Raw genomic sequence first — 283,550 nt, 5'->3', positions numbered from 1 at the left:
TTTAACTGTAGATTTGTGTCTCTGAAAGACTGTGACGGCGATATGTTTGTCATGATCGATGAAAACAGAAGATAACACACACGGTTGGAAGCTGAAGATTATCCTGCTTTATAAAACTCTGTATTAACAACGGTCTGGCCTCACTAACTCAAATCCTTTTGTATTCTTCCAAACAGGCGTTAAACCTTGACTGGAAGTACAAACAGTTTGTTATTGTTACTGTGAGCAGAATTTTCAGGTATCTGCACCTTATTTAATCAACTGGGTCCTTGTATTTTTGACATTTGTTTCATTTATCTGCTACATTTTAACACAAATATCTCCACTTTTGACTCTGCACATTTTCAAATAGACTTATTCATTTTGTTTTCATGAACTTGATGGGAATTATTGATTCAGGTTTTTTTTGTTTTCACCAATATCTAAATCGATTTACGTCTCAGTGGATGGGACAGTCACATTTAGTAACGGGTAATTTTGTGAATCAATCAGCTTACAACAGAAATAACAATATTATAAATAAGACAAAGGTTCTCTAATTTAATCCTGCATTCAGTAACAACTGTCATGTTTGGTATCATGTTTTTGTCTAGTCTTTAATTTTGCCATTTCCCCACTTTTGCCTCAGTCTTTCCTCTGCCCAGCCATCAGCTTCACTCCCTTCACCTGTGTTCATTATTATCAGCTGCACTCACTCATCAATCACCCTCCACAGTATGTAGTCTCCCGGTTTGTTCATGCCATTTGTCAGATCCTCACCGTCACCTTACTCTCACCATCACTGTTCATGTCAGGTTTGTCATCGTTCAAGTCAAGTTATTTTTCATTGTCAGGTTTTTGTCTGTTTTTTTTTTTAGGATTTTGTTTTGTCAGTTTATGTTTTTGGAATCTTTTGTTTAAATTATTGAAATAAATCAAGTTTTTACTTTAATATCTGCATTCCTGTTCCTGTATCTCGTCTCTCTCAGTATTTACACACCAGCCTGCCTGTCCTTAGTTGGGTTGAAAGAGTCAGAGACTTGAATGAAAGTGAACCAGATGGTCTGCAGATCCAGAAAAAAGTTATTCCTCAAACATGGTTTTATTTAAGGAAACTGAAAACTATTCTTGGTGAATGAAGTTAGAAAGGTGTTCATGAAACTCTGTTATGATGTGGGGTTCACTCATCTGCTTCAAAGCATGACTTTTACACTTATAGTGCATTTCAGGGGGCACTTTTCCCCCCAATGTGAGAGACTTGTGGTCAAGGATGAAGAAGATCACAGGCTTTAGGGTGAAAGAGGATCAGGCTGATGGAAGCCTGGACAGAGCCAATGGTTCAGCTCAACACTCAGCGGACTCATGCAGACACTCTGCCTCCATGTTGTGTATCACAGCTTTGGCCAGAGGAGGGACTCATAGGCCACATTTTATTGAGACTAGCGATGCTGGAGGAAGGTAAAACTACAACCACCATTGCTTCCAAATGTTACCTTAAAGGAAATAATATATATAGAAATAGTACAACCTGTTTTCATAAGAATTGGGTTGCTCTTAAAATTCAAGCAAAAAAAACTAAAAGTGGTGATTTCCGGATTAGTTAAACCTCAAATTTAACTGACAATAGGCCGAGACCAGTGTCATGAACTGGAAATGTGATGTAATACTAAAACACACACATACACCTTTGAGCAGGTGCTCCATGTACAGACACTTTGTTGTGGCAAGTCTACCCAGGTTTCTTGTCTTTGCCAGTGAAGACAGAAAAAAAAAAAAGAACACACTTCTGGTGGAGCTAATGAGGTTAATTATCAGCAGGTTTGAAAAGGAGTATCAGACAGTTTAAGTGTGTCAGAAGTAAAGATGAAGAGGGGTTTCCCACTGAGAGAGACAATGCTTCATAGTACTGTTCAAAAGTCTCAAGCTGCACATTATTTGTTTCCGTAAACAGTTGCAGTAAATTAATGAAACATGGTTCAACATTGATATAAATACAGAAAATAAGATTAAAATCTGAGATTGTACAATTCTAAGGAGCTTTAAAGTGAATATTTGCTCTGAGCTCCTTTACTCTCCAATTCAGCCTGAACCCTCTTAGACAAGCTTTCTGTCATTTCTTTAAAGAGGAACTCCTGTATTTTTGTATCCTGTATTTTTAAACCTAGACTTTATTTCTGGCATGAAATACGTTTATCTACTCACCGAGAACAGTTTGGTGAAAGTCGGTGTCTTTCGGAAGCTATTAAGATAACTTGCGATCCACATAACTGACAAAGTGGCAGCTATAAGCAAACAGTTTACCGAACCTGGTACCACAAAATCTGCATGCAGAAGTCCTACTGCATCATTTTCCTCATTCACCCCTCTCGCTCAGAGCAGTGTGTCTAAACTTCTCACATCTAGCCATCCTACTACATGCCCGCTGGACCACCTAATCTTCTCCAATCCATTGCTCCTACTGTAACTGCAGCAGTCACACATATGATTAATGCTTCACTGACATCGGGCACATTTCCTACCACATTCAAGCAAGCTCAGGTTACACCGCTGCTCAAGAAACCTTCCCTCCCTCCGACTCAAGTGGAAAACTATCGGCCGGTCTCTCTCCTCCCGTTTCTGTCTAAAACCATTGAAAGGGCGGTCTTTAAGCAGGTCAACGATTACCTCTCACATAACAACCTCCTTGACCCAAACCAATCTGGGTTTAAAAGTGGACACTCCACCGAGACGGCTCTGTTGGCTGTGACAGAAGCCTTAAAAGAAGCCAGAGCGACAGCTAAGTCCTCTGTACTTATTCTGCTCGACTTATCAGCTGCATTTGACACTGTCAACCACAGTATCCTTTTGTCCATACTCTCTATGGGCATCACAGGGAGAGCACACCCCTGGTTTGAGTCGTACCTCACTGGTCGGTCCTTCAAAGTATCCTGGCTTGGTCACACTTCTGCAGCGCACCACCTCGCCACAGGGGTCCCCCAAGGTTCAGTACTGGGACCTCTTCTCTTTGCCATATACACCAACTCATTAGGACAGATCATCCGATCACATGGCTTCTCATACCAATGTTACGCTGATGATACCCAGCTCTATCTGTCATTCCCACCTGACGACCACACGGTCTCAGCACGAATCTGAGACTGTCTCTCTGACATATCAACATGGATGAAAGCCCATCACCTCCAACTTAATCTCCCAAAAACTGAACTGCTGGTCTTCCCAGCCAAATCAACCATACAACACAGCATCTGCATCCAAACCGAATCCCTATCTCTTGCTCCGTCAAAGGTTGCTAGAAACTTGGGTGTCATGATTGATGACCAACTAACCTTCAAAGAACACGTTACCTCGGTTGCTCGTTCGTGCCGCTTTGCATTGCTAAACATAAGAAAGATCAGACCATACCTGACCCAACATGCCACCCAACTCCTGGTGCAGGCCATGGTCATCTCCCGCCTTGACTACTGCAATGCTCTCCTAACTGGTCTCCCAGCCTGTGCTGTGAAACCTCTGCAGATGGTCCAGAACACGGCGGCACGTCTGGTCTTAGGTCAGCCTAAAAGAACACACGTCACCCCTCTGTTCATTGAACTCCACTGGCTGCCCTTACCCGCCTGCATCAAATTCAAGTCACTGATGTTAGCCTACAAAGTGCTTAATGGAACGGCTCCCATCTATTTGAATGCTCTTGCAAAGGCTTATGTCACAACTCGGTCCCTCCGTTGGTCCCAGGATTGTCGTCTAGCAGCTCCTACACCACGCCTAAGACAATCCAAACTCTTTTCATGTGTCGTCCCACGATGGTGGAATGACCTACCGAGCGCTACCAGAACAGGGGCGTCCCTGTCTATCTGTAGACGGGGACGCCCCTGCTGTAGCTCAGGAGGAAGAGCAGTCGCCCACCAATCGGAAGGTCGGTGGTTCAACTCTGGCTTCCCCAGGATACATGTCGAAGCGTCCTTGGGCAAGACACTGAACCCCACGTTGCTCCCCCAGTGTATCATTGGGGGTATGAATGTGTGTGAATGCTTAGAAAGCACGTAGTTATATCTTAAGACGTGCTGTATGAATGTGTGTGAGTGGGGTGAATGCGGCATGTAGTGAAGCGCTTTGAGTGATCAGCTAGACTAGAAAAGCGCTATACAAGTACAAGTCCATTTACCATCTTCAAGAAGCTCAAGAATGAACTGTGCTGCAGCCATGTGTGTCGATAAAGTGGTCCCAGTAGAGGTGTGTGTAGAATTCCCTCCGTTAACTCTCCTATAGCTGCAAATAGCCACATAACAGTAGCTATGTGCTAACAGAGCAATAGTACGCGTTCGTTCATTCATTCATTCGTCTTAAAGTATTGGTGAAATAAAGACAGATAATGCCTTATTTAGAGGCTGCAGCGTCTAAGCCCCGTTCACTCCGTTATATGGATCATGAGGTCCGTCTTAACTGAAGGTCCAGATGCATCTCTCAGGTCCTGTCAGGTCTTTGCTGGATTTTTTCCTCTTTCTTAAGGACATCACTTTCAGATCCTGTTCATTTGCTGTAGATAGTTTCTTTTAGGCCTGACACTTCTTCTTTTGTCCTCCACTTGTCCAGTTTCCTCAAATGTTTTAAGGACACACTGCACACCATGCTGAGATATGCCAAGTTTTCAGCTAATAGCTCTTTGGGAATCACCTTGTTGCTGCAGAAATCCTATTTTCTGTCTGTCAAACTGTGTTATCTTTGCTGTTTTTCATAGATGCAACTAAAGAAATGGGAACAAATGATGTGTCTTTGTGACAGGCTGCTGGTAACAAAGTGCCTAAAGATCCAGTTTAAAATGGCTTCTTTGCTAAGTTGTCTGTTATGTGTCGACAGGGTACACAGGTCAGCTACATTTAACTAAGACTGACAACTCTGTACTGTGTAGAAAATGATGGATGGAAGGCCTGCTTATCTTTCAATGCTGTAGTTTATTATCTGAATAGGAACACAATAACTGACCTGCTACAGGTTCTGCACTCAGTCAAGGTTAAAAACAGGCAGCAGCATGTGTCTACTATTACTTAAAGTGATCCAACAAATCTCCACAGGAATATCAGTTATAACAAAGAGACCAAGCAGAACTAAATACTAAATAAACTCTTATACTGAATCATATGCACAGGATTTGTAGCAACATATGCTGCCATCCAGATTATGTCTTTTTCAGTAAATATCTAATTTAATTAGGATAATGTTAAATTATCCTAATTATGATAACATCATAATTAGGATAATTTGAAATACAAAATGTGACTACAGACTATTGAGCATTTCACTTTCAGATCTACAGTAGTTGCTGCCCCCAGCTCTCAGACACTATATGTCATGTTAGGTCATTGTATTTATAGAGCACATTAAAAGGGAACACAAGCCTCATACAGCTGATTATATGTTGAGTGATTCTCACATACTTTTATAACTCAGAAGCCTTGGCTGCTATCTAATCTGAATATGTTCTTCTCAAAATAGACAATCACAGTTCATGTATTTCCTCTTTTTCTCTCACTCGTAGAAACATTTCTGCCACACCTCATCCTGTGTGCTGTTGCTTGTCGCACAATATCTCTACCACAAGGTCACAAACTCAATATCTGACTCTTGGCACCAAATAGTGCACTCAATTTACCTGCAGTGTCTCTAAAAACTTGTCATATATTACGAGCACACAGTCATAAATCAGAGACACCATGTTTATTACTGTTTTCTTCAGTATTGAGTAAGTGTAGATGATAAAAACTGAGATAACACTTCAAACTCCTCTGAGGGCCTCAGCTGAAGCAACAAAAAGACGTGTTTTTCTCTTTGCCCCCAGTCCCATGAAGACCCAAACTAACAGTGTGAGAGCCTCTCTCTCATGATCTGACAGCACTGACTTGTAAAAAGGCTCAGTAATATCCTAAAGCAACTGCAAGAGGGACTATTTTCAGCTGCGGAGTATCCCACATTTGGTGCGATAGTGAAAAAATACGGGGCAACCTGATACTACATTTGGGATTAAGTGAAAATAAACCACTGAGTGTGTGTTCTTAAACATGAAAGAAAGTGTCACTCAGCCTGTATCTCTCTATATGCAGATTTTTGTGTTGACGGGTTCATTTCTGGCTCCTTATTAATTAATTTTGTGAGTCGCCATCAAGTGCAACATTGTGCAGCAGAGAAACACAGGACCCAATTCACACCTAGGATTTTTGTGGATAACTGGACAATTGAAGATTTGAACATGCATGTTGGATCAGACAGCTCACATTTGGATATTTTGGCCAGGTTTAAGTGCAGTCAGTACAGCATGACCAGGTGGAAGGTCACCTGACACCTCCACTTCCTCTAAACTGATTCGAATGGGATCTTCTCAAACAAGCGTGTTCTTTGTGGACATCTTTTTTGCAGCCTTTAAATGTGTGTGATCACCAAACTGTTTATAATTGATGGACAGAGACGCTGTGACGTCACCCACTGGTTTGGGAACTGCTGTTTGCATGTCACTTATTTGGTCTTCCTGCAGCCAGAAAAGCTATACTTACCGTAAATTCTGGACTATAGAGCGCACCTGAATAGAAGCCGCACCCTTTATTTTTAAGAAGAAAATCTATTTTGTACTTGTACGGGCTGCAGCGGCGGGTGTTGATGGCGTCATCCCAGTAGACAAGTGTGTAGAAAGCCGATAGCCGCCAATAACAACAACACAGCAGCTATGAACTGACAGTGCAATAGTACACGTTCATTCATTCATTCTTCTTAAAGTATTGGTGAAATAAAGACAGATAATGCCTTATTTAGAGGCTGCATCCTCTAAGCCCCGTTCACTCCGTTATATGGATCTCCAGTTATCTAAATATCTTCAGAAGGACGCCGACTTTCACCAAACTGTTCTCTGTGAGTAGATGAACGTATTTCATGCCAGAAATAAGGTCCAGGTTTAAAAATACCAGAGTTCCCCTTTAACTTAAACACCTATCGGTAACGCACAAATACGGCGTAAATGCTTTTTTCAAACAGTGCCTGTAACACGACTGGTAAAAAAAAAAGACAGCAGCCTACCAGGTAAAGTCGCCTTCTTCATCTTCCTCCTGTGCACTAAAATCATCAGTCATCTTCTTCAGTTCAATTGAACAGCCTCAGAACTTCGTCACTCACTTCAGTCTCTTCGTTGTCGTTCTCACAATCTCATCTCAGCTTGATCGCCTTTAATTTAAAAGCTGCATCATTTGCATTTATTTGTTTGTTTGTTGTACTCACCAAATGACCGATTTACAATAATTTAGTAGTGTAAGTGAGTTTGATTTATCGTACTTTTCTCTCTCTGTGTTCTCTGGTGTGAAGGAGAGGAATCAAGATGAAAAAAATAATTTTTTTGAGAAATATTTGATGTAAACTAGTTTGGTGGTAGGAACACAGTATTAAATTACCTGCAACTTGCATTTAAGCCACTAGATGTCACTGTCCTGTATGTTAGACCTTTAAAGGATAAATTAGTTGAAATAAGTAAAGCACCACTGGATTTCTGTCGGCTCTTTCAATGATTTTAGCAGTGCTGAGGTGTTTTTATATTAAATGTTGTTTGACTTCCACACTGATTGAGTCTCCTATGTAGCTCTTGGGTGACTTGATCATATTGCTATTCTGATGTAAATAATTATGCTACCAGAAGAGATGTTGTCTTAGTGCTCAATCAGCAGGTGTTTGTTGAGTTTTAACTAAGTGACTTGAACTTTTAGGCTCTTCTTGTAAATCAGGTTTGTCATCACGTGAAGAATTTAGCAAATGTTAAAAGAGAAAAATGATTGTTGTTTGATGTCTAGTAATTATCAACCTTGGATTAAAATGACTTTGATTATGAATTAAATGAAGTGGACTGTATCTTTAAAGTGTTTTCAGATTACTTTTTTGTGTGAATTGGCGCTATATGAATAAAATTGATCTGATCTATGTTGAACTCAGAGGATGCAAAGGTTCAGATAACAGCGCTCACACTTGTTCTTATGAACAGCACTAACAGAATAAATGGAGTCTATTTTAATCTAACTTTTGTGAACACACAAACCCATCTCACAGCAAAATGTGAGACATGATTTTCCTTCTTTTCTCTTGGTAAGGGTCATGAAAATAACTGGGAACACAATGTTGCCACGACATTTCTTGAAAACTCACAAAGGATTGTTGCATTACAATAAAATTGCGGTGAAGCTACACACAACAGTCAAGCAGAACTTGATTTATCTCCTAATTTCTGGTTTTAAAAAGTAACTTTAAAAATCTCATTATTTGCATTAAAACAGATGTTGTCATAATGTACAGTATGAACATGACCTTGTCATGGATCATTAACTAATAAGTGATATGTACCAGACGCAAACACCATTTCTCACTGAAATAAATCCCTTTGACAATTTTTCTCATCTTGTGATTATTTTGATATTCCCCTAAATGGCCTCAGTGTTGCATTTCCAGCTCATTCTGTTATCCGGGCAAGATGATAGAGTGTTGATATAGAGTCTGTTTTTGTAAAGTGCTATTTGGCACCAAGAAGCTGAACTATCAATGTAATTTCATGTTACGGTGTACAAATAAAACGCTAAGTTCTCTCTCTTGTCATTGCACGCCATTTACTGTGTCAGGACTTCATGCCCTGTGCTTTTACCCTTACTCTGACAACCTGGCATGAAATGACATGTGATTTGCCTAAAATTAGTAGAAATGGCAAGTAAAATCATGCAGTACAGGGAAGCCCCACAAAAGATTAATGTAGTTCAGTTTTCTAAACCAACAAGTGTTTCAACTCAGTATGACTCAAGCCTTTCTAAAACCTGAGTGTTCTCTGGAAAATTTAAAGCTGTCCATCAAAATCTTTTAAGGATCTTACTAAACTTAAAACATGAAATGAAAACCATTAGAAAGGTTAAACCTTATTCTTTAATTGTAAGTGACTGACTTCACTCTCATGTTTATCAGTTGTTTGTGTGTCTGGAAAACGTTAAAACACACGTCACATCAGGTCAGAATGGGTTAAACTTCTTTGTATAAAGAAAGCTTAAACTGACAACTTACTTTACAAAAGATAATATGTAAACCAAATGAATAAATCAAAACAATTGGAAAAATCCTAAGAAAAAGTGTTGCTAAGTTTCTGTTTGACTTCTTTGATGTTGTGTGTTTGCTCTCAGCTCACAAGCAAGAATTTGTTTTTTGTAGTTTGAAACTCTTTATTTCCTTAAGTTAGGCCACAGTGAATCCTCCACAGGCAGATATAATCTCAGTTTATCTGTGATAGTGTCTGTGTGAGAGCTGAAGACGGCCCATTCTTTTGCACATTAACCCCAAAAAGGTAGATCACTTTGCTGTGGTGAACATGTCCTGACAGTGGTCAGCATGAAAGAAACAGGAATTAATAAAGAATATGAAATCCTTCCTTTCCTTCTGCTGACTGAAAATTATTGAACTAATTGAACCGCTATGCAAGCATAAATGGAGCTGAACTTCCAGCAATCTCTTAAAAAACGTGGTAAAACTTCGGATTTAAAGACATATAGTTTGCAGCTTCTCAACACTGACTGTTAACTGTTTATTTCTTTTTCATTTAACCTGCGAATACTAAACTTGTTACTTTTCTCTTTCATATGATGTGTTTCAAAGTTACAAATTGTCCACGGTCCAACATCCAAGATATTCAGCTAAGCCAGTTCTTATATTGAATGAGCTTGAATTATTATCAAAAGAAGAGCTGTTACATTTTCTATTATTTGACTTATTTCCTTTACTGATCAGATGGACCAAGGAGCAAAATGATGAAACGTAAATAATAAAACTGGTATCAATCGTCACACCCGACTACTGATTTGTTTAAAGAGCCCATATTGTGCCTTAGTTTTATTTTGGAGTTTAAAATCTTTTATATATGCAAAAAAATATATTTCATTCACACAATGGTGGAGCCCCTTTTGTCATTTTCTGTCTGAAATGTTTTAACTCCTGCATTGTATATACAGTATATATATATATATATATATATATATAAATATATACTGTATATTTACCATACTGCAAAGAAGTTACACTGTGATGTAATCAGGTTCAGGAAACCTGGACTACAAACGAGGTGTTTCCGACAAATCAGCAGTACTGTATCTGTTTGGCGTGCACTTCGTAACAAGCAAACTTTTCACAACCACAAGAAATGATAAAACATATTAAAGGAAAGTAAGTTGAGTGAAATACTGTTTGTCAAGATTTATAGTCTGAAATTCTTGGAAATTTTCAGCAGTTGGAGTTTTTGTAAATTATCAGTTTGTCTAGGGTGAAAATATTTGACTGAATATCTTCAATGTTATCTTTATAGAGGTAAGAATTTAGGCTTAAAAAAAACGCTGCAAACCAGAGCATTTATAGCCTGGATTCATTTACTGTCCCATCCCCAGATCAGTAACATAAAACTCAGCATAAAATACATAAACATTCATATGGAATAAGTAACACAAACGGCATAAATAGAAGAAAACATAACTCACCAATTAAGCCAGTTAATACAGAACACAATAAACAAACTATATTACAGAAGTTTTACAGTGTCTTCAGCAGGTGTTTATCTTTGCCAGAGGTTTTCAAAGTGGGATGTGGACCTCCCCAAAGGGACCCCAAACAATATCTGCTAAGGCTCAGTGAATAGAAGTGATGAAATATTATATTAGCTATTGAACTGCTACATAAAAGTAGACAACACAGAGCAAGGAAAGTGTGAGAGATCTGGTTGAGGACACAGCTTATGGATTAATTAGTTTTAAAGGAATTTATTTGATTTTAGACACAAAACAACCACAAACACAGTCCAAACAACCAGAGTCCAGACAAACCCGAGACAACCACATAGACAACAACTATCAATTAAAATAATATTTAGGAATTGACATAAATTAGGGGGGGGTATTTTATTCTTATCTTCTTCTGAGGGGGGCTTACTGTCCCTAACTTTAAAAACTTCTGGTTGATGCTCTGTGAAATAGAAAAACCTTCAGGACGAGGACACAAACAAGATCAGTGGTTGAGAGAAATGTGGGAATGTTGTGGTTGTTCTCTAATGCTAGTTGATGTATTTTCATCAGGTTTCTAAGGAAGTTTCTATTTGAAATGGATTGATGGAAATGGGAATGAATAAAAAAAAAAACTTTTTTCCAACCTGATTTCTTGGCAGATTGTGTAGTAAATTGGTCCAAAGTGAAAAACGCAACAACTTTTCAACGAAACCAGTAAAACTGTACAAATACCTGGAGTAAGATCTCAAATCTAGGTGAGTTGCAAACGTCTTGTATAGGATGCAGAGCAGGACTAAAACAGTTTTAAAAAAGGAAGTTTAAAGCATTTCTTCCTTTGATCATCAGGGGAAATGTGAAATCACTGGCAGATAAAATGGACGAGCTTGGAGCCCTGATGAGGACACAGCAGGAATATCAGGCAGAGACCTGGCTGCAGGAACAACTCTAACAGCTCTCTGCTCAGCTTTAAGACTATCCGGGCAGACAGAGACTGCAGACAGAGCGCTAACAGTAAAGGAGGAGGATCACAGAGCTGGTTAACAACAGATGGTGGAATCCTGGACCTGGCTGCAGGAACAATTCTAACAGCTCTCTGCTCAGCTTTAAGACTATCCGGGCAGACAGAGACTGCAGACAGAGCGCTAACAGTAAAGGAGGAGGATCACAGAGCTGGTTAACAACAGATGGTGGAATCCTGGACCTGGCTGCAGGAACAACTCTAACAGCTCTCTGCTCAGCTTTAAGACTATCCGGGCAGACAGAGACTGCAGACAGAGCGCTAACAGTAAAGGAGGAGGATCACAGAGCTGGTTAACAACAGATGGTGGAATCCTGGACCTGGCTGCAGGAACAACTCTAACAGCTCTCTGCTCAGCTTTAAGACTATCCGGGCAGACAGAGACTGCAGACAGAGCGCTAACAGTAAAGGAGGAGGATCACAGAGCTGGTTAACAACAGATGGTGGAATCCTGGACCTGGCTGCAGGAACAACTCTAACAGCTCTCTGCTCAGCTTTAAGACTATCCGGGCAGACAGAGACTGCAGACAGAGCGCTAACAGTAAAGGAGGAGGATCACAGAGCTGGTTAACAACAGATGGTGGAATCCTGGACGTGTCACTGAGAAGGAGCGTCTCTGCAGCCCAGATGTTGAACTGCTGGCTGTGAGTTTCTGTCCATGTTGTCTGCTGAGAGTTCACCTGAGTTACCTGCTGTGTGTGACATCATCAGCTGAGTTGTTGCTAAGCTACAGAAACAACACCCCAACCACCTGATGGAGACCTCTGAAGATTTCTACCACACCTTCCTCTCTGCTACACTTCAACTTTCTACATGTTTGTCAGCTGATTTATATTCAGTTTTGTTCTCAATCAGTAACAACAGCTGATCTTTAATAATGATTAATACTGCAGTGATATAGTTTACCTTCAGGGATTATTATAAAATAGAAAATTAAACGTTTTTCTGTCAAAGCACAATTGGATTGAAACACAGCTACAGAAAACCTTTATTGTTGGCATCTTTTCCTCTAAAGGGTCCAGTTATGTTATTTTGTTTTGAAAAATTAAAAGAATGAAAAAGAAAGAGTCATTGAAGAGTACTTGAAATGTCCTTGACAAGCACATGAAAACACACCCAGTGAGTGTTGGCCAAGTTTATTTTCTAGAAGTATAACAATAAAAACCATCTTAAGTGAGCATAAACATTTTTGCCAAACTGGGAAAGTTAAGCCGTTTCCATCCATTAATTATAATGCACAACTTAATTAAAATGCAGTATACAAAAGTAAACTTAACATAAACGCCTTTTTTTATTTATTTATTTTTTTTACAGGCGGTCACATAAAGGAAAGTCATTTGAACACGTTCACCTGAGTTCAGGTGACAACTATGAGCATTTTCATACCTAAGTGTCAAAGGAAATAAATGTCAGAGGTATAACAACGAAAAATATTGTTGGTTTTACTGTAATTAAATTATCCAAAACGTTTGATACTTTCTGCTTAATAAGCTTTTGAAATATTAAATAAAGATCATAAATATGAGTTAGATTTACATGTTGTTTGTCTAAACAAGTATTCAACCCGGGTTTTTTCTTTCAGATTTTCTTTCCTTTCATAAGAGGCTGTGGGGACAAGTGGAGACATATTCTGTGTGTGTTTGTGTTATAGGCTGAGCCTGAGCTGAGGCCGGCCGGGCTCTGCGCACATGCTCAGTGGGGTTATTTATGCGCACGGAAGCTTTAAGAGCGCCGCGGCTGCAGGCAGAAGGCAGCAGAGAAGGCGAAGAGAAGCAGAGAAACAAGCACAGCCGGAGGAGGAGAGCGCAGAGCGCAGAGCGGACCATCAGCCGCCAGATGAGCCATCACTGACAGCCGCAGACCCGGCTCTATGCTGGGCACCCGGAGCTAGGCGCATTCATTTGTGCCACACGGCTCTACTCACAACTGCTCCTCCACTGACTCTTATTTGGTTCTTTGTTACATTTTTGTAAAAACTTTGAATTAATTCCCATCATGATACTGGGCAAAGTGAGGGCCCTGTCGGTCTACTTTGACAGCCTGAATGAGAACAACCTGCCGGTGTTCTCCGGGGGAGACCTGGTGTCGGGGAGGGTGGTTGTGGAGGTAACCGGGGATGTGAGGGTGAAGAGCCTGGACATAACCGCGCGGGGAGTCGCCAAGGTCCGGTGGACGGAGTCGAGGAACGCCGGAGCGAACACGGCTTACACCCAGAACTACACGGAGGAGGTGGAATACCTGCACCATTATGACACCTTGATAGGAGAGGAGAGAGGTAAGGAGAGGATGCGTGTTTCTGCTGTGTGTGTGAAGTGATGCGGGTCAGCTGATCGCTGCAAACTTTTGACAGCGAGTCGATCTGTTAGAAAACTTTATCAATACAGAGGGCGCAGTCCCTCAGTGACAGTGGTACTGATGCAACAGCTGATGCCATTCACCCCGAGAGACCATATGAAAACCCGAATCTTTCATAAGCGCACGGGTCCTTGTGAGCCGCGGGGATAAAGGCTTTTCTGCTGATTTGTGCGCAGTCTGCATCTTCTCATCGCGGGTTGCTTCGGGGGGAAAAGTTGCAAACACTACGATTAAAAAAAGAAATCGATCTAAAACCTAAATCAGTCGATGGCGCTTCGTTTTTTATCGCAACATTCGCGTCAAACTGATGCGCACAATGCGTTTTCACTGCTGACATCCACGGGAAGGCCAGCTTAGGCAACTCCCTTTGTTAGAAGCGGTTCAAACCTGTTCAGAAACTGCCGGAGAGGGGCGGGGGAGGGAGGGGGGGGGGTGACTTTGTGTGTGTGCGCGCGTATGCGTTTGGAATAATGCCTCAGCTGCCGCTTAAGCCTCACATTACTTCACATAGCCTACCTGTTTGTTAAACAGGATACAAATGAGTATAGAGACAGTTGGATGGCAGCTTTATGGAAATGAGAGAGGATGTGTGGCAGCAGCCTCCTGGCATCCTGCAGAGTCAGACTAATACCTGCAGCCTCCGGGACTCAAACATGAAGTGCCCAAATAATCTGAGGCTGGAGTTTTTACATCAAACCTGTCTGTGAAGATCCTTCACCTGGCCTCCAAGGAGGTTTCTTATCTCTGGTCTGTTTATTCAAGGGTAGACAGGGAGGACAGCACCAGGGTCACAGGTCAAACAGAACAGACTTGATGAGGGAGGGCTTCACTGTTAAACTTAATCAAATGATGTACATCTGGAGAGTTTTTAACTCAAATGAGTAAATAGTTCAAAGAAAAGAAATGTAAGAACTTAGGGAGGCAGACATGTCGGTTTGGTATGAGTCTTAAAACAAGTCCACACGTTTTATTTAACCAACATTATGTCCAGAACTCCATCTTGTTACATTTAGAATCATTAAAGATTGAACAAAGCACCAACTTTCACATTTCAGAGCCTTAAAAGTGACATTATTTTATCATAAAATTCATCAGTTTATCAATAAATGAGAGCAGCTCCAGCTTTAAATCAATCAGCTTAATTTCTTTTGTGATCATTGAATCTTTTCACTTGTTTTCTTCGTCAGAAAATTGAAAATCTTCAGGTTTTAGATTCATTAGACTGGTTTGGTGAACTTTAAATGACTTGAGTTTTATCTGGATAATAATTCAATCTTTAGTTAGTGCGGAACAAAAAAGGCAACCTGGTTTAAGATGGTTGTCTGTACGCAGTGTTTACGCCTGGATTCTTCTGATATTTTAAACGGGATTCTAACACTTATGAAATGACTTGTTTTGTGCCAGCAGCCAAAAAACGCACAAATGTTCAAACGTTTTGTGTGGAGCTAAAACCCCTTTAAGATGGATCCATACTTTAAATGTGGTGAATCATTATGACTTCATTAGTTTCTCTGATTCTGTACAAAGAGAATGAAAGCTGGAAATGTGATGCTGAGTTTTCCTGCCTGGATTTTCTCATTTTGAGAATAAAACTCCATCAGTGTGACACGAGACATTTTTCGGTCCTTATTTCTGTTATTGAAGTGTTCGCGTGAGAACAGCAGGTCCACCTGAAAGTTCATCTCCAGAGTACAACACCCTTCCTCTCCTCCTCTCAGGCCACACACACTACATGGCTGTAGTCATGTGGGCGGGACATAGTCGGAGCAGAGCCAATCAGCGCGCGGCCTGCGCCTCATGTCACGGCCTCCTCCAATCGGAGGCCAACTTGTGATGAGTGCGTTGGAGTTTCCAGCTGGAGGAAGCTGCTCAGTCTGGTTCATACCGGTCTACTCCTGCTTGTGCTGCGCTGCCGGTGACTAGACTCTGGGCGCACGCTCATACGCGCACGAGCACACACACACGCACACGTGCGCTGACAGCTCTCACGCCACACACGTACAGACGCACTCACTCATACAGAGAGATGCAGGATGAGGTGGCAGGAAGCTGCAGTTCAGCAGGGTCGCTGGAGACAAACTGTGAAATACAAACAATAACAGATGAAAAGAGGAAGTGAATGCAGGTCATGTTCTTTCTCCCACTGAGTATTTCTTCATCTGCTTCTCACTTAATTAAACTGCGTGTTCATGTGAAATTAGACGAGAAACAGTGAATGTTTTTAGAAAATAAATAGATTTTTAATCTCTAAGAAAACCTGCTTCATTGCAAAATACTGAAGCAGATTAAGAAGTTTTAATATGTTAATTACAGTTTTAAATTGGACAAACAACTAAACTTAAGAAAAAGTGACAACAAATGAGATTTTCTTGACACTTAAAAGCAGAAAAATTAAAGGAAGCAAAGAAAAAGTTTCACATTTCTTCATTAAGGAGAACACACAAGACAGAAACATTGATTAACGAGTAGGGTTAGGGTTAGTTAACCCTAACTTTAGAAAACACGATAAAGACACAAGAAAACCAAAATATTTCAGAGAGCAAAATCACAACATCTGAAAAATGATAAAGAAATGCAGCAGCGTCCGACCTTTATCAACAAAAACATCCATGTTTCCAGATTCTGGTAATTTCCTGGTAAACTGAATATTACACTTCTTATCAGTTGCTAAAACATCCATCCATCCATCTTCTACACCCACTTAATCCATTGGTCAGGTTGCAGGGGGCTGGAGCCTATCCCAGCGGTCATTGGGTGAGATGCAGGGTTCACCCTGGACAGGTCCATCACAGGCCACACAGAGACAAACAACCACACACTCACTCCTAAGGACAATTCTAGAGACACCAGTTAACCTAACATGCATGTTTTTGGACGGTGGGAGGAAGCCGGAGAACCCGGAGAGAACCCACATTACATGGGGAGAACATGCAGACTCCACACAGAAAGAACCAGCCGGGAGTTGAACCTGGAACCCTCTTGCTGTGAGGCAACGGTGATGACCACCAATCCACCTCTCATTATCACACAGGCTGGTTAAAAAACCATGAACACAATAAAACAACAGATGTTTACAGTTATTTAACCCCTTAATGCACATTATCATCATACAGTAATACTTCAGATCAGTGTGCTGTCATGTAAAGATGACATAAAATGAAAAATCTCTGTCCTTTTCTTCCTCATCCTCCTCTTCCAACACAAACTGACCCAAAGCCTTTTTATTGATCTTTTAAAGGTTCTAATCAGTATGTGAACTGATTCTTTGTGAGTTAATCATGTTCAAGCTTTGCTGGCTTGTGTGAACAAACCTGAACAATCTGTCAAAACAGAGGAAAAGTGTTTATAGATTCAGGAAAAACTGGAATAAATCTCAGATCAAAGAAAAGGGTTATTTTCTCCATTAACCATTTGATTCAAGAAGCTGAGTTTCCATTTCTTCTCATCTACAGACATCCAGCTCAGAGAAGAAAATTATTTCTGCTCTGACCCGTCTGTGGTGCAGATGGGTCATTCCTGTCATTCCTGTACAAACTGCAGGAATGACACCCAAAGGTTGTGTCTGTGACAGTTTGTGTTTCACTGCAGACCTCAGGTGGATTTAAACACGTGTTCTCTGTCTTTCAGATGAAGACAGTCCAGAGGAGGCTCTGACTGTTCTGCACGCCGGCCTGCACGAGTTCGCCTTCAGCTTCAACCTCCCACAGATGTGAGTACAAACTCAGGCTATCACCTGTTGCTTCTACTCTGCCACATTTCACCTCACCTTTTAAAAAAGATTCAATTAATTCGATTTTCTCCTGTCAACAACAAAACAGTGTTTAGTTGTGTTTTTGTCTCACTATAAACCCTTTAAACGTCTCACAAGGAATCATTTAGCACCTTAAAGGAAACTATGCGTGGAAATACAGGAAATAAAAAAGAAAAAACAATACGATATTTGATTTAAATGACCTCCAAATGAAGAAATGATTAAAAATAACTTTTTCAATGCTTCACCCAGAGCTCTCTGAAGGATCATTTTGCCTCCTTTCTGTGGTGGAAACATTAACTTGTGATTTAAAAAGAAATCACAAGATATGATTTCTGTAACTGTTTGATTAACAAGAATCAAATCTTCTTTTTTTTTGTTTTATTTGCAAAAATTTGAATGAATTAAAATTAATTGACAAAAATCAGATGGAAACTCTCCATGTTTCACAGCTTTAATTTATTGATCCCTTTTATTGAGTTTGCAGCAGACATCAGACTCATTGAGTACATTTACGGGAAGATTGAGGATAAAGTGATTGAATAAAGAAGAAAAGCTGTCTGATGGGTCAAATCGTTGGAGGGTAACCCCGAGTCAATGATGAAATGAGGAAATGACTCCTGATTCAGATTTAACATGAAGAGATATTAAACATACACGAGAAGCGACTCAGAAGCAGTTAAAACGAGCTTACAGCAGGTCGACTGTTACTCGAAATTCCTCTGCTAATGCTTGACTTTGTTGTTCACTGGTGCTTAAACTGGAACAAAAGCATCTGAGGGCTCGAAGTCGGACCTGACCTCAGACCACCCAAGCTCACTAATCTGCCTCTTTCTTTCAGGGCTCTGGCCACTTCCTTTGAAGGGAAGCACGGCAGTGTGAGGTACTGGGTGAAAGCCGAGCTGCACCGTCCCTGGCTGCTGCCCGTTAAAGTCAAGAAGGAGTTCATCGTGTTTGAGCACATCGACATCAACACGCCGCTGCTGCTGGTAGGAACAGTTACTACAGGCTGGAAACCAGAGTTTAAACTAAAATATATATATAGAAAATAAATGTATCTATATATATATATATTCTTTTTTAAAAAAAAATAATATATATGTATAAAATCTGTTGAGCGAAGCAGCATTTTTTCAGTTCTTTCATTTTTAATTCATTCATTTTAATAAAACTGTTTTGAGTTTGCTGCTGAATAAAAACAGTACTCAGTGAGTCAGTACTGTAACTTTAACTAGTCTCGTACAAACATACAAATATGTATCACAGATACATTTAGGTAAAAAGAAAGTTAACGTGACAGAGAAGAAATAACGATGGATACATTATAAATGAGATAATTAGTTGATTAGAACTCATAACCGACACCGTCAGAGCATTTTCAGAAACATGATGCTGAGGACATGAGATGTTTCTAACTCCTGATCATGTCTGTACTTGTTATTCATGTGACATTCTTGATGTTTTGAAGTTGAATCAGATGATGTGTGTGAACAGGCTCCTCAGGCTGGAACAAAGGAGAAAACCCTGTGCTGCTGGTTCTGTGCTTCGGGTCCAATCTCCCTCAGTGCCAAAATAGAGCGAAAGGGTTACACACCTGGTGAGCCTCACCTCTTCCCTTTATTCCTCCTGCTCTTCTTCTCCATCTTTACCTTCATGGTCTCACTTATGTCGCTTCTCTCTCAGTCTGACAGACTGATCTCTTCTCCCTTCTCTCCAAGGCGAGTCCATCCAAATCTTTGCTGAGGTGGAAAACTGTTCGTCTCGTGTGGTGGTGCCCAAGGCCGCGCTGTACCAGACCCAGACCTTCTTTGCCAAAGGCAAAGGCAAGCAGATCCAGCAGCTGGTGTCCAACCTGCGAGGAGAGCCTCTGCAGCAGGGAAAGAGTCAGAGCTGGGAGGGCAAGCTGCTCAAGATCCCCCCGGTGTCCCCCTCCATCTTGGACTGCCCCATCATCAGAGTGGAGTACGCCCTCGTGGTGAGTCACTGCAAACCGTTGTTAGTTACCTGAAATGTTGCCTCAGTCTGATGGAATTTAACAAAATGTACAAATTTCAGTAAGAATGAAGGAGGTTCATTAGATTTTTCTGGCCAACTGATACTTTGTCAACAGCTAATAACTAAAAACTGTACAAATATATGTTGGTCATGCTTGGAAAAAAATCATTTTTATTTTCTGGTTAAACAAAAATACAAATAGCCTGAGAATGACACATTATCTGGCTAAAACTCAGATTTTTTGCGTTCAGTTTCTGACTGAACAACCAATGATCCTGTAGTAACCGTGAACCTGATGAACCCCTCCTCATATCTGCTCCCAGCCTGACAGCAACACGCTGAACCTTTAGATAACCCGCTGTTAACGACCTGCTAATGATCTGCTCATTATGGACGACTCCTCTTCCATCTTTTATTTTATTTTTTTCTTCTTCTTGAACTTCAGCTCAGATGAAAATATTTGGAGAAAAGTGATATGAGGGTGTTGTTCAGAGCTCCACTGTGTGAACAAAAGGTGGAAACAAAGTTAAGATGTTTGAGGCAGCAGGGAGTTGGAAGCTCAGCGTGTTTATATTTCTCACATATACTCGTGGTAGCTTGTGTAACACGCCTCGGGTCATGTGTTTGAAAACTAAAACACGTCTCTCTTCTTCCTTTCCAAACCTGCAGGTTTACGTGGACGTTCCCGGAGGGTTGAATCTGTCACTGTCGCTGCCGCTGGTGATCGGAACCATCCCTCTTCACGCGTGCGCCAGCCGCACCTCCAGCATCAGCAGCAACTGCAGCTCCGTGAGCTGGCTGGGCCTGCCAGAGAGACCTGAGGGTATGAACTGGAAATGCCTGCAGGCATGTTTTATCTCCTCAGCGCTTGTGGAACAAAATGATCTCTTACTCTGGTTTGTTTATTGCAGCACCACCGAGCTACAGCGATCTGGCGATATCAGAGGCACACAGACGGGACTGTCTGCAGGGCTGTGATAGGTCTGACGGGGAGGGAGAGGACCAAGGATCTCTGCTGACATACATCACAGAGTTCAAATATCTACCCCCACCACTCTACTCTGAGGTACACTCCTCACACTCACACACACACACACACACACACAGTGCAAATGTGTCCAGATAGGTGGAAGAAAACGATGCAACAGATGAAATTATTATTTAAGTACAAGTATACTAAAATACTAATAAAATGCAATAAAAACATGGTAAAGAACTAAAAATAAATCAATAAAAATAATCCCACTAAAAAGCAACTAAAATATCTACGAAGATTCAACAGAAATAAACAGAAAACATTTTAACATAAAAAAGATATATAAAATGTTCCTTTTAGAGCAGGTCCATAAAAATGTTCCCCCTGGATGCAGTAAACATCATCTTTTTAAGCTAAAATAAAAGCATGTGATAATTAGTTTTAAAAGTATACAAGGTATACAGTGACGGTCCAGCAAAAATATACAAAATGTGGCCACAATATTTGGATGAAATAAAATTATACAGAGAATACCTCACAAAATGTCAGGTAAGATGTGATTAAAAGATACAACAGACTCATAGTTCAGATCATTCAGACTAACTCACCAACAGAAATCTGCTCAGTGTCTACTCCTGTTTCAGACTAAAAAACGAGAAATGATCCAAATTAGAAAGGATTGAATGTGTGGATTAATTACTGTCCCCGCCCCTGCTCAGGTGGACCCTTACCCCGACACCGTGGAGGCCGGAGATGTCCAGAGGCCTGACATGTGTCCGTCCCGCTGAGAGAAGCCCAGAGACTTCTTCACAAGCAAGACAGCAGACTGTATGTCACCATGAAAACAGCTGAACCCTCGCTGACCCAGGAACAGCTGGCTGGGATGCCGCGATGGATCAGAGCCATGCTGGATCCAACTTATATCCTGTGCTCAAGATGAGGCGTTAAAGAGCGTCCTCTGATAGAAAATTGAGAACTGGTCAGAGGACGCCTCCTCAGGCCTCAGGGAATTTTGCACATGCCGTAATTACTGTTTCCTCTCAGACCGCCACAGGCCTATACGTTACAGTAGATTCTGTCCACAGGTGTTAACTTTATTCTACTTTTAATGGCACATCATGACAGGTCGAAAGCTATCTTCAGTTAAATGATAGTTTGTGACTGACCCTAACCCCTGAAGGTGGCGCTATCACCGACCAGACTTCAGGTGGAAATCGACTCTTTGTGAACAAAGCTGAAATTCACTGAGAGAGTTTTGATAAGAAACAGAAATGGATGATGATTTGGCAGAAATGCGTCACATCAACAACCACCTCGAGCACTTCAAGCTCAAATGTGTGAATGTGTGAGTGTGTGTGTGTGTGTGTGTGTGTGTGTGAGTTAAACGACCAGGTGTAAACCCCAGATGGGTATAGAGACAAAGCACAACTCGGACCACCTGGGCGCACCACCTGCTGGTTTCTGCCCTGAACAGCTCCAGCTTCTGGAGCTGCAGATTCTTCCACAGTACGGATGTCACAATGCTTTGTGCTTGCAAAAACAATAGCAAAGAGTAAAAGATTAATGTTTACAGATAAATATATCAAATTGAGAATGTTTAAACATGACTTCTTCCACCTAATATTTCAAATTACCAAGTGCAATATATTTTTGTATTTGATTTTTTTTAGCTAATTTTTTTTCATATACTCTGTTGATGTTTATTCCATTTCTGTGCATTATATACTATCATCATGATCTTGTTGCTGTCATGATCAACTTTTGATAAAATAAAAGGTTTATTTTATAAGATAAAACAACACCTGCGTTTTTATATCTGTTGCGATGGTAATTGGGCCCCTGCCTTCACCTACCTCCCAGTTCAGAGAGGTGAGCCCACAAGAAGATGGTGTCCTGTTGCTTCTTCAGGTTGAGCCCAACTTGGCCATGTCTGTGAGCTCCTCCCCCAGGTCTGGGTCCAAGGAGATGCCCCGGTTTCCCTTTTCAAGGGAGGTGACTTGTTTAAACTCAATCGAGGTCTTTGAATCACACACGGTCTGACCCTTAACCTGAGACCAATTTGCCCGAGAAGACCCTACCAGGGGCAAAGGCCCCCGACAGCACAGCCCTTAGGATGATGGGGATACCCTAACCCATCCAGTGTTCAGGTGGTGATTCTCAGGAGGGGTCTTTTGGAATGTGAATTGTGATCCAATGAATGAGGTTGTGGATCCAAGCGGCTGAAATGAGTTTCCTTAAGAGGGGGGCTGGGCTCAGCTTTAGAGATGGGGGGAGGAGCTCCACCATCTGGAGGGAGCTCGGAGTAGAACCGCTGCTCTTTCACATAGTAAGGAGTCAGCTGAGGTGATTCATCTGGTTGGGATGCCACCTGGTCGCTTCCCTTTGGAAGTTTTTCAGGGACATCCAACTGGGAGCAGACCCAGAACTCACTAGAGGGCTTGTATATCCCATCTGGCCTGGGAACACCTCAGGATCCCCCAGGAGGAGCTGTAGAGTGTTGCTAGGCAGAGGGATGTCTGGGTTTCCCTCCTGAGCCTGCTGCCTCCATGACCTGACTTCGGATAAGAGGAAGATGATGGATGGATGCTATGTTAACCAATATTTGATCAACAGTGTTGATATAACTGATCTTTATTCACCCAATCCCAAAGTTACAACTTAGACAATGACTTATCTTTAAATGTGATTTACACTCTCTAAAGGTATCACTTTGATATCACTCTCTAAATCATGTCCATAAATCTGCTTAGAAATCATTGGCGGGGAGGATGTATTTTTATAATCTCTTCATCCAATGTCCGCACATCATTTGGGTTTTAGACTGTGCAGCTGAATTAAGTGTATTTTACGAATGTCACTGAGCATAACCACAGGAGAGAGCAGGACAAGATTAAAATAGAATAATATTCCATCTAATGTATCCAAGCTACCAGCCCTGTTGTACAGAGCATGCTCAGTTCAGTGAAGACATAAGATTCCGTATCTTGCAGGCATTGCAGTCATATATATATATATATACATCAAACTGTACAGCAGCCATGTGTAGACTGCAAACCAATGCTGCTGAGATTTATATGGTGTATTTGTTTTTTATCAAACCTGTGTGTCAAAGTGTAAACTACTGAAATGACACAGCTCAGAAGTTTTTATTTTATTTTCTGTCAATTTTTCTGCAGTTTTTTGCATAATCATCAGTCTGGTTTGACAGTTCCTGGGTCCAAACCAGAGGATGACCAGTCGGGTGGTAGACACAAAAGCATTTTATTCAAATACACCAAGACATTTAAATACTTTGGGTTAAAAATCCGACTTAGATAACCAACTTATTGACTCCATAATACATTTACTTATTTTTCTATTCTTCATGGCGTTAAAAGAATCTGACCCCAAATGAAAGAAAAAGCAAAGGAATAGGACCCCATGTGTCGGTCTCATTTCCACCTGAAGTGTGACTCGCTACAGTGGCTTCTTCTTCTTCCACATCAACTTGTGGTCACTGATCTCTGCTATTAAAGCAGATGTAGGACAGAGTTGCTGACCTAATTCTCTCTGACAGCACAGAGGGAAAACACAGATGAGCTCTTTGAGGAACACCATCTTCACTCAGGCTGTTTCATAACTTTGAGTTTCTGTTGGAGGAAACTTTCTAAACTATGACTTTCACTCAGAGAACACAGGTCACCTGCGACATGCACGAGTGGATGAAAATCGCTGACACAGACCCTCACATGTGTGTTTGAGAATGTTTGTAGGTTAAACAGTGAGCTGTTATTTGTGGGATGGGTCAAGGATTCCTCAGGGAACACCTCATCATCGCTTTGTAATCACTCAGACCAGATATGAGCTTTATCTTGCCTTTTTCTGGTGAGGATGTTCAGTTAAAATCCTTGACATTTATAGATGCTCTGACTTTGGAGCCCGATGAACTAAATATCTGTCAGCAGTTGGAAACTTTGCAGAAAGTATCTAAAAATGACAGAAGTAAGGACAGGATTCATGATCCTGACTGCAGACACAACATTTGCCACAGTCACTCATTAATTCCCTTTCCTTTGGTTTTATTAGTTTTACAGCTTGAGTGCTGCTTTACCTGTCTGATTTAAAACACAGGTGATGTTTAAATACAGACGAATCTGGCTACTGATCATGCAGTACCCATTTCAGGTTTTGGTGTTTCTCATTCTCACAGATATGAGGAGCGAAAGTAAGAGATAATAACATAAAAGTGGTGGTGGTAAAAATTCATCTGGGTTAAAAGAAGCATTGAAAATGGATTGAAAAGTAGGGGGATAAATTATCAACTAATTTTGTTCTGGATGTCAAGAAATTGTATTTAATCACAATTTATCACAAATGTATTTCATCTAGTAATATGTTGAAATTATATTACTAGAAGAGTAACTGGGTGTTTACGAGTAATCTAATTACATGCGTTGGAAGCCATTTATTAGCTGCAGCCAGCTTCTGCTCTGCTGCATCCCTAAATGTCACAGTTGAGTTACCCTGAAAAGCCCCCAGAGCCCCCCCTTTTGGCTCAAAAAACTACATCAAGCTCAAGTAAAACTGGTTCAGAACAAGGACTTTCTAGTTTTTTGTTCAGAATGGATTTATTTTAAATCAGACTAATTCTGCAAAATCATGCAGTGACCAAAATTAGGCTTCTTTGTTAGTTTTGTGTATCAGTGTGAGGAAGGTCACAGTCTTCATCACTCACCATCATTGGGTACGTTGTTCCTTCCTCAGACAATTCAATTCAGTTTTATTTATATAGCGCCAAATTACAACAATTGTCATCTCAAGGCACCTAAATAATATAGTCCAATTCAAGCCAATTGGAATTCAATTCATTGTAATCATAATCCAATGAAATCTAATTAATTAATTTCAAAATAATCCAATTCATTCATAAAGAGCCAATTCAAAAACAATATCCTATCTAAGGAAACCAACAGATTGCACTGAAACTTGTCTTCAGTCCAATCTCCCGTCCTGAGCCTGAGGGACTGTGGAAAGGAACGACTCCCTTTTAACAGGAAGTAACCTCTGGCAGAACCAGAACCAGGAAGAAACCTCTGGCAGAACCAGAACCAGGAAGAAACCTCTGGCAGAACCAGACTCAGGAAGGGTGGCCATCCGCCTCGACCAGCTGGGGTTTGAGAAGACAGAAAAGAGGGAAAAGAGGGGGGAAAAACACCATAACGCCATTCAAAGGATACCTGTTGGAACAGGGAAACATACGTTAATAACCACAATAATGTCACATGGACATAAAATCATTTGAGAAATTAAACAGGGGGAAAAAGTGAGGAAAGGTGTGACAGATGAGGTCCCCCAGCAGTCTAAGCCTATAGCAGCTTAACTATGGGATGTTTCAGGATTACCTGAGCCATCCCTAACTAAAAGCTTTATCAAAAAGTAAAGTTTTAAGCCTAATCTTAAAAGTGGAAAGGGTGTCTGCTTCCCGGACATTTACTGGCAGCTTATTCCACAAGAGAGGGGCCTGATAACTGAAGGCTCTGCCTCCCATTCTACTTTTAAAAACTCTGGGAACCACAAGTAAACCTGCAGTTTGGGAGCGAAGTGCTCTGTTAGGAAAATATCTAACAGGGAGATCTTTAAGATATGATGGAGCTCGGTCATTAAGAGCTTTATATGTGAGGAGAAGAATCTTAAATTCTATTCTGAATTTAACAGGGAGCCAAAGAAGAGAAAGCGCTTCACTACATGCCGCATTCACCCCACTCACACACACTCATACAGCACGTCTTAACTACGTGCTTTTTTTTTCTAATCATTCATACACAATCATACACTGGGGGGGCAGCGTGGGGTTCAGTGTCTTGCCCAAGGACACTTCGACATGTATCCTAGGGAAGCCAGAGTCGAACCACCGACCTTCCGATTGGTGGGCGACTGCTCTTCCTCCTGAGCTACAGCCGCCCCAAGTTCTCATCAGAACTCTGCCTGCAGCATTTTGGATCAGCTGGAGGCTTTTCAGAGAATATGTGGGACAGCCCAATAATAAAGAATTACAGTAGTATAATCTTGAAGTTACAAATGCATGAACTAGTTTCTCTGCATCACCCTGAGACAGGATGTTCCTGATTTTAGCAATATTACGAAGGTGAAAGAAGGCAGTCCTAGAAACCGTTTTATATGTGCGTCAAATGATAAATTCTGGTCAAAAATAACTCCAAGGTTCCTCACTGTAGAACTAGAAGCCAAGGAAATACCATCTAGAGTAACTATATAACTAGACAATTTGTCCCTGAAGCGCTCAGGTCCAAAGAGAATAACTTCAGTTTTGTCTGAATTTAGAAGCAAACAGTTCTGAGTCATCCAGGTCTTTATGTCTTTAAGACAGGCTTGTAGTCTGACCAACCTGTTGGTTTCATCTGGTTTCATAGATAAGTACAGCTGAGTATCATCAGCATAGCAATGGTCATTTATGCCATGCTGTCTGATAATGTTACCTAATGGAAGCATGTATAAAGTAAAAAGAATCTGTCCAAGCACAGAACCCTGAGGAACTCCATGACTTACTCCAACGTGTGAGGAAGATTCTTCATTTACAAGAACAAATTGGAATCTATCAGATAAATATGACTTAAACCAGCCTAATCCAGTTCCTTTAATCCCAATAACATGTTCAAGTCTCTGTAACAGAATGCTGTGATCGATCGTATCAAATGCAGCACTGAGATCCAACAGGACAAGCACAGAAACAAGTCCGCTATCAGAGGCTAACAGGAGATCATTGGTAACTTTCACCAGTGCTGTTTCTGTGCTATGATGCACTCTGAATCCTGACTGAAACTCTTCAAACAGATTATTTCTATGTAAATGATCACAAAGTTTAACTGCAACTATTTTTTCAAGAACTTTAGACAAAAAAGGTAGATTGGATATAGGTCGATAATTAGACAACACTTCTGAATCAAGAGTAGGTTTTTTAAGTAAAGGTTTAATTACAGCAACCTTAAAATTCTGAGGTACATATCCTGTCAAGAAAGACCGACTGATCAAATCCAATATGGAAGTGTCAATTAAGGGGAAAACCTCCTTGAACAGTCTGGTTGGGATTGGGTCTAACATACAAGTTGATGGTTTAGAAGAGACTATTGCTGTTGTTAGCTCAGAAAGATCAACTGGGCAGAAGCTGTCTAAATACAATTCAGGTTCGAAAGATACTTCTAAAGCTGCTCTACTTGATGATACATCAGTGATAATAATGGGAAGGATTCCATTAATCTCCTCTCTGATAGAAACAATTTTATTGATGAAGAATCTCATGAAATCATCACTGCTGAGAGTTAAAGGAATACATGGCTCAACAGAGCTCGGACTCTTTGTCAGCCTGGCAACAGTGCTGAAAAGAAACCTGGGATTATTCTTATTCTCTTCTATCAATAATGAATAATAAGCAGTTCTAGCTTTACGAAGTGCTTTCTTATACGTTATTAAACTATCTTTCCAGACTAATTGAGACTCTTCTAAATTAGAGGAATGCCACTGTCTCTCCAGCTTTCCTGCAGTCTGCTTTAACGCACGCAGCTGTGGATTATACCAAGGAGCCAAACTCTTCTGACTAATTACCTTCCTTTTCAGAGGGGCAACATTGTCCAGTGTTGTAGCATTGAAGTGCTGTCAACAAGAGAGTCAAGTTCTACTGGAGTAAAATTTAGGTAGCCGTCCTCTGTCATATCAGCACATGGCAGTGAAGAAAAGGATGATGAAATTAACTCTTTAAATCTGGTTACAGCATTCTCTGACAGACACCTTCTATATGTAGAATTCTTCTCAGAAACCGTGTAGTCAAGTAATGTGAATTCAAAAGTTATTAAAAAATGGTCAGACAAGACAGGGTTATGAGGGAACACTGTTAACTGTTCACTCTCAATGCCATAAGTCAGCACAAGGTCAAGGGTATGATTAAGGCAGTGAGTAGGTCTGTGAACACTTTGAGAAAATCCAATAGAGTCTAATATAGAATTAAAGTTAATATTTAGGCTGTCATTTTCAACATCTACATGAATATTAAAGTCACCCACTACAATGACTTTATCTGTACTCAGCACTAACTGGGATAAAAACTCTGAGAATTCAGACAGAAACTCAGAATAAGGACCAGGTGGACGATACACAACAACAAACACAAGAGGTTTTTGTGATTTCCACTTTGGGTGGGAAAAACTGAGAATCAGAGATTCAAAAGAGCTAAAACTAATCTTGGGTCCAGGACTGATTAGTAACCCTGATCTGAAGATAGCTGCCACTCCTCCTCCTCTGCCTGTGGTTGGAGGAACGTGAACATTTAAATAGTCAGAGGGAGTTGATTCATTAATGCTAACATGATCCTCCTGCTGCAGCCAGGTTTCTGTAAGACAAAATATATCAATATGATGATCACAGATCAAATCATTCACTAACAGAGACTTCCAAAGGAGAGATCTAATATTCAGCAAAACACATTTAATAGTTTGATGTTTTTGTTCAGTTAAAGTTTTTGTTTTAAATTTTTTTTACACAAGAGGATTTGCTCCTTTTGTGTTTTTTGATTGAGGGGGGGGGCAGCATCAGGTGGGAAGCCGCAGAGAAGTGTGTAAGACTACAACTCTGCATCCTGGTCTCAACCCTGGGATGTCATGTTTTTGGATGACTAATAAATTCGTCCATATTTCTAGAAATGAGAGCCGCTCCTTCCAAAGTGGGATGGATGCCGTCTCTCCTCATCAGACCAGGTTTTCTCCAGAAAGATTGCCAATTATCTATGTAGCCCACGTTGTTTGCTGGACACCATCTAGACAACCAGCGATTGAATGAGGACATGCGGCTAAACATGTCATCACTGGTCAGATTTGGCAGGGGTCCAGAGAAAACTACGGAGTCCGACATTGTTTTGGCAAAATTACACACCGATGCAACATTAATTTTAGTGACCTCCGATTGGCGTAACCGGGTGTCATTACCGCCGACGTGAATAACTATTTTACCGTATTTACGCTTATCCTTAGCCAGCAGTTTTAAATAGGATTCTATGTCGCCCGCTCTGGCCCCTGGAATACATTTGACTGTGGTCGCTGGTGTCGCTAATGCCACGTTTCTGACTATAGAGCTGCCAATTACCAGGGTTTTGTCCTCAGCGGGTGTGTCGCTGAGTGGAGAAAATCTATTTGAAACGTGGACAGGTTGATGGTGAACCACGGGCTTGACTTTAGGACTATGACTCCTCTTCCTGACGGTCACCCAGCCACTTTTAAGTCCCGGCTGCTCGGGATCTGCTCGGGGATGACTAACAGAGCTAACTAGGCTAGTTGGCTCCACACTGGCTAAAGGGGCCTGGCTTGCTATTGGGTGGTTTTCAACAGTGCAGAGCCGAGCTTCCAATTCAGATAACCTCGCCTCCAAAACTACAAAAACACTACATTTGTTACATGTACCATTACCACTAAAGGAGGCAGAGGAGTAACTAAACATCTGACACACGGAGCAGGTGAAAGCAGGAGATGGAGGAAGAGAACTGGTAGCCATGCTAAGCTAAAGAACCAGACACACCGCTAAAAAGTGAAAAATAAGGACTAAAGATCTGTAAGAGTGAGCGTTAGAATATAACAAGTATGCGATAGAGTTAACTATGCAAGATGTGTAAATTATAGGGAGAAATAAGGTGATTAGTAGTAGTTCAAGAGGAGCAACACATGTCACAGTGCACACACAAGGCAACAGGAAGTGATGCAATATGTCTTACCGCAAAGCAAAGGCTCCTCCATTTCACTCTTGGAGGAATACAATGGAGCAGAATCCTATGGCTTGGTAACTATGGCAAGGCCAGAGTGAACGTACGAACACGAGGGCAGAAACGAACACACTGGCCTCACCCCCCCAAGACAAGAGTTTTCCTCTTAGTCTCTGGTGTTAACACACTAATATCCTTCAGCTTAGTTATCAGTTTCACTATAGAAATGTACTAATCGTCACAATTTCACTTCAGTGTTTGTTTCAACCTCAGACAGGAAAACTTATCAAACATTTCACTGGTGACAGATAAATCAGAACCCTAATAACAGATTTTCTGTGTCAAAAGTCTTCTCTTTTTCAATTTTACTTAGATGAACCACTTCTTCAGGTTTTATGTTGGGAACCACAGCACTACTGTGTAAGAACCAGTATGAACTGGTTCCATTATTACCATCCAAACATCAAGGATGGGGCATTTGTTGCAGATGGAGTTCATTCTGATACTTGAGTTATACTTTGAATGCACAACTTTTATGCACAATAGTTTTATTTTAAGAAATATACTGAGAACTACTTTAACTGATACACAGTACGGGGACATGACCATCCAGACGTCACCGTGCACATTATTGAGGCGATCAGTCTGGAGCGAACGCACGTTCAGGACAGACTGTTCTTGTTGATGAATCAAAGTCAAGCTGCGTTTCATCTACAGTGAAAATACATCGTGGTGATATGGGCTTTCTGAAATGTTCACTCGGTTTTACCTTAACTCATAACAATGCCACACTCACATTCTGAGACACACATACACACACACACACACGCACCCGCACACACACACACATTCACAGAATGATGAGAGGTCACATGAATAATGTTTTGGCTCTGTTATACAGGCTGTTTCTATCCGGCTGATAAACAGAAACTGGTTTGAACTGGATGAGGAAACAGGCAGAGACAGCAGAGGGAATGTGCCAACAGACACACTCACTGATAGGCATCACAGTTTTAAAAAGGACCTGTTCATTTAGTGTTTTTTATCATTTAACCTCTGATGAGGACAGGTGTTTTATCTTGGATCAGTAAATTCTGAAAGACCAGTGATCGTCTGGAAGGAATCTGAACAAAAAGACGCCAAAACATTTGCTCAGATCATGTTTTCTGCAGTCATTCAATAGTCTGGAAACACTTAGAGGTTAAGTTCTCACACGTGAACCCTGAAAGACTTTGTTTTTTCGTGGTGTAATAATTTTTTCATACACACTTGCCTCGTGCAGATGCCTTTCTTTGCATGCACAGTGTACAAGATGAGGACAAATGCACAGCAATAAGACACAGAGAACAAAGACAAGCAAATAGCCTGCTCGCTTCAATGATGGGTCCAAAACTTCTGAAGGAAAAAGGGAGCAACAGACAACAAAAACATGCAAAAAAGAAAGAAAATAAACTGCAACATGAAACTGTCAAAACAAAAATGCAGTTAAACACTGTAACACACTGCAAATATGAAAAATGATAGAGATTCAGAGAATCCTACTCTGTGATGGTCCAGTGACTTTGACTGCTGGGACAGGATTCGGCCCCTAGCAACCCTCAACAGGAAAAATGGGCATAGATAATAGATGGGTATTGAAACAGCCTGAAAATGGAATCAAATATTGCAAAATCCACACCAGTACCCACAAACAGAGCACTGCCACAAATACTGTAAACATGAACATTTTTTGTGTAATATAAACAAATCTGGAGCTAAAACATTACTTCATCTATCTGAGATGAAAATATTTTTAGCACAAATATGCTTTCTGTTCGTTGCAGCTCAACAGGAAGCTGGTCAGAGAAACACAGAGAAGCAAAAACACTGTGATGTTCCAAAAAATGTGAAGCTAACGCATAAATGTTGTTTCCAGACTTGAGATTTATGAAGTTCTCCTGTTTGCATGTTTGATCAACTTGCATTTGCATCAGACAAACAGATTAATCCAAGCACTCATGCACACACAACACGCACGTTCATGCAAGGTGCCTACCAGGAATGTGGGCAGGAATCCAACTTACTGGCTGTCCTTGATTGTGTCTAAACACAGCTCAAGTTTGTGGTGAGTGGCTCACTGTGTGTGGATCTGTCGCTGTATTTCAGCCCAGTTTAAGCCACGAATGCATAACATGTAGACACAGGCACACACATGATGTAGTGTTTTAGGTAGTGTGCATTGTGTCTTAAATTTAGACTGATTACATCCTGCCTCAAGTGTAAAAAGTGCTGAAACCACTCTGTATTTTGGCATCCTGTTTGGCTGCAGATGGACAGCAAACACTGAACATTAGACACACTGACAAAAATACACACAAGCAGTGTGAGTGCACATCAAGGCTGTGAAGCTGAGTTTTATTAGAGCTCCATGAGGATTTAAAGCTGATGTGACAGTGTGTTGGTGTATGTCCTGAGGACAAATGGCTCGACTGTACGTGCTTTCAAACAGTGACACACAGTTAAGGCCAGATTCTCAACCAAAGTGTCCAACACCAGCCCACTTCTTCTTGATGTGTAGGAAACTGGATAAATTAAACAACAAATAAGTTCTTACTATCCTATGACGCATGGTGCGTTCAAGTACAGCCTGTAAAATGGACTTATACATAAAAAACTGTGAAATGTCTTTAATCACTCATTGTAGTTGTTAAAATAAATACATCTGTCATTTTTTGTTCAGCAGCTACTCACTCACAAAAAAGTGGATTTATGTGAGTTCGAACCAGAGTCAAGGAGTTCCCGAAGAGATTCAACATGCAAGGCTTCAACTGGATGTTGGTGAAGGGTTAGATTCTGTATGTTTGTATGTTGGCTGAGGACACGCTGTCATGCTGCTGTGGAGAGTTACGGAGTGTTTACGTACGTTACCTGTCATCAACACCTACACATCTGCTGTGTAATTTAATGCAGTAACACAGACATGATGAAGCTATGAAGGCCCACTTTCTTTCCAGCGTTGCTTCAGCTCATTGAGGTTTGCAGCATTGGTTTCTGCACAGCTCTCTTAAGGTCCCACCACAGCATTTCAGTCAGGCTGAGGTCTGGACTCTGACTGGACCATTGCAACACCTTGATTCTTTTCTTTTTCACACATTCTGCTGTAGATCTGCTGCTGTGTTTGGGATCTTTGTCCTGTTGATGAGCCAGTTTCAGCCCAGCTTTAGCTGTCGGACAGATGGCCTCACATTTGACTCTAGAATACTTTGATATCCAGAGGAGTTCATGGTGGACTCAATGACTGCAAGGTGCCCAGGTCCTGTGGCTGCAGAACCAGCCCAGATCATCAGCCCTCCACCACCGTGCTTGACAGCTGGTATGAGGTGTTTGTGCTGATATGCTGTGTTTGGTTTCCTCCAAACGTGCTGCTGTGCATTAGGACCAAACATCTCCACTTTGCTCTGGTCTGTCCAAAGGACATTGTTCCAGAAGTCTTGAGCTTTGTTCAGATGCAGTTTTGCAAACCTAAGCTGTGCTGCCATGTTCTTTTTAGAGAGAAGAGGCTTTCTCCTGCAGCCCTTCCAAACAAGCCATCCTTGTTCAGTCTTTTTCTAACTGTGCTGTCATGACCTTTAACCTTTAGCATGCTAACTGAGGCCTGTAGAGTCTGAGATGTAGCTCTGGGCTTCTTCACCTTGGGGTGACCTTTAACCTTTAACATGCTAACTGAGGCCTGTAGAGTCTGAGATGTAGCTCTGGGCTTCTTCACCTTGGGGTGAACTTGCTGGGACGTCCACTCCTGGGAAGATTGACGGCTGTCCTGAATGTTTTCCACTTGTGAATAATCTTTCTCTCTGTAGAATGATGGACTCCAGATAGTCTGGAAATGACCTTATAACCCTTCCCAGACTGATGGGCAGCAGCAGCTGCTTCTCTGAGATCATTGCTGATGTCTTTCCTCCTTGGCATCGTGTTAACACACACCTGAATGCTGCAGAGCAGCAAACTGACAAAACTTTTATAGAGGTGCTCACACTTACTGATGAATAATTAATCACACACATGCTTCTGCAGTTTGTCTCAGTTTTCATTCCATTAATTCTGACACATGTCATATGTTGATGTTCGTCTGAGGTTGTTTTTACCTCAATTTACACCACGTTAAGGAGCAGAACTGTTTTTTATATCTTTATTATATTCTAAAGAATTGTATTTTTATGACCCAAGAATGAACTTTTTCTATATTTTTTAGCAACAGATCTTTCTACATCGGTGAAAGTCCATTTTACCACCATAAAAGGTTAATAGAAGAAGAGTACTGCTTGGAGGGCGTCAAAGAAGACGAAAGTGGAGGAATCAGTGATTGTTGATGCTGTTTTGTGAAAGGTGGGAAGGAATGTACTTGAGAAATGTAAGATCATTCTTACTATGTAATGCAAAAATAGACGATAGACTTCAGGATAGATCAAGGTAGAAAACCAGAATAAACATTGGTGTGCCTTTTCAGAATCAGGTTACCTTATTTGTACACATAGGTAGATTTGTTTTGCTATCAGAGAGGTAATGACATCCACACACAACATGTAATGAAGATAAAACACAAAACAGCCAATCCACTAAAATATGTTAAAATTCCCCAAATTATTACAACAAAGTGATTAAAATGCTCTGGATCCACAAATCAGGATATACAAGAAAGGAAAAGATCAGAAAATAACATTGCTAAATAACTATCATCTTGACTTAAACCAGAAAAAGACCAAATTCTATACATAAATAGACTGAATGTAAAATACATCTTTAACCTGTTCAGTTCAGTGATAGCAGCAGGTGCTTTGTTGTAAACCTCAGGACTAAAAACCTCCGTTCAGAGGGAAGAAGCTCAGGTCCATTTTCCAAACTGAATGAGCAAAAGTCTCACTGCAGGTTATGGAGAAATGACACCAGGCTTGAGAAAGGAAGAATCCATAGCAGAAGACTGATTTGAGATTATTTTCAACACATAGAAGGTGAAATTTCTTAAGTTGTTAGCTCCTTTGAATTGATTGGTTTCATTCCTTTGTCGTTATCAGTTGGCAGAAATCCTATTTCTCACGAACAACCCATCCTGCACACTTTGAAATGTTGGCCGTGGCCCTGGACCAAAACATGTAGACACACAGGTGGTAACACTCCTATAACCCACAGACGGATCGTTCTGTGGGTCAGAGACATGTGGCCTTAACAGTGTGGTTTGTGTATTGTAACATTTTCACTTTGCACAAGTCTGTGGCCTGAAATTCTGTATTAATTTCTGTAAATCATGAAAAAAAAACACCAGACACAGCAGACAAACTTGAATGCTGACTTCAGTTATCAGGCCCCTCTCTGTGGAACCAGCTGCCAGATTGGGTTCAGGAAGAAGACATCTTCTCTACCTCAGGAATGGCTCAGGTGACCTTGAAACATCCCATAGTTAAGGCCCAGACTGCTGGGGGACCTCCCATGATGCACCCCTCCTCCCTCTGCTCTATTTACTTTCTATGTACCTTATAATAAGGACAAAAATAAGGACAACATTATTGTTGTCCTTATTTTTGTCCTCCTTCTCAGCAGGTATCCCTAACCAGGTGTTATGGTGCTTGTTGCTCCCTCTTTCCTGTCCTCTAAACCCCCATCTGGTCGAGGCACATGGCCACCCTTCCTGGATCTGGTTCTGACGGAGGTTTCTTCCTGTTAAAAGGAAGTTTTTTCTCTCCACAGTCACCTCGTGCACGCTCGTGCAATCTGTTTTCCTTAGCTGGGCTACTTGTTTTTAACTGGCTCTGTATAAATTGGACCATTGAATAATGATTGTATTTTAATTGGCTTGAACTGGACTGAAGTGGCCTGAGATGATATTTGCTGTGATTTGGTGCTTTATAAATAAAACAGTTTTGAAGGGAGACTTTGCAGGAGTTGCTCATACCTCAACTATGTTCTGTAAACAGATCATGTTCTCATGCATGGGGAGTTTTGACGCTGTTGACCCAAAATGTAGCACAAACAGAACCGTGTGGATGTCGGCAGAGTAAAGACAAGAAGTTCAGCTCGCTTCTATTTAAACTCTTTCAATGACCATGACCTCGATGACTGAGAATCTGCAGATGTAGTTCATGTTTCTGCTCTGGATCTGGTGTCTTTTTAGAAAATACTGTATGTCTGGGGAGCTGAGAAGGACACATGACAAAATCAATCTATCAATCTATTTGGGCAATGAATTAAACAAGATTTTTGCAGCTCTTGAAGGCTGTTACCTGCTAATGAAAAGCTGCAGCCCTTAATGTGTTGCACATCCGTGTTGAAGTTCAGCAGGAAGTTTGAGGGGTGTCATCATACAGTTAATAGTCATTCATCGCCACCTGCTGGTCAACCTGATCAGTCGGTGTGTTTGTATGTATGTATATATACAGCGTGAGGCTCCTTAAATGCAGTGTTCGTCCTTTGGTTCTCTATGGGAATGTAGAACTTTCCAGCAGAAGAAACAATTGCTTTATATATGTATATATATTGTTATAAGTGATAAGTGTTATGACTATGTTCTTGAGTACTTGAGGCAATAAGTGTGCACATTTACTGTACCACTTTATCCCAAATGAATTTTATGTTTATATTTCATACATTATAATCAAACCAGGTTACTGCAGCGATGATGACTGTATTATCTTTCATGTTACTTTAAGGTTTGTTTTGTTATCATTCCTGGTCTCCAGTCTGTGTGTGTATGCACTCACTCGCCTTGTTGGTGAGTGAGTTAAGCATTGCTAGTATGTTACATCAAGAATTAACGTCACAGTGAATGAGTGTATAATTTCATTAGTTAGTAGTTTTGGAGTTTTGAGTTTGCATTTCAGGTTTACTAACTAACTAACTAGTGTAGCTGTAGCAGTCATGCCGTGAATGTTTATTGTGTGTGTGCACGCAATAAAACTTAACTTATAAAGTGGCTCGAGTTGTATCCGCCATACTTGCCCTGATAACCCTTCCAAAGGGGAGTTTATTAAGCTATAGTAAGTAGTTTAATAAAAGTCTGGACAGAGAACCTTAAATAATTCTAAATACAGCAAGAAATTGAAGTAACAAAGACAACACAGACACATTTCTTACAGAGCCCGTATATATTTATTTTTCCTGCAAAATACAAATATTACCACATTTCTGAGTGAGGGATTTCTGTACATGATCTGTAACAGAGGTGCACTTAATTTATTCAGCTTTGTCTCCTGGTGGCGACAAAAGGCCAGCTCATGCCGCTAACAATCTTAGAACATCTATGTGGTCGTTATTGGAAGCAGTAGTGCATATAAAGTGGGGGATGTACAGCCCAAAGTGTACATTTCTACGACATTCACTGATGTCACCTGGTGAAAATAAAATTAATATGATTTTATTGGCGCTTTTGAGGTACAGATCTGGCAAGGTTTCATAAGTAACCAATTAAAGAATCAAACCAAAAACATGTGCACACTTGGGAATTCACACTGTGGTTAGTTCACGCTCCACCTTCCTTTTTAACATAAGCTTCCACCTCCACCCAAACTCAGTTGACGAGGACAAGCTCCTGGCTTTCGTGTCCTTTGTCTGAGCTGGGTGTGATGCAGAAAGACCAGCTCTGTAAAAGGGGAGAGTGTAGAGGCTCTGCCCTGTGCCGTCTGTCACTAAACAGCCGTGTGTGTCCAGAACAGCGGCAGAGATTTTAACGAGTCAATTCAGCTGCTGGATTTACAGTTGAGACAGAGGCGGCTGAGGGTTTGAGCTCCAAATATACAGTTTTAAACCAAAATATTCAAATGTGAACAACCCTCAGCCCCTTCTACCTCTGCAACAATTACAAAAAAATAAAAGTGGATGTTAGTCTGCAGCCCTGCAGGTCGTCTGTTCAGCTTCTGTGTGGCTGGTGTCGGACCGGCTCAGATACAGCACAAACCCACAACTACAGAAAGAAGTGGCTGTTACAGTCCACAGCAGGGTGTTAAACGCTGAGTCAGATCTAAAAGCAAAGACACATTTTCCCTTGAAGCTCTTCTCGTGGTTGTATTTAACAAACTGTTTTGAGGCCTAAAACCCCCAAACTGAACAGATTCATGTGTCAGAACTTTGTTTTTCTTGTTAATCATCTTGTGAGCTTGTAGAAATCTGAAGTGTAAGTTTGACCAATCAGTAATCAGAATCAGAATCAGAATCAGTCTGCTAAAAGGGGCCATTTTGCTAGAAAATTTCTGTTTAATTTTACTGCACTAGAGGTTTTAGAATGCTCCAATCCTCGAATAAACTACCCAAGTGCTAACACTAACAAATTTATATTTAATAAATAGTGAAGACAGACAGCAGCCATGTTTGCGCTCCGTTTGTTGCTGTGAGCTCTTGTTGGGTCCAACACCAGCTGAACACTTCAGTTTAACTTCAAGCTGATGTAAAATCCCTGAAATGTAAGAGAACTTTGTGCTTCCAGCTGCTGTTTTTACAAACAATCTGTCATTAAACAGAACAGCAGACATCCCAAAAAGAAAAATCGGAAACTTTCATTGTTACAAAACACAACACTATTATTCCTGTGCAGTAAAGCATCTCCATCCTCTCAGTTATGGCTTTTAGGTTCCTCACTCTGACCACTAAATCTTCAAAGCTATCAGCACATGCTAACTGTGTGTGTGCATCATGAGGACTCGAGAGTACGATATGAAAACGGCACACGCTGTTTGTTTATCATAGAAACAAGGCCAAAAAACACCATTTTTTTAGTATACTGGAAAGAAAACGGAGAAATAGAACCACTACAAAACCCTTTATGTTGAAATATGTAAAAGGAACGATCCATTTATGTAGTCTGATTTCGCCCACACATCAATTTCCAACTTAATTTACTTAAAATTGACTACATTTAGTAAATCAAAGACCTAACGTTTTATGGAATGCACCTTTCGTTATGAGACTATTTTAAGCTTCAAAAGTGACTCATTTAAACAACTTCAAAGACTGTTAACTTGTGGGCCCTGAAAATCTAAATATTAAAAAGTTAAAAAAGGCTTTTTTCCCCTAATTTGCAGAACTTACATGTCTTATATGAAGACGTCTCCTGGATGAGAGCTCTTAAAAAACCCAGCAGGTGTTTTGTGGTGGTTCATTTTCACGTTTCTTGGGAGAATCAGTCGTCACTGCTTCTCTTTGCCTCCACAGTTTGGTGCATTTGGATAGTTTTTTCTCACATTTCCCACTTTTTTCTCACTGATAAACGTGACATTCTCTGAAGCTTCTCTCCTGTGCAACCTGTTGCATATCCTTTCACTCCCACGAAAACCTCCTGTTTCTCCATCTCTTCCACTGCAATCGAACCAGCAGCAGCAGCAGTTCCACGCTGCTGTCAGGCAGCTTGTTTGTTTCTATCATTTTAAAACACGTCCATTTGTGCCTGTTCTTATTTCGAACAAAGACTTTAGTTCCTTAGTTAATGCGGCTTTGGTTTAAATGAACGAGAGCCGGACCAGTTCTGCTGGTTGAAAGCCCCTTTCCTGCACTTACTCCTCCACTCTTTTCCTACCTGTTTAATTTGCCACTCTTCACCCTCCATACATTCGCATTTAACCGTGCGATACTTTAATATGTGTGCATATAAACTGTTGAACCTGCAACACAGCTTGTGTAACTGTGGACCGAGCACGCCTGCAGGAATCCACGTCACCAGTAGCTTCACTGTTCAGAGTACCAGACTTCTTCACTTTCACCTTTTAGTTAGTTTGCATACATAAGCGTACATGTGCATTTTCCATGTTATTAACTTACAACCCCCCCCCAACCCGAACACGCACACATAAAACAAGCCGTAAATGTACACTGATGAACCCTCCAGCTGCGTCAGCACATGATATTCAAAGACTCTAAAGTTTAACTTATGTGTCCAAAAAACTTCAGAGAAACTGGGAGCTTTGAACAAAGATTTACATTTATCTAAAAGCTTTACTTTCATACAAATTCAGATTAGAAGAACTTCAATGTGTTGTAAAAGATGGAAATTGAAAATCAATTTGTTTCACCAGATTTTTTCCATCTTTGGTTTAAGTAGATTTAATAATTCCCAGGTTTGAGATGTGGCTCAGATATTTAAACGCATCATACTGACGTTTTAGTGATACTCTATTACAATAGTTTTCATGTTTTTCAGGGAAATTTAAGTTTCCCATTAAATCAAATCTGAGGTTTAAATGACATCACCTGGCCTGTTGTATTTAAGGTTTAATCGTTTTCTGACTCATTTGGCGCCGTTATTTTGCATCGATTCAAAAGCTTTTTTAGATTTCAACAGAGTTGGGGCCGAATCGGGACCAAAATACTTGTACATACCTATACACTCCTTAGATTTTGCGTTTAAAGAAAACACTTAAAGTTAAGGGTGTTCCTTAAAAGGATCAAATATAATACGATCAGTTGATCAAATCAATCATTATTGAATGCTTATTCATTTTTGTAGTTTTTAAAGTTCTTCATATCCTATTTTGAAATTTGGGAACTGAAACATTCTTTCAAAATTGTGATAAAATCAGATGTTACAACAACCTTGAAGAAGCTGTGGAAAGCAAGCAGCATTTAATGGACACCGTTCACACTGCCGATGAGAACCAGATGTTTTGGGTGTTTTGCCCAACGGACAGAAATGGGAGGGAGGTGGATCTTTTTCCCTCTGTCTTAACCTAAGGCAGCTCCCTTCAGATTCTGACTGTTTGTAACATTTAAATTTGAGGTTTTGGATGTAATCTGATCGATTGTACTGGTTTTATTTGAATTCTTGTCACTTTTTTGTAGACACAAAGCTCTGAGATTCTACTTCTTACTGAAAATATTTTGACACAAGTCGAACTTCCCAGTTTTGTGTACTGATCCTGATCTGTAATAAGTCTTCACTCTGCTTCAGGCCTTCTTACAGCACATGTTGTTAAAAGCAGCAGAATATCACTATAACCGTACAAAAAAGCCTCCCTCGTGTACATGTTACCGTTACACATTAAGCACACGCACTCAGTACAAGAAGAATATGATGATAATAATAATAATAACACTGTAAGGTAACTTTACTACCACCCCCCTCCCCTGAGGCCGCAGGGTGGCTCCCATCATGTTGCCCAACCTTCTGATAGCCTCATCCGTTTGACTGACGGGCTGTGGCGCTCATCCTGACTCGTCAGAGGTCGGAGCAGGAAGCCGTCGTTGCCGTGGTGATCCTCGCGCTCCTCGCTGCCTTCGTACGAGCTCCCGCAGCTGGATGCGCTGTCGCCGGGGGAATGGCCAGACTCGTGAGGCCCCCGACCGGCGATGGAGTAGCCAGCTGTGGTCACGCATCCTCCGAGTCCGGCGCCGACCATCCCGATGCTCCGGTCTCTTGGAGGAGAGGCCGGCTCACACTTGATGTGGAGGTTCTGATGAGTGGATGGGAGGTTCATGTTTGAGTTCTGGCACAAGTTCCTGTGAGGAAGAGGAGGGGAGGCGTTTCAGACCTGAGGCTGACATGTGTCCTGGGTGAGCTGATCAGGTGCAAACGTACCCAGGACATGTTTATCAAATTTCATTAAGCAGAAACCAGAAAACCCTCCACATCAAACACACCCTAAACAAGTCAACTGAATCCCACGAGGATGACAGTGCAGACCGATGAGCATGACTCTTGGTTTCAGGAACAAATGATGACCCAAACTCCCAGGATGTAACTTTTACACAAACCCTCCTGCTCGTCTGTTATGTAAAAAAGGTCTACAGAGGCTGTAACCAGAGCAGATGTGAGTGCAGCTTCAAGGCACCTGTCGGTCCTGGGAGTTGCCTTTTAACGCTCCTCCCCCTGAATGAGCTTGCTGACCTCACAGCACAAAAGGGTAACTAACTTTCTTACAACACAGACTGGTCGGTTCCTGTTGAAACAACACGAAGCTCCTGCAGCCTGTGAGGTGTCAATCAAAAGCTCAGAAGGTGGACTGTATTTTCTATGTTTCCATGCAAACTGGACTTATGAGGGAGAATTAATGAAAGATGAGGCACTGCTGGCTGAGCAGGCGTCCCATGTACAGAAGCTGTGGTTCTGCTACAGTCAGCCCGGGTTCAAGTCCTTTTTCTGCATGTCTCTCTTCCCCGTTTCCTGTCAAATAAAGGACACTTCGGCCCAAAAAAGCTTTAAAAAATCTGTGGGAGATGGTGAAAAAGCTATTTTTGGAGGGTCTAAATTTTCATTTTGAGACTTGTCAATGAAAAAAAATTTTTTTATCAGGAAAATATCGATCAGTTGATAACTGGGATGCTTTATAGGAGAGTTTACTCAACAGATTCCCTTTTGTACCCGTTGTGCATCAATCAGATCAGAGGAGTCGTGGTTGGTGGTCTGATGGTGAGCCAGTAAAGTCTAAGTAGATTATCTAATTCTTGGAAATAATTTGCAGTAAATGTAAAACATCAGTGGACCTACCGATGTTCTGTTCGATGCTCAGCTGACTTAGTGACACAGCACACGTGTTTATCTACAAACTGAGATCTGATCACTTTTAACGTTTGGTGTGAACACGCTCGTACACGCTGCTTTTGGGCTCACCCCATGTGTCCGAGCGCTGAGTGCTGGAGATTCTGTATCTGCTGTTGCTGCCAGCTCGTCACTGATCCCAGACCAGAGCCTCCAAACCCAGACAGAGCGGACAGGTCGCTGCCGAGGGAGAACTCTGAGGAGAAAACACACAAAGACGGTCCTCTTAAAGACGCCCTACACGAGGCAGCCTCCAGCTGAGCAGATCAGCTGCACTCACCTGTGCCGTACGAGGAGGAGAGCGCAGACGGGTAGCCGCCCATCCCCTGACCGGGCAGAGCCGGAGCGACAATGGACACCGCTGGGGTGGACAGAGTCTGAGCGGTCTGGGAGTGATTTATTCTCTGGTTCTGCAAAGAAAAGGAACAACACTCAGAAACACAAAGACCAAATCAACTCAGGTGAAACGATTATCTGCAGATTCCCAAATAAAACAGTGTTGTATCACAGTGCATTATTCCTGACAAAATGTGCATTATTCCTGACAAACTGTGCATTATTCCTGACAAAATGTGCATTATTCCTGACAAAATGTGCATTATTCCTGACAAAATGTGCATTATTCCTGACAAAATGTGCATTATTCCTGACAAAATGTGCATTATTCCTGACAAAATGTGCATTATTCCTGACAAAATGTGCATTATTCCTGACAAAATGTGCATTATTCCTGACAAAGGGCTGCAGTTTTTTAGGATTTCCCTACTTATTTAGTATTTTCAATGTTATTCCCATGAAAGATCTGTAGAATTTGGTACCAAAAACACAAGGAAAATGGAAAATGTGTGGGCTTCAACGTGGAGACTGAATATTAACAACTATTTCAGGAATAGTAGTTCACAGTTCTGTTTTTACTGAACATTTTCCATCTCAATTTATGGAATAAAATCCTTTTTTTTAACATCTGCAGCAGAGCTGTTGTATGTATGGAATGCAATCTGAATATAAAATTATTTTGGACAGAAATTAAATACAAACCCCATTTCCAGAACAGTTGGGTCTTTTTTGTATTAATAAATATATCATTTTAACTAATCAATGACTCTCATAGTGAGCCATGACCCGTCCACCAAGTGAGGGCTTCACATTGAAAAACCTCCACACTCACAAGCTTCAAGTTGTTTTCTGATGATTAAACTTTCTCCGACTCACAAAGGGAGAATGCAGGTTTCTTCCTGTTAAAAAGAAGTTTTTCCTCTCCACAGTCGCCTCGTGCACGCCCAGGATTGGATTCAGTGCAATCTGCTGGTTTCCTTAGCTAGGAAACTTTATCTAATTGGCTGTGTATGAATTGGACTGATTTGGAATGAACTGAATTTGATTTGAATGGATTCTAATTGGACTGTATTTTTGATGTGCCTTGATAACTTTATAAATAAAACTGAATTGAAATGATCAGAGTTGGAAAATAAAAGCATCAGAATACAAGTTTTATTTAACTAAATTGACTATTTTTCTTTGATATTGTCCAGAATGACATTCCATAAAAGATGTCTCTTTGGAGGGAAACCAAAAGTTATTCACTAAAACTTTTATTCAATAAAAGATTTGTTCAGCTTGGTAGAAAAATGCAGAATTTAACATTTATTTATTGTGAATTATTGGCTCCTGAATTAAATAAATCAAACTGAGGAAAAACAAGTTAATTATCTAAATTTAGGACATGGATTTTGATTTAACAAAACTTTTACTGGCACTCATGGCAGAAGCTCATTTATGGAGTTTTATCTGAACTTCTGAAGACCACTTAGTGCACTCATTTGCAAGGAAAGTGTCAGGCAGCAGCAGAATTTACAACTGAAGTCAGAGAGCTTCGTGTGTTTGATGGAGATATTTTGTTGGTTAATGAGCAGCTGGTCTGTCAGAACATCCCTCCCTGCTGAAAACTACTGAAATCTGATCGCTACTTACCAACATAAGGTCAAAGTCCTCACACTGGGGCAGCATTAGAGCACAAACTAAAATTAGTCTCTGCATAAAAACTGACTCATGAAATCAAAAGTGTAACAGAGAAGGAGTCACTCACAATAGTCGGCATGTTGGTGCACTTGTTAGAGGGGGGCATCAGCGTTCTGAGGTCGGGTTTACAGCTCATGCTCATCTGAGGAGGACTCTTGTCCTGCATATTTTTGGAGACGCCGCCCGGTGACATGAGCCCGGGGGAGGTGCAGAAGGTGCCGTTTCCTGTAAGAGACGATGCAGCTTTAACTTTAACTTGAGCATCACCTGGTGATAACAGAGAAGTAATGATGTTTTTCACAAGGTCAAGACAAAGAAATGAGGAAAATGTTCAACAAATATTCTACAAAAAGTATTTTAGATCCAATGTAGTCTTATCACACAGTTACCCAAAAATCAAGCGTTGCTATGAAAGTTGCAGTCACAAGGATCTAATTTCTCTCATAAAGGATGCTCCTTTCCTTAGTGTTTAGAGAATTTAAACAGCTCTTATCATGGCTGCTGCTCAGATACTTCTGGGTCATTTCACTCAGATAAAAACAGGACAGAACTGAAGAAAAGGAGAAGGCAACAAAGCTTGGAAACCACAAACATTTCATTCTGATCTTCGTCTCAGACAGTGATCTGTTTTGTGATTCCATGGTTGCCTACAGACTTTAATCTAATAATTAAGCTCAGTTAGAACATTTTAGTGTCCCTTTTTAAGTTCTGTCTCTCTGTGTAATGTCAAGACGGTGAAAAATAAAGACCTGAACTGAGGCCTGAGTGGTTGATTGAAGGAAATAAGACGACAGACTTACCCACAGTGCTGTTCAGTTCTGAACCCATCAGTCCTTCAGACAGAAACACACATCAAAGCAACTCTTACTTTTACAGATTTTTACATTTCCAGTGATATAACATTCATTAGCTACATATTTTAATGGAATTTTTGTGAGTATTACAGCTGAAAAAGAAACGTTGAGTTTCTGAGAACACAACCCACATCGGATCAAACACGACTCCGATCTGAGCTTTTCTTCTTTTCTCATCTACAATAATCTGTAAAACTGAACCATCACACCTCACATGATAAGAGGAAACCTGAAATAACATGATGATGAGGATGATAAACACACCTGCATTTCCTGTGCTGGAGGGTCGCTGGGGCGACATGCTGTTTCTCTGCAGGGAGGAGTGTGACATGGGCAGCAGGTTGTGGTTACCCAGAGCGCCCCCTATACCCTGGTGGGAGTACAGCAGTCCGCTGTGATTGCTGCCCGGGATGGTCACCCCCATGTCGTAGTTGGAGGCAGGAAGACCCTGCTGGGAGAGCAGTAGGACTCTGTCATATAACGGCCGACTCAAACACAGCATGCTGAGCGGCAGATGTGAACTTACACAGATTCTCTGTCTGTTGATCATCAGGTCGATGTCTTCGTTGATTTTGCGGTACTTGTCGTCCGACTCTGGGCTCTGGCCTGCAGAGTCATCAGCCTCGATGTCGGGGCTGTCGCAGCCATTTAAACCCTTCTTACGCAGCGTCTGGTTAGAAAGAGCAGACAAGACACACAAACTTTACTTCTTCTACATTTCTGTCATTTTCTGTCAATTTTTTAAATCCTATCATCATCCTCTCATGTCCAGCCTGCTGTATCAGTCTTCACTTAGTCCAAAAACTGTCCAAATGTTGGTGCTCCAGCATCATTCCAATTTTCATCTCCCTTCACCGGCTTCCAACTAAATTCAAAATTGAATTTAAAATCTTAGAACTTGTACACAAAGCCACACCTGGTCTGGAACAGACTCTTTAGAAGACTTCTTTATCCTCTGATCAAGGTCTCTTAACTGTTCCTTGTTTAGGTTTTGTAACAGCCTTTTTTTTAGTGAATTACAAAAGCTTGTGTCTGAAAGATTTGTCAGATCAAAAATGAAGGGAAGCAGACAGCAGTGTTGACCACCAGAGGGCGCAATCTGATCTGCTTTCCCACCAGTGAGTCTTGCAGTCAGACTGCAGAGAGCACCGGGCCCAATCACACCTGACACAGCAGCTCCAACACGACAAACACACACATGCCACCCTTTATCTCTGACACATGAAAAGCAAACATGTTGCATTGAGGATGCTTCTGAAATGTTGCATGTGTGTCATGTCAGTGTTGTGAAATCTCTCACACAAGTATCAGGTGGTGTGTGTGTGTGTGTGTGTGTGTGTGTGTGTGTGTGTGTGTGTGTGTGTGTTGTACAGTATGTGGTTTGGCTCTCGGTGGCCTGCTTCAGCACTTCACAGCCCATTAGTTCAGTCTGTCACTGGATGGCTGCTGCAGTATCAAACACACAGTGGCTGGACCAGCTATCCCACTCATCCCAGTCATGTCCACCTGTTTTGCTTTAGTGGCAGGGAGGGGGAGTGTGGTGAGAGGAGGAGGAGGAGGCAGTAACCACCAATATAAGCATGGCTCCTGGAGGGATGGCCGTAGAAGGCTATTTTTTGCTGCCAAGCTCCTCTGAGCTTCTCGTCACTCCCGTCCCTCCCTTGCACTCTGGCCGCTCTGTTGAAACATAAATCCGACTCCAGCAGCCTACTTCCACCAGTTAGAGCAGTGCATTCATCTTCCTTTTTCAATGTAACACAGGGAAGTATTTACAAGTATGACTTCAGTTACAGGAAAAGACGAAATGTGCAGCAACATGTCCCCTGAGACTGATTTCTGATGAGTCGTGAGATGATTATTCAAAGAATTAACATTCTCTGATTAGAACTGAGGGATAAAACAATCCTTCAAAATCCCTTAATGACAGCAACAAAATAAATAAGTATCTGCTCTATTTGTGTCAGCCTGCATCTGTCTGATCAGCCAATCAAGCTGCAGCTGCAGGGTGATGTCACCCACACATAGCAGCGGTATCCCGCTGACGGTTAGCATCACAGGGTCATTTTAAGGTGCAGTGCCACAAAGAAAAGGCCCAGAGAAAAAGTGCCTGGCATGTTTACAGAGCTGCCATCATCACAAAAAAGAAAAAAAGCTCAATAAATACATTTGTGTTCCACTAAATGAATAAAACTAAGAATAATTCACGTATGAAATGTAAAACAGATCATATTTTTGCTTAAATTTGAAACTTTGCTAGTCCCTCATTTATTTACTAAATAAATAAAAACTTCTTTATTTAATCATTTATTCTTGATCAAATTCTACATTTTTTTCTTTCTCTTTTGTACTTGTGTGTTCTGCTTTCATTTTAAAATGTATTTTTTTACATCTAATCATTTTATTATCAGATGTTTCTTTGTTATTTCTAGTTTATTTTCGTCAGCTTATTTTCTGTTGTGTTTCTGCTAAATTATGCAAATTAGGTACACTGTAGAAAAAAAATAACTGAAATGACAGCAAATAAAGACGTTTTAACACAATGTTAAAATAATGCATTTTATCAGAATAAAACATTTAGTGTATTAACTATTGTATAAATTGTTTCATTGTTCTTTTTAATGTTGGTATTTTAATATAATAAGAGCCATCTACATATATTCTGTTTGTTTTTGGCAGTTTCCGTCCTCTGATCACATGCACGTAAACGTGAGATGTTCACGTGGCCACAGATCTGCAAACAATTCCTCTTCTAAGAGAAAAGAACAGCATGTCGGTGTGCTGCAGACACTTAGAATTAATTATTTAAATGGTTTTAAAGTCAAATTCAAAATCAAACGGCAACAAGAACATCAAATCTACAGCTACATGTCATTTTAAACATCAAATCTACAGCTACATGTCATTTTAAACATCAAATCTACAGCTACATGTCATTTTAAACATCAAATCTACAGCTACGTGTCATTTTAAACATCAAATCTACAGCTACATGTCATTTTAAACATCAAATCTACCACTAGTGTGGACACAGAAAATAGAAGATGGATGGATGGAGGGTGAGGTTATAATATAACATCCCATCCAACTCTTTTGCTTTTCCATCGATTTTGCTCACGTCCATCACTCTCTTTCACGTGGGTGGTCTCTTCCTCTTCCACAACTTCCACTTCAGATGGTGCTTCGAGCACATGTGTGCACCAACGTGTGTGTGCTTCGATACCAAGTGTGTGCCAAAAAGCATGACATGCAGCTTTTACAACATCCCACAGTAACTGCTCTAGCAGCAGATGGAAATTTGGTCCAAAATTAGAGGGAAGCATTTACCAGCCCTGCTTTATGTAAAGAGACACAAGAAACAGCTGCTTGAAATGTTCTACAAGTTTCCAGAAAACCCTCCTCATGATTTCCTAAAACAAACTGCTACCTGGCTGAAAAGTCGCACATATTTCAAAGAAAGCCCCGACTCAGTCTGGCTCTCGTTATACTAATTAAAATGATCTTTATCAGCACGATTTGTTTCTGTTTCAGCTGATATTTTGGTATCCTGCCTCTGACTTAATGACAGCTGGGATCCTGAGATGGAGTAAAAGGGGTGTAGAAAATGGATGGATGGATATCTTAAGTTAAATTAAACTTCCTCACAAATGGATTAAAATAGTAACACTGGGTGCACGTTCTGCTGATGATCACATCTCAAGCATGGCCAGTTTTCAAGATAAATGAGCAATTTACTCTATTCAAGTTGGAGCACTTGTACAAAGAAAGTTTGAACATTTTCTGATGGAAGTGCAGCTTTGAGTTTTCAGAGGAAACTCTTCAGCCTAAACTGAAAACATTACATTGTTATTGAGTCAATTGGCTTTTTACACCAGGCAACATGTCCCTGTTATTGTGAGAAAGTGTTACTGCTCATTATCAACTATTAAAACATGACGTTGTTTCAATTGCATTACAACTATGCAGTATTCCTTCAAATACTGGAGAATAAAGGGGAAAAAGCCTCCAGTAGGGCATTGGTACCACAGCTTTTAACCAAAGTGATTCCAATTAGAACAAAAAAATGATGGGTTCTTGTTGCTTCAACTCTCCAAGAACTTTAATGAAATTAAGCTTTGGTCAAACCCCAAAGGTCACATATTGTACCTTAATTTATTCCTGTAGAAGAGAAAAAGGAACATTGATTTGTATCTAACTGCTCAGTCATTCATCCACTTTGTTCACGCTTAACGTTCCCCAGAACGAAACAAACCAACACACAGACCATAATACATCCATCTTTCGGTTCTAATACATACGTAATAATACATAATAATCTGGTATTCACCTGGTCTTAAAATCAGGTAAATACAACACAACTTATCACATTTTTAATTATCATCAGAGGACTTCAGTTACATGAGATAACTGACCTTCCTGCTGGATGAGTTTCTGCTGTCACTAACAGATAATCCAGAGGTGCATCACACTTGTTATATCCAACAAGCTGCATTACACCAACCCTCTGCTGACATTAACCCCTTAACGTTTTTATGTCCCGACGGCAGTACGTTGCATACTTCAGGGCAAATCTGGAGTTTTCCTTAGCTCCCCTATATGCACCTAAATATGTTGTATACCATTGAAAAGCTAAGGGTCTTGCGATTCCAATGATGTATAGTAATCCAGGATACAATCAGAAGTGTGGACACACTAAAAGTCCCCTATAAAGCCTGACAGTTCTAAGAAAAGATAAAACTCCAACAAAACATTATTTATGTATATAAACTAATTGCATTTTGACCATACTATCTGTTTTGACTTTTTTTGTATGCACAAAGCTCTGGTTATAGACAAAATGTATTTGTGCTTCTGTTACTCTTTGTCAGTAATACTGACAGAGGATCTGGATGTGGGATACGGCAGTCCCAAGTGTAACCTTACATTGGAGCCAAAGATCATGATTTTATGTTGAAGCGTTCAGGAATAGCAGCCTTCTTTCCCAAGGCTCTTCAAATGGCACAGTTTTGGCACTGCTTTGGCACACCTGGTCCTATCCTTAGAAAAACCAGTACAAAATACAAATCTTTTGTTGTATTACAGTCAAATTTGAAGTGGGACTAGGTAAGACTTCAGGCTGTAGTCCCATTGAGTTTTTCAGTCCGCAGCCCTATGCTAAAGTCACTTTTAAGACACATATTTGGGAAGAAAAATGATGCAGACATAAAATTCTCTCACTGTATTCAAGCTCATATTACTCTGTTACAGCAGCACTTAGCGAGATTCTGACTGTTGTCCGGGAAAATTCAGAGTGTTCTCTTTCAAAAGAGACCTCAACCAGCCGTCTAGTCCAAGGGGTTCAAGATCAGCTTTCGATTTATTTTGGGTATGCTTTTTTTTTTAGGAGTTGCAGGCAAAAATTGGTTGGTAGATTCAGCTCTAAAACCAAACGCCTGACAGCTGGAGCTCCAACCTGGCAACTGACTGCTGCAAAATCTTTTGAAGGGTTTAAATCATTTGTGAAGCTTTCAGGTAATGCTTCGATGGCCTAATTTGTTTTATAGCCAGCTGTACACCTTGTTGTAAGACTATATACATATAAGTCTTTATTTTTGTCGAGTCTTTTGAATCTTTTGCTTCCAAAGCCTAAAAGGCAAAGAAAAATACAGTTTTTATTGATTTATTAATTAGCTATTGTCACTTTTATATATCAATAAAAAGCTGCAATTCCCTATTAGGATCATTAGGCTTATACCTTCAAAGTGACATTAGATTCTGGGGAGAAAGACAATAAGAAGGTAGTTATTTTCATGATTAAACATCAATTACAGTTTACTTTTGTTACAGATACGGAAAGGGGAAAAAACATTATATGAAACATAAAAGCTACATTTTTGCATCAACAAGCAGTAATCTGTGGTGTTAGGAACTAATCATAACAAGATTAATATTAATGATGGTGATAAACCCATACTGAATCTAACTGTGCTGCCATTCAACATGTGATGTGACCTTCTGTCACCAGCAGGGGGCGCTAAAGTACCACTGCAGCTCCGTTCTCACTGTGGGTGTATGAACAATTTTAGTTTGGTTCTGTTTGGAGACTCAAGTGTTTCCACTTGAAATGACTGAAGTCTCTGAGCAGCTGCTGAGCCAATCAGGGAGAAGCCTCGGCTCGGCTGCCCGTAATGTACGCTCACATGTAGCATGGGAGAAACATGGAAATAAACGCTGGCACGACCACCAGGAGCACAGTGCGAATTCATCATCTTTATCATGTAATGATCTAAAATAAGCCTAAAATACCCGACTACTGCAGATTGTTAGACTGCAGACGAACTCCATCATCCTACATTAACCAGACACAATGTACGTAAATGTCACCCAAATATGAGCGGGACAAACCTTTGACAACGTTCTGTTGCTACTTTTACATCAGTAAAAGCTTTTAAAGCATCTTCTACTGCTGAAACAAGAAATGTTGATTGTGTACAGGGCTGTGAAAGTCCCTCTTATATATTTAAGGATAAATATAGCTATACATAAAATAGATGTAGAAAATAAATGAAACATGTTCAAACATTAGGCAGAACCAGAGTTTTTTCTCAGTTCTCAGCAGCTTTAAAGTGAATATCTGCTCTGAGCTCCTTTATTCTCCAACACAGCCTGAACCCTCTGAGACCAGCTTTCTGTCATTTCTTTAAGGAGTCTTCAGGAATAGTTCTCCAGGCTTCTTGAAGGACATCCCAAAGCTCTTCTTTGGATGTGGGCTGCCTTTTGTTCCGTTCTCTGTCAGATGATCCCACACTGCTTCAATAATGTTGAGGTCCGGGCTCTGGGGAGGATTCATCCCTCCATAAGACCTGTTGCCACTGATTTTCAGTCCACTTCTTGTGTCATTTGGCACAGCTCAGCCTTTTCTCCCTGTTTCCCTTCCTTAAGAACGGCTTCTTGACAGCCACCCTTCCATGGAGACCATTTCTGATGAGGCTTGGGCCAACAGTAGATGGATCAGCTGAAGGTCCAGATGCATCTCTCAGGTCCTGTCAGGTCACAGCTGGATTTTTTCCTCTTTCTTAAGGACATCACTTTCAGATCCTGTTCATCTGCTGGAGATAGTTTTTTAGGCCTGACACTTCTTCTTTTGTCCTCCACTTGTCCAGTTTCCTCAAATGTTTTAAGGACACACTGCACACCATGCTGAGATATGCCAAGTTTTCAGCTAATAGCTCTTTGGGAATCACCTTGTTGCTGCAGAAATCCTATTTTCTGTCTGTCAAACTGTGTTTTCTTTGCTGTTTTTCATAGATGCAGCTAAAGAAATGGGAACAAATGATGTGTCTTTGTGACAGGCTGCTGGTAACAAAGTGCCTAAAGATCCAGTTTAAAATGGCTTCTTTGCTAAGTTGTCTGTTCTGTGTCGACACAACACTGGTTCATCCCTTGAGTTAAGTGGCTTCACAAAGAAAAAACACATTTCTCTGAAAATGCTCAAGTACAAGGGCTGAAAATTAGTGAAAAAGCAGAAATGTCCAAAGAAAAACTCTGAAAGACCTTCAGAAAGTACTTATCAGGACCACTTTAAAGATTACAAGAAAGTCAGAAAGAAATGAGGCTGATCAGGACTACATGGAACTGTATATGAACCGTTTTTAGGTCTTTACATTTCAGTCTACATCCATTCCTCCTCCTCCTGATCTGCTGCTATAAACTGTAGTGGTCAGAAAAGGAAAAAGGAAGGAGGGAAGAGGGGGAGGTTTTGGGCCTAAAGTTGATTCTCTTCCTTTTCTTTTTTTTCCTCCCGTGGCTCACACAGTAACACGCACACACTCAGTCATTCACAGCAAACCACAGTCACACACTCGCAGCCCGTCATGGCTATTCTTAGCTGTGTTCTGGGCTATTTTTAGACCACTACCGGTTTCCAGCCATTTAGCAGGGAGGGATCTCAGCCAACACAAAGGAACTGGACTGACTCTGAGCATGTGTGAGCGTCAGCTTCATCTGTTTCTAATCTGAAAACAGCGAGGAGTCTGACACAAACACACGCACACACACACACACACACACACACACAGACGCTGTCGAGCAGGCTGAAGCAAAAGAAGGTTAACAGAGTAACTGCAAGGAATGCAAAACTCCTCCAATTCAAAAATAGCAGCAAGGTTCCCAGGCTATACGGACACCAAACAATAAGCTGATAGTTATCTGGCCTGCAGCCTGTTTGCACACACAAACAGGCACATGCCAAGCTGCCACATGAGAACAGAAAAAGATGACCCAAAACAAAGGAGCCTCTCTTCTCCTGAATTCCTGTCTGGCAGATATTTCATTGGTGTGCAGCCTTCTCACAGCTATGTGGGCGTATATCATCCAGCACCAACATTTCAACCCCCATCGAAAACTGTTTTTTCCCTGTTGCACTCCTCCATAAGTTAATAAAAACCAGTTTCAATCTTTTTGTCTTCAACAGTGTCACACCAGTCCCAAAACATATTGTTTTGATTCATGCTCTTGTGCGTGTTTCCAGTTTCTGGGAGTTAATGTGTTCACAGTGAGCATAAACTGTGTGAAAAATCAACAAAGCGACGTGCCTCAAACCTAATTCTTGAAAGCCTTTAATCTACAGTCTCTCTAATAGCCAGTAGAAATCTAATTGGATAGCCTCAATCTCCATTAAAAAACCTTAATAGTGACCTCGGTTAACAGTTTTAATTGGTTTATCATATTAACTGTTAGTTTTTGCCCATTGGCAATGATAGGAGGACCGCTGCTGCCTAGTTCGCTTTAATTTAGGTCACATTTGTTCAAAAAGGTCAGATTTGGGAGAGAATGGAAGTGATAGAGATGGGAAAGTAAGAAAGTTGTTTTTCTTTACTTGCAGTGGACACACATAAAAACTTCATCCTTGAGTTTAGTTCACAAGTTTAGTTCAGACAGTGTTGGTGCCAGCAGGATCAATATGGTGCATAAATAAACCCAATTATCCAAAATAAAACCTTCTCTACAGACAATAATGCAGAAAATGCATTAATGTGACTGAAGCTGCTACTCAAAGGAAGCACATAGTTTCTGTAGCTCACCGTTTGTTAACAGCTTCCTTTTTCCAAAAATCAAGACGGGCCTGAAAATAGATTCTTTAAAGATATAAAGCCCACTTTTTTCCATTACCAGGATGATAAACAAAAACATAAAACATAAGGAATGCACGAAAGAAACCTTAAACTAAAGATCTGGGTGTAAAAAAAGGGTCCAGTTTGCCAATTTGGGTACATCTGACAAAACTGAATTAATTCCGCTTCTGATCTTCATCAGACGGAAAACTGCACCAACCACAATTGTCAAAAAAGACCACCACTGTCTTGCTTTAACTGACTATGCCAGTACAAAGACTTTAACTTTACTGTAAAGCATGAAATCTTCAGAGTGGAAGCAGTAGCTTCAGGTAGTGTTCAGCAGGGCTGTCTGTAGAGATCTGTGGCAGCAGCTGGAACATACATGTCCCATATCTGATGAAGATCTCTGGAAAACATTTCAGTGTGTGTGTTCTGGAAACCAGAAACCCTGAAGAGTGCATGCATATGCTTTCTGTGTGATTCCTGCCTTCGCTGATAGCATGTGATACTTGGCCAGCTCACTCTGCTTAAACTTGCTGCGTTCTGATTGGATGATGGAAGGGATAGTGGCCTTTGGGAGGCATGTGTAACCTCGCTGGGTAAGGCAACAATACATGGTGCTGAGACGAGCTGCTCCTGAAGCGTTCGATCAGAGCTCTGATTAGCTGGAGGGACTTTAAAAGAATAGTTTTGGGAGATAGAGATTACCAATCTGATAATACTTAATAAGAAGTAGCTGCTTTTAAATTAGGTGCATGTGCAATAATAAGGAGGTTATAAATTGGTTATTATCACTAAACATGCACAAGGACTGCATGTGCATTTGCTCCAGCTTAACTATCCAGTGACCTTATAAGAAGTCTGCAAGATCAGAGTGTTTTCCCATGGGTGAGTTCAGCGGATAATCCTCCAGATCAGTTACAGTGTGAGCACATTTTGACCTGAATGTTGCCATCCACATGCTCGATGCTAATGACCATACATTCACATACATCTGATGTTGATATCAACACAAAAAACATTATGCCATTATGCCTTTAAGAAGTGTTTCAGCCTTAACAATCAAATTAATTAAAAAACAACATAAACTGACCTAAATACCACTAGAATAAATAAAAACAATAAATATAGGACTTTAATATCGTAAAACATATCAAATTATATTGAAACCCCATGGATTGAGACATTCTCAACACAAATGGAAGTCTGAAGAGAAGAAATGGGTCTCTAAAAGTGATTTAAAGTGTTGGAGGTTGGGAGCAGCTCCAGGGTGGGGTGATAAGTTCTAGTTTAGAGCCTAGTTTCAGATACATGCAGGAGCAACTGGCTGGATGATCTCAGCTGTTCTGGGTGGAATGTAGAAATCAAGCCGCTTGGAAAGATTAGAGTTCAGAGAGTAGAGATCAGAGATAAAATGTAAGAATCAGTCCAGAAGTGAACAGGAAGCCAGTGGAAGGAGGACAATACTGAAGTGATGTGGTCCCTCTTTTACTTCCCTATCAGGACACTTTTGCACCCACATGTTGTCATGAATCACCTTCTCTAAATCTTTGCAGGCAAGATGGGTCTTTAGTTTGGGTATGAGTCTCAGGTGAAAGAAGCCAGACTTAACAACTGAGAAATCCTTTAGTTGAATTTAAAATCACTGTCAAAATAAACCCTAAAACCTTTCACAGAGTGGTGAATATAAGAGGCTAGAGGGCCCAGAGGTTCCATGTCCATAAATTTAGGACCCATCTCAGAGGACTACTCGCCCATAAAGAAACTCCTGCCTGCCTGAAACCAGCAGAGTGCATATCTTGATTACCTGCACAGGTTTCCAGGCCTGATAAGAGGATTGCATGACTGAGTAGGTAGCCGTTAAGTCTTAGAGCACCAGGATGGCAGAGCCTCCTGAATCCACAAATCAAATGAAATCACCAGAAACACAACTAGGTTTGATCTTTTCATATACAATGTACTTTTGTAATCCTCATCTTTGCATTTTTAACATGTAACCCTAATCAAGTACCTCTAGGTCCAAACCCTAAACATTCACTGGAGGGAGTGAAGTAGAAAATTAAATGTCACCCACCAACCATGCATCCCCATCATCAGTATCTGCTGTCGACTTCCATAAGTCAATGTCATCACGTAGTGGTATGAAAGTGGCATCACAGAAGGGGGAAGAAAATGCAGTAATTGAAAATCTTTAAGTTGTGGACCAGATCTGGTTGAAAATGCTGTCGTCCCATTGAATGACCACAGACTGCTTCCATTTCTGAAAGCTAAATTGTTTGTTAAGGAGAAAACAATCAGTTTCAATTTGGGAAAAGTCCCCCTGGTGTTTGTTCTATCCCAAACTATCTTCTCTTCTACTTGTTTTCTGTTCTTTGATGAGGCTGATTTACGCACTGCTGTCTGCTCTTGCATCAAATACAATGTATGATCCTCCATTTCTCAAATATCTGCCCTCAAACTTCTCATAAAACTGCATCAACACCCACTGATCCCGTCTTCTTCTTCATGTCTCTTAAGGCGGTAACTGCGAGACGGCGGCACAAATGCGGACGTTCTACTTCATAAAATGATCTGCTCCACAAACAGACATAAATGGTTCATTCTGTGGGAATAAAAACGGCATCATTCATTTTGAAAAGGGATTAAGTTCCATTAGAAACAGAAATTATGATAATATGAAACTTTTTAAATTTTCGTTAATGTACGTTCATTTTGTCCATTTCCGTTTTATAACTCTCCCCTCGGGATGTCACGATTACAGATTTTCTTGGTACGATTATTGTCAGACAAATAATCACGATATTTTTGCATTAATTAATTTCACACTACCATGAATAAGTAAAATCACATGAACACTTAGGTCTTATTTTAATTTATTTCCCTCTTTGGATGCTCTCATAACAAAATAATATAGCAACAATGTAAAGTTCTTCTTCAGGCCATTGCACAGTGACACTGAAACTGTTTGACGACTTACTATGAGACATGTTGGGCTTTACGTAACGTTACGTGAATGTGGCTTAACTTGTCCCGTTGCACTGTATGCCGAATCGGTGTTGCACACCATTAATGGCAAATGACACGTTATTTTCTACCAATTCATTGTTATGTTAGGTAAACACTGACATGACGTAACCCAGTTACCTTTTATCTTTACTTTAGTGTACAATGCCGGGTGGTTATCCCGCAGGTGGTCAAACATATTTGACGTATTGCCTGATTTCACGGCAACTTTTTTGCAGCAGGTCTTACACTTAGGCAGGGCGTCTTCCACAATTACAACCGATTCATTTTTTTGGTAGCCAAAGAAATCCCACACGACTGACTTTAAGCGTTTTTCCGGAGGGAATAGCTCTTCCTCTTCCACGCTTTACCTCCTGTGGGACTGGGACGCCTCCATCTGCAACTGCACGGCAACAAAGCAACACAATCGGTGACACGCCGTTGTTGTGTAATGCAATGTAATTGTTTTTGTTCTGGGCGAGTTACGCTGATGTACCAATATGGTTCCAGCCAAATCTTTTCTGGAAATTGGCGGTAATTAGGAAACGTTACGATTAACTAATCGTAAAGTTTAATATCGCAATTAATCGTGAAAACGGGTAATCGTGACGTCCATACTCTCGCCATAATTTTTTAATTTTGACACTCCATTTTCTTCTGTAGCCACTTCTGAAATGTAAAAATTATGTTCATTGTCTAAATTAGTGAATTGGTGAATTGGTGAATTGTTCAGCTCTACTCAAATTAAACATGGAACCTTTCCTCCTCATTTTGGACAAAGGTGATAGAAAAGAAATATCGTGAATGGACATGTGGGAAAAACATTGTGCAGAGGTTAGAGCTGATGCAGGAACAGCGACAGCAGTGAGCAGCTGTAAATAAGCTGAACTGTGTGGATACATAGCAGGGACCAAGAGGCTGCCTGGACAGATTACAGTAACAAGCTAACAGGATTGCATTAAGATTAGCAAGGATTACGGCGCAGGTAAGCCTGCTTTGGACCGGGTCGGCGGGGAGGCCATGTGGTGGGCCGCGTGCTCAAGTATGCAAACACACAGGATGAACTGAACATGTGCAGACATGGGTTCAAGATGGCACGGACACCTTTTTAACAGGATGTTTATGTATTCAGCTGTAAATTACAGGCAGATTTCCAAGAGAGGCCAAAAACTGAGCCAATTTGTTTTACCGCTCAAATGATCAGTTTTGTTAGCTTAGCTTAAATGAAGACTTCCCACCAATCCAGCAGGAATACAGCAGCTCAAAGAAGGAAGCTCTGTTAGTCTTTCAGTGGATATCAGTTTGTCAGTTTATGCACTTTTTTAAAGCTTAAATAACAACATTTAATATTGTTAACATATCCTCAAACTTTGAAACTGAAAGCTAACATGTAGGAAGCATTGCGTTATCATGGGAAAGCCTTTATGATGGACAACATGACGTCTGACTGCTTTCTGATGGACTCCAGGAGGAGATGCAGCAGGGATAAAAGCTCCTGCGTTCCTTCCCGCCGCCCCAGAATCCTGCTTGGACTTAAATGTGACCTCAGTGTCACAAAGTGATTAGCAAATGTCCTCAGGGTGTGAGTGTGTGTTCGCATGTGTCTGCTGAGGCGTACGCTTGGCATTGTGCTCTCCTAACACCGTTACATAAGTCACGACAGAACAGACTTTAGAACATACTGTATTACTGTGTGCAAAGCTGTCACAAACATTCACACACACCCACCAAACTAAGACGTTTGCTGTCAAACGTTTAGCTGCAGCAGACTCAGACTCAGGATTGTTTTGGGGTGAATGGAAAAGACAAAAAGTTCTCAAGAGTTCTGGGTCCGTCAGGTTCTGAAACTTCTCATTATTTGCTCCACAACATTATGAGCCACATGTATCTTTTTTCTGCCATTTTAAGCTGCTGGTTACACAAATACTAAGAATTCATGTTTTAAAAAATGGTTGATAACACATACTCTTCTTCAACATTGCATTCCCTAGACTGATTGGTAGAGCTGGTTGTGGCAGGTTTACTTACCAGCAGAGCCAGACATTAAAGGGTGAAACAGTTCAGTTAAATGTGGGTGTGGTTTGTAGGAATCATGGCTGGTTTGAGATGTGGAATCCTGATTCAGAACTGTTCATACAAAGTTCAAATACATAAGTTCACACAAAATGTTCAATAAAGCATTCAGAACTATGTTTTTACTGGTGTAGAATGAATGAGAAACTCGAAAATGTATAATTGAATTTATATTCAAGTTCTCTGATGGTTGCTCATGCCCTTGATCATGTGAAGTGAACTTTTCTACTTTGTCATTTAGTTCATGTGCCATTTGTGTCATTACATCCTTCATACAGGACCTTTAACATGGCTAAACTGGTTAGTGAAGTCATTTTTACATAAGCACAAGAGACACAAACATTTCCAGAAGTGTTCTGGGTGGAATGCAAATAATTCTGCAGAATTCATTTTGTTAGGTTTGGTAGAGGTTTTCCTGTTGGCCCCAAAACACCTCTGGAACACTGCCCAGTGAGGCAGTGTTTGAATGTAAGAGTTAATCCTTGGGAACATTTGCTGCTAAATACTCTTTCCTGCTGGCTTTTATGATGCCTTCCATTCACTCACTGATGTTGTGGATACATTCAAACACATGCGGTATCGATATAAACACAAAAACATGAGGAAGTCTCATCCGCCATTCTCAAAGTGCTTAAAACAAAACAGCAATGTGCACTTTTTGCATCATGTCGTGCATCCGCTGTAGGACTACACCATCATTATCCAGAACTCATGAGCTCATGTGTTGAAAGACTTAAACATCTATATCAGTGTAGAAAAGAGGCCCTATTCGATGATCCTTCTGTGGCCACAGGTCAACATCTGTGCAAACACAAACAACAACCCAAACACACGTGCTCTTCAGTTCATGAGAGCAAAAGGTCATCAGAGGGTGTATGTGAAGCTCCACAGAAGAACACACAAGGATGTTAAAACTGAGTGGATCCGATGCACACGAACCGATAGCTCTCTGTAACTGTAGATCTACACCACGGTTAAGCAGCATAAGAAATACATCTGCATGTCCATGGTGAAAGCAGTTGCCTGGCTGTAAAGTTGACCATCATCAAATACTAAATGAACCCAATATAAAATGGAAAAATGAGGAGCTGATCCAGACGATTAACACGGTAAGACCTCAGCCGCTCTTTTAAAAAGCAGCCCTGCGAGAATGTAAACAGTGATGTCACCTGTTAATCCCACGTAGCAGCTCCTCCGCATGAGACATATTAGACATAAGGTGTAATAACCTGCTTTAATCCAATGGTCATGCCACGTATATATGAACTATGAACAACTTTTTAGAATGGAGGAACTCCAACTTTCATTAGTCCAAGACACAAATTAAAATATTTCTGTGGTTATACACAATTTATATATTTCGACTATGTTGGTAATAAAAGCTTAAAAGAACATAATAAATTACCGATTAAAACTTTTATTGCAATTTCGTAAACTTTTCAAGAAATGGAGTTTGTATGAGGTAGTTGTAATAGATGTAGAGGTGCTTCACTGACGAGTGAATTTCCTCAACCCTTCACTCATTCAGCCTATGAAATGTTTTCTTTGACCAACCATCTGAAATTCTTACAAAGAACAGCAAATGTTTAAATCTAAGAAGCTTGAGCTCAACAGTTATTGCCGTTTAGTGTCTTCCTGTCCATGTGGTGAGCACATGTGTATGTGTTGGGCTTTACTCACGTCCACGATGTCCGAGTTGGTCCTGCTCTCGTGTGGCTCGTTGTATTCGGTGTATTTAAGCAGAACTTTGTCCATGTCGGTGCTGGCGTACTGAAACAGCTTGTTGGTGCTGTTGAAGATGATGAGGGCGATCTCACAGTCGCACAACACGCTCAGCTCGTACGCTTTCTTCATCAGACCAAACTTACGCTTGGTGAACGTCACCTACAGAAAAGAGGAAGATGAAGAATTAACTCTGGATCAACTTCTGTCCAGAAATACCTTTTTCTTCTCTTTTCAAGCAGTTGTTATGATCTCCGTCTTTAAACTCCATCTAAGAGGTGTTCTGGCGGCCAATTCATTGCTTATTCAATAACACCTTAAGGCTTTTAGAAAGTTTGGAAGTATGTTATGTGGTTGCACAAGATTCCAAATCACAAGCAAATCTAGCAAGCTTCCATGCTGTCCATTTGGGCCAAAAACAGGTTTAGACTAACCAGCTACCTATACCAGCAGCCAAATGTAGGTTTAAGTCTTGACAACAGAAGGCCCAGGGGCTCCTGTTCACTGACTGGCTCTGATCGTCACATTTCGGTTGAAGTTTGCTTGGACAGGTGTTTTTTTTTTTTTTAAAGTTCTCGTCTTTTTCTAAACAGCTTCTACAGAGAACTTCTCAGATGATTCTACGTCACAAACTAACTAGCAGAATTTCATAAAAAAGTATGAAAGGCAACACCTTGCATTTCTTATATGGAAGGTTGAAACTAAGCTGCAACTCTGGGTTTTAATGCTTTGCTTATAATTGCTGTTCTCACCAAAAATTAACACCACCGCTCTGTGCACTTTGGTGCATGTTGTGCACCTTTTGATCTTTGTAACTTGCTGTTTGCTGTGCAAAGGGTGCATCACTGAAAAACAGGAAGAGCTGCAGGGAAGAGGTCTGTCTGTACAAGCGTCTGTAGGACCCATCAAAACCCAAGAAGGTAGAGCTATTGTAAATTCTACAAAAACGGCTTACAAGCAAATGTTAGCATACTAAAACACGAACACGGTGCACAGCTTATATGCAATCCATTGCCTTCCATCAGTGGTCAGTCCAATGGTATCAGTCTACATTACCACAAAATTAAGAATGGATATTTTTCTCTAAAATCTCTGGCTTGTGCCAGAACTGATGCTCCTTTGCTGTGCATCGTGTCATGAGATACACCTCTCAGCCGAGAAGGGAGGTTATACTCCCTGGTTATACTCATCAAGCCAGCATCATGGAGCTCTCCACTTTCATCAACTGTGTTGTTGACACTCCGAAGCTGGACTGATCCCCCTGTGATTGGCATGCATGCATTATAAGGAGGTATGGTGGCAGGTTAACAAAGTTGTCTATTTGAGCCAAAAAGGAGCAACCCATGCGTGAAAGAGGCTTGAGTCTCTTGATTGAGGTTTAACTTGTGTGGAAATAAATGGAAACTAGGGGCTGTCTGAAACCACAGCAACAAAAGATCAAATATATCTAAAATGTTTAAAGCCTTACAGCTGGAAATAATCAACTGCACTATTAGTCCTGATCACTTTGAATTAATTTGACAGATACTGAGGATCGGCAGCTTTTCAACAGTTTTTCAGGGTGATCTTAACCACTTTTTTATGAACTAGTAACCTCTGTACATGAAAAGAACCAAATTAGTTTAGGGAGAATCTGCTGTTGGGCCATTTTTGCCTACATCATGATCTCACAAGGCAAGAAGACTGTGAGCAACTCTAACTTTATAAAAACACTGGTGGCGTTTGTTCTTTTTAAGATAAATCCTCACAGCAGCCTCCACTGCTCCTCCCGGAGCACCATCGCACAGACTAGGGAAGAAGTGTGAGGTCAGTCCCGCCTGTTACGGGTCAGGAAGCACATGTGCCCGCACTTCCTGTCAAAACAGGAAGAGAGGAACCGCTCCCCCAGACAGGACTTGTGTATGCATGTGCGTCCTTGTGTGTGACAATGCACCCATGCAAAAGTTCCATTGACAATCAACCCTCATTACTCGTCATGTTGCAATGAGCTCGCTGGTGTTTTAAGAATGTGAGCATCACATGATGTGAAATCACCAGCTGGAAGAACTGAAGTGAGTCTGAATGTAGCCGGTGTTGCTCTTTATCTCCAACCACAACTTTACATTATGCTACATTCCCTGAGCTTAAGAAGTCAGCGTTCTTTTGCATTTAGCTTTGCTAGTAATAACAAATTCTCATCAGCAGTTATCAAGTAAATTAGGTAATTTATCGCTCTTTGGCTCCTTCTACAGTTTTGGGAAGTAACACCATCATTAAAACAAATCTCCCTCTGAGCCCTGCACATGTACAGCCATACACGTGAATTTGTTGTGATGTTGAAGAGGCCACAAAGACACCATCAAAAGCCCATAAAAATGTCAAGCAACTGTAAAGCAAAACACTGTAGTGCAGGGCTGGAAACCAAATTCGTGAATATAAGTCGTGCAGTATCTCAGCCCCCAAGTGATCTAGAGCAGTTTCAGACCCAACAAAAGTCAATGTGGTTCAAAACAAGTCGTTTTAAGGTCCACAAACGTCTTCAGTGGATAGCTGTTCAATTAAAACTGTATCTAATGTTTACATATTTTGTTTATTAGATAAACATTTACAAATAAAAGATTTTATGTTTACTTTGTAAGCTGACTTTATCGGGAAAATGCAGAACTTGGGATTGATAAACCGTAGCAGAGTTCAACACATGACATTGAGCCTAAAAGAGGGATCATTACCAGCAACCCACGGTGCAACTGAAGATGACTGAAAGGTAGGTAAGTATTTAATAAAACAGCCAGTCAGGTATTTTTCTATCAGTTTGGTGTGTGGTAATCTGAGCTTGGTTTGCTGTGTGTGCTGGTGTGAGCTTTCGGGTTAGATACCGTGCACTACCACTGTCATAGATTTTAACATGATTCGATGACTATTTGTGTCCAAATTTAAGAGGAGAGAGTAGTGGAGTTGAGCAGAAAGCGACACTGTCTAAAACTATCTGCTACAAACAGAGCTGTAACGACATGGTTCAAACGGCTGCTGTCACAGACATTTCATTAACATCTCAGGAAATTTAACAGACTGAGAAAAAAGGCAAAATATGTCACCTTTCACAGTTCTTAAAATGAATAAGTGTGTCAAAACCTGAACATTACATTTATTTAGCACACTTCTACACTTAGACACTTAGCAACTTCTAAGTCATGAACACATGGGGTCATTTTGGGGTTCAGTATCTTGCCCAACATACTTGAACATGTAGACTGGGAAAGTTAGGAATCAAACCAGTAATCTTCTAACCAAAAGCTGTCCCCAGTTTAAACCAAAGGCTGTGCTGTGGCTTCACTACCAGTTATGCATGTGTTTAGAGAGCTGTGCATTGGTTACTTTTGTTAATTCTACATCTGGGTGACTGAATTCAGATTGACATGTTGTCTGAACCACTTCTAATCTTCTGTTTGCTTACATGTCTGTTCCGTTCATCCATAATCCGCGCTATCTGAATCTTTTTTCTGCCCATCTCTGCTATTTTTCCTTTCAGCTTTTCCTCTTTTTCACAAGTGTTGGCTCTTCTGGCTCCTTCGATTTACTTCTGGGTCCTCAAAGGTTTTCACTTCTCAAATCCACTCTGCTGTCTGGCACCTGCAGGGAAACAGCAACAAAGCTTCTTTAGTCTCAAAATGAAAGGAGTTCAACAAACATTCACAAACATTTGAAAGAAATCAACAGTCTCTGTTACAAAACACCTTCTGGTTTGAATCTGTGGATGGGACAAAACAACGAGAAAAGACATCACTTCCAGCCACGCTCCCATTGCCATGGAAATGAAATGAAAAGATTGCAAAACAAAACCAGAGACATGTATGGCCGTGACATCTAATTACAAAAAGTGGACTGCAGTGTCATGCTTTGGTGCAGAGTTTAACTGCCATGCACGCACAGACAGGCAGCATGCTGTCTGTTTGCATGTCACTGCGGCTGTATCCCCCTGACACACCCATAAACCAGCTTCCTCGGGGGTTAACTGTGCCCTCAGGAGGAAGTGAAACAAGCAGGCATGCCAGAATGCAAAATAACACAGACTGAGGAGTCTACCTTTGTTGTACGCTGAGTAAAAAACATCTGCAGCTTTTCAAAAACCACACTTGAGGACAGGAATTTCTTCTTAACCGCTGGCAAGAAGACTTCCTCCCTGGGTGGAGCTGACTTGGGACCGGCGAATGGGAAACACCTCGGCTGAGCTAAAAATACTTGTCACTGATGTTTGTCGATTATTGCTCACAATCATCCCCGAGCAGGTTGATTTACAGCTCACAAACACTCACCTCATTGCCTACAAACACAACTGTTTCCAGTAACCCTACAGCACTGTTTCACATCAATACATCATTAACTTGCTGAATAACCTGCCTTCATCAGGGTCATGTCCCAACAGCTTGGATGTTCCTCATAGAAAGTTAAACTCAAAATTACTGACACCAGCTTTGAAATACAGAGAACTTTTATTGATCAACCGGTTTCAAAGTGAAAGGACAAAACTAAAAGAATATAAATGAAAAACATTTTGCTTTCTGAAATATTTTAACACAAAAGACTAATCTGATTCCATCAATAACTTTCATTTTTACCTTTGTGTGAGGGACTGAAGCATTTATTGGAAAAAAATGCAGAAGACTTTGAGGTAAACCTCGAGTTGTATTCAGGTTCAAATTAGCTGCTTCAAGTATCTATTCAAGACAACCCTTGATTATCTCAATAAAAAAACATTCAAACATATGAGAAGTCATCTGAAAAAAGATAGAACACACCCTCTATTTATCCATCCTCTAACAATGAGGTAAAAACACCTTAAAAAATACATGTTCATTATTTATTGAACAAAAATTAAGACAAAACACAGAAGCAGTGTGTGAAAAACTAAGTGAACCCTTACTGCTTCCACAGGAATTAAGAAGGTAAGTAGCAGCCAGGAGCTGCTGATCAATGCCCTGATTAACTGATCCTCAGTCAGTGTGAGCAGCTCTATAAAAGCAGGAGTTCTGTCAGTTTAACACGATGCCAAGGAGGAAAGACATCAGCAATGATCTCAGAGAAGCAGCTGTTGCTGCCCATCAGTCTGGGAAGGGTTATAAGGCCATTTCCAAACTATCTGGAGTCCATCATTCTACAGAGAGAAAGATTATTCACAAGTGGAAAACATTCAGGGCAGCTGTCAATCTTCCCAGGAGTGGACGTCCCAGCAAGTTCACCCCAAGGTGAAGAAGCCCAGAGCTACATCTCAGACTCTACAGGCCTCAGTTAGCATGTTAAAGGTTAAAGGTCACCCCAAGGTGAAAAAGCCCAGAGCTACATCTCAGACTCTACAGGCCTCAGTCAGCATGTTAAAGGTTAAAGGTCATGACAGCACAGTTAGAAAAAGACTGAACAAGGATGGCTTGTTTGGAAGGGCTGCAGGAGAAAGCCTCTTCTCTCTAAAAAGAACATGGCAGCACAGCTTAGGTTTGCAAAGCTGCATCTGAACAAAGCTCAAGACTTCTGGAACAATGTCCTTTGGACAGACCAGAGCAAAGTGGAGATGTTTGGTCCTAATGCACAGCAGCACGTTTGGAGGAAACCAAACACAGCATATCAGCACAAACACCTCATACCAGCTGTCAAGCACGGTGGTGGAGGGCTGATGATCTGGGCTGGTTCTGCAGCCACAGGACCTGGGCACCTTGCAGTCATTGAGTCCACCATGAACTCCTCTGGATACCAAAGTATTCTAGAGTCAGATGTGAGGCCATCTGTCCCACAGCTAAAGCTGGGCTGAAACTGGCTCATCAACAGGACAAAGATCCCAAACACAGCAGCAAATCTACAGCAGAATGTGTGAAAAAGAAAAGAATCAAGGTGTTGCAATGGTCCAGTCAGAGTCCAGACCTCAGCCTGACTGAAATGCTGTGGTGGGACCTTAAGAGAGCTGTACAGAAACCAATGCTGCAAACCTCAATGAGCTGAAGCACCGCTGGAGAGAAGAGTGGGTTAGGGTTAAAAAGTAAAACAAAGTCAGACACAATTAGTCTCCTTTAGAGTCATTAACTCCATGTTTACAGTCATGAAGGAACACATGACTAAAGGCTCAGGGAAGAATGTGTGATCCAGTGTCAACAAAATGACCAGAACATGAGGCGTGTGTGTGCGCCATGTGACCTGTGTCGAGCTTAAGAGCTTGGGTCGACGAGTTAAATGGATATTCACACACGCAGAGACAGACATGCACAAACACAAAACACACGCGCGGTGGCTTTCTTGGCAGCGTTTCACCGCGTCGTCACAGCGGCGCTGAAGACACAGGAGGTGTGACGGGTTTCAGGAGCAGGCAGGATGAAATGGAGAATGAGACGAGGATTGGTGAGGACCTAGGTTGATGATGAAGCTGTGAGCTCTGGACTGTGGCCACTTTTCATTCAGCACGTTCATTTCTGCTTTATTTTTCAGTTGGTCAAAATAAAGAGAATCAATTAATTCAAGCAAATTGAAGCTAACAAAGTGAAAATTAAATGCTTTTCTAGATCCTAAATTATAATAAATCCAAGTATGAACCATTTTTGTTCTCTAAAAGCAGAAATAGCTGACATGTTCACAAAAGCAGCTTCCTTACAGCCTCAAAGGTGTCAACTCCTTAAAAAAAAGAGACAAACTTCAAAGTGTGGATTAAGAGGTTAGATGGAAATAACTTGTGGTGCAGATTTAAACTTAATTTTCAGAGAAACCTTTGGTTTAATAAAGACTAACCTCTTCATTGTTCTAAATTTCAAACTTTCAACTGTCATTGCAAATGTATTTTAACACAGGGCCAATATATTTAGGTATATTACAGTTTACATAAAGAGAATTAGCATGTATTACTAAACCTGTCCTTTGAAGTTTTGAGCTCAGTTTTGTCTTCTGTAAGCTCACTTTTAAAAGCTAAACATACACCCTCACAATCCTCTGACTGGTTTAAAGTGTGCTTTGCAAACAGGCTGGTTTACACATTCAGTTCTAGTTTTCCAAAGTTAAAAGTCATCCAAGCAGCAGAAAAATCTAAAATATTCAATCAAATAAAAACCCACAACTTCTCACATGAGTAAATTATCTGTAACAATCAGCTTCACACCACCTCTCTGTTGTTGTCTGCCTCTTGTTTTCAGCATTAACTGACAGCTTCTGACAGGATGAATGTGTTTTTGCAACAGCAAAACAAAAAAAGCATTAAGTGATGGGATCAGAATCCTCCGCAGCAAGCAGCGACACGAGTGTTACATGAATGTTTGGTGTGTGAGTCACTCCGCCATGAGTCCTCCTCTACAACACGGTTTAAATTTAGAGCGCTCGCAGACGCGCACACTCAGCACGCTGGAGGAAAAAAAAAGGATCTTTAAGCCGAGTGGAGACAGGAAGATTGCCTAAAACAAATGATTGTGGAGGTTTGATCTTTTCCAGGATGACGGCAGATCTCCACCCAGCCCACACACACAAACCTCTCTGCTATTTATAGACTGTTCGAACAGCAGGATTCCAAAAATAAATGAGTGAACTTTTTACCCCAAACAGCAATACCACCGGTTTCTGGTTGGCAGACAAAAGAGTTTGCGCTGAACAGGGGAAGAGATGGAAATCAGCTGTCGCACACTCCTCAGCTGCTCCCTCGACAATTATTTTCCAATACGCCGAGCCTGCTGTACACAGCAGGGAGCAGCAGCTACAGGGGACATGTGGCCCTGCCCTTGTACTCCCCAGCAGAACGCTGCGGCTGTGTGAGAGTGGGGATGGGTGGAGGGCTGCAGGGGTGAGAGGTGAGGGTTGGGGGGAGTCAGAATCTCCATCTTGGGGCTGACAGGAGGTGGATGGACAGCTGTGAATGCTCCCTGATGCTGAGTGGTTTTCAGGCCTCCCTGGAACCGATTTGGAAATGATAGACGATGTCTGTTAAAGGCAGCGGGCCAATAAGAGTCCTGTGATCAATATATCCATATCAACAACTGATCAGATGAGACTTTTTAATGTTCAGACAGGATTTATGTTATTGCCTACCATGAGATTTTAACACAGAAACTTATACGAGTCATTTGTACAGAAGAAAGGACCTCCTATGATTTAAATAAAGACATCCCTGAATTCAGTGAATCCCCGATTTTCTTCCCCAAATTTCCACTCATCTAATCAGAAAGAATATCAATCAAGAGCTACACCCTGTAAGCTCCTTGCTGTTCAGTTCAAGTTTTCCATTCCACAACATAAAGTCATCTTCAGGCAGTTTAACAGAGACAAACCCAAAGAAATTCCCTTTGAACAGTATTTGGTTTCGGACAGTTGGGTAGGGATTGGGGTATGTGATGCTGGTGGGAGCTAAATGTGGCCACAACAGCTGCAGATGTCTGTCAGCTCATGTCTTCTTCACACCAACAGACTTTTGTATGTTCAATCCCGTAGTCTGAACTAGCAGATTCAGCTCAAAACATTTTCCAGTTGTACATTAACTTCGACTTTTGTCTGTTTGCAGACACTATGAACCCAAACTATTTCATGTTTGCTCATCCAACCCCATACCATCACAGAGCCTGGCTGCAGGGACTGGTTGCTGACAGCAGGCTGGATGCTGCTTTTGCTCTTTGCTCCATTTCTTCCAACAAAGATGTGGAATACTGATGGGTCTGACCACAGCACACGTTTCCACCGTGTGACGGTCCATCCCAGACGCCTCCGAGCCCAGAGAAGTGGACGAGGTTAACATCAGGCTTCTTTCCTGCACAGTAAAGCTTGGGAATGGAACTCTGTATTGTGGTGCTTGACAAAGGTTTCCACAGTAATCCCTTGTCCGTGTGCTTCTATCAGCTGCTGATGAATGACGGTTCTTGATGCAGCGTCTGAGGGGTCAGAGGTCACGGGGTCCAGCTTAGGTTTGCTCCCTCGTCCTTTACACTGAAACTCCTCCAGATTCCTTGAATGCTTTAATGATATTCTGCACTGTAGAGGCAGAAATATGCAGATCCCTTCCAGTCTTTCTCTGAGGAACATTACTTACAATGTTTCTGACTTTTTTGGAATGATTTGCAGGTCTAAAATATAAACAATTATGTACATAACGAATAAAAAAAATCTGAAAAGACTAAACTTGAAATATATTGGGTTGATATTGTCTGCATTTATATAAAAATCTACATTAATCTAATACGTTTTTCCTCCATTATTCCTGCATTTTTCATAATGTCCCAACTTTTTGACAGATCAACCTACAAACTGATATGGTTCTCCGAGAAAGATCTGTATGGAGTTGAATAGACATTTAGCTACAGTTAGGTAATTAAAAACAGTCAATTAAAGGCTTTTCCAAATACTGTGACATCAATGAACTCTGAAAGACTTACAACAACAGTTAAACTAATTCCTTACAAATTAGTGACACAGATAATCCTAATGATAAAACAGGTGCAAAGCTCCACAACTCTGACTGATATCCACGTGATAATCACTTCAGGGACACAAACCCTCTTCTGTCTGCACCCCCCTGATAGCAGCCTGCAGCTCTTTCCTGTATGTTGTGAACTGACTTTATCACTGTGGAGAGAAGCATGAGGTACATTACAATGAGAAAAGCGGCACTGGCTTTGAGGCATACAAGTTTCTGTTTATTTGCAACAAACTCTCTATTCAGAACTTCTTAACTGCAGTTAAAATCATAGCTACCAAACATGTCAGCATAAAATAGTGCGCTGAATAAAAGAAAACTACCATCACATGTAATAAACAGCTAATTAAACACTGTATCAACTCATTAAATCTGATGGATGACGCCCCCACCACAAATAACTCCATTTAATCTTAAGGCCTTCATCAGCCCATGTCAACACTGTACAACTGCATCCTAACATATCAACTCTGATTTATGTGCATCTTAGACAAATTAAAAGAACCTTCCCGGTCCACCATCGGTTAGGTTTTGATGGAAACGTGGAACCGAAGGTTCAGGAAGTTGGAGAACCGAAAGTGGCTGATTTGTGAAGTAGACCTGCATTATAAAACATCTTTCAACTCAAAACACTCTACATTGATTGTGTCTGATAATCCAACCTCGTGGGTTTCCAAATGAGGACAAAGGCCCAATCCTAATCCTCCCCTTTGCCCTGGCACTTAGCCATACCCCTCTGTAAAGGAGTATCTTTTAGAGATAAAGATAGAGTAGTGGTCATATAACTGTCCAAATGGCCTTCAAAGACCCATCTGAGGGGCTCATTGATCCCTAAAAGAAAAATGGCATCTTATCTCTGAAAATAGTTGGTGTAGGGCCAAGAAGAGGAACTGGTATAAATCTTATAGCTTAAAATTCTGATTTTCGTGTCAGTTCTTTGCAGAGGACTATATTAAGAGAGAATTTCAAACTATCCTGCTGTGGGAATGCAAATTACAGCATGATGGTGGACTTTTTTCCACTGGGAAAGTTTACTGACAATATTCAAAGTTCCTGGAACTTTTGGTGGAAAAGCAACTCAAGAGTTTGAATAAAGGCCAACAGTTGATTTCCAAGCACGTGTGTGCTGTCGCAGAGCAGTGCAATGCTTTTAAAAGTCCATAAAGCACATCAAACGTGTTTGGCTGCATGAAATGAGGCCGAGCAACATATCAACAAAATGCCTCATCAATTTCTACAAACAAGTGGACTAAATTACAGATTAAAACCCCTTTTAAGGTTTTAGACGTAGAGCTCAGACGTAACCTGATCTCATAGATGTAGTTTGCTTAGGGACGCTTCTCTATAAGCAGCGAGTGATTCACTTTGTGTCACAGACACTGAGCCACATGCCCAGCATAAGTGAAAAATCCCATGGACATTTACAGGATCTTTACAAGGATTCTTTGTCTTTTTGTAAAGGTTTGAACAACTGTAAAACAAGTCAGGATCGTTACTCTGTTGGTTCTTCTACCATTTAAACACACACACAAAAAGCAGTCATCCTGTCCGTGGATGAAAACGTAACCAACCTGCACTGAGACTATGTCGATGGTGAGTTGGAGACATTTGTGAACACACTAAAAAAGCCTTCATAGTGTAGAAATCTGCTTAGCATTGTTAAACTGAGCTCACTTCAGAAAGAAAGAACACAGCTCACATCTCACTACAAATATCATCTCAAGGCGCTTCAAAGATACAGTCCAATTCAAGCCAATTACAATCCAAATCATTGTAATCCAATCAAATTCAGTAACCCTTTGGAATCCTCAGGAATATTAGACCTGATACTCCAGAACAATCTCAGATATCAGTAAGACGAAGAATTATTTGTACTGGACATTGTGACAAACACCTTTACTACGTGTGAATTAAAACGATGAGATTACAGACTGGAATATAAAATTTGCTTTGTTCCCATGGGCATCATACATGAAACATAACCAAGTAAATACATAATTAATGTCTAACATGTTTGTTTGACTAAGCTGTAATGACTCTTAATACTGGCTATATTCCACGTCACAGTACGTCTGCATACTGAGCGATGGAATCAACAAACAACAAATCTCCTCTTCATCTTTATAAGTAAAAGCCAGCTGTGGAGTCGCTTCTTCTTCTTTTATGGTTTAGCAGCCCCCGTGCACGTGAACCAGGTTTGTCCATCTTCACAGAGAGTGGTCAATACTCTGGACACTCATTGGTTTAGAGATTGATAGATAGTTGAATCAAACGATGGGTGAATTCACACTGAAAGCTCTGACTGATTATCTGTCCCAGAAGGCATTGTGTGCTGCCTTTGTGGTCCAATAAGAAGCTTGGTAAATCTCCAAACCCACCGCATTCACAACAGACGACAAAAAGACAATTTATGTGAAAATTATTTCTGTGCATAATTCCTAAGATTTCCTAAGGGTTCAATTCCAAATGAGTCCAATTCATATGAAGTCAATTCTTTAAAAAGTTGCCTGGTTAAGGAAACCAAGAGACTGCATTGAAACTTCTCGATTCAGTCGCCCGTCTTGAGTGTGCATGAGGCGACGGTAGAAATATCCCAGATATCCCAGAGATTAAACTAATTCTTGAAGAGTTCTTTCCGTTATCCTCTTGTTTGGTTCTTGTTAGGACAACTCCTTCTTCTACTTAATTGCAACGACTAGCTGTAGCCTGTACCCCCCCCCCTCTGGCGACACTACAGAGACAACGTTTAGTCGCTTCAAGCCATCAAACATCTTCCATTCACTGAACCTCCTGAATAGTGCGATGATTGACTCGGTTCCTTCAATTCAATTCAATTCAGTTCAATTCAATTCACTTCAGTTTTATTTATAAAGCGCCAAATTTCAACACAGATACAGCTCAATTAAAGCCAATAACAATCCAATTAATTGTAATACAATCATAATCCAATCAAATCAAATTAATTAAATTCCAAATGATTCCAATTCATACAGAGCCAATTGAAAAAAAATCATGGATAAGGAAACCAACAGATTGCGCTGAAACTTAGCGCATCACTTTGCAAAAAAGTCCTCCAGTACCAATGGCACATGTGATCACATGACCAATCAGCTGTTTCAGCTTCTGGAGAATAAACATGGAAATACTCTGTAACATAACTAAAATATAATCACAACAAATAGAAGCGACTTTTTGTTTGGTTTAGTTCTTCTTCCAACTTTTGTTTCCGATTAGCAACGACTGCTGTACGAAAACGATGTGCCACGTAGTGGTTAGCGCCACCTGCTGACCAAACTGAACAAACTGGCTTATTCACTCCAAACCAGCTGATGGAAACAAGCCTGAAGTGATTGGAACGTGTTATTTTTCATGCAAAACTGCTTCCATTTTCTTTAATATCGACTCTTCAGTTTTTATATCCTGAGATCAAATCTAAAATACTTAACTTTTAGTCTGTAACTAAGAACTGTTTTCAGATTAAAACTGTATTTTGTTAACATTAAAACCTGAGCAATAGCTAAAAATGTGTTGCAAAGCTAAGTTGTCACATTAGTTTTTCTAATTTCACCAACATTCAGAAAAAGAAACTTTAGAATTACAAGTTGATTTAAAGAGTGCAACTAAATCATTTCAAAAAGATGTCATGAAAGAGTCAAATTTACAGCTGAGGATTCCCGCCTCGACTCCAAAACATACAAACATGCTGCAACACAAAAGAAACGCTTAGTTTGGAGGGAACAGTTGCAGAAATTGTGAGAGTTTAACTCAGAGAGGGTTGTTTTATACTACTTACAGCCTCCAACCTTTCCTCAAGAAAAATCCATTTAAAGTCAAAACTCTCTGGAAGCGGCTTTTTAAACTTGAATAATTTTCTGTTTCTACAATAAAGCCTATTTATGGATGAAATACGTGTTTCAGTAGAGCTTAAATAGCAAAACATTAAAAAAGAAGTCTAAATTAATCAGCTAGATTAGCCAAAAAGTCCAAATTTGAAGATCAAACCTTTGATAAAAAGTAAAAGCAGCTTGTTGCTGTTGCTTAAAAGCTATTATTCAATTATCCAAATTGTTTCCACATCAGCTCTGACTGCTTGGTTTCTGGGAGACATAATGAGGGGTCAGTTACAAGCTGCTGCCCCGGGACACCTCAGGGCTCGCTCCGGTAATGCGGATTAGCTACTGGGGATGAATCCTGGTCTGCATTTTGGTTTCCATCGGTTTCTAGTTTTCTTACCCTGAGCTGCTGCAGAGAAGTGAAACGTTTTTCATTCCAGTGAGCTGAATCCGTGACGGGAAAATGCCCGGGTATTTCCACCAGTCTCAGCCGGGAAACTCGACCTGTCCGCGGCTAAAGCCCGACCTGCAGCTCGGCTCTGATCTACAAGCCGCCGGAGAAGTGTGGCAGTAAAAGTTGTCCAGAAAGTGAGCAGCTTCTTGTGACTGAGAGAGGAAAAGCCCCGCGGACAGAGAAGAGGATGACCCGGCTCCTGTTTCCTTCCTGTTGTTTATCTGTCAACCGTCACGCTCACGCACGCACGCCCGCACGCACACACCCACTCTGTTCCCACACAGGCTCACAAACAGCCGAAGGTGAGGCCGCTTACCTCCAGCTCAGTCCCGCATGTCTTATCACGTCCCGCTGCCTCGTGTCTCCGTCCAGCGGTTCAGCTCTGTCCATCTGCGACTCTCCTCCTCCTCCTCCTTCTTCTGAGAGCACGCGCTTCTCAGGCTGTCAGCGAGCACCTGGATGGACGTCGGGAGGCGCACACGCACACACAAACACGCACGCGCAGAACACAGAAAATGGGGGAAAAAGACATCAGAAAAGAAAAGTGCATTTTTTTAAATGTAAAAGTTAAACCAGAACAAATTTTGTGATGTTTTTTTGCTTTAGTTGATTTAAATGAATATTTTCAACAGGTTTTCAGACTCAGCTCAGGTTCACCACTGCCTCTCAGTGGAAACAGCCCAAAGTACAACTTTAATGTGTTCCAGGGACTAGAAATTTGTTAAAACCAGTGTGTAAAAAAGCAATAATTCATCTAAAATACTCAAGCAATCATTTTTAGCAATTATTAGATCTGTAAATTCATTAGAAATGTGACAAAATCAGCTGGTTACAATTGGATTGTTGTCTTTAACCAACTTGACTTTTGGACTGTTTGTTAAAGTGCACTGTTATTTTTTTTATTATCATCTTAGTTGCACAAAATAACGTGCAATTACATTTGATAAATTTAACACGATTCAGTGTCAATTTGAACTATTCATCGATTTTTTGGAAATCCTTTTTTTTGAAGATAAGATTCATTTAAGTTTCTCTTCAGATTCCTCAGTGTTTTAACGTTAATAGCTCTATCAAATAATGGAAATATGATAAGCATATATATATACATATATATAATAAACAGATTAATACTTTAGTTCAGAGGTTTTAGTAACAAAATTTATATGAATATATAATAATCAGAATCTATTGTTCAAACCTTTGACCTGATTCAGATCAAAGTGTTCTTTCTTTTTGTCAAACTTTTTCAGAAGAAACAAGTTACAGTCAAAATATGATCAACTTTTTGACCTTGCTGGCAAACTGTTGTTGTTCTTTTAGAACTTTTTAACCCCTCAGGTTTTTTTTCTGAATGCCTCTTAGACTAACTAGAGAATTCCACTCCTATAGGATGTAACACCGCTGTCATGATAACAAATCTCCCTCTGAGCCCTGCACACATACAGCCATACACGTCCCGGGACAGATTCAGGCTCGGGAACAAAAGACGAGTCAGAAGCACTTAGTTTAAACGTTCTCAAACTTCTCTAGTGTTGCTTTAACAATCATAAAATTGATGTATTTTGAATTCTCCACAGGTGTTTGAACCCCATTTAAACCTCAGGCCGTTTGGTCTCCACCAGCCCCTGAAAGAAAAGAGCAGCAGCTGGTCTCTAAACGCTCTTAGAACCAATAGCTCAGCAGATACAGCCTGACAACTGTTGCTTCTGCACTGTCGTCTTTTACAGACACCTTCCAGCCATGAAATTAGAGCCACTGGCAGGTAAACACTGATTATCTCATTACGGTGATAACTGACAGTGGGTTTGAGATATTAGGCAGAAAATTAGCGTTGGAAGCAGAAAAATAAGAAAACATAAAGACTTGACAATTGTGACCTGGACAACTGTGATGGACAGATGGTCTGATTTCAAGTATTTTTAATTCAATTGAGAATGTATTTTCATTTTGTAACTGTGCTACAAATGACTACGTTAAGCTTCATTAAATTACACACAAAAGCAGACAAATTCCATTTCATGTTGTGAAAATAAGTTGTTGAAGATTACAATAAAAAAAGTGTCTGAACCATCAGTTTGTGCTGCAACAAACTCACAATCATCAGAATGAATACAAACACATCTGCTGTAACCAATAACTTCCCAGCTATACCAGATTAACAGCATGTCAGCTGTGGGAGGATCTCACATCTGTGGGTCCTTTTAGCCTGTTTTAGCTCTATGTTTTGCTTTAGTGTTTCAGTGCTGCAGAGATGATACAGTCAGAGTGTTTTCTGTCTGTGGACGAGCGTCAGAACAAACATGAGAAACACATGTTTGAGGTCACTTAGAAACGTCTTTGGTTACAAAGTTTGACCATCATTGATCATTCAAAACTTTAATCTTTCAACTCATTGGTGGTTTGGGTTTAAATCTGCAGCTCTCCAGACAATCTTCCTGATGAGGCGATCATAAAAAATATATCATATATATGTATATATATAATATATATTTCTGTGTTACACGTTTCTTTTTTTTTTTTTAGAAAAGAGCAATTTCATCATATAGCATCCAAAGCAAACTTATTTAACATTAAAGAATGGTTGGAGCACATTTGGAATATTTTGGGTTGGACTAAAGCTGACTGTAAACTTAAATGAAGTTAAATATCATGGACTGAAAGCTGAAATACTAAAAGTTATGTAAAATCTTAAATATTTACTTTTTATTTTCTTGATTGATTGAGGCCAATGGGAACATAATTTCATGCCTGTATGAAAGAACAACTTCAGGTTGAATAATTACATCATCATTCTTTGATATATCATCCCCATCTCTTCTCTCTGTTGCAGTTTGTTTGAGCTTTTTATAATGCTTTACTCTTTAATTTGTCAATGATATATTACATATATTTTTATCCAAAAGTCCTTATGAGCCCTCATTTCTTTATATATTTCTATAAAATAGGAAATAGGTGCAGTGATTTACTGAGACATGAAAATAAATACAGTACATAAGGCAGAAAGTGAGCTCTAAAGTGAATATTTGGTCTGAGCACCTTTATTCTCCAACACAGCCTGAATCTGTTATAGCTTCTGCTGCCACCAAGTGTTTAAAAAAAAACAATAGTCCTGCATAAATCTTAAATGTTCATCTCTAAGTTTAGCAATAAAATCGAATTCCTTTTTTACTTGATGCCTGACAGAACTGATACCGTCACATTGATCCTGTTTCAGCCAACTCACCTGTGCTTTCTGTTCAGTCTTCACCTGGAAGGATCCCCAGCAGCTCCAGCTGTGGGCATGCACACTCAGTCCCTTGTATCAAACAAGAACAGACTTTATAAGAACCAAAAAAGAATGAATAAAAGATGCGACGTTAAGCCAGACCAGCTGGCTTACAAGAGAGGGGCACCCAGTGCTGGGCAGCGTTTGGATCTGAGCTGTCTGCAGACTGAGCAGCTGAGGTAGTCTGACACGCAAACGCCGCCCCCTCTGTCCCACTAGCGCACACACATTCACACACCCTGTGACCTCCTGAGTGCATGTCTGTGGAGGAGCATGCTCACCTGTCGCTGTCACTCGCTGTATATTTAGCTATGAGGTGACACCGATGCTGCCTGTGTGTGTGTGCAGGGAAGAAGAATGTGTTGCTGACACTCAGGGGCCTCTGTGGGCCTTGGTGTGAGAGCCTAGGATTACTGACCCAAAGGCCGTCGGCTCGACACATTACACACACAAACACACACACACTCGCACACAGATGAAACCTGCCGGCGCGTCCCAGATATCAGTGCTCAGAGCATCTGCTTGGCAGAGGATTACGCTCAGCTGTCCCCTCCTGTCAGGTCAGAGCAGGCGGAGGAAAAGGCGACATTATGAATCCATCACGGATGAGACTATCGAATCAGAACACAGAACTTATATCTTTATATGTCCCACATGATCTCCAGCTGTTGGTCAGACAGGGGTGTACTTATGTTTTTAAAACTAAATCTTTAAAACATAATGCATGAATTATGGCATCAGTTCTTTATAAATGTTAAAAAAACAAACAGGTTTGGCTCAAATTCTAAATGAGCCACAAACAGACATAATTAAGGATCCAGCCTGTGTTTTTACAGCTTGTTTGACTCAGACAGAAGTGCAAACAATCACTGCCACCTTGTTTTATTTCCTCCACCTTTCCCATCAGTCAGAGAGGTGTAGACAGGAGCCCTAACAGCTCGTTGGAGGGGGAGAGATGGGATTACATGCATAGTATGTTTCTGTTGGGGAGAAGAAGGTAAAGGATGTATGCAAACCAACGGTGGGGAAATTAAAACACATCAATTTCACCCACCGGGAACATTTGGCACATTCCTTTGAGCCCAACTGTGTGTTGGAAGAAGGAAATCATGCAAAAAGTTTATCTTTAGGTGGAATAATCCTTTACACCATAGCTGTTTCCTCTCCATCAGACTGAAGCTCACTGAGCTACAGAGGAGGATGGAGGACCCTACTGAGCGTCTTTTAGTGGCATCATGACACATTTTTAACAAACACAAAATGAGTTTAGAAAATAGGAAAGTACAGAAATGAAAAATCTGCACACACTTTCAGAAAAGTATATTCAAATTAAAATTGGGGGTATTGGTACCATGGAGATGATGGGAAATCTTTTTTAAGAGTCTAATCATTTTTCTGCAAAAGATTGCTGATTTGAGATTTGTGCACAATGTTATTTCTCAACTGCACTCTCATCAATGAATCGTTCTAATGAATCTACATGTTGTAAAAATAAATGGTTAAACAACAATCTGGGTTACAGCTTTCACATTGTGATTCCCATCATGCTGCATTAAAGTTATAGGACAGGAATCAACAGCCTCAGGATACGCACCACCTCACAATCCGTGACCTCAACAGTCACGGATTGTGGACAAATGTACAGATGGTTACCGTCGAAAAGTCCAGATCCAGCCCTAATTTCTTTTTATATTTTAGGAAAAACAAGACATATGCAAAAATAGATATGACTACCTCAGCCTTTTCTCCCTGTTTCCCTTCCTTAAGAATGGCTTCTTGACAGCCACCCTTCCATGGAGACCATTTCTGATGAGGCTTGGGCCAACAGTAGATGGATCAGCTGAAGGTCCAGATGCATCTCTCAGGTCCTGTCAGGTCACAGCTGGATTTTTTCCTTTCTTAAGGACATCACTTTCAGATCCTGTTCATCTGCTGTAGATAGTTTTTTAGGCCTGACACTTCTTCTTTTGTCCTCCACTTGTCCAGTTTCCTCAAATGTTTTAAGGACACACTGCACACCATGCTGAGATATGCCAAATTTTCAGCTAATAGCTCTTTGGGAATCACCTTGTTGCTGCAGAAATCCTATTTTCTGTCTGACAAACTGTGTTATCTTTGCTGTTTTTCATAGATGCAACTAAAGAAATGGGAACAAATGATGTGTCTTTGTGACAGGCTGCTGGTAACAAAGTGCCTAAAGATCCAGTTTAAAATGGCTTCTTTGCTAAGTTGTCTGTTCTGTGTCGACACAACACTGGTTCATCCCTTGAGTTAGGAGCCTTTTTTCTGTTTGAATGATTCATAGGTCAGAGTTAAGTGGCTGAACAAAGAAAAAACACATTCCTCTGAAAATGGTCAGGTACAAGGACTGGACTGAAAATGAGTGACAAAGCAGAAAATGTCTAAAGAAAAACTCTTAAAGACCTTAGGAATGCCTGGAGAACTATTGATCAAGACCACTTGAAATAAATGAGGATCGGATCAGGAGTTTTTAACAGTCTTTTACATGATCCCTCCTCATAGTTTGCCACCAATTTGTTCACTTTTGTCTGTCCTGTAACTGGTTAACTGGTAAAAGCCTAACATCCTGAATGGGGATGTATGGATATCTATTGTACCTGTTTCTGACACATTTAATGCAGTAAATCAGTCCATAGTAGTTCAATTAAATGGCCTCATGGAGCTATAACTGTAGCTCAACTGAACTCTGCATGGAAACAAAGTGACCGCCTCATGTTGGTGTAACTGCCATTGAACCTGGTCTACGGGTTGGTGTCCTGGGCTTTCTTTTCTTAGCATGCTCATTTTCTGATGTTAATGAGATCACTCATTAGAATTAATAACATATTTCACTAATTATTTGTAGCTTATATTGTTCTAATAATGACCATAAATTCAAAGTAGTTTTTGATCAGTTTTGGTGCCTATGAACTTTTCTTTGGGCTCCGTATGAGCTTTGGTCAGCATTAGTCCTTTAACGTCACACAGTCAAAAAGTCCAATTAAGAGACTTCAGAGGTTTGGAGGTGGAGTTACAAACTGCCAACCAGGAGTTTCTGCTCTTCTGCACATATACAGAAATATATTTTTAACTTCATGTTATGATTTCCTTCTGCAGGGCTCAATGTAATCTTCTCCCAAACTGAAGGTGTTTTAAGTGGGTTATGTAGAAATGGAAAAAAATAAAGAAAACATTTGTCTGTATCACAGGTATGGCTGCTGAATTACTGTATAGTTTCCAATAAAAACACATGTGACATAAAGACAAGTCTTCCATGCTGTCAGTGTGTGTAGGCGAGTGGACGAGGAGCTGCAGAAACAATAAGCTCTCTTTAAAGACAACCAGATGTGTGCAGAGAAAGATCCTGACAACGTTATTACTTTTCAACCCTCTCTAAGTGATATAAACCCCTATTGATGCCCACAGTGAGGCGTCTTTCATTGTATTCAATCAGAACAAGGCAGGAGGAGGACAATGTGTTTAGGAGGGTTTGTCTTTTCTGAGACGGTCTGCCACACTGTGGCGTGGGCTGGGTGAAGCTGGGATGTCTGGAAGATAAAGTTACCATGAAAGCCATGAGCATGTGTAAACTAATACATCCTCACCCAGCTGCCGGGCATAGTCCACCATCCACCGCATGTCTCGAGGCATTCCCTCTCCATGTCTGTCTGTTGCCCTCGCAGACCGTCAAGTTTACTACGTCTGTTATCACACAAAACACTGCTCAAAAATCACCTAATCATGGAGAAAATATGAAAAACAGAATTACTCAGTGATTTCTGCTCATATATAATACAAGTACTATGTCAGTAGACATAATTTTGGGGTAAATATAGCAGCACATGTATGAGCTGGAGCTCTTAGGAGGATGATAAAATAAAGAAATTAGTCCGTTAAAGCTTACAAACATGTCCACTGAAAGTTCTGTCACACAAATGTACATTCAGTGCATTCCAGGAAGGTGGAGCACTTATACCTGGATGTACAGGTAAGGGAGGAGAAGCTCAGATCCTCTGATATGTGCAGCAGGATGGTGGAGATGTTCTATCAGTCTGCTGTGGCGGTTCTTCTGTGTTTCACTGCAGTCTGCTGGGGGTGGGGGGGGGGAGCAGAATCAGATGCAAAAGACTGAGCCAACGCTTTGTCACCTCTTTCCACTTTATGCATGCTTCCATTAGCTAACATTATTAGACAGCATGGCATACATTTCCATTGATATGCTGATGATACTCAGCTGTACTTATGTATGATATTAAAATTTGATTAATTGTGCAGCCCTAATTAGAAGAAGAATTAATACCAGCTGACACAAAGTTTTGCTGCTGACTCTTTGTCTCTACTCACTACATTGTTGGTAGTGAAACTATTAGTAATCAAAATAACTGCATATTAATTTCTGTCATCAGTTGACTGCTCTTCAGTTTTCTAGAAGTTACATTCAAACAGTTGATTTTTGGGTTTATATTGGGTTTATACTCTAACAATTAAATTAAATTCTTATTGGTCTTATTGAGATGTTTGAGACAGGATTTGTTCAAAGTATCTGCAGGTTTAAGCACAGTGGTTCTTATCTCAGCCCTGTTTTGACACCTCTTTGCTAACAGTCTGTTTTCAGGGTGGAGACTAAGCAGGTGCTCAACCCCATCCTTTTTGGTGAGGTCAGCAGCTACTGGAGACCTACATCTTTATCAGAAACATGCCAATAATGTAATGTTAACACACTGAGAGCGGTACACGGCGTTCAATGTAGCAACGAGAGTGAGGAGAGGAAACACACCTTATCCACACAGCTGCAGGTTCTCTGTGTTACAGAACGGAACCGTTCAACTAGAAAGCTTCAGTTAACAAAGTAATGTGGCAACAATAATGTTCATCTTTCAGAAAGGAACAGCAATAACTCCTTAGAAGTTGGTGTGCGCCATCTTCATTAGCTAAGCTGTTAGCGTTAGCTGCTGCTAAAGGACAAAAAAATTTATAAATAAACCACAAGGAATTATTTCTCAGATACTTCCATTTCCCTGCTCTGAGAGTTTCTTCAGTCCAGCGTTGAACTGGACCAAGTTGTTAAAACAGTGGGATGAAAAGTGTTTGCTGCACATTCACAGTCTTTAGCTAACTCTGCTGGAACATTAGCCTCAGATATAGTTTATCCACTGGGCTCTTATATCCTCTGAGGCTGCTGCTGGATGGAAGATGCATGCTCCTCAGTACAGCTGACAGCAGAACATTTCCACCAGAAGCTGGCTTCATCCATCCAGCAGGGTGGATGTGAGTGGGCGGGGCTTAGCAATGAAATGAAATGAAAAATGAAAATAAGAACAACTTGTTAAATGACGAACTTTCAAACAAAGGGTAACAAAAAAAATACCATGGTTGTGTTTATGGGGAATTTTACACTTGCTGGTGACTTCAAACACGCTAATATATGCTCACAGGAACAGGGAGGTGTGATTACACAATATGTCACCTTTAAACTCATTTGAAAAGCTAATGTTCACATTGTTGGTGTGAACATTAGCTGGTGGAGTGTTCCACATGTTCACAGAAACAGCAATGAGTGAAACTTTATGAAGTTTTGATCGTAGATGCCCAAAGTTACAAACCAAATATTATAAATGAAGCCTTAACTTCACAATGACAATAGATTTACACAAATGAATTAATTTATCAGTGTGTAACGTGAATAAGAAAGAACGGTTTAAAAGGTTCATTGATAATAATAATAATAGAAAACGGTGATGAGCTGTTTGAGATGCCAATCATTTTACAGTGTAGTTTAACTGATTGATTTAGGTTGAGGTCATTCTTAAGGGCGAGGTCAAAGGTCACAGCATCCGCCTCTACACGGGTGTCTCATGACCAGCTGACGCCCGTTAAAATTGCTCATTACTACAGGAGATATTTCTTAATAACAGCATAATATAACTGTATCAATTTGATATTTTCTCACATCATTAAAACTGAGTCAGTTTTCACTAAATGAATAAATCAAATTTAAAAGACATCAATTTGACTTTTATCTTATTATGTCATACTTGTGGATTTTATCAAAAACTTAATGAGCAAAATGTTTAAATTGTGAGACAATTTGATTTAAAAGTGAAATTCTTGGTCTGATAATCTTTATTCAGAAAATATGAAATTCAATAATCTTGTGACTTTTATGTTTTATGTCAAAATAAATTGAAATCTTAGTTTGTTACAGTTTAGCCTTCATTAGTCAGAATATGTATTTTATTTTGCAGAATTTTTAAATTTTTTATTTCAGAAAAACATATTTTTATCTCTGTCAGAACTGGAATTTATATTTGATTTGACTCAAACAACTAACTTCTTCTATCATATTAGAATTTAGAGTTTCTATTAGAAACTCTTTCACTTAGTTTTTACATAAAATATTGACTTTTAAATAAAAATAAAAGTCATGTTCTCATTTTCTCTCAGAATTCACACTTCAATTATTGATCATATTTCACATGAGTCAGAATTCGACTATTTAATCTCAGAATTTTAACTTATCAAACATTTTTCTAAAAATCACAGTGAATAATTATTTCAGAAAAAGGAGATTTTAGGTCAGAATTATTAGATAATGGATGAAAAGTCCAAATAGTTATCTTATTATTTGATTTTAAATCTCATACTTCTTCCTCTGTGAACCCAAATTTTCACTTTGTCTCATAACTTTTTTTTATCATATCTCTGAATTTAAGTTAAATTTTTTGTTTTTACTGATAAAAGATGGAAACTTTTGACTTGGTAAAACTCCATAACAACATTTTCTTCCTCTTTTATGGATATATTTTCCTCTCTGGTGGACAGATCAAACCAAAGCTGGCAGGAAACAGCCCTGCGGTCTTTGCCCCATCATGTCTCAGCTGAGGTCAGAGGTCAAGAGTTGTCACATGACAGGTGGAAACACAATCTGAACTCTGACACCAGTTATCAATCTGACCATTTAAAGGTGCCCTCTCCACAAACATACAGATACAAAAAACAAAATTTAGTTTGCTTTTACTCGAGTAAACCAGCAATGTAAAATTTGTGTACTCAAATGTTTAAGTGCAAATGTTTTATGGTGCTCTCTGAAAACTGGACTGAAGTTATTGGACTGCCAGGTAGGCCTATGGCATCTCACTGTGATTTACCCTTGTTGAGAGCGTAGCTGATTTTTGTTAAAGAGATGTCTGTGTGAAGTTAAATGAGTATTAAAGGTATACAGGCGGAGCTGGACAGCTCAGCCCTGTTTGTCCTGCTATGATTATCTACAAGCTTAAAATTAAGCTCCTAGTACATAAGATTCAATTATAAGGATCCGAGCAGTGAACTGCAAAGGCCCTATTGTTCCTGAAGGCGTTATTATTATTGTTTACAAAACCTCCTCCAAACCACGCCAATTTTGGCAGGGACGCCAGTCGTGGGGGTAAACGGCGCAATTTGGCGTTCGCGAAATGGCTCTGTAGTGCCACCTACAACATTGCAATAACGCCAAACGAATGGGGTCATTTTTCATGCCCAGATGCAGAAAAAAGCCTATGGACACCATGGTGCCAGGTCCACAGGAAGTCGGCCATTTTGAGTGGAACATGCGTTTTGGCGCCATTTTTGCCCATTTCCACACCTCGCATATGATCAAACTACTCCTACACATTTCATGTAACAGGCTTCAAACTTGGCCAGGTTACTCTTAAGCCATGGGGGATGAAAAATCTTGAAAGGCTTTCTCAAACCTTAAAGGGTGTGACTGTGGCGAAACCTCAAAGTTCGATGACTGGCCATTGCTCGCCATGAAAAACAAAGAAGCTTATAACTCCAACATACATTATCCAATGTACCCCAAACTTCAAAGGTTGCACTTGGGCTCCACCCAGAAGGTACACATATAACAAAAATGTACACATGCTTATAGCGCCACCTACTGGTGGCCAAATAAGTCACTTATAACTTCTCCATACATTGTCTGATCTTCACCAAACTTCATAGGCAGCACTTGGGCTCCACCCAGAATGCATACATATGACTAAACTTACACATGCTTATAGCGCCACCTACTGGTGGTTGGAAACGTCACTCTGTTTCCACACCTCACATATGATCGAACTCCTCCTACAGATTTCATGTTGCAGGCTTCAAACTTGGCCATGTTACTCTTCAGTCATGGGAGACTAAAAGTTATGCAAATCTTTCTCAAACCTTAAAGGTGTGGCTGTGACAACGTGTCAAAGTTTGACAACTGCTCCCTTGACTGATCGTCACGAAATGTCATAGGGTGAACACTGAACATGTCCTGAATGCATAGATATGGCTTTACTGCCATCTGTCACAGCGCCACCTGCTGGTAGTTGCAAATGTCACTACAACTTATGCATACATTGTCCAATGCTGACTAAACATCATAGGGTGAACGCTGGACATGGCCTGAATGCATAGATATGGCTGTACTGGCATCTGTCATAGCGCCACGTGCTGGTAGGCAAACATCACTCAAAACTCATCAAACTCACCAGGGACGACAAGCCTGGACATGTAAGCGTATTTCCGGAGTTTCCAATGCTTACCTCGACATGTTCAGGGGTGCGAGGGCCCGGTCAGTGCAGCTTGCAGCCCTAGTTATTATTGTTTACGAAACCTCCTCCAAACCACACCAATTTTGGCAGGGTGTTCAGTCGTGGGGGGAAACGGCGCAATTTGGCGTCTCAAAATGGCGGCTAGAAATGGCTCTGTAGAGCCACCTACAACAGTGCAATAACGCCAAATGAATGGGGTCATTTTGCCGTACCCTGACGAAACTCGGTACAAGCCTTCGTCATGCCCAGACAACACTTTTCAACCAATCCCATTCTCCAGATGGGAGAATTAAATTACAGACTGAATTTGACCTTATTTCCACAAACAAAGCGGAATTTCTTTCAAGGCGTACAAAGGGCACTTATTATGAATATGAAAACAAGGGAAGCCAGTTACTAGCAAGACAACTATAACATCAATCCAATTCATCACACAAATTCATAAGAACCCCTAACTCTAGTTACAGACCCAACAGAGATTAATATTTTTATATTGATATATTTTTGCTTTATATTATTCTGATTTATATCAATCAGAAACCTCATCAGACACTACCCCAATGAACAAATTCTTAGATAACTTAGTCTTCCCTGCAGTTGATAATTCCAAAAATACTCTAGATGCTCCTCTCCGCTTGGAAGAGGTGAAAGCCAGCCTTAAATGAATGCAAAACGGCAATGCACCAGGCTCAGATGACTTCCCATCCAAATTTTATCAGAAATTTTCTGATCAACTCGTTTCCCTTTGATTGGATATGTTTAATAACTCCTTTGAACTCTGCACCCTTCCTCTGCCTTTAACTCAAGCGTCAATATCACTCATCCCAAAGAAAAATAATGATCTTGAAGATTGCAGCAGCTGGCGACCTGTCAGCTTGCTCAAAAGTGACATCAAGCTGTTGGCTAAAACCCCCGCCAGCCACCTCGACCCCTGCCTACTAAACATCATCTCAAAAGACCAGACTTGTTTTATAAGGGGCAGACAGCTATCCTCAAATATGTGCTGTCTGCTCAACATAATGTTGTCCAAGACCCTGAAATGGTCATTTCTATGGATGCAGAAAAGGCTTTTGATAGAGTGGAGAGGAATTATTTATTTTCAGTTCTAAATAGGTTCGGTTTTGGTCCAACTTTTATTTTGTGGATTAAAGCTGTAGTGCGTAACCTCTGTAACCCCATTGAGGATTTCTGCGTTACACCTTGTAAACTTACTGCTCGTTAGGCTAACATTACACAATGTGGCGAACCCCAGGCTGCTAACAATACATTACATTCTTAGCACCATTTACAAGAAAACAGTAAAGTACTCGGTCCAGTACATGCAACAGCAACACATACTGCTCGTAATGAACAGGGTCACTTACTTAACCAGCAGTATCAGGGCAAAATCAGTGTCGGACCTCAGTCCAATCTCCTCCTTCAGGGCTCTCCATTGAGGACAAGCGATGTCTTCTTCTTTTGCCACTCTCTCTCTTTGACAACAGACCCATCTGCCGAACGGGAAGGCCTTTTCTTTGCGATCCACTTCTGAACCTCTTGGTTGCTTCTTCAGGTTCTCCGCCATGTTGCTTCTAGTAGTGCTCCTCTCCCCTCCCCTCTCAATGTCATTTCCTGTGCGTCAGTGCGGTAATGTCGCCGATCGAAACCAAATACAAAAAGAACAAATACTAAAAAATATAGCGAGGTGTTAGAGGAGCCGGACGACTTAATCAGCGTTGTATCATCTCCTCTTGTAGTGGCTTGAGTGAAACTGATATTCATAGAAACATAAAAGTTACACACTGCAGCTTTAAATTGCTAGTGTAAGAACTAACTCAACAAAGTCCAATTTTTTTCCTTTAACACGCGGCTGCCACCAAGGATGTGCACTATCACCATTGTGATATAACCACTTTCCATTGGCCTTTGGAGTTCACCGCTTTTTATCGGTGTCTATAGGAATGGGATTGAGCACAGAGTATCACTTTATGCCCATGACCTTTAACTCTCTGTCTCAAACCCCACTGACTGCACCGACAAGATTCTGGACATCTTGCACACATTTGGTTCCTTTTCTGGTTATAAATTGAACATTAATAAAAGTGAATGCTTCCTGGTTAATAAAGCAGCAAAACAGATCCCGGCTCAAACACTACCGTTCTGCTTAGCCTCTTCTAGTTTTCAATATTTAGGCATTAATAACTTGAATAGTCTCCCCTTACTGTATGAACATAACATTGAGGAACTGGTTAGAAAGATTAAATCATATCTGCTAAGATGGAATGCCCTCCCATTGTCGCTTCTGGGTAGAATCAATTCTATCAAAATGAATGTCCAACCAAAATTTTTTATTTATTTTTCAGTGTCTACCTATATACTTGCCCAAAGCATTTTTTCAAAGATTTGGATAAGATTATTTCACATTTAATTTGGGCGGGAAAATCTCCAAAGGCAGCGTACTCAATTTTGCAAAGAACCAAGGATCAGAGTGGCCTTGCTCTGCCGCAGTGGGGAACCTTCAGACCTTAAAAAATCGGCCTTAAAATGTTTTTAAATTTCTATTTCATTTATATCTATTTAATAGATAGTGTGAGGGACAAATGGAAAGGGAGATTGACGGCGGATCGGTGCAGCGTCTGCAGTGTTGCGGGTTCTATACCGACCCGTCATTGTGAAGAAGGAGCTGAGCCAGAAGGCGAAGCTCTCGATTTACTGGTCAGTCTACGTTCCCATCCTCTCCTATGGTCACCAGTTGTGGGTAGAGACCGAAAGAACGAGATCGCGAATACAAGCAGCCGAAATGGGTTTCCTCCGCAGGGTGTCTGGGCCTCCCTTAGAGATAGGGTGAGAAGCTCAGTCATCCGGGAGGGGCTCGGAGTAGAACCGCTGCTCCTCCGCATTGAGAGGAGTCAGATGAGGTGGCATCTGGTTAGGATGCCCCCTGGACGCCTCCCTGGGGAGGTGTTCCGGGCCCGTCCCACTGGGAGGAGACCCCGGGGAAGACCCAGGACACGTTGGAGGCTGGCCTGGGAACGCCTCGGGGTCCCCCCGGAATAGCTGGAGGAAGTGGCCGGGGACAGGGGCGTCTGGGCTTCTCTGCTCAAGCTGCTGCAACCACGACCCGACCCCCGGAGAAGCGGCAGATGATGGATGGATGGATCTATTTAATACAATATATTTAATAAATTTTCTCTCATCTATGTTCTAAGTTTAAGTTTACTGTCAAGTTCACATCAGCAGTGAAAGGGTTACTGTCCTGAAAACATGTTATCCAATCAGAATCGTCCATCTCTATCAAGGCCCAGTTAGCTGGCTCATTAATTGGTTAAGACTTCACGAATCCTAGGAAAGGCCAAGCTATGTTTTTTGATTTGGAGAATAGGGGCAAATTGACCAATCACTGTTTGATTTCAAGTGGGCAGGAAAAAAAAACAAAAGATGTAGGCCTTCGTGAAGTCCGAACATCAGGAATCACGGCAGAGTGGTGAGAGCGGTTGGGAGACAGAGTTAAATGGCGGAAGGCAAGAGTGATGTTGTGGCTAGCTTGATAGCATCGCCTTTTTCAAGGCGACCTTTCACAGAAAAACTTTAAATAATAAAAAACGGAAGACCAACTCCAGAAGTGGAATTAAAAGAAAAGGTTAAGAAAGTGGAAAGGCATTTTAAGACCGAAAATTATCAGCGATATCCATGGATGACTGGCTGTAAGAAAACAAACAGGCTGTAGGCTACTGCTGGAGTTTAATCTTTACAACTGACAAGTCATCCACCTGGGTCAGCCTTACAAATCTGACAAAGTCAGCCCACCGACATCAAGATTCCGCAGCACACCTGTAAGCGACAGTCAGTTTGAATTAATTAGGTGTAGTAGAACCTATAAATGAAAATTGTGGCTTATTTGACATTCATTGGTATTCATTGCACCATGTGTAATTATGCTTGGAGAGGCAGTTGCACTTCATTGCAACTTTAAAAAATAGCCTTTGTATTACCAGCTTTGTGTAACGTTTGGCGTATTGTGCACTGGAAATTGTATTGTAGTTTGATGATGCTCATGAACTTATTGTCAATGTGTGAATGATTTGTACTGCGTCATGATTTCATAGCGCTGTCCGTGGTGATGAAATGAGCCTCTGTATCAGCAGGGTCACGGGGTGACATTCTGGGTGACATTTTCTATTTCCAGATTTTGGCGTTAGAATATGTTTATTTAATTTCAACTATGTAGCCTAAGTGGTCTCCAGTTTTCTGAAGTTAATGTTGAGAATGTTTCTTGTTGCAGAGAATGTTATTGAATTATGGTCTATTTGTTTACATCCTTGTCATACTTAATTAAAGGATTGCAGTTGTTAAACCCTTTCAATTCATCGTACTGGTGCTTTTTTCTGTGATGATTTCTTTTCTCGGCGGTGACGGCTGAGGTGAAGGCCCAGCCGTAGTGCTCACGGTTTGCCACTGCTCTGCTGGATTTTAGGGCATACTATTGGGCAGTCAATATTCAAAAGGTCTATACCTTGTACAACTCCCCCTTTACAGTCTGGTATCAGATGGAAGCGTACTCATACAACTCCATCTCTTTATCAGCTTTAATATGTGGGATCTGTTGGAGTTCTAAAAGCAGGGTAAATGGGTGAAATATATCCTAACAGATTGAACATGTATTGTGTCTTGATAGCCCAATAAAGGAAAAAAATTCTGAATATAACATAAAAAACTACAGAAAAGCATAAAAGTTTCTTTTTACACTTAATATGGAGGAACTTTAAATATTTAAACAACAAGAATTCTAAATAGTTTTATATATTTTGGATAAAACAGATTCATCTGCATGGTCATTAAAAACTCAATGTCAATCCCACTGATAAATAAACTGCGCTGAAATTCAGTATTTGTGTGCATGTGTTGGGTCTAATTTCCAAAGCTAAAGGGACAATTTTCAGTTCATGTAAGACGTATTTTGTTATCTTTTTACTGCCTTTTTAAATAAAAAAAGCTTCTAAAAGTCAAGTATGAATTGTCTGAAAAATGGTTGAAAAGCTGATGCAGATGTCTGTCAAACTGTGTTTTCTTTGCTGTTTTTCATAGATGCAGCTAAAGAAATGGGAACAAATGATGTGTCTTTGTGACAAAGTGCCTAAAGATCCAGTTTAAAATGACTTCTTTGCTAAGTTGTCTGTTCTGTGTCGACACAACACTGGTTCATCCCTTGAGTTAGGAGCCTTTTTTCTGCCTGAACGCTTCATAGGTCAGAGTTAAGTGGCTGAACAAAGAAAAAACACATTCCTCCGAAAATGCTCAGGTACAAGGACTGAAGATGAGGGAAAAAGCAGAAAATGTCAGAAGAAAAACTCTGAAAGACCTTAAGAAAGCCTGGAGAACTACTGATAAGGACACTTTAAAAGATTACAGGAAAGTCAGAAAGAAATGAGGGCTGATCAAGACTCTGGATCAGGCAGCTCTGAAATAGTTCGAGTCTTTAGTATTACATCATATTAATTATTTACAGTCCTATTTGTAACTTTCCTATCTGCTGGATACTAATCAACCAAATAGTTTAGCAACAGTACACAAAGTCAGAATTCCTCCAGTAAACGCGCCCTCATCCCGTCAGCTCGTCTAAAACTGGAGAAGCGGCCGTTACCTATAAACCAAAGAGCAGTGAGAGCCTGGCAAGGTCCGCTGGTCTCAGGTATTTTTAGAAAATTCATCAACACAGATTACTACTAGCAACACAAAGGAGTGCGTGTGTGTGTGTGTGTGTGTGTGTGTGTGCGTGCGTGCGTGTGGTCATACAGTGGAAACCACAGGGGGGCGACTTTGAGGTTGTAACTGGGGAGGAGCTGGGCTGGGTTATTTCTGGAGCATGTGTTGGTCCAGGGACCAACAGCTGAGCATGTGCCAGAGCAAGGGCAAGTCTCAAACCCACGGTAACGACCAGATGCGGGTTGTGATAACCCACACTGGTGCTGACCTTCAGCAGACACACACAGCCTTTTATCACCGCTTCACTTTCATTCGTCTCCCTCTGAAACTTAAACTTTGTTTCACTGCAGAAAAACCACAGTCCTCCACTCTGTCATTGTGTGATTGGCTCCAGTTATTACCAAAGCAAACTGGGTTAGCAAACCACAGCAGACGGATGAAAAGCTGAGCAGATGGTCAACTCCCCACCACAGGCCCTGATCTGAAGCCGTATGCAAGGCCTGCGGGGAGACTAATGACAGGGAACCGCCTAAACTGGGTTTGTGGTGCGTTTTTTTGCATCTGCGTTGTGAGTAAAGTGTGCGACAGGAGCCCTCACTAACTGCCCTCGTCATGTCAGCGCATACGTCAGCACCGGCATGTGAAATTTGTCATATGAGGATGTTTACTCAGAACAGCAGGAGCCCTTTGTTTCAAACCAGAGAAGCCAACATGAAAACATTCCTAGTCTATTTCTTTAAAGTTTTTTATTTTAATTATGACAAAACAAAAAGAAAACACTGTAATTCTTAAATATTCGACATTATTGCATCATTTGTTGAACTGTTGATGCTTCATTTACTTTTTCAAAAAGCTAAACAACATTAAACTGTAAATATATCAAATAAAGAAAATCACTTTTGTGCCATTTATTTTGCTTTAAGTTCAAAATAAAAGAATCCATAAAGTGCCCACTTATCCAGAAGAATGAAGTAAATCTTATAAACTAAACGTTCAGGTTCTATTTTCAATCTTTTGTCGTTTTCCAGTTTTTATCTCAAATCTGAAATAAAAGGAAACAACTAAATTAAAATATTTCCAGATGAAGACATAAAAAAAAATACATAAACTGATTTAAGTTCAACTGACTTTAATTAAAGTAATTGGAAGATATTATTTGTTCCCTTTACAGTGTCGACATCTTCATAATAATTTTTTTACAGGTTTCCTGCATATTTTCTATCTTGATCAATAGTTCTCCAGCTTTCCGAAGGTCTTTCAGAGTTTTTCTTTGGATTTTTTCTGCTTTTTCACTCATGTTCAGTCCAATCCTTCCCGACATATGAATCATTCAATCAGAAAAAAGGCTCCTAACTCAAGGGATGAACCAGTGTTGTGTCGACACAGAACAGACAACATAGCAAAGAAGCCATTTTAAACTGGATCTTTAGGCACTTTGTTACCAGCAGCCTGTCACAAAGACACATCATTTGTTCCCATTTCTTTAGTTGCATCTATGAAAAACAGCAAAGAAAACACAGTTTGACAGACAGAAAATAGGATTTCTGCAGCAACAAGGTGATTCCCAAAGAGCTATTAGCTGAAAACTTGGCATATCTCAGCATGGTGTGCAGTGTGTCCTTAAAACATTTGAGGAAACTGGACAAGTGGAGGACAAAAGAAGAAGTGTCAGGCCTAAAAAACTATCTCCAGCAGATGAACAGGATCTGAAAGTGATGTCCTTAAGAAAGAGGAAAAAATCCAGCAAAGACCTGACACAGGACCTCAGAGATCAGAACTGGATCAAGACTTTTGCACAGTACTATAATATAGTTAAAAAGTGGAGCTTTGAGGTGGCAGGAAGCTCATCTGTTACACGGACACCTCGTGTATTAAGGCTGAAAGTTGCAGGGAGAACAGATTTTAGTCCTGGCCCGTGGCTTTTTGCTGTATGCTTTTCTCTGCCTACGTTCCTGTCCTCTGAGGCAAATAAAGGTCAGTGGAGCCCACAAAATCCCAGAGAGAAGAAAAAACTGGAGTTTTTATGTACATTTTTTTTTCTTTTTAGCTTGATCTACTTGAATCTTTGTCCTCACATCAGAATGTAGCTTTGATCAGCTCCTCACTTTTTAGGTATTGTCATGAGGGAATGACTCCATCTTGTGGACAATTAGATACCAGGAGACAGGCCAGTACACCAGGAGACGTGGAGGGGGCTGTAGGAGGGCAACAGTCCAGCAGCAGCTGCCTCGTCCTTTGTGCAAGGAGGTACAGGAGGAGCACTGCCAGAGCCCTGCAAAATTACCTCCAGCAGGCCACTGATATCAAATCAAATTGTATTTATATGGCATCTTTCATGCTTTAAAAGCAACACAAAGTGTCTCACAGAGGTTAAAAACAACAATGATAGAATATACCAACCCACCCACCCCCATAAATACCCAGAGAGACACGGAGACAAACAGACACGCACACACACACAAGAACAGCACCCACTGCACCTATTAGACTGAGACATGGCCAGGCACCCAGACCTAAGGCAAAGAAAAAGCCACCTTGGGGGGCCGACCACACTGAGAGGGCTCCTGGCCCACGATCACAGGGAGCACCGCCACAGAGACGGTCCCGACCCGGGCAAACAAGAGGCCCCACACCAAGGTGCAGAGTCCTCCAGCCACCCGGGCCAGAGCAGTCCACAGAACAGAACCCCGTCAGTGGGCCTAAAGCAGCTCCCAGTGTGGTAGCCCCCCATGAGGAAACACTGGAGCTAAAAACTGAAAGACTAAAACAGAAAAATAAGATAAAAAGGTGTAAAATGGACAAAATAGCTCATATAGTTAAAATGTCTAACTAACACATGGAGTTAAAACATGAAGTTAAAATGTCTAACTAACACATGGAGTTAAAACATGAAGTTAAAATGTCTAACTAACACATGAAGTTAAAACATGAAGTCAAAATGTCTAACTAAAACATGGAGTTAAAACATGAAGTTAAAATGTCTAACTAACACATGGAGTTAAAACATGAAGTTAAAATGTCTAACTAAAACATGGAGTTAAAACATGAAGTTAAAATGTCTAACTAACACATGGAGTTAAAACATGAAGTTAAAATGTCTAACTAACACATGGAGTTAAAACATGAATTCAAAATGTCTAACTAAAACATGGAGTTAAAACATGAAGTTAAAATGTCTAACTAACACATGGAGTTAAAACATGAAGTTAAAATGTCTAACTAACACATGGAGTTAAAACATGAAGTCAAAATGTCTAACTAAAACATGGAGTTAAAACATGAAGTTAAAATGTCTAACTAACACATGGAGTTAAAACATGAAGTTAAAATGTCTAACTAAAACATGGAGTTAAAACATGAAGTTAAAATGTCTAACTAACACATGGAGTTAAAACATGAAGTTAAAATGTCTAACTAACACATGAAGTTAAAATGTCTAACTAACACATGGAGTTAAAACATGAAGTTAAAATGTCTAACTAACACATGGAGTTAAAACACGAAGTTAAAATGTCTAACTAAAACATTGAGTTAAAACATGAAGTTAAAATGTCTAACTAACACATGGAGTTAAAACATGAAGTTAAAATGTCTAACTAACACGTGGAGTTAAAACATGAAGTTAAAATGTCTAACTAACACATTGAGTTAAAACATGAAGTTAAAATGTCTAACTAAAACATGGAGTTAAAACATGAAGTTAAAATGTCTAACTAACACATGGAGTTAAAACATGAAGTTAAAATGTCTAACTAACACATGAAGTTAAAACATGAAGTTAAAATGTCTAACTAACACATGGAGTTAAAACATGAAGTTAAAATGTCTAACTAACACATGGAGTTAAAACATGAAGTTAAAATGTCTAACTAAACCATGGAGTTAAAACATGAAGTTAAAATGTCTAACTAACACATGGAGTTAAAACATGAAGTTAAAATGTCTAACTAGTTAAAACATGAAGTTAAAATGTCTAACTAACACATGGAGTTAAAACATGAAGTTAAAATGTCTAACTAACACATGGAGTTAAAACATGAAGTTAAAATGTCTAACTAAAACATGGAGTTAAAACATGAAGTTAAAATGTCTAACTAAAACATGGAGTTAAAACATGAAGTTAAAATGTCTAACTAACACATGGAGTTAAAACATGAAGTTAAAATGTCTAACTAAAACATGGAGTTAAAACATTAAGTTAAAATGTCTAACTAACACATGGAGTTAAAACATGAAGTTAAAATGTCTAACTAGTTAAAACATGAAGTTAAAATGTCTAACTAACACATGGAGTTAAAACATGAAGTTAAAATGTCTAACTAACACATGGAGTTAAAACATGAAGTTAAAATGTCTAACTAACACGTGGAGTTAAAACATGAAGTTAAAATGTCTAACTAACACATGGAGTTAAAACATGAAGTTAAAATGTCTAACTAACACATGGAGTTAAAACATGAAGTTAAAATGTCTAACTAACATATGGAGTTAAAACATTAAGTTAAAATGTCTAACTAACACATGGAGTTAAAACATGAAGTTAAAATGTCTAACTAACACACGGAGTTAAAACATGAAGTTAAAATGTCTAACTAAAACATGGAGTTAAAACATGAAGTTAAAATGTCTAACTAACACATGAAGTTAAAATGTCTAACTAAAACATGGAGTTAAAACATGAAGTTAAAATGTCTAACTAACACACGGAGTTAAAACATGAAGTTAAAATGTCTAACTAAAACATGGAGTTAAAACATGAAGTTAAAATGTCTAACTAACACATGAAGTTAAAATGTCTAACTAAAACATGGAGTTAAAACATGAAGTTAAAATGTCTAACTAACACATGGAGTTAAAACATGAAGTTAAAATGTCTAACTAACACATGGAGTTAAAACATGAAGTTAAAATGTCTAACTAACACATGGAGTTAAAACATGAAGTTAAAATGTCTAACTAACACATGGAGTTAAAACATGAAGTTAAAATGTCTAACTAACACATGGAGTTAAAACATGAAGTTAAAATGTCTAACTAGTTAAAACATGAAGTTAAAATGTCTAACTAACACATGGAGTTAAAACATGAAGTTAAAATGTCTAACTAACACATGGAGTTAAAACATGAAGTTAAAATGTCTAACTAAAACATGGAGTTAAAACATGAAGTTAAAATGTCTAACTAAAACATGGAGTTAAAACATGAAGTTAAAATGTCTAACTAACACATGGAGTTAAAACATGAAGTTAAAATGTCTAACTAACACATGGAGTTAAAACATGAAGTTAAAATGTCTAACTAACACATGGAGTTAAAACATGAAGTTAAAATGTCTAACTAGTTAAAACATGAAGTTAAAATGTCTAACTAACACATGGAGTTAAAACATGAAGTTAAAATGTCTAACTCACACATGGAGTTAAAACATGAAGTTAAAATGTCTAACTAACACATGGAGTTAAAACATGAAGTTAAAATGTCTAACTAACACATGGAGTGAAAACATGAAGTTAAAATGTCTAACTAACACATGGAGTTAAAACATTAAGTTAAAATGTCTAACTAACACATGGAGTTAAAACATGAAGTTAAAATGTCTAACTAGTTAAAACATGAAGTTAAAATGTTAACTAACACATGGAGTTAAAACATAATTAAAATAATCTAGAACAAAAATTAAATACGATAAAAAGTTTGATGAAAGGGAATAAAGAAAATCAATAAAATCAAATAAAAGCCTGATTAAAAAGCTGAGTCTTGAGCCTCTTTTTAAAAACATCAACAGTCTCTGCGGCCCTGAGGTTCTCCAGCAGGCTGTTCCACAATCGGGGGCCATGATAACTAAAATCCGCCTCCCCGTGTGTTTTAGATCGAACACGTGGTGTGGTTAAAAGGCCAGTGCCGGAAGACCTCAGGGTCCATGAGGGTTGATATGGTAAAAGTAAGTCCAATAAATAAGAAGGCCCAAGACTGTTAAGACATCTAAAAACAAGTAAAAGAACCTTGAAATTGATCCTGAAGTGTACGGGGAGCCAATGGAGCGATTTTAAAACTGGTGTAATGTGCTCCTCTGGTCCTTGTCAGCAATCTAAACGACAAGAGATAAAAGCATGCATCAGCATCTCCGTGGTGGCCTGAGAGAAAATATGCATTATATGCATGTTTCTGGTCAAACTGTCAGAAACGGACTCCATGAGGGGGGTATGAGGGCCTGACGTCCACAAGTGGGGCTTGTGCTTACAGCCCAACACCAGAGAACACCAAGATTGGCAGATTCACCACTTCACAGATGAGAGCAGGTTCACACTGAGCACATGGGACAGAGACGCTGTGGAGAACGTTCTGCTGCCTGCAGCATCCTCCAGCACGACCAGTTTGGCGGTGGGTCAGTAATGGCGTGAGGAGGCATTTCTTTGGAGGGCCACACAGCCCTCCATGTGCTAGCTGGAGGTAATATGACTGCCATTAGGGACTGAATGAGATCCTCAGAGCCATTGTGAGATCATATGCTGGTGCAGTGGGCCCTGGGTTCCTTCTGATGCATGACAATGCAAGGCCTCATGTGGCTGAATGTGTCAGCAGTTCCTACATGATGAAGGCATTGCTGCTATGGACTGGCCTGTCCAGTCCCCAGACCTGAATCCAATGGAGCACATCTCAGACATCATGCTGCACCACAGACAGGAGTTGACTGACGCTTTAATCCAGGTCTGAGAGGAGATCCCTCAGGAGAACATCCACCGCCTCTTCAGGAGCATGTCCAGGCGTTGTAGGGAGGTCAAACAGGGACGTGGAGGCCACACACACACACACTACATGAGTTGGATCAGCCTGTAATGTGATTTTCACTTTTATTTTGAGTAGGATTCCAAATCCAGACCTCCATGGGATAATAATTTTGATTCACATTTATTATTTTTATGTTATTTTGTTCTCAACACATTCCACTATGCAATGAATAACGATTTTTAACTGGAATATTCCAGATTAAGATTTAGGAAGTGTTATTTTAGTATTCCCTTTATTTTTTTTAGCAATGTATCTCTGAGGCTAATGTTCCAGCAGAGTTAGCTAAAGACTGAATGTGCAGCAGCCACTTTTCATCCCACTGTTTTAACAACTTGGTCCAGTTCAACGCTGGACTGAAGGAACTGAGCCACAAAGAGGATCAGTTCCAACTCTCAGAGCCTGAAGTTCAGAGCAGGGAAATGGAAGCATCTGAGAAATAACTCTTGAGATTTACTTGGAAAAACAATTTATTGTGTAAAAAAAAAAATGGCACATTCAAACACTCACATGGAAACTACAAATACTAACAGTCAAAATGACCTATTAAATGTCTGTGTTCAGGAATGAATAGTAACATTTTCCATGTATTTGTCCCCACAACAGTTGTTTCTAACAGTTTAATCACCTAAACAAGCGTGAGTGTGAATCTGTCTCTTACACTTCATGAGGACAAAGAACCGTCAACAACACTTACAGACCAGCAGGACACAGCTGAGGACGATACTGGACCTCTCAAACATGCCAGTGCTCTTATGTAATGAATCAAGATAAAAAAAACTCCTGGGTTAATGAGACAGTCCAGTCCACTTCAGCCTCTCGATGGGAGACTGTGCGTCACTCAGCTTCAAAGTGAACGAAGAATCCAACCCAAAGGCCCAAAACACTGCTCAGGAGTCTCCAGTCATGATGGTGAGGAACTCCTCCTGGTTTACTGAGAAGGAAGAGAAACCAGTCCAGTCAGATGGTCGACGACTAACAACCAAGACAACTAAATTATCTATCTGATGAGGGGAACAGTTAGAAGACTCTTCACCATGACTGATGTCATACTGGTTTGCAGAGGCAGATAATAACATTTAATTTGAGTTCTGAGTGACAATAAGACAGACCAGACCAAAGTGGACATGTCTGTTTTTATTCAATAAATAAAGACAGTATTGATGTTTATCGGAGGTTGGATTTAAAGAGTGTGTACAGAATGAGCCTGTTACTAACATGCTGATCCAATCACACTGGAGGTGTAACTGCTCTCAGTCTGATCAGATACTACACAGTAACAGCAGACTTACTTTCTCCGTCCCCGTCAGTGTCAAACTCATCGATCATGCTGCGAAGCTCCTCGTCACTGATGTTCTCGCTTAGTTCCCGGGCGACTCGTCTCAGGTTCCTGAGACTGATCTTTCCGGACTCGTCATCGTCAAACAGCTTGAAAGCTTTCATGATCTCTTCTTTCGGGTCTCGCTCCAGGATGCGATCCGTCACTGTGGACAGACATGAAACACATTCACGAGTTTAGATCTCACTGAGGATGAGGAGTCATCTCTTCTGAAACTTACCCATTTCACTGAAATCCTCAAATGTAATTTTGCCGTTTCCCTCTCTGTCGTAATCCTTCAGAATCTTCAGAACGTCCACTTTCTTCACTTCGAACCCGAGAGCGCGCATCGCCACCTGGTGAGCATTTAAATTGTAATGTTGGTATTGATTAGAGTGATAAGTATTTATAGACATTTACACAGATTATACATGTTGGGATGTCACTAACAATCAATGTTTCAGCAACAAAATTAAGCCCACCTTAACTTTTTTTCCTTTTTAAATGAACCGGCTCCTCTCGATTTCTCACCTTCAGCTCGTGGTAGTCGATCTCTTTATCTTTGTCTGTGTCAAATAAATCAAAAGCTTCTTTGATTTCATGTTTCTGGTCCTCAGTGAGCTCCCTTCTCTTCTTGCGCTTGGTTTTGTCAGCAGAGAGCTCAGTTCTACGAAGACACACAAAACACAAGATGGACAACACAAACACAAATGTGTGAGTGTGGATGTAGGCTTTGAATCATTCAGGTCCTGGTAATCCTACAGCTTGATGTAGACTTCTTTTCACCTCAGTGAAGTTGTCCTTATTCAAGCTCTTTGGGTCACGGACACTTTTGTTCACCTGCTTCACATCTTCATCAGCTGTTACCAAAAAAAAAAAAAACCTCTAAAGAGGGTTTGGGTAAGAACTGGGAAAGCAGAGAGACTGTCCTACAGACACTCCAGAGCAATAAACACAAGTTACATCCTTGACAAGACAATTAGCCGCACAATAAAATGCACAGTGCCAGTCTGTATGATCTGCAAACTGAGGAAATAAATAAAATGACAGGGAATTTAGCTACTTTACGTCGAGGTAAAAAATTAACATGCCTTTTTGAGAAGATGCTGGATAAAACAATACATCAGTAATAGTCTAAACTATGCACTTCATTGGGTTCATCTTTAATGGCATATACACTGCCTGGCCAAAATAAAAGTCGCCACCTGGATTTAACTAAGCATGTAGGTAAGAGCCTTATATTGTACAATTACTGCATGGGCGATCATCTTTCAGCTGGCAACAAGTTATTTAACCCCAACTGATGCAATGAGTCGCTTCTCATTTCTTAAACAACCGAAAGACACATCGTGTGGTCATGGAAAAGATGTCAGTTGAGAAGGTGAAATCATTAGCACGCACCAAGCAGAGAAAACATCTAAAGAGGTTGCAGAAACCACTAAAACTGGGTAAAGAACTGTCCAACGCATTATTGAAAACTGGAAGGATAGTGGTGATAATCATCACCTTCGAGAGGGAAAAGTGGTCAGAAAAAAATCCTGACTGATCGTGATGGGCGATCGCTTAAAGTTTTGGTGAAAAGGATTCAGTTTGCTCGGGAGCATAAAGATTGGACTCTGGAGCAATGGAAGAAGGTCATGTGCTCTGATGAGTCCAGATTGACTCTGTTCCAGAGTGATGGGAGCATCAGGGTAAGAAGAGAGGCAGATGAAGTGATGCCCCCATCATGCTTGGTGCCTACCGTACCAGCCTGTGGGGGCGGTGCTATGATCTGGGGTTGCTGCAGATCAGGTTCAGCAACGTTATGAGCCCAAAGAATGAGGTCAGCTGACTACCTGAATATACTGAATGACCAGGTTATTCCATCGATGGATTTTTTCTTCCCTGATGGCACCGGCACATTCCTAGATAATAATGTCAGGATTCATCGGGCTCAAATTGTGAACGAGTGGTTCAGGGAGCATAAGACATCATTTTCACACATGGATTGGCCCCCACAGAGTCCAGACCTTAACCCCATTGAGAATCTTTGGGTGTGCTGGAGAAGGCTTTGCGCAGTGGTCCGACTCTTCCATTATCAATACCAGATCTTGGTAAAAAATTAATGCAACACTGGACGGAAATAAATCTTGTTACATTGCAGAAGCTTATCGAAACAATGCCACACCGAATGAGTGCCGCAATCAAAGCTAAAGGCGGTCCAACAATGTAGGTGGCGACTTTTTTTCTGGCCAGGCAGTGTATGTCAACAAGCCATGAATCTTAACGCCAGTGAAACAGACTCATGAAGAGGAGTTATCCTCATACTGACTCAACCTACGTAAGAAAAAACTGGATATAATTAATGATATCATTATTAAACGGAGCAGTGTAGTCGGAGATGTTACAGTATGTTACCCCGCAACATTGCATTTTCGCGTCCGCAAACTGGGACCTTTCATCTTCAGAAACATCTTCAGTCAGGGTTGAAACACCAAGAAAGCAGCCAAAGAAGCTAACAGCTGCTAGGCTAACAGCGGTTTAACAGCGCCGGACTGAACTTTACCGGGTAAATTCCGGGAGTAACAGTGGCAGAGCGCTTACCTTAGAGACACACTCATTCCGGGTGGATGTTGAGCTCTTAAAATGAAATTACAGTCTGTCGTTTGTACACACAATTATCTCCCCTCCAGTCAACTCGACGACAATTCCGTTTATCCGCTATTTTCATTGGTCAGTGGTCGCTAGGCAACAGCAAAGTGCTCACCGATTGGTAAAAATTATCCCACAAGTTTCTAAAGGCCCACTACCGCCACCTACTGGGCTGGAGTGTAAATGAGAGGCTTGATAGACCTAAAAGCTTGACTTTCAGTATATGAGGCCATATGGTGTTGAAGGCACTAGAGAAACATGATTCTCACATATGAACCAGGCACATCCAGATAAGCATATGCCCCATACAGCATGTACAGAATCCACTTCTATGTGTTTCTGGTAGGAAAACTGCAGGGGTCAAGATCCTCAGCAACCTGCAATCTCATGCGAAGGACAAGGAGTCTCTCCAAGGTCTTCATGATATGAGATGTCAAAGCCACCGGTCTGTAGTCATTCAGCTCTACTGGTTGCCCTAATTTGGGCACCGGTATGAGACAAGAAGTTTTCCACAGCACCGGGACCTTTTCCATCTGAAGGCTCATGTTGAAGAGCCTCTGAAGAGGGACTGCTAGTTGACCAGCACAGTCCCTCAGAAGCCTTGGACAGACTCCATCTGGGCCTGCAGCCTCCCTGACTGAAGTCTCCTGAGCTTAGCTCCAACCTCCTCTATAGTTAAAGACAAAGGGAGCCACCCAGGTTGTAGCGGAGCGATGGCAACAGGAGTGATGTTGCTATCAATCATAGAGATATGGGTGGGGGTGCAGCTGGACAGAGGAGGCCTGGTGGTAGTAGCTGCCACAGATGTGGAGGTGCAGCTCGACTGAGGAGGCCAGGTGGTGGAAGCAGCCACAGATTTGAAGCTGCAACTGGGCTCAAGAGGCCTGGAGGTGGTAGCTGCCGCAGATGTGGAGGTGCAGCTATGCTCAGGATATAGAGGAAGCAGCTGTGGGGGTGGAGGGAGCAGCAGCAGAGGTGGAAAAAGCCACACTATCAAACCTGTTGAAATATTGGTTAAAAGTATTGGCTCTGTCCACATCACCTTCCACAGACTGAGAGTTTTCAGTCTGTATCCAGTGATGGTCCTCATGCCCCTCCACACCCCCTCGGGGTTATTGTTCTCCAGCTGTCTCTCTACCTTTTTCTTGTACTCCACCTTAGGTTGACGTAGTGTATTTTTAAGCTCCTGTTGTACATTCCTCCACCTTTCTCCATCCCCATTCTGGAACGCCATCTTTTTCTGGTTCAGGAGGTCTTTGATGTCACTGGTGATCCATGGTTAATTATTTGGATAGCACCTTACAGTCCTCATTGGAATCACAGTGTCCCTACAGAAGTTAATGTAGTCAGTGATGGTGCTGACCCTCCTGTCCATGTCAATGTCCATTTCTTCTTCCTCCAGCAGAACAGCCCAGTCTGCGACATCAAAGCAGTCTCTCAATGCATCACTCGCTTCTGGTGACCACTACCTGAAAGATCTGGTAGTAACAGGAAGTCTTTGTACATAAGGTCTGTATGTGGATTGTAGATAGACCATGCTGTGATCAGATCTACCCAGTGGTGGAAGAGACGCTGCCCTGTAAGCCTCCTTCACGTTAGCATAGAACAGATCTAATGTCCTTTCTCCACGTGTTGGACAGTCCAAATACTGTACAAAGCCAGTCAGGCAGGAAGATAAAGAAACATGGTTGAGATCCCCTGTGATTGCAATGAATGCCTCAGGATGCTGGGTCTGTATCCGAGCAACGGCAACGTGGATGACGTCACGTCATTGTAGTTTGCCGCCCTCGGTGGAATGTAAACATCGATGAATGTGTATCGGAACTCTCTGGGCGCATAGAATGCGCGGAAACAAACAGACAGCAGTCTGGACAGCAAACCCTCTTCTTAATGGTCACATTGCAGGGGTTAACCCATCTCTGATTAAAAAACAGGATAATACCCCCGCCTTTCCGCTCGTACTCAAGTCATGATCCCCTTGTACGGTTGTGAAGCCGGGTGAACACGAGTCTGGTGTGTTGTCGTTCAGCCAGGACTCAGACAGACAGATCAAACTGCTCTCCGTATACAGCTGTTGGTTCCGCACAAATGCCTCTGACACATAACGTTTGAAACAGTTATTATTAGTCATCAAACCAGCTTTCTGCCTCTCCAAACAGAACATATCTGACCTGCTTTATCGTGTTTTCTTCGTTTCATTTTCTTAGCCAACTGTAAACAGTTTAGAATCCAAACTGGATTATTACTGACATCTGCTGGCTAAAGGTGCTTATTGCAGGTATGATGAACACACCTCCCGAGACTGCTCAATTTATCTCAACCATTTACTGATACTTTTTATACTGAAATCTCATTTTGTTTGGCTCCACTGGAATGTCTAGAAGCTGTAGTTGCAAATAAAGTTTTAACACTTAAAATTAGAACTGATACTAAGAACAAAGTAATGCAAAGTCCAAATCAAACAAGTTTAAGACTCAAGTTGGGTTATTTGCCATCAGTCAAATCTACAGGAGAACAACAATACACAGCAGACCAGAAAACAATTTGTGTTCAGAGGTCATTAGGTTCAGTTCTTCAATAGACTCAAACACACGGAAACATCCCTTCCAGAAGCTCTCCAGTTCTTCAGGCTTCTTGAAGGACACCCCAAAGCTCTCCTTTGGATGTTGGCTGCCTTTTGTTCCGTTTGGGTGGAAAAGCTTCATAGTTAGCTGTAGACACACCATAACTACTTGGTTAGCTTAAGGCAGCAAATTTATTTAGTTAAGTTTGGGAGAAAAATAGTCAGTTTGATTTAGGCACCAAAACTAGACGATTAGGGCAGGATAAACATAAAGGTTTGGATTAAAACACAGGACCTCACAAAGTTAACTTTAAAATTAAATTTATGCTAAATGTTGCCCTCAGTGTTAATTCGTCTCACCAAGCTAGCCTGATATAGCAGCAGTACTTGACACACGGAGAATCTGATCAGGCATGTTGTGGTTGGGAGTTGAAGTGGATTGGACTTGTTCCACCAGCTCCTGTACACTTAAGGGCCAATTCATAGTTTGTCCCTCCTCTTGCCACAATTGCTAAAAACTCAACACAGATCAGAAGCACCATACAAACCCTGCTTTTTCCAGTTGTCTGAATGTAACATTTGTAGTTGTTGTCAAAGTCTCTTGACTATTTCACCTCCCCATCCATCCTGCATTCAACACATGAACTACAAGACCCAAATCATCACTTAATGTTGACAAGCACCCTTGTTACAAGATAATCAACATTATTCACATCGTATGTTAATGGTCTGAATGTCCTGTACATGTACATATCAACCAGTTCTTTTACTTAGGATCCTCTGTGTTAGATGTGTTAGAGTCCCAGATGTTTGGAAGTAACAAACTCCTGATTAACATTTTTCCAGGGCTGTTGGCTAATCCACCCTGTCCACATCACCTCAATCTTTTCAAAGACATGCTGTCCGTTGCTGACTCACAACATCCTTTTCAGCACTATCATGTATTTCCCACAGAGAGTTCTCACCAGTTGTGACAGTTCTGTGTGATATAGGTGCCGTTGAGTCTCTGCTTATCTCAGAGTGTGTCTGCTGTTTCTCATGTGTATACTGAGATAGCAGCTGGGAGACTAGCTACCTCATCACAGGAAAGACGTAAAGATGGTTGATATGCTCTCCTCAAAGTCTTTGCATTGTGTCGTCTTGAGTGAAAACACAAAGGGTTTAAACACTTGCTCTTCAGGACTGACCTGATTCTTTAGACCACATCTGTTGATGTCGCTGAACCACCCCCTTCTACAAAAGATCATTCCCCTCGTGCATATAAGAACATCTTATTCAAAAAGGGTTAAATATGTAGCATGCAGCTTTGAAATAAACGCCATTCAGATCAAGAAAAAGTGTCAACATTTTTGTGAAAAATCCACAGATCTCACTGTCAAACATTTTCAAACTTTCCAACTGTCTGCGCAACCTTACCACTGATTGTTGGATGGCTCTTACAGTAGGTAGGGTAGAGTGTACAAAGATATGCTGTGGTTACAACTGTAAGTGACAATTTGGTCAAAAACAACTTAACAAGTTCCATTTTCTGGATTTATCTGATGATTTCAGCATCTGCACTTAAAGCCAGAAGTTCATAAATGAGGTTGTCTCTTCAGTTAAAGACTGATGGGATCTTAAAGCTAAATTTGAGTTCAAGTTTTTATGCCGGCTGTATAACAGAAATGTCCCCAGCACTAATGCTTGTTGCGTATTTTCAGACAAACAACTTGCCCTACTCACATGTAAATTCATTTGGACCTCGACTTTGAAAAAAGGAGTTAATGGATTTAAGATTTTGAAAATGACAATCAGACTGATCTTGAAATGTAATGTGGAGTGATCATGAGCCTGTGCTGAAATTATATTCTTAATTCTAAGAACTTGTAAAAACAAGAATAAAAGGTGAACAAAGAAATCTAAAGATATATAAAAATGAAGGTACATCACAATTTTGGGGCACATCAGCTCCGTTTTCCACACACTCAAAGGCTCCCAAAAGGGTGGATGTACAGAGGTTAGATTTACCACTGAAACATTTCACACAAAAAGAAACTCATCTTCAGGGCGACACTAGAAGAAAAGCAAAGTGAAAACAAATCATCAGATGCAGAGCACAGATATTTGAAATAATGGTCATTAAGATGCTTAAAGGAGAGAACGGCCTGCTCCGACAGGTGTTTTATCTGAACTGCAGTAGTCCTGATCCAGTCCTCATTTCTTTATGACTTTCCTGTAATCTTTAAAGTGGTCCTGATCAATAGTTCTCCAGGCTTTCTGAAGGTCTCATTTTCAGTCCAGTCCTTGTACCTGAGCATTTTCAGGGGAATGTGTTTTTTATTTGTTCAGCCACTTAACTCTGACCTATGAAGCATTCAGGCAGAAAAAAGGCTCCTAACTCAAGGGATGAACCAGTGTTGTGTCGACACAGAACAGACAACTTAGCAAAGAAGCCATTTTAAACTGGATCTTTAGGCACTTTGTTACCAGCAGCCTGTCACAAAGACACATCATTTGTTCCCATTTCTTTAGTTGCATCTATGAAAAACAGCAAAGAAAACACAGTTTGACAGACAGAAAATAGGATTTCTGCAGCAACAAGGTGATTCCCAAAGAGCTATTAGCTGAAATCTTGGCATATCTCAGCATGGTGTGCAGTGTGTCCTTAAAACATTTGAGGAAACTGGACAAGTGGAGGACAAAAGAAGAAGTGTCAGGCCTAAAAAACTATCTACAGCAGATGAACAGGATCTGAAAGTGATGTCCTTAAGAAAGAGGAAAAAATCCAGCTGTGACCTGACAGGAGCTGAGAGATGCATCTGGACCTTCAGCTGATCCATCTACTGTTGGCCCAAGCCTCATCAGAAATGGTCTCCATGGAAGGGTGGCTGTCAAGAAGCCGTTCTTAAGGAAGGGAAACAGGGAGAAAAGGCTGAGCTGTGCCAAATGACACAAGAAGTGGACTGAAAATCAGTGGCAACAGGTCTTATTGCATTATTTAAAGTATTCATATTAATGTTTCATCATGTTTCAATAAATCACTGCAGCTATTTCATGTTTTCCTGATAAAATATCAGGAAATCTGGGGTGGGTAAAAACAGATTTTTTTTTTTTACAGTTTTGTGTATTTCATAACAAACAAAGACACTAAATAAATTCTGATAATGAATGTTTCTCATCAGTGGAACATGAATGTAAGCACAACACTTCTACATCATATTGTTCAACCAAAGAAACACAAGCTGATGCCTCTCTTAAAACTGAAATAACCTGTGATTGAACTCCAGTCAGCGCTCCTGTCTGTCAGACTTCCACCTCTCAGACAGAGGTGGTGTTTCATGCCTCCTGTCTCTGCTGAGGTGAACTCCAGGTGGGGGGTTGTAATGGGGGAGCATAATGACCAGACTACGTATTTACCTTATCCCCGACATGCACAGAGGCAGCTTTCTGAGGAAGCCACATGAGAGCCTACCACAGAGGACATGTGGTGTAAACAGATCGGCTTGTGTTCGTATCTGAATGTGGGCTGATGGAGGTGAGGGGGCAGGGTGGAGGAAGGTGAAGACTTGGCCTCAGAAAGCAGCATCTGTTTCTGCTCTGACAGAGTTTGATTCAGGCTATTCAGAAGCTGCCGTATCTGGTCTGGTATGTAAAGAACTGAACTGATTGAAGATTTGACACAAGTCTGCAGATTATTTAATAACCTAAAACAGTTAAATCTCGCGCACCAGCTCAGGCTCCTTCCACAACAGAGAGGTGACATTCCACGTCCCAAGAGCCAGCTTCAGTAGCCGAGGATCAGACCGCCAAGGTCTCCGCCTTCGGCTGCTACCCAGCTCACACAGCACTTGACCCCCTTGGCCCTTCCCACCGGTGGTGAACCCGTCGAAAGGGCAACCCACGTGATCTTTTTGGGCTGTGCCCGACCGAGCCCCATGGGCACAGGCCCGGCCACCAGGTGCTCGCTGCTGGGCCCCACCCCTGGAGCCAGGACCCGGTGACCCGCGTCCGGGCAAAGGATAAGGTCATCCAATCATCTTTTTCGTCATGAGGGTCTTATGACCTGTTCTTTGTCTGGTCCCTCATCTTGAATCTGTTTGCCTTGGGTGACCCTACCAGGGGCTTAAAGCCCTGGGCAACATTGCTCCCAGACTCATTGGGGCACATAACCCCCCGCCATGGTAAGGTAACATGCGGGGGATAATACAGAATGTGAATACATAATGTCAAAGAACAAAGCCAATTGTAACAATGGCAGCAGGAGTAATGTATAAAATGTCAATAAAACCTTATAAATTCTGCAAGTGAAAAAGACAAAAGCATCAATTAATAGATAAATCATACATCATGAAAAAAGGTATTAGGTATTACACCGGAGTAAACAGAGACTATAGATGAGGAGCTAAATGAAATTAAATGGATGGAGACAGAGGCTGAAACAAGATGTAAATAATGAAAAATACTAAAACACTTCACGTGAACCTAGTTCTTTCACGTCATGAATTGTGAATGGACATTAAGAGTAGTTAAGAGTTGCTGGGGTGGGGCTAAGGCATGTGAAAGTGTAACTGTTTGGGTTCATTCATGTCTTTAAACCAAATTCCCCCGAGCTCCACCCTGAACCAGCACAAAGACCCCCTGTCCACGTCCTCCTCTTAAAGCTGCGGCGGTGAGAGGCAGGTATGAAAAGGAGCAAAAAATAAATCTACAGCTGAAAATATAGACTTCTTACTGCCTTTTTATTTAATTTAATGGATTTTTTTAAGGTGAAAACATTCCATGTCTCGTTTTGTGGATTTTGAACTTTGGAGCGAGTGATGATTGGTCCAAATCCTGTTCTGTACAACCTTTTCCACAGTTCTTCCTCACTTAGCTGGTCACACACTACATGATTTTTCAAGCGATTTCAAACTTGTAGGCAGTTTTCAGACTCCCATGACCTCGGCCACCACGTTTGGTGGTCATTAAACTTAATTCAGACTGTTTTAAGGTGGTATTTCTCCCATCTTGTGGTTACAAACAAAATCAAACATATTCAATATCATCGGAAGTCTTTAGTCTTTTTTTCCATAAATTGTGATGTGTTGTCACCTCCAGACAGGAAGCAGGGGAAGCTGTAGGTGAGGGTAACCATGGCGATGAGACAAAGAAATGTTCAGTTCAGTTGGACCGAACAAAAGGAGGAGCAACTAACTGCATTATGGCAACAGCACTCCGATATCATCTGCACTTAAAAATGCAGCTGTGGCTAAAAGCTGCTTATCGGTCAACTTCATTTTTGTTAAGGATTTCCACCAGGTGCATGATGGGAAATAATCTCAGGGAAATAGTAACCCTGCAAGATTTGGAGTTTTTGCAAAATCTTTAATCAGAGATTTAAATAAGTTTAAAAATGTATATGTTTGGGGTTAGAAAACTATACTTTTTCATCCCACAGTTTTTAAGCCTGGACTGTGAAATACCTACATACTGGATGTGTGGAGAAACCATTTTTGTTGAACCTGGGCTGGGCTGTTAGAGATGATCAGCAGATGGAAGAACAAGATGACAATCTTGTGGGTCAAATGTTTGGGTGACCATATTTGTGTTTAGTATTCGCCCACATACTTTTACCATAGAATTACTTGAGCCATCTGATCTGTTTTTATCATTTCTACTGAAGCCTGAACGTTCGCAGCACTAAAATCATAAACAAACATTACAAATGTTTTCCCGACAAAACTCTCCCAAGAGCCATAATTTATGTAGCTTGATGCTGAAACTAAACGACCCCCAATATACTACGGCCTGGCTCTTGCAGCATCACAAATATATCTGAAAACATATAGGAATTATAATAACAATCTTTATTTAACAAAACTGGCAAAAACACATCCTGCCACATCTATTTAAACAGAACCAAAATAAAAAGACAAGAAAAACTTGGATAAAAGGCACAAAAGTGCCAAAGAATAATTCAAGTTCAATCTATGCAGTTCTGCCACTGTCACATGACAAATGTCAAACAAAAGTCATTACGTTCACAGTACGATTTAGTGTCTTCATTTGCTGCAGCTCACAGTCTGATTACTGACCTTTTGAACTTTTTATTACTTTAACCTTCAGCTGGAAAAGCTCACTGACCGCAACAATGGTGCAGCTTTAGCAGAGGGAGCTGAAGTAATGCGTACGGCTCATGATGTGCACATATGTGACGTGTAAGTCCAGAGCTGATGCCAGTTCTGTGTATGTCATCTATTAATATGCCAAAACAGAATGTTTTTAATAGAAGAATATTTCTGGATCATGCTCTGCAAAGTATATCGGTTCATGACTCTGATTCACTGAAGCTCTTATTATTCTGTTCGATAATCCGGTAACACTTGCTAAGATCTGGTTTTTGAGTGCTTAATTGGCATTCGACTTTCCATCAAATAACTCAAATAGCTGCTTCCACATGCAAATCATTTTCCTAATGACATGATTATGCATCATAACAAAATTATCTCAGAAAAAAAGCTTGTTATAACATTTTAAAAAATTATAAAGAAAGTCACAAAATGAACGATGCCAGCAGTTTGGCACCATTCTGCTAAGAGAATGTTGGGACTTTTCACACTTTGTAATGTTTCCATTCCTTCTCCCAACACTTCAAAGAAGTTCTGACCTTGACGATATCAAGTGATGAAGAGTTTCAGGTGTTATTTTGTCCCATTCTTCCTGCAAACACGTCTTAAGGTGTGCAACAGTACGGGGGGGTGGTTGTTTCAAAATTCTCCAACAAAGATGTGGAATACTGATGGGTCTGACCACAGCACACGTTTCCACCGTGTGACGGTCCATCCCAGACGCCTCCGAGCCCAGAGAAGTGGACGAGGTTAACATCAGGCTTCTTTCCTGCACAGTAAAGCTTGTGAATGGAACTCTGTATTGTGGTGCTTGACAAAGGTTTCCACAGTAATCCCTTGTCCATGTGCTTCTATCAGCTGCTGATGAATGACGGTTCTTGATGCAGCGTCTGAGGGGTCAGAGGTCACGTGTCCAGCTTAGGCTTGCTCCCTCGTCCTTTACACTGAAACTCCTCCAGAATCCCTGAATGCTTTAATGATATTCTGCACTGTAGAGGCAGAAATATGCAGATCCCTTCCAATCTTTCTTTGAGGAACATTACTTTTAAACACATTTGTGGACAAACGGGAGATTCTCTGAACTCCTCAGAGACTCGGAGCTTTTGGACCAAATTATGATTAAAACCACCTTTTTAAAATAAAATAGCTATTTTCTGCTTTTTGCCTCATTACTAGCCTTACATGTTCCCTCATCCAGCTGTTTGTGGAATATGTTGCAGCCTGAACTGTAGAAATGGATGTATATCAACTGATTAAATGAAGCTGACGAGGAAAAACGTGAAATGTCTTCAAATAAATGTAAATTTAAGAATCTGTTTTAGGTAAACAATGAACAAGCATTCTCGTTTTAAAAGCTGCTATCTTGACTTTTGAATGATCTTTTTTCTTTTCAAATCCAGTTTTAACTCATGTTTGAAGAAATCTGAATGTGTCTTTGTTTCATGTTTCTTGTCCATGAGGTTGTTAGCTTTAGTTTTGCAACAGTGATGACTTAAGCAGAATAAAACCATCCACATGTGACAAGTTTAATCAGATCAGACTCAGATCTGAGTAAAATAATTCACTAAACTTAACAGTTGACTCCACTCCTGACTCAACAACAAATACATCCTCCATTTCCTCCACCAAAGGATGGCCACGGTGTCTTCTTTAGTTTCTCACGTGAGTCTCTTTGCTCATGTTTCACTCCTCTGAATGTGGTCTTGTGAAACGTCAATATTGTGTGTATTTAAGATAATTAAAGCTGGCTACTCTGACAACTTCATTACACAATCTTGACAAAGTCTCTGGAGGAAAACTTAACAAACTACATTTATCACAAATGACAGCTGACGTTCATTTAAGACTGAACAGTTTGACATTTGGCTTTCTACCCTTTTAGTTTTTAATGGTCTGTTATTCTAATGAGGCTTTGTATCCTAAAGCAACAGATGTGTTGGCTTAAGACACAGTAAAACAAAAAGGATGCAATAATAGTGGAAATGCATGCTGTAAATCAGAGGATGGTGTAGCATTGACATAAACATAAGCTGAGATAGATGGAGAAAAATGGAGGGATGGTTGGATCTATGGAAGGAGGAATGAGATAATGAGAGTTTGATTCTGTTGAGTGTGTTGTGAAATATTTGCCACAGTGTGGTTCATCTGAAAGGAGACACCCAGGGCCTGTTCCTCATTAGCTTAAAGGCAGGCCTCACAGATATAAACAGATGTTTGTACACGTTATCTAAAGAGAAACACGAAGGGCTGAAGTCAATTTAAAAGTTATTTTATTGATTAATTTATCCCAATAACTGGAAGAGAAAATGAACAGACATCACAGATCCAACATCCAACATCCAGCTGTGCCCTCCATGAAGCCCTCCATGCCATGGACTCTTTCTGCAGCCCCACACCATCACAGACGCTGGCTTTAAACCGTTCTCTGAGAACAGCCTGGATGCTCTTTCTCATCTTTGGAGAAGCAGACATTTTATTTTATTTTTTTTTTTACCAAAAGCAGCTGAAACATGGACTCATCTAAGCACAGAAATGGTAAATAGTAAATGGATCTGCACTTGTATTGTGCTTTTCTGGTCTAACTACACGCCACATTCACCCATTCACTCACACTCATACAGCACGTCTTCGTGTAGAACTGCTGCTTTCTACTTTCTACTCTTCTTTCTGCTTTCTACTCGTTCACACACACAGGATATTTAATTGAGCAGAGAGATCGAGAAAACTGGGGGGAAGAACTCTAAATCCATTTAATCACCGCTCATTGAGTAACATCAGGGTTCCTCCCTTGTTCGAGTCTTTCCCTGAAAAAAGTGAAGATCCGTCACCAAACAGCGGCCCAGAGAATGCAGATGCAGGTCACGCGGCGTGGATTTCCACTACTAAAGTGATAAAACTGACTCGCGCTGCTTTCACAGTTTGGTCTCCTCTTGCCAGCCCGGGAACCTCCCTCTTTTTTTCACCTGCGCGCGCCTCGGCGGTGTCTCATCCCTGCGTGTCACAGCAGTCACACACGCGCTGTGGAGTCTCTATTGGACCCACCAGACGACCGAGGAAACATCCGCACTGCCTGTTTCTGCTACCCTGACGTGCGCCGCCGTTTTGCGCCCCAGTTGTCGACACTGCCGGAGGAGAGCCGTTTACTTTCAGCCGCAACACAGCGAGGTAAAGTGCGTTTATTTCTTCATTAATCTGATTTAATAAAGCTCAAGATGCTTTATTAAAAAGAAAGATAAATACATTTGAACTGTATAACCAATAAGTTAAAAAGGCTTTTCAACCATTCAGATGAGAGTGACTTTCTTCTATTAGCTCAAATAAAATTAAAAACTGACTATTTTTTCTTGAATATAAAAAGAGTAACAACAACCTGCTCTAACAAGGTTTCGTTGTGATGATTTACATTAAAAACCACAAAGTTTAAACCAGTTAAAGGTTAATAACGATTTGATTAAGATGTAACCAAACATTTACTGATCATATTGGAACTTTTTATCTTTAGTAGCACGCTCTTGTTCAGACCAGGATGTTTGCAGCACAGGGTTTTGGATCAGGCGACATTAAATCAATGTGGAACATCTTCTGTGGAATCGGTTTGTTTCTTTCCTCAAAACGAGCCACCTTGTTCGCATCAGCTGCTTATTTGAACTGAGTCTGATTCACAAGGAGCCTGTCATGCGGATGTTTCAACCACTTTGTTACTCTCCTTGCACGCATAGGCGGACTCACGCGAGCACTGTGGGCCCCCTTTGTGTTACTTTTTCCTTCTTGGAGAATGTTACCGAATCAATGCTTTAGTAGAAGAGCACTTTATACCTCTACTCTACTATTTATGTCAGCTACTTTGCAGATTGATATTTTGCATTTCTGTCCCGTATATGGACCAAACATATGTGCAAATTTTCCCTTGAGAACAGGAACTTCTAGAGGAAGTAGCAAAGAATCATAGATAGTTTTACTGCACAGAGTTCTTGTGTGGAGGTGCTTCAGGAAGTTTCAGGATGGGTCTAGCTTTTTCTTTTGTTTGTGACTGATGATACTCAGGAAGGAGACGCTCAAGAGCTCCGACATCAGACTGACCAACAACTAAGTCTATGCTGTGGATTGTTGAGGCTTTTATTACTAGAGAAATTAAAGTTCAGGTGTTGTTAATGGACATATCTGGAGTATTTTTAAGCTTTTGAAATTTGTACACGTCTCAAGCCGAGTGTGATTGAAATGATAAGCTAATGTTGAGTTACAGGAAACAGCATGCTTCATTATCATTCCAAATATCAATATGTCATGTTCATGTATTTTAAGTTATGATGACCTAATTGCTGATATATGTGCATTATTTCAACCCAGTCCCAGCAAAATTCCCAAAACTGTCAGGAAACATAAGAAACTATATTTTGCCTCCAAGCAACCAGACTTACCTGTAATCTTTAAAGTGGTCCTGATCAATAGTTATCCAGGCTTTCTGAAGGTCTTTCAGTTTAACTTTAGACATTTTCTGCTTTTTCACTGATTTCAGTCCAGTCCTTGTACCTGAGCATTTTCAGAGGAATGTGTTTTTTCTTTGTTCAGCCACTTAACTCTGACCTATGAAGCATTCAGGCAGAAAAAAGGCTCCTAACTCAAGGGATGAACCAGTGCTGTGTCGACACAGAACAGACAACTTAGCAAAGAAGCCATTTTAAACTGGATCTTTAGGCACTTTGTTACCAGCAGCCTGTCACAAAGACACATCATTTGTTCCCATTTCTTTAGCTGCATCTATGAAAAACAGCAAAGAAAACACAGTTTGACAGACAGAAAATAGGATTTCTGCAGCAACAAGGTGATTCCCAAAGAGCTATTAGCTGAAAACTTGGCATATCTCAGCATGGTGTGCAGTGTGTCCTTAAAACATTTGAGGAAACTGGACGAGTGGAGGACAAAAGAAGAAGTGTCAGGCCTAAAAAACTATCTCCAGCAGATGAACAGGATCTGAAAGTGATGTCCTTAAGAAAGAGGAAAAAATCCAGCAAAGACCTGACAGGACCTGAAACCTGAGAGATGCAGGTCACTTATAAGTTGTTTCACACTCCACTTGGTTCATAATCTGCTGTGTTGTGTGTAAAATATCCTCAGTTGTTCAGCTGAATAATCCTGTCTCCAAATTGAGGGTCTGGACACAGATCAGGTGCAAAAATGTATGCTGTAATTGTGCAAACCGCACAGCTCTTCCAGCAGCTTTGCAACAAAGGGAAGTTTCAGGATTGTTTCATCGACATATTCAGATTAGATTGATTAACCAACAGGTTTGTTTTGAGAGGAATCCCCTGTCAGAGCTGGAGTGTGAAGCTGAAGCACTGCTCTGTAAACTGGGAGTTATGTCCGACGCTGCAGACGATCATATTTGTGAGACTTGTCATAGTTGTGGTCGACCATGTTGTGCAGAAAGATTTAGAGCTGATTTAGAGCTGAAAGCATCATGGCTGTGAGCGACTGTCAGCCCAACAACCCCTCTCTGTGTGCTGGCTTAGACTTGGCGGCTCCACCCTGACCCCCACCCATTACCCCTGCACCCACCCGCCCATCACACACACACATTCACACAGTCTGAGGCCTCCAGTGTCAACCCCCCGAAATGAAAAGGGGGTGTTATTCTCTGCACACTCACACTCTCGCACACACATGCACGGTCAGCCCCAGTTAGCGTGAATTAGTGGTGATCAGGAAACAACAGGTTAACTGAGTTTGGGTGTGTGTGTGTGCATGTTTTTTTTGTTGTGTGCAGGAATATGTGGCCCCCTCTTTGCCTCATGAATAGCAGTTTCTGTTGTGTTGATTGATGTGTTTGAAACCTTCTCCCTAAATAGTCCATGTGTGATTGTTTGTCTGCAGGCATTATTTGTGTTCATAAGGCTTTTTTCTATTTAGCGCCATGATAAATAAATTTAAAACTTTTACTGAAAGTTAAGGTTGTTTTTAGACTGTGCTAACGCCTATTCAGAGGAACCACAAGCAAATCCACTGTGGACTTTACTGAACATAAAGATACACAGCTTAAATCAACTGTTCCGACCGTCTGTAATGTTGTCTGAGTTGGTGGTGGTATTGGATTGGATTGCAACTGTTGTGCTGAGGTACATCTGGGCTCAAATCATTTGATAACATTTTGAAATGGAGTTAGTAAAGGTAAATCAAGCTTTGTCACCCAGTGAAATAAATCTTCTTGAGAAACTCAAGTTTGTGCATGTGCCAAAAATAATCTGTGCATGTATAGAAAGATTTGTATCTGTAGAAATGTTAAAGACACCTAGGAACTAGAGGTGCATTTATGAGACTCTGCACTGTTTGTCTCTGAAGTTCTGATTTTGAAGTTAGAATTTTATTTTTTATACCCCAAACTGATTGAAAGATGATGAATCAATTACAAATCAAACCAACCTATAGGAGCGCAATTTACATTGTTGTTTTCATGTGTGCTGAGCACTCTGGGACTCAAGTTATATTTCATGGTGTTGTAGAAATAAAAGGTAACGAGTATTAATAAAAAGTTCAGTTACTTTTCCTCTTACAAAATTGTCCAAGTGTATCTTTTGATGTTCTGACCTAAAGCAAAGTTTAAGGCAATGAAACCACCTGCCCTTTGACTGGATGGATTTATTAATAACAGAGTTGTTCCCGTCAGTTAGACGTTATGCCTCCTATACACTCAACAACTTTGAAAATACTTGAAAAAGAAGTTTAGAAGATTAACTCCTGACGCCCTCTTACATCTGAAGACAATATCTCCGAGTTTAAGGAGATATTGAGAGATATCAATGTCAGACTGAAGATAATTTTCATAAACATCTACACCAAGTACACAACAAGTATTTAAACACATTTTGAATTAATTCTACCCTTGTTTTAACTGTTTAAAAACAAAGGAGATGAACCGACATGTAACCCTTAAGTAATAACCTGCTTGTAACCCTTGACCGTGACCAGCACTGCACTTTGACCTTTGCCTGTAACTGTTGACTTCTTGATATTTCTTACAAAGAGGAGATGTAACCTGACATACCCAGCGCTGTCATCTGAAACACAGCGGCATGTTGGGAGGACGAAGTAGATTAAATGTATGGCTCTGCTCTGGCAGGGAGCTAACAGAGATGGGGGAGCTGTAAATTACTATCTGTGTTCTGTCGGGGGTGAGGAGAGAGGAGAGAGGTATGAGGAGGGTTAAGGGTTGAGACTGTCAGCAAAACAAGGGCAATTATTTTAAAGTCCTCACAGAGGTGAAGAAAAGCAATGAAGGGCTTTGTTGCTGTCTTTCAGATTGGGAAGGAACTAAAGTAAACGCAGTTTGACCGTAAGTGGGGAAAAGTCACTTTAACTTTTCCATTTCTCCAAAAAAAAGTTGTTATGGATAAACAGACATGTTCATAAGGTTATTGAAAAAAGGTAGAAGAGCTGAAACAATAAGGAAAAACAGATTAATAAGAAAATACTAGTTTTAAGCTGAGAAGTTTGTAAAAGTGCTTTTTAAGAAAGAGTTTAAAAGCAGACACAATTTTAGCTGATTCGAATAACTGGAAGCTGAAGGACCCCTCAACCTTAACTGAACCACTGTGGAAAGGTTAAGACACCTTTCTCTGTGATACTGAATTAAACTTTCACAAATGTAAAATAGTGAAGGAAGTGTCAGATGAGGCAGGAAAGTCCAGTCAGTGGATTTGGATTAGAAGAAGCAATAGTAGCTGGGGGCCCAGCAGGTGGAGCACTGAGGGTAAACAGACTCTTGGAAGAAATCCAGGATATATTTAAGTGGAGGGTGTGGCCCATGTGAGCCTTTTGAAACCAGGTGGCCATTTTAGGTGAATTGGCCTTGTTTTTGCTGGCATTCTTAGTGATTGTAGGACTGTTTAGGTGAGTTTGTCTGCTGAATCTGCTAGTGTAACTTGTCCTGCCTCCACCTCTGGCACCCTCTTTACTTTCATTATTCCCTACCTGAATCAGGGTTTGAATCTCAACCCCGCTATGACTGGTGTGCACTTGGTGAGAGGCTGGGGTAGCTTGTGGTTGTGAGAAAAAAAAGGTGGTTGTTGTGCTGTGAGGAGCAGGAGGAGGGGAGTGACTCTGGGATGCCAGGGATCTCTGTTTAGCCTCCTGGAGGTGTTGTGGACCAAACTAGACAAACACTGATGAAAGGAGGTTCCCACCATGTTGGTCAGCACTGCTCACTGGTCTATATAAGGATTATAGGGAATTATTCACTGAGTCTGGTCCATTGTTTTCTTTAGCACAAGTTTCTTGTGTTTACCTTGAATATACTTTGGTTTGGTTGTCATGAGTTAGATTTTAAACAGGAATCTGAAAGAAACTGGTAACCAATGCGAGGAGATTAACCAGTTTTTGAAATCATGGGATGCAAACAAGGTGAAGTTCCACATGAAGTTCCATGTAATATTTCATATGAAACTTTATGACCGTAAATTAAACCATTTTCAACCAAAGGACAGTGTTCAAATCCAGGTTGATGTTCAACCAACGTCAGTTGTGGATCTGACACATTTATTGTTGATTGAGAATTAAACTACTTGGGTTCAAAGTGGTCAAACTTTAGACAGAGATATTCAAGACCAAATAAGACTACATGAAACACTGAAATCCCTGCTGGTGCACATTGGGTTTAACATCATATTAAGCATTTGGTGTTGTGTGAACTTTTTAAGGTTTTATATTTATTTATCTTCTGTTTTTGCATGTTCCATTGGTTAGGGACCCCTACCTCGGAATGCCAAACAAAGCTCCCTGAATGGACGTTTCAGCCCTCATGCCTATTTTCCACATACTCCAGTGTTCGTATCCGAGTTGGGTGGGGGTGGGGGGGTTATTTCTTGGGGATTATTTGTGACCTCTATATGTGGAACAAAAGTCTCTTCTAGAATTTTTCTTGAGTACAAATTAAATTTTTGATTTAAAGAGACTGCACTGTAAGGCAGGGAACTAGAGAAATTAATTAGCTAACAAACTAATTTTGTCCTCTTGTATTTTTGATGACAGTGATGCTCTAAATGTTTTCTCCATAAAAATTTCATCATCCGTCCGAAAAGAATTCATCACCCACTTTCATTTAAAAAGAAATGTATTTCTTTATGTTGGACACAAGGGGGTGTTGTCCGTCTATTGTACGGAATTAAGACAAATCTGTGTAGAAGTGAGTTATTAAACAAAACTGGCTGTCCTGCACCTTCTGAGGTCAGTAAACCTGGCATGACAGTCTCAACGTACGGCACACTGAGGACTCTTTGTAGCTACCACAGTGGCGTGATGGTGACGTCTAATAAAAACTCCCGTGGACTGGTTTGAACCCACCCACCTCAACCACTGAGGAAAATATACTTGCTGTGCAATGAGGAAATGAAGGAAAGGATTTATAAATACCCCAGGATGTGTTTACAGTAAATACCCCACCTATTTCTTCTAACCCCACCCACATTCAAAAACATACAAGCTCTTAAAAACTGCTGTTGGCAGGGTTGACTTTTCCAGAGCAGGTTGTGTCACAGCTGCTGAAACTTGTTCCAACTCCTTTTACAAAGATGCTGAATAGAGCATCTTTACTGCATCATTTCCAATCAAACTGAGAGCAGCCAGCTGTGGAAAAGCCCTGTTAGCCTTGAACACACTCTACACCTCAAGCTGCTATCTATTTGAAGAATGAGACCTAATTTTGTTTCTTTATTTGCCGACATACACTATTCACTCACCCATCCAAATAATTCAATTTAGCTGTTTTCCAATCACTTCCATGGCCACAGATGTATAAATTCAAGCACCTAGGCATGCAGACAGCTTCTACAAACATTTGAAAGAATGGGTCGTTCTCAGGAGCTCAGTGAGTTCCAGCGTGGTACTAATAGGATGCTACCTGTGCAACAAGTCCAGTCGTAAAATTTCCTCACTCCTAAATATTCCACAGTCAGCTGTCTGTGGTATTACAACAAAGTGGAAACGATTGGGAACGACAGCAACTCAGCCACAAAGTGAAAGGCCATGTAAAATGACAGAGAGGGGTCAGCAGATGCTGAGGTGCAGAGTGTGCAGAGGTCGCCAACTTTCTGCAGAGTCATTTGCTACAGACCTCCAAACTTCATGTGGCCTTGAGATTAGCTCAAGAACCGTGCATAGAGAGCTTCATGGAATGGGTTTCCATGGCCGAGCAGCTGCATCCAAGCCATACATCACCAAGTGCAATGCAAAGCGTTGGATGCAGTGGTGTAAAGCTCGCTGCCACTGGACTCTAGAGCAGTGGATCTTTGGGATGAATTAGAGCAGAGACTGTGAGCCAGGCCTTCTGCCCAACATCAGTGTCTGACCTCACAAATGCTCTTCTGGAAGAATGGTCAAAACTTCCCATAAACACACTCCTAAACCTTGTGGAGAGCTTTCCCAGAAGAGTTGAAGCTGTTATAGCTGCAACAGGTAGGTCGACGTCATATTAAACCCTATGAATTAAGAATGGGATTTCACTTGAGTTCATATGCGTGTAAAGGTAGATGAGCAAAAACTTTTTGCAATATAGTGTACTTATATTTACCTGCACTTTAATAAGAAAGGTGATGATTATTTGACACTCTGCAGTAGCTGGGGGTGAACTTTTATCTATTTAACAGGAGAACCGGCGTCAGCTGGGTGACCTGAAATGTTGTCCAGAGCTCCGACCAACAGTAGGATTGCAGCTAAGATAGCAGCACATTAAAAGAGTCAGCCACTATCTACACAACCTGTCTACCTGATTTCGCCTGTTGTTTTATCACATCTTTGTGTTATATATAAAGCTGTTTAGTTTGATGTTAAATGCTACTTTTTGTCTAAATGTATGCAAAACCAGGTTGCCTTGATGTTGGTAAGTGACTTATGAGTAATAAACTACTTTTGAGACATCCAGTTGCACTGCTTATGAATATATACTTAGAAACCTACAAAGTGGTGCTTTATTACCTGTTTTTTTATTTATCTTAACAAAAATCTCTGAACAGCAACATAACAGGGCTCAGTATCATGTTGTTTCTGCCTTTGTCAATATGAATAAACTTTAAAATATGATCGTAATGGAAGCCGCATTTTAATCTCATCAGCTGTGCGGTCTTAAGAGCTCCTTAGGTTACACTTTCACAGGAGACCAACAGTCCAGTTAAATTCAACATCTGAACAGAGCTGTGTAATGATTTTCAACTGCTGTCTGTTTAATGGTTCTGTTTTCTTTATGACTCAACACTACAGGACTATACATTACAGCACGTTGGTTTTGTTGTAAGGGATTGTTTGCTCTTCTAAGTAGGATAGGACTCGAGTTTTGGTTTGAAGAGTGAAACGGCACACAGTTCTACACAACATTGTTTTGAGCAAAGAGAAATGGACATTTGTGGAGTGAGATGGGACAGAACTTTCATTTTTGAGAGTTGAGATTTTGTTCAAGGTTCAGTTTAAAATCAGATATATAATTAATTTTTTCTTCTTTATTGAATGTTTTATAGATGCAATTTCAATCAATAATTGAACAATAATTACCATCATCACATGTGTATGTAATACACCAGATACTGTAGTTGTTTACAGACTAATTTAAACAGTGTGTTATATAGATGATATACTTAATGTGTCTAAGTATAAGCAAGACTTCAAGAAATGTTTGATGATGACTGCAGTGGGTCCTGTGGGCTTCAAGCAGAAGTATAAATGGTTATAGTGTGCACTGACATTATCAAAGCTTGGAGAATAAGCTGTAGAGGTAGCTGTTCAGTTGTGATAGTTACGGTTAAGCTAAAGGAACAGGGACTTTAAGTGTCCTACTGAAAACCAACAGCAACCATTCAGCATTTCTATCTCCCGAGAAATAGAAGCACAGATGCAGCTTTAACATCTCTTTTTTGTAACAACAGTAAACGTCTTCGTCACTTTAATGTTGTAAGTCCCTGATGCTGTTTTACCCAGTTAAAGGAATCCTTTCCAAATGTATCAAGTTAATTTTGCTCGATACAAACAGGACTGTAAAATAAACTTTAATACAAGTTTTATGAGGACAGACGGGCATGAACTGCTCTGTTTGTTGTCTTAGCTCTTAAGGTTTAACTCAGACATACATGTGAGTGTTGCACTGATCCTTAGACTTTTCATGTACCATAATTCCTCTGAGACTGATTATTGTAATAGTAAAAACTCAGATTTTCCATCTAGTGCTACCAGGTCAGCATTTTTATCTGTCCAATATTTTGCTTTATTATCTTGTAAGACATCATGTTGACTCTGTATTTAATGCAAATTAGCAACATTTGCATGATAAGGAGTCAAACATTATGTTGTGTTTAAAAATATCATAATTTGAGCAGTCTCACAGAACAATAAATTCAGTTATCTGAGTGGAATCTTCATGTATTTAAATTTTTGTCAAAGCTTTAAGAATCATTATTGTAATTATTAATTCTTTTCTGTTAATTCTGTTTTGTTTTAGTTTTTTTGGGAGGGGTGTCAAGTCTTGGTAGTTTTCCGATGGGACTTTTTAACCCAATGCCAAAGCATCCTGTTTGTCTGTCCGGCTCTTTTGTGGTCTTAAAGGAGTGCAACTCCAAATGTTTAAGAGTTTTGCACACAAAGGTCTAAATGCTTGATATATATTTAAAGATCTAGATAAACCCACCATCATTAGTCTTCACAAAGATAAGACTAAATAAAATCAGGACACCATTGTATTTTAACAAGGATTTCAAGATTTGGTTGCTTTTAACAAGAATTTTATTTTTATCTATTATATTTAGAAGTCTTTAAATATATGGTATAATATCTTATTATTAGGTTTTGGAGTATCAAGAATAATCGTTTAAACAGGTGAAAGCTAACGGTGACTAACAGTGATAGCTGGAACATATTCAATGTGATTTGAGTTTTACCTTACTTTCCTGCTTTTTATCCATTTGTGGTGTAATAATAAACCGAGTCTTTCATATAGTTATTTAGCCGAAGTAAATGTTCTCTTAAATGTTTGAACTAAAAGTTTTTATCATTAGTGAGGAGATTAAAGGTCACTTTCCTGGTGGGCTGCTTTACTGTTGAGGTCTAGTTTTCTGCTGTTAAGAGAGACTGAAGAGACTAAATAAAAGAGAAGGTCCAAAAAAGGAATGGAAACTTTCCGTGTGGTGCCAGAAGCACTTCATACCATTAACTTGACAGGTTTATTCATTTGTAATTCAAAATCCTGGATCCTCAGGTGCCTCCCTTTAAACCATTTAGACCCAAACTCATGCATCGACTATAGGACTTAATCTCATTGTTAAAGTAAAAGCAGATCCAAAACAATGATTTATTGAGCAAATGCAAGCCATGTTGAAACTGTTGGGAGGAACCCCATGAAGGCAACAGCTTGTTGTCGTTTTTTTCTGTCTCAGAGTGGCTATAAAAAAAACCATTCACTGATTTATTATTTTCATTTTCTTTCCAGAGATGACATAATATCTTCTGGACATTTTGTCCTTACTGTAGTTATAGTTAAACACTGTTCTGTGAAGCTTTGTGGTTCTTATGGTCATCTGTGTGGCTGTAGTCTTCAAAGAATGCATATTCAGTTGGGTATATGGAGGCTCAAAGTTAAAAAGAAGTCAACAAGCTCAGCAAATTTAACTCCGACACTGATTGTTTAGTCACAAAGTTAAATCGTGAATGTTTGTACTTGGAATATAAATTGAAAATAAAATTTGAAATAGAAATTGCAGTAAATTATGACAAATTCATCAGTCAGGATGAGTAGATGTTTGAATATTGAAATAATTGTTGTTTTTTGTACTTGACATTGTAATGTTTACAATGAGTAACTGGGACCAACAGAAAGGCAGAAAAACAATGCTGACAAAATGTCACCGAAGTTTAATGTTTCTTTCGTAAACCCACTGGTGTGGTTGGCAATAAAATATGATTCTTCTTTGGCTAATTAGTAGAAACTGGCCTCGCGTAAAACACCCGACGTTGGTATAAAGACCCAACGAGTCGTCGCAGTGTAATTTTTTTGACTGATGACCAGAGAATTCCTCAAATATTTTCACTGAATACACTAGTTGTAATGCTTGCCCTGTAATTATTACAATAAAGCTGCATTTTTTCTTTGTTTAAAGTCAGAAACAACATCCACACACAAAAATGCCACACATGAATGCATGTGTACACACACATCCTGCTAATCTTTCGCTGCACAGTATTGCTTTGTTTGTGTTGGCCCATCCACAGACCCAGTCACTTATTTGGCATTCTTTAGGGTGTCCTGACAATCAGAAATTGGGAGGGTCCCTGCTTCTTTCTCTGGGATAATAGATTACTTCAGCTCTAACCCAAAAAAAATAAATAAATAAAAGAAATCACGATCTAAACCAGTTACTGGGTCTGATCTCATCCTGTGAATGAAAACTTTTCTGGCTCTTTTAGTCCTTTTTAACTTCTTAAAGCCTGTAAAGTTGAATAGACACAGTGTTCACCATATAAAAGATTTTTTTAATACCACATGTATGAAATGTACAATTGAAAATAAACAAGTTTAAACTCCATCTTCTCCTCAAAGTGCCTCATGTTACCCAATCTGTAGACACAAAACATTAGTCACATACAGCATCTGACATGTCATCAAACCTGACCCATGATTACATGATTTGAGGACAGATAGGGGACGAACCCGCAAACACACCTGGACTTATTTACCGTCCACACAGATGAAAGCTGAGGAATGCTGCTATCCTTACAATCTGTGTGCTCTTTCCAGAAGATCGCACACATGAAGCACTCATAAAGGCACAGTGGATTGCAAAAACATTCACACCCAGTGCTTTTTTCTATTTTTTAAAAACCTGTAATGTAAATGGACCTTTTGAGGGATTTATATAAAGAAATCTACAAAAATTGGTTTGAAAGTGCTGTTAGAAAATTTGGAAATTGTTCTACTCTTTGGCTCCCCCTACAGTTGTGGAATGGAACACAACTGTCATTAAAACAAATCGCCCTCTGAGCCCTGCACAAGCACAATGATGTACATGAATTTGTTGTCATGCTGAAGAGGCTACAAAGACGCCATCAAAAGCCCACAAAATGATCAAGTAAAGCAAAACGGTTTGTTGCAGGGCTGAAAACCAAAGTCGTGAACTGCGGTCTCAGCCCCAGACTCGGTAATGTGCTTAAAAACAAGTCAGAAGAACATAATTTTAAGATTCACAGTGTGAGGTTGAAAGAAAATAACCCACATACAGCTGAGAAAGTGGAGACAGGTGGGCACATATTTCAACTAAACAAAAGGTGCTGCCAAGTCAGAATAAGCCAAGAAAAGACAAAAGAACTAGAGGACAAACTGACTATGAGTAAATAACAGGAGAAACTACAAGGAAAATACTACCCTGGAATAACAATAGCAATGAGCTGGCTGTCTGAGGTTACCGGGGAGCTATAAATACTGAAAGAGTCAATGAGTTGAGTGAAAACAGGTGAGTGATTACCAGGAGACAGGTGTGAATGGAACCAGGGGAAAAGACCATGACAACTGAGGACATCTAGGGGCAATGACAAGAAACAAGAATACAACAATATCTAACACTTTGGACTGAAAACTAAAAGAGAATACAAGGAATAAAGCTCAAACAAAATACCAACACAGAACAGAAACTAAACCAAGGACTAAGAAATCAAAAGACAGAAAACCAATACATACTGACAGCTGGTTCCACAAGAGAGGAGTCTGAAAACTGAAAGCTCTGCTATTTGAACACTTCAAAATAATCACACACTGTCAGCCTGTTAATGCCCCAGTAAAAAGGGATTGAAAATAAGTTCAAATAGTAAGCTAATATTCTGGCTTCAAACACTTGTAAAGTGACTACAAACAGGCCTAAAAACTAAATGTTTAATTTGAAAAGAAAATATTGATTAAGATCAGATTTATTTGCCATGCATACATGCATACACACGAAATTTGTCCTCCTCTATGGCATAGAGACAGATGCCATATACTGGAGCGGTGGGCAGCCATTCACAGCGCCCGGGGGTATGGTGCCCTGCTCAAGGGCACCTCAGCCGTGAACTGCCACCCCTGCAGCTGTCCAGCTGTCAGTTCACCAATCTTTTTTGTGCAGTGAGAGTGGGGATCGAAGCGCCATTGGATGACCCACTCTCACTACTGAGCCACGGCCGCCTGGGGGGTGCACCGTTCCTGGAGATACTGCAATACCAGGTCGATGCATGGAGTGGATGGAGTAAGCCCCTATTCCATCTCCCTGTTCCAAAAATCCATTTAATATATGGTCCCCGGGTGGGGGACCTGAACAACACCGTTTGCTTTGTGATCGCTTGACATTTTTGTGAGCTTTTGATTGTGTCTTTATGGCCTCTTCTACGCGAGAACAAATTCATGTAAATCGCTGTGCATGTGCAGGGCTCAGTGGGCTGACAAATGCTTTTATGACAGTAGTGTTACATCCCACAACTGTGAGACTTTAATATTTAGTAAATTATTAAATTGAAAACCATAGCTGGAACTTACTTGAGGCTCTGGAGCTCATGGTAATGGTAAATGGACTCGTACTTGTACAGCGCTTTTCTAGTCTAACTGACCACTCAAAGCGCTTCACTACATGCTGCATTCACCCCACTCATACACGTCTTAAGATGCACTTAAGATGCTTTTTTCTAATCATTCATACACATTCATACCCCCAATGATACACTGGGGGGGCAATGTGGGGTTCAGTGTCTTGCCCATCCTGGGGAAGCCAGAGTCGAACCACCGACCTTCCGATTGGTGGGTGACTGCTCTTCCTCCTGAGCTATAGCTCATCTCGCAGCATCATCATTTAGGATAAATACGATAATCACTGCAGTTCAGATCGGTTAACATCTACTAATGTCACCAATGAAGCTTGAAACTTCATTCCTCTGCATCATTTTCGTTGCTGCAGAGTCCACTCGGCCTCCTCCACCTCCCTCCCTGCTTTAACTATTTTCTTGCTGTATTCCACCATCTTCATCTCCACCCTCCTCTGTTTTTATTTCACACACCACCTGCTCTCCTTGGGTCCTGCAGAGAACAGTGTGACTCAAAGTTTTTACCCTTATCAGAAGGACAAATCACATCTTTCCCCAAATGTAATGGTCATGTCCCGGTAATGACTGTTTTTAGGCAGGGAGGGGGCAATAAGGGATTTGTGTGTGTGCTGCAGTTATTCTGCTGACTGCAGGACCTCCACCTGGCAAAGGGGGTGAGTGCATCAGCAGTTTGGGATGGAGTGAATGAAGATAAGAAGGATGGGGGCTGGTGGAGGAGGGGCTCAATCTGAATAACTACCCCTCCACACATACAGCAACACTTCAACACAAGTTGTAAAAGTCAAACAGATTATGGAAATCAGAGGCTGCCAGGATTAAAATTAAATGAACTTGTGAAAATAATTTATCAAAGTTTCTGGTACTTTGGTGATGTCTCAGATGTGCAGTATAATTAAATAACAGACTAAATTAAGTCAAATAAATACGTGTTAGATATTATCATATTATTGTGACTCATCTATAATAACACACAATGACAAAATTTGAAAAAAGCCTTTATATAGGATGAATCTATTTATTTATTTATTCTTTTTTATGTCTGTCATATGGTAAGCAAAGCAAGTTTATTTGAATGGCACATTTCATACACAAAGGGAACCCAAAGAACTATGCCAAAGACATTAATTTGCCTAAAAAAAATTACATTAGCAAAAAGATACAGATGTGTTTAGTTAAAGTAAATAGATAAAATGTAAACTTTGGCACAGGAAAACCGCAGAATTTTAAGCATAACTTTAAAAGTGGCTGCAGTTGAGGCACACATAATGACAGTTTATTCCACCTGTATGCAGGATTGTAGCTAAACACATTTTCACCCTGTTTGGATCAAGGTTCTCCCAACCAACTGCCCCCTAAAGATCTCAGTGTTGGTTTATACTCTACATAGAGATCAGAAATGTATTGTGGCCTCATATTAGGAGGCTTATAGGCCAGGAAAATACTTTATTTAATTGCGAAGAAGTCATTTTTGAAGACAAGCTCATAAAGAAAGTCCATAATTACCCATATATTTATGATATGTCTTTGCGACTGCACAGTGACAAATATGCTTGTGAAAGCTCGGTACTATTCGGGTGAATTTATTATGGTATACAGAGAAAAATGTTGGAGAAATGAAGTGGTGATGGCAAGTATGAACAATTACGCCCAGGACAGAGTAAGTTCCCAAAGTTGAACAAGCAAATATATTTGTGTTGTTAGGTTTAAATTGAAATAATGATGAATACAGTAATTACTTTATCAAACTAATTTGTACATAAGTAAATATGAAAATTTAGGACAAACTACTACATAATGACTAAGTAATAACAAATGATTCAATATCAACCAAACTGTCAATGTAACCACTTGATAAAACTAGATAAAAAAAAACTAAGAAGTTGAGTTAAAATATAATAGATAACCTTAAACTTAACTAATCAATAAAAACATTAAATTGTATAACATGCAGTACCTAACTAATGATTAAAAATAATACCAAATTTAATTAAAAACCACTTAGTAAGCAATAACTTAGAATTAATTGTGTGGCATTGATTTTGCCACTTTGATGATGTCTCAAATTCAATATCATCTAATAAAAATTCCAAAACAAGTAAAATCAATTAGTTTTAGAAGTCATAATCATTTATGTGGTCATACTATTGTTATGAATCAAATTTAGTATCACACAATAATTTGGATTTCTAAAAAAGTTTACCTGAAATTCAGATACACCCATTTGATGAAAGGTCAGTTATAGTTAAGCAGTATCACTGAAAACTAAAAGGATATTTAATATTTAAAGGATCTCACATAAAACTTCACTCTGGGTTTTTGTTGGTATTTATTTTGGAAGTAAATGTGTTTTCTCCTAAATTTGAACCTCTTCCCTCACACTTTCTGACATGATCAAGGTGCTTCACATGATAGAACTAGACATACGTTCATATATACATACACATAAGAATGACATACTTCACACCTAAATCAAATGTAAATGGTTATAAGTAAGACTATAAACAATTCAAATTACCCCAATTCACAGACTTATGAACCCATTTAGAATAAATTAGATAATGAATCGGGGTATTTATGAGGGGTGGAGGAAGAAACATTTGATTATTAGAATGGAGGACATGAAAAGATATGTGTGAGGTATAAAGATGTATGTAAATCTTTAAAAAGTGATAAATCAGTAATGTAAAGGATGAGATATGGTTCTGTATTCATGATATCATCACACTGAACCAGATCACCTTTAAATAAATTGAATGAATTGATCATTTTATCATTTCTTTTTCAGTTAATATCCATTTTAACTGTAACATTTTTTTAAACCGCAGGCTTTTTCATCATTTTATATTTCTATTTTTGTCACTTTCTGTCCTCCCAGGTTAGAGTAGAATTACGTGTTGTTTAAAAAAAAAATAGATGTCAACAATCGGAAAAAAATGCTGGCAGCCCTGAACCTCCATACCGATCTGAAAAGTGGAAGTAAAATAGTGGCTGCAGTGTGTGTTTGTTACCTCATTGGGATCTTTTCCAGAATAAACCAAGCTTTTTAGGACCAGTAGTTGTTATGGAAGTATAACTGTACAAACATGTGTGTGTGTGTGTTTAACTATCTTTGAGAGGACCGGTCTTGAAAGGGAAGATTTTGACGACCAAAGGGCCACTGAAGCATTCTGAGCTGGTTTTAGGTTCAGATGAAGGTGAGTATATGGGGTGAGATTGTGTTTATGACACAAAGATAAAGGTATAACCATGTGAGAGTGCTAGAAGCCGGTGATGGTGGTGGTGGGGGGTTAACGCTGCACTGTAGCACTCTGCCTCTGAAGTTGTGGTTGAGACATGCTGCCTCACTGCTGGATGACCGCTGAATATCCGCACAGTATGTACACGATGGTTCATTCAGAGTGTGTGTTGCTCTGAGGCTGAAGCTGTTTGTGGGATATCCTGTTTGTGAATCGAGGATGATTTTATCGACTTCGCAGTGAGGTTCTGAGATTTTTACTTGGTGTGTTTCCTTGTACATGTGCTCAGTGATGCTGTAATCACGGAACTCTCTGGGGGCAGAGCCAGCACTGCAGATAGAGACACTGTATCACTGAGCTGCATGCACACCATGCTTAAACGTGAGCTTCCTCCTTATCCTGCACCTATGGGATGTAAATACAGGAAAACTTTTCTTACTGTTCACACTGTGCTGTAACCCCACCCTGTATCTGTGTGTCTCTGCAGTGATCAGACCCCCAGTGAAGATGATTCCTGTGCTGATCTGTGCTTTGGTCTCACTGAGCGTTGCAGAAACCAACTTAGACATTCTGTACCCTGAACTGGAGCACTCGAGAACCATCTATGTCACAGGTGAGTTTGTGTTCTCTGTGTTTCCTAAGAGAAGGGGCAGTGTTTTACAGTGCTTTGCAGAATCAGCTGAGAGCTTTTCCTGAGTCCTTTGCTGTGTTTCGTTCATGACACTCACTCTGCAGCGCCATTTGTTTCCTCAATTTATCAGCTTGTTCTCCTGCTGAGGCTCAAAGATAGCCCTGCTAAATGGGGGATTGGTAGCTCAATGAGATAGAGGTATCTGATTAGTACTTACTTTTATCACGTGGATTAAACCAAATACTACTGAGCTGATAAAATATGGCACAATATTTGTTCCAGGTATATATTGTCATCATTTGTCATTTATTTGAGTTTGGTTTGCTTCATTTTTAACAACAAAGAATAGTGAAGGATTAAGTTGTCTTTTGATTACTAAAACTTATTTTCAGTAGTTAAATTGTTGGAAATTCTAAATACAAACATGTTTGTTATTATTTTCAAAAACAAAATTAAATGATAAATAGAATTAACTACTAAAAAAATTAATAAAGAAACTAATACAGATTACTCACAACTGATGACTAACCAAACACTGTTTGACTAAAAGTCAACAGACAAATAACAAGCTAACAGCTAATTTATAGCTTATTAATAACTTTTAGACTAACTGCTCACTGAGTAATATAAAATTGAACTGATGCTTGCTAACATGCTAACATGCTAATAGCTTAAATAGTTAAGTAACACTATGATATCTAATAAATAACAAATTGTCAACTAACGTCTGTTGACAAAAAAGTAAGTATCTAGTAAGAGATAACAGAAAACTAACAACTTAAAAACTTGTTTATCAATCTAATGTTAGTAGATAACTATATTCCAACTAACCAGTAACTACCTCTCAGCTAGTAATAAGTAATAATAAAGAAATAAGACAACAAATAACTAACAACAAACCAAATGATGGGTAACAACTAATTATAAGTAGATTTAAAAGCTAAGATGTTGAGACAACAAACAACTATTTATAACAACTAGATATATTTAACAACCAGTAACTAACAGAAACAAACTCCAACAAACTAATAGCTAAGACCTAATAACTAAAAAATATCAGTGATGGATAAATACCAAATAAGAATCAAACCGATAAGTAACTACTAACTATCCAACTATGTACAAAATAGCAATTTAGTAATAAAATAAATAGTAATAGTAATAAAAAAACTAAGAACCAATAACTGAACTCATGTTCTCTAAAAGATTTTTAAAAATTTACTAATTTAGTTAGAATAAAACAAATAACCCTAAGATTAACTAGCTGAACATAGACTTAATCAATCTTTATCTAATTAACACATAAAAATAGAAAAATGGCAAATAACTCAGAATCTTTAATGATAAATAATTTGGAGACAAACTGACAAGTAACTCACAAGTAACCAATGACAATTTATAGCTTATAAAAAACAAAGAAATACTTATTTAAGAATTAAAACAACTACTAGCTGAAAGAACCAAATCACTTCAAACTAAGTGTAAACAGCTCCAGCTGTTTCAGCTCCAGTGAGAAAACAACGTGAAGTAAACTGTGTTTCCAGCTGAACCATCGGAGCGCCTTCCGAGCGTCAGAGACACAAGAATCAAACCGAGGTATGATTAACAAGCATTTCAGGGAGGTGCAAACTCTACCCTCACAGCCCCTCAGCTCAGAACACAAGATCAATGCGTCATTAGCTGATTCGCTCAGCTCACATGTGATGATGCAGCAGCTTGAGTGAAGCGCTGTGGTGGCCAGACTATGTGGCGAGGCAGCCAATCAGTGATGAAGGCTGGAGGTCACAGCAGCCGAAAAGACAACACAAATAAAATAAACGGATAAATCAGCTGAGACAAAATAGGAAAGAAAACAGCCAAGAACAAGGCTAAGAGAGAAACTCTATGTCTTCAGCATCTTACTCCTCATTTTAACTAAGGAGCTTCCAGTTAAACAATTTTCTGACCTGAGAATAAACGCCTCAGCAGAAAATCTGGTTTCATACCTAAGAGCTTGAATAAAGGCAACTGGACGCTTCTTCAGTTGTTTGAAACACAATTACCAGGTGAGTCAGTGACACACAAGTGTCTTAGCAACCTGCCAAGTGTGAACTGGGATTAGGCGATTTGGAAAAAAATACTGTATTATCACAGTATTGTTTTCTATATTGATCGAAATAGAGTTTGTTATTGTTGTCAGTTTCAAAAGTAAACTAAGGATGATAACATAAAACAATTAAGGTTAGATAACGAGGTGTCCATTAACAGAAATTAATGGACGACGCGGAGGCATGAACCGTCCTACTTGTACGTTACAAGGAACATGAATCAGATAGATGGGGAAACCATGGGTATATTGACGGAGGATCTGACAAAGACTGAAGAGAACTGGTAGACTAAATTCTGTGGAGAGAGTGATTAGTGAGAAGTTACAGATGAGCATAATTAACACAGGTGAAGGGAGTGGAGCTGACGACTGGCAGGAGGGAACTGACGAAAGGTGAGGAAACGGCAAGACTGAACTCAGACAGGAACATGTTAAACAGAGATTGTGACAATGGTAAATATAATCTGGTTAAAATCAACCCAATCCTTTGGTTTTTAATCTGATATTATGTTTATTGCTAATCCTAAAATGTGGATGTGCTAACATGCTAAAAGTAAGAGTAACAGACTTGCATGTGGAAGTTAGCATTTTGACCCAAGCCTTTGTGCAACCTTTCATGGCAGCTCGTTTAAGACCTGAGAACCGAAATCCAGGTCTGGTTGTAATTATGCTGTTTGTTGTTTTGTAGAAAATGGCCCTGGACTGTCACTCATGGCAGAACAATCCAAGGTGTTGTCGAGGCGAGGAGGAAACGTGACTTTGCCATGTAAGATCCAGAGGGACCAATCACTTGCACCCAATCGCAAGATGAGGATAAAATGGACCAAACTGACCTCAGACTACCTTAAAGAGGTCCCTGTTTATCATTTTTATGTTGACTATTTTCTGTTTGTTCTCTCCTTTAAAAGCAGATGAAGCATTCCTAAACATCATTGTGGCAAAGTAAATGGATGCTCCACTCTTTTTCTTTGGATTCCAAAGTGAAATTGATTGATTTGTTCAACATTTAGGGTGTTCCCCTTGATTGCTATGCACCTGAGATAAGACTTTAAATGTATATAGATGAGAAAATAACAATAGACTTGTTAAACTCCTTAATATTGCGCTGGCGGGACATTGCATGTTTCACAACAAAACTCATCCCCCCTTCATGAGTACCTTTGGACATATTATACACCTTTGGAAAGCTAAAGTTCTTGAGATTCGAATGATGTATGCCATTTCAGGATACAATCATAACTGTAGACTAGGGATGTAACGGTTACCGGTATTATGGTAAATTGCGGTGAAATTTTATGCAATAAAGATTACCGTTTATGTTTGAATTAATCTCATTATCTCGGTGGATTATTGGGATAAGTAATAACAGCCTCATACAAGTCTGGCGTGAATATGTAGCTTGTAATGTCGGCATCGACAATAAAAGCATGGCGGAAAGCGCTAACAGCAGTAGGACATTTTCCTCCCCACTAAAAGGACAAAATCTGAGGTCTGGGCATATTTAGGTTTTTTTAAGAATGCAGAGGGACAACTGGTGGAGGACAATTATTCTGTCTGCAGAATATGCAAGAAAAAAGTTGCTGTTTAAGGCAGTAACACTACAACTCTACTGGCCCATCTCTGTGAGCATCACCCACAGCTTTACGGCCAATGCAAGGTAAGCAAACATCAGTTCAAATCAGAGCATGTGAACGGAGCATGCAAAATATAGTCGGAGCGTGGAGCAAGTTTTTATCAAATGGCCAGAGTGATTGCTCCGTGCCGCTCCAGTTCCGCTCCGATACCGCTCACACCACGAGTCTAGGGCATGCACAAATCCATGTGCATCCAAAAAAATACTGTATTATCACAGTATTATTTTCTATATTGATCGAAATAGAGTTTGTTATTGTTGTCAGTTTCAAAAGTAAACTAAGGATGATAACATAAAACAATTAAGGTTAGATAATGAGGTGTCCATTAACAGAAATGAATGGATGATGCGGAGGCATGAACCGATTTCACCTGTGCCTTCAACAATTAACAAAACTGTTGGCCTACACTTCAAAGGTCGTTCATTGTGTCACGCAACAAACCCGCTACACGTACGCCACGCAGTGTGTCCGCGGATGAATTGCTCCTTTAAAATTTTAGCGAACGTGGAGCAATTTCACCGGAGCGGAATACATTTTTTTGGTGAGCAGGGAGCAGAACCCAATGAAGCGTTTTGGTGTGACTTTGAGCGGTGGGGCGGGGGGAGTGAACATGTGCGAGGAGCCAAAATTCTTACCGCTCAGCTCCGTTCACATGCTTTGGTTCAAATACATCATGTGAGGGACATCAGCTTTCGGAAAATTGGCTGAGCAGCTACTAGCCGTGTTAGCCGTGTTAGCAGCTGCTAAGTGTCTCCAAATGAAACAGAACCGAAGCTATAAAAGGAAACATTAGGAAGAACATACAGTGATATTTATAATAGCGAGTTAAAAACGTGAGTTGATATTGACAGCGAGTTATATGATAAACTCTCTTTTTGTGCCTGTTGCCTGCCCTTTCAATGTGAAAGTTTCATTTTGATAAGATTCTGGTTTCTTGTTTTAGTTCTTGTTTTAGTATCACAAGAAAATCACAAGATTTCATGAAATTATTTCAATGTATGTGTTTTTTGGACATTTGTACAGCAATGGAGGATATCACGATAATATCGTTAACGTCATAATTTGGTCACTACAATCGAGATATCAAAATTTCTATATCGTTACATCCCTACTGTAGACACAGTAAACACTTAAATTAAACCAGTCGCAAATACAAAATATTATGCACCTCACCTAGCCTCACAGTATTCCAAGAACAGATACAACTCCAACAAAAATGGCGTTCCTTCCTGCGTTATTTCCCAGAAAAACTTTTTTGTTTGTTTCATTAACCCAAGAAACCCAACTTTCAATCACATTTCACCTACAATTTTAAGCATTTTAAGCTTCTTAAAACCAGTTCATTGGATGATATCTTGTATGACTCTTGTGCTCCTCAGAGAGCGGTTTTAATAAGTAATTGTCACTTTATGCAGATGACACTGGTTTGTATTTTTGTGACCTTCGATTGCCTTTATTCTCTAATTCTCCTTAACCTTGGTCCTTTGTCCCTGAAGTCATAAGGCTTTCTAACAGTGATTGCTGACTTTGATGTTTTTCTCAAATTTATTCATTTATTATTATTGTTGTTGTTGTTATTGTTTAATATGCAGTCATTGTAAACATTTTTCATTTTTAAATATTTTTTTTTTTAGCTACTTGACTAATTTGGAATTTCCTCCACTGGGAGATGAATAAAGTATTTTTCTATTCTATTCTTCTATTTCTTCTAACCTGAAAAGACCTAATGCAAGTTTCTCAAAACAAACTTCTACAATTTGAGCATTTTCTTGAAAACATGATGTAATTGTCAATGTTCACGAAAACTTTTATTCTTCAGAAACATGGCAGAAAAGTCTTTCCGAGCTTAAACTTTCTTCTCCACTTATACAGCAACAGTCATTTTTGAAAAGAAGCATCAGTGATCATGTTGCATTAGTGTCTGAATGGAGAAGCACAGGAACATTGCTCCAGTTTTGAATACGATAAACAGATGTGTTGCATCAAGTGTAAATTATGACCACTAAAACCAGTTATTTGATAAATATCCACTTGTACATAAGTAAATGTAAAGCTCTCCTTGATTGGTTCTACATTGTAAAGTACAATCTACATTCATCTTTTTTTTTAGGTGGATGTATTTGTTGCTATGGATTATCACAAAAGGAGTTATGGGAGGTTCCATGGACGTGTCCACCTTCAAGGCTCCTCTCCAATGGATGCTTCTCTTGTCATCACAGAAATCACCCTGGAGGATTATGGGAGATATAAGTGTGAAGTAATTGACGGGTTAGAAGATGGAACTGTGGTGGTGTCTCTCAACCTTGAAGGTATAATATTTTGGTAAACTAACAGTTTAAAATAGGAATAAGTGGGGAATAAGTATACAATGTCAATAAAATGTAATTTTACAGTAACCAGCTGCAGTGAGTCTAAATTTAGCTCCAGGAGCAGAGACTGCCTGGAGGAATGTCAGGAGCGAGTGTGTTCTGTAAGCATAGTGTGCATCAGTGTCACAGTAGTTTCATTATGTTTGAGAATGGCCAGAGACATCAGCCATTAGTGTGTAAGCTAAAAATGCTGGCACCAGACTGACAGTTGTGCTTACACAGCGGGACCTGCTGTCAGTCATCAGGTTAAATAGCACAATCGAAGAACAAACCTCACCGGATGGATCCTTATTGTTTTTGCTAGCTGCAGCTCATCTATCACATCTCTTTTTCTCCCTCTCCATCAAGGTGTTCTCTTCCCCTATTTCCCCCGCTTGGGCCGCTACAACCTCAATTTCTATGACGCCGAGAGGGCATGTCGAGACCAGGATGCCATCGTGGCGTCCTTTGACCAATTGTATGATGCATGGCGAGGAGGAATGGACTGGTGCAATGCTGGTTGGCTGAATGATGGCACAGTTCAGTATCCCATAACCACCCCCAGAGAACCCTGCGGGGGCAAGAACACATTGCCAGGCATTCGCAACTATGGCCTCAGAGACAAGGACAAGAACCACTATGATGTGTTCTGCTTTACCTCCTACCACAAAGGTGAGGGCCTGTATTTATCTGCATATATTTGTGTGCGTTTGTTCACCTATATTTAAAAAGAAGACTCCTCAAAAGACAGAAATCTAATCAGACCTCTTTCATTGGTGGCTTTAACGCAACATCATCTGCATTCGAAGAAACTGACTTGAGATTCAGAGTATTTGTTGTCACTTTGACTTACAATGTGTTAACTTTGATTCAAGCTGATATCATTCTGTAAATAAGACTGGATACGTTATAAGAATACCCTGGATCCAGATCTGCATCTAAAGTTAACATCTTCTAGTTGAGGCAATCTCCACCTCTGCTAAAGCTTTCATCCAAATCCATCCTTAATATCTTGAGTAACTCTGCTAACCCAAATACTCAAAGAGTTCATCCTCCACCAAGGCCATATTTTTAGATTTTGTAAAATATGGGGTGCTCTCTCTTTGCCAGAGGGAAGAGCACTGGGAAATTTAGAATGATTATTTAGTTTTGTGGGCTGACTGACCAGTGAAACAAACCTGGTGTGTCCAGGGTCTTGGGAAACACTGTTGCTATCCTTTTTCCACAACTGAGCTAAAGTCTTGGCTCCTACCAGTAGCTTTCAGCCATAATTTATGATCCCAATCTATCCAAATGTCAAAATGATGTCTAAAGGAGTCAACTGAGGTGGTTCAGACATCCCTCAGGGCTCCAAGAAGAGTATTTTTAGAGAAGATATCTTGACTAACTTGTTTAACCTTTTTCTGCCACAATTTAAGAAAATGTCTGCACATATGTTGTGTTTATATATCTTTGTGCTAATCTCCCTGTCTGTCTCACTTCCCAGGACGATTTTACTACCTAATCCACCCCTCTAAATTGACCTACGATGAGGCAGTCAGGGCATGTCAAAAAGATGGTGCTCAGATTGCCAAGGTTGGTCAGATGTTTGCTGCCTGGAAGCTGCTGGGCTATGACCGTTGTGACGCTGGCTGGTTGGCGGATGGTAGCGTCCGTTATCCCATCTCCCATCCTCGACGACGCTGCAGTCCCACAGAAGCTGCCGTCAGGTTTAATGGTTTCCCTGACAAGAAGCACAAGCTGTATGGAGTGTACTGCTTCAAGGGGCACAACTGAACCACAAACAATATCATATCCTGCAAACACACAGTACACAAGCATGCACATACAAAACACCAATGAAAACACAAGAAGAATGAAAAAGACATTGGGTTGGGAATTTGGAGGTATGGACATATACATTCAAACTGTGATGATTTATTTCATGGAAACCGTAAGATATTAATGTCAGACATTCATGTTTTTGATTTGTAATCTGGGACCCGATACTCTACAAAGGATAGTTTACACATATTTAAGGTTCATATTATTTAATCAATGTCTTTGAGAGGGGTGGGTGGGTTCTTGTGGGGGTCAGAAATAGGGTATAACATAGCTACAGAAATACTGTCATTCAAGAACAGAGAAGGCATGTCAACAAAACTGAAAACAGCAAAATGTCTCATGGTTGGACTGAACCTTTGGGCACTTATCTTGTATTTGGCCAAGACCTGGAACACCAACACCAGGACAGACAGCTGAAAACAAGACAAAAAGAGAGCAAGCTCAGCTCCTGTGATACTTGTCAGACAGGAATACAAACTTAGCACAACTAAAGCGTTCCTTGCTGTCTATTCTTAACAAGGTGCTACGACTGGTACTTTGTACTTCATCCTACTGTCCAGTATTTTATGTTTTTGTACAAATGCATTGGACCAAACATGAATGTCATCAACAAAAGGAATAAGAAATAGGAACATCTAAAAGTTAGCATTATGTTTTCTAAGTATATAGAGTGTGATAATCTGGAAATGTTTTTCTGTTAATGAATATTTTTTGATATACTGTAGAAATACTTACTTTTTATTTTTGCCCTTCTGGCCAAATTATCCAAACCTTCTTAGTTTACAGAAAACATACAATAACTGTAGAAAAAAAGATCTTGATCTTGCACTGAAATTATAGAATGTGCTGCTTTGATGAGATAAGACAAAGTAAACAACAGCTTTCCCTTTGCAGCAGTAAAGAATACCTGGCATGAATAAAAACAGTAATGCGCTTGAGTATTGCTTCTCTACAAGCCCAGTTTTATAATAAAATAGGCATTTGTGGCTGTATCTGTGTTTGGCTTGAACGTCAGAATATAGTACGTAGTTTCTTGTTGGATAAGCAGAGGTAGCCCTTGCCCTTCTTTTGATCTCAACCTTCTGTACACAACTCCACTGAAAAGCCTCAATATACAACCTGCTTGACCTTGTAGAAAAATGAAAAAAAAAATCAACATGTAACCTTTTATCCAGCTGAAGGTTATTTTTTCAAAGTAAATTTAAGTCCATAGATATCTGCTCCCCAGACAAGATGACAAAATGTTTTCTGTAATCTGAATTCAAATTATTTTCCTGCTTTAATCCTTTCTGGACTGGAAATTTGGGATTTGAATGTTGGTTTAACTCAATGAAAACAATTTAAAGAGTGTTTTAATAACAAAACAACATGCAGAAAGAACTAATTTAGAGATTTCTGATACAAGATGCATGATAGTCTTCATTGTAACACACACACACACACAAGTCTTCATTGTGAAAAAGATCAGTCAAATTTGACACAAACTTTTTTCGTTTTAAAAAAGAACGCTCACACAATAATTATTATGGAATGATTATAGAATTCTATAATTAATTCTATCATAATTATTAATATAATAAAGAATTATATTATTATAGAATTAACGTTTTAGCTAGTCAAGGATAATGGATGTAAAGTTAGTGTTACTTTCAGTTTGCCAAATTGTTCATCATGTTTTTAGGCTTTCTTTTTAGAGTGAACATAGAATATAGTCTTAGCTTATTATTTTCTTCCAAGTTTCATTTAAGGAGGATCAAAGAACAAAACACTGAAAGATAGTAATAGAAAAAAATGAATGGGGTGCATTGAATTTAACTTACGGTTTAGGTCATTTAGAACAAAAACAAAGGTGAAATAGATTAACAATGTGGATCAGTAATATATTTCAGCATAATTCCACCATTTTTCCATGCTTCTGTTTGATCAGTGAAAGAGAAAGTGTTTGCAAAATGTGTCTAGATTTGTCACTTGGTGCTTTTCATTTAAAAAAGTCAAATCTAGCAAGAGAAGTTGGCAACACTTATATAAAATGTCTTATTTCTTTTTTTAAATTATTAAATAAAAATACATTGTGAAAACTTTAAAATTGTAATCAATAGATATAATAGACTAATATTCAAATCAAACATTGCCCCTGGATACCATGTAAAAAAATGTGAGGTTTGCAAAGAAAACGTTTTCTGACCATATATTGGAGTACTGTGGGCATAGCTGAGATCACACGTGGGATAAAGCCAGACCCTTAGTGAGCACTGGTTTCCTGACAGCAGCTGGTTCCCTGGTTGCTGTCTAAGCTTTAAAATTCAGAGTAAAAACAAGAAACTTGAGCTGAAGAAAAAAATGGACCAGACTCAGTGAATAATTCCTTATAATCCCTATATAGACCAGTGAGTAGTGCTGACCAACATGTCATTAAAAGATTAAGCTGAACAGACCAACCTGTCTCTGAGCTCACTGATCAGATACAGCAGGCTGATGGCCAACCTGCTCCAGCCTGCTGAATGAGGCAAAAATACAATGCATCCAGAATACCAATAATTCCTGCATGGAAGCACTAAGGGCTTCTTCCATGTAAGGATATCACAGAGTCACAGGTACACATTGATCAAGTGTAAGATCACTGTACACAGTCCCAGCTGGCATGCACTCAGGTTTGGGGCACTTTGGGCCTGGCGTAGCGTTAGCTTTATTTGGCAAACAACAGGCTTGCTATCCTATGAGAGGAATTGCTAATAGAACTAGCCTCCTGTGATGATCAGCCATCAACAATGTGGAAGATAAAAAGGTTTTACAGAATAATAGCCTTAAAGTGAACGCTGAAGAGTTCACTGCAGTGGTGAAGAACTAAAACAGTCCCCTTTGTTTTACACTCAATGATTGGAATCAATCTGCAGTCTATTAGGTTTCTTCGCAGAATATTTTGATGGATTGTGGAGCACAAGACTTCAGAAAGACTTGAGAAAAGAGGAAGTGAAACTGGTTCTATCTAATCTAATCTAGATCTAATCTGATCTGCCCATGAGCACCTCTAAAGTTTACATCCTATGTTATTAAGTGTAGTTTGAAGGTGCTGGTAAATTGATTTATCTGTTATTTACATCCCTTTATTTTCTACTAAGAAAAGTTGTACAGAAAAATGGTTTCAACCTTCTCACAAACAAAAACTTGTATTTTCCAAGATCTGAACTATTGCCTTCAAGGTTAAAAGAAAACCCAAATGTTGTTTTTTTATTTTGTGTATTTTATGATTGTTCATAAGGAACATTTGTAATACCTGCAACATAAAGACAAACCTTAAGGACCCAAAGACAAAAGGGCAATAAACAGTACATAAACCAAAAGTCTGCCTCTTTCTTTATACAGCCTCTTGTAAAAAAAACATCATTATGTGCAATCACACTTTACTTGCAATAGAAAATAGCAGTCAGCAAAGGTCATATTGGCCTGAGCCAGGCTGTGACTGACTTCAGGGTGGCTGCTTGCAGAGGTGTAGTTCCTGGGTAATGCAGTAATGTGTCCATCGTGTTTCCAAAGGGAGGGGTGCCGCCAGCGCGAAACACCGAGGCCATTCATGGTGCTGCTTTCAGTTGATTCTAAAGTGAAATCCAGCGCGCTGCCAAGGTAAAGGTCTGTTTTAGGAGCTGAGTGACAGCATTTTGGTGACGTGTTGGTTCTCGTGTTGAGTCATAGCCTTTTGCTGGTTTCATCGGGACTGTTTGTTTGAACATGACATCGTGGGATAACACAGCTGCCAGGGCATAGTTTAAGCAAATAAGCTGTTCTCTACACCGTTTCTCTACAAGACAGAAAATCACATCCTTGAACAAAACTTTTTGCTTTGATTCATGCCCACATACGCCATCTTGCAACTCAAAGTACTCTCAAGATCTAGAACGAGAATTCTCAAACTTTTCAGCTGTCAAGCCGCAAAAATATAGTGGCAGAGACTTGTGGGCCCAAGTTTGTCTGCTCGAAATATACAAACTTTACTAATGAGCAAATTAAAAGGAAGGCATAATGGCAATGGAAGCAGCTCCACCACAATGCTGTTTTTATCCATTTAAATAGGTTTCAAACATTTCAGGAGATCATTTACAGCGGGCCTCCACAGTGGGAACCCAGTCTAACTTTGGGAACCACTGAACCGCTCTACAACACAATATTTAGATTGTATTTATAGATTATTTTTTAAAATGGCAGTTTTCTCCATCATTCACTGTACAACATTGTACATAAAACAGTCAAATGTGTTTAAACTATGTATTATTTCTATCAAAACACATCCAACATATGAAGTGTTCAACTATTTTTTTACCTTTCAGAGTCCTTCGCAGAGCTATGACAGCCTCAGCCTCTTTTTTAAAAATGTTTTTATACATATTTCACCTGTGGAAAATGGCCCTCATAAACTGTGAGATGTTCCATGAGGTTCTTCTAGTATTAACAAAACTTAACTTTTTTCCTGCCTTTCCTCAGTTTTTCAAACTCAATTCTGGCATCAGCTTTACAACAATCATGCATTTTACAGAACTAATCACATCATTTCTCAGTTTAAACATCTGTTATGATGGTTTGTTATTTTTTACTTTGAATGATTTGGAGATAATAGAACTCGGTTTCTACTGACAGTATCTTAATTATTTGTGGGATGTAGGTGAACATTTTGGGACTTGGTAGAATTGAATTGAAAAGCAAAATAGTTTCACCAATCTGTGAATTTTAATTTACTTTAGAGTTGTTATCAAAAGCCGTGGCTTTTTTTTTTTTCCCCTTGTCCTTTCCAGCATTATGGCAGCAAAATTGTAGTCTGAATACCTATTCTGATTTGCCAAGGGAAGCTTTATGAATGTAAAGCTCCCCTTGATGCCTATCAACTGATTATTTATTTAATTTTGTCACAATATTTAACATGTAATAGTGCCGAACTGGACCGGGGAACAGGGAAAGAGGAAGAGCAAAGAAGAAGAAACAGGACAGAAATAGAATGAAAAACTAGACAACCAGCTGCTAAAAATGCTGTAAAGATAAAACAGACGACAATCCACGGCCTCTGAGGGGAATCCAGCCTTAGCGCCACCAGGAGCACCTGAAAGCAGACAAGCAGAGAAAAACAAGCACAAGAAGCATCGCATACAACACAGCTGTGGATATAGATGACCTGAAACCACAGGATAACACATCAACTGGGCTAATGAATGTGTGTGTGTGTGTGTGTGTGTGTGTGTGTGTGAGAACATGCAACACCCATGGCACAGGACCTACATGATAACCGTGCTTAGTTATGAGTGTATAAGTGTACAGAGCCACAACCCACAACCCCACCCACCCCCCCTGCCCACCGACCCCGACAGGCCCCAGCCGTCCAGACACGGGCCGTGTACTGCAACCGGGCCCCAGGAGCCCGAGCGCCCCCAAACCCCCCGGCAGAGGCCCCACCCAATACCCGGGAGGGCCAAGCGCCCCAGTCAGCCACACAGTGGGTCGGCGCCTGCCCCAGCGCCCCTGGCCAAGTGCCCTGGGAGTCAAGACGTGCCCACAGGTGGGTGAAGTCGCGAGCAGCGGGGAGAGGCAACGCACACCACTTCAGAAATCACTCCCACAGGAGAAATAACCACTGCCTCAGTCGCCCCAGTAGGAAAATCCAGCAGAGACCGTTCCTGCCTACATGCTGAACCCTGTCACCTGTGGAGATTCACCTTCAGAGCCTGGAAATACTGCCCTGAGTCTTGTGAATAAACATATTGAAACCTCCTGCTTTGAGTCAGTTTCTGCTTCAGGGTCTGGTCTCTGTCTCAAACCACAAGACTGATAGTTTTACGTTCAGAAAAGATGTTTTAACTGACTGAATCATCACTACCATAAAACCAAAAACATGAGCTTAAAGATGTTAAACACTTCAAATAGGTCTTGAGGGAGGTTTTAAGGGGAAAGTAAAGACAATTTGAGCTAAACTTCCTGTTTCACACTGGGAGACTCTACCCTAGAGATATGGGCTCCAGTTGAATAGATTCCTCCTATTGTCTTTTCCTAAGTTCTTTTTCTTGAACATGTGGAACACGTCATGGGTTAAGGAATGATGGTAGCAAAATTTCTTATGGCCTAAGGAAAAGGGAACCACACTTAAACTCATCTGTGATGTGAGTCTGCAGCTCTGAAACTACACTTATTTAATAAATATTCCACAAAAAGCGCTTTAGATACTTTGTCTTTTGCAATCGTATCACACTGTATATGAAAGTTATGTCATATTTATCATATGAGAGACAATGTAGACTATTTATCAAAGTTTTTAACTGAAAAAGAACAGAAGAATAAGTATTGTCACAGGCTGCTCACACTCCTATCCTCATATTTATCCACATGAATAACCATTTGTATGACTGGAGAAATATAATTGAGTATTGGTTTAAATGTTCTGGCTACAAGAATTTCTGGGACAGAATCATCTTTTTTCTCTCATAATGGAGTGTCCTCTGCTAAAAAAGATGAATAAGGAAGCATTGGAGCTCCTTTTCTTAAAGTTTAAAGGATTCAAACAGCTCTCACAGTGATTGCTGCTCACATACTTTTCATTAAAAATTCCCTTTTTTCCATTTGAAGTCTTAAGTTTGTGACTTAAAACAAAGGACGGACCACCAGTGCAATCACCGACGATTCATGTCGCCTGAAGGTACCTACCTTTTCCGGTTTGGCTAGTGTCATTGTCGTTTCCGTTTAGCGGTTGTGTTTTCTGATTTGTTGTTTTTTAATTTGTTGGGTTTTTTGATTTGTGATTTGCACTTCAGGGCTACTGTAGTGCACAGCTCAAGACTCAAAGACTGTCCCCAAGTGGCAGCAATGTGCTACAACATCTCGACATGTGTTTGCAAGGCACCAACAGAGAGCTTATGAAGATTTATATTCAGCCCTTAAGAAATTAACCAGCTTTGTGATGCTGGTTATCTCAATAAGCCACTAACTACTACTGCTTTTTGGGGTTATTTTTTTTAGACTATTTGTGTGTTTTTACAAGTGTCTTTAGTTGTTTTTAACCTCTTTTGGTTGTTTTGTGTCTCCATAAGGAAGTTTCAAGTATCTTTGTAGATATTTACATCTCATTGTACTTGCTTTGAATTTTTGTTACTTTTGTTTCTGCTCTTTATTGCATTCCTTTATTGATTTGCTCTTTGTAGCTGCTTTAGGTCTCCTTTGTATTAGTAAAAAATAAATACTTTTTTGAAAGTATGGTTACCATTTGTCTTAAATTAAATATATATTACACAATCACCAATATCTTTCAGTTCTGTGTTCTATGTTGTAATATATTACACCAGATTAGTATAATGTTTATTCTCAGCCCATCAAAATCTCAATAAACTCACAGATTGTTGTACTGTGGAGTTTGAATTAAGATTTAATCCACTTGAGACCTGGATTTCAGTTGAATAAACAAAAAAAATTACCTTCTATCAGATTCTCCTAAAGCTCTTTTTAAACACCATGGGATTAAGGAAAGATGGTTGGAAAAATTCTCGAGGAAAAGGATGGGCCAGCGTATCTGATGCCAAAGAGGATAATTAAGGAAGCAATGGAACTCCTTTCCTTAGAGCTCTAGATGTTAACACAAGTACAGCGGTGTTTTTAGGTTAATTTTCATTTTATATGTAAGGAAAATGTGCTACATTTGAGCAAACTGAGGTAAATATTTCTAATTTTGTAAGCTATAACTTATTAACTAACATACACATGTCCAAACTGCTGCTATGACTGTGTGAAAAGATCTCAGCAAAAAGTTTCCAATCAGACATATTCGCTACTCTGGAACATCTCTAGAACATTTCAGGATTCTAATGAACGAGTGAAAACGGCTTAATTATAATATAGAGTCCCTTCAGGCTCCTTTAAAAGTAAATTTAAGCAGGACAAGTTGTACTATAACAGCTTCTGTTATTGCACACAGATGACAATACTGAAACCAGGATGACGAACAGTTGTACAGTAACAATGCATGAAACAATGATTACATAAAAAAAGCAAACCCTTTCAACCACACGGTGTATTTTTAAAACTGAAAACACAGATTCCAGATATGAAGCAAAAAGCATGTGTATGTATCTGTGTATGTATATGGAGCATATCCATTGTGAACTTGCTGGGTTGATTATGAGAAAATATCAACAGTGTGTCCAGAAAATGAACAATAAAAAAAATACATGTCAACAGTATGTGTGAATTATGTCAGTTAGAAACATCATGACAAGAATCTGTAAACAGCAAGAACATCATCATTAACAGAATCACTTGAGTTCCAATGACCTTTAATAAAATCACAGTCCATTCATAGTTAAAGTATACAATAAGTTAGATTCATATGGCATCATATAGTATCTATATTATATAATATCCTATGAGGTGTATGTACACACCTCACATTCATTACTCTACCATCCTTCTATCTCCTCTTTATAAAACGTTTTCTTGGTTAAAATCTGTACAAAAATCTACACGGGACAGAAACTAAAGCAGCTCAAACCAAAACTGGACAATCTAATAGAAATGCCATTCTAATTAATGCCACTGTATCCATTAATAACACATTTGGGCTGGTTTGTATAAAAAATAAACTTTAGATATTTGAACTGCTAAATTAAAGGTACCCCATGAAGTTTTTGATAACTTTTAGAGCTATGGAGCAATATACTTAGATCTCTCCTGAGGAGATCATGTAGTTGGTTATTTTTTTGGCTCGTTGTTAGCAAATTTTACTCAGAAACTGATGGATTTCAGTCATGGTAGATGTATGCGGTCTCGTATTTATTTTTATTCAAATCCTCAGTGATATGAAACAGTATTGTTATTGGTTTCCTTACATTCATTTAATAGCTGATGTAAGTGACATACAAAGAAATGGAAGTACAAGTTGGACTCCTGTTCTTATAAAATAACCCAGTTACTTGCAGCGAACCTTAGTGCATACTTAGTAACTCTTTTTTTCAGCGAGTCTGAAAAATTTAGATGTAAAAACATCAGGATTAAAATGGTTGTAAATATAAACTTGTTTGGTAAAAATCCTCCACAAGGCAGCTTTTACTTGATAGTTAACAAAGCACAGGGCTTATGATCTGTGTTCAGGCTACGTTTCACTGACCACGTGTGTTTTTTAAAATGAACTATTCCACACAATGAAAAAGACAACAGTCTTCCTGTACAGGTCACTGATATACTTGCTCGAGCATCATGGCTTGGTTGTTCACATCATTCAACAAATTAATATGAAGGCGGTATGAGAGAATAAGGAAGGCAGCAGCTGTATGTAGCTGAAACTCTGAAAAATGTTGAAAAGAACTCATGTGACAACATGCGGAGCCGAGTTGCAGAACCAACAGGTCCAATAGGGAAACCCAGACATCCCTCTCCCCTGCTGCACTCTCCAGCTCCTTCTGGGGGATCCCGAGGTGTTCCCAGGCCAGATGGGATATATAATCCCTCCAGAGAGTTATGGTTCTGCTCCATGGCCTCCACCCAGGAGGCATCCAAACCAGATGAACCACTTCAGCTGACTCTTTTCTATGTGGAGGAGCAGCGGCTCTACTACGGATGGTGCAGCTCCTCCCCCTATCTCTAAGGCTGAGCCCAGCCCCCCTCTGAAGGGAACTCATTTCAGCCGCTTGACCTCATTCTTTGGGTCAGAACCCAGATCTGTGACCATAGGTGAGGGTTGGAACAAAGATGGAGCAGGAACCTGAAAGCTCCTCCTTCTGGCTCAGCTCCCTCTTCACCAAACGGACCGGAGCAGCGCCCTCATTGCTGCTGACGAAGCCCCGATCCGTCTGTCCATCTCTGACTCCAACTCACCATCACTGAGAACAAGATCCAGAGATACTGAAACTCCTCCACCTGAGGCAGAGACTCATCCCAGGGGGGGAACTCCACCTTTTTTTCTGTTAAGAACCATGGCCTCAAATCTGGAAGAGCTGATAATCATCCTGGCTGCTTCACACTTATCTGTGAACTGAAGGTCATGGCTTGAAGAAGCCAACATAACTACATCATCTGCAAACAGCAGAAATGTAACCCAGATCCTGTTCATGAGAACCACAAACAGCATCGGTGACGAGGGCCTACAGCTAATGCCAAAGTCTATAAAGGTTTGGACGGATGTATAGGAAGAATGCCGCCTATGTGCAGAAAATGTCACGACGTGTACTGCACTCAACTTTCTTTGTCCTATTTTTGTCAGGTAGGGCTGCTAGCAAAACTACTCTTGGAGGAGATGAGAACAAGTCCAAGTAACTCCAGATTCTTGGAGTTACTTCAGAGTCCAAAAACAGGTGGAGTCAGACTTAAAGTCAATTTCTAAAATTAGTCTGGTCCAAGTTAGAGGCAGAGTAGAGTGCTGTTAAATTGATTTCAAATTAGTTCACAAAGTCACTAAGTTATATAAAATAATTGAAAATCCAGACTTAAAAAGTCTTTCAACATATAATCTGCTTTAGAGCGGACCATCAATGTGTGCAGTAGGGTATCATCTCAAAAATGTGATTTTGAAAGGAAGACCTTGAAAGGTAAATGATGACAGGGCTCTACTCTGCCCCCTGGTGAATGTAGTTTTTAATACAAGTATGTGAACAACGACAACAGCCACTGTTTGGTTGTTTTAGACAAATAAGCAAGTACATTAATGACCTGGGCTTTGTGACATCGTACAGAGATTAAGGGACATGAAATAAGACTGAAAGGTCACTGAGTTATGGTTCAGATCCTGAAGGGTTTGTGGACAAAGCGTTTGTGAATCATCTCCCTCGTCCTTCTGAGAGCCATCAATAGACAGCTCAGAGCAACAACACCCTTTCTGTCTATCGATGCCTCTGGACCGACATGGCCAGCCTACAGTGATTGGCTGCTGTCACGCATCTAATTTAGAAAAACACAAACCCAATCAGTGTCCCAACTGGTCCAGGTCGTGTGTTTCGACCTGCTGCTTCTTCCGTAGCAGCTGCTGCACTCGACTCTGGAAAGGGTTCCAGAGGCTCTGCAGGAAGCTGTAACTCTGTTGTTGCTCTTGGTTTTGGTTGTGTTTTTCATGGCTCTCAGTGTGATGGATGTGTTGCCTGTTTTGCTGCTTGCTCTGGTTGTTTCGGTGCCGAAGAATATACGACTTGTGGTATGTTGCAGCTGACAGGACACAAGGAAAAAAAAAAAAGAGTTAAAAGAGGAAACATTCCAGAACTTAATAATGGTGCAGGTCAGTCTGGATGCCACAATGAGGACACTCACGGCTCATGCAGGTGACTTTGGGCGTGTCCCATTGACCGTTGCGTCGGCACCGTATAGTGGGGCTGTGTCTCTGGATGAAGCCCTGTTTGCAGTGATAGCGAGCCAAGGTGTTGATCTCGTAGCGAGGCTTCATGGCTCCAAACACTTGAGCATGCTTCACTACAGGGAGCTGGCCACATGACACTGATGGTAGGAAGCACAGCCTCTAATTATGTGATGTTAAAACTTTCAATGAATGATTTTATTTCCAGTAAAGAAACAAGTTAACAGCTCTTTATTTGTACCTGATTAATCTACAGTCGTATAAAAATGTAATTTCTTTCAAAGTTTTAGGTAGGATATAACAAATAATCAGTTCTTAAGATCAGGTAAAAACAACCTCAGATGAACAACAACTCAAGACATATTACGCTGTGTCATTATTTACTGAACAAAAATAAGAAACTAAATGAAGGAATGCCAGGAATTAAGAAAGTAAGTAGCAGCCAGCAGCTGCTGATCAATGCTCTGATTAACTGATCCTCAGTGAGTGTGAGCAGCTCTATAAAAGCAGGAGTTCTGTCAGTTTTCAGGTGTGTGTTAACATGATGCCAAGGAGGAAAGACATCAGCAATGATCTCAGAGAAGCAGCTGTTGCTGCCCATCAGTCTGGGAAGGGTTATAAGGCCATTTCCAAACTATCTGGAGTCCATCATTCTACAGAGAGAAAGATTATTCACAAGTGGAAAACATTCAGGACAGCTGTCAATCTTCCCAGGAGTGGACGTCCCAGCAAGTTCACCCCAAGGTGAAGAAGCCCAGAGCTACATCTCAGACTCTACAGGCCTCAGTTAGCATGTTAAAGGTTAAAGGTCACCCCAAGGTGAAAAAGCCCAGAGCTACATCTCAGACTCTACAGGCCTCAGTTAGCATGTTAAAGGTTAAAGGTCACCCCAAGGTGAAAAAGCCCAGAGCTACATCTCAGACTCTACAGGCCTCAGTTAGCATGTTAAAGGTTAAAGGTCATGGCAGCACAGTTAGAAAAAGACTGAACAAGGAGGGCTTGTTTGGAAGGGCTGCAGGAGAAAGCCTCTTCTCTCTAAAAAGAACATGGCAGCACAGCTTAGGTTTGCAAAGCTGCATCTGAACAAAGCTCAAGACTTCTGGAACAATGTCCTTTGGACAGACCAGAGCAAAGTGGAGATGTTTGGTCCTAATGCACAGCAGCATGTTTGGAGGAAACCAAACACAGCATATCAGCACAAACACCTCATACCAGCTGTCAAGCACGGTGGTGGAGGGCTGATGATCTGGGCTGGTTCTGCAGCCACAGGACCTGGGCACCTTGCAGTCATTGAGTCCACCATGAACTCCTCTGGATACCAAAGTATTCTAGAGTCAAATGTGAGGCCATCTGTCCCACAGCTAAAGCTGGGCTGAAACTGGCTCATCAACAGGACAAAGATCCCAAACACAGCAGCAGATCTACAGCAGAATGTGGGAAAAAGAAAAGAATCGAGGTGTTGCAATGGTCCAGTCAGAGTCCAGACCTCAACCTGACTGAGATGCTGTGGTGGGACCTTAAGAGATCTGTGCAGAAACCAATGCTGCAAACCTCAATGAGCTGAAGCACCGCTGGAGAGAAGAGTGGCCGAGATTCCTCCAGAACCATGAGAGAAACTGATAACGTCTCACAGGAAACCATCAATGCAGCTCACTGCTGCTGAAGCTGCTGGATCAGGGGTTCACTTAGTTTTTAAATCACTGCTGCTGAAGCTGCTTCCACAAGCTGCTGGATCACTTAGTTTTTCACACACTGCTTCTTTGTTTTGTCTCAGTTTTTGTTCCATAAATACTGACAGTGTCGTATGTCATGTGATACTCTGAGGTTGTTTTTATCTCATTTTTCAGACCTAGTGGGGATCTGCTGTTTTTAATTTGTCCTGATACCTCAACATAAGAATATAAAGAGGTTCTACTTTTTTAATTGCATAACTGTTTAAACTCACCTGTTCCCTTTTTGCAGGTGAAAGTCAGGTGATAGCTACAGGGTACATCATTCCACTGTCCATCCTCATGCCAGATCATCACCACGCAGTCCTCTCCGGACTGGAAGAAGCTGTCCGGCTGGTTCGGCCTCCAGTTGTCGTATTGCTGCCAGAACACACATTTTCACATTATTGTCAATGAAATTTCGATTTTTTTTCTTCCTGATCCTGGTTTCTCCAAATGTTCATGTTTGATAAATAGATGTGATACAGTGTAGTTGGAAAGACAAACATAATTAGAATAAAGATTTATGGGTGATTAGGTCTGAAAACTTTAAAATAAGCTCATCCTCATCACATGTGACTGGGTGTAGTTCACACAGCAACCACAAGGTGGTGCTGTTCCGTCAACCAAGAGCACCTGAATCTTTGAGTTGTTGCATGTAAACAAAAGAAGCGAAAACAAACAAGTTATGGTGGTTTGTTTTGAACTCCGCAACTGCTGTACATACAACACAACATGGTGTCTCTTGCCCATTGTTATGGTCATTTTATGTCTCTTTTTGGTCTCTTTATTGTCATTTGTGCCATATTGTAGTCATGTTTGAGCCTTTGTGGTTATTTTGTATCTCTTTTTGTGTTTTTCTATGGTAATGTTGGATCACTTTGTGGTAATTTTGCCTCCTGTTATGATCATTTTATGTCTCTTTGTTGTCTTTTTATGTTATTTTGCATCTCAGTGAATTACAAAGTATTAAAGCAACTTTAATACATATCGAAAGATGTTTGGATTGCCAGTTTAGTTCAACTAAGAATAAAAATTTTAAAAAAGCATTTTAAATGGAGATTAATTTCCTGGCAAAATCAGTTAATTGTTGCAACTCGTTTGTCTGCCTTTTGTAAAAAACAAAATGATTAATCATCTGTTCAGAAAGTTCAGTCTTTTATGACTTCAGTTCTACTATTTCATAGTTTTATTCATGCAGACATGATGTTTCTCTTTTAAATGGAAATCAGCCCCGAACTTTAATGTCTCATCTGTATGATTTAAATGAGCTAAACTGAAGCTCTAAATTGACACCACCCTCTCCACGCTGCTGGAGGTCGCTGCTCTTTAATGGATGTTTCTGACTGATCTTTTACTCCGAGTCTCTGTCTCACCATCGGGCTGCTGTCCGTCCACCTGAAGTCTCTCTCAAACATCCTGTCGTTCAGGCCGATCCACTGATAGTCACTGCCCAGACCTGCAGAGGGAAGGAGGACACATCAATCTAAAACCAGCAGCGACTCTGTCCGATGTAAAACTTCAGCCATGTAATTGAAACACCGCAGACTCACGGTTGACAAAGTTCTGCTCTTCTTGGGACAGTATGCTGGCCAGGTGGGCTCCGTACAGCCGACACTCCCTCTCAGCGGCGTCCCAAGTCCGCCGGTGTGTGAAGTACCTGTAGCAGTGAGATTGAAACTTCTGCCAACCAAATCCACACATCTCTGTGTCTGCGGAGACAGAACAACACAACATGCCGGTAAGAAGCCAGAATCACACTGTTTTTTTTTACTTTGCATAAATTTATTCATGTTTTATTCAGAGATTTGCTTTCAGCAGCATGTTTAGACTCAATCTGTCCATGTGCAACGCTCAATGATTACTGTAAATAATCAAAACAAAATGCAATGACTTGGAAATCATTTAAACCCAATATTTGATTTAAACTATGCAAAGATAACATTAAATGTTGGAAATGATCCATTTTAAGCTTATTTTTAAATCAACACGCGAAGCACATGTAAAAAAAAAATTGTTGGGAGAGGAGTGATGAAGGACTGGAAAGTTGTGCAATGATAAAAAAACAGCTCACTTCTCATAAGATTACCTGTAAAAAAGGTCAGCAGTATTACTGGGTAAGACATTGGTGGCTCATCTCCACCACACAAAGAGTAAACATGAAAACAAGACTCAGACTTGAGCTCTGTATATAAAAGTTGAGGCCGCAAGGAATTACTGGGATGGAATGATCTCCTTTCTCTCATAAAGGATTATCCGGTGTGTCCTCTGCTAAAGGAGATAATAAAGGAAGAAACACAGCTACTTTCCTTAGTATTTTCACTATCTTGAATACTTCTGGGTAATTTTGCTCAGTTAGGAAGGTTCCTAAGCAAATGATTGACTATTCGACCAGACCCAGAATCTGAGTTTCTCTTTGAAGTCACAAACACTGTGCTTCGTGTCAGGCTAAAGATTTAACATGTCCAGCTATTCAAGCTCCAACACAGATATATACTTTTTTTATTCAAACATTTGATACAGCAGCCATCGTGAGAGATATCTGCCATTTTGGATTTTTCAGGTGGGCTTTTCTGGAGAAAGAAAATGGGTCCCGGGCATTATTCATGCCAAGTTTGGCGTTTATGTCACAAGGTGAAAGACTTTTTTGTAACATCGACTAATATGCAACAGCTTTCATAGAACGGACAGTGTGTGATAATTACTGCCATCAGCTGGAAATGGCAACAATCTTAAATACAGTCCACCCACTGGAGGAGAAAAACTTGGTGTTTTCATGTTTTCTGCCTTCATCTGTCCTATGGCTGTAATATGGCTGTTCAGTTGTGTAAACTAACCTATTCCAAAATTAGATAAAAACGGTTCATTCTAGCCTGATAAAAACAACAATCCACTGAGCAAAGTAATTAGATAATAACAGAGATACTGGTTTTGAAATAAAAAACAAGTTATACATTGACTTTAAAGATGTTGCTTTACAAAGTCCAATCAAATACAAGTTTTTAAGTACTTACAAGTAATTTCATTTTGTTTTTATTTGCAGTTTGCACATCACCTAACTTTTTTGGGAACAGGGTTCCTCCACTGCTTGGCATTCAGGGCTTTATGGAGGGTTGACAGTCTGCAATTAGATTTTAATTCCTGCTTCCAGGAACCAGCCAGTTGAGATGGAGCCCCACTGCTGTAACAACAGCCTCCAGCAGTTACACAACAGCTTTGATTTGTTTGCTTCTCATCAGACTCCGTTGTTGTGGCTGCTGAGGCGCTGAGGTCCAGCTGGGGGATAAAAGCCTCTCGCTGAATGAGCTCAGCAACACTGTTGGACCTCATTAACCCTCACAAATATCCAGTTGTGTTAAGGTCAAACACACAGTCTTTAGCTTCATATACAGTGACTTAAAGTCACATAATGAGCTCCATGCTTTGTCAGGGCTCCGTGAACAAAGGCTGTTTTGTATCAGTTTCTTTAGAATAATGTGAATGCCAATAAAGACGTGATGGAAAGTTGCTGTCGATGCTTCGGGATGTTAATGACAGCACTGTGCAGCAACCTGGAGGGTCAGGTGAGGTCTGGAATCCCCCACTCTCCTTCTGGCAGTGTGAAATTAGCACAGCCCTGTTCTGATGTATGCTGAGTGGAGAGCAGGAGGTCAGTCAAAATACGGCTACATCCAGGAGATGAGGTGGGGAGGCAGCATTTAGCAGGACAGTTTCAATACCACACAGCTGCAAAAGCTTTCTGGTAGAATAATAGTGCAATTATCTGTTTTTTTTTTCTCCTTTTTTCCACAGGGAGAAAACTACAAGAGGACATCTGTGTCTCTGCCTCTCTGTCCTCTAACTTCTGCATGTGTCAGGATGACTGCGTGGTGAATGCTCCATGATTTACATCCAAGTTTCCACATTATGTTGCACATGCAGCATTCACCCCTCACATGTTTGCACATGGATACACCCTGCAGAATGGGAATTTCAGTCCAGGGGTTTCCACATTGAGTAAAGCAACAAATTTACACTCGACTTTTACAGCTTTTCCACTTCTTTGATGTTTTAAATTAATTTTCATTCGCGTCAAGTCATCTCTGATTAAAATTAGTGAATAAATTGCTGTATCACAAACTGTTTTTACATCACATAAACATTCAAGTGCTTCCTCTAATTTTCTAATTCACACTTTACATAAGATTTACTTTTTAATAAAAAATGTTTCATGTTGTACAGCTATGCCTTGAGCCATCCCACATTTCTTCATAAGCTGACAGAAAAATAGCTTCTTTGCTAAGTTGGCTGTTATGTGTAGACACAGTTGAGAGCCTTTTTTCTGCTTGAATGATTCATAGGTCAGAGTTAAGTGGCTTAACAAAGAAAAAACACATTCTTCTGAAAATTTTCAGGTACAAGGACTGGACTGAAAATTAGTGAAAAATCAGAAAATGTCAGAAGAAAAACTTCGCTGAATAGGGCTTCGCTGCCTTGCAGCTCGGACCCTAAAAAGAAAAAGAATAACGCTTTCAGATACAATAGGGCCTTCACTGCCTTCCCCCCGGCCTTCACCCTGACGCGCACACCTGCTTGGGCCCAGTCATCGCTACTTGCAGCTTGAATTAGGGCCCGAGCAGGGGCGCGCATCAGGGTAGGCGTTGGACGCCGGCCGATGCCCAACGCACAGCACATCTTTCCGTCAAGTGTGGAGCAGGCTGTGAGAATCCCATGTATATCAAGACATCATCATCAGGGTTTTTGAAAATGTGTATGGGGCGCCACTTAGCCATTTAGCTACGGAGTCATTCTGCTCCGGCCACACACGATAATCTTTACATACGTACAAGGTCGTCAGCGTGGACGTGTGTGTCGAGTTTCATGACCTTGCAATGATGATATGGCTTTCAATCCACAAATTTAATCCCCCATGGCTGAAAAGTAAGCGGACCAAGTTTGAAGCTGTTAGCATTAAATCTGTAGGAGGAGTTTGATCATATGCGAGGTGTGGAAACAGGCACCGATTTGCATCTTCTAATAACGCCTTGAAGAACAATAGGGCTTCGCTGCCTTGCAGCTCAGGCCTTAAAAATATGTGCTGGGACCCATCTCTCTGCAATATGCACCAGCCATTTGAACCGGATGACCCCACATTCTCAGCCTGAATCTCAGTTTGTCTCTTAAACATATCCACATGAATGAAGGTTTTCCACCATTTTCTGCCGCTTATTCAGTTCTGGGTCACAGGGACGACAGACTACGCAGACATATCCACACCTTCCTCTCCCAAGGCACCTCCTCCAGCTCTTCCGGGGGGACATCAAGTCATACCCAAGCCAGCCGAGAGATATAGTCCCTCTAGCAGCTTCTGGGTCTGCCCTGAGGTCTTCCCACAGTAAGACATGTCTAAAACGTATCACTAGCGAGGTGTCCAGAAGACATCCTGACCAGATGACTGATCCACCTCAATCAGCTCCGTTTGCTGCGACTCTGCTCCGATTCCCTGCCACATGACCGAGCTCCTCGCTCAATCCCTAAGGGTGAACCCAGCGAACTTTCAGAGGAAGCTCATTTCCACTGCTTGTATTCACAATCTTATTTTGTAACCACAAGTGAAGGTTGGAATGAAGTCTGACTGGTAAATCGACATCTTTGCCTTCCGAGTCGAGCTCTCTCTTCACCACAACAGTCCAGTACAACTCCCCCATCACTGCAGATGCTGCCCCAATCCGCCTGTCAATCTCCGCCTCATTTCTACCCACACCTGAGAGCCTGAGATACTTAAACTCCTCCACTTGAGTAAGTGACTCACAATTCCGCCACATTCAGGTAAACCTCTCTAAAACTGAACTCTTCTAGCAGGTCTACCAGCATGCACTTGGGAACCAAAAGTTTGTTCAGAATGTCATGACAAGTGTGGTGTTCTATCAACCAAAAAGGACACACCTCAGTCTATTATTCATTGACGTCTAAATCAAATTCAAGTCACTAATTCTACCTGCAGTTACTTCTTGGTCTTCTGGTCCTCTTGGATCACTGTGTTCCTCTCAGGTTCTGTCACCAACTCCTGGTACAGACTATGGTTGTCTCTTACCTCGACCACGGCAGTGCTCCTCTAGCAGGTCTCCCAGCATTCACAGTAAAACCCCTACAGATGTACCAGAACATGGCACAGTGTCTGGTCTTTCACCAACCAAAAAGGTCACATGTCACACCACAGCTCATTGACCTCCACTGGCTGCCCATGGCTCCCTGAATCAGATCCAGTTCCTAATGCTGCCCACAGAGAGACTTCTGGGTCTGTAGCAGCTGTTTAAACTCAGTCAAGGCTAATGCTCCTTCTGGACCTCTGTGTTCCTCTCAGGAATCTCATCTGGTTCTGCCATCCCGACATACAAGGCAGTCTCAGTCCAGGCTGTTCTCATTTGTGGTTCCACAATTTTATGGTTCCACAATGTTGGAACCAGCTACCAGATGCCATCAGAGCAGGGGTGTCCATCTTTTACTTCAAGAATAATCTCTTCACAGAACACCTCCTCTCCTAACACCAATAATCTGGATTTACTCTGCACTTCTGTACTTATTCTACTCGTCTGTTAATTAGATTTAATACTTTGTGTTTACACCAGGGTTTCTTACTGTGTTTAAACCTGAACATCATTTCTACCTTTATAAAAAAATTAAAAAAAACCTTCTGCTAGATGAGTAAACTAATAAAGAGCTTGTGAAATAAACCAAAAGTCTCAACTTTGATATTTCTCATTTATTACTTTAGGCAAGCTGCATGAAAGTCACTATAAAATCACTATAAACTACACGAAAACAATAGTTTCTACCTCTTGGGAAATGATACAGTGTCTCTTAAAGATAATGATAAAGATTTTTCCTCTGAACTGTTAGAGCTGCCATTAGCTATAACTTATAATGTAAAAAAGGCCTTGTCATTCAGTTTTTGAAAGTCAATGTTGTACTTTTGTTCAGAGAAAAACTAAAACTCTTATCACTGAAAACTGGTTCATTGTACTGGAAAATCCCTGGAGACCTCAGAACCTGGATCAGCTGCTGAGTCATGACAAAAGTAATGGATGAGAAGCTGGAACTAATCTGCAGATGAGCCAACGCCCAGACATCTAAGATTACCAAAGTTTTAAATGATGTGTATCATGTCAGTGAGTGCACAAGCTGCTACAACATGGCCCGAGATGTAGTTGAATATTCAAAGGAATATTACAGTTATTTATATATTTATACAATATTACAGGTTGAGCAGAAAATAGACGATTGTTTTTTAATGGATGAAAGCGGTTTAGCAGCAGTGTTTTCTGTGGGTATATCTCCCTATGGTGTTGATTTTGAGCTTTGAAACTCACTGATATTCATGAAAAGGGGAAACCCATTAAGTGTAATATGAAAACTTCTTTAAAGATGGTAAAATGGATCAAAACTAGATAGAAGATTCAATAAAGAGGAACTTAATTGGTTCAAAACTTTAGCAGCTCTCATGAGCATCAGAAGTTGTTCGTAACCTATTTATACTTATTTATTAGGCTTCTTAACCTGAGTCATCATTTTTATACCATAAACATGTAAATGTGAGCTGGTATGACAATAAAAGTTCCTTAAATCCTTAAATAATTTCTCTCCTGACCTTGTTCACAGAGCTCTCCGGTGTAGCTGGGCAGGCAGAGGCAGGTGAAGGAGTTGACCCCATCCAAACAGGTGGCTCCGTTCAGACATGGGTTAGAGAGGCACTCGTCGACATCTGCAGACACACAACACAGGCCTGTATTATTAAACATCATCAGTCTAGCACAGGGGTCAGTGGGCTGGCTCTGTGTGTTTGCACCTGTTTCACAGGTCTGTCCCATGAATCCAGGTGCACAAACACAGATGTTTTTGTCTCCCTTCTTGTAGCAGGAGCCTCCGTTCTGACACTCGCTGTTCGAGCATAGCGGGAGATCTGCAAACATGACACAATGAAGATGGAAAGTGATCGGTGCTGCAGCTCTCTGAGTTTTTACTGTAGGTTTGAAACAACAAAATGGCCCAAACCACCACTAGCTGAGCTCAGGTACCTCTGACATCCACAGTGGCGACCTCCTGAAGAGCAGGAAAGTTGGTGTTGATCTCTGGCTGTTCTGTGGCCTCGATCTCCATGGGTTTTGGCGGGTGGGACTCGAGCAGAGTAGGGATGATCTCTTTGTCATAATTCACAAATTCCTGCTCTGGTAGAGCAACAGCTGATGGGTCAGAGGTCAGAGCCCATAGGGGGACTGACAGGGTACTCTGGTCAAAAGTATAAAAGGGTGTCCTGGTGGAAAGAGTGGGCTGGTTCGAACTCTGCGTTGAGCTTGTGGTGGAAGGCTCGGTGTGGTGGTCAGAGGTTCTGGTTAGAGGTTTGTTCGTGACTGCTGAATGTTGTCTAAGTGTGTTATTTTCTGTGGTTGTGTCCCGTATCTCTGGGGTGGCTGAGTCTTTGAGAGTCACAGCTGGTAAAACAGTGACCTCTCTAAACGGGTCATCCAGACCACCCTGATCCCCGGAGGGCTCCCCATCCCCAGACAGTTGTTCTGCACCTGAACCCAATTCCGCAACTCCATTAGCAGCCGATCCAACCAAAACCACCTCTGCGACTTTGATTGTTGCTGCAGGTGGGGGCTGCTGTGAGTAAAAGGGTGGTGTCGTGCTGGTGAGCTTGGATGTGTCTGAGGGGTAAACATCTTGCCCCGAGGCTTCATCTTCTCCAGAACCAGACCCTTCAAAGTCCCCCATCTGGGCCTGAGTGGTGGTTTCCGCTGACTTTGTGTCTGAGATAGAAGTAGAAACCTCTGACCCTCCGATTTCTGTCTCGTCCGTCATCACACCAAACACTTGGCCTGCAGCTGGAGTAGGAGGAGCACTGTCCGCAGATCCCTCTTGCGGAGCGCCTGCCTCATCATCTGCGGGATGGCTTGCAGAACCCTCCATGTCTTCGTAGGTGAATACACCATCAGGTACAGGCTGGGAAACTCCAGGGAGGGCTGGACCTGACGTTGTTGGTGAGACTGGGGCTGAATATGTGGTGGTTGTTGTTTTATCTGGTTGTTGAGTTTTGAGTTTTTCTGAGTCAGGGATGGTGTCGGCATCAAGGCCCGAAACTTGAACACTCTCTGGGTCTATACCTGTGAGATCAGTGGCTTCATCATCGGTGTCCTCTGTATGTGTGTTCTTTGTGGCATAAAAGTCTACATTTGTGTCCTCTTTTTCCTCCTCAACCTTAACAGGTGTGGCCGTCTCAAACTGATCCCCTCGGGCTTCCTCCGGAAGATCCGGCGCAAAGGTCACCTGGATGGATCAGAGTACAAAAACAAGCATTCTTTATAAAGTTTATTCCAATGTGGGTCTTACTTTTTGTAGGTTTGACCATTTTTGTTTTTCCTAACCCAAAATAAAAAAAAATGTTATTTAGCTGTTTGATGTTATATAAGCAGCACATTGCATTTCAGTATCTGTTCTACTTTTTTTAAATAGAACACACCAACAAAAGCTAAAACCAGCTGAGCAAAGCATGCAAAATATCCAGGAACATGGTTTCCATTTTATGTAAGTCCAGATAACTTAATTGATTACCAATTCTTTTTTAGACTTGGTCCACTGAAACATCAGCAGTTATTGGTCAGTTGTTTTTCTGGCTCTTGAATGTCTTCTGATGATTTTGTTGTAAAGTTGTGTTTCATTAAGTCACACAGAAGGTGAAGGCACAAAAGAGTATAATATGTCACCTTTAAGAACTTTTCAGAAGATGGGTTTTGTAATATGATCAAATGACTTTCAGGTGGCACCTTTCATCTGTGTGGATGATCAACGTTTTGGTTGATCTGCCTATACCTCGTGTTTTCCATTGACAAAGCTGACCGCTGGAGGTAGGCCGATGGGAGAAGGCTCGAGTGGGTCGGAGTCCCCGCTGCCCAGCGATAGCTGTGTGAGGTCGGAGCCGGGCGAGAAGAGGGACAGGGAGCCGTTCAAAGGTTGTTTCAGGATTTCTAGGATATGGTCCACTGGAGACAAAAGAGGAAATGGTAATAAAAAATACAGATAATTCACCAATATTCTGATACTGAGATGGGCTTTTAGTAACAGTAAATGAAGGGTAGAACTAGTTTCAACCCAAAACAACCCAAAATGTAACCATATTTGAAAAGAATATGAATAAAAAGTCAAATGAATGCCACTTTCCTCCCACTACTGTTATTCATATAATGCAAACTGGTTCATGGAGTTAAACTGGATAATGCTAGCTGGGTTTCTCTTAAAAATCTCAAGTGAGCTTTTTAGAAGCCACAGAAAAGAAATGTTGCATGTTTTTTTTTTTCCTTCTCTCGATGCTATGTTGTTAGTGGTTGCAATTCAGTAGAAGAAGTAGTTCTCCTAAGAGGAAACTATAAAAAAATAACAACCGTGGATGACATCCTCAAGAGGGAAATAAAGAGGGCTGTTCTCCAGGAATTACTTTCAACTCTGGGAATATCTCAGATATTATATCATATTTGGAAAGATGCCAGTCAGTCACTAAATTTACTAGATCAGAAACAGCTGATTTTGAAACATCATTTTAACCTCTGCAAGTCAGGTGAGATTCCCAAAGATGTTTCCATACCCACTAATGTGCATCAAGTCTTTAAAACTGACAAAAAACACCTGAAGAGAAATTCTAAACCTCCTGCATTAACTGATGCATTAACTGAGGTTTTCTTCAGATTTCTTTTTTGCAGATTCCATTCATCTTGTCTTATTCACGTCTATTAAAATAAATCAAAAGCTGGAATGTGAATACAGCAGCATCTATCTGGGTTACCTAGGAATAAATCTACAAATAATACAAATTCCTGAGGACTGTCACGAAGTGGTGTGGAAGCGAAGACCCAGATGCAGAACATAAAGCAAAACTAGATTTATTTACAAAACAAAGAACAGAAAGCGCAGCTGAGCCTGACACAAGAAATCTTAAACTGTGAAAAACAAAACAAGACTATGACTGTGGAACAAAAGTCATGGGGAAAGGTGAGGTAAGGATTCTGCAATGAGCTGAGGGAAACCTGGAAACTAAATACTGTGGGGAGGTGATTGGTGATGGGGTGCAGCTGTGAAACAAAAACAGGTGACTTGAGTGAACCTAACATGACAGGAAAAAAACATAATAAACCTAAAACAAGACAAAACTCAAAATGTGACAAGGACCTGTTACACCTGAGTACTCCTCTGAGCTGCTGTCAGTTCATGCGCTTGGACGGTCATTCACGTCCTCCAGTTCTTCTGTGTTAGCAGAACTAAAACATCTGTTTTTATAGCTCATAATAATCCAAACTATTTGAATCAAGAGGACAAAAGTGCAGCTGAAAATACTGATGGATAAGCCTTTTCATACAGCTTGGCCTTCATGTAGTGTGTTATATTATTAGTTTAGTTTTCTGTTTTGCTAAACTTTTCTGTTTGTATTTATTGTCCATTTCTTTGATCAGTAAAATTTTATAATATCTTCACTGTCATTGTTTTTTATATAGTTTTTAGCAATGTACTACAGTATTTTCCCATATTATGTTTTTCTGCATGATAAGCTGTCATTTATCTTCATATTTTCTTATAACACTTATTTTCCTCTTCTAATGTTGATTAATTTAATCTACTTTTTAAATTTCTCACAAATCCTTTGTATTTCCAGCTCTCGTCAGTCTTTTATAAAACCTTTTGAATGAAGTGCTATTTTTCAGAGGTGCTATACAAAGTTTGATTGATTGATTGACTGATATCCACATGATCCTATCTAAAAACAATGACATATAACTTTATAACTTCAACACAACGTTTCAGTGGGAAATGTTTAAATTTCACAACATTAATGTAACTGTAAAAGTTGCGGTTACTAACTTTTTTGGCTCTTTGAACAAAGCTTGTTGTCTTGATATTTTTTTGCCTATTTGCAGTTCTACTAAAGACACCATCCTAAGTAAAATATTTAACATGCTTTAACTTAAGATAAAACAAAATTAAAGAACCATCTTTTTCTTCTTTTCTCTCCCTTCAATCATCTTGTGATGCCTCCAACTGACTATGTGTCCTTTTTGTGCAGCTTCAACACTAAAACTTAACATTTTAATACTTTAACTTTGGCATTAGCTCACAATATTTGTCTGTACTTATCTACTGTACGTGAGAGTACTTTCAGTTTGAATGGAGTACGTTTGTTGCTGGTCACATACGGGTTCTGAATATTTGTTCCATGACCAGTTGCCTGATCCCACAGCAGCTCATTTCTGATATTGATTAAAACGAGCCGAAGAGTGTTTTTGGATGATAAACAGTATCAGGGTCTGTGTTTGTTATGATAAAGGTCAGTCGCTGCCAGCGGCTGCTCTGAAACAATGCATGCTTGTGTCTCCTTATTAAGACTTTATGGTGGATATGGGAGCTACATCATGGGAAACAGAGTGAAAATGAGCAAAGTGAGAAACAAACTGAGACCCGAAAAGAATAAACACAGTGACAGCACAAATCTGACAAGTTAGAGTCAAAAAACAAACTAACTTTAAAAGAAATACAACCACAGAGAGATGCAAAATAACCAGAGAGACACAAAACACTTACAGACACAGGACACAAAGACACACAAAACGACTACAAAAACTGTGCTACACAACTACAGAGAAACACACAATTTCCACAAACAGACACAAAGAGACAAAACACGACAGACACATGAATAACAGCAACACAAAACAACAAAGAAGAGACACAAACTGACTAAATACAAAAATCTGACTCCAAATGATCCCCCAAAAGACTACAAAGTGATAAACAGGATGATCTGTCAGCACGAGTTGATGCAGTTCAATTTAGAGGCTGCAGCCTTTAAGAGATGATCACAAAGAGACAAAAACCACCACTAAACAATTTAAAACAGAGAAATAGCAACGAAGAGAAGTCTTATTTGTGCTACAAAACTACAAGGAGGCACAAACAACATAAAAGGAAAATAGAACTACAGAAACATAAAAAACCAGCAACAAAGAGACACTAAAAACTACACACACCCAAAACAGATTAAATGACTACAAACTGTGGAGCCCTCCAAAACTACAAAGAGACACAAAATGACCTCAAAGAGATGCAAAAGAGCCAAAAACATATAAACATGAAACTAAAAAATCATTCTCGAGATGTATTAAAGCTACAGCTGATAAAATGACCAAAAAAGAGCGCCAAAAAGACTATAAAGTGATGCAGAAAACAAGAACAAAAAATGTCTTTCAAAGAATTTACAGCTCTGCTATGAAAGATGCTGAGACCTTTCACATGTTTGATGCCTAACTGCCCATTGGTCCATGATCCAACCATGACTGGAAGACAATAAAGAACCAAGAGCTTAATAAATGGCCAAGAAGCCTACTTCTTAACAAGAACTGCAAATAAAAAACCAGACACTCTGGCTCTCGGGTCACTGGTTCTGTTCATTGAACTCAACTGGTACAGACGAATGAGGGGAAAGACAAAGTAACTATGATTTAAGCTCCTCTGAGGCATGTTCCTCAGCTCATGTACAACCACATTAATTTGTTGTCATGAGCCCACAAAGCAACCATGAAGTAAAACTGTATGCAGGGCTGGAAATCAAAGTCTTAGTTTCCCAGGGTTCCAGGGCAGTTTCAGTGCATAACAAAGGTTTGTGTACTTTAAAACGAGCCCAACGCACATAATCTTCAGGTTTACAAACTTCCCTATTGTTGCTTGAGAGGAGCATGTTAACTACAAGCTCCTGTATCTGAAACAGCTTTGTTTTTTCTTTGTCAGCCCTGGGTTTCCTGCATTGGTTTCCCACTGAGGTCTGAGGTACATTGCAGATAAAACAAGTTAAGTCTGCAGAGATGTGAAAGGTCTCTTCTCGCTGGAGCTGGAGGTTGCTGCTCTGGTCACAGCAACCTACAGAGCAAACCAGGAAGTATGCTTCAGCTTTATAAAGTCCAAATCTGCTAGCTTTACACATTTCTACATTACTGCAGGTGCAATCATTTGTTGTTTGGAAAGTAACTTCGGTAAAACAATTCAAGATAAATTATCTTTTGCTTTGATGCCCTGTTTTTTATGTCATGATCAGTGATCCCTCTCCTCACTTTTCTCCCAGCTCATTGAAGCCCAACTGTTTGTAAACTGTAATAACGTTTCCTGCAGTCTAACTGAAAGTTAACAGGTTCTATAGATTATATAGCAGATTAAATGTCAGCCATGAAGATGGAAATAAAACATTGGGAGTACTCGACCAATCTGAAATGCTCAGTGCTTCAAGCCCAACCCTGAATGTTATGGATAATCTCAAAAGAACCACATCCCTACCACGGCTGTTTCTGGGTTAAATATCCCACATTGAGCCCCGTTTGATCCCCCTGGTTCCTGTTGTGGAAGTCGGGCTGAGGAAAGGACCCCATAAAGATTGCAGTTGAAAAGTTGCACTGATACTAAATTTATTGCTTTTCGTGACCTGCAGATCTGAATTATGCAACAGATATCTGCAGTCCTCAAGCCTTAGAAGCACTTATCTGCCAAATGTTAACACCAGAATAGAATAGAACTGGTCCAACTTCCTCAGATCAGTCGCTGTATTCAAATTTAAGTGTGTGTCACTGCCTTGACTCACCTGACTCCTTTGAGCTGGACACATTGATGAAAATGACGTGGAGAGGTGGTTTGGCTGATGGGTCTCCGTCTACAGTAAAGTCAACAGATTGCTTGAGGTCAAAATCAGATGAAACCGCAGTGGTGACCTGGTTTTTCAAAACCAGTTTGGGTTGTTGCCCCACTTCCATGGTGACGGATGTGAGACTTGGCTTGGAGGTTTCCATCCCTTGGGTGATCTCTGGAGGCAAGTTTGGTCTTGATATGGCTTCTGGAGTCACTGCTACTCTCACTTTGGTGGTACCAGAGTGGTCATCACTGCTGCCTCCCTCCCAGCTGCCACTGCTGACATCCAGAAGTGAAGGCATTGGGCGGGTGGAGGGTAATGGAAGGTGGAATAAAGTGTCTCCTCTAACTGGCACCGACTCTAGCTGGTTGTAGCTAGCAAAATCTCGAACATCCAGGTCATCAAAGGCCGTGGCGGTCACTGACGGTCTGGTGTAAGAGGAGATGAGGTCCATGTGTGGGCTCTCTGTTGGGGAATATGCTACAGGCTCTGGTGTTTTGGTCTGTAGTGGAGTAATTGAGGTGTATGTGGGGCTGTTGGGTTTGAACGCATCTGACGTCATCTGAGAGCTTGCAGTGGTTGGTTCTGGTAGTTTAGCTGTAAGAGAAAAGAACACAGACAAGAGTAGGTTAAGTTTTACATCTCCTGACAAACTTATTAAACTTGGTATCTTAAGTGGTTAGAGCGCAGACTGACACCTCGTTTCTTATACAGTCAGTAGGTAAAATGCTTAATAAGTTGCAGAGTGAAGTAAGCAATTTGCTGTGAGGATGAGTGCTGAAGCCATATCCAGCTTTCTTATCTCGTCACAAACAGTAAAAGGAGACATCCACAAATTCAATAAACTTTTACTTAAACTTTTCAGAACATCTCTGAAACAAAATGAAGTAAAAGTTTGATTTTAGTCAAATTTCTCATTGTCAGAATCACTGTAAGTGTGACAGGCACAGAGTAACAGATGTTTAAACGCAGTAAAAAGCACATTTTTATCTCAATCTAAACATGTTTGTGTTTTCAACAGATGCCTGCAGAAGTAGGAAACACAATTAGACCACAACCTGAAGCCTTACTAGGGCCTTTGTCCAAATCTGATAACAAAACCACAAAAAAGGAACATTTCACGGAGGTATTTTCTAATGATTGATCTAGGCATCTGCTATTTGGAAATTCAAAAAGGACTTTTAGTAACCACAGTCACATTGCAAGGATAAAACATCATGAATCAAGTATTAATCGGTTTTTCATCTTTTCCCACAGAAACACTGAACATAAACTATAGCCCATTATGCAGTGTTGGACAAACAACCACCAGAAGCAGCTTCGCTTTAACAAGGTTTACCTCTGCAAACTGCATGTCTTCATTTTAGAATTTAATTGGCTTTTTGAATTTAACACGCTCAAAGCGCTTGAAAGAACTCCTGAGTGGCAAATCATTCAAAATGGCTGCATAGACACTCATTGCATTGGAAGTACAAATAAACCACCTTAAATTAAAAGCTGTTGGTCTCAACAAGGATCTTTGAGACCTTCCCAAGAATTTCTGGACCGCAGATGTTAACATCTGCCAGAAAATGTGTTTCCTGATGTCTTTAGTAAAGCAAAGCCTGAAAGCATATTGAAATCTTGATGTCTGGTCTACTTCAAAGAGGGATTTTTTTTTTTTAGAAAAATTAAGTTGGAGACTTCTCCAATAAACAATGTGGTTGTACACAGACAGGTTTGGCTATTCAAACTTTTGTAATGAAAACTGTTAACATGGATGGAACTGAGTAGAATTCACTGTACAGCTCATGTTATATGAGCTGTTGTGAAACTTCTCTGTTTGTAACGTAACGTAGTTACACCAACTCTTAATTTATTTTTTGGTTCCATGGCACTTCACTAACTCTCCTGTCATTTCAGATCCTGCCGTTCTTCCCTGCCATGCAATCAACTCATTTCCCTCCTCGTGCATTGTTCCCTCGCCTTTGAACTGGTTACATGCTGCCATTCCGACAGTTCCTTTTAATAGCCTATTTTTTTTACCCAAAACATTTTGCACTAATGATATGCCGGCGCAGACCTGTCCAGGGTGTACCCCGCCTTTCGCCCGATGACTGCTGGGATAGGCTCCAGCCCACCCGCTACCCGATTAACGGACTGTCGGTATAGAAAATGGATGGATGGATATGCCGGCGCAAATACGCCCTAAGGTTTGGCGCACAAACTCTGCACATACAGAGGCCACAGAGGCCTCGCAAACAAACTTTAATAATCTATTATCAAAATCCCCTGAAATTTCAAATATAAAAATACAGATATTAATGTAACTCTGGCGAGACTGAAACTGATTAAGCAGAAATACAGTGTCAGTGAGCTGTCACAGCAGCCAGTTGGAGCGGAGCTCTCCACAGAGCCCATGCGTCTTTTTCACACTGTCATCATATGCAAAAGTAATAATTGCAATTACAGATATCACGGCTACTGCACAGGACACAGTTGCGAGCACTCTGCCTTGCCTTGCCAATAGGAGAGGAGAGAAATGACAGCATAGAACGTATAAAACACAACAAAATGCAGTAAAAACGTTTATTCATGTTAGTAGTAGTAGTTAGTAGTTAGTAGTATTCATGAGTACTCGCTCCAATTATGGGAAGCGCGGATGGGCTTTGCGCATTTGGCACAGACACACAGCCGTTGCGCAAGGCTTTATACAGCCTGTTGATATCTTAAGGTCCTAACTGGTCACACCTGGGAGTAAATGTCATGTAGAGATTGTTTTTACATGACATTACAGCTGAACATATAGCTTTCATCCACAAACCAACGTGGGAGAGCCCGAAGACGCATGTGCCAGACGCACATAGGCATGCGTAAAACCAATTTTGACCACTTCATGCTGTTTATTTGCTTTCTTTTAGTTAACTTTCGTTTCTTTTGGATTCTTGTGCGTGTTATGGAGCCGCTTCGGTCCATATTTGTAAGCCTTTTTTTCCTTGATTAAATTTTCGGAAGTTGAAACAAGTGGCATTGGAGTGTGTGATTGAAAACCACCGCGGACTGCTTCTCCTCCTCCAGTTGCCCAGACTTTGTGTTTTTAATAACGCTTATCTGTAAACATGTGTTAAACATTTAAATTGCATGAACAGAAAGAAGGGACTCACCTGTTGAGTAACGCACATTTCCTTATACGGAAAGCCTTGTCGGAATGGTGGGACGTTTGCATGTCGGAATAGCGGGATGTCGGAATGGTGGGATGTCGGAATGGCGGGACGTTTGCATGTCGGAATAGCGGGATGTCGGAATAGCGGGACGTTTGCATGTCGGAATAGCGGGATGTCGGAATGGCGGGATTTCGGAATGGGGGTTGCCACCCCTTTGGGTTGCGGCCTTCCGCCTTCCCCACCGAAAGGTCCCGGGTGGCGTATATTGTCTCTCTGCTTGCTGGCAGAGCTAAAGACTGGGGAACTGTAGAGTGGGAGAAGGAATCCGGCATCTGCTCATCCGTCAAGCTGTTCTCCGACAAGCTGCGGACGGTTTTCCACCATGTCACCCCCGGAAGAGAGGTCGCTCGGGGTTTGTTTAACCTGGCGCAGGGGGGAAGTTCTGTATCCGATTACTCTATTGAGTTGCGTACTGGAGCAGCTGAAAGTAACTGGAACGCTGCTTCACGATCTTCCTGCTGATTTGGACACACTAGTTGGACACACATCCGCATAGACTGTCTGCGCGAGCGGCGGAGGGAGAGTTCGGTCTGCTGCTTCACCTGAGCGGGTTAACCATCCATTCCACCCTCCGGGGCGTCCTTCTGAGCAGCTGAGCCTCTGCAGCTGGGCAGGACACGGCTGTCTGCAGCAGAATGACGGCGCCGCCTAAAGGAGAACAGGTGTCTGTAGTGTGGTCAGGACGGCCATTCCGCCTCTTCGTGTCCAGTAAAAGACATGGCTCACCAGTCATCCCAAGGGCGCTGGTGAGCCGGGCGGTCTCTGGTTCAGGTCAAGCTGTTCTGCTCTGGGAATTATCAGACTGTCTCAGCCCTCATTGATTCTGGTGCGGATGAAAGCCTGTTGGACATGACTCTTGCCTCCCAGTTGGGTCTTGGTCAGGTGGTTCTGGAGAAGCCTATCGACGCCTTGGATGGTCGTCTCCTCTTCCGGGTTACACATCGATTTACTCCCCTTCAAATGACCATCTCATGTAACCACGGAGATGCTTTCTTTTCACCTGATGAATGCTCCACAACAACCTCATTTTGGGGTTTCCTTGGTTTAGGAGACATAATCCGCACATTTCAGGAACTATACTGCAGTGGAGTACTCGTTGTCATGCTGTATGTTTGAAGTCTGCTCTGTCTTTTGCCTCTGGTTTGACTTTCCAGACCTGTCAGGAGTTCCTATGGATTACCTGGATCTGAAGGAGGTTTTTAACAAGTATTTGGTCATGCCGTTTGGTCTCACTGATGCTCCTGCAGTCTTCCAGGGATTAGTCTATGATGTTCTGTGGGATCTGCTCAATGTATCTGGTTGACATTCTCACTTCTATGTCCAGGGAGGAGCATGTGGTGCATGTAAGACAACTCCTCCAGAGGCTCTTGGAGATCCAGGTCTTTGTTAAGGCAGAGAAATGAAACCATTTTGAATTCTCCCTCTCATACAGACCAGGTTCCAAAAACATCAAGCCTGATGCTCTGTCCCGTCAGTTCCAGTCAAGATTTCCCAGCCTGAAGCTATTCTCTCCTCAGTAACCTGGGAGGTGGAGGATAAGGTAAAACGCTCTCACACTGAATACCCTGCTCCTAGTGCTTGTCCAGAAAACCGATTGTTTGTTCCAGGCGGTCTCTGTTTGGAGGTCCTCCAGTGGGGGCACTCTTCTCGTCTGGCTTGCCATCCTGGGGTGAGACGCACTTTAGCCCTCCTTCGACAGGGCTTCTGGTGGTCTTCCATGGAAAGGGACACCAGGGACTTTGTTGCTTGCCATGTCTGCTCAACATAAGAGCTCTCACCAAGCTCCATCCGGCCTCCTTCATCCTCTGCCTGTTCCTCACCGTCCCTGGTCTCACATTTCTGATTTAAAAAGTTTGCTCTTTTTACAAATTTTAGTAAAAAATGGTAAATTGTAAGTGTATTTTAATACAGCTAAATTCCCAGTAAAGCTGCTCTAATTCACATATTTCCCTTTTTGTCAGGCAACTAAATGTGTTAAAAAAATGAGACTGGAAATTTTTTAAGTGAGTTGACATGTTGTCTTAATGGGCTTTTTTTTTTTTTTTAATATAACCAGCCTCTTCTGACAAAAATCACCATTCAAGTAACTTGAAGACAATGGCCGCAGTAAGAGCTTCTTAGCGAATCTGGGAAACTCGGCCAATATCTATACAGTAAATTTAGCTGTACTTACATGTACCATGATCTCCCATAATAGCTTGATTCTGTTTGCATGCATGTAAACTTGGGACAAGGACAGCGGTCCGAACGGTCCAGTTGAGCTACAATTGTATGAAATGACAAATATTGGATTTCAGTGCTTTGGAACTTGATGGCAATTTCCATCCAGAGAAGTGTTTGTTCACCCTTTTGTGAACAACCTTTGTCCATTAACACGCCTGAAATCACATTTAACATTCAGTTAAATGGAGAATTTAACTGCACAACAGTTGCTGTCGAGAGCTGCATTTCTGTCTAAATGCACTGCAAACAGTGTTTTCAGAGAATTCGTAAGATAATATGCACATTAAACAATGTGGTGCCAATTTTTCCAGTCACAGCCAAACTAGAAGATGATGCAACAAGTAAAAATCGATACAAAGGAAAACAAACAGATGAATCAACTATGGAAAACTGGGTGATACACAGTGGACAATGGAAAGTGAGATTTCAGCACACATGAGGCATGTAATGTCTGCATGTCATTTCTTCACTGAACATTTGCAAAGCCAATTTCCATTTCACTTAAAATTTATTTGACTAAAATGGAATTAAATCAAATGTTCTTCTCTTACATTTCATCTTTTCTTTCACTTTGGTCAGTGTATATTTTCATAATTCATTAAAAGCAAATTTCATGAAAACCTGAGATTTTTTTAACTTGAAATTTCTGCTCTCATTTGAGATGTTTTACTGGATATAAATACAACACAAACAGGATTTAAATGGTTTCTGCCAAGGAATGATAACTCTGACATTTGTTGTCATTAATCACTGCCTGAAGACAGCCTGGTCAAACTTGGAAAATCCCAATTAATTTGTCATGAGTTGACTAAAATAAGAACAAATAAAATAAAAAGCTAAGAGTCTGGTCCTTAAATAATCAGTCTAGTCAAAAGAAAAACAGCTAAACCCAGGAAGTTATGCTTACCGAATGAAATCAGCATGGTCGTGAGCCATTAAAAAGAAAACTCTGCTCTCTGGAAAATGCTAATCATGCAGCTGTCAGAGTGCAGTTAGCTTAGAGCGGGCTATAAAAGGCAATGTGAGAGATTGGATTTTTGGCAACATGAAGTCACCTGTTAAGAATGAAACCATTTGAGGCCTGGAGACTGCTGTCAGAAAAATAACAATCGCTGTTGTGAGCCTGAATGAGACAAGCAAAAACGTATTTTAAAAAACCATAACCACTAATCTGAGCAGAGAGGCTAAGCTAGAGGCAACAGACATCCCACCAGTCCAACATACCGCTATTCATGCAAACCATTCCGACAAGACTTTAACAGGTGAGTCCCTTCTTTCTATTCATGCATTTTACATGTTTAAGACGTGTGATACAGTCTTTAAAAGAGTAATTAAAAACACAAAGTCTCGACATCCGAAGGAGGAGATGCCTTGAACGGGACGCAGACCGTGGTGGTTTTCAATCAGACACTCCGATGCCACTTGTTGCAACATGTGCATTGATTCTAGACAAAAGCCCCACACCAATTTAAAAAAAAAAAAAAAAAGTAATCAAAGGCCAGTACTGGACAAAGGACATTCAGAGAACCTGCAAAAAAGGGCCAGCAACGATTGTCTTGTCTGAGAAAACTCAAGTTTCAGATCGATAAGTCCCTGATGATCTTATTGACCTGATGACCTTTTCCCTCCTCTGCTGGTTCAGCGACCTTGACACGAGGTCAAAAAATGCACTGAACATAGGGATAAAGACAAGTAACAAGATTCTGGGAGTTGAACAGTGCGCACTTACATATCTGTTCAAGAGACAGATAATCAGGAAGGCTAATGCCATTCTTTCTGACAGCTCCCATCCTTTACGTTCTGAGTTCTACTTTCTGCCTTCTGGACCCCCTCAGACTTCCTTGTATGAAGAGTAACGGGTGCAAGCACTCCTTCGTCCCTCCAGCCATTTCCCTTTTGAATTCAGGACAGGGTAAGAGTCGTCGTACCTGATTGGTTGGTATTGTTTTTTGTTTCTTGTCTCCATGTGCTATTATTGATGTTGACAGAAATTGATGATACACACTGTTCGCACTTTCGCTACTTTGTAGGGGCTGCTACTGTTGTTGTTTCAGCACACTGTATTATCCTTGTATTGTCTTAGACTTTTAATCGTAAGTCCATGATATATATCCTCATGATGGAAGACATGAGAAAAGACAAAGTATACAGTCGTGTGAAAGAGTGCATCACTTTTTAATCCTAAAATGTTACAGAATACAACATTCTGGAAAATCATCTGGTCCTTACCAGGACTTTAAATTCATTAAATCCAACCTCGGATGTACAACAGCACATATGACACTGTGTCATTATTTATTGAATGGTTTCTGCACAGCTCTCTTAAGGTCCCACCACAGCATTTCAGTCAGGCTGAGGTCTGGACTCTGACTGGACCATTGCAACACCTTGATTCTGTTCTTTTTCCCACATTCTGCTGTAGATCTGCTGCTGTGTTTGGGATCTTTGTCCTGTTGATGAGCCAGTTTCAGCCCAGCTTTAGCTGGGGGACAGATGGCCTCACATTTGACTCTAGAATACTTTGGTATCCAGAGGAGTTCATGGTGGACTCAATGACTGCAAGGTGCCCAGGTCCTGTGGCTGCAGAACCAGCCCAGATCATCAGCCCTCCACCACCGTGCTTGACAGCTGGTATGAGGTGTTTGTGCTGATATGCTGTGTTTGGTTTCCTCCAAACGTGCTGCTGTGCATTAGGACCAAACATCTCCACTTTGCTCTGGTCTGTCCAAAGGACATTGTTCCAGAAGTCTTGAGCTTTGTTCAGATGCAGCTTTGCAAACCTAAGCTGTGCTGCCATGTTCTTTTTAGAGAGAAGAGGCTTTCTCCTGCAGCCCTTCCAAACAAGCCATCCTTGTTCAGCCTTTTTCTAACTGTGCTGTCATGACCTTTAACCTTTAACATGCTGACTGAGGCCTGTAGAGTCTGAGATGTAGCTCTGGGCTTCTTCACCTTGGGGTGAACTTGCTGGGACGTCCACTCCTGGGAAGATTGACAGCTGTCCTGAATGTTTTCCACTTGTGAATAATCTTTCTCTCTGTAGAATGATGGACTCCAGATAGTTTGGAAATGGCCTTATAACCCTTCCCAGACTGATGGGCAGCAACAGCTGCTTCTCTGAGATCATTGCTGATGTCTTTCCTCCTTGGCATCGTGTTAAACTGACAGAACTCCTGCTTTTATAGAGCTGCTCACACTGACTGATGATCAGTTAATCAGAGCATTGATCAGCAGCTCCTGGCTGCTACTTACCTTCTTAATTCCTGTGAAAGCAGTAAGAGTTCATTTAGTTTTTCAGCTTTTGTTCCATAAAATATGACAGTGTAATATGTCTTGTGTTGTTGTTCACCTGAGGTTGTTTTTACTTGATTTTTAAGACCTAATAAAGACGAGATGATTTTAATAAGTTGTAAAACCTTAGAACTAAAAGACAATGTACTTTCTTTTTTAAAAATTTTTCCATTAACTTTGTTAATAACTTGTTTTACCAATAAACTGAAAGTTAAGAGTAAAAATACTCTCTATACTTATGTTTTTAGCTTTAAATTTCATATGTTGTCAGCAATCCAAAAACCCAAAACGATCCCATCCTGATTCAAAGAAAAGTTTACTGTTCAGTGCAGTTTATTAGAAAGTATAAAACTGCTACGTTTGAGAAGATAAAAACTGCTGATGTTAAACATTTTGCCAAATTGAGAATTAAAACCTTTGCATCTGCAGAACTGTCCCCAAATTTCTAAAAATTATCGAGCAGAATTAAGTATCGTGCAGTAATATTACAGTGCTGTGTTTCTGCACTTCTTCCTCCACCTTTCGGGCAGAAACTAAGGGTGTTTTTCATCTCTGCTCTTTCGCAGTGTGAAGGCGACCCCGACTGCATGTTCAACCCTGCCCAGGTATGATGTCATGTGTTTGGCGGGCTGCAGCCATCTGGCTGAGCTGGGGTCTGTCACTGTACTGTATATTAACTCTGTTACACAGCTCTGCCATCTCACTTAAAGCTTGGCAGAACACGTTTCACGTCCATCAGAAAGTACCTCTGCTCTGCCAGCATGTGACTGTTTGCAGTGCGTGATGCTGCTACTTCTGTATGTTAATACTTTGCTTTTTCATGATGATGTTACTTACAGGAGAACAGCCCCTCTTTTCCACTTCCTCCGTTTGTCTGTCGGTGTTGTTTGGGAAGGATCCAGCTGTGAAGCATTAGGGACCTGTCCCGTTTCTGCTCGAGCTGTGTTAAGTGCATGTGCTGGGTTTTCCCCTCATAAAACCTTCCCCACCATATACAGGGCAATGAGAGTTTATTCTTCTCCTGTTTGGAGTTGTTCTCTCTCATCGTTCTCTGTTTCAACATCTTGATGCTCCAACGTGTTTAGTGGCTTCGGTTTTTAGTTTCTGCTGCAACACACCTCAGTGTTTTTGCAGCAGGCCAAAGTTTTCTTGTTTCCAACACCTGGACGTTTGGAGGACTTCTACTGTGACTTTCAGGTTGTTGTTTTTTTTTTGCTGTCCTACATAAAAAACACAGTTAGTCTGAAAGTGTCTCTAAGAGTCCAGTAGCAGAAGTGGGACGTCTCCATTATTAAAACACAACCATCATTCCCCATAAGATTTAGAGTTGTATGTCAGTAACCTCAGATTTCCTAAAATCACTCTCATTAGCTTGATTTCCATCCAAAATGAGCATATTTATATTTTTAAATGAGCTAAAGGTTTGTCAAAAGAACATGCAAACTAATCGGAAGTTGCTTTGTTGAGATAAAACTATGCTGCAGGAAAAGGACAAAATAAAGGCCACATTTATGTGGTCATGGTGATGTGGTGGTTAGCACTGTTGCCTCACAACAAGAGGGTTTCAGGTTCCTCCCACAGTCCTAAAACATGCATTTTAGGTTAACTGGTGTCTCTAAAATTGTCCTTAGGAGTGAGTGTGAGCGTGTGTGGTTGTTTGTCTCCGTGTGGCCCTGTGATGGACTGGCGACCTGTCCAGGGTGTACCTCACCTCTCGCCCGATGACCCCCTGCGACAAGACCGACGGATTAAGTGGGTATAGAAAATGGATGGATGATTATTTACACTTTATAGACATTTGAAATATGGCAGAAACGATCATTTAACACGAGGAGTAATCTGTTCTATTTGTCTGAACTTTCGGACACAACTAATAGCATATTGAAAAACTCCTGATCAGCCCTCATTTCTTTGCTTTAATCTAATGCTTTAATTTCCTTTAATCTTTAAAATGGTCCTGATCAATAGTTGACCTGACCTATGAGTCATTCAAGCAGAAAAAATGCTCCTAACTCAAGGGATGAACCAGTCAGTGCTAAATTACAATAAGATTGAGTTATTCAGTTCATGTAGACAGCTTAATCTAACAAGAAAACAAATCGGATCGGATTACTTGCGATTGAATTAAGATCCTGAGATAACCGATCTAAATGCCCACTGAACGTGCATGTAGACAACAGTGGATCGGATTTAGCGTTCTGCGCATGCTCCAGATTTTTTCCTGTGATCGTCACCCGGAAGTCGAAGTCGATATTACTGTTGTTGTCGCCGCCGTCAGAAAGAAACAAACAACGCGATGGAGAATGCGCCGTTGTGCATTGCGCTTGTACCTTAACCAGCTCATCCCCAATGTAGAGGGATGTAGCTTCATCTTGCTCTTCGCTTGCCATCTTTCTCAAATGCCTTCGTTTTGTTGTTGGTGGTGGTGAAGTCGTCAACAGGAAGTGACTCTATTAGCGATAGCTGAAATGGGTACAGCGCCACCTATGGTGCTGCGGTATTGCATGCTTTGTGCCAGTGATTCGATTCATTCTCCGCCATATATCCAAGGATAATTACCCTCTGATAAGGAGCATAACCCAACTCTAGCCATAATCGAGTTAATCTCATCATGTAGACCCACTGAGTGTTGTGTCGACACAGAACAGACAACTTAGCAAAGAAGTCATTTTAAATTGGATCTTTAGGCACTTTGTTACCAGCAGCCTGTCACAAAGACACATCATTTGTTCCCATTTCTTTAGCTGCATCTATGAAAAACAGCAAAGATAACACAGTTTGACAGACAGAAAATAGGATTTCTGCAGCAACAAGGTGATTCCCAAAGAGCTATTAGCTGAAAACTTGGCATATCTCAGCATGGTGTGCAGTGTGTCCTTAAAACATTTGAGGAAACTGGACAAGCGGAAGACAAAAGAATCTCCATGGAAGGATGGCTGTCAAGAAGCCTGGAGAACTATTCCTGAATACTACTTAAAGAAATGATAGAAAGCTTGTCTAAGAGGGTTCAGGTTGTGTTGGAGAATAGGAGCTCAGACCAAATATTCACTTTAAAGCTCCTTAGAATTGTACAAACTTTGTTTAGAGACAGTTTTTTTTTCTGTCAAAGTTTGTTCAGTTTCTACCTTTGAAGCAGAATGCTCCGTGCCTGTCCGTTGGGTCCGGGAAGCCAGTTTGGTTTTGGTACTTGTAGAGCGTGCGGACCCCCAACTGGCCTCCTCCACACTGAGGCCGAGAGACAGTGATTGGGTACCGGACACTTCCATCAGACAGCCAGCCGTAGTCGCAGCGGTTCAGCCCCACCCTCCAGGCTGCAAACATGTGACCGGGTGACGCCAGTACGGCATCGTGCTTTTCACACTCCTCCCTCGCCTGCTGCCAGGTGAGATTATTACTGATGGATGGAGGGTAGAAAACCTCACCTTCAGTTAGAGGAAAGAATTGTAAATAAAATTATCCATAAAAAATATTGAAAATTCAGAAAATGTTTAAAAAGATACAATGATTACAAATAAATATCTGTTTAATAAGCAGAATTTAATAAAAACATAAACAGAATATCATAAAATGTCAAAAACCTAAATCCTTAATATTAAAATCCCTTTTATAATTGATAATAAGATATGATGAGCTAAAATCTGCTGCTGGTGTTCTACATATGACTAAATTGGTAATAAACCATGTTTACCGTGCAGTTTATCTGCATAACAGTACACATCGTATTTCTCTGAGGGGTCACGGCTGCCGTACGTTCTCACACCTGGTCGACGCGGCAGATTACCTTCACAGCCTGGACGTGGTGCCCTGATGGGATATCTGGTGAAGAAGAATACAATAAACCTTTTTCATATATTACTGTTCCAAGTGCTTTGCACTGGGCACCAGTTTTAATCACAAACTGTATTGAGATAATGTGGTTAGATCTGAAGTAAATATTGAAGTGGATTATATTTGGTGAGATGATGAGACATGTAGGATGTAGAGTAAAGTGGAGAAAAAAGGATGAGGAAGTTTAGACCATTTCTTCCCTTAATCATCATGGGTAATAAAAAGGACGAGCTTGGAGGCCTAATAAGGACACAGCAGGACTATCAGGAAGAGACCTGGCTGCAGGAACAACTGTCTGTTCAGCTTTATGATTATACGGGCAGACAGAGACTGCAGACAGAGCGGTCACAATAAAGGAGGAGGATCACAGAGCTGGTTAACAACAGATGGTGGAATCCTGGATGTCACTGAGAAGGAGCGTCTCTGCACCCCAGATGTTAAACTGTTGGCTGTGAGTTTCTGTCCATGTTGTCTGCTGAGAGTTCACCTGAGTTACCTGCTGACGCTGTGTGTGACATCATCAGCTGAGTTGTTGCTAAGCTACAAAAACAACACCCCAACCACCTGATGAAGACCTCTGAAGATTTCTACCACACCTTCCTCTCTGCTACACTTCAACTTTCTAAATGTTTGTCAGCTGATTTATATTCAGTTTTGTTCTCGATCAGTAACAACAGCCGACCTTACTTAGTACCACAGCAATATAATTTCCCTTTAATTAATAAGATAATAAAGTATTGTCAATTTAATGAAAGAAGACAAGATTAATAAAACCAAAGTTTAATGAGGGGGAGAAATCTAGCGCAATCATACCTGACTGACTTGTCGGCGAGCCAACCGGCATCACACTGATCAAGGCCGTCCTCAAAAGCAGCGGTCAGCTGGTTGGGTGTAGCGATGGAGGCGGCTATGGAGTGGCACGCCTCCACGGCTTCAGGAAAATCCAAAGTATAGCGGCTGGTGTTGGATCTGTAGTGGAACACCACACCTAAAGAAACAGTCAGCAGTTAGGAGAGCAGATACAGCAGCATTTTAAATACAGCAAAAAAATAACAGTTGCCTAAAAATATGAATGAAATATCGGGAAAATAGTTTAAATGTATATGAATAAAGTGCATAACGATTATCCAAAAATATATAAAATGCAGGATAAAAGGCCTAAATAGTATAAATAAGATCATAAAAATGTATGTAGCTTAAAGAAGAAATATCTGGAAAATATATTTAACATGAAGGAAAAACATGAATATAATGTTGGAAGAAGTTAATAAACACCAACTTTAAATGGAGTATTTTTTAAAAATACAAGAAGATATATAAATTTAAAATAAATGTAAAGTAATATTAGCAATAAATCTGATAAATATAACAATATGAATAAAACGTAAGAAAAACAAAAATATGCAAGATACCTTTTCTTCAGACATTTTTACACATTTTCTGAAGAATACAAATAAAATGTATAAAATTTCTGAAGAAAATGTGAATATATTAATAATAACAATAAATTATATTTAACAGTGCAAAAAAAGAATAAAAATGCTCTAGAATTGATTAATGAATTATAAAAAATTAATATTTGAAAAACAGAAAAAAATATACATGAAAATGTTAAAAATATGTCTGGAAATACTGACATTTACAACTGATATTTCGCAAATGACTCTAACCAAAACACTGAGGTCCTGGTCAATGAAAAAACATGAGAATAAAACCGATTATTTTTTTTTGTACTTTTCATCAGCCTGAGCTTCTATTCTTCCACAGAGATTCAGAAACTGAATCTGTCCTAAGATACGCAAAAGTGTGGAGGAAACACAAAGTAGTGAGATATTTCAGCTGTCATCCCGTGACTAAACATCCCTGTTGTTTGGTGTCATTAAGTCTGGAGGATCAGGGGAAATCCTGGCAGAGCTGCAGGAGGATGTGAAAGGATGTCTGAGCGGTTAAATGGAGAGCTGTGTGTCACTCATAGGGAGCATCTTTGTGTGGACGAGCCCAACAAAGAGTCCTGTTGAGTATTAATGTGGAATCTGTGTAAATGTCGACTTGGTTGGAGGATGAACTGTTTCCACTGGATGAAATGAGATCGATGGAAATCTTTGGTTTTCAGAGTGAAGCCTTTGTTCTCCACCCACTGAAGATGGAGTTGAAACAAGTTTATGAGTCAGAAAACAGAAAATCCACCTGCAATCCAACAGTAATAAGCTGCTCTATTTATAAAAATGATCATTAGTTTGGTTTCAATTCAACATAGTTCAGCTCAGTTAGGAGCAGCACCCTAACCCTAACATAACATGGGGCTTTTTATTTAAGGAGCTCAAAGATTATTTCAACCCTGGGTCTTTTGTATTTCCACTGAGGTCTAACATACATGATAAATTAAGCATATTAAGCCTGTTGAAGCATGTCGCTCCTCTTGTACTGTCCTCACTAGAGCTGGGGCGTTAACAAAGCAAAAATCTGCCAATGTTACACATATCTATTAAGCTGTGAGTGTTTTACATGTGACTGTAAATGTAACTGCAGTTAAAGATTAACATTAACATTTACAGGAACAGTAAAAAATGTTCCTGTTTTACGGCTCAACAGTCTTTAAGAGCAGCTGTGGACATGTAACCTGAGATGACAGATAAAATTGTGGAAATACTTGCTGAATCAGAGAGGTTTTCGTATTTGGGGTAAAAAAAATCTCTTTTGGAAGAGAGAAGGCATTCAAAGGATCCCACAGAAGAGCCTGGTTACAGGAAAAGGTTTCCTTGGTATAGATGCAACTAAGCTTTGGATGTTATAAATGATGAGGACTGTCAAGTGTAGCTGTTGTCTGAGCTAACCCTGTGCTTTGTTATTTATTGTTTTCTGTGTTTCGTCCACTTTGTGATTAATGCTGTAGCCGTCAGCTCCTTCCAGCTCAAGCTCATTTTCAGCCAGTCAGGATTACATGTAGCATCATCTCTGAGGTCTTAGCTTTTTGGAGGGTGACATGCAAGTCCGTCTGCAGATGCAAGCATGAACCAACCCTGAACAGACCTATCAATGTTTTCGTACAATTATGTGTTATTACCAATATAAAGGTTTCATAGTATGCTTTTCCATGTTTTCTGGCTTAACTGCAGTGTTAAAACGATGGTCTACATATGTAGAGGTCTACATATGTTTTTGGCATTATTATGCAGAAAGAACTTGTTTTATCCCATAGTCTCAAACTCTCGCTTGCAATATTTTTTATGAACACACTTTCTACTTACACAGTTTAAGATGACCTTTTATGGTAAGCAGGGTGCATACGGGAGCTAGAGCATGCACATTATCCACCACAAGCATTTTATTGCACCACAAGGAATGAGTGATCTGTTGGTACTTTTGAGAGCAAAGTTCTTTGTTTTGCTTTAGAGATGTCTTCAACAAAATATGTTATTGGAGGTGAGGGCAAGTTGAACTTTTCCAGCTTCCCCAATTACCCAGAAATCTTAGGTTTTCCAGGATTGGATGATTAATGGATTGGTTTGTTTTTCTTATCTAGCAACAGTCGGGAAAATGTTTGGATTTGTTCATTAAACTTCACTGTCGACAGTTCTATGAACATGAACCATTATGACGGTGTCTTTGCAGGGAGGCTGAAGCTGAAAGTCAAGGCTGTTCCAACGCTAAAATGATATGAGTCTGCACCTCAAACAGTGACGGAAACTGTTTCAAATGTCTGTGCTGCGTTGGAATTAGACGTATGAATGTAATTTAGAACAAACATCGTGGCTACACTGAGTGAAGAGGCATTTCTGGTATTCTGGATCCGAAGTGTTATCGCGCTTGGAACATAGCGTGTTTCTCAAAGTGTTTTCTTGTTTATATGTTACTGTGGCTTCCAAGCCAGCTTGTTGCAACTGTTGTACAGCCCATTCAGGTATCACAATCGTCTCCTTCTTCATCCCCTCAGCAAACCTCCAGGAATTCGACCAATCAGTAGACACTTTCATCAGATCCTCATCAATCTCAAGAGGAGGCTTTACCCGTGAAAGCTCTTAAGAGATGAGGTGTTTCAGGGAGTTCAGCGGCAGTTGTAGGAGAGAATAAGTCACACTTGACAGGTTTTGTAACTCTGTATGAACAAAAACAATATAACATGCTGAAGAAAAGGGGGAAAACAAACATAATATGACATTTCTCCCTCATCACCAAAAGACCAATCACAGATTTTGTGCTCTGCTGGTTTCAAATCCTCACATCCCACTGACGTGAGCCGACAGTTGGATCAGAATTGGCTCCAGATTATAAGATATATCTGATGTATTAGAAAACAGGTAGTTACAACAATCAGAACATGTTTATTTGACAAAGTGTGAGCTCAAACTTTACCTAATACTTTGGTTGACACCTTGAGCTTTGAAGTCTCTGCCAGCTGAACATATCTGGATGCAGTTGAGTTTATGGACTTTATGGTTACAGACCTTTGCCAGGTTTTACTCACCAGAGACACTGAGGCTGATGGTGTCCTGAATGTCCTCGAGCCCGTGCATCACCTGGCAGCGGTACAACCCGGCGTCGCTGGCTCTGAGCTTTATGATCAGCAGAGAGGCATCTCCGACTGACTGCGGGTGGCTGGGCACCGACACCCTGCCCCTGAACTGCTGCTCTACCTTCGCCATCCCTCCGTTGACCACCAGCACCAACTTCTCTTCCTGCCCATTCACCTTCATCCACTTGATCCTGATGTGCTCGCCAGGACTCAGGCTGGGGGAAGCTGGCCTTAAAGTGAAGTGACACGGCAGCACCACCCGGCCTGCCAAAGCGCCAGCTACAAACGAATTCTTCTCAGTCCTCATTGTCATCTGCAGAGAGGCTGGAAAACAAGACACTGCATGAGTCTGTTGTCCTGTCGCAAAAATTAATCTCAGACACATCTTAACAGTCATAGAATTGATGAATAATCAGTCTGATTCCACATCAGATCTGATTCCACATCAGATCTACAGCTCTACGTAAGTTTCACTCTTATGGGTGAAACTATGACATATTATTATTTATCCTAGTGCTATAGACAAAGACCTAAATCCCTGTGTCATTGCAGAGTTTTATGGATGATTTTATGCTCTTTATGGATCAGCAGGTCGGACTGGAGTGAACCAAGTTCATGTAAAGGTGGTGCAGCAAGAAGATGATGGGAGAGAGGAGGTGAGATAATAAATCCATCCATTTTCTATACCGTCAATCCATTAATCGGGTAGCAGGTGGGCTGGAGCCTATCCCAGTGGTCATCGGGCGAAAGGCGGGGTACACCCTGGACAGGTCGCCAGTCCATCACAGGGCCACATAGAGACAAACGAGACAAACAACCATGCACGCTCACACTCACTCCTACGGACAATTTGGAGTCACCAATTAACCTGACATGCATGTTTTTGGATGGTGGGAGGAAGAGATAATAAATGCTACAGAAAATAGCAATATGTACTTGTACATCAACCTCAACAAAGATACAATAAAGAGAAGAAACAAATGCTGTGTTGAGCATGTAATGCTGGTACCGTTGCAACAAACCACACAGTAAATTCATGTATCGCTGTGATGACAGCAGCAGTAGAATTGAACTCTTTTGACAGTGTCTTTGCATCCATTTGGAACTCATTTTTCCACTTTGTGGTCCACTTTATATTTTTTAATTCATCCTCCATACTAAGGTCTACGTAACGCATAGTTTTTTTTCCTTTTTACCTTAAATCACAAAAACAAAAGTGGTCCTGAAACTGGGCATGGTGCTGTTATGCAACATGATACAGACTTTTCTTCTGGAGCAAATCAAAAGAAAGAACATCATCAGGAGCTATTGTCTCTGATAAACAACGGAGAGCTTCCAGATGCAACAAATGATGGAAGAAACTAAATATGTGTTTTGTTGGACTATAAATCATAAAATCAACTTCATCAGTTAGGAACCTGAATATCGGGCACATGTTATTATGTTTACTTCAGAGAATGATCATCAGGAGTTTAGATTCAAGCCATGATCACACTGTTTCCTGCTGGAGTTAACTCACCTGGTTGAGGCTGAGCTGAACAGAGACACACGAGGCAGAGCAGGCGTGTGAGGAGGTGTGTGATCATCTCAACACAATCTGAGACAGAGAGCAGAAATATGGTATCATCTTATATATATGTTTTACGTCTTGAGTTCTTCTTTTACTAAAGGATTGTATCAATAACTACAGTCATGCAAAAGGAGACAAACTGAGAAATAAACAAGGAGGTTAAAACAGAGAGGTTATAATTTTTATAATTCTTTTCAAAGACTGCTCAACTCAAAAGAAAAACACAAATTCTATTGTAAAAACTAACTTTGGACAATCTCTGAAGAATTTTTAATTCAATTTATTATAGTTCATGTATTTAGTTAAATTCAGCTCAGTTTATTTGACATCAACTCACAACATGTGTCAGGGCACTTCTGAGAGAAAATAAACTCCAGTTAAAGTTCTGCTCACGTAGAATCCAATTAAACAAATTAAATTTCAATCAAACAGATTCCAATTCAATCCAGTTCTTTTGTTCAATCCAGTCCAATTCAGTGTAGCAGTGTTAATAAGATGCCAAGTTATAAAAGTTGTCCAGCTGAGTAAGCTTTATCATTCCATGAAATCTTTGATTCAAAGTCCTGACCTGAGCATGTTTGTTAGGTGTCAACAACCCTTGATGTTACATATTTCAGAATTATTATATTAATAGACATTAATATATAGCCTAACCATTATATAATAATACTATTAATATTTTCATCAAAATCTCGATATTATACGTTAATCTACACTACCTTAAGTGTTTGATTTAAACGCAGCTTAAGAACCAAATCACATGCAGTATAGCCTTTGGTCAATCTCTACAGGTGCAGGAGGTGCTGAATTGAGAACGATGGTGACTACAGTGGGGAGAACAATGATTCAAGAGAGAAAATTACTTCACACTTGTTTAGGATGTATAGTATTTATAGGGTTAGTATCTACAGGGTTTAGATCTTATGCTGAAGTTTAGCCAGCCAGCAGGAAAAAGCTGTAGTCAGTATTTGGCTCTGGAAAGTTGAGGCTACAAAACATCATGACTTTATCATTGGCAGTTTTTTTAATCTTAACACAAGAAGACCCACCCACACTTTTACAGTTGCAATCTACTTACATTATTACCTATAAATGGATTTTCTTCTTAACAAACAGCAAAACAATCAAACTGTTATTCAGAGACTTGCAAACCAATCTCTCATGTTCATGTATTTGGCAGACACTTTTATCCAAAGCAACTTACAGGTAGGGTAAGGGGGAATTTGAACCCAGGTCTCCCACATGGAAGATGGCAATCATACCACTACACTATCCAGTCCCACTCTCATTGATCAGCCAATAAATAGATATGCTTGTAAATTATTGAAACATATTCATATACCAATACATCCTCCGAGATCCTTTGAACTCATGCACACTGTTGCACAGTTAGGAAAGTTTAGATTGATAACTTTGGCTATCTTAAAAGTATCCATTGGTAAAAGTAAAAATCGAGTGCCAAGGATCCCTTTCTAAGTTAAAAATATGTTTTCTTTTCAGTTATTGTAACAATATCAACACTTTTTCTGTAATTCATAGACTACGTATATTCATTTGAAAATACCATCACCAACCTACTTGTACAGATAAAATTAATTACTTTTCTGAAGTAATCCAATTGTATCTCCACCTGCTGACTCTAGAAAATGTATTTTTTTCACAATTTTTGGATCAAACAAAAAAGTTGGAAGATAAAAGAAAACATTTCATTTCGTATGTTGGTCAAGTCCCTTATATGTGAAAAATAACCACTACAGAAATGATATAGAGGAGGAGCCTGTTGGAGCCTGTGTCTTTGCAACCATGCACTTTTATTGTCATGTGACCATTTATTTTGGTGGCACTCAGACTGTAAAAAGAAGAGGTACTTGGGAAGAGTCATAAGCACCAATTTTCTTTAAAAACTTTAGCAGTTTATCCAGATCTAACATGATTTTAGTTTTGTTTGTCAGTAATCTATCAACATATAAAGCCTTGTACGATAAGCTGCGTAGTTTCTTTTCCAAAATACCAGCAGTGGTAAACTGAGACAGGTTTGAGGTTTGAAGAACCGGGAGGGATCAATAATTCATATTTCACTGCCATGTTGAATAAAAAGGAAGTTGATCAATCAGCACTGATCTTCAAGCTGCTGGTTTGTCTGTAAGTTCTGCAAAGGAAAAAAAATACTCTTTTTACGTGTTTACAGTGTAAATAATTCAGTTTTAGATTTAGTCTTTTGATAAAAATCAGTTTAAATCACATTTATTCATAATTTTATTCAACAAACTTTCCTTAGTTCATTTTAGGAAAGGTTATAACTTTTATGTTCAACAAATTGTTTAAAAAATACAAATGAAGCTTAAATACATAGTTAGTTTTATATTGTTTAAATAGATTTATGAAAATTTGTAAAAGAAGAATGGATTAATAAACTGTTTTTTAAAGTGGTCAATTTAGAATTTCTATTTTAATTTAGTTAAATTAGATGTTTGCCCCCACATGGTGCAACTTACCCTGAACCTGGGTCAAAAATAGCCTTTTTAAAATGTATCACATTTGGTCATATTTAGAAGCCTTTTAGATGGATTCTGGACATTTATGTTAATATTAAGCATTCTGAAATTTGGTAAGATGATCTTGTCATATTTTCTCTCTTACTTTCCTTTATCTTTTTTTCTCAATGTGAAAAACTTTTACTGTTGCAAGTTTTAACAATTCAGGAGCAAAGTTCCCCTTGATCTGAATATAGTCTTTTAAAATTGAACAATTTGTATTTGTACTGCATTTGTAGATTAGGTATATTATATTATGCACAGATAAAATCACTTTTACTGTAACATATAACCACTCCATAACAGTTTCTTCAGCAATCAGTTGAAGTAACCTGAACATGGTATTAAACAGTAAAGGAACAACTTGGTCTCAAACACTATTTGCCAAAAAGTTGATCCGTATTTTCCTTTAATTTCCTGACTAGTGTTGTTCCAACCCTGGGGGGGGGGGCTGTTTGATGCACCTTATATTTATCTTACATCCATGCCAATGAAGCACAAACTAATTAAAATCATCACAAAAAGGAGGGGGAGTTTTCTTGGACAGTAGATAACAGCTGGCCCAGGACCAGCTCTGAGCCAGCTGTGATTTGATGGTCAAGCTGTGAGTTGATGTAAACTGACATAACTGTTCCCAAGCATCAGTTTTATCAGTCATCTTATCACCAGCCTTTAAGCTGTCAGTTAGGAAACATTCCCGGCTACCAAAAAATATAAAAATAAGCCTCTCCAGTGGGATGATAGTAAATAATCACAGATATGTTGAACATTATCTTTTAACTTAGTGTGCAGATACATTTTGTGCATAAAAGACGGTAAAATATCAAATATCCTACCTTGCAAATGCTTTAATAAAAAAATAAAAATGAAAAAAGGTCCAAAAGTCCTGTTGGTTTGTGTCAGATGTCTTAAACTTTTCCAAGGTAAACTCCCGGAGATCCCAAGCAAACGTCTGAACACAACTCCTCTCAAACAGATGTTCTCCTCCACCTCTCAACACTGGCTGCAAGTTCAATCCACTTTACACCCCCTATTATCCAGACATGAGGACAAGGAGGAGCACACATGACCAACAATACACCGCCCAGCACAGACAGGGAGGGAGGGAGGAAGAGAGGGAGGTGACATTGTGACAAAAAACTGAAAGAAAGAAAGAAAGAAAGAAAGAAAGAAAGAAAGAAAGAAAGAAAGAAAGAAAGGGTGGGAGGTGTGGATGGAGGAAGCGAAAAGGGGAAAGCCTGAGTGGGAGGGAGAAAGGGTGAGTCATAGAAGAGAAGGAACTCGAGTTACACATGAACAGAGGGAGGCATTAAAGGGAGGCTCAGCTGATTTAACATTACTTTAAGAGTCATGAAAGGTTGGTTTAAAAGGAGTGATGGAGCTCTAATCATAACTTCTCACTGGAAAACAATGATTTTCCATGAGTGTCAATTTTACGTCATGTTTAAATGCCAAAACACACTAGAACCGGTTTGTTCAAGTAGTTTATTATGTGCAGAAACACCTGGCTTAAACATACAGGAAAGTAAGTGGACAGAGAAAGGAACCCAGTAATAGTTCTAAGCCTACAAACCCAAATCAGAAAAAGTTGGGATACGATGGGAAATAAAGTAATACACCAAAAAGAACTGATTCTCATGTCAACTTTGACTTGACCAAAGAGTTTCTAGTTTTGTCAACAACTTTTTCACAACTCTTAAAAGACGTTTTGGCCTTCAGGATACCAAGAGATGAAAAGTTTCAGCCTTAATGCCTGAACACAGATCTGCTTACACATGTCTACATGTTCTAGCATTTCTCTGCCACTTGGGGGCAGTCTCTGAGCTGAGGGCTTCTCTTGGTTGTGTTTACGCTGTTGTTGGACCTGTAGCTTTGCTCTGCTGTCGAAAAGCCCAAAATCAAAGTGGCCAAAGATCTGCTTTGTGATGGAGTGAAACTAAGAGTTAATGTAATCAAGATTGCCCAGTACAGCTGATGTCTGAATATTTTTTTTGGCTCTTCATCCTCTTTGTTGTTAAACTGGTTGTTGTCAGCCCGTCCCGGCTTAAGCTAGCTTTAAAATAATTAGCATTCAATCAGCACGTAGTATCATCTCTGGAGCCTATGTGTTGTTAGCATTTTAGTAGAATATGTAAAGTAAGTGAAGTTTATTTATAAAGCAGACAAGCACTCAAGCAGTCACAAAGTGCTGTACAGCAAAATACAGTAAACTCAATAAGAAAATTAAGTGTTGTAAAATCAATATAATATCAAGTTAAGATACAGATTAAAAATTAACAGGTAGGTTAAAACAGTTCCAATAATAAAATCGTTCTCCAACTTTCTTTATTGGACGTCCCAGGAAAAGATGTGGTCTTGAAGGCAGCACAAGTTGCTGTAAAATCTCAGTGAACTTTTCTGCATGAATGCTGCCGTCACAGAAGTGGAAATGAGCTTGATACCATCACATAGCTTGGCTTTTGGACTGGTTGCTGACAGCAATCTGGATGCTCTTTTTGCTCTTTGGTCCGGAGCACACGGCGTCAATTTCTTTCAACAAAGATCTGGAATACCGATGGGTCTGACCACAGTATGCGTTACCACCGTGTGACGGTCCATCCCAGATGCCTCCGAGCCCAGAGAAGTGGACGCCGCCTCTGGACGAGGTTAACATCAGGCTTCTTTCCTGCACAGTAAAGCTTGTGAATGGAACTCTGTATTGTGGTGCTTGACAAAGGTTTCCACAGTAATCCCTTGTCAAAGTAGTTGTAATTGATAAAATACTCAATTATCTAAATCATCACTTGTTGCAGCCTCAGAGGGAACTTGCACTGATTGCAAAGTGGAGACTCTGCTCCTCCGTGTATTGAATCAGTTATCATTGTCAAAACTCTGTATCTGATAATACATTTGATATTCAACATTTGATATTTCCATTCTAGCTCCATAATGACCGTTCTATGGTGCCAAAAACAATCATCTTTAATAAAATGCTGCCAAAAAAACACGGCATTGGAAGCTTAGCTTTCATGAATATATTTGGTTTCTACCAAAAGTCTGATTAGTTGAGCTGCAGCAGCACTTAGTTTGAAAACTTGCTCATAAATTTTAGACTTTTAGTCACCAAATAGCCCTGTGATGGACTGTTGACATGTCCAGAATGTACCCTGCCTAATGGCAGCTGAGACAGGCTCCAGCACCCCCACAACCCTGAATTGGATTAAACGGGTATAGACAATGAATGGATGGATTGAAATAGGCATCAAATACTGAAAAAACAGCTGCCATTGGAGGAGTCCATCAGATAACTCTGGAGCTGTTTACAACCAAAAACCAAAGATTTCCCCATTTTTGCCTCACTGTAATAGCCTAAAAAACCTCTAGATTATTCCACCAGATTTAAAGAAAACATCATACAGTTGTACCAGCTGAATGATCTTATAATAATAACTTTGTAATTTACAGAAAATACAAGAAAGTTTATTGGTTCAAATATTAAAATGAAGCTCATCAGAAACACAAAGTTTCCAGATTTAAAAAACACTTTTACATTTTTGTCATTTCATCTTTAAAGATGATTTCAGACTATTTAAAAGTTCTAAAATCGTTTAATTGTTTTTCATGTAACACACATTTACTTCAGTATGATTTTGTTGCTCCAAATGTTATTAGTGTCCTTAATTACAAATCATTAATAAGTTCTTGTGCACTCTTCGTTTATTCATTTTCACAACACGGATTGTTGTTGAACCCATCTGGAAGTCAGAAGTCCTCGAACAGGTCCTCAGCTGTAGCATCTGCAGAGCGCTGGGGAGTCTGCAGCTTACTGGATCCTGCAGGGGAGTCCGACCTGTGCAACACACACACATGCACAGTGGAGTTTATTTGATGTAGCCTACGTAAAACTGCCGGGTTTCTGAGCTCCACACGGCTGTAAAGGCCCCCCATGTGTTTCTGGTCTTTCTCCTGATGGGCCACATGATACACTTCCTGTTTCAAGACGAAACCTCTGCTGTAAATCAGCCTCATTAGTCCACTGACCTGCTCTCCCCATGCAGGCTGCTCTCACCCACAGTTTGTAAGAAAACATACGCAAAGTTATGCACAGATTTTCGTGCATAATCCTACGAATATCCATCAACACGAGTGACCAGTGCGCCTGCGCAAAGCCTGAAGTCAGAGCTGACGTGCCTTTTATTCACAGAGGAAAATAAACATTTTAAATAGTTTACACATTACAATATACTGTTGAAAGCGAAACATGTACTTTTTATATTTACAATCTTCCTTCAGGGAATGTATGCAAGCTTTAGTTTGTTAGTTATTAACCTGTAGAGGTTATTTTTGTTTCGAACGTTGCTATGGTGGTTACTAATACACGCAGGCAATGGAGAAATAAGTTTGTTTTGGATGAACAACAGCGCACCCTCTCTTCATTTCAATTCATCATCTTCACATCATTGCTAATAAACGACATTTGTAAAGCTATGTATGCAAAAGTTAAAACTGTATATCCAGATACGTATTGGCACTACAATATACTGAAGTCTTGGTCATCTAGGACCATCCTGTCAGCCTGAGGAATGGGATACAGTAGGTATAATTGGCCATATTAGGTCATTGGAAAATATTATGTGAAACTCACTGTAAATTATGGGGAAAACCAGGTCTAAACTGGTCCAAATTTAAAAGGCTGACATTGTATCACTAACATGTTTGAATTATTTCATCCAGCTTGGACTTAATAAGGGTCTGAGAAAGTACACCTCAAAGGGAGCAAGATGAAAATGAAACTTTGGTGTAGGACAAAAGTGAAGACATCATTGGAAAGGTCTTGACCTGGGGAGTAACATATGTCAGTATGGAAATTATGGGCAGCTCCTGCTCCTCAGAGGTGACCTTTGAACCTTGAGCCTTTTGAAGGCTTACAGAGCAGCACCTAAATGGGCGACAGACCAGTTGTAAACAGTTTTGGAAAGCTCTTGACCTATACTACCATCACCTGTTGGACATCTGTAGGGGGCGCCACTAAGTAGGGTCAAAACCCAGAAAAAAACGTGATTTCACCCCTTTAATTACAAGCGAGATCAAAGATGTGCTTCCCAATCCCAAAACCTATATTAATTCTGAAAGTTTCCTGGCCACAATTTCACATATTAGAGGAAACACATTCAAACTACAAAACATATGGCGCTGCCCGCCACTGTGTATGGCAATTTAGAACAAATTGAAGTTTTTATATCGTATTAGGGTCAGGGTTGCGAAATTAAGGTTTATAAAACATATCTGTGCATTCTTCAACTAAAAAAGTTAACCCTAACATCTACGTTTATCTCGTGAGAAAAGCTATGTTATGAAAACATAAAAATATGCTAATTTACACATGATTCCTGCCACTCTGTTTCGCTGATGGAAAGGGGCGTATTCAATAGCTGAAACAAATGGAAGCCATTTTTAACTGCAGGGAACTGCGCATGCGCACTGGTCGCTCGTGGATATTCGTAGGATAATGCACGGAAAATCTGTACATAACTTTTCGTACATTTTCATATGAACCCTTTTGTGAGAATACGTTGCCCTGCGTGTGTGCGCTACTACGTGGAGGCTCATGTTCTCTTTAACTCTTATAGTTGTGATATGACTCAAAAATGCTTCAAATGAATTTAAAATCACCTTCAGTATTTCCAAATGTTAAGAATATTTCATATTTTTTACATTTTGAGTTTTATTTATTTCACAAAAGGTTGATTGACAACATTTGTGGGTTTTTTTGTGACTATGTGGTTTCACATCACTTTCTAACTTTCTGCTGTCATTTTTGCATAATTTTGTAGTAGTTTTCCTTTTCTCTTATTACTGTGCGCCTCTTTTTTTATCATTTTCCTGTGGACTGTTTGAGATAGTTACATCCATCTCTGAGGACTCAACTAAACTCTATGAACAGGTAATAATATGGTGAACTATTAACAGAAATGGAATACAATACATATAACTATATTGTTAGTGCTATATAGTCACCCTATGAAAAGAGTTGTTACATTTTTATTACTTTTGCCTTTTTATTTACATATATCGCGGTTCGCGCCACACAAAGGCTTACCAGGAATGACACCACTTGCGTCGCATATTGATTACAGTGGCCTAGAAGGGACAAAGGGTGGCGCAAGCGTGATTTGCCGCTACTTTTATTAACAATGCACTTTAAAGGGATTGTGCTTTTTTAATTTCGTTGTACTTGTACAATGACAAAGACATTCTAATTCTACTTTGCAGACGATCAGCTGATCTGATTAAACAAACGTAACATTTTCTCCATGTCCCTGTTGAAAACTGTTGATTCACGTGAGTTTATGTGCCGAAAACTACTACGTAGCTTTGTTAGCTGGACAGAAATTACTCGGTGTCATGTTACGGAGATCAGCTGATTTCAATCAAAGTGTAAGGTGATATTAAGAGGCTTTGAAGGTAATGTCAGCCAGATACAACGTGTTGCCTGCTAATGCTATCCTTCTAAACAGCCTTTAGCCTTACGTAGCTAATGTTAGCTTTTATTACCACACAGGTAGCTTACCTGGGGTCCACAAAACACGAATATATTGCAGAACAACTAACAATGACATTCACTGTAAGTTATCTTTTCACAGAATATCTAACCAAATGTAACATCTATTTATAATTTATAACTCTAAAAGTAAACTCAGAAACTGAGAAGGTGGTTTCACTCAATGGAGAAGACATCGTGACACATTTAAGTTATGGATGTGTTGGGTTGTGTGTGCTGCACACAGCGTCAGGCCACTGTAGTTTCTCCGAAGCGTGTTGTGTTCAATGAGCAATAGGAAATTACAGAATCTGATGAACACCGGAACTTTCTGCTCCTTTAAAAGGTCTAAAATCTATTTGATATTTTATGAAAAAGTCACTCTTTTATTTGGGGAACATGGTCTGAGTCTGTGTCACGATGTGGTTATTATTGAGTGGGGAGGATGAAGAAAGGATTAGTCATGGACTGTAGGTGAAGGACGAAATCAGAAATGTTACTCTTCTCAATGCTGTATCCAAACAGGCTCACATTTGATTTAAACCTCATCTTGAGTGAAATCAGGAGAACTTAATTAATTCCTACAGGGAACAGCTCTACAACAGCTGCTAAAGACTGTGAAGGTTGTAAAGTTACATAAATCCAGCTCACAGAGGAGATCTGGACTCTGGCTGAGTAGAGGGATGAGTTAACAAAAAGGAGACAAGATGCCCTCCCGTGGAGGATCTATACAGCTCTGAAGGTGATTTCTCTGTACAAGCTCCAGTTTTTATTAAAAAGTTTTCAAATTTTTGACTTTTTAAATGCACCTTCCTGCCAAGAGTCGGACTGAAATCACTCTCAGTAGCTACGACTACCCTTTAACATCGGTCGATATCGTCCCATCTCAGATGAGGTTTTGTTCTGTCCTCCATACAGACTCACACTGCATTCAGTTCAGGTATCTTTTTTGGTATCTTATCAATGGGTCACTCATCTTCTGCGTTCATTTTCATGCCTTGTCCTCTGCTGTAGAAAGGATATATGTTGGCCAGATTACTGACCCAGTGCTACTGATTCTGTAGATGTCTAACAGCCGTTAGCTTGGTGCTGAGACAAGAAACAAGAGGGAAGAAGCTAGCCTTCTCGGCATTGATAAGTTTATTGTTTAAGCAAAAGTTAAAGAAGACAAAATGAGCATCCAACAAGAGGTTTAATAAACCAGATGTCGAGAAACAGTAGCGATGATAAGTGTCCTGCTGAAAATAACACTTGAACACTCGAGAAAGACCACGTTTAACCTGCTAACACAGACAATCCACACCGTACCTCTCCAGTGAAGAAGGGAGCGGAGGTACGCATGTTATTAGATAAGAAAAAACGGTAAAAAATGTGTGTTTTTCAGTAATGTTAAACAGAGCCGGTCTCTCGATTATCAGTCTTCAGTTTCTTCACTCCTCACGGATGTGTCGTGGTAAAAAATGTTACTCGTTTTGGAAAAATAATGAAAAGTGAAAGGAGATTGTGTGTGACATGCTTATTTAGTCATTTGCTTTCCATCCTTACTGCCACATCCATCCATCCATCCATCCATCCATCCATCCATTATCTTCCTCTTATCAGAGGTCGGAAAACCCAGACATCCCTCTCCCAGCAACACTCCTGGTCTCCTTCTGGGGGATCCCGAGGTGTTCCCAGGTCAGATGAGATATATAATCCCTCCAGTGAGTTATGGTTCTGACCCGGGGCCTCCTCCCAGGAGGCATCCAAACCAGATGAACTACTTCAGCTGACTCCTTTCTATGTGGAGGAGCAGCGGCTCTACTCCGAACTCCCTCCAGATGGTGGAGCTCCTCCCCCTATCTCTAAGGCTGAGCCCAGCCCCCCTCTGAAGGAAACTCATGTATCCACAACCTCCTTCTTTGGGTCAGAACCCAAATCTTTGACCACAGGTGAGGGTTAGAACAAAGATGGAGCAGTAACCTGAAAGCTTTTTCTTTAACAGCTTCTATTAGCAAGAAGCTGGATAACTTTTTAGAATTTTAGAACCTAAAAGCTGCTGCTTTAACACAGGTCGGTCAGATGAAAACAACGAGTAAATCTGTGCAAAAACCTTTCAGCCTCTTCACTTGTAACCTTTAGTTTCAGGTACTAAAAGGTACCTCCAGCCTTTTGTTACCTTTATGTCCAGTAGCAAAGCTTTGTAAAGACTGAATAAATCAGCCAGCTGACACATCAAAAAACATCCATTTCAGTTTGTCTTTCCTGAATGTGCCAAAATCAGATGGATCTCTTCCTTTGTGTGAAAGCAAAACAAAGCTTTAACTTTTTCAACAGCTCATCCATCCCTCAGAGGACTTCTTTTGCAGCGTAGCCCTGTTCTAATTCGTATAAATTTACAGCAGGAAAGGATCCTAAAATCCATTTCAACAACATCCACTGCAGCAGGCCCAGCCCTGAAAGTTCCTGTATTTTAGGAGAGAACAACCCCCGAGCAGGGACTTTGAAACTTCCTTCAGATCCTGTTTTCACATGCAAACTTCCTGCTTTGGACAGGTTTACTATTTCTGAACCAGTCAGAATCCAAACAGGTGACTTGTTTTCACCAATTGATGACACAGACCAGGCAATGAAGACAAAAGTGGTTATGGAACAGGAAAAAAATAAGCCTCATCAGGTCAAACTGTCTTTATCCTGCTTTTAATCATCCAACATTCAGCACCTTCACTTGAATCTATAAACAACATGACATGAAGGCCTCCCAAGAGCCGTCATGAAAAAAACCACAGAATATGGAAACCAAAGCACATGATTACAAATGGACTTTCTCCGTCATGATGGAAAGCTGAACATGAGGGAGAGGAAAAGCTGGAGCGAGCAAGGGAAGGAGCGAGAAGACCTGGGCTTGTTGAAATCATTACTGGATGACGAGCACTGCTGGAACCAGTTAAGAGGAAACAGGAGACGTGTTTGAGTGGAGAGGGGAGCTGTTGGGCGCTCCCACAGAGGACCACCAGGGACTCAAGGGCGGTATCGACCCTGAGACGTGAGGTTGAGCTCAGGTGGTGGGTTTGCAGGAGCCCTCACAGAAAGCTGGTTTTAATTCTGTTCAGTTCAGTTGAAATTAATTAAATTAAATCAGTTGTATTCTTCCATGAAGACCATTTCTGATGAGGCTTGGGCCAACAGTAGATGGATCAGCTGAAGGTCCAGATGCATCTCTCAGGTCCTGTCAGGTCACAGCTGGATTTTTTCCTCTTTCTTAAGGACATCACTTTCAGATCCTGTTCATCTGCTGGAGATAGTTTTTTAGGCCTGACACTTCTTCTTTTGTCCTCCACTTGTCCAGTTTCCTCAAATGTTTTAAGGACACACTGCACACCATGCTGAGATATGCCAAGTTTTCAGCTGATAGCTCTTTGGGAATCACCTTGTTGCTGCAGAAATCCTATTTTCTGTCTGACAAACTGTGTTTTCTTTGCTGTTTTTCATAGATGCAGCTAAAGAAATGGGAACAAATGATGTGTCTTTGTGACAGGCTGCTGGTAACAAAGTGCCTAAAGATCCAATTTAAAATGACTTCTTTGCTAAGTTGTCTGTTCTGTGTCGACACAGCACTGGTTCATCCCTTGAGTTAGGAGCCTTTTTTCTGCCTGAAGGGTTCATAGGTCAGAGTTAAGTGGCTGAACAAAGAAAAAACACATTCCTCTGAAAATGGTCAGGTACAAGGACTGAAAATGAGTGAAAAAAGCAGAAAATGCACAGAGAAGAACTCTGACCTTCAGAAAGTCTGGAGAACTATTGAACAGGACCACTTTAAAGATTACAGGAAAGTCTGAAAGAAATGAGAACTGGATCATGAGTTTTAGACTTTATGAATCAGCCAAATGTTGTTCATCTTGACGAAACAACAACGCATATTGCAGTCTTCTTTTGCTAATTTCCCAGAAGTATAGATAAAAGTTGCAGCTCATTTGTGCTGAAACTCTTCCAGCAGATCACTCACCGTAACCAGAGCTCTGATCATAAACTAAAACCGTCCCGCTCCAGTGGACAAAATATCAAAAGCAGAAATATCCAAAATGGCTCTTTAGCATTTGTACGAGTCATCAGTTGAACGCAGTGATTCACAACCCTGTGACTTTACATGGAAATATCTAACATCTCATAAGCAGAGCACACACTATATTCTTATGGTATATTTCACAGCTGTTGTGTCACAGAGACTCAACTCCTACAACAGACTATAAAACTGTGCTTAGTGGAGTTTAAAGCACGAGGCAACCCACAGTGAGACTGTGGCAGTGCCGTGTCTTGTAGTGATTATATGCGATGGCTGGGAGCCATGTTTGATCGTTTACAGAACCAGTCCATGTGTGAAGGACAGCCAGTTTTTGACTGAAACTTTCTGTTAGTTTCCTTTCATGGGAACAGTCCTCAGTACACAAACACTTGAACCTAAACAACATGCTAACAGGAAGAGAACAAGTCAGAAAGAAGAATTTTAAGATCAAGCTGTTGTGTTCATCCTGCAGTCGTTTAAGGGACATTTATCTAAAAAAGGTTATGACTGTCTTGACAACCTTATTAACAAAGAGATGGCATAAATCAGTCAACTGTTCAATTAATCAACAATTATTAACCAAAACCCATTAAAGTTATATGCTTAAGACAGCTGACCATGTAGGTCCTCAAAGTAATAGTTTCTGACATTTTGAGGTGAAGATGTCCATCTACTAAAACTGCATCTTTATCCAAATTACCTGTACAGGAGACAAACGTCACTCTGAAGACGTCACCTGTCCTGAATTCTCTTCTCTTTATGGTTTTTATTCTTTAAAATGGTTGATTCACATGGCATCAGCCGATGTCAAAATGCATCCCGAGTGACCGAAATCACACAGATGCAGGCTTTGAACTGAGAGCTGATAGCAAGCTGGATGGCCTCTCTCCTCTTTAGTCTGGAGGACGCAGCATCAAGTTCTGACCCATCTGACCACAGAACAGTTTTTCACTTTGTCTCAGTCCATTTTAAATGAGCTTCGGTCCAGAGGAGACGGCAGTGTTTCTGGATCATGTTCACATATGGTGTTTTTCTTTACCTCTGAAAGACTCTACTTCTCTGAGGTGCTCTTTTTATACCCAATCATGTTACTCACTTGTTGGTTATTAAACTAATTAGCTGCCACATGTTCCTCCAGCTGTTTCTTTTAGTACCCTCTACTTTTCCAGCCTTTTGTTGCCCCTGTTCAGCATCTTCTCACTATCACGCCGCTTTTAGCACTTTTCGTTTGTCATTTATTCCCATTTTAAGCTTCTGCCTCAAATCAAAATTACTGTACATTCTGTGTAATGATTAGGGGCAGAAGTACAAAAAAGCGCCGTAATAATACTTCATGTTACTCGTGCTCTCGTGTTCATATGGTCTTCATTTTATACTCTTCTCAAGGAGTTAACAGGGCGAGATTAAAAGACCGATTAGAGATGGAACAACAATGGCTGGTTGCAGGATTGCCAACAGCCCTGAAGACCTCCTGCATTTACAGCCTCCTCATGCAGCCAGCAGCGGCTGCTCATCAACTCACTGCTGCCTTATTTTTTCGCAGTCAGAGCTGGTAATATGCCCAGCAGCTGGGGATGGATGGCAACACTTACAGCCATCTGCATGCGGCACAGTTTACAGTCGCTGGCACCAGGAGAAGCCTGGACACAGTGTATTCACTCTCTGTTGGAAGAGGTTGGACGACTGCTACAGAAACAATGTCAGATTGAGAAATGTCTTTGGAATATTTTTCAAAGGGACATGTCCAAAAAGAAGCTGGTAAATGGCGGTTCAGGCACAAGAGCAGTGACATAGTGAGGACTTGGATGAGCAGCAACAGAGTTTCAGAGCTGTGTGATGGTCTGACTTCAAGAGTGGACACAGAGACCATAGAAACAGAGGATGGTTGTATAATTTTCTCTTTGAGGCCAGTGATTGACTTTGGCCTCACAGTTCATGTCTAAGACCTCCTTTATAAATCCCCTGCTGCACTGGTTTAAGCCTGGAGAATAATAGGATTCACTAATATCCGTGTTTGTTCACCCAGTTCATGGAAAACACACCCTCAGCTTGCTCACATGGAGAAGCTCCCATCCATGTTGGAGATTTCCTTGGTCTGAGTCACCTTTTACATTTTAAGATTAATCTTTGGGCTGTGAAATAGCAAACATGAATAAAGCAAAAAATAACTGAATCAATATCAAAGCTTCAATGGTTTTGGTTCACAGAACAAAGTGTTGATTGAAATAAATTGGATATCAATAAATATTTTCTAAGTCTTGGCATCAATTGGTTTCCATCCAATCATTATAATGCACTTACTAAGGCAGAAGTGCATTAAGTTTGTGAATGTAGGCCCAATTTTATTTCCTCCTCTTGGTCCTCCCTCTCTGTTTTGCAGGGGTAAGATCCCCATTTTCTCATTGGGTTTAAGGAGAGCTGGTCGTCCAGCTTCAACTTGGGCTTTAGGGCCCATTTGGATGGTTAGATGATCATGACTCCTTATCCCAAAAAGAAAAGGGGCATCTTATTCCTACAAATCTTTGTTGTCAACAGTTTTCTTAATAGAAATGCTCATATAAAAATTATATTTTCATATAAAGTAAAAAAGATCTGGTTAGAGCTTAAAAGTAAAGGCAAATTAAGCATAATTTCTGGCTGCACTTTACTAATTCATATTTGTGAAAGACAATATTAGTAAAAGTGATGGTAATAATAGCTCTGAGATGCTCCACAAAACTCCAATTAACACATGAAGTGATTGGAGTGGGAATATTGGCAGCAAACACACTGTGTGGAGACACAGGTTGAAGAAAATGGCAGCAACACGTGTCCAGCAGCCACGATGGGAGATTACTGATGTTTTCCGGCCTCATTAGTGGAGCTATGTGTTCACATAAAGCCCAGAGAGAGGAGGGTCCTTTCTACTGAGGTGAACTGCGTCACTCTGCTCATCACCAGCTGGCCTTCCCGAAGCCACGGCAGCATGTGTGTGCTCAGAGAGAACGAACAAATAGAAGAAAGCGAATCTTGAAGGAGTTGAAACCCAGCAGCAGAGATCATAAACCTGCAGGACAAGGTGCTATTTTATCACCTGTAAATTCCCAGAGCTGAATCTGATATTCCTTCTCAGAAGAAGGCAGTAAATGTGATGAGACCCTTAAGGGGCTCAGCTGGGATTTCCTACGTGGACTGAACAGACGTTCAGTTTTTACACTTTTCTCCTCTGCAGGAGCTTCTTTTTCATCCGAGTGATGCAATAAGATCATTCTGTGACTTAAACCTAATTTATGGATGATTTTCATATTCCTTGCTCTACTAAGTTTATGTAATTCAATGAAAATGTCAGAATTTCCCAAACATGGATCTACACTTTCCTCTTGACTGTAAAAGATTAATTATGATTAATCAAAACCCTTTTTGAAGTGAGAGCGCCCTGATCATAACTGTGAATGATAAGTGAATGATTACTTAGGTAATCGAGTTACTTCATCCAGAAATTGGATAAGAAATACTTTTTCCTTAATAAAGAGCAAAAACAACTGTTCACAAGTGAAAAAAAGATCATGATTACAAATTATTTAACTGCATCTTAAAGGTACAAAATCAAATTAATTTTGCTGACACTACTATTAAATATATGAACAAAAAAAATGTATTTATCTCCAAATATTCATCCAAGTGTGTTAACATGGATGTTAACAAAACAACAATTACACTAAGTGTAAATCTCACAAACTAGAATTTCTTTCACAAAAATCAAATCATGAAAGTGAAACATTTTACCATTGCATAGAAAATATTAGCTCATCTTGAATTTAATGGCAGCAACAGGCCACTAAAAGGTGGGACAAAGTAAAAAGTTGGAAAAGGGAGTGTTTCTAAAGCAGAGAAGACGCGGCAAATAAATAGGTCCATTTCCTTTTAGTTCCACAATAATCGAGAGAGGTGTGACAGAAAACTCTGACAGAAAATGCATTTAAACAGACTGAGACCGTTTTAGCTGTCACACCCCGACACATTAAAGGACAAGTGAGCAGTTTACAGGCTGAAGAGGCAGCAAATCCATCCTCAGAGACGATATGTAGGAAGAACTACTTTTTACTTAAAACGGCCAAAACAAACTGCAGCAACACAAACACTTGTACCTTTTCCCCTGTGAAGTCTCTGGGTTTGGTCTTTTCAGGGTGGGATGCGGGGCCCTGACCTGCTGAAAGCGCCGCTTGCGACACGGGGCCACGTCTGTGATGTCTTGCAGGCTGTCTTCCATTGGGCTCGGAGTGGAGGACTCTGTTTTTAAAATAGTCAACAATACGAAGCCGTGAACATGAGTGAATATTTACACTGTAAGGTTCATTCTGCTGGATGTCACTGATTGCTGATTCCATGAGAATCATGAGAAGCTGGCTTCACTGGAGAGGTGGATTGAGGTTGCGACTTTGCTTTGCGGTAAGACATATTGCATCACTTCCTGTTGCCTTGTGTGTGTGCACTGTGACATTTGTTGCTCCTCTTCAACTAGTAATAATCACCTTATTTCTCCCTATAATTTACACATCTTGCATAGTTAACTCTATCACATACTTGTTATATTCTAACGCTCACTCTTACAGATCTTTAGTCCTTATTTTTCACTTTTTAGCAGTGTGTCGGGTTCTCTAGCTTAGCATGGCTACCAGTTCTCTTCCTCCATCTCCTGCTTTCACCTGCTCCGTGTGTCAGATGTTTAGTTACTCCTCTGCCTCCTTTAGGGATAATGGTACATGTAACAAATGTAGTCTTTTTGTAGTTTTGGAGGCAAGGTTATCTGAATCGGAAGCTCGGCTCTGCACTGTTGAAAACCACCTGATAGCGAGCCAGGTCCCTTTAGCCAGTGTGGAGCCAACGAGCCCAGTTAGCTCTATTAGTCGTCCCCTAGCAGATCCCGAGCAGCCGGGACTTAAGAGTGGCTGGATGACTGTCAGGAAGAGGAGTCATAGTCCTAAAGTCAAGCCCGTGGTTCACCATCAACGTGTCCACGTTTCAAATAGATTTTCCCCACTCAGCGACACACCCGCTGAGGACAAAACCCTGGTAATTGGCAGCTCTATAGTCAGAAACGTGGCATTAGCGACACCAGCGACCACAGTCAAATGCATTCCAGGGGCCAGAGCGGGCGACATAGAATCCTATTTAAAACTGCTGGCTAAGGATAAGCGGAAATACGGTAAAATAGTTATTCACGTCGGCGGTAATGACACCCGGTTACGCCAATCAGAGGTCACTAAAATTAATGTTGCATCGGTGTGTAATTTTGCCAAAACAATGTGGGACTCCGTAGTTTTCTCTGGACCCCTGCCAAATCTGACCAGTGATGACATGTTTAGCCGCATGTCCTCATTCAATCGCTGGTTGTCTAGATGGTGTCCAGCAAACAACGTGGGCTACATAGATAATTGGCAATCTTTCTGGAGAAAACCTGGTCTGATGAGGAGAGACGGCATCCATCCCACTTTGGAAGGAGCTCTTCTCATTTCTAGAAATATGGACGAATTTATTAGTCATCCAAAAACATGACAACCCAGGGTTGAGATCAGGATGCAGAGTTGTAGTCTTAGACACTTCTCTGCGGCTTCCCACCTGATGCTAGCCCTTTTAAATCTCTGACTCAGTTTGTGGAAATCACAAAAACCTCTTGTGTTTGTTGTTGTGTATCGTCCACCTGGCCCTTATTCTGAGTTTCTGTCTGAATTCTCAGAGTTTTTATCCCAGTTAGTGCTGAGTACAGATAAAGTCATTGTAGTGGGTGACTTTAATATTCATGTAGATGTTGAAAATGACAGCCTAAATATTAACTTTAATTCTATATTAGACTCTATTGGATTTTCTCAAAGTGTTCACAGACCTACTCACTGCCTTAATCATACCCTTGACCTTGTGCTGACTTATGGCATTGAGAGTGAACAGTTAACAGTGTTCCCTCATAACCCTGTCTTGTCTGACCATTTTTTAATAACTTTTGAACATTATTAGACAGCATGGCATAAATTTCCATTGTTATGCTGATGATACTCAGCTGTACTTATCTATGAAACCAGATGAAACCAACAGGTTGGTCAGACTACAAGCCTGTCTTAAAGACATAAAGACCTGGATGACTCAGAACTGTCTGCTTTTAAATTCAGACAAAACGAAGTTGTTCTCTTTGGACCTGAGCGCTTCAGGGAGAAATTGTCTAGTTATATAGTTACTCTAGATGGTATTTCCTTGGCTTCTAGTTCTACAGTGAGGAACCTTGGAGTTATTTTTTACCAGAATTTATCATTTGACGCACATATAAAACTGGTTTCTAGGACTGCCTTCTTTCACCTTCGTAATATTGCTAAAATCAGGAACATCCTGTCTCAGGGTGATGCAGAGAAACTAGTTCATGCATTTGTTACTTCAAGATTGGACTACTGTAATTCCTTATTATTGGGCTGTCCCACATATTCTCTGAAAAGCCTCCAGCTGATCCAAAATGCTGCAGCCAGAGTTCTGATGAGAACTAACAGGAGAGATCATGTTTCTCCAGTTTTAGCTTCTCTTCATTGGCTCCCTGTTAAATTCAGAATAGAATTTAAGATTCTTCTTCTCACATATAAAGCTCTTTATGACCGAGCTCCATCATATCTTAAAGATCTCATTGTAAGATATTTTCCTAACAAACTGCAGGTTTACTTGTTCTTCCCAGAGTTTCTAAAAGTAGAATGGGAGGTAGAGCCTTCAGTTATCAGGCTCCTCTCTTGTGGAATAAGCTGCCAGTAAATGTCCGGGAAGCAGACACCCTTTCCACTTTTAAGATTAGGCTTAAAACTTTCCTTTTTGATAAAGCTTATAGTTAGGGATGGCTCAGGTAATCCTGAAACATCCCATAGTTAAGCTGCTATAGGCTTAGACTGCTGGGGGACCTCATCTGTCACACCTTTCCTCACTTTGCTCTCTTTTTCCCCCTGTTTAATTTCTCAAATGATTTTATGTACATGTGACATTATTGTGGTTATTAACTTGTTTCCCTGTTCCAACAGATATCCTTTGAATGGCGTTATGGTGTTTCCCCCCCCTCTTTTCCCTCTTTTCTGTCTTCTCAAACCCCAGCTGGTCGAGGCGGATGGCCACCCTTCCTGGTTCTGGTTCTGCCAGAGGTTTCTTCCTAGTTCTGGTTCTGCCAGAGGTTTCTTCCTGGTTCTGGTTCTGCCAGAGGTTTCTTCCTGTGGTTTCTTCCACAGTCCCTCAGCCTCAGGACGGGAGATTGGACTGAAGACAAGTTTCGGTGCAATCTGTTGGTTTCCTTAGCTAGGATATTGTTTTTTAATTGGCTCTTTATGAATGAATTGGATTATTTTTAAATTAATTAATTGGATTTAATTGGATTATGATTACAATTAATTGAATTCCAATTGGCTTGAATTGGACTATATTATTTAAGTGCCTCGAGATGACAATTTTTGTAATTTGGCGCTTTATAAATAAAACTGAATTGAATTGAATTGAATCTATCTGTTGGTGCAAGCATCTATCATGTCTTCCTATTATCCACCAACTGCTCCCATCCATCTGTCACAATCTGCATTTTAGGTTTCTGTCATGATCTGTGTTTCTGTTTAGTCTCTAATTTACAGTTTAGCCTGGCCATTTACAAACTTTCCTCAGTCTCTCTTCTTCCCAGTCATCAGTTCCACTCCCAGTTTTTTTTTTGTCCTTCTGGCTCAGCCACACTGTTTGTTTGGATTTTGGAATAAATCAAGTTTTTCCATTTATCTATCTGCATCCAGATCCTGTCTTCACCACCACGCCACGTCTTGACACCATCAGTATATACATTAGTCAGTTCATCCATCCATTCACTCTAATATCAGTCTATCCATCAATCATTCATTCATTCATTTACAGATGTATATATCCATACATTGAGTATCTATCATCCACCCATCCACATATAAATTGACATCTATATATATATATATATATATTTATTGTCGTCTCTTCTATTTTGTTGTCAATAATATAACTTATGTGTACTGTTTGCTGCTGCAGTGAGATAACTTCCCCTTGCAAGTTAATTAAGTACTTTGATGGTGATGATGATATGTATATATCTATATATATCATCCACATCTCTGTTTGTCCAACGATGTCTCCATCCTTTTGTCCATCAGTTCATTCAATAGTCCATCCATCCATCCATGTATAAATCAAAGATTCATGTATTAATCATCCATCTATTGGTCCATGTAATTATTATCCTTTCATTTTATCCATCAGTTCATTCAATAGTCCATCCATCCATCTGTTCATCTCTCTATTCATCCATTCATCCTAATATATCATCTATACACATATTCATCCATCTATTCATAAATCAGTCTTTCATCCATCATTTCACCCATTCATCGGTACATTCAATAGGTTGGAGGACAACCACTCTACAAGCCGAGCCACGCTCCAACATGTGATTTCCTTTCTCTTGAAGCAGCAGTTTCCACATAAACTATACAAAACAAACTCATGTGTACATAAAAATAACAAAATCTTCTCCAAACTGACTTTGGCCCCTCCCTCCCTTCCTTCCTCCTATCTGCTGGCCATCTGAGTCACTGCCGTGGCAACAGGAACAACATAAATCCTGCAGGCTTCCCCTCATCAGATGGAGGAGAAGACCCAACAGGGGCATGTGTATCGCCAAAAAAGGCTCAACGTATCCAAGGACTCAACATGGCTGCAGACTATTAGAATGTGGCAAAATCTGGGACATTAAGAGCTGATAAGAGAAACAAAAACTCTTACCACTGCAAGAAAGGTAACTTATAACCCGGCACTTGAACCCTCGCATGCAAGGGAACGTCTGGAGGCTGATGAAGTGTACTGTCAACATTAAAGGCTGTTTGTAGTTAAAGGTGTTTTGGGATGTTGGTTCACGAAAGCCCATTACTCTGCATGACATAACTCTGCAGTGATGTCATGATGAGTTTATGGGAATGAAATCACAGCGCCTCAGTGATGGTGCAAAACACACTCAGCTCCCATGACAACAGCTCCCAGAAATATCATATTCACAGTCATACTTCACTAAATCTGTCATATTCTCCTGTGAAAACACATCCCGATGCTACACGTGAAGGTTTTCTGCTCTCTGCGACACTGAATCTTGTCCAACACTGACGTCTCAGCAGGTGTTTTCCATCAGTCAGCAAAGGCAGAGCACCTGTAACCTGTAACTTTCTGCCAGTTTAAGTGATTAAACGCGGACATATCCGCCTGATCTGCGATCGATCGACCTGTCGAAGGACTCACTCTGCAGCTAAACGTGATGTAGAAACAACGAGGCCTCGGACACAAACATGTAAAACATCCCAGAGAGGCAACATAAGACATCTGTTGTGTATTTATTTATTTTTAATATCTGTTTGTTGTTGGTTTGTGACAGTTTATGTTGTTTATTTCTGTATGTGATTGTGTCTGAGGACATTATTTGGTTTCCCTTGTGGTTTCTGGTTTCGTGGTTCTTTCTCATGTATTTAATTTGTGGTCATTCGTGTCTCACTGTGGTTTTATTTTTTTTATTTTTGTTTTGTGCATATTTTGTAGACAATTTGTGTCTCTTTTTATGGTCATAATGTGTCTCTTGGAAGCCGTTTTATTAATCTTTGTGGTCTTTTGTGTACATCTGTTGTTGTTTGGAGGCTGTTTTGCATATGTTTGAGGTCATAATTTGTCTTGTTGAAGCTCTATCTTAGCTCTATCATTTGTCTTGTTTTTTATGGTGACATCCCAATTTTTTTGTTGTTTTATATTAGTTTGTAGTAATTCTGTGGACACTGATTCTTTTTTTTAAATTTTTTTATCTTTTCTGGTTGTTTTGTCTCTCCGGGTTCTCCAGCTTCCTCCCACCGTCCTAAAACATGCATGTTAGGTTAACTGGTGTCTCTAGAATTGTCCTTAGGAGTGAGTGTGAGCGTGTGTGGTTGTTTGTCTCGTTTGTCTCTGTGTGGCCCTGTGATGGCGACCTGTCCAGCGTGTATCCCGCCTCTCGCCCGATGACCGCTGGGATAGGCTCCAGCCCCTCTGCGACCGACCGACGGATTAAGCGGGTATAGAAAATGGATGGATGGATGGTTGTTTTGTGTCCATTTTGTTTTGCTTTGGATAATTTTTGGTCATTCTGGGATTAGTTTTTTTCTGTGTTTTTGCAGTCATTTTACATTTTTTTGTTGTTATGTCTCTTTGTTGATGGCTGCATTTTCATTTATGGTCACGTGGTTGTTCTGTAGTTGTTTGTGTCTCGTGGTAATTATGTGTATGGGTGTATCTAGTTATTTTTATTCATTTGATGTCATGTCAGTCTCACAGTGCATGTTTGTGTCTTTGCAGTTGTTTGTGAAAATCTTTTTCGCAGAAGTCTGATCAGTTTTACATTAAAACTCATCACATAAGAGCTGCTACAGGTAGAAATAGCCTGCTACTGTAAATACTCTCAAACTTGTGAAAACATGTCTACGTTTATGAGGAGGATTCATTCATTCGAACCATCCTTCTTCCTGTACGTTCAGGAGAACTGTTAAATGTTTCACCTTGTGATGGTAAATTAGAAGCTGGAGTCGGCTCCTCTGGCTCATCATCAGTGCTGCCACCATACTCATCGTCCTCGCTGTCCCGACCTGCTCTTTGTTCTGACTTCCCTGGATTATTGTTGTTCGGTCTGTCAGAACTCCTGCAATATAAACCAGACAGAACACATTTTTAATATAAATAGTTTTAAAATTATGCTTAAACTTTCAAACAAAGTTGATGACTCTGAGAGGTCTGCAGCCAAATAAGTGAAGATATCTATTGAGCAGCAACAGCATGTTCTTCCTGGTTGTTACTCAACAGAAAACGTCTGTGTGGCTCTGCTTCAAAAAGCTTCAGTCACAGCATGCTGAGTCTGTGCAGCTCCTGTAAACCAGTTAAACCCGGTTAATACGGGCTGTGCACCTCGTTTCCTGCAGGTTTGTGACCATTTCCTGCAGACTGCGGATCTTTGCCTTCTTCTCATTCATGACCAGGACAAACCGAGAGAACAGCTCCGTCTCCAGGGCCTCTTTACCGCTGGCGTAGCGCTTCATCCTGAAACACACGGACACATGTGACACATGCAGCAGCAATACAACCACAGCTAATCAGTGATGGATGGAGTCCAGAGGCTTTTTATGGAGCAATTAATCAGACAAGATAAGCAACACAGAACAGTTTCACCTTTAAAACATAAACTAAACATTTTTTCATTCTGATGACTCATCTAAACTAAAGTTTAGTTTGAACTAAACTAACTAAAGCTATTTTATTAATTAGTTTTGTCATTAAAAGCAGCAAAGGTTTGACTTTTCAGTTTTAAAAAAAGTAATAAACCAATTGCTGAGTTTGGTGGAGAAATCAGTTTAACTTTCTGTTCACTGGAAATTTTACGAGCCTTTCTTTAACTGTCTTTAAATATGAGACTCTCACCATCGACTCAGAGGTTGTGGAAGGCCCTTATTAATTACAATCACCAGCAAGACTTCATTTTACAGATCTAGGGCTTTTAAGTTGCTTATAAAACTTTAAAGTGAACAAACAATTATTTGAATTCTGCTTTAAAGACAACTGGGAATGAGGAAAAAAACAAAAACGAAGAAAACACCACATATCAGTGAACATAACATCCATTTTATGTTTTTTAGAGGCTTAAAGAGAAAGAAATTGGACTTTTTTTTCCAAATCTTAAGGTTGTTTTTCAGTTCCATGTTCAGAGGAGGAGCTTTGAGTAGAACTGCTCCTTTACGTTGAATCGGGCAGGTTGACATAGTTCAGGCATGCGATTAGGACACCTCCCGGGAGACTTTTTATGTTTTCCAGGCGCACCAATGTGAGAGGTTGTCCCCGGACTGACCCAGAGTCTGCTGAAGGGGCAACTTATCTCATCTGACCTGGGAAAGCCCAAAGTTCTCCCAGGAGGATGTGGAAAGAGGGATGAGTAAAAACACAACGGGCCTCATGCGAGAACTGTTCGTATGAACAGATTAGTTTTTAAAGTTGTGCGTACGAGTTATTTAAGAGAAACAACTCCTAATTTATTATTTGAGGATGCTTTTGCCATGTTTATGCTGTCCGAAATTAAATGATATCTAAAGTTGGATCATTTCATCTGGATGGCAGAAATGTTATTCTTTGTTAGTCTGTCTTTTTTTTGTTTTTTTATCTAAAGGATAGAGAGTAATATGTATGAAAAGAAAGGGGACCAGAGAGTGTGGTCCAGCTGCAGGGGGATTCACACTACTCAGCCTCCTCTGGAAAGTTTACTCCAGGGTGTTGGAGAGGAGGCTCCGACTGATTGTTGAACCTCAGACTCAGGAAGCTGAGCCGGAAGGAGAAGCTTTCAATTTACTGCTCCATCTTTGTTCCAACCCTCACCTATTGTCACAGATCTGGGTAACAACCCAAAGAATGAGGTAGTGGATACAAGCGGCTGAAATAACTTTCCTTCATAGGGGGGCTCTAAAAAAAAAAAAAAACATTCTCAGTCTCAACATTGATTTATTATATTGATTGATTGGGAGATGCAGGTAGATTTAGGAGATAAGTTTGTTGTTCTCCAGCAAATAGCCTCTACAAATCTAAGGACTGATATAGTCTTGTGGTCTAGGAGTAGAGTAAGAGTCTATTTCATAGAGCTGACTGTTCCTTGGGAGAACTTAGTAGTAGAAGCATATGAAAGGAAAAAGCTTAGGTATGTGGAGCTGGGGGCAGAAGCAGAGCAGCGAGGATGGAAAGTTAGGATCTGTCCAGTGGAAGTAGGATGTAGAGGATTTGTTGCAAAGTCTGTTGTCTCATTGTTGAGGGAGTTGGGTGTAAGTGGACAAAGTGTGAGGAAAATAGGAAGTGTCAGATGAGGCAGGAAAGTCCAGTCAGTGTATTTGGATTAGAAGAAGCAATAGTAGCTGGGGGCCCAGCAGGTGGAGCATTTAGGGTAAACAGACTCTTGGAAGAAGCAAGGAAGAAATCCAGGATATATTTAAGTGGAGGGTGTGGCCCATGTGAGCCTTTTGAAACCAGGTGGCCATTTCAGGTGAGTTGGTCTGTGGTCTTGTCTTTGCTGGCATTTTTAGTGATTGTAGGACTGTTTAAGTGAGTTTGTCTGCTGAATCTGCTAGTGTAACTTGTCCTGCCTCCACCTCTGGCACCCTCTTTACTTTCATTACCCCCTACCCGAATCAGGGTTTGAATCCTCACCCCGCTATGACTGGTGTGCACTTGGTGAGAGGCTGGGGTAGCTTGTGGTTGTGAGAAAAAAAAGATGGTTGTTGTGGTGATGGCATTAGGGGAGTGACTCTGGGACGCCAGTGATCACTGTCTAGCCTCCTGGAGGTGTCGTGGGCTCAACTAGACGAAACACCAATGAAAGGAGGTTCCCATCTGATGACCCCCATGACATGTTGCTGAGCACTGCTCACTGGTCTCTATAGGGATTATTCACGGTGTCTGGTCCATTTTCTTTTGTAGCACAAGTTCCTTGTGTTTACTTTGAATACATGTTGACTTTGTACTATTTGCAGCCAAATGTAGGCATTACATTGTTTACAGATCATCTCATTGTCCTCTTTCTTTCCTTCTCACATAGTTTCCAAACCTTTTTCAGGGTGTAGAAAATTCACAGATTCTGAGAGCTGGTTGAGCTACTTTTATCCACCAGGATGAAGTCTGCCTTTGGTCTCCTCAGTTTCAGTCAGTCATCACATGTTCATGGACAAACTGAGTCACTCCACAGTTCTGTATAGCAAGAAACCTTCTGATCAGATAAATATGTTTCTTGTTGGCATCACCTGTGGGCCCCACAGCTTCATCAGCTCCAATAGATTCCCTCAGATCCACATAAGGATTATATATCCCATCTGACCTGGGAATGCCTTGAGATCCCCCAGGAGGAGCTGGAGAGTGTCGCTGGGGAGAGGGATGTTTGGGTTTCGCTTCTGGACCTGTTGGTTCTGAGACCCAACAATGTCCTCAGAAAAGAGGAAGATGATGAATGGATGGATGAGTATCAGTATTGATCCAAGACGATTACCTCCAACTATTGAGCCGATAGTATCATTTGGAATCGAACGTTTTCCAAAAAAGTAAAAAGAAATGGAAATTATTTTCCCTTATTGTCTCATTTCTCTACCCTTCTGTATATTCAATGTAAATTAAGCACCTCATACATAGCAGTGACATAGAAGTTATTCAGACTCCAATTTCTGTTACATGTATCCAGACAAAATAAATATAATAGAACAGAATAGAAAAATACTTTATTCATCCCCCAATGGGGGAAATTCAAAATTAGTCAAGTGGCTCAAAATGTTTTCTTTTTTAACATTTTACAATGATTGTATATTAGAACAATAACAACAACAGCCATAATAATAATAAATTAATACATAAATAAATGAATAAATAAATTTGAGAAAAACATGTTAGCAGTCACTGTTAAAAAGCCTTGTGGCTGTGGGGACAAATGACCATTGTATGTCCTGCCAGGATGCTGTGGAGAGGATGTTTATTGTTCTCCAAAACAGAATCTAATTTCCTCCTCATTCATTGCCCCAACAGAGCATTGAGAGGCCTTCAGCCTACCACAGAACTGGCCTTTTTCACCAGTTTGTCCAGTAGGGCTGTCGTGGTTGAGAAATTCCCCCTGCGGTGAGTCAGGGCGGCTCAATATCGCGATATTATTGCACCATCTTTTCTTTTTTTTCTTTTTTACTTTTTAAATCCATCTATCTAGCAAATTTGTTTCTTATTTACTAAAATACTAAACTCATTGCAAAATTTCCTCTGAAACATGGCGCTTACACATTTAAAAAAAGGTTATAAAAAATTTATAACACTTTTTATTTTACTGTTAGGCGTTTATGTCTGTCACTGTCTCTGCTGTACTTGCCGACTCCAAGCTGTCGGCTGGCACCGACATGAGCTGCTCCACGACTGTGTGGCAGGAGGTGGTGGCAGCTATGCCTCAATAGCTGGCTGGTAGCTTGCTAGGTGAGCCCTAAAATTCGTTGCATTTGGTTGTTTTACTTGAACTGTTTTGCCGCATATTTTACAGATTGCCTTTAAATTGGCTGGATCCCCCTTTTCATTTGGCTGAAAGCTGAAATGCTCCCAAAAGGGCGAAGTAACATTTGGTTTTGATACTAGTGCAACTGCCATTGTCACCTTCTCAACATGTGTTATGGCGAGATCAGGTCACGTGCGGAGATGGCGGTGGCCCTGGGCAGTGCGCGGTGGGCTTCTTAATATTGCGATATTTCATTTTTTTGTGGTTACCGCGACAGCCCTATTGTCCAGGCGCCTACAGTTTTTGTCTGTAGTGCAACTCCCTCAGCAGACAACAGCAAAAAACAGTGCACTCTCAATGACAGTGTGATAAAACATGCACAGCATGTCACTGCAGACATTGAAGGACCCGAGCCGTCTCTTCTTCCTGAGAAACTGCCCCTCCTGTACACTGCTTGAATGTTGGCAGACCACTCCAGTTTATTATCCAGTAGCACCCACAGGTATTTGCAGGTCTGAACAGTCTCTATCTCCCCTCCATCAATGCAGACTGACTGGAATGGAGTTTTTGATTTCCTAAAGTCCACCATCAGCTCTTTAGGCTTGGTGGTATTTAGGAGCACACTCCACAAGGTCCCTGTACTCCTTCTCCTGTCCACCGCGAACACATGCCACAACAGCCATATCATCAAAATACTTCTGTATGTGGCAGGACTCAGAGTTGTATCTGAAGTCTGATGTGTACAGGGTGAAAAGAAAAGGAACCAAAACGGTACCCTGCGGAGCCCCAGTACTGCATTCTAGTGTTCCAGAAACACATCTCCCCATCCTGACATACTGTGGTCTGGCAGTCAGATAGTCTATAATCCATGATGTCAGGGAGGGGGCCACACCCATAGCGAGAAACTTGTCTTTCAGTATGAGAGGCTGTATGGTGTTGAAGGCATTGGAGAAGTCAAAGAACATGACTCTCACATATGAACCAGGCACATCCAGATAAGCACATGTCCGATGCAGCATGTACAGAATCACGTCTTCCACTCCTTTCATTCTGGTATGCAAACTGGAGGAGGTCAAGATCCTCAGCAACTTGCAATCTCATGCGACGACCAAGGAGTCAAAGCCACCGGTCTGTAGTCATTCAACCGATATGTAGTCTCATGCCCTAATTTGGGCAACCAGAATGAGACAAGACGTTTTCCACAGGACTGTGACTTTTTCCATCTGAAGGCTCATGTTGAAGAGCCTCTGAAGAGGGACTGCTAGTTGACCAGCACAGTCCCTCAGAAGCCTTGGACAGACTCCATCTGGGCCTGCAGCCTCCCTGACTGAAGTCTCCTGAGCTCAGCTCCAACCTCCTCTATAGTTAGAGACAGAGGTTGTCGCCGAGGGATGATGACAGGAGTGATGTTGCTATCAATTTTAGAGATGGGGGCCAGGCAGTGGGTGCAGCCACAGATGTGAAGGTGTAGCTGGCCTCAGGATGTCTGGTGGTGGAAGGTGCCGTAGAGGTGGAGGTACAGCTGGACAGAAGAAGCCTGTTGGTGAGAGTTGCTGCAGAGGTGGAGGTGCAGTCAGGCGGAGGAGGAGGATTGGCGATGCGAGTTGCCATTGAGGTGGAAGTACAGCTGGGAGTGGAAGCAGTATAGAGGAAGCAGCTGTGGGGGTGGAGGGAGCAGCAGCAGAGGTGGAAAAAGCCACACTATCAAACCTGTTGAAATATTGGTTAAATGTATTGGCTCCATCCACATCACCTTCCACAGACTGAGAGTTTTTCAGTCTGTATCCAGTGATGGTCCTCATGCCCCTCCACACCCCCTCGGGGTTATTGTTCTCCAGCTGTCTCTCTACCTTTTTCTTGTACTCCACCTTAGGTTGACGTAGTGTATTTTTAAGCTCCTGTTGTACATTCCTCCACCTTTCTCCATCCCCATTCTGGAATGCCCTCTTTTCGTGGTTCAGGTCTTTGATGTCACTGGTGATCCATGGTTTGTTATTAGGATAGCACCTTACAGTCCTCACTGGAATCACAGTGTCCCTACAGAAGTTAATGTAGTCAGTGATGGTGCTGACCTTCCTGTCCATGTCAATGTCCATTTCTTCTTCCTCCAGCAGATCAGCCCAGTCTGTGGCATCAAAGCAGTCTCTCAATGCATCACTCGCTTCTGGTGACCACTTCCTGAAAGATCTGGTAGTAACAGGAAGTCTTTGTACATAAGGTCTGTATGTGTGTTTTAGATAGACCATGCTGTGATCAGATCTACCCAGTGGTGGAAGAGACGCTGCCCTGTAAGCCTCCTTCACGTTAGCATAACAGATCTAATGTCCTTTCTCCACGTGTTGAACAGTCCAAATACTGTACAAAGCCAGTCAGGCAGGAAGATAAAGAAACGTGGTTGAAATCCCCTGTGATTGCAATGAATGCCTCAGGATGCTGGGTCTGTATCCTAGCAACAGCATCATGGATAACGTCACACGCCGTTGTCGGTGCAGCCCTCGGTGGAATGTAAACAACGATGACGACTGTATATGGGCGCATAGAAAGCACGGAAACCAACTGACAGCAGTTCAGTGTCTGGACAGCATACCGCTCCTTAACGGTCACATTGCGGGAGTTAACCCATCTCTGATTAAAAACAGGATAATACCCCCGCCTTTCCGCTTACCGCTCGTACCCAGGTCATGATCCGCTCGTACGGCTGTGAACTTCAGCCAGGACTCAGACAGAAAGATCAAACTGCTCTCCTTATACAGCCGTTTGTTCCGCACAAGCACCTCTAGCTCATCCCACTTGTTTGGTAGCGAGTTAGTGTTCCCCATAATCACCAAGGGCAAAAAAGGCTTGTACCTCCACCTCCTGTTGTGCCTCTTTGCCTTTAGTTTTGCTCGAGCGCTGCATCTACGGTACAGCTTTCTTAGCTCGGTCAGAATTGGATGTTTAATTCTGTGTCCAATCGTTGAAGTGCCAACAGTTCTTCTCTTGTGTTCACGGCTCTACTGGTAGCAGTGCACATTGTCAAAAAATAAAAATAAAATTAAATGTAAAGAAAAAGCAGATCACTAAAAATAAAAAAAGTTTAGATTAAAACTAAAATTACATATAATCATTAAAAAAATTATCTAATTAATTAGAGGCTTTGTAATTAATTGATTGAAATGAATCGCATTTTTGATCGCATATATTTGACCTGAAAACAGTGAGAAGCAATTTTTTTTCACATGGATTTTAGTATACCATTGAATAACAATTGAATAACAATTGAATACATAAGCTTAAGCAACAAAACATTGTTTATTTTTTTTCAAGGTGGTGCTTAACCAACCGTGCTCTTACGGACGCTTCCATCCATCCGTCCATTTTTTTTTTATGCCTTTTAATAGACAGGACAGATAAAAAGAGACAGAAAGCAGAGAGAGGGGGAATGACACGCAGTAAAAGGCCGTCAGATGTGGGATTCGAACCGGGGCCGACTGCAGCGAGGACTGTAGCCTCTATACACGGGGCGCCAGCACAACCCACTACTACGCTACCGACCATCCGTCTGCTTTTTAAAACAGAATTTCCCATCCACGGGGCCAACCGAAGCGGTCTCATCAGCTTCTTCATTCACGTTTGACTATTGTTCACTGTGGTTTGTTGTTGTCTGAAGTCAGTGGCGACACCAGAGTATTTTTTCTGGTTCAACTACGGTGGGGCTAACCCATACAGCGGTGGGGCTCAAATCAATGCCATAATTTCAATGTGAATATATATTCAATAAAACAACACCCTCCCACAGCTAGAAACACTCTCACACACACACACAGACCCCGACAGAGAGAGAGAGACGGTATAATTAATAGTCAAGTTGTCCTAAAGCCATATATAGTTTACCACACAACAGCCATAAGTCAAAACACAGCCACGACCAATTAAATATGCTAATTAGGCAACTAGACTGCAGCCAGGAAGAGCATGAAACAGGCAACAGGCAAAACAAAATAACAAAGTCAGCAAAGTTTCCAAAAACAATGTTAAAACTCACCAGGTTGAGATATTCAAATTATTGCAGCTGCCTGACGTGGAGGTGCTGTTGGACTCCGCACTTCTCTTGGTTTTATGGTAGGGCTAACACAATTCTTGGCCCTACCCTGGCGCCGCCTATGTCCGAAGTCATGAACGTCCAAAAATAAGTGCTATTAAAATGCGTCAAATTTTAACGCATTAAATTTTGTGTAATTAATTATTACACAAATTAATTAATCTTAATTATTGCGTTACGTATAACCGTAAAACACTTCAGGGCAGATTCAAGCAGGATTTACAGTACACAGTAAGTCATATTCTGCCACAGTAGTCACAAGCTTTCCGTCAAGTCATATTTTCTTTTGGAAATGGCATAAGGTTTAAACAGTTTGAGCTGAAATGTCCATGTGATGTTTTCAATAAACATTTCCAAACTGTTCCTGCCATCAGCAGCTGGACTCATCTGTGTGTGTGTGTGTGTGTGTGTGTTTACTCTGCAGTGATGCGTTGCTGTTCTTGTATCAGCCTCTGGTTCTCCTCCTCGAGTTTTTGGTTGTGCTGCTGAAGAGCGTCTCCCCGCTGCAGACCGTGAAGCAGCAGCTCCCTCACTGCCTCCACCGGATCAGCGACGGCCTTCAGCGAGACGCAGCCCAGCCTGAACTGGAAGAAACAGAAAATTAATCTGCCATTAGGTCCCTTTAAGCCAAAAAGAAACTACATCTCTATTCTTTGGGCTAGTTATTTCCATTCTGAACTAATATAATAATTATTATTAGTTTGAAGGTTTGAATTTGTTAAGCCAAATACAAATTAAATCTCCTAAAATGTAACTGAAACAACTAAATTGATAACTTATTATTTAAGATGTTTCAGAAGAAAAGTGTTGGCCACTAACCCTAACCCACTCCAACCCAGCCAACTTAAACTGCTGATCAGAACAAACAAACCTTTCAAACGCTCAGCTTGGCTGATCTAAAAGGATAAAGAAATTATCTAAACTTTTCAGACACGTGATAAGACACAAACAATGGTTTCATCAATATGTTAAAACAAAGTAATTCAGTCACTCAGACATTGGGAGCATTTTATCTTCTTTTAAACAAACCTACAACAGTGACAGATAACCATGAGATCGGACTGTCCATCGTGTGAGGTATAACTCCAGAGACTGTGGTTGGCTCACAGTAACAAGCAAAGTTATCAGCTGGAAAACAAATTGCTAAGTAAATGTTTTTAAAAATCCCTTTTTTCTGTTCCAGGGAGCATTTATTAGGGTGTCTGAAGTCACAGACCAGTGTAAAACTCCCAGAAACACCACCCTGACATAGAAACTAGTTCAGAACTGAATAAGCTCTTTGGATGAGAGGTGAAACATCTTCAACAACCAAGCAGAAGTCATCCAGTTGCCCTTCTTCAAACTCAGGATTATCTGGATGACTGAGAATCTACACCGACACTTTACAGGGAGGAGCCGGAGGAAACGCTCTAATTTAATATTGTCGGGGTAATGTGACAGTTTCAGTTAATATAACAGAAAGGGATGTTTACTGATCCAAGTTCTGCTTTAAGGTCAGACGCCTGATAAAATCACAGATTTTACCAGCTTACTTCTTTACAAACACATTAAAGGAACGTGTTTTTGTTCCTATGTTTAATACCTCTGAGCGTATTTCTTGACTAACTTAATTCTGCCCTTTGACTCCCAGACACCCAGATTGATGACTTCAACTCTAAAGTTTGGGTTTTATTACTTGGTTAAAGCTGAATGATGTATTTATGACCTTTTCACTGACACGTAAAGACTCCAAAGAAACAAAGTTTTTCCTTAAATACGTAGATAAGACATTTATCATCCTTGCTGAACTCTGTAGTGAGAAACTCCATAAATAATGTAACTTTACGGAGGAGACAGAGCTGCAGACTGAGTCAGTCCAATGAAATATGCAACACACACATTCCAACACAACATCTTTAAAACATTTGATCAGCAGTGTTCTTTGTAATAAAGAAATGCATCAAATCCTGAAACTGGATTTCACTTGAGAACCCAAAGAAGTTACTCTGTAGGTAGCATTAATGATCTGAATCTGATTCTGGCAGTCAGAGGTGAGATAACTGAGGTCTGTACCAGGAGCTGTTGGCATACAGAGTCAGATAGACCCAGTTAATGCTCACTGAGTAAAGGTCTGTAACTTCTTTTGTTTTATTTCATGTTTGACTTAAGGTATAAAATCTAAAGTAAGAAAACATTAATAAATAATACACCAATAAGCCACCACTTGATATTGAGTAGGTCCTTCATCTGCTACCAAGGTGTGGACTCCTTTAGACACATGAAGGTTCTGCTGTGGCTCCAAGCTGTCAGTAGCAGGTCTGTTAAGTCCTGTGCGTTGTGCTGTGCAGCCAAGTCCGTCCTGCACATCTCACAGATGCTCGATTTGACAAAGATCCGGAAAAGTTAGAGCCCAAGACTACTTCTGTGTTTGGAGTAAAAGGTTCTACACTCCGACGGTTTCAGTCCACCGGTGAAGTTATTCTTCTGAAGGGCCCCACTCACCTGTGAAGAGAAAAGGCCCAACGCTCTTTTCTTTATATCTGCAGACTCTTGCAGTCCTTGAGAAACTCTACTTCTCCTTTCACAGTTTTTCTGATGATGTCAAAGTTTATTGACCCTTAAATCCCTCAAAGAGCAGTTTGTTGTTGCCGCTGCTTGCGTGTTTGAAAGGCATCAACTCCTGGATGAGCTTAAACTTCCTAAAATAAAATTTTAAAAAATCGTATTCAGACATTCTGAAGTTCCAGGTATGAGTCCAGATATGAGTCTCCCCCTTCTACCATCTAAGTCCTGATGCTCATGTGTCCATTGCACTCCCCCTATGCAACACAATATCATGAACTTTTTCAGAAATGCCATCCAGCAAACTGAGCTATTGAAGCTTTTCAATTGGATCAGACAACACAGGTCGGCCTTAGCTCCCAATATGGATCACTATGGAGCCTCGATCACCCATGACCACTGCTGACTGGGAACATCAGCTGCATCAGCTGTGGAGATGCTGGAACTCAACCAACTAGCCATGACAACTCAGTTCTCGTTAAAGTCGTCAAATACTTGGAGCTGCCCATTTTTCTGCTTACATATCAACTTCAAAGACAGGATGTCATGATGTCATGGGTTCTTAGTGTCCAATTTCAGATTTTTTCAGATTTCAGTGAGATTTAGTTTTCACGGCTTATTTACGGTTGTGAATCCTCCGGAGGTCACTGACAGAGAACCGAGTCAGCTCTTCCCACCTTCTGTGTTTCTTCTCAGTGTTTCAGATTTGCCAGTTATTACTTCACCACCGTCTGGAAATGTTAAGTAAATAAGCTTTGAGTGAAATACTGCTTGAAATAGAAATGCCTCTTCTGAGCTGCTGAAACACTTCCAGAGGTTGCATCATTCAGTCTGTGGTTAAACTCGACCTTCCGTTGTCACCTGCGTGCTCACGTCAGGGTTGCGGAGCACTCGGTCAGACCTAATATTGATGGGTTTGAAGCCGGTTGGCTGGCTGCACACACAGTGTTGATGTGGGGATTGATGTTTGTATGGAGACACTACGGTTTCAAAGCCATTTCTGACTCACATGTTCACAGAAACTAACTGCTGATGAGTTTCATTTTGGGTGAAATGTGAGCAGCTACACATTCTCTAAATCTACTGCCTTCATTTTCAGGGTGTTACCCTTAACAATAATTTAAGCAGTGTTTCAGAAAAATAAAACAAAAAGGGCTGTGGTAACGCTCTTCTCTGAGCAACAGGAATAACACATTACAACAAACTTGTACATGAAACCCGGAAGAGGTTTTTTCAACCCTCTGAATACATCTACTGGCTGTAGTTAATCTACCATGTTTCTTAATGACATTTTAAGGGCTATAAGCATTTAAATATCACTTAAATGAAATAGAAAAAGTTGGGACTGTGTGGAAAATATAAAAATTTGTTTGAACTTTTCAGTACAGACACGGTGAACTGAACTCAAATGATTTAATCTTTTATATCTTCAACTTGATTTAATTTTTGTTAATATATATAATTTTTTACATTCAAGGCCTGCAACACAACCCAAAACAGTTGGGACAGTGAATCTTTTCCCACTTTGGAATGTTTCCTTCTTCGAACACTTAAAGACATTCAGACATTGAGGAAACCAGGTTCTGAAGAGTTTCAGCTGTTATTTTGTCCCATTCTTCCTGCAAACACGTCTTAAGGTGTGCAACAGTATGGGGGTGCGGTGGGGGGGGGGGGGGGGGGGGGGGTGGTTATTTCAAAGTTCTCCAACATTCTCTATTAGGGACAGGTCAGGACTGCAGGCAGCCAGTCCAGCACCCGTACCCTCTTCTTCCTCAGCCAGGCCTTCGGAAAGTGTGCAGAATATGGTTTTACATTGTCTTGTTGAACAATGCTGGGACGTCCCTGGAAATGTGATTTTGAAGGCAGCATATGTTGCTGTAAAATCTCAGTGAACTTTTCTGCATTAATGCTGCCATCACAGAAGTGGAAATGAGCTTTGCCCCCTGATCCAACCCCATACCATCACAGAGCCTGGCTGCAGGGACTGGTTGCTGACAGCAGGCTGGATGCTGCTTTTGCTCTTTGCTCCATTTCTTCCAACAAAGATGTGGAATACTGATGGGTCTGACCACAGCACACGTTTCCACCGTGTGACGGTCCATCCCAGACGCCTCCGAGCCCAGAGAAGTGGACGCCGCCTCTGGACGAGGTTAACATCAGGCTTCTTTTCTGCACAGTAAAGCTTGTGAATGGAGCTCTGTATTGTAGTGCTTGACAAAGGTTTCCACAGTAATCCCTTGTCCGTGTGCTTCTAAAGGTTGGTCAGACTACAAGCCTGTCTTAAAGACATAAAGACTTGGATGACTCAGAACTGGCTGCTTCTAAATTCAGACAAAACTGAAGTCATTATATTTGGATCTGAGCGCTTCAGGGAGAAATTGTCTAGTTATGTAGTTATTGTAACTACATTGTCTAGTTATGTAGTTACAATGAGGAACCGTGGAGTTATTTCTGACAAGAATTCATAATTTGACTCGCATATAAAACAGTCTGCCTTCTTTCACCTTCGTAATATTGCTAAAATCAGGAACATCCTGTCTCAGGGTGATGCAGAGAAACTAGTTCATGCATTTGTTACTTCAAGACTGGACTACTGTAGTTCCTTATTATTGGGCTGTCCCACATATTCTCTGAAAAGCCTCCAGCTGATCCAAAATGCTGCAGCCAGAGTTCTGATGAGAACTAACAGGAGACATCATGTTTCTCCAGTTTTAGCTTCTCTTCATTGGCTCCCTGTTAAATTCAGAATAGAATTTAAGATTCTTCTTCTCACATATAAAGCTCTTAATGACCGAGCTCCATCATATCTTAAAGATCTCATTGTAAGATATTTTCCTAACAGAGCACTTTGCTCCCAAACTGCAGGTTTACTTGTTCTTCCCAGAGTTTCTAAAAGTAGAATGGGAGGTAGAGCCTTCAGTTATCAGGCCCCTCTCTTGTGGAATAAGCTGCCAGTAAATGTCCGGGAAGCAGACACCCTTTCCACTTTTAAGATTAGGCTTAAAACTTTCCTTTTTGATAAAGCTTATAGTTAGGGATGGCTCAGGTGATCCTGAAAGAAACATCCCATAGTTAAGCTACTATAGGCCTCGACCGCTTGGGGGCCTCATCTGTCACCCCCCCTATATGGATTATTTTGAAATTAATTAAATGGATATAATTGGGGTTCTCTCCAGGTACTCCGGCTTCCTCCCACCATCCAAAAACATGCATGTCAGGTTAATTGGTGACTCCAAATTGTCCGTAGGAGTGAGTGTGAGCGTGCATGGTTGTTTGTCTCTATGTGGCCCTGTGATGGACTGGCGACCTGTCCAGGGTGTACCCCGCCTTTCGCCCGATGACTGCTGGGATAGGCTCCAGCCCCCCCGCTACCCGGATGGATGGATTGATGGATATAATTGGACAATGATTACATTGAATTGAACTCCAATTGGCTTGAATTGGACTATATCATTTAAGTGCCTTGAGATGACATTTGTTGTAATTTGGCGCTATATAAATAAAACTGAAGTGAACTGAATTGAATTGAATTTAAATTAATTTCATAACTCATCTCTTACTCGGTTACCGCTTTACGACAGTCCTCCTGTAGGTCTCGTTAAACACACACACATCTGGCATGTTAACCAGCTCAGAGAACACCTGTGTGGGACTGTGAGGGTGTTAATCTGGGATCTGCTGGTGTTCTGTAGCTCAGATTAGAGGGAATCAGCGGCATCACACTGAAGCCTCTCATTATGATTCATAACTTTATGTCAGAAAAGGAAGGAAACCCTCACACAGCTCTAATGACACACTGCTGCACACTTCTGTAAACTGAAGAACTTCTTTTTTTTTTTTTTTAAACTGCAGCATCGATTAACTTCCCCTTTATTGCAACAGATTCACTTGCATTTCCTTTCTGTCATAAAACTCTCCATGACAACCAGGGTTTGTGTCTAAAGCCTGAGGGAGTGTGTTCACAAATCTGACCTCTGAGCAGGAATTATTCAGAGTTTCCAAACACAGAAAAACAGTGTTCACACAACAAAACCCCAACAATGCAGGCAGAAGTAAAGCAGTTATTTGCTTCAAAGGCTCATTATTTACCTTCCTGAAGACTCCATTTTTCCACATTTAGGTACATAAACATTCAAAGATAATCATTTGATTTTGTTTGGTTATATTGATCAAAGATGGGACCACTTATAGTTTTTCAGACTTCATGAATACCCAGAGGTATCGACTTCCCTATCACCTCCATTCCAAACTCCGAAATAGCTATTGAGCAGCGGGTGGAGATTACGGAATTAACCCTCTGGGGTCTGAGCCCATTTTGGTCGTTTTTGAATACTTTTGCCTTTATATACCCATACTTACCCATGCTTGGTATCTTTGTTTTCAGCACAACTTCATCTATATGATCTAATAGTTACTTTTTCCCTTTGATTTACTTTATTAACACATTGAGCCCAAAAATACACAGAAATGACCAAATCCGAATTTTAAAAAAACACTTGTATTTGTATTACAATAAAAAGCACAAACATGCTCAATGAACTGCTTTTGAACTTGAAAAGGGTAACATAGGTTGCAAATATGAACAAATAAATGTAAAATTTAAATAAAGTAATACATTATACAAATAAAAGCATGTATAATAAAGTAAGTGCAAAGTAACACAGAGAGCTACAGTGCTTTGTATTCCCAGAGTCTCAAATAGCTACTCCCAGAGTTCCAAATAGTGAAAATGTAATAATAGAGGTAAAATTGAGATGCAATCAAACTATATACAAATATTTCAAACAATATACAAACAATGGGACAAAGTTTTTTATTTTTTTTTTATTTGTGCCACTCTGCAAAGCAGTTTCTGTCCACAACAACACACAGCGCCACATCACAAGACTGGCACTTCCAGGGAGTGAGATTTCTTTTTTTGTCGACCTGGTGGAAATGTAGGCAACTCCTGCGGCCTTCAGGCTGGCATCTGTTCCCACAGAATGTGTACAATGCCACAATCTGTTACCACCATGCAAATGTGGGCACTAACATTGTAATTCTCTGGCTCCTTACAACAATGTGAATACTCAGTTTACAAAAAAACCTTACAGGTATAAATAAATACATACAACTAGAAATAAACATAGATAACATTAAATATAACTCAAAATACACACTAGTAAAATCAGAATATTCATCTCCTTGAAAGAAGTATGAAAATTCAGATAACAAAATGACGGACATTTACCCAGCTCTGTATTTATCATTTCAGCCCTGCTCTTCTGGACACATAAACCTACATAAATATATAACGTTATCAGGTAGTTTTATAACGTTTACAATACAGCAGTAAACAAAACAAACGCTACAAATATTCATGATTAGTATGACTTATCTCTCATTACCGACGACGTCGCTGTTGACAAAAGACGGATCTGTCACCTCCTCATCCTCATCGCCGCTCTCCTCCTCCGACGACGATGAAAAGGAAATTACATCGTCTTCGTTGTCGTTCTCGGCATACAACAGCCTGAGGGCCTGATTGACATCCAATGACAGCTTCATTTCTCTCTAAAAAACTCAGTTATCTTGTTCTTCTGTCTTCTTTCTTCTTCCAAAAACACTCGTCTTCTCCTCAAAAATGTCCGCCGCTAACAACCGCGGTTGGCTTCCGGTTCAGCGATTTTTTTTGGCGCTCGCCGCATCCCGTGATCGATGTAAGATGTCTCTAGTACATTGGTTACGTAGAGTAGTATTAACAGATTCGACCACTTTTTCCCGTTTTCTAAAATCACAAAAAATGACGAAGATATGGAAAGAAATGCAATCCCCGCCCCTCCCATCCCGCGCTTTTTTACGATCGGATAAATATTTTTTTACAACCAAATTGAAACTATCATATCTCCGGTTTTACTTGGTGTATGACAAGCTGATGACAGTGCTCCAGGTGACATAGTTTGTTTTCTATGACGCCACAATGACGTCATGCAATCTGATCACGCCTGCATGATCCTAGACCTCAGAGGGTTAAACTTCACTCAAAACTAACCCTAGAGAAAGTTTAACCTCACCTTTTGTGAAGTCATGTGACCCTTGCTGATGGACTTTATTCTACTGCCATGGCATGCTGGGGGTTACATTTTTAAAGTGTGCACAAGTGATCAAATATGGTAACTTGCCCTATAAGAATGTACAAAAAAAGAATACAAGAAGAATTTCTGTGACTTTTGGGGAAACTCAAAAAGATATCATTCCCTCTCCCAACTTGAGCTGTGTTCATATTATAGCAGTTTCATCAGACAAGCAGCACTTACTGAGATCTCTTTCTGCATTTTCTCGTACGTCAGCATCACCGTCCCGCTGTGGTTCGGTGGATCAGGCGTCAATGTGAAGCTGTAGGAGGTGGAGTTTTTTGATCCGGTCAGCGCCTGGTGCAGGTCGTGGATGTACTTCTCCTTCTTCATCTCCAGCTCCTCAGCCTCACTGCTCACCTCCATCTTGCTGACTGCACACACAGAAACAACCAGGAATCTCCAAATAATCCACCTAATAATTTATGTTTTTAATCACAGCTTTAATACATTTTTACTGGTCTTGGTTTGCAGGATCTTTTCACTGGTAGTAAAGCTGTTTTTTAACACTTAACCTGCTGCTGCTCATCTTTAGTAATTGGCTCAGCCCTGCATCGGTGAGAGCGTACAAACATGAAGCTGGTGTTGCAGAATCATCCGAATGCATGTGAAACTCATCAACAATGACTCTTAACGTGAGCCAGTGCGCAGCTAAAGAAAGACCTGCAGGGCCTGTGTGATGCTTCCAGCATCTTCCTGAATCCGGGATGACAGCTGACCCTCATAAATCCTCTGCAAAGCAGCTCAAAGTGTCCACGATTTTACTCTCCAAAGCAAGTGAAGTTAGAAAAATGTGTGCGGTCGCACAAGTGAGGCTGACCAGGCAGCAGATGAGCATAAATCTGTCATGTAAAAAGTGCACAGATGTCACGCTGGGGGAGATTTTTACCTTCTCCTCTCCATGCATCCTGTCCATCAGTCAGCAGCATCTGGAAGCCTGAGCCTAGGCTCCGCCCATCCCAGTCCACACGCAGGAAGTAGGAGTCAGACTCAGATGAAGTGTTGATTTCACACACAGACGTGTGCATTCCTGCAGAGACATAGAACACACATGTTAAAGTGCCAGAGACTCAATTGATCCAGAACTAATCGCTCAGAGAAAATCAGGTGGAAGTGGTGTGTCCACCGTGAAAGGCGCTCAGGATCCAGCGTTGGCTGCCATCCACAACAACACAAATCATGCGATAAAACCATCAACTTAGTCTGGGAATCATCTTCAGGTAATCTGTTTAAGGCGATCGTGTAGCCGAGGTGCAAAACACCTGTGCAATCAATTTTACACCAAGTCATTTTAAACCCGTATACTGACAAAAAACGGAACAAAACAGATCAACCTTCCACAACATGTGACTGATTCCTTAAATGTTGCAGCCAGAAAAACATCATGAACTGTAAAATAAGAGGGAAATACACCATCACCCCTTCCACTGGGGCATCAGACACGACTGCCAGGACAGAATAATCGGCATGTTTCTGACTGAGATGTAGGTCTCCAAGTACAATTGTTTTAAGAGGTTAATACAGTATACAAACTGTTTAAACACAGTAATTAACAGCACACATGCATTACTACGAGTTACACTGTGTACATCTCCGGTTTGGTTCATTGTTGGTGTTGATGAGAAAGCATTCTTTATTAGCATCTGCTGCTAACTTACAGCTACACTGCTAAACTGTTTCCCTCTGGGATCAGTTGAGTAACTGTCTATATCTAGAGCTGGAGTGTTTCTGGTGTGAGTGCAGGAATAGCTTCATTATGTCTGTGTTACTGCATTAAATTACACAGCAGATGTCTAGGTGTTGATGACAGGCAACGTACATACAATGTATGTCTCAATAAGGCCTTAGAAAATTGTGTCAAATTGTAAAAAAAGGACAATATGTCACCTTCAAAACTCAGCAGCCAAAATATGACACTGCAGAAAACCAAGATAACATAGGAAAGCAAGGCAGGGGACCTTTAGGTAACTTTCTTAAACTTAAATTAGAGCTGGACTCTTCTATTACAAATCCATGCTGCTGGAATAGATGCAGGATGTGGTTTGACTTTGTCCATCTGAAACATTCAAGGCCTTCCTTGAAGAAGATGTCATCGGGATGGGAGCAGATGTTGCTCTAAAACCTGTATATACCTTTCAACATTGATGGAGCCTTTTCAGATGTGCAGGTTTCCAGTTACAGAGACACCTGTACAGCTGAACTTTAATGAGCAACATTGCTCCTATATTTAGTACAGTAAGGTCAGCTTGATATTTTAAATGGTCAACATATAGATCTTCAAATTATGTACATAAACAGAGCAAAAGTAGTCTAATACAATTAATCAGCACAAAATTGCAACTTTAATGCATAGAAACTACTGAGGTTCAAATTTGCACGTAAATCCTAGTAAAACCAAAGGCCATAAGGTTCATAGACTGAGAATGAGCTTATTTCTTCCAATTTAACCCCAAACCAGTAAAACGGCTCATTGTGAGATGACCGTTCTGGTTAGTGATGATGTGACCCCAGATTTCCTGGCTGTTCCAGCTCTCTGCTGCCTGGATCCAGCAGGATCTGATTTTACAGCAGCTACTCTGACATTCATCTGGGCAGCAGTGTTTGCAGGGGGCAGAGTTATTGTTTTACAGCGAGAGCAGAGGGACTACTGGGGAGCCAAAGGGGGCGCAGATCTGTAAACCATCAGAGACCCCATAAGGCTTGGCCAGAAGAAGCATAAACACCCCCACAAGAGGAAAAACAATGCCTGCCTGTTGATTCAGAAGACTGCAGAGTGGAGAAGCAAAAAAGTATTTAAACGCTTCTTAAACAGTACCACAGCAGGCCCTCTGTCTTTTCACTTACGTCAACCACATAAAGGTATTTTAACATCTCTGAAGAGTAAACGTCCAGTTTTCACGGGCTGTACTAAAACAGAATTCCCAAACATTCAAGTTAGAGTTATAAGAAATGCAGTCTCACAGCTTATATTTGAAGGTGTTCACATCCAAACTGAAGACGAGCCCTTTGAACATGTGTGGCTTACTGAGGGTTTGCTCAAAACTCAAAACCGTCCACAAAAATCTTTTTCTTTTCAGGTTTTACATTTAATAGCAAGAGTATTTGAGAGGCTAAACTTTCTGTTTTTAATGTAAATAATTGAGCTGAATGTCTTCAAGATCCAAGAAGAAATCCAGTTGCCCTTATTCAAGCTTGTATGATTACCATCCTCTTCTCTGCATGATGGAGCTTTAAGCTGCATTTGTGGATGTTACAGTGAGCTGTGTTCACAGACAATGATTTCTGGAAGCCCAGGCAGTGATTTCCAGGACAGAATCAGGTCTGTTTTTAATGAAGAGCTTCCTGGGGGCCTGAAGGTCACAGAGATGTCTCCAGATTCTCTGAATATTCCATCATCTACAGAATATTGTATCTTGAAAAGATTCAAAGTCTGAGGGACATTATTCTGAATCTCTTCCACAATTTATAGACAGTTTTTTCAGATTATTGAGCCTCAGAGACTTCTGAGAGACTCTGCTTCTCTACTGAGCTCTTTTTAATATCCAATCATGTTACTGACCTGTTGCCAATTAACTCAATTAGTTGCAACTTGTTCCTCCAGCAGTTTCCTTTCATTTCTACATACTTTTTCCAGCCATTTGTTGCCCCAGATCCAACCTGTTGCTGCCATCAAATACAAGATGAGCTCATATTTTCCATGAATTGGTAAAATGTCTCACTTTGAACATTTTAACATGTTTTTTTATGTTCTATTGTGTAAAACTGTCTGATTTGATCATCTGTATTTTAGTTTCTCTCTACGCCATTACGTTATGTCCATGCTTGTACAGTTATTAAGTTTGAATGTTCCTCCATAAAGATGATCTTTGCAAAAAGACAAACTGCCACACTTTAGCTCAAATCTTCCTTGTTGCCAGTTGAGAAGGTGGTGTATTTTTGGGTAAGCTTATGGCTCGGCACAGATATAACACGAGTGTTTTTGGGACAGACGAAAATATGATCGTCCTGAACCAGATGAAATAAAAAAGAAAACAGCGGAGTCTGTTAAGATTCAGACAAAGCTGAGAGGACGGCGCACAGCAAAGATGGAGAACAACTGTAAACATTCCCAAAGCCAGAGCTGAAACGATTCCTCAACTAACTCTATTACAAAAAAATCTATGTAAATTATCAGCTTCAATGATTTGTTTAACTCCCACCAACACATTCTGCTTAGCGGCCTCCCTGTTTCAAAGTTTCCAGTTTTTACTGTTACACAACATGCGCACGTTTGTAGCAGCTTGCTTTGATGGAGGAAACCAGTGAAAACAACGAGGAGCGAAATTAGAGGAAAATTATCTAAAGTTTGTGAGCATTTCAAAGAAAAAGAAAAGAGAAAATACTTGAAAAAGCTAGTTAGCTTAGCACAATAGCACAATGTTGTTTCTTATCCAATTACTCAATTAATCGATGGAATAGTCAATAAAATAATTGATTACAGAGATAATCTCTTGCTGCAACCTGTTACAAACGTACAGCAGCAGCTCTAAAACATCCTGCTGCAAAAAACAGAGTTTAAATAGTACAAAATTACACTTTGCAGCACCTCATTTCTCAGGCTGTGCAAACATTTGCTTGAGAAGCAGGTGTTGGACGGATGTAGCTTCAGTTCTGGCTGCTGTGGTGCTTTGCTGAGACATGCGTCTGGCTGCATGCTGCACAGGTCGGTCATTAGTGTCCGGCTAACTGAGGGGCTAGTTTCTCTGCTCAGCCTGTACTTGCACATAATGAGAGGCTTAGTATTAGAGCATTACAGTGTTTACAGAGCTGCGATGACACGGTTGCATGCTGCTGGACTAATCATTTACAATAGTTCTGCTCATTTTGGTCATTACGCGACTAAAGGACTCAGAGGAAAACCAGTGTTTACCAATCACCCTCATTCCTCCAGAGGTCTGCACATATTTCACTCAACAAATACCTCATTTTTTTAGGTTAATATTAGGGCACGAGGAACTTTCAAACACCAAAGATGTTACCAAAGATCAAATGTTCTGTTTTGTCCAATCAATGGCTAAAAAAAAATAAAAATAAAAAATCTAAGATATTCAGTTTCAGGACAAAACAAAATGGAACAATTTAAGTATCTGGTACCAGAAAATGTTCAGGAAAAAAAGTATTGCATAGTATTATATAGTATAAAGAGTATTGCTACAGCTCCAGTCCGTCTCCAACTGTCACTTTGTCATTTGCAAAACAATCACATAATGTAACTTTCTCTGTTCAAGTTATTTCAAACTGGTTTTTGGTGCAGATTCTCAGTCAGCAAGGTCATGGTAGTCATCATAGATTGAATAAAGGCAACTGGTCTTCCAGGCTTTTTATTAATAAAAAGATATGTTTTAAAAATTACAACACTTTAGATTCTCTTTTATATTGTCTTCAGTGAATTTTGAGGCATATACTTTCCATACTTTAAGCTATTAAAACCAAATGGGCTCTGGGGAGGATTCATCCTGCCATAAGACCTGTTGCCACTGATTTTCAGTCCACTTCTTGTGTCATTTGGCACAGCTCAGCCTTTTCTCCCTGTTTCCCTTCCTTAAGAACGGCTTCTTGACAGCCACCCTTCCATGGAGACCATTTCTGATGAGGCTTGGGCCAACAGTAGATGGATCAGCTGAAGGTCCAGATGCATCTCTCAGGTCCTGTCAGGTCACAGCTGGATTTTTTCCTCTTTCTTAAGGACATCACTTTCAGATCCTGTTCATCTGCTGGAGATAGTTTTTTAGGCCTGACACTTCTTCTTTTGTCCTCCACTTGTCCAGTTTCCTCAAATGTTTTAAGGACACACTGCACACCATGCTGAGATATGCCAAGTTTTCAGCTAATAGCTCTTTGGGAATCACCTTGTTGCTGCAGAAATCCTATTTTCTGTCTGTCAAACTGTGTTTTCTTTGCTGTTTTTCATAGATGCAGCTAAAGAAATGGGAACAAATTATGTGTCTTTGTGACAGGCTGCTGGTAACAAAGTGCCTAAAGATCCAGTTTAAAATGTCTTCTTTGCTAAGTTGTCTGTTCTGTGTCGACACAACACTGGTTCATCCCTTAAGTTCAGAGCCTGGAGAACTATTGCTTAAGACCACTTTAAATACCTCTGATTTCTAACAAATTTAAGTTTGTCTTGTTTGTGACGTTTGGAAAACATGTCGTTGGGTCGTTTAAAACCACCTAAAGTTGTGGTGAATGTATGTTTTCGACCTCCAAAGTCTTTTCTGTTTAAAATTTACCCGAGCAGCAAGCAGCCAAGGCCTTATTGTATCTGAAGGAGTTATTTAAAACGTGTTTCCGAAGCTGCTTCTCCTCCAAACAATCTGAGTAGAAAACAAGAGAATTCTAAACTGTTAGAATCCAAAGACCCAGAAATCTACTGGTTTACGAGACCGAACAGACCGTAACCAGACTAACAGCAAACCTCTGAGGCACGAGATGTTTGTAAACACAGACAGTGGCACGTGAGACAACCGGAAAAGAACGGCTTGGTTACACTTCGGAGAACATCTAGGGGGTTCCCTCCTACCTGAAGCTGCACCGCGTCGCTCCTGTGGCGGATATCTCTGGAGAAATTCTAGTTTTTGGTCTATGTGACAACTGAGCCTGAGCTCAGCACCACGACAGGCGTAGTTTATGACGTAATCACTAAGCGACACAACCTGAGCAACTGAGCCGCTCTTAACCCCAAAAATGGTCTTTATTTACCACCACTGCGGGGTTAGATGCCTTTCAAATCTTGGATTCAGCAAGAATGGACATAGATTCCTCTGAAAAACTGCAACAATTAGTATCCTTAGTCCTCATATTATTTAAAAGTGTCATTAAAAGGAAGCTGGTGGAACACATAGGGAAACATGACTCTAGAACTAGTGTGTTTCTGCATCAGATTCATAAATATATTCATAAATATATTCATAAATAAAAGTTCAAACAAAGAACTAAATTACAGATTTATGCTTGGATCTTTTATACATCACAATTTTTCTAGAAATGAAATGTAATGTGAATCTGTTGTCATGATACTACTAGAAAATATGTATTAGTTATTTCCCAATTTCATGTTGCTTCATGCTGGCTGTGTAAATGTGGACAATTTCAAAGGATGGCAAACTAAAACAGCAAGCTGCGCACACCTGACCTCATAGAAAGTGAAATTAGTGGGGTTGTATGAAAATAACAAAAAAAGTCTGCACAATCTGTCAGCAACGTCTCAATTCAATTTCTTTTATGATTTTGTGTGATTTGGATAGTTTCAGCTTTCACCTAGATTTCAGGTTACAACTCTCCCTTTCAGTCCACAGATAGACCCCTCTCTTGTCTTTTTCAAAGCTCTTAAAAATGCCTGTGCCTGTGTTTCATAGACCTCGTGATGTTACCCACTGAGGTCAAGAAAGGTTGTCTATGACACTAAGACAAAGGAGATATTTTGGCTTGTTTTCTAAGTTTGTGCCTAGCAACACAAAAAAGGCCAAGATTTCCTCAGATGATGACAAGAGGTGGATAGTCTGATCTTCCTATGATAAAGTAAAATCTTTTTACAACATCTTTTCAATTAATTGACCCTGAAGACTATACAGGCAGGGGTTATACCCCTGGCAGGTACTACCAAGCCAGGCAGTTTTCAGGTTAGAGGCCCATCTAAAAGCAGCATTGCCATCACCTGGCAGTAGGATGATTGGATGAAGATTGGGCCGATATATTTGTCATGAGTGGTGTTTCTGCCTATGCAAATTAGTGTGGAGCTCATGTGCATATTCAAATTAATTTCAAAAGAAACGTGTAATAAAAAAAAGCTTTTATTGTTTATTGCTTTTCATGTTTACTTTTACCATGTAAAGTTTTATTGTGGTGGGAATAAAGCAAAAAATTAAGCCTATTTGGGTGTATTTTGGGCATTTTAGATTAGTGTATAGCTCATTCACATATTCAAATTAATTTTCAAAGAAACTTATAATACAAAAAATGTTACTTTTCATGGGTACTTTCATTGTATAAAGTTTCATTTTGATAGGAGTAAAGGAAAAAATAGCTCCTTTGGGGTGTATTGTTGTCTAGCCTTATTGGCTCACATCTCGGATTAATGAGAATTTAACATATTTCCTCAACTAGGATTTCTTAGGACTTTTAGTATGTTGTTCTGGACACCACATAGAAATGATCTAAGCTGAAAAAAATTTTTTTACAATTAGTCTGTTGTTAAATGCTACTTTGCCTGGACTATAAAGAGCAGCTGCCATGAACAGATTTCTTTATTCTATACAGCTTTGATGTCATATGATAAAGAGTCCACCATCGACAGGCTAGAGGCATGGAGACTGGATATTCAGGAAGACATGCAAAAGGCTGATTGAGAAAAGGCATGTTTTAAAGCCCAAAAACAATCGATCAGTTCTAGAATTAAATTACTACAATACAAATGTTTGATGAGAACATACATTACCCCGGTTAAGTTAAACCAATGGTCCCCTGATGTGCCAGACACGTGTATTAAGTGCTTGGAAGGAAAGGGTACTTTGTACCACTGTGTATGGGACTGCCCAAAAAAAAACTTCTGGAAAGAAATTGTTCTAACTTTGACTGAGATTGTTGGAGTGAAGGTATCTCATCAGGCAAAACTTTGTATACTTGGTATGTGTCCAGAAAACCTTATGGTCAATCCTAAAGAATCATTTTTAATTGATTTTGGACTCTTACAGGCCAGGAGGATGATTGCTCTTTTGGAAAAAAAATGGAATGTGCCCTTGATAAAAATGTGGATAAAGGAGATGGCATCTTGTAAGGTGTTGGAAAGAATGACTTATATTACCAGGGGAAGAACTGCAGAGTTCGAGAATGAGTGGAAACTTTTTAATGGAATTTCTTAAATGTTAAAATGCACAATCAAACTTGAAACTGTTGTGTTGATGTGTGTAGTTGAGTGTTTGTGTGTGCTGTTCGTTTTAAATGTGTGAAATATGTGAAATGTCTTGTGAAATTGTGACTGTTCATTTTATGGATGTCATTGTTTTGATTGTTGTCTATCTGTATAAGTGAAATATATATAAAAGTTCAATAAGATATATTTTTTAAAAAGAGCAGCTGCCATGAGGTAGAAGTGATATTATCCAGATTGAACATAAAGAGAAGACTGCTGTGGGTTCACCACAAGGTGCAAACCATTGATAAACCTCAGGAACAGAAAGGCCAAATTAGACTGCGTTTAAACTGTGATGTGACAGAAGAAGCTGTATTCTGGGATGTACTGTGTTTGACTCACTGTCATCCAACACAGTGGCAGAGGAGAAGGTCATCAGACCTGGAGAAACCTACTTCCACGCAGATCCATTAAATGGCTGAGCTAAACACAAAGAGTGTTGTTTTATATAAATGTAGCGTACTACAGTTTGAGCTGTAGCCAAATTAAAACACTGCTCATGTGCACTCCAGCAGGATGTGGACCAATAAGAGCCTCAACCATTCAGCAAACTAATAAAAACAATGCAGAAAATCTGTGTTTGCACAGACATCTGGAGGCTAATTCAGTTAACTGATGGCGGCTGGCTTATGAAAGCCTGTGGGCAGGAATGAGGAGGTTGTGTCCAAAACTGAGTGTATCAGTAACTCTAATTAGACACAGACGCTGTTGAGCTCTGAAATGCTTTATTACACTGTATGAGTGTGTTAACTCATACAAAACATCTACATAGGGCTTATCGAAAAAAGCTTATCGACATGTTAGCAAGGTTTAAAATGGTAAAGCTAATGCAGAATAGTCTTGGTATCATTTTAAAATTCTGTTTCTTTGCTTCCTCTGTTTCCAGCTCTAGATTTGAAACAAGCACTGGAGAGTGTGTGCAATTCAGGATTACTGTTGTGGAATTTGTTGAGGACTCAAGTGCAGACAGCAGAACAGAGGAAAAATGAAAACTAACTGAAAGTTTTATTTAAAACTGAAACCAAAAGTACAGCCAGGCTGGATAACCATAAACTAAATGAAGGAGAAACCCAAACGACTAAAATAACCATTCGAACAACCAGTGTGACAGCAGAAAGGATCTGACAAAGACTAATCCATGAGGTTTTAAAACTAAAGGAACTGATGAGAAAAGTGACAGCAGCCGAGACCAATTAATGACAGACAGGTGTGTTGGAGAGCTGAGGAAACCAAACCAAGAGAAATGGGGACAACTACATGTTAGTATGGGAAACTACAACAGAATAACTAAAAACTAAACAGGAAACAGAAGGAATACAAGCTTAAAAAAAAACATCAATGAAAAAAAAACCTGTGAAGCCAAACTGGGGACAGAAACCGAAACAGAATCTACATTCTGATAAGACAGAAACAGAGTCTCACAAAAGGGACTAAACACTAGAACAGGGATGTCCTGCAGGTTTTAGATGCTTCCCTGCTTCAACGCACCTGATTCAGATCAATCATTAGCAGGCTTGTGCAGAACTTAACAATCTTTCGAAGAGATCCATTTAATCTGAATCTCGAGGACCGGAGTTTGACATTCCTGCACTAAAACAAAATCCCTCTGTCTATACCTGCTTAATCCATTTTTTCATTGGACGAGAGACAGTGTACACCTGGATTGGAACCTGGATTGGAACCTGGATTGGAACCTGGAACACTCTGCTGTGAGGTGACGGTGCTAACCACCACACCCCCGTGCAGCCCCTTAAAATAAAATAGACAAGTAATAAATAAATGCACCAATAAATTGATAAACTCCTCACAAAAAAAATCTTTGATAAAAAATAACCCAAAGTATAGAAATTTTATGATTAACTTGTCTTACTGTTGCTCAATTTCTTTAACTTCCACTGTGAACACGTGCAACATTATGTACATATTTATGCAACCAGCAACAAAGCTGTCACAGTAAATATCAAGGTTGTTGTGTGTTAGACTCCACCAGAACCGCTCATTTTCACTGGATAAAATGATTGCTTCTGTGCTACATTGAACCACACAGAAAACATTGAAACTCAGTTATTTTGTGAGTACTGGATGAGAAATGCTGGTAGATAAACAGGAGGGAATTACTGGTGAGGTCAACCAGTTATCCCAACAGCCTTCCTCACTTCAGGGTAGGAACCGCTGCCAAAACAGGCCAGAAAACAAAGGATCCCATCAGACTTTATCAAGGCTGAGACAACAGATGGATCACACCACAGAGGTCAGACTGTCGACAGCTTCCTGATGTCTTTGTTTCTGTCCTGGAGGTACTGATCCAGCCACTTTCACATAAAGGCAGATCCTGGGCATGTCAGATGCTCCCCCTGAATGCAGCAACATGTACTTTTAATCATTACTCAAAAGCAAAAACACCAACATCTGCTGTTTCTTTTGGTCCTACATCCTAACATTAGGGATTCATACAATAGTTACAGCCCACCATTTTAAAACTTTTAATACAATAGAATAAAATATAAAAATAATTTATTCATCCCCCAGTGGGAGAAACTCAAATTTAAACGTTTTTCTTTGTCTGGAAATTGATTGACTTCTGTTCTGATGCAGGGTACAGTAAACACTCAAATTAAATCAGTTTTCTCATCAGCCAGATAAAATACAAAAATAGCAAAAAGCCATACCACTTTTCACACATGCTTTATCTAATTCATGGTATGGGGAGGTTGGAGCCTATCCCAGCTGCCACAGGCAGACAGGTAGGGTGCACCCTGGACACTATCCGTTAGCGCCCTGAAAGATTTCAGCTTACACTCAACGCTACTCACCCACTTACGGTTGTGCTCAATAAGAACTAAAGGGAGACATAATCCCACACACATCTACCTCGCACAGAACAGGATCAGCAGAGGTGTTAAACTGTCAGGGACCTTTAAGCAGAGCCACTGCTCCTGGGGGTCTTATAGAAGTGCATTAAAGACATAAAATAATCTATGATTAGACATAAAACTAGAACAAATACAATGTCCTGAAAGCTTTCTATTGGAAATTACATTATATTTTGTAGAGCCTGTGTAATGGTACTAAATTACCTTTTAGAAATACCTTTACTGCCATTGCCACCTTTCAAACTACTACTGAACTGATTAACAACAACAAACTCAGGTATTCGAGAAAGATGGCGAGCGAAACTACATTAGTTTGTGATGAGCATGGTTATAGCACAAACGCGATGCACAACGGCGCATTCTCCATCGTGTTGTTTATTTCTTTCCGAAGATGGTGACAACAACAGTAACATCGTCTCCTTTGACTTCCGGGTGACGATCCTGGGAAAAAATCTCAAGCATATGATCCATTAACCAGATTAAGGTGTCTACATGAACTGAATAACTCAGCTTTATTGTAATTTAGCCATTAATCCGATCCGATGGCACTCATATAACCGTATGATGTTAAATGTGAACACACAGACATCACACACGCACATTCAGATTCAGCGGGACTTGCACATCTACATGTGTTGTTGAAGTCCATAAAAAGATAGTTTCATAAATTGACACACATATATAAGCATATACATATATATATATATATATATATATACATATATATATATATATATATGCGTGTGTGTCAGTTTATGAAACTTTTATTTATATATACATATTCATAGTCCAAAGTGGAGCTGGTTTACAGTGTGTGTTGGACTGCTCTTTGTCACTGATCCCATTTGTGGTTTTCATGGACAGGATCTGCAGGTGTAGTCGGGGAGAGGAGGGCGTCTGGTTTGGGAACCTCAGGGTTACATCTCTGCTTTCTGCAGATGATGTGGTTCTGTTGGCTTCCTTAAGTCGTGAACTTCAGTTCACAGCTGAGTGTGAAGCAGCTGGGATGAAAGTCAGCTCTTCCAGATCTGAAGCCATGGTTCTCTGCTTCAGGTGGAGGAGTTTCAGTATCTTGTTCTCAGTGATGGTGAGTTGGAGTTAGAGATGGACAGACAAATCGGGGCTTTGTCAGCAGCAATGAGGGCGCTGCTCCGGTTCGTTGTGGTGAAGAGGGAGCTGAGCCAGAAGGAGGAGCTTTCAGGTTCCTGCTCCATCTTTGTTCCAACCCTCACCTATGGTCACAGATCTGGGTTCTGACCCAAAGAATGAGGTCGTGGATACAAGCGGCTGAAATGACTTTCTTTCAGAGGAGGGCTCTAAAAAAACAAAACATTCTCAGTCTCAACATTGATTTATCATATATGTTGACTTTGTACTGTTTGCAGCCAAATGTAGGCATTAGATCGTTTACGGGTCATTTCATTGTACATTTATTTCGTTTTTACATAGTTTCCGAACCTTTTTCAGAAGAGGGTGTAGAAAATTCACAGATTCTGAGAGCTGGTTGAGCTACTTTTATCCACCAGGATGAAGTCTGCCTTTGGTCTCCTCAGTTTCAGTCAGTCGTCACATGTTCATGGACAAACTGAGTCACTCCACAGTTCTGTATAACAAGAAACCTGCTGATCACATAAATATGTTTCTTGTTGACATCACCCGCGGGCCCCCACAGCTTCATCGGCTCCAATAGATTCCTCTCAGATCCACACGAGGCCCTTGGTTTCTGATCTTCTCTCCAGCTTCATTAGCTGTAACTCACTTTCATCTCCCCTTCTGTTCTGCTCAGGGATCCTTCCTTCCGCCTGTCTTTAGTATCACCTGCACCTAATTGCCTAAAGGAAACATATGTGCATGACTGTGAGCAGGAGTCAAGCCCTTCAGGCTCGATGCTGCAGTAATGACTTCCAGCTCAATCTGTAGGTAACGAGCATTTCCTGGTAGCTGCCTGAGGACGACTCCTGACCGACTTACTGTCTGCAGCCTTCTGATGGACAAAAATGAGCAAACAGATCTTTTCTGTTGATTCATCTGAGATACGTTTGATGTCTCTCCTCCTGCTGGTGCCTGACTCATCATCTACTGTGTCATCTACTGACACATGAACACAAATCTTCAGAGTTACATTTTAAAATACACGTCATATTTGCTGCATCTTACCAAGTTAAGCCCTGACTGGACTTTAGGTGAAGGCAATTAAAGTGCTTGGTTAGCTTTAGGAAAATGTTTGGAGGTTAGAGTTAGTCACCAGTCTTCCAGTCAGGAACCAAGAATTTTTGCAGTACTTTGTCAATTGTCACTTCACAGTAGTTGTAATAGCTGTGAGAGGGCAGAACGTTTGTACCGCCGGGAGCTTGAAGGATGTGATGATACATTGCATAACATCTGAATTATGGACGTTTGTTCGGCCTTCTGGCTGGTGTTTTCAGATGTAGTTTCCTTTTCCTTCCTGGGCATTTTGTGTTAGATTGATGGCGTACTTTATGAGGATGCTTAGTTAACAGAAACTTAGGGCTTGTGCTTAATGAGAAGGTTTAAAGCTTAAACAAGCTGCTCTGTTTAGGTCTAACTTCTTGTTAAATGTCACGTGAGTGTCAGAAAAATAAATGATAAATAAACATAAATAAACAGAGATGAGAAAATGATTGGAATCATTTGTTAATCTACAACTAAACTGGGCCAATTAATGGCATTTTGTTTCACACTGGATTGCACGTGGCTGCTAAAACATCTGGGATTGTTGTGAAGTTATGATCTGAATGCAGGGAAGTGAGGGCCAAAGATGTGCCGTCTTAATTATCAAACATTTGAAACTCACATTTTGGTGTTTGTTTTACTCCACTTTTCCAAATCAGTGTAGTGTGTTCAGAGTATGGTTGTTAAAAAAGGACTGTGTAAAAACCTGTGTAAGTGTAGTTCTTAATCTCTTTTTATCTCATTCACCGAGGTTTCTCTCTTTTGAACTTGAGTTTTTGCTTTTAATCTAATGCTCTCTTTTTTGTTAAATAAATATAATGTATTATTATTGTATACATTATAATTTGCATATGCAAAGAATAAACATCTTTTTTAGGTAATTTTCTTTAGAGGTAATGTTCTTTTTACAGTGCATTTTGATCCAGTTTTCAGTGGAAGGAGGGGGATTGTTTGCATTTTGTTTTGGTTGTTCTGTTAATCATTTCGGCTCCTGATTTTCTCAACAGGTTCCGTTAGAATTGTGTTCTTCTTTTGGGTTTTGTTTGAATAGTGTTACTATTACTTAATAAATAAATAACTCTTTAACGTTACCCATCTGTTCTCCTTGTTTTATTTCCTCACCCAGGACACTTTATTGTTACCCGTAACAGATTTGTTACTGAAGCTGAAGCATGAAAATCAAACACACATCTATCCCCTCTGGAAAAATTATTTATAAATCACTTTTTACAACCTCGAATGTGACCATTTACTTAAATGTTGATTTGGTGATCCCCACTATATAAAAACAGGCTTTCATATTTTGGACTTTGTCATCATTTAGATTCAACTTTCCCCAAAACTGAAAAGTTTAGAAACCTGTTGGCTGAACAGCTCATGTGGTTTTTATTACGGTGCCATGCAGTAAATCTGGGCGGCCGGTGTTCAGGTCATGACTGTTAACCTACGATGCTGCTGTGAAGTTTTGCTACATTAGAAAAGAAGCAGAAAACTTCCTCTCGGTTGTAACTATTTCTCTTCCTTCTCCTCTCAGCAGCAGCTTGTCTTTAATGTGGGAGGAGGTTCAAACAGTCCATAAAGGCAGGTAAGGAAGTTCATTAGGCCTGGCTTAGTTCTGCAGGCAGGGGCACAGGAGAGGGACAGAGGAGCCTCTGTCTGGGTCTCCAGGGTCCTTGGAAAAAGGGATTATGGATAGTTATGCTGCATGGACGTCAATAGGGTGTTATCAGTAGGCACAAAAAATTCTGGAAATACATCCAGGTCTGAGAAAACATCACTGGTTCCCCTTCTGTGCTATTTTCACCATTTAAAATGGTCTCAATGCAGCCTAATAAATGTGCAACATTTGACCACAAGAAACATGAAGCAACAGAGCTGGATTACAGAGATGGTAAGAAATTTAAAATAACTACAAAGAAACAAAGAAGAAACCTTAGAAGGAGACGAGTGACTGAAGTGAGACACACAAACTCAATTAAATTTTATCTATAAAGTGCCAGATTAAAAGAAATATCATCTCAAGATACAGTCCAATTCAAGCAAATTAGAGTCCAACTCATTCTAATCTAATCAAATCAAATTAATTAAATTCCAAATTAGTCCAATTCACAGAGCCAATTAAAAAAAGTAGCCCAGCTAAGGAAACCAACAGATTGCACTAAAACTTCTCTTTGATCCAATCCCCCGTCCTGAGCTGCACAAGGTGACTTTGGGAAGAAAAAACTCCCTTTTAACAGCAAGAAACCTCCATCAGAACCAGAACCAGGAAGGGCGTCCATCTGTCTCGACCAGCTGGGGGCTGAGAGGGCAGGAAAGAGGGGACAACAAGCACCGTAACACCAGGCCAGAGATACCTGCTGAGAGAGAGAAACACAAGTTAATGACAGCAATGATGTCAGAGGGAGGAGAGGTGCATCATGGGAGCTCCCCCAGCAGGCTGGGCCTATAGCAGCAGAACTATGGGATGTTTCAGGCTCACCTGAGCCATCCCTAACTATAAGCTTTATCAGAAAGGAAAGTTTCAGCCTGATCTTAAAGGTAGAGAGGGTGTCTGCTTCCTGAAGCCAAACTGGCAGCTGGTTCCACAGAGAGGGGCCTGATAACTGAAGGCTCTGCCTCCCATTCTGCTTTTAGGGGCCTGATAACTGAAGGCTCTGCCTCCCATTCTGCTTTTAGAAACTCTGGGAACCACAAGTATACCTGCAGTCTGAGAGCAAAGTGCTCTGTTAGGAAAATACCTTACAATTAAATCTTTAAGATATGATGGAGCTCGGTCATTAAGAGCTTTATATGTGAGAAGAAGAATCTTAAATTCTGTTCTGAATTTAACAGGGAGCCAATGAAGAGAAGCTAAAACTGGAGAAACATGATCTCTCCTGTTAGTTTGCATTAGAACTCTGGCTGCAGCATTTTGGATCAGCTGGAGGCTTTTCAGAGAATATGTGGGACAGCCCAATAATAAAGAGACTGAAAGAGACAAAACGGGCCCAAAAGATTCAAAACTTCAACAAAAACACAGAGAAAAAACTGCAAAGTTTGAGAAGAATGACGAAAAGAAACAAAACAACAAGCTGGTTGACTACAAAAATTGTCTCACAAACATGTAGAAAATGAGCACAAGTGTCATGGATTAAACAGAACTGAGGCCACACATCTTTCTGGTTTTCCGTGGATTCTCTCTAGGTTTTTTTTTTGCTTGAAAATGCAGAAGCAATGACCAGAAGATTGAAAACAGGTGAGAGCTAATCAGCAACAGAAACCAGGTGTAACAAAGAAAATTAACTTCTACTCAACAGAATAAACTAAGGGGAAGCTCTACAAAATGAAACAGGAAGTAACCAGAACAGAAAAAGAACCTCATAGCAGAGCCACGTAATGCATTAAAATGATGTGGTGGTAAAGCATCAAGTTCTGGCTGAACTCAGTTTCAGACTGTGTTTGAGTACATTTATTTTTCTAAAAGCATCACAAAGTTTACCTCTTAATCAGCACCTGTTTGCTGCAGAGGTTCTGTTATTGGTTCATAAAACTCTGTCTTGTTTCTGCCTTTTATCAGATTTGTTTTAGTCCTACTAACCCTTTACAACCTCATTTCAGTAGTGTCTATAAGAGTATTTTAGTAGAGTGTGTGCAAGCTTTTCAGTATAATTTGAAATATTTTGGTTTCATAGGTTTGTATGCATGCTAATTCTGAATCATGACCCAAATGGTCCCTCATACATTTTGGCCTTGTCCACACAAACACAGCTAAGGAACATTTACAAAAAAAATCTCTGTTCACCAAGAAATATAAAACACCTGCAGAACAACACAGGTGTCGCAGTTTCAGCTAACTGGATGCTGTATATTTACAGTCATGTGTGATCTCACCTGTTCGCAGTTCAGTGGGCAGACGCTTCTCTGACGGCACCAACAGCTGCTCTGCTTTCACACTTCGAGGCCCCATTCAGTCCATAGTTCACTCTAATGCTTCCTATCTTTAGTAGACTTTGTGAGAAACTGAATACTTATGTGCAAACATGTTTTTTTAGTGTTGTGTGAATATACTGAGCCAGTATATGTGCACAGGATGGGAATTGCATTATTGATGCAAGTGAGAAAGTCTTCCACACATCTTGCTGCTTCTAACTTCCTCTGTGGGAGATCATAAGTACAGCTGAATTCAGGTGGTTATAAAATCAGAATTTGGCTCTGGAATCTGGATCTGGAAATGCTTGTGAGTGAGTCTTAATGGGATGATTTTCCTCTCAGTGACTGAGAGCAGCTTTATTGGGGATTCAGTTGTATTAATATACTGTCACAGTCCTACACTGATTTGTTCCTGTTTGATACGATCATGTCCGTTTGTGTATTTGGGAGTCTTGCTTGAAGAGTCTCACGGATCCAAACATTTGTGCATGAACCTAGAAGGACCTACAAATGTACCACCTTGATCCAATCATGACTCAACTGTTCATCAAAAGTTGGCAGCTGGGGTGTTACTCTCTCACACAGCTGAATTGTGGACCACCAGTCTCCAAGGGTTTGGATTTTTTGGTGTGATGACAGTTAATTATGGCAGCTAATATTCGCTGACTACAGCTTCTCTTTGTTGATCTGATTGGATGAAGATCATCCAAACTTACTCAGAGGCTTCATCCAATTACCTGAGTAATTGTTTTAAAGTGTCGTCTGTTTTCCTAAAGCTTTTCCATGGATGACCTCAGTGATGTTTCTGTGGGTTTTTTTGCAGAACAGACCAATACTGGACCCAAACCAAAAGGAGCTGACTGACACAGATTTCAGAGCTGATTACTTTTAACAGGATTTGAATTTCGAGGTTTTCTAAAACAGATCTTTGCCTCTTACCTGGAGTAGAACAGGTTGTCTAACTTCCATGACATCACATTGTCCATCCTCTTTGTAAAACAAATCCAGGCTTGCTGATTGGGTCCTTATTTCTGGTTAAGTCAGTTTTCTATCCTGCTGAAAGATGACACAACACTTCAAAAATCAGCTTTGCAGTATTATTTCATTTATTGTAATCAAGCGAACCTCTATTTCTACTGGGGTTACAAATCCTATGACTGCGTAAAATATGAATCCAAACCTGGAAGGCCCTGGGTCGAGTCTCAGGTACTTGGGTTCTGATGGACCTGCTAAGGCCTTTTCATTGTATGAGTGGGAGGATTTTGCATATCTGTGCTCAGGCGCCTGATCTATGTGCAGCCATGTTGCAAAGTGTTGCAAAAAGTTTGTCAGTGTCTATTTTTGATCACAGTCGTCAATGATTCTGATAATATGACCAGAGGGCTCACATCTGAAGATTTATGTATGTACATACGGTAAAATCTCAGAGGGGGAGAGCAGGGGGCGGGGTGTTGGGCAACCCAATGACAGAAAGACAATCGTTGGAGCAAAGTCCCCCTCTCAGCTTTTTTAAATTGGAACCAGGAGACACCAGTGAATGAAGCCTCTGTGCTTTTGTTATGAGGCACACACACACACACACACACACACTCAGTCTTCTGCTGTGGATGAAACTTTTGGATAAATTGCGTAATCGCCCTCAGTGGGCTGTGAGCTGGCAGCAAGTAGCAGCTGTCTGGCTGCAGTTTAGCTTCGCCTCCATGAGAACATATCAGACTGTGGAACCCAGACATGGGGGAGGGTCCTCTGAGGATAAACTCAGATTTTATTTTATTCTGCTCTGTACTTTACTTTTACCCAGCCAGGGAAACTTCCCTTCTTCTCAGCTCCCAGTGAACAGAACAAATGAGCGACAGTAACCAAAATAATTTCTATGATGAGGAAATATTAGTTTTTATCTTTATGACAAATAAAATTCAACCTTGTGTTCTGTACCATGTCAGCATCAGTAAATCATCCATCATTGTTGTGCTATTAGAGAGAATTTCTGAAGTCTTGCTGTACTGAATGGTCTCACCACCAAGCTCATACATCGACAGTTTGTTCAGTTTTTCCAGTTAGTCAAAATTCTGACACAAATCTTAGTTAATCGTGTTGCATCTCTTTATATGGATGGCAGAGTGAGTGAGAACATGTAGCCAATTCCTCAACCCTTGATGTAACTTTTAGAGAGTTATAGCGTGAAGAGTCAGGGCTTAATTTGGTTCTTTACAGTCAAAACTCTGGATTTTAGTCCCAACACCTACAACTTTCTAATCAAGACATAGAATATTTTGAGTTTTTCAAACCAAGACTTGCAATTTAAATTAGGACCTTTTGAGATTTAAGAAGGCAATTAAAAAATTTGGATTCTGACTTTGAATTTGGGACGTTATCTTTGAAGTGCCTTGAGATGACATTTGTTGTGATTTGGTGCTTTATGAATAAAACTGAACTGACATGCCGACACTTCCATTTCCCTGCTCTGAAGTTCAGGCTCTGAGAGTTGGAACTGATCCTCTTTGTGGCTCAGTTCCTTCAGTCCAGCGTTGAACTGGACCAAGTTGTTAAAACAGTGGGATGAAAAGTGTTTGCTGCACATTCCCAGTCTTTAGCTAACTCTGCTGGAACATTAGCCTCAGATATAGTTTATCCACTGGGCTCTTATATCCTCCGAGGCTGCTGCTAGATGGAAGATGCATGCTCCTCAGTACAGCTGACAGCAGAACATTTCCACCAGAAGCTGGCTTCATCCGTCCAGCAGGGTGGATGTGAGTGGGCGGGGCTTAGCAGAGGAGGCGGAGTCAACTTAAGGAGTGGCATACTTTTGAAATGAAAATCAGAGCGACTTGTCAAATGAGGAACTTTCAAACAAAGGGGAACTAAAGAAATACCAGGGTTGAGTTTTTGGGGAGTTTTAGACCTGCTGGCGACCTGATATAACCTCCAAGAAACAGGAAGAAGGGCTTTTTACTGAATAGGTCACCTTTAAGGTGTCCTTTTTCACATCTTGGGGTTACGACAAAAATAAAACATGTTTATTATTATCGTAAGTCTTTAGTCTCGTTTTTTCCAAATTGTGTCATTCAGTGATGCATTCCACCTTTTCAGCCAATATGTGTTCTGTTGTCACTTTCAAAGGGGAAGCTGTGGCTGAAACTAACCATGGCGATAAGGCTAAAAACATTTGGTTCAATTGGACCGTTAAAAAAATGAGGAGCAACTAATTGCATTATGGCAACAGCACAAATGTCTCTACGATGTTTCTCTTCTGTACAACAACAGAAGAGGAGGAAAAAAAAAAAAAAAAAAAGACTTTTCAGGACTTTGCATTCAAAAAAATATTTGGGAAAAAAGTAAAATGAGCTTTACTCAGTACTTTCCAGCTAAGACCTGCATCTTATCTTGCTGTTAAAACTCAGCTATCATGTTAGTTCACCTTTATCTCCATATTGATATTAATAAAATGGTCAGTAATTCACAGTCTGGTTGTATTTTCATGTAAACACATTACAATTATCAATAATATCTATATTCCCTTTGACAGTATCTTTTTAAGCAACCATTGGAGGGAAAATAATACAGACAGTGGTCGTGTTGGTAGTTTTTAAAGCGAGGATAACAAAGACAAGAAATAAGTGTCTAAAATGGTATGTTTTACCATGTTGCTGAGGAAGAAGCAGCACAACCGAAGAGCCAAAAACTTAACTGAATCGACCTCATAGTTGAAGTTTAAACAACCACAAAACCACCTAAAAAAAAAAAAACCCACACTTGCAATGAGCCATACTTTGAACTGGGATAGTATTCAGGCTGCAACTGATGAGTTTTCACAAGAAACAAGTGCACAAAGAGAATATGCTGCCTCGCAGTGTTGAGGCATTCTGTTTTCATGGCTGTTCGTAAACAACTTGGTGCATTAAAAAAAAAATAAAAATTTTATAAAAAAAATTTATAACATTTTGTGGCGTTAATAACGCATTGCAACCAGCTGTTAAATCTCAATGGTTCCATATCCAGAAAAGAGTTTCATGAACTATTTGATTATTTATAGTTCAATGACCATTTAAAAAGTTGAAAATCATTGTCAATCCCCACATCCTTCGAGACTCGAATCTGGGACATTCAAGGCAATTCTTACCCAGGGTTTTTAAATTGGGACTTGAGACAAGAATTTCTGGGGCTTAACACAGAACTTTCTGCCACAGGGTGACTGTGGAAACACAGGACTCACTAGCAGATTCAAATTCAGAGACTTTATTTTACACAAAGGGAGACTAGAAAAGGTGCTGAATCTGTGTCCTGGAGAAACGCTGGAGAACAGGTATCACAAGGGTCCGGAGTGGCTGGAGCACTGGGTGACGACAGGTTAAGGAGTATGAAAGTCCAAGTGCAAAAATGTCCCAAACAGTATGGTGAGATTGCCTTACTTTGGTCTGAGGAAACAGTGGCAGGTGGGAAAGGTAACGACTGACTGGCTGTAGGATAAAATCCAGAGTAGCGGTGGGTGAGCAGGCAGGCGGTGAGGCAGATCCAGAAGGCCGAGAGATATGAGGAATCCGTAAGACTCGGGAGGACGAGGCAGAACTGAGGCTGGGACGAGGAGACAAGGTGAGGTTAACAATATTTTCCTTCAGCACTAGAGACACTCAGGATTGAGCTGGCCCAGTTACAACAGAGATGGCAAAACTCTGGCAAAGACCAGTGCTCCTGCTGCTCCTTAAGATGGGCTCTTGATTTTGGTAGATGCAGCACAGGTGTGTCAGCAGGCAGCCACCAGACTCCGCCCAGGTAACCAGGGAAACCTGCTCACCCAGCCTGAAACTCAAAACACACCTCCAAACCAGGTCAGATCGTGACACTTTCTTGGCAGAACTCAAGGCTTAAGGTAAGAATTAGTTGAAACCTATCGGGACGTAAAAGGGTATTTCTGTGTCAAATTGTAATTTTTTTGCAAAGTACAGGAGTGTCTCAGCTGAAATAAACAGCGGTCAGAGCACCCCTGGTGTAGAGAATCAGAAGGTTTTCCTAGGAGTGAGCTTATCTTAAGATTTAAATCTGAACTGATTTTTGGTTTGGGGGCTTTACTCTGGAATGTTATAAAAGTTCATAGTAAACACTTTGCATTTAATGTGGGAAGTTTTGGGACTAAACTTCAGACATTCAAGACACTCGAAAGGTTTGTGAGCCTTAAAACTATGCGTTTCTTTTACTATTGTTATCCACCTGAAACTGCCCTGGACTGCCTGAGGACTGAGGTGCCGCAGTTCATAACTTTGGTTTTACTTTATGTTCACCTGACATTTCTGTGGGCTTCTGTTTTGGCCTTTTCGTCATGACAACAAATTCATGTGTAAGAATGTGCATCTGCGGGGGTCACATGGGTATTTATTTTTATGACAGTGGTGTTACATTCTGCAGCTGTAGGAGGAGCCAAAGAGCGAAAACCAAATTATTTACTTAAATACCTTATTTGAGACCATCTGGGACCTAACTATGGATTTTAGAGGCAAGATCAAAGATTTACCTTCTTGTCAAGATTTGGGTCTTTAGTGTCAGAACCTAAGGCCAAACATAGGACTCCTGTGTTTCTAGTGCAGACTCGGCCATCTTACGAGCCAACAGGGGCGAGTGAGAAGTTTAAGCCTGAATGCTGTCCGACTGACAAACTGCTCCACAACGTCATCCTGAAGACCTTAAGAACTGTTTCTAATGCTTGTATTGCTCATAGGCTGCTGAATGGAAGACTGGGTTTTGATGCGGATGATTTATTATTAGTCATTTAGTTTTATATGTATGTACTTACTTATTTTTTACAAGTACTGCTGATGCTATTTCATATTACACAGACACCTATTTGGCTCTTTTTCATAAACAGGATCACAGTCAAATATCCTTGAATCTTCAAAGACATGAGATTAAACTTGGGGTTTTATAATTGATAGCCGACTCTTTCTCTACGCTAAAATCTTCAGATTTAACTGACTTTTGGGACTTAACATCGTGTTCTAGTGTAATGACTCAGGTGTAAATTTAGAGGGGCCGAGGTGGCACCTGGATGGGTTAAATGCAGAAGAGTAATTTTGTGTAATACATGACAATAAAGTAATCTTAATTTGTGTTTGAAATGAATTTAACTTGGCACCTCTTTTGAGACCTTAAAATTGAAATTTGGGGTTTTACTTGAAACTTCAGACTTGTCACATAAGGTGGAACTTCTTAGTCAAGACTTGGGAGGCATCATGAATCAGCACACAGCTAATAAAACTTGTGAAAGTACAAGTAAAAAGTTAATTCTTGGCTTGTGCTCCAGTCAAGGTCAGACCAGATGTGACAGTGTCCGAATTTTCTCATGTTAATACCAGGATTTTTGTCTGCTGTGGGGCCCAACGGGATTTCCAGGAGACCTTTTACATCATCAGTGATGCAAGATTTTATTCACGCACTGCAGGGGAACACAAGCACTTGAAAGATAGGGATCTCCACCTCTACCCATAAAAGAAAATCTGAAAAAACTCCAAAAACCTATTTGGTGTTTATGAGGCTTCATGTGAGAGTCTGAGTGCTGCAGCCTCCCTCCTTTCAGCTACTGACGCATTACGCTTCAGTTTCAAATAAAAAAACATTGATTAACTACTAATGGGCACATTAACTACCGACTTTCATATCAACATGCAGATCTGAAATATCATTTACAGAGAATATATATGCTTTACTGTTTCCACTGTAATCTGCAATGCAGATGACGACCAGCAGCTCTCAGATTGTTTCTACATGTATTTTATCTTTCCTCCAGTTTAAGATCTGCATGACAGCAGTTGTCCTTCAGAGCAGCAGGATAACCTTCAGTACGACTCAGTCCTCCTTTAAGAAGCCAGAAACCACCGCACTGCTGCAGCACAGCAGCTCAGACCTCATTCTGATCCAGCACTGACCCCACGTGGTCGTGTTCACACATTACAGCCCACACACGGTCGCACAGTTTATTCATTTTCCTTATTTTTTACATCATCATCATCATCCAAAACGGCATAAAGGGGATCTGTTTACATACAAACATGCAGGTCAGACTGATGTGATGAACAAAAGCGCTGCTGAATCAGAACTTCACCACTTTGGTCTGCTTGGGTTTGGCTTTCTTCATTGGAATGTGCACCTCTTCATGGTCTGCGCTCATATTGTTGGACAACCAGCCCACTGTCATGGAGTTAGCTGGAAGGACAACATCAGAGAAACATTAAGACACCCAGTTTATTAAACTGATTTGGGTTTATCACAGGTGAATATCCTAGAACCACAGTAAATGTTTTCAACTTAACAAAACGTTCCTGGCTGCACCTGCATTACAGTTCCAATGGAATGAACTTTAAATAGAATAAAATTAGTTTCAAAGGAACAAACAACTGAGATGAATCTCTATGCCTCAGAGACACGAATTGTTCACCTCCTTAGAGGGAAAATCTGCAGCGATTAATACAGTCAGATGAAAATTCACTAAAACTCAAGCTCCAGTCCACCAGCACAACTGCTAGAGGATGCTTTTAAGAAGATTTTACTATTCTTTCCTCTTGAGAGAAATGAGCCCACCATAATAAAAACTCCTGATTATTTATTTTTGTCAGACATTCCTTTTCAACATTCCTCGGATCATTCCTTCTCTTTTTGCTGAGCCTACCACTAACTCTCGGTCTAACCATGAGCTATGAAAACAGTGTAGGGCTGCAGCAAAGATTATCTAGGTACTAAAAGCCGACTGATTTCCATTAAAATGCTAACGTGACACGTTTCCTTGCGTTTGTTCCGCTCAGTGGACTCGATAAGTGTCCACGTAACGTTTTTTCTGTTTTATTTCAAAGAGGAGATGAGAGCAGATGCACCTGGCGTCTTTGCCTCAGTTATCAGGCCCCTCTCTTGTGGAATAAGCTGCCAGTAAATGTCCGGGAAGCAGACACCCTTTCCACTTTTAAGATTAGGCTTAAAACTTTCCTTTTCAATAAAGCTTTTAGTTAGGGATGGCTCAGGTAATCCTGAAACATCCCATAGTTAAGCTGCTATAGGCTTAGACTGCTGGGGGACCTCATCTGTCACACCTTTCCTCACTTTGCTCTCTTTTTCCCCCTGTTTAATTTCTCAAATGATTTTATGTACATGTGACATTATTGTGGTTATTAACTTGTGTTTCCCTGTTCCAACAGGTATCCTTTGAATGGTGTTATGGTGTTTTTCCCCCCTCTTTTCCCTCTTTTCTGTCTTCTCAAACCCCAGCTGGTCGAGGCGGATGGCCACCCTTCCTGAGTCTGGTTCTGCCAGAGGTTTCTTCCTGGTTCTGGTTCTGCCAGAGGTTTCTTCCTGGTTCTGGTTCTGCCAGAGGTTTCTTCCTGGTTCTGGTTCTGCCAGAGGTTTCTTCCTGGTTCTGGTTCTGCCACAGGTTTCTTCCTGTTAAAGGGAGTCGTTCCTTTCCACAGTCCCTCAGGCTCAGGACGGGAGATTGGACTGAAGACAAGTTTCGGTCCAATCTGTTGGTTTCCTTAGATAGGATATTATTTTTGAATTGGCTCTATATGAATGAATTGGATTATGATTACAATGAATTGAATTCCAATTGGCTTGAATTGGACTATATTGTTTAAGTGCCTTGAGATGAAAATTGTTGTAATCTGGCGCTATATAAATAAAATTGAATTGAATTGAAATGAATTGAGAGACCGCTTTATTAGCTTCCAGTTAAACCGTCCCTGTTTAACCAAAAATGACCATGGACTCCCTGTAACAGCAGCCTGATCATATTCTGCATACGCTGCACATGCGTCGCACTCTCACAACTGTTGTGAGAGTGAGTTGTATCAGACTCATTCACTGATAATATGAAGTCGGGTTAAGGTTAGTACCCTGACAAATGAATAATACCACAGGGGAGTCATTTTCTTAGAAGAAATAACAGCAAAGCTGCATCAGAGCTCCTTTTGTTTTTCAAAGAAAGGCCGATATAACAGACGCCCGTGCACGTTGTGCCACACTAATAACTGTCTGTGTGAAACCAGGCGACCACTGAGCAGAACATGTTGGTGGGAGTTAAACGAAGCTTCAAAGCAGATCATTTCCACTGAGTTGTTCGAGTTACCCTGGAAACTGTTTCAGATCAAAAAAGTGTTTTTCAGTGTTCATGACTTCTCCTGTAGGTTAAAAAGTTGTAGTATTACGAATCCGATTCATTTGAAGTATCACCGTAAACAGAATATATGGAGCAGCCCTGGAGGATTTTTACATTTCTTGTACTTGATGTTTCATATTTGTAGTCGTGAATAGTTCAACAGAAACAGGCTCAACACACGTTTGAGTTTCTGCATGAAATATGGCGCAGCGACTTAAAATGTCCCCACAGCTCAGTCAGAGTCACATGATAACTCGTTAACAGCGATTATTGACAACTCACTCGCAGCCTGATGCTCCGGACAGTCCTTCTGAAAATGTTCCACCGAGCCACAAACGCGACAGCAGCCTCCTGCAGAACATCAGATCAGAGAGTTAAGACTGAAGGAAAGAGTCGCTCAGAAAGAAATCTCAAACATTTAGCTGCAGCTACAAAAACAGTTAATGGAACATTGATTTAAAATGACCTCAATTGCAAAAAAAACTAGTATAACAAGGGAATTTTAATAAATAATAAAATAAAAGGTCAGACAAAAAATAAAAAACATCAAATGCACAAAGCATCAGTTTGTCCTCTGAAAGTAACAACTTCTTCATCACTACAACTAAGTCAAGGCTTTTAGAGGCATAAAGCAGATGTTTGTGGCAGCTCAGAGTTCACGCACATCTGTGAAACCTGAAGTTAAAATGATTATCAGCAAATAAAAAGGCCAATAAAGTGCTTTAAAAATATGAGAATGAAAATTAAATTAAAAAAATGGGGAAAAAACAGAATTCTGAGAATTATTTCAGAAAAATGTTTCAGAATTTGACTATTAAAAAATATTGAGGAATAATATCAAATAAAAAAAGAACATTCAAGCTAAAACACAGAACACAGAAATGTTAGTATTAATTAATGTCCCGGTGACAAAGATCTTCATCAGACTGTGTGCAGAGTGAACAGTCCACATCAATGTCCTTTTTGCATCTACGTAGAAATAACTTACAGGGATGAATCATTTAAAAAGACACTTCTTCAATCTTATTTACAATCAGATATTTAGAGGGAAGGCAAGGCCCTTCCGTCCTTTGAACCGGAAGGACATGGTTTACATGAAAATGGCCGCCGCTGGTGACAGCGTACGCGCTCATTAAAGAATATTTAGATGCAGGACATGGATACAACGTGATACTGGATATGCTATCAACAGAAACATGAGTGTGCGTACGCTGAAGACACGTTTGTGACATGTTTGTTTGATTCTGTTTGTCTGGCGGTGTTGTCCTTCTGGTTCAAAGGACGGACCAGCAGTCCAATAAGCGACTATTCATGTCAAATCACACTGTCCCCTTGAAATATTTCAGAAAATGATTGAAGTGTATGGAATCGTATTGAATTGTTGCCTGAATATTGTGTATCGTAAGATTAGTGTATTGCTACAGCCCTTTGTATAGCTGCACATTTATAGTATTTATAGCATTCAGCTTGCACTACAGCTCCTTATTTTTTGAAACTCTTTAAAAATATATATCTATATTCTATATGTATAGGGCTGGGTACCGAACGTCGGTTCTTTTGAGGCACTGACCAAAATGCTTCAGTAGTACCGAGTATCAAAACATGCCCCATCTGAGGTGCCACGTTTCGGCACCCAGAGATTAATCATGTGATCAAGAACTGATCATGCTGCCCTCGACTGGCTGTATGAACGTTACACTTTGCCGCATGCAGGAACATGTGGTCACGCCCACAGACGGGTTCACGTGTATCTGCGTGGGGAACTGTGGTTGTGTGTGAGCCGGTTAAACAACGCCACCGAGGTCTAAAGCGTGGCTTCATTTCACCAAGATTGATGCCAATAGTGCGTGATATTCCAAAAAGTCTTTGCTGCTAAGGCCAGCAACACGACTAATTTAATTAATTATTTGACCTGCACAAAATCAGTGTAAGAGCAGAAAGTTGCTCCGTGTTTGACTGCAGGAAGGTCGGACCGCAGCCATCCTCCTCTCAGCATTCAAGTCAGTCTGTGGACGCCACAGACCCCAGCAGCATAGTTCAAAATCTCCACCACTGGACTCGACTTCGTCTAAGAGCACCGAGGACGGCGCAGTGTGCGGCATTTTAACAGGAAAATTAACGTTCAGCGAAAACCGGCAGTAATCTCAATGTTACTGCAACTTAATACGTGCAGAAAGCAGACATGTTGATGCTTGTGAAGAAAAAGTGCTGAGTGAAAAGTATCCTCAGTATGTAGGATAGTGTTAGACACCAACCTGCCACTTTTTTGCAACTGTTTTGCACTGGAAATGATTTGTTGTTCATTTTTTCAGTAAGAAAACTGCTTGGAATGGAAAAATACTGAGCTGACAAATAAAACTGAAGATGTACTGTTATTTGTACTGTAATTTCCTTTTTGTTGGAATTGATATCATAAAATTGGTATCAAAAAAAGTATCGCTCAGGAACCGGTATTGAAGTGAAGGTATCAGTATTGGTTCCGGTATCGAAAGATTTTGATTGATACCCAGCGCTGATATATACACACACACACATTGTATATTCTTAATACTCTGCACCAACTACACCAAGTCAAATTCCTTGTAAGTGGAAACCTACTTGGCAATCAACTTGATTTGGAATGTGTTCTGATGAGTGTGTGTCCGCACCTTCAGCATAGAGTCCTCTGGGATTGTCGGGGCAGGAGCGTGACAGGTGTCCCGTCTGACCACAGATGAAGCACTTAGCGTACGGGTAATCACCTGAAGGAAATGGCACGGTTACAGCGACGTATGAACAGAGCGCGCGTCAGAAGGTCCAGCTGAGACTCACCCAGAGCTGGGTCCACTTTAGATTTGCACTTGTGGATCTCGTGTTCAGTAGAGCCACAGCGGTAGCAAATGCCTCGGCCCATCTCCTCATCTCTGTCGGCCTCCGGACAGTCGGCCAAACCATGACCGGGCTTCCTGCAGTTAAAACACATCTGAGGAGAGAGCAGCAGGGGGGCAGAGTCAGTAAGCAAAGAGGAGTTCCGATAAACATCACAAAGTCCTTCACAACAAGAAGTTCCAATAGAAAAAAAAAAGTTAACCAAAAGCAGGTTTAAAAAGCTTTTTGTGAGTCACAGATCTCAGGCCCTGATCCTGTGACCTCAGGCCTTGATCCTGTGACCTCAGGCCCCGATCCTGTGACCTCAGGCCCCGATCCTGTGACCTCAGGCCCCGATCCTGTGACCTCAGGCCTTGATCGCGTGACCTCAGGCCTTGATCGCGTGACCTCAGGCCTTGATCGCGTGACCTCAGGCCCTGATCCTGTGACCTCAGGCCCCGATCCTGTGACCTCAGGCCCCGATCCTGTGACCTCAGGCCTTGATCGCGTGACCTCAGGCCTTGATCGCGTGACCTCAGGCCTTGATCGCGTGACCTCAGGCCCCGATCGCGTGACCTCAGGCCCCGATCCTGTGACCTCAGGCCCCGATCCTGTGACCTCAGGCCCCGATCGCGTGACCTCAGGCCCCGATCGCGTGACCTCAGGCCCCGATCGCGTGACCTCAGGCCCCGATCCTGTGACCTCAGGCCCCGATCCTGTGACCTCAGGCCCCGATCCTGTGACCTCAGGCCCCGATCCTGTGACCTCAGGCCTTGATCGCGTGACCTCAGGCCCCGATCGCGTGACCTCAGGCCCCGATCCTGTGACCTCAGGCCCCGATCCTGTGACCTCAGGCCCCGATCCTGTGACCTCAGGCCCCGATCCTGTGACCTCAGGCCCCGATCGCGTGACCTCAGGCCCCGATCGCGTGACCTCAGGCCCCGATCCTGTGACCTCAGGCCCCGATCCTGTGACCTCAGGCCCCGATCCTGTGACCTCAGGCCCCGATCCTGTGACCTCAGGCCTTGATCGCGTGACCTCAGGCCTTGATCGCGTGACCTCAGGCCCCGATCGCGTGACCTCAGGCCCCGATCCTGTGACCTCAGGCCCCGATCCTGTGACCTCAGGCCCCGATCCTGTGACCTCAGGCCCCGATCCTGTGACCTCAGGCCCCGATCCTGTGACCTCAGGGACCTGCTGGGGACACATGGATGGAAAAGCCCAAATCATCTTAAAGTGGACTCTGAAGTTGATAGTGTGACCTTTGAGGATTCAGAGGACTTAGTTAGAAGCTTCGTAGCAGCGTTCTGAACAACCTATAGACTTTCCAAAGAGTTTTACAAAGAATTACAATAATCCAGAGCTGATGGAATAAATGCAGAAAGAACAGTTTCCAGCTCAGAGCGGGACACAATTGGACTGCAGTTAAATATTTCTGAATAGATAAAAACAAGAGCAAAGCAGAGATTTGACATGCGCATCTAAAGTGAAAGCTGAGTGGAAAGTTACCCCAAGGTTCCTGATAGAAGATTTATCAGAAGAAGCAAGAGGACCCAGAGTTTCCATGAGCTTAGACACAGATCTGTGGGGCAAAGACAAGGACTCTGTATTCTCTTCATAAAGGTGGAGAAAGCTGTCAGCCATCCAACTTTTAACAGTCTGATGAGCTGTGAAAGATCTGTAGCTTAGAAACATCTTAAAGAGAAATACAGCTGAATGTCATCTGCAGGGATGGGATATCCTTAAAAGTGCTCAAAATGTGCTGAAGACAGAGAAAATATAACAGAAATGATAAAGGCCCCAAAACAGAACCTGTACTGAGAGGCAGCCACAGATGCGAATCACATTATTCACATCTGTGGCTCAGATCACAGACTCAGAAAAATGGGGGACAGGTCCTTTCAGGCTGCTGCTCCACATTTACAATAACCAATAATGTAAAACAACCTACTGGCTGACGTATCTGCATTAAGTTCATCATCTCCCTCAGGCGTCCCCAATATTATCAGTGCACTAAACTGTACACATGTACGCATCCAGGCCCCTGCTGGACCTGTGGAGGCCGACTACGTAAACCGAACTTTTTTCCATAGCCAGGTACGTATACAGGTACGTATTGGGGATAAATGTCCACAGACTCTGAATTGGATTTCTCATTTGGAAAAACACCACATCAACCTCTTTGAGTAATGCTGAGCAATGTTACATTAATGCCGTGTGAAACCAAGCACCTCATCATTGACTCCTATCCTCCATGCATACAGATGATCTGTGATGGAGGTCATTTAAGTTCCAACATTGAGGCTAAATGGCCGGATCAGTTCATGATTCCAGGAGCTTTCGAGCATCCTCACTGGCAAAGAGTTTTGCACAAGGCGTGAGAATTTTACTTACCCGAAAGAGCGTACTCTTGAAGTAAAGTGTATATAGCATAGACATAATTTTGGTAATCTAATGAGAGGTCAGGTGTAGAGGTCATCTTAAGGAATTTAAAGTGCTCGTCCTACTTTATAATAGATAGCCATATAAGGCACATATTGCATCAAATTGCCAAGTCTTAACACATGTATCCAACCAACATATCCAACGAATCACATGATCAAAACAGACCCTGATACACCCACCCAGTACCTCAGCCTGTCGGATGTGATGGTCAGCAGGACGTTGTTCTGGAGTCTGGATGCTGGCAGCAGGTCTTTGAACATAACATGCGTCATGTTTTATCTCCTAATCAGAACAACCCGTGTTTACGCACTCTGAGTCACGGGAACACGCCTTCGTCAGGATGTTTCAAATAGAAAAAGCACCTCCTGAACATCAGATGTGAAACATTTGTCCTACTGGTTAGTTTGAAAACACTCACCATTTTATTCTTTTTGTTCTGCTGCCTCTTCACCCTCCTGTCCTCCCTCCTCCTGTCTTTCTTCAGAGCCACCTCCACCTCCTCCCTGACCTCCCGCTCCGCCCACCCCCTCACCCCCCCCCTCGGAGGCAGCGACTGTCCACTCTGCTGCAGATACTCCTGGAAGCCATTCACATCCTCGCTGACGTACTCCTTCTTCTTACGGTTGGGCTGCTGAGTCCTCCTCAGAGCGTCCCTCTGAGCTCCTGCAGCATGACCTCCTCTTCCTCCGCTTCTCAGCTGACTCCAGGATGCGGCCTCTGCTGGTTTGTGTTTGTGGATGTTATTGGCTCTCGCCCACCTCGTCATAGCTGCAAACAAACTGAAGGAAAACACAGATAGTCTGGACTTAAATGATGACTTCAAATGTTAAAATTACTTCAAATGTTTTAGCTGCTGGTTTGTGTTTCTCTGAAAGGAAACAGGATGGAAAATACTAAAAATGTCAGACTACAGAGTCCAGTAGTCAAACATTTGTCAGGTTTTACCGCTAAATTTCTGTCACGTAAATATGGACAAATATTTGGTCACGTGTTTAGAGGACATAAGTTGTAGAAAACCTATAAATCATATTTTTTTCAAATCTCGCATTAGGGTTTATGTGAGATTTTAAAAGAGTTTACAGTGTTGTGCTGAACATAATAACAGTTTTAACATCGACACCGCACAGAGTTGTTGAAAGTTGTCTTAATTTGACGGAATAAGCTGCAGATGTGACGCAGCAAAACCACCGGAAATTCCTGTTTGTCGTTAAAACTGCTAAATGTTCACTTCCAACAAGAAACCGACAGAAAAACACTTTATTTTAATCTAAAACAAACAGAATTACCTTAAGACGCTCCGATCGCATGTGTTTTTATTTTCACCGGAAGTAGACTGTCTTCTTCTACGAACCGGTGTAGTTTTGTTTCTTCATATTTCGGTTCCTTTTAGCGCTTCTGTAGGCTGAAAGACGAACTGCACATTGAATTGGACTTTTCAAAGATGGGAAGTTTATTTACACTGTTGCAGTATAATTAGTCATTTGAAAATCAATTAATAATAAACAGAAATAAATAATGAACTGAATCTATATAGAATAAAGAAATCAATTATTTAATTGAAATTTGTTTTCCAGTGATACCAATTGTTCAAGAATGGTTTACCTAATGTAATCAGGACTTTTATCTTGAGTAATTTTAGTAGGCTTTAATATTTTTTTATATTATTGTCTTTTTATTATTCAATTAACTTATTTTTATCAACATTGTGATGATGTAAATAGCTCCAGTGGTTCCAAATCTATGGGTCAGGCCCCTTCAGAAGCCCCCTCACCAGATAACCTCATAGCTTTACAGATATGGCTGAAAGATGAAATGTTTGGTCATTTTTAAGGGAATTGCTCTTTTTGTGTTTTAATCAATGACAAAGTGTGACACATTAAAAGTTCATATCTGTTTTCTGAATGACGTACATTTTTACATCAGACAAATACATCAAGCACTGCTTGGTAAATGCAATTATTGATGTCATGAAGGAACAATCAGTTTTCATGTGCAAAACTGAAAAAATATACATATTGAAAAGACATTTTGATCCTTAGTCAGGTTTTATTTAATTAGAAAATCTATAATTTTTCAGTGTATATCAATGTCAGTGTGTCCAATTATTCTTTTTTATGACCCTTTATGTGAGTTCTATGACCTTTTTACTTGACTTTACAGTGTAGTGATGTTACTGTTCCTTGATTATTTGATGAGATTTCTGCAGGAGTGTATCTAAAAAATTAGATTTAGTTTTAAGTTTCTTTTGATGGAGGAGCAGATGGAGAGTAAAGACCTGAGCAGACTGTTTAAGAGTCTGTGAGAAAACGGTTCAGACTGTAGAGGCTGAAGGCAGCAGCTCACAGCTGATGGCATTTTGATGTGATTATGTAAGGAGAGCAGTTTGAAGCTTCAGTCTGAGTGTTCTCACAGTAGGAAACAAGCTGTTTCTGCTCCTTGTGGCTCTTGTGTTTACTGAATATGTCAAATATAGTGAGAAGTCAGAATCCGATGTTGTGTTATCACTGTTAATACAAACAACTGCTGAGATTTTTATTTTCTGTTGCTTTATAGTGAACTCCAGTCCTCTGTGGAAAGCCAAACGAGGTACAGTTTGATCTGATTGGAGCTTGAATCCATCAGTATCTTCTTGTGACTTTGTAAATGTGTTTCTTTAGCTCCTCTAGTGAACATCAAGGCAGAGCAGCACGATCCAGAGACTTTAGACCAGGGATGTCAAACTCCGGTCCTCGAGGGCCGCTGTCCTTCAAGTTTTAGATGTTTCCCTGCTTCAACGCACCTGATTCAGATTAAATTAATCTCTTCAAAAGACTGTTACATTCTGCACAAACCAGCTGCATTGATCTCAATCAGGTGTGTTGGAGCAGGGAAATATCTAAAACCTGCAGGACAACAGCCCTTTACGACCGGAGTTTGACATCCCTGCTTTAGACGATGAGTGCACATTATGACTATGTCAGATATGGTTTTTATATAAAGCTCCCAATTACAGGAAGCCCAAAAATCTAGATTTTTATCTTTCATTTGTGTGTAATTTGAAGTAAAATACAACATTCTGTCATGTGGAGGAACTCGATCACTTCATTTGGATTGTGCAAATTCTTAAAAAGGCAAACTCTCTGTCATTTATTTAATTATTCTTCAGGAATAGTTCTCCAGGCTTCTTGAAGGACATCCCAAAGCTCTTCTTTGGATGTGGGCTGCCTTTTGTTCCGTTCTCTGTCAGATGATCCCACACTGCTTCAATAATGTTGAGGTCCGGGCTCTGGGGAGGATTCATCCCTCCATAAGACCTGTTGCCACTGATTTTCAGTCCACTTCTTGTGTCATTTGGCACAGCTCAGCCTTTTCTCCCTGTTTCCCTTCCTTAAGAACGGCTTCTTGACAGCCACCCTTCCATGGAGCCCATTTCTGATGAGACTTGGGCCAACAGTAGATGGATCAGCTGAAGGTCCAGATGCATCTCTCAGGTCCTGTCAGGTCTTTGCTGGATTTTTTCCTCTTTCTTAAGGACATCACTTTCAGATCCTGTTCATCTGCTGTAGATAGTTTTTTAGGCCTGACACTTCTTCTTTTGTCCTCCACTTGTCCAGTTTCCTCAAATGTTTTAAGGACACACTGCACACCATGCTGAGATATGCCAAGTTTTCAGCTGATAGCTCTTTGGGAATCACCTTGTTGCTGCAGAAATCCTATTTTCTGTCTGTCAAACTGTGTTTTCTTTGCTGTTTTTCATAGATGCAACTAAAGAAATGGGAACAAATTATGTGTCTTTGTGACAGGCTGTGACCTTCTGTGAGGTGGCTTATGAAAAGGAAGGTGGATTACATTACTGAGGTCAGATTTTTATTTTGTTTCAGGTCAAACTTTAAAGAATATGCCATTCACAAGATAAGGTCAGACCTGCTGTCTGCAATTTAAAAATAAAGTGTCCAGATTGGATTTGAAAATTAATATTTGAGCTTTCTAATATGTTGAGGTAAACCTATTAGAGGAGGGCAATGATGGAATCTTTTTCTTTTTGGGGCTTGTGTTTTGAATATTACAACTGATCATCTTGCTTATCTATATATTTTCAAGAAGAAAAGCAGCAGGCAGAGGTCTCAGTCAGACTTGATGATGTGGACACACCAGTGGAAGGCGTAAGCTTTTTCACAGTATCTATTGGTCAGATACTGTTGGTGTGGCAACTATGGTACAGACATCTGTCTTTGTCATAGAACTCGGTTGAAGATCGCATTCTTAAAATTGCAGACGTGCAGTGGAGTGGGTTGAGGCCAACAAACCACTGTTCTCTGCCAAAGTGGACCTGCCTGACGTTCTGGGCATGGGGGGTGGTGGAACAGGCAGAGGCTACTTTCCAATATGGGAGGTTGTGGAACGAAGACCTGGACGAGAATGAAAGAGAAGCGAATTTCACAACCCTGACGACATGTGCAGATTTTGTGACAAAATAATGGACAATAAAATAATTTGGCCTATTGTGAATGTTGCACAGTGAGTTTGTGTGACAATAAAGGTCTACAGAACATTTGGTCATGTTGTGACTTGGTTTTCTCATTGATCACTTAATAATTTGACTTGGATTATACTGTAGATATCAAGAGTTAAGGCAGTATTTAGTGCAACTTAGCACAAGAACATAATTAACAGACATAGAACCACACATGTAATGTATGGTGGTTATGAAAAAAAATACAAAATAAAACAACAGGAAAAACTAATTGAAACAAATAGAAAAAGAGCAGTGCAATAAAGTCAAAATTAAATGATAATGAAATGGCAGTAAAGTACTCTGTATAGTACACAATAAAATGTATAGGCCTCTGACATCTTAAGACTTGTGTTTCTCAATTCCGGTCCTCATGACCCACTGCCCTGCACGTTTTCGATGTTTCCCTCCTCCACCACACCTGATTCAAATGAATGGCTCCTTCTCAGGCCACTGCAGAGCTTGATGACGAGCTGACCATTTGAATGAGGACCGGAATTGAGAAACGCTGTCTTAAGAGATGTTGGTTTATGGATATGAGTAATAGCTGAAGAGGAAATTTGTGCACTGACCAAACAAAAACTTACTATAAAAATAATATATACAATAGACTAGGAGGGGCGTTCCACGAAGCTGGATTAAGGGAAAGCCTCGCTTATCTCGATAAATCTGGCTAATTTAAGAGAGAGTTCCGTTCCGCCAACATGGTTTATTTGAATGAGTAAGCTGAGTAACTATGGTAGTTTATGCTGCTGAACTAGCTGCTGCCTGCATTGGACCCAGGTACCACCGTACTCATGCAGACACAACATGTTTGGGAGCCAGCCATAGTTACAGACCAGAGATGTGAGCCACACTCCTACAACATGCTGACTCCAGCAGGAAAGTCTTTAAGGAGAAACAGACAACATCTGAGGAGGATACATCCGAGTCTGTTCAGAGACACTGACTTAAGTGAAGGTTCAGAAGAGACACACTCTGAGACACATTGGTCTACTGACCTGTCACCCCAAGATCCACCACCACAGGTTTTGTTGCCTGTGAGCATGAACAGTTCATCGGAATACCACACCAGAAGTGGCAGAGTAGTGAGACGTCCTGTCAGGTTCAGAGACAAGTTCATGGTCAAATGACTGAATGTCACTTAAAAAATAAAAAAATAAAAAAAATCATTTAAAAAAGGACATGTTTATCAGAGAATGCTTATAAAGAAAGCAGGTTGTTCTGTTAAGAGACATATTTATCTGTTTATGTTTCTGTATATGTTTACATAGATATTGGAAAGTGATTCGTTGATACTGAGTAAGCACTATATTTCAAGGAAATGTGTGTTACTTAATTTGGTATGTTTGATATTGAACACACTTCAGTTTCATGTTAATGAAATTGATTCAGCTAAGTGGATCAACACATCTTATTCTTGGAAAAGGGGGATGTGGTGTATCTGATCGAGCGTTTGGTGCTCGACTATGTTAGCCTGCGGAACTCCAGGTGCTGTAAAAGATTGCTCATGCTTGTTGTTGTCATTGAGCTGCCACTAAAGAAAACACAAGTTACCTCGCCTCCATGTACATTATTTATTAATATAGTTTCCACGGTCCGGTCTGAGGCAGACATACAGTAAGACAATATAAATAAACACAACAGCGCCTCAGCTGACTTTATGTGCCAAGAGGCTGGGTATAAAACGGCTGCAGTCACGTCCTGAAGCTAGTGAACTCACAACTGTGGATGTGATATTTAACACCTAAAAGTTTACACCATTTTTTCAGATGCTTAAATTGAGTTTGTAAAATAGTTTTTCCACAATCTTGAAATTTGTGGTCAATCAATGAGATGGACACCTGTTCTGAGGCCTACCACATGACATAGTGTCAGTGAAGCCTTTAGCCAATCCAGGTAGAGTTGTGTCATAGAGGTCAATCTGAGACGGATGGAGAGTGGCTGCAATACCTCATCTGTGCTGCACAATCCTGCAAGGCTTTGAACTCATGTGACAAGGTGACTTTCTCTGGCACTGGCCAGTGTCGAGCAACATTTCTAACCACCCTTCTTGCTTTAAGACTGGGATGCATCAGCACAAAGTCAAAGACACCTGCAATTTTAGCACTGGGCCTTTTGCATTTCCAATAAGGTCTATGGTACAAGGTAGCTTTGGGCAGTTAAGTCTGTCACTGTGTATAGGTCCTGAAAGTGCCAAAGCCTTTGTTTATCACCTGGTTCCTGCAGTGTGGATAACGAGAGTCATGAAAAGGACCCATAAAAGAGCCCAATTCTTCATCTTTCGTCTCCTCCCAGTCGGGTGGCATCCTGGTAAGACTTTAACCCTCAGTATGGAGATGCTGCAGATGAAGTTTGGTTTGACTGCCTGCCACTAATGTGAGAAAATCCTCGGCAGGTCAGTACACAGAGGTCATTAACGTAGATGAAGTCGGGTAGATTGAATGAGTTTAGACATGGATGAATATGAAGGCCAAAGCAGTTTTACCTTGGTTTAAGTGAAGGAATTCATTTTATAGCAAAATCTGAATTTGTGTATAACTCGTCAAAAGGAACTTAATGCTGAAGCACAAGTGTGGTTCTTTCTCATACAGGGTTATATAAAAAAAGTTTATGGTTGAAACTTATCTAGACATGAATACATATGAAGGACATAGCAGTTTTGACTTGGTATGACTAAAGAAATACATTTTATTGAAAAATCCGAATTTGTGCATAACTCGTCAAAAGGAGCTTAAAATGCTGAAGCACAAGTGTGTTTATTTCTCTTACATGGTTATATAAATATGTTTATGGCTGAAACATATTTAGACATTAATAAATATGAAGGACATAGTAGTTTTAACTTGGTTTGAGTGAACAAATTAATTTCATAGCAAAATCTGTATTTCTTCATCTCCTCGACATAAGCTTATTGCTGAAGTACACGTGTGGTTCTTTGTCAAATAGGGTAATATAAAGAGGTTTATGGTTGAAACCTATTTAGACATGGATAAATATTAAGGACAAAGCAGTTTTAAGTTGGTTTGAGTGAAGGAATTCATTTTTACAGCAAAATCCGTATTTCTTCATATATCCTTGAGACAAGCTTTTTGCTGAAGCACAAATGTGTTTCTTTCTCATTCAAGGTAATATAACGAAGTTTATGCTTGAAACCTGCTTAGACATGGATAGATATGAAGGAAAAAGTAGTTTTAACTTGGTTTAAGTAAAGGAATTAATTTTATAGCAAAATCTGAATTTGTGCATAACTCATCTAAAGGCGCTTATTGCTGAAGCCCAAGTGTGGTTCTTTCTCATACAAGGTAACTCTGACCGAGAGTGGGGGTAGTTTGCCAGAAGGCTGACTGGGGTGGTGTATTACCAGTGGCAGGGGAAACTGCCACATTACCTCCCCCCTCTCCTGGCCTAGCCGTGGTGGTTAACTGAGACTGAGGTAGTCTGCCAACAGGTTTGTCTTGCCGGGTCTGTGCCTGATCCTGAAACTGAAGGGTTGCAGGTCAAGATAACATCTAGCATTGCGATCCTTCATTGGGTTGATCCAAGCCAGAGCTCTGTGGTCTGTTTCTAAGTCAAACTCTCTCCGAGGAGCAAACTCTCCAAAGCCCTTTTAATGGTTAAGCCCTCCTTCTCAATTGTAGAATATCCGGTCTCCCGGGGTTCCAATTTACAGCTGAGATACAATACTGGTCTCTCCTCACCATCATCTTCTTGTGTCAATACAGCCCCAAGGCTAACATCAGAAGCATCTGTCTGGACCTTGAAGCGTTTCTGAAAGTCAGGATTAAAGAGGATTGGAGATAAACACGTCATTCTTGTGGGCAGTAAAGGAGTGCTCACATTCTGGGGACCATCTTATCGGGTTGTGCTCCCCTTTCCAAGTCAGACTAGTCAGATGGATGGCAAGAGTGGAATAGTGGGGAATAAAGTTAGAATACGACCCTACAAGGCCCACCAACGACCTCACCTGCTTTTTGGTGCATGGGCGCTGGGCATTACGGATAGTTTCGACCTTGTCCACAAGCGCCTGGACGGGACCCTTTCCAAGCTGGAACCCCAGATATTGGACTTCACCCTCAGCCCACTCACACTTCTGAGCATTGAGGGTCAAGCCAGCTTTCTCAATGCAGGTCAGGATCTGTCTCAGATGTTGGAGATGGTCCTCCCTGGAATGGCCAAAAATGACAACGTCATCAAGGTAAGCAGCACTGAATGATTTAAACCCTGTGAGAACAGCATCCATCAACCTTTGGAACGTTGTAGGCGCTCCATGAAGTCCAAACAGCATTACCGTAAACTGGTACAGTCTTGATGGTGAACGGAAAGCGGTATACGACTTTGTGGTCTCCTCCAGGAGAATCTGCCAATACCCTTTGCAAAGGTCCAGCATGGTTATGTACTTGGCAATCCCACCACGGCCACCAAATGTCAAACTCTGAAGGCTGACTTGAAAAGGTGTAGTTTAACCAAAAAATGTCTAAATAAAAGGTTGCAACACCAAGTAATTTTGATGAGAAAGATGAAGTGATTTATTGGCCTTTAAGTACACTCCATGTAAATGTGAGTAAAACAATAATGCAAAAATGCTGCAGAAAAATATATTTACAAAGTACTAACCAAAAACACCACTGAGTCTACACAGCACCACAGCCCTTCACTGACTGCCTGGACAGTGTAGAACCCCTCCATTTAAAGGCTTGGCCCCTCCTCATTACCACATCTATTTACACTTATTTACCACACATAAAGGCGGTCCTCACCGCATTCACACAAGATCTCGATCTAGAAATGCATTCACAAACCCATTTCAATCCCACAGTTGGTATGGTTCAGTCAGATGGACTGAGCATACTCCCTACCGGTTACTCAGGCACTATAAAAGACAGCCTGAATCAATGCTGAATGTATGCTGGGGTGGGGTATTACCAGTGGTAGGGGAAACTGCCACAGTGATATAATGAAGTTGATGCTTGAAACCTGCTTAGACATGGATAAATGTGAAGGACAAAGCCGTTTTAAGCACCAGTTCTCTGGGCTATCCCCTGGTGTATTGCTCTAGAAAATACAAACAGTCTTGATAACTGGTGGTCCTCTCTTCAACACAATGTTCAAAAGTCCTAATAAATGACATACATTGCAATGACACACCATCAAAAAATGTTATTTCTATTTGTGGCAAAATAGCTGATATTTGTTGTTGAGCAAGCATGGTGGTCATTTTGTTATTCTTTTACATAATTCCACAAATGACATGATGCTCAGTGTTATTTTGCAGTCGTGAATGTCCATTTGGAAGTCTGGGTAGTTGTTGCTCCTGTACAGCTTCTGACCTGAGGGTTGTAGCAATTGAGGCTGCAAGAACATTTTTAGGTTGGTGTTTAATCTAGTTGTATGGAACATTTTAGTGTTTGGTTGCAACTGTGACCTGAATGTGTTAACCATTCCTATTGAGGCCCCATGTTGGATTTGGTCCTGTGGTTGTGTTTGCAAATTCACTTTTGGTCGCACATCTTGCTTAGATTAGACAGGTGGCGCTGTTGAGCCTTGATCCAAAGCTAGGATTTTTCCTTTTGGCACTCTTTGCAGAGCAAAGCAAAGCAACAGCTTTCTCCATTAAAGCTGCTTTCTCAGCCTTTGCCTTTAAGTGCACAGATGAAGTACTCGACATCCCTGATCTAGAGTAGCTTCTCCTGCTTGACTTTTTACTTTGCACATTAGACACACTGTCTTCAGGATTAATAACATCTTGACACTCAGACTTTGCATTTTTATCCAAATCACCATCATCTTGATCACCATCATCATTGTCATCATGAGAGAATCCATTCTCGTTCAACCATGTTGATATTTCTTCAACAAACACATCACTGTTAGACCTTTTGGACTGAAACCATGTTTCCTACTCCCTCTGGGCCTCCTCTGGGAGAAAAAACTGAGTGAATAATGTGTTATGAAGCTCAGAGGCCTTTTGAAATTGATGTTTAAACCTTTTTAGATTATGTTGAATAGCAGAGACACTTTCCTTAGACGCCAAGAGAGTTTTGATTTTTGTCTTTAATGTGCTTTCCTGTGCAAAATGGTCTCTCCTTTCCTTTTGGAGCCCTTCAATCACAAACACGATTCCTTTAAAAGTAAGTTTCCTTGTCCTTTTCTCCGAGACATCACTCCCAACTGAATCGGTTTCAGCATTAACACATTGCATTTCATTAATTCACAACAGGAGTGTACTGACACTAAAGAGACACTTCAGCAGAGTGCTGCGCTATGTTGGAGATCTGCATGCGCGCGGCGTGCGCACTTTTATCCATATGACATGGTCACCTAACGATTATGTCTTTCCTTCAGTTTCCATGAATTCACAAGTCATCACAATGAATAAAGTCTTGAATGAGAGACATCAAAGCCTGTCCTCCTGTAGTCACTTGTGCATGGTGTGAGAGACGCACTCTTTACAAACCAATGTCCATACGTTTTTGTGAATCCAGGAAGTCCTTTCTGTTATATTAGTTGCTGTGGGTGCTGTGGGTAAGCAGGACCTGATATGGACCTTCCCACCTTGGGCTGGACCAGTTCTTTTTCTTTATCACTTTGATTAGGATACTATCACCAGGTAGAAACGTTTCTCTTCACATTTATTTAGTTCAATTAAATCCATACAAATGTGTTGAAAAGGGTACTCTGGCTTTGGGAATTGTCCTCGCTTTGGTCTTAGATTACCCTTTGGATTGTGTTTTGCACATATTTGACATGTTAGACAAAATTTCTTTGAGTAATTAATAAAGCCGTACGCTGTAGAAACCTTGTTTATTATTCCAACCGTCCCTCCTGCTGAGACATGACATGGTCCATAGCTCAATACTACAGCATATTTAAACAAGCTTTTTGGCAATATGGGTTTTCCTTCAGGTCACTCATATAAGTTTGACTGTGCACTGTAATTTTGCCACATCTGTCTTTCTGTTTGTGTGGCTGCTTTTTGCTTATCTCATAATACTCGATGTTTTATTTGAATTTACTCTTTGGAGAGGTTTTCTGCTGGTAACTGAAAATACCCTTTTTGTTTCTTCATCTCTATTTCCTTTTGAGACAGGATCAGTGTTTTTAGTATGTGCAGCACATTTACAAATTGCTACTTTAACTGGCAATTGAATATCATCTAATAATGCTAAGATCAAGTCTATGGTTTATTGATTTGCATATGGATGTCAAGATACCATGTTTTTTCATTGCTGTGCAAAACACATGTACAATTTAGAAAGGACACTGACTGTCAGTGTAAATGTTAACAATCTTTCTGTTTCCTAATTTACAAGCTTCAGTTAACACTACCAATTCAGCTGTTTGAGCTGAGTCATTTTTTGATAACAGTCGCTTTAAGAGAACTTGAATTTCTGTTACTACAGAAAATCCTATAGTATTTGTGCAATCAGGGTTTTTCTGCTTGACCCAGCTACAAACACAGTTATTTCTGCATTTTCATAAAGTGTGTCAGTCAAGTCTGGCCTGGGTAAAACACTGATAGTTATTTCTGACGTGCAGTCATGAGGTACTTTAAGTGTTAGTGGGTGAAATAATAACACTATTTGCTGATGCCTGCACTGCCATAGCTGCTGCTACTTTTTCCAACCTCTGACCTCTGATTATTCTAAACCCGAAACTGGTTTTGTTGTTTTTCAGACACAAAATTGAAATGAGATAGACTAGAGTCAATCATAATTGCATTAGCTGTGTTTTTGTCGAGGGTTAAAAACATAAAATCAAGACTGTGAGAAAGTATCAAAAGCCTAGTTAGATAGGAGAAAGTCAGTAAGCTGTTGGTATACAACTTTTTCTAGGACTTTGCCTAAGAATGGCAGGTTTGATAAAGAGATTACAAAGTCTCAGTTTGTAAAACATATTTTACTCAGATAGTTTTTCCTGTGAAAGTAGCAAATATTTTAAATACTTGTTCATCTGAGATCTTCTGAACTTTAACTCTTTAAGAGAGCTGTTAAATCTTAATTCACAAACTGGTACTAATGTCTAGTTTTAAACATTGTGTTCTTAACCGGACTTACTTTGTACATTTTATTGCTTTTTATCTCTCCACTATTATATTTGCATTGAAAAGCTGTTTTTTTTTCACTTAGTCATAGCTGACCTGTCTCGCATCCCTGAGGCTGTCCGTCTTTCCTTCTGCGCCTGCATTCCCTTGCCCAATGTCCCATCTTTCCACACACAAAGCATGCACCATCTCTGTCTGATCCGCCTACTCTTTTTCCTCTACAGCCTCTTCCTCCCCTCCTGCGTCTGTCTCTGTCTCTGCTCTCTCTCATCACATACATTATTACCTTCCAACACAAAGTTTTGCTCCTTCTTGCTTTTCTTTTTGATAGATTTTTTTAAAAATGTTGTTCCTTTTTCTCTTCTTTCACTACTTTTGTGCATTCCTTTACATTAAGATTTCCTTCAAAACCAAATTTCTTTTCCCATCTGTCTAAGTATTTGATATTATCTGGGTTTTGCTGAAACATGTATTCAGCACTCCGACTTAACTCCACCTCACTGGTTTAACAGTTGTTTGTTAAATATCACACTATTTTTCGCAAAAAATAGCAACACAAAGGGGTTGTTTTCCTGACCACAAATCCACTGGTAAGTCCATGAGTCTGGCCACTCATTCAAAAATACAATCTTGTCACCTTACCCCTTTCCAGTAGAAGCTGACCTCTGACTAACAACAATTCAGCTGGAGGTCTTTCGTTAGGAGTCTTGGTCTCCCCCGTGCACAGTTACAGCTCCGACCCTAGATGGTGGAGAGGATGTTGAGATCCGGTTTGAAGGACAAAGTTCTCAAGAAAATTCTCTCAAAATGCTCACAGTCGCTGGAGACATTTAACACAAAACAATTATTCTTGCAGCAAGGAGACAAGTCTGTACAATATATCAGGAAGCTGACACAGACTTGTCAAAAAAATTATACTATCTTTATTTGTCTTCTTCTATGAGATCACTAGCCACACAAGATTATAGGACATTCAGTAAAACAAGGCTTAGACAGAAGCTGAAATAAGACAGATAGGAGGCCTTCTCCAGCACACAGCGCCCTTTGACCCTGCAACATCGTCTCACACATGGTACTTGCTTTTTCTCATAATATAACTTCATGATATTTTTCTAACACTAAAGCATGTGCTATATGAATAAAATTAGTCATGTAAATAGCCTTAAATTATCTATAATTGTACTATTCTTGTTTTTTTGCGGTATTAAGGTAATTATACCTTATATCCATTGTTGTGAACAGCGTTTTTCTTTTTTCAGTCCAAAAAAAGATGGTATCTTCATGATTTTCCGTACACTATTTACTTTAGAACTGTATCTAGCTCCTCATTTTTCAAATCAGAGTCACTTGTCTTTTTCAAATCAGGATGAATTTGGTTTTACTTTCTTAAAGAAATTCTTGGAATGTGTTTCTGAAAATGATGATGCATTTAAGTTTTGATAAAAATTTGAACATTTCATTACCTATATCTTTACTGGTTACCTTTTATCTTTTTTTTAGAACAGTTACAGCATTTATTTTTATATTTATTTTTCTTACTAATTTGCTGCAATATCACTATTTTTAAATCCATTTTGCTCAGGATCGGACAAATGCACCCTGTACTTTACTGAGATACAATTAAGATTGTAACCTATTAAGTTCTTCCTAAAACCAAGTCTTGGTTGACAACTTCCATTAGGCCTTAATCATGATAACTGCCTTATTGTAGGGTTAACATGTTGCCAGACATAAATGAGAAAATTATTACAAAATCTTGTACTACATTAATTGCATTTGTGCTCTAAATACTTTGGGGAGGGGGTAGAGAGTCTATCCCACCATTCATCAGTGACACAATTAAATTCTCCTGCCACTAAGATATAATCAGTTGTTGCCTTAACTTTGGAAATTTGTTCCAGTAATGTTTTGTTCTTACAGTTATTACTGTTTCCATAAACATTTAAAGGAATAAACCCATCAACATTTAGAACTGCCGCAGTTCATTGGGGCTTGTGCAGGGGCTGAGCCTTGGCTCCTGGGGCTTGGTCAGGCTCAGCCCAAAGAAGCAATTGGAAGCCATTTCAATGAGGGGCCCACCACTCGTGGGAAGGAAGTTGGAGGCTGGGTGCATTGCGAGGTGGACTACAGGTGAAGGCAGTGGCCTGGACATGCCGATCCCCAGCTAACCTTACTGGTGGAAAAAGAGCCTGAGCTGTCGTGTGTAAGAAAGTTACTACCTCCAGTAGGGGGTCCTTAGACAAGACCCCTTATGCTACGTACCTACCTGGGATGAGTGTAAGTCGCTTTGGATAAAAGCGTCTGCCAAATGCATAAACATACAAACATACAGGCGGAACAGTATAAACTACATATAGTTTAGCTCACTTCCATACACAGTGTGGGCTCTGGAACCGAACTCCTGGGGAGTGGCTGGACTCTCTAATACCAACACCCAGAGACGTCGGGCAGGTGTGGGAATACTCACTAGCCCCGAGCTGAGTGCCTCGGTATTAGAGTTCTCCCTCATGTGCGACTGCAAGTTGCAGAAGGGAAGGTTCTGACTTTTGTTTGTGCATATGAACAAAACAGTAGGATTACCCGGCCTTCTTGGAATCTCTGGGTGTTGCCTAGAAGGGGTGTTACATGGGGATTCCATTGTTCTTCTAGGGAACTTTGGCCCATGTTGGCAAGGATGGAGTGATCTGGAGAGGTGTGGGAGGAAAGGCCTCCCTACTCTGAATCTGAGTGGTCTTTTGCTTTTGGACTTCTGTGTTAGTTATGGATTGTCAATTACAAACACCATGTGTCATACATGTACCTGGTACCAGGTTACCTTAGGCCACAGGTTGATTATCAACTTTGTAGTCTTGTCAACAGATCTGCGGCCATATGTCTTGGATACTCGGGTGAAGAGAGGGGCAGAGCTGTCAACTGATCACCACTTGGTGGTGAGTTGGATCTGTTGGCGGGGGAGACTGCCGGACAAATGCGACTCATGGAGTTGTTGCCTGAAGGTTGTTGTGGTGGTAACCGGAGGACCCACTGGTGGAAGCCAGTGGTGAGGGAAGCCATCAAGCTGAAGAAGGAGGCTTTTCAGGTTTGGTTGTCCCAGGGGACACCTGAAGCAGCTGACAGGTACAGAGTGGCAAAAAAGGCTGTAGCAGTGGTGGTTACTGAAGCTAAAACTTGGATGTGGGAGGAATTCAGGGAGGCCATGGAGAAGGACTTTCAGTTGGCCTCAAGGATGTTCTGGCAAACCATTTGACACTTAGAAAGGGAAAGCAGGGTCCATCTCAAGTTCTTCTTGGCCTGGGTAAAGAACTGCTGATCCGAATTGAGAAAAAATATTGTCAGCAGGTGGAAGGAGCTTGTTGAGTATCTCCTCAATCTGGCCTGCATATCCTCAATTGAGGAGGCAGTGTCTGAAGACTTGATGGAAGACTTGTCCATCATCTTGGAATAAGTTGCTAGGGTAGTTGGAGAAGGCTTACGACCGTGTCCTCTGAGGGATTCTGTGGGCAATGCTGTGGGAGTATGGGGTATCGGAGTCGCTTTTGTTAGCTATTCAGTATCTGTCTAACAAAAGCAACAGCTTTGTCTGCATGCTTGGCACAAGGTTGAACTCTGACAGGGCTGTGCACTGTTGGTGATTTTCATGGATATGACTCTCAATGCGTAGTCGGGAAGAGGAGGGTGTAAAGCAGTGTTTCTCAGTTCCAGTCCTCATGACCCACTGCCCTGCATGTTTTCAATGTTTCCCTCCTCCACCAGGCCACTGCAGAGCTTGATGACAAGCTGATCATCTATCTATCTATCTATCTATCTATCTATCTATCTATCTATCCATCCATCCATCCATCCATCCATCCATCCATCCATCCATCCATCCATCTATCTATCTATCTATCTATCTATCTATCTATCTATCTATCTATCTATCTATCTATCTATCTATCTATCTATCTATCTATCTATCTATCTATCTATCTATCTATCTATCTATCTATCCATCCATCCATCCATCCATCCATCCATCCATCCATCCATCCATCCATCCATCCATCCATCCATCCATCCATCCATCCATCCATCCATCCATCCATCCCTGGATAGATTTCATAAACCTTGTAGCTTTTATTTTGAAGTTTCAGATCTGATTCCTGTCTGTACGCTGCGCTTCTGTCGGCCCCAAATAAACAAAAATTGAATTTGCAAGAGCTAAATATTGAAATTAGGATTTTTCATTTTTTTGCTTGAAATTTTTTTTATTAAAAGGACAAACCATGTGATTTTTATCTTATATTGAAAAACTAGAGCACTATGAAAAACGAGTAACCCACGTGACTTCCGTTTGTGGTTTCCCAGCGAAAAAACGGAAAAGGAATAAACAAAAAGAAACTGTAACTAATTGCTTGTTTATTTAGTTGTTGTTTTTTAATGCAGAAACAAGACGTTTTATTTTTAATTTTAAACAAAGATTGAATTTACGGTTTTCTCCTTTTGGTTTTGCGAACAACCCGAAGATACACAGACTGATCTACACAGCACCAACTGTAGGCTACTCTAGACCCATCCAGACTATTCTTCAAGATCCGCCATCTGGATCGAACTGTGATGACGCCGTTTTGTTGTCAAGGGTTTTAGTACCTCTTGTGCTGGACAAATACTAAATCATGTGGAATGAAACGTATAGTTTGTATTCCCCACACCAGAATCTTAGTTTTTTTATTTAAGTTCCATGAACTACATTGTGATACAAATATCATGTATTGACCATCCAGATAAATGAATTTACGTGGACGCGGCTGACCAGGCCAGTTAACACAAACATTCATTTTCTGACTAATGTTATTTCGTTCTTTTTTGGATGGATTAGTTGCGTTAACATCGACGATTTGTTTACATGTTAATTTGACATGAGCTTGAAAATTCTGATCCTGTTTGAGATGGATCTTCTAATGTACTAGGACCATGTTCAAAAATGTTTTTGGTTCAGGGTTTCTGGCAAGAACAGCTCACGTGATTCTGACATGGGTTATAACGTTAATACTCTTTCTACATGAAACTGGTAAGTCTGCCACACTATTACATAATCATAATACAAAATGTTGCATCATTTTTTTCTATCGTTTCAAGATTATGAATTAATTAAAGAAGCTCATTGTCGATGTTGCCAAAATGAAAATCACAATGATAATGTTGTTGTCTAAATTGGCTTTACCATTAAGTATTTAGGATTAGGATGTTAGAGTAAGTGGGCCGGAACCGACCTTTTGGAGTTTTATGAATAGCACAAGTGTGAACATGTGATTTGCTGATAGATCTGAGAAAGCAGGAGGAGATGGGTGAGCTCCTTCAGCCTGTGCTCTTCGTCTTGTTGGTGCTGGTGTCAGTACTGCTCTATTTTGCTGTTTCTCTGATGGACCCTGGTTTCATCTTGTCAGACGACAGGGACTTACAGGTGATCTATGAATTAATTTGCATCTGTTGTTACATGTAATATTAATCTTTTTATGAATACTGGTTTCAGGGCCCAAAATATATTGTGACTTGGACAAGAAGCCTGCTTGCTGGTAAAAATGGTTATATAAAGTATAATGTATGTTTAAATTAAGATGTATAAATATTTGTGTGATGCAGGAAATTAATACATTTTTGCATGAAAACCGAACAAACAAAAACCATGTCCTCAATCATTAGTTTATATTCACTCTGTCAGAGGGTCAGATCGATATCCTGGGAAACTCATTGATTTCAGCTGGCCCTGCACCTCAGAGCTCCTTCATGGCATGCAGGTATAGAATCGGGCTCATGCAGTGCTAAGAAGTTTTTTTTTTGTATGTGAGCAGCAATGGCAATACCACACTGTATGAAGACTTTGTCACCAGCCTAAGTTATTTGCCAGTTATTTATTACCGGACATAAACAGCTGATTAAAAAGCTCATGAGAAAGTCTGTGTCAGACCAGTGGTAACAAACTGAATTTGACTGAAGGGTACTATGTTACAATATATATTCATGTGTAATGCAAGGACAGACTAGCATTACAGGTTGTGACAAATTAAGGGCATTTTCTGACCAGTGTCTATCCGTTCTTGTGCTAGTACATGCTGGAATTGACCGGGGATAAGCAAGACATGATCCTACCCACCACCAAATCTCTGCAACAGCGCCGCTGTGGCTCCTGTCTGTTGCAGGTAAATTGCCCACAGTTCCACCCTGCTGTTTGCTCATGTAGCAGGTGATGATTAGGCTGCATTAAAATATGTTCACAGACCACATTTGCTGGGCTTTAAAACTCGGCTACCTTCTAAACTTAGCCTGACTGCTGCGTAAAAATGAACACTTCTGCTTCTGTGTATACTCGATAGCTTTTCTGGCTTCCCTCTGCTGTGTCTTATTCCACCCAACCTGACATGCAATTTGAGGAGGTGAGAGATAAGAAGATAGAGGAATGAGGCTTAGTTACAAAAAAATTCTTTTAACTGTTGTCCTATAGCATCCTGCTGTGTTTCATCTTCTCTCTCAAATGAGCATAACAGTGTTCATGACAATTTATATGTTCACTTTTAATTAAAGTCAGAATGTGTCCTCTGTCCATGACACTAGATGGATTTTTTTTAATTGAGTCAACTGAGAACATGGTCCTATGTGCTCAAAATAGGAAGCAAGTGGACTTTTTTTTTCATTATACTTTATTTCAAGTCCAGTTGTGTTAAAGCACAAATGGTTGCTATGACCTGGATGATTAGGAATGAGAATCTGTACTGACATTTATCCTCACTTCAAAAGTGAACCCTGAAGAAATCATAAATGTTGTTTTGTCATGGAAGAGAACATTTTTTTAAGTCCCATATATTTACCTTTCTTTTCCAACCTATACCTTTAAGATGAGAGGTATGTTATTTTGTAGCTTTCTGTGCCCTACATATGGTTTCAGGAATGCACAATCACTACCTATGGGGTAGTGATATCAACAAAGGTTCTTAAAAAGATAATCTGCATAAAAATGTGGGATTTTTTTCAGTGCAATTTTGTCTTTTTCTCCAAGCAGCAGCCAATGAGATCAAAGCACTGTCAGACGTGTCAGCATTGCGTTAGACGTTATGACCATCATTGCCCTTGGATTGAGAACTGTGTTGGTGAGAGGAACCACCGCTGGTTTGTGTTTTACCTGATCATCCAGCTGTTGGTGCTGCTATGGGGTCTGTACATCGCCTGGTGAGTATAATGCTATCACCAGTCATCTCTCATTACTGCTATAAAGCCCTTACAGATCTGTCTTTGTTTTCACAGGACAGGTTTATGTTATGTACCTACCTGGCAGCTTTGGCTACAAACCAATGGTGCACTTCTGTCAGTAACTGTGTTGGTGGCTTTGCTCTCACTCATTGTGCTACTCCTGCTTGGCTCCCACCTCTACCTGATTTCTCTCAACATTACCACATGGGAGTTCATGTCACGCCATCGCATCTCCTACCTCAAACACTGTGGGATTGACGAAAACCCTTTTGACCGTGGAGCCTTCCACAACTTATGGGGTTTCTTCTGTGTTTGGGGTACCGTAGTGTGGGAGCAGGTTTACTTCAGGGAAGGCAGCAACCTAGTTTAAGGACACAGTGATCTTAATCATGAACAACCTTTTTGAGTCCAACCACATACACAACCACTATGTTATGAGAGTAAAGTTTCCTCATGTGCAATTTACATTTACTTATGCACTTGTGCCATCATTTTGGAACATTTTTACCTTTCTCTTCCCATGTTATGGCTGGAAGCTATTTAAATAAAAGAAGTCAGAATGTGGTACCTTCTAACGGTTACTCATATGATTAACAGCTTTGCATGAGGGAGTGAGTTGGTAAATGAGAAACACCATGTAAAGCACTTCATAGAACCCAGAAAATGCTAAAAAAAAAAAAGACGCAGTATGAATACTCATAATTTATTTCCTTCTCATAACAACAATTGTTTACCACCCATTCAAGGGCACCCTTTCCTCTACCACAGGGAATATCTGCTACAGTTAAGTGAATAAGTCTTTTTTTGTTGGTCAAGACCAAGCTAATCCACTAAACCCTCAATTCTGTCTCCTCCATGAATCAATAATATGAAGAGTTATCAAAGAAAAAATCCTGGAGACAGATTCATAAAACTGTGTCAAAACAAATGCAGAAGAGTGCATACACAATCATTTCACCTTATTCATGGAGGATTGTGTACAGATGGTTCTCTTTAATCTCCATCCATTATCTATACCTCCTTAATCCAGCTCAAGGTCCTGGTGGACAGAAGCCTATCCCGACAGCCATTGGGCGAAAGGCAGGGACAGGTGAAAAAGAAACAAAAGGGACAAAAAAGTGCACACTCACTTCAAGGGTTAATCATATAATCATCACTTGACAAAACATGCATGTGTATGGATAGTAGAAGGAAGGAATACACGGGGAGAACATGCAAACTGTACCCAGAAAGGCCCAAGCCGGGATAAGAACTTTAATCTCAGTCATGGTACTACTGGTCCTTTTTTTAGCCATGACTGGATGCAGACACTCCCATAATCGATACATTTCACATGAAGAGACAGTTTGCACAAAGACTAAGTGGATATGACAATGAAAGTACAGCAAAGAAGAAGCACAATTTTACCTCATGTGTAACTGGGACTCATCTTGAAACAGTGAAAATTAAGTCTGTTTTATCTGGAAGCGTCGGTTTTTCAATCATGAACAGAACAAAAATATATGAATGGAAAAAAGTAACAGAAGCAATCAATTATCAAGTTTAGTGCAAAGGACTCTTCAGAGATAAAAAAAAAAGGTCAGATTGCAAACCAGCATTAACTTGCACAAAATGTAGCATTAGAGCAGGGATGCTACTGGAAGACGACCAGCAACTATAGCTTTATTTTGAACAGATGAAGACTTAGCCTGTACAGTTGGGTTAGGAGGATGCACAAAGGTGCAGACTTTCTAAGCTTAAAGCAACACATGTAGCAGTCTGGTGAAAGGTAAAAGAATGATCTCTAGTTACAAGTTCTCCACTTCATCAGGCTATAAAACGTTTATCAATTTTCAACACATTCATTTTAGAACACTTCTTTTTTTTAAATGAAGACACATTAATATGTAAGGAAAGGCATGTGCAGTCTTTTTGTATGCACTTGTACATGCATGTGGCTCTGGGTCTCACCATGACAACCTGTCTGATGAATTGAAATGTACTTATGATAAATCTCAAATGTTCAATTAAAATAAGTCTGCAGGTGAAGGCATTCATAGTTATCTTGTTTCATGTGATGCATACATCTCTAAAGAACTATGTAACTAGCGTTTATTCCAATCATGATGTACTAGATGTTTAGATGTTTAATGCACATGGTTTTAAGCTTTTTGTATATTCTAAATGTTTTTTGTTTTTTATAAACCTTTTTGAACCAGAATATATGTGGATTTTTGGACTTTAATCAGTGATTGGATTGAAACAATATAGTGGAGTATGAGCTGAGAACAAGTGGAAAGCTTTGCGTGCAACACATTGGTATTTCGACTTGAGCTTTTCCTTGTGCAATAGTAACCTTGTAAAGAAGCAATAAATGTGTTGAATTCAGTGTATAACAGTTGTTTGACAGACTGTTGACTGCCTCCAGTTAGATTTAAATGTCCTGTTCTATACAAAGTAACATTTCATTAAATTTACTTCTGAATGATATGCATTACTGTCATACAATTTGTTTTCTTTTTTTACTTTTTTGAAAATAATTCACACTTTAATTAATAAATGATTGATTGGGAGTTTCAAAGTGGCCTGGTTAATTTTTATAGAATATGTAAATGGTAAATGGACTTGTACTTGTATAGCGCTTTTCTAGTCTAACTGACCACTCAAAGCGCTTCACTACTATGTATATTTTCCATGAGAGTATACCTTAACCCTTTCATGCACGAATTATGAAAGCCTCAATCAGGATTTTTTTCCTAAGTGTTTTTATTTATCTTTAAGTATAAAAAGAATGTTATTATTATTATTTTTTACACCAACTATTTAATGACTTATTGAAATGTCACATGGAATGGACATTGTGCATCTGAGCAACAGAAACAGAAAACATGATGCTTTAATGTCCACTTTAGTGGCCTATGTGCAACTTTAACAAAAAAAAATGTATAATGATAAAATATCTATTTTTATTTCCGTCCACTCAAGTGGACATTGTGCATGAAAGGGTTAAAATATTCCAATACTGATATCTATAGAGACATTGATAATTTTCAACATGTTACATTCCAACAACTTGACAGGTTTACAACAGATGGAAGCAAAAGGATTAAATGCACTGGTAGACTGAATGCTTTTAGTCTTCAGGGGATCAGTTAGAATGAAATGTGATGTCACTGAGCAAGAAGCAGAGGAGAAATATTAAGTTATCATTTTTAAACCTAAAGCTGAATTTTAAAAGTCATGTTGAAATGACCTCTAAAACAATAAAGGCTAACTTTTACTGCTTTAATATGCTTTAGGATGATAAGAAACTGTCTTTGCCATTTGACTGTTTAGCCTTACTGTAACTCTTACATGTCATATGGTTTGGCTGTCTTGTCTCAGACCTGCTTCAGGTGGAAAAATATAAAGTCTCAGTTTGTAAAACATAGTTTGCTCAGACAGTTTTTCAGTAAAAGGAGCAAAGATTTTAAATGCTTTACCTGCTCATTTGAAATCTTCTTAACTTTAACTCTTTATGATAGCTGTTAAATCTTAATTCAACAACAAACTTGTACTTGTCTAGTTTTAAACAATGTGCTCTTGACTGGATTTATTTTGTACAATTTATTCCTTCTTATGTCATCATTATGATACTTTCATTGAAAATCTGTTTTCAGATTATCAATGTACTTCAAACAAGTACATTTTAAGATGAATAAATGAATTAATAAGATTTGTAAGAAAAAAA

At 40.4% G+C, this 283,550-nt stretch overlaps 8 protein-coding genes and 1 pseudogene across 12 annotated transcripts; 3 read left to right on the top strand and 6 right to left on the bottom strand.

The window, feature by feature from the left end:
- Window positions 1–13,288: 13,288 nt before the first annotated feature.
- LOC140276862 (arrestin domain-containing protein 3-like) lies at window positions 13,289–22,365 on the top strand. Its single transcript, XM_072371698.1, has 8 exons — window positions 13,289–13,813; window positions 17,521–17,602; window positions 18,486–18,633; window positions 19,139–19,241; window positions 19,363–19,619; window positions 20,309–20,462; window positions 20,551–20,705; window positions 21,335–22,365. The coding sequence occupies exons 1-8, from the start codon at window positions 13,534–13,536 to the stop codon at window positions 21,401–21,403; spliced, it is 1,248 nt and encodes a 415-aa protein (XP_072227799.1). The 5' UTR covers window positions 13,289–13,533; the 3' UTR covers window positions 21,404–22,365.
- Window positions 22,366–37,444: 15,079 nt separating this feature from the next.
- Window positions 37,445–78,699, bottom strand: LOC140276844 (myocyte-specific enhancer factor 2C-like). 2 transcript variants are annotated; one of them, XM_072371676.1, is made up of 12 exons: window positions 78,512–78,699; window positions 75,605–75,743; window positions 65,035–65,210; window positions 61,560–61,763; window positions 46,238–46,381; window positions 45,976–46,162; window positions 45,658–45,690; window positions 44,925–45,082; window positions 44,810–44,833; window positions 43,119–43,248; window positions 42,911–43,034; window positions 37,445–41,799 (listed from the first exon to the last, which is right to left on the bottom strand). In XM_072371676.1, exons 3-12 carry the CDS (start codon window positions 65,086–65,088, stop codon window positions 41,451–41,453), a joined length of 1,407 nt encoding a protein of 468 aa, XP_072227777.1. In that variant the 5' UTR covers window positions 65,089–65,210; window positions 75,605–75,743; window positions 78,512–78,699; the 3' UTR covers window positions 37,445–41,450. The 2 variants fall into 2 exon arrangements, with proteins under 2 accessions (XP_072227777.1, XP_072227776.1); XM_072371675.1 differs by lacking the exons at window positions 75,605–75,743; window positions 78,512–78,699 and adding an exon at window positions 75,235–75,515 and having other exon boundaries at window positions 45,976–46,381.
- Window positions 78,700–100,062: 21,363 nt separating this feature from the next.
- On the bottom strand, window positions 100,063–103,644 carry cetn3 (centrin 3). The gene is made up of 5 exons (XM_072372261.1): window positions 103,490–103,644; window positions 101,438–101,573; window positions 101,148–101,262; window positions 100,881–101,072; window positions 100,063–100,522 (listed from the first exon to the last, which is right to left on the bottom strand). Exons 1-5 carry the CDS (start codon window positions 103,504–103,506, stop codon window positions 100,479–100,481), a joined length of 504 nt encoding a protein of 167 aa, XP_072228362.1. The 5' UTR covers window positions 103,507–103,644; the 3' UTR covers window positions 100,063–100,478.
- An 11,559-nt stretch (window positions 103,645–115,203) lies between these two features.
- Window positions 115,204–141,436, top strand: LOC140277383 (hyaluronan and proteoglycan link protein 1-like). The gene is made up of 6 exons (XM_072372381.1): window positions 115,204–115,351; window positions 132,497–132,622; window positions 135,415–135,578; window positions 138,471–138,669; window positions 139,078–139,380; window positions 140,195–141,436. The coding sequence occupies exons 2-6, from the start codon at window positions 132,517–132,519 to the stop codon at window positions 140,482–140,484; spliced, it is 1,062 nt and encodes a 353-aa protein (XP_072228482.1). The 5' UTR covers window positions 115,204–115,351; window positions 132,497–132,516; the 3' UTR covers window positions 140,485–141,436.
- On the bottom strand, window positions 128,366–128,515 carry LOC140277633 (U2 spliceosomal RNA; annotated as a pseudogene).
- A 4,099-nt stretch (window positions 141,437–145,535) lies between the features above and the next one.
- LOC140276746 (DNA repair protein XRCC4-like) lies at window positions 145,536–234,386 on the bottom strand. Of its 3 annotated transcripts, XR_011909051.1 has the most exons (9): window positions 234,297–234,386; window positions 228,627–228,767; window positions 227,921–228,111; window positions 219,501–219,667; window positions 210,922–211,053; window positions 210,519–210,658; window positions 204,078–204,219; window positions 192,374–193,217; window positions 145,536–145,548 (listed from the first exon to the last, which is right to left on the bottom strand). XR_011909051.1 is itself a non-coding variant. In XM_072371547.1 (8 exons), the coding sequence occupies exons 2-8, from the start codon at window positions 228,763–228,765 to the stop codon at window positions 193,130–193,132; spliced, it is 999 nt and encodes a 332-aa protein (XP_072227648.1). In that variant the 5' UTR covers window positions 228,766–228,767; window positions 234,297–234,386; the 3' UTR covers window positions 191,710–193,129. The 3 variants fall into 3 exon arrangements, 2 of the variants coding, with proteins under 2 accessions (XP_072227648.1, XP_072227649.1); XM_072371547.1 differs by lacking the exon at window positions 145,536–145,548 and having other exon boundaries at window positions 191,710–193,217; XM_072371548.1 differs by lacking the exons at window positions 145,536–145,548; window positions 234,297–234,386 and adding an exon at window positions 232,323–232,465 and having other exon boundaries at window positions 191,710–193,217.
- Window positions 148,813–186,883, bottom strand: vcanb (versican b). Its single transcript, XM_072371544.1, has 15 exons — window positions 186,804–186,883; window positions 185,237–185,608; window positions 181,585–181,759; window positions 180,632–180,759; window positions 180,069–180,365; window positions 168,185–168,826; window positions 163,387–163,556; window positions 161,595–162,843; window positions 161,366–161,479; window positions 161,168–161,281; window positions 155,094–155,252; window positions 154,917–154,999; window positions 153,777–153,921; window positions 151,789–151,971; window positions 148,813–151,686 (listed from the first exon to the last, which is right to left on the bottom strand). The coding sequence occupies exons 1-15, from the start codon at window positions 186,868–186,870 to the stop codon at window positions 151,451–151,453; spliced, it is 4,134 nt and encodes a 1,377-aa protein (XP_072227645.1). The 5' UTR covers window positions 186,871–186,883; the 3' UTR covers window positions 148,813–151,450.
- Window positions 234,387–252,062: 17,676 nt separating the features above from the next.
- Window positions 252,063–261,440, bottom strand: zcchc9 (zinc finger, CCHC domain containing 9). The gene is made up of 6 exons (XM_072372248.1): window positions 261,368–261,440; window positions 260,500–260,860; window positions 257,601–257,751; window positions 257,438–257,530; window positions 255,072–255,140; window positions 252,063–252,850 (listed from the first exon to the last, which is right to left on the bottom strand). The coding sequence occupies exons 2-6, from the start codon at window positions 260,845–260,847 to the stop codon at window positions 252,738–252,740; spliced, it is 774 nt and encodes a 257-aa protein (XP_072228349.1). The 5' UTR covers window positions 260,848–260,860; window positions 261,368–261,440; the 3' UTR covers window positions 252,063–252,737.
- A 15,502-nt stretch (window positions 261,441–276,942) lies between these two features.
- LOC140276747 (palmitoyltransferase ZDHHC12-B-like) lies at window positions 276,943–281,374 on the top strand. 2 transcript variants are annotated; one of them, XM_072371550.1, is made up of 5 exons: window positions 276,943–277,667; window positions 277,921–278,060; window positions 278,704–278,796; window positions 279,654–279,820; window positions 279,896–281,374. In XM_072371550.1, exons 1-5 carry the CDS (start codon window positions 277,571–277,573, stop codon window positions 280,209–280,211), a joined length of 813 nt encoding a protein of 270 aa, XP_072227651.1. In that variant the 5' UTR covers window positions 276,943–277,570; the 3' UTR covers window positions 280,212–281,374. The 2 variants fall into 2 exon arrangements, with proteins under 2 accessions (XP_072227651.1, XP_072227650.1); XM_072371549.1 differs by having other exon boundaries at window positions 279,651–279,820.
- The last annotated feature ends 2,176 nt before the right edge of the window (window positions 281,375–283,550 follow it).

Source organism: Leuresthes tenuis, unplaced genomic scaffold (assembly GCF_036924035.1).
Source record: "Leuresthes tenuis unplaced genomic scaffold, fLeuTen1.0.hap1 SCAF_19, whole genome shotgun sequence".
Taxonomy (NCBI): Eukaryota; Metazoa; Chordata; class Actinopteri; order Atheriniformes; family Atherinopsidae; genus Leuresthes; species Leuresthes tenuis.
The sequence above is the reverse complement of the archived record's forward strand: the minus strand, read 5'-3'. Positions and strand labels throughout refer to the sequence as shown.

What these genes read in the sequence shown, in the direction of transcription:
- LOC140276746 (XM_072371547.1), bottom strand. Translation starts at nt 228,765, where the DNA reads ATGCACACGTCTGTGTGTGAAATCAACACTTCATCTGAGTCTGACTCC. An exon ending in ACAAACCTGCAGGAAACGAG is followed by an intron (nt 210,659 to 210,921) that starts GTGCACAGCCCG and finishes TTTATATTGCAG; the next exon opens with GAGTTCTGACAGACCGAACA. An exon ending in TTCTAATTTACCATCACAAG is followed by an intron (nt 204,220 to 210,518) that starts GTGAAACATTTA and finishes TTTTAAAAACAG; the next exon opens with AGTCCTCCACTCCGAGCCCA.
- LOC140276747 (XM_072371549.1), top strand. Translation starts at nt 277,571, where the DNA reads ATGTTCAAAAATGTTTTTGGTTCAGGGTTTCTGGCAAGAACAGCTCAC. An exon ending in CAGACGACAGGGACTTACAG is followed by an intron (nt 278,061 to 278,703) that starts GTGATCTATGAA and finishes TTCTTGTGCTAG; the next exon opens with TACATGCTGGAATTGACCGG. An exon ending in GTGGCTCCTGTCTGTTGCAG is followed by an intron (nt 278,797 to 279,650) that starts GTAAATTGCCCA and finishes TTTTTCTCCAAG; the next exon opens with CAGCAGCCAATGAGATCAAA.
- LOC140277383 (XM_072372381.1), top strand. Translation starts at nt 132,517, where the DNA reads ATGATTCCTGTGCTGATCTGTGCTTTGGTCTCACTGAGCGTTGCAGAA. An exon ending in CCTCAGACTACCTTAAAGAG is followed by an intron (nt 135,579 to 138,470) that starts GTCCCTGTTTAT and finishes CTTTTTTTTTAG; the next exon opens with GTGGATGTATTTGTTGCTAT. An exon ending in GGTGTCTCTCAACCTTGAAG is followed by an intron (nt 138,670 to 139,077) that starts GTATAATATTTT and finishes CTCTCCATCAAG; the next exon opens with GTGTTCTCTTCCCCTATTTC.
- LOC140276844 (XM_072371675.1), bottom strand. Translation starts at nt 65,088, where the DNA reads ATGGGCAGAAAAAAGATTCAGATAGCGCGGATTATGGATGAACGGAAC. An exon ending in AGAACTGAACAGCACTGTGG is followed by an intron (nt 45,083 to 45,657) that starts GTAAGTCTGTCG and finishes CGTCTCTTACAG; the next exon opens with GAAACGGCACCTTCTGCACC. An exon ending in TCAGCGCTCGGACACATGGG is followed by an intron (nt 41,800 to 42,910) that starts GTGAGCCCAAAA and finishes TCTTCCTCACAG; the next exon opens with GAACTTGTGCCAGAACTCAA.
- zcchc9 (XM_072372248.1), bottom strand. Translation starts at nt 260,847, where the DNA reads ATGACGAGGTGGGCGAGAGCCAATAACATCCACAAACACAAACCAGCA. An exon ending in CAGAGGACTCTATGCTGAAG is followed by an intron (nt 255,141 to 257,437) that starts GTGCGGACACAC and finishes GATGTTCTGCAG; the next exon opens with GAGGCTGCTGTCGCGTTTGT. An exon ending in TCCGGAGCATCAGGCTGCGA is followed by an intron (nt 252,851 to 255,071) that starts GTGAGTTGTCAA and finishes TTGTCCTTCCAG; the next exon opens with CTAACTCCATGACAGTGGGC.
- vcanb (XM_072371544.1), bottom strand. Translation starts at nt 186,870, where the DNA reads ATGATCACACACCTCCTCACACGCCTGCTCTGCCTCGTGTGTCTCTGT. An exon ending in CTCGCCGACAAGTCAGTCAG is followed by an intron (nt 180,760 to 181,584) that starts GTATGATTGCGC and finishes CTTCTTCACCAG; the next exon opens with ATATCCCATCAGGGCACCAC. An exon ending in CGGAGCATTCTGCTTCAAAG is followed by an intron (nt 168,827 to 180,068) that starts GTAGAAACTGAA and finishes TTTCTCTTACAG; the next exon opens with CTAAACTACCAGAACCAACC.
- LOC140276862 (XM_072371698.1), top strand. Translation starts at nt 13,534, where the DNA reads ATGATACTGGGCAAAGTGAGGGCCCTGTCGGTCTACTTTGACAGCCTG. An exon ending in GAGTGGAGTACGCCCTCGTG is followed by an intron (nt 19,620 to 20,308) that starts GTGAGTCACTGC and finishes CCAAACCTGCAG; the next exon opens with GTTTACGTGGACGTTCCCGG. An exon ending in CCTGCCAGAGAGACCTGAGG is followed by an intron (nt 20,463 to 20,550) that starts GTATGAACTGGA and finishes TGTTTATTGCAG; the next exon opens with CACCACCGAGCTACAGCGAT.
- cetn3 (XM_072372261.1), bottom strand. An exon ending in TGAGGATTTCAGTGAAATGG is followed by an intron (nt 101,073 to 101,147) that starts GTAAGTTTCAGA and finishes GTCTGTCCACAG; the next exon opens with TGACGGATCGCATCCTGGAG. An exon ending in CACTGACGGGGACGGAGAAA is followed by an intron (nt 100,523 to 100,880) that starts GTAAGTCTGCTG and finishes CTTCCTTCTCAG; the next exon opens with TAAACCAGGAGGAGTTCCTC.